The 243,793-nt window shown below is 43.9% G+C and overlaps 1 protein-coding gene and 2 long non-coding RNA genes across 10 annotated transcripts; 1 reads left to right on the forward strand and 2 right to left on the reverse strand.

Moving 5' to 3' along the window:
- The first annotated feature begins 26,940 nt into the window (after positions 1–26,940).
- FYN (FYN proto-oncogene, Src family tyrosine kinase) lies at positions 26,941–243,036 on the forward strand. Of its 8 annotated transcripts, XM_088840619.1 has the most exons (16): positions 26,941–27,399; positions 46,646–46,742; positions 56,299–56,338; positions 125,462–125,531; positions 167,519–167,621; positions 188,439–188,696; positions 190,494–190,590; positions 197,670–197,768; positions 200,417–200,520; positions 201,495–201,644; positions 204,484–204,648; positions 207,898–208,077; positions 210,240–210,316; positions 210,401–210,554; positions 230,356–230,487; positions 242,370–243,036. In XM_088840619.1, exons 6-16 carry the CDS (start codon positions 188,450–188,452, stop codon positions 242,576–242,578), a joined length of 1,614 nt encoding a protein of 537 aa, XP_088696745.1. In that variant the 5' UTR covers positions 26,941–27,399; positions 46,646–46,742; positions 56,299–56,338; positions 125,462–125,531; positions 167,519–167,621; positions 188,439–188,449; the 3' UTR covers positions 242,579–243,036. The 8 variants fall into 8 exon arrangements, with proteins under 8 accessions (XP_088696745.1, XP_055289832.1, XP_055289833.1 ...); XM_055433857.2 differs by lacking the exon at positions 167,519–167,621; XM_055433858.2 differs by lacking the exons at positions 46,646–46,742; positions 167,519–167,621 and adding an exon at positions 98,805–98,965.
- LOC148776303 (uncharacterized) lies at positions 222,360–230,253 on the reverse strand. The gene is made up of 3 exons (XR_016038405.1): positions 228,227–230,253; positions 223,825–224,191; positions 222,360–223,104 (listed from the first exon to the last, which is right to left on the reverse strand). It is a non-coding gene; the product is annotated as an uncharacterized LOC148776303 (long non-coding RNA).
- On the reverse strand, positions 230,307–235,800 carry LOC148776304 (uncharacterized). Its single transcript, XR_016038404.1, has 3 exons — positions 234,871–235,800; positions 234,015–234,145; positions 230,307–230,589 (listed from the first exon to the last, which is right to left on the reverse strand). It is a non-coding gene; the product is annotated as an uncharacterized LOC148776304 (long non-coding RNA).
- Positions 243,037–243,793: the final 757 nt, after the last annotated feature.

A 243,793-nucleotide genomic window follows, 5' to 3' on the forward strand; every position in this document is an offset into this window, starting at 1 on the left:
CGTCGCTTTCAGACATTGTATTTTCTCTTATTTCATTCTTCTTGTGTTGGTCTCTTCAATCAAATCGAATATAGAATCCCTCCCTTTCTTTTTAGTGGCTCTTAGTTATAAATCACGGAGAAGGCAATGGCAAGCCACTCCAGTACTCTTGCCTAGAAAATCCCATGGATGGAGGAGCCTGGTAGGCTGCAGTCCATGGGGTCGCTAAGGGTCAGACACGACTGAGCGACTTTACTTTCACTTTTCACTTTCACACATTGGAGAAGGAAATGGCAACCCACTCCAGTGTTCTTGCCTGGAGAATCCCAGGGACGGGGGAGCCTGGTGGGCTTCCGTCTATGGGGTCACACAGAGTCGGACATGACTGAAGTGACTTAGCAGCAGCAGCAGCAGCAGTTATAAATCACTATGTTCCTGTTTTCCTGCCATTATTCTAGGCTGTGCCTGCCAAATTATATTTGCTACTTCTTAAACATGTGCCCACTAACCCATGCTGTAGTTTTCTGGTTGGTTTCTGATGTGTCAGCAACCTCTTTGCTCATTGGTTCAATTATCTGGCTACTAATGATGATAATGATAAGAAAAAGACTGCAATGAAAAGGAAAGAGAAGAATGAAAATTCTACCTGAGAAATACTTATTATCTGCTCTCTTTTAAGGAAGAATAGCTTTTAAATGGTGATGTCCTGAGAGAAAAGTGGGCTACTAAGTACTGGTAGGACATATTTGTGCATTTATATATCGGAATTGATGAGTTAGTAGTACCGATATTCTGTATCTTCTCTGATAGTCACTGTATCAATGCTTTGAGGTGACTTTGGTCACCTTATAGCAAAACTCCATAACAAAGATATGTTACTTTAATCAAATGAGAAATATGAAACTGTAAATTTTGGAAATAATGGAAAGGAGAAAAGGAATAGGACTCATGAGAACTATGTACTAGTTTTAGTTTCTTCCTGTGTAAATTATATATTCAGTAAGATCCCTTTCAACATTTCAACTCCCTGATTCTAACATTTAAGAGATTATGTTCACTATTCACTAATTAATTCATTCAATAAACAAATATTGACTGCCTAGAGTATACTGGAATTAGCATGTGTGCTGAGTCCTCTGTGAGAGGAAATCTCACAGGTTACCTCACCCATACTGGTAGTTTAGCAAAGGCTTCCAGTCAACATGGGGCTTCCCTGGTGGCTCAGGTGGTAAAGAATCTGCCTGCAATGCAGGAGGCCTGGGTTTGATCTCTGGGTTGGGAAGATCCCCTGGAGAAGGGAATGACTACCAACCCCAGTATTCTTGCCTGGGAAATCCCATGGAAAGAGAATCCTGGCAGGCTACAGTCCATGGGTCACAAAGAATCGGACATGACAGTGAATAACACTTTCCCATCAACACGACACTCAGCTAGGTCTTAAAGAAAAAAAAAATTAGTTGAGAGAAAGAAGAACATTCCAAGAAGAGTAAGAGCAGCCTCAGGCACAAAGGCTTGGGAGAAGCCACCGTGTTCAGGGAACACCTTACTACTTATTTATAAATGCACAGTCTGGCTGGTAAGGAAGTGTGTGAAGAGCAGAGCATAGCCTGCTGTGTGTGCCTGGTGTGTTGCTTAGCACATCATGCCACAGAGTTTGGATACTGTCAGGAGGCAACAGGGAACTGAGCTTTTTAATTGGTTAGGGGACATGATTACATTTGCCTTTTAGACATATTTGGGAAATATATGGGAAAAAATAAAAGGGCTGGTGTAGAGGCAAGAACGACAGTTATAAAGCAAGCAATGACAAGGACCTAATTAGGGTGGACATATTGGGAATGGAAGACACCAAGGACAGCTCTGAGTCATTCAAAAACACACAGCTAGCTTAGGTGACAAACTGGATGTGCAGGCTAAAGGAGAGGGAGTCAAGAAATCTCCCAAGTTGCTTTTGGGTGACTGAGTAGACAGAACACCAGTCTCCAAAGAGAATATTTGGATGGGGATGGAAAGAGGAACAATTTCTGTTTCAGACACGCAAGTAGGGACATCCAGCAGGCATTGGTTCTATGAGCCATAGAAAGAAAGGTCAGGGTTAGACTTCTAGTCCTAGTGGTCATTAGCACATATGTAAAAGTCACTACCTCTGGACTGTAAGTTCAATGAGAAACTCCGCCCTACTTACAGTAGGAATTCAAGAAACATTTGAATGAATGAATGTGATCCCAAAGGGAGTGTGAAGACTGGAGTCCAAATCTGGGATTCCTAAAATTTATGTTGAGCATAAAAAAAGGATGAGAAGAAATAAGAGGGAAGAAAATGAAAACACTCAATGGAAAAGATACATGCATACCAATGTTCATAGCAGCATTATTTACAATAACCAAGACATGGAAACAACCTAAGTGTCCCTCAGCAAATGGATAAATACAGAAAATGTTTTATACATACATATGTATAATTAAACACATACACAAATTATATTATATATATATTTATAAAATTCAGTTCAGTTCAGTGCAGTTCAGTCACTCAGTCATGTCCGACTCTTTGTGACCCCGTGAATCACAGCATGCCAGGCCTCCCTGTCCATCACCAACTCCCGGAGTTCACTCAAACTCATGTCCATTGAGTCGGTGATGCCATACAGCCATCTCATTCTCTGTCGTCCCCATCTCCTCCTGTCCCCAATCCCTCCCAGCATCAGAGTCTTTTCCAGTGAGTCAACTCGTCGCATGAGGTGGCCAAAGTATTGCAGTTTCAGCTTTAGCATCAGTCCTTCCAAAGAACACCCAGGACTGATCTCCTTTAGAATGGACTGGTTGGATCTCCTTGCAGACTAAGGGTCTCTCAAGAGTCTTCTCCAACACCACAATCCAAAAGCATCAATTCTTCAGTGATCAGCTTTCTTCACAGTCCAACTCTCACATCCATACATGACCACTGGAAAAACCATAGCCTTGATTAGACGGACCTTGGTTGGCAAAGTAATGTCTCTGTTTTTAATATGCTATCTAGGTTGGTCATAACTTTCCTTCCAAGGAGTAAGCATCTTTTAATTTCATGGCTGCAATCAGCATCCACTGTGATATTGGAGCCCAAAAAAATAAAGTCTGACACTGTTTCCACTGTTTCCCCATCTATTTCCCATGAAGTGATGGGACCAGATGCCATGATCTTAGTTTCTGAATGTTGAGCTTCAAGCCAACTTTTTTCACTCTCCTCTTTCACTTTCATCAAGAGGCTTTTGAGTTCCTCTTCACTTTCTGCCATAAGGGTGGTGTCATCTGCATATCTGAGGTTATTGATATTTCTCCCAGCAATCTTGATTCCAGCTTGTGCTTCTTCCAGCCCAGCATTCCTCATGATGTGCTCTGCATAGAAGTTAAACAAGCAGGGTGACAATATATAACCTTGACGTACTCCTTTTCCTATTTGGAACCAGTCTGTTGTTCCATGTCCAGTTCTAACTGTTGCTTCCTGACCTGCATACAGATTTCTCAAGAGGCAGGTCAGGTGGTCTGGTATTCCCATCTCTTTCAGAATGTTCCACAGTTTATTGTGATCCACACAGTCAAAGGCTTTGGCATAGTCAATAAAGCAGAAATAGTTGCTCTTCTGGAACTCTCTTGCTTTCTCAATGATCCAGCGGATGTTGGCAATTTGATCTCTGGTTCCTCTGCCTTTTCTAAAACCAGCTTGAACATCTGGAATTTCACGGTTCACATATTGCTGAAGCCTAGCTTGGAGAATTTTGAGCATGACTTTACTAGCATGTGAGATGAGTGCAATTGTGCAGTAGTTTGAGCATTCTTTGGCATTGCCTTTCTTTGGGACTGAAATGAAGACTGACCTTTTCCAGTCCTGTGGCCATTGCTGAGTTTTCCAAATTTGCTGGCATATTGAGTGCAGCACTTTCACAGCATCATCTTTCAGGATTTGAAATAGCTCAACTGGAATTTCATCACCTCCACTAGCTTTGTTCGTAGTGATGCTTTCTAAGGCCCACTTGACTTCACATTCCAAGATGTCTGGCTCTAGGTCAGTGATCACATTATCGTGACTATCTTGGTCGTGAAGATCTTCTTTGTACAGTTTTTCTGTGTATTCTTGCAACCTCTTCTTAATATCCTCTGTTTCTGTTAGGTGCACACCATTTCTGTCCTTTATTGAGCCCATCTTTGCATGAAATGTTCCCTTGGAATCTCTAATTTTCTTGAGGAGATCTCTTGTCTTTCCTATTCTGTTATTTTCCTCTATTTCTTTGCATTGATCGCTGAGGAAGGCTTTCTTATCTCTCCTTGCTCTTCTTTGGAACTCTGCATTCAGATGCTTATATCTTTCCTTTTCTCCTTTGCTTTTCACTTCTCTTCTTTTCACAGCTATTTTAAGGTCTCCTCAGACAGCCATTTGCTTTTTTGGCATTTTTTTTCCATGGGGATGGTCTTGGTCCCTGTCTCCTGTACCATGTCACAAACCTCCGTCCATAGTTCATATACTCACCATAAAAAAGAATGAAATTCTGCCATTTGCAATAATGTGGATGGACCTAGAGGGTACTATGCTTAATGAAATAAGTCAAACAGAGAAAGACAAATACGTGTTATCATTTCCACGTGGAATCTAAAAAATAAAACAAATGAATACAACAAAACAGAAACTGATTCACAGGTCTAGAGAACACGTTGGTTCCCTAGTAGAGAGAGGAAAGTAGGGAGGGGCAAGGTGGGGTGTTAAGAGGTACAAACTACTATGTATCAATAAGCAACAAGGATATATTATTCAACACAGCGAAATACAGTCAATATTCTGTATATATTTAATGTAGTTTTAAATAGAGTATAATCCATAAAACATTGACTTACTATATTATAAACCTAAAACTAAAATAATATTGCAAACCAACAATCCTTCAAAATATATACACGCATACAGAAACAAAATGAGGAGTAGGAGTAAACCTGGGGGAGAGTGAAGTAATGAAGTCCAGAGAGGAAAATACCCAAGAAGAAGAACACTCCAGTGGGGTGAGAGAATACTGGAGGGTTAGATAACGTGAATCGAAACCATGTCCATTGGATTTCATATCAAGGAGGAGTCCTTGACCTGGGGAAACAGTACTGGCTCAGTGAAGGTGGAACCATCCTTTTGAAGGGCTTCCCAGGTGACTGAATGGTAAAGAATCTGTCTGCCATTGCAGGAGAGTCAGGAGATGAGGGTACAATTTAGGAGATGGGGAAGATCCCCTGGAGAAGGAAATGGCAACCCACTCCAGTTCTTGCCTGGAAAATCCCATGATTTTCCCAGAGCCTGGCAGGCTACAGTGCATAGGGTCTCAAAGAGTCCGACACAACTGAGCACGCAGGCATGTACTAGTTTTATGCCCTGGAAGTCCATGGCTATGGTTGCCCCAGGCAAACTGGGATGATTGAGCACTCTGCTCACCATCTAACCGTCTAGCTGTGAAAGAAAGGAGAGGAGAAGGTAGTAGCTGGAGGAGACGTTTTGCCAGGGAGGGGGTCTCTTTTTGTTCTAAGATGAGACTGGTATAAATAAGTCCATTTGATGAGAAGGGAAAACCAGTAGAATGAAAAAGGCTGAGGCATATAAAAGTGAAAAGATAATTAAGAAATGAGTTTTACAAAAACCTTCCTAATTAGAGTCCTCTGCTCAGGGATCTCCTTATGGGCCCATAAATTGCTCTATGATTTACAAAACAAAGAGATCCACATTTCTTTTAAAAAAACACTTCAGTTGTACAAATCAAGAAATACTTGTGGCATTGCACCATTATCTATAAGAAATATCTCTATAGCAATCAAAGTTTCCTATGTCTAATTATAAAATGAGGCTATGCCCACTGATCCCGTATTATTCCTCCCCCCGTCTCTCCCTCTCCTCAGCCCTAGACAGTGATTTGTATTCAGAGCTCCCAAATGGAAGAAGATACATCTATTCCCAGTGTTCTTTCATTCCAACCCACAGGCTTTTTAGTTTTTGATTTACATGCAGAAACTGAAACAGAAAAAAGAAATCCCACTGAAACCATCCATGCAGCCCTGTGGGAGGAATGCTTCAGGAACCTGGTGAAACAGTGGGATTCTGGAAAACCAGGCCCAAAGCTCCTCTCAGATGTAGGAAGGCTATGCCATCCATCAAAAGCAAATGAAGAAACCCCTGAACAGATAACAAAGGAAGAAGAAATCCAATACAGCACATTCATGTTTGTAGAACTGTATTAAAATTCAGCTTCCCCTGCTTCTCAGTGGCTACCATCATGTTGTTCATCTTTCTATCTGAATGGATAGGGCTGGTATGTCAGTCTCACTATTGAGGGGGATCTCTAGACCAGAGGACCCCAACCTCTGGGGCATGGACTGGTACCTCCTGTCAGATTAGTGGCAGCACTAGATTAGAAATAAAGTGCATAATAAATGTAATGTGCTTGAATCATCCTGAAACCATCCTCCCCCCTCCCCCTGCCACATCCATGGGAAAGTTGTCCTCCACGAAACTGGTCCCTGGTACCAAAAAGGGCGGGGACCATTGCTCTAGAAAAAGCGTTTCCTTTATTTCTTTTCTTCTCCTCTCTTTAACAGTAGTAAAGTAGCTCATTTAAATCACCATGTCTACTCACTAGTTTAGAAGTCGAATCACTAGTTTTCGAAAGTAAAAATAACATGGACTTCATCAAAAGCTCCAAGAGTCAAAGTCCCTGCAGCACCTTGATGTCCTGTGACCTTTCCCCAGAAGTAACCACTGATGGTAGTTACTGGGTATCCCCACCAGGCATTCCTAAGGTGGTGTGAGCAAAGCTATGGAACATTTCAATTGAAAGGAAGATGATGATGGTGATAATCACCTAGGCCCTTCTCAGGTCCAGTCCTGGGCTTTTGTTTCCAAATCTGTAAGTGGGTCCCGTTTCTTCCTTTTCAACTGAATCAACTGAAATGGGTACCCCAGCTGTACATCGTAGTCTTGGTTGGGTAGTGATAAAGTCCTAAGTAGGTTTTAGAAGTGCTGTGAGGGAACTTCAACCCTCTGATCTGCCTCTTTCTCCTCCAAAAGGGAAAAGCAGCTTTGAAAAGTTAACCCCCCACTGGGGTCCCTCTCTGACTCCCTCCAGGCTGCTCTCAGGAAGCTCTGTCCTTTTCCCGGCTAGAGCCCCCCTTCCTCCAATGGGGAAGCATCCTGCTGTTGGCTTAGCTTTAATGAGTACCTAGTTAAATAGAAAACCCAAATCCTCTTTTCTGAAGATTAAAAAGGGTAGACCTGAGGTGGAAAATACTGTAGCCAGGAAGTAAATGTGGGAGAACCCGAACATTATGATGATGATGATGATTAACCTTTTAAAAATTCTAAGGGTGATTTGCTGTTTCCACACATATCATTTTTCTTGGATCTGCTTGAGAGAGCTTCCTGTCATCATACTGAGTAGCTATATTAATACTGTTAGTCACTCAGTCGTATCCGACTCTTTGAGACCCTATGGACTGAAACCCGCCAAGTTCCTCTGTCCATGGAATAACACTGCTTAAAATGTGCAAACCTGTGTTTACGTGTTTTCATCGACAAAAGAGACCTCTCCTATTTTCTTCAGATTCAGTCTTTCCCCTCTTCAGGGATCTGAGCTTGGAGATGAGTAAAGGGGGAAAAACAGGCCGGGTCATACTTTTTTGGCATCGACCCAATTTTCCAGTCTTCAGCATTCTCAACCAGTTTCCCTCTCCTCATCAGTGCATTGTGCCACTTGAAAGACACAGTGGAAATAGCTATGGGAACACAAAGAAAGAAAGAACACACACCATGGGGTTAGCAGAGAGGAAACCCTCATAATAGATTTCAAAAGAAGAAATCCTGGAGCAATCCTGAGTCTTAAAAAGATTTACCAGAAATGTAGGCAGAACTCCAAGATCATGAATGCTGGAAAAAAATTGCAGTATTGGGCACTGTAAGATAGGAGATAAGGAGAAGAGAAATTCCAAATGAGTTAATAATTAAATTCACATATGGTTTCTTGTTAGCAAGGCCTTACTGAGAACCTCAAGATCCAACCTTGTTACCCTGTTCATTGGAATAAATATGATGTAATATTTGCCAAAGTAACTTGTATCATCTTATTTCTAAAATAACTTCATGTACTCAGTCCTTTCAGGTAGCAAAATCCTGTACAAAGTAACAGTTTTCCAGTGATTTTGTAAAAAATCGGATATTTCCTATACATATGGGCTTCCATGGTGGCTCGGTGGTAAAGAATCTGCCTACCAATGCAGGATATACAGGTTTGATCCCTGGGTAAGGAAAATCCTCTAGAGAAGGAAATGACAACCCATTCCAGTATTCTTGCCTGGGAAAGCCCATAGACAGAGGAGACTAGTGAGCTACAGTCCATTGGGTAGCAAAGAGTCAGACCTGACTGAGCTACTAAGAACAGCAGCAGCATTTCCTATAGATATGTAGCCTGGCTTGTCTTAAGATCTGACTTTGCTTTCACAGGAATATTGAAATCTATAGCTTGACTGGACCACAGCTGTGTCCTCAGTAATTATTCTCTGTATTATGAACTCATGAGCAATACACTCATAGCAAAGAAAGCAGAAGAAATTGAACTATAACAAGAATCTCCCTAAAGCTGCATCTAGGAAAATAAATTGCATTCAGAAGTATATTTTTCTTTACTCCAGTGTGGGTTCTGGCAACAAAGGAGGGTTTTTAATAAATAATCTGGGTTTATTGTCTTTTTCTTTAAAGTTGCAAAGATAAGATTCATTTTACAGATGTGTATGACCATATACAAGTTTCAATAAACTTCAAGTGATGTTGAAATTTTAATAGCTTGGCTTTAAACCAAAGATACTCATCAAACATTCAGGCTTTTTTAATATTTGGAACTCTGGGGGTAATAAGGAAGACATAACAGTATTTTTTTTTTAAAACTAATTGGTGAATAGATTTGTTTAAAATAGAGACTCATCAATCCTGTCTGTAGGATCCCTGTCAGAAATGCTATGGAAAATAGGCCAGATAACAGAGTCTAGATGAATATATTGGGGAACGGGGTGGTATCAGAGCACAGAGTCATCACAGGAGACAGGAAGACGCAATGTCTTGGGTGTCAGGAGATGGAGACTCTGGCAGATTCCACCATTGCTTATCCAACAGATCCCCCATTTTGTTCAGATATTGGGCAGACAGCCTTTGATATCAAGGAACATAGGTCTGGCCAACCCACCCACCATCTGCCAATTTTGGCCTTTGAATGTCACAACGCATTCGGCCATGGCAGCCGTGTTGCCATCATGAGAGGATGAGGAAAGCCAACATGTCATGGGTGGTAAAGCAGAAGGACAGGAAAAGCCTGGAATTTTGATGACCCCACTGAGAAAATGAACCAATGCCAGCCACTGGCTATCTCTAGACATCTTGATATGAGAGCAATAAATTCATTTTTTAGCCAGTGTTCATCTGTTATTTGCAGTTAAAGACATTCCTAAGGAAATTGTAGTCTTGGTTATAAAACTGAACCCATAGCATGGCACTGAACACACACACAGACACAAGACATTGTTAAAAAAAATAAAAGGAAAAGAATGACCTCTCCAATCTTCAGCTTCCTTATTTATAAAATGAGGAATAAGAACCCCAAAATATCACTGCAGTCTTTTCAAGAGAAACAAAGCAGTCCACTATTTTGAAATGATTTAAAATATATTTTGAGCTCCTACCTAAGGTATTAAATCTTTTCTGGCCCTGTGCTAGGATTTAGTCTATATTACTTCATTTAACCTTCCAATGATCCTTTAATGTGAACGCTCTTAACCTCATTTTACTTTTTAAAATTTATTTATTTAATTGGAGGAAAATTGTTTCACAATGTTCTGTTAGTTTCTGCTGTACAACAATGAGAATCGGTCATAACTATATATATGTGTATATATAACCCCTCCCGTTTGAGCCTCCCTCCCACCTCCCAGCCATCCCACCCCTCTAAGTTCATCACAGAGTGCCAGACTGGGCTCCCTGTTTAACCTCATTTTACAAATGAGAAAACTGCAATTGAGGGAGGCTGAGTAATGCCCAAGATCACACAGCTAATGAGTGACACAGTCAGCACTCACAGCAGGTCTTTTACCTGCATCGCAAGCTGTTCACCAACTAGAGACACAGCAGACATTCATCCTACGCTATCACTGTAAGTGAGGCCTAATGCCTTTGGACACTGTGTTGATGTTTGTGGTTTTACATTTCAAGAGATGGGACTTGAGTTATGATACAAACAAAAACCATGTAACAGCTACCCCATCCCAACACCATCACCATCGCCATCTTCAGAGATGGACTGAAACTGCCCAAAGGAGGACAGAGATTCTAAGGAAAGAATCTTGAAGGAATTTTGATACATACTTAAACAGCTAATTGAGGCACTGTTCCATGCCATAAAGTGTGTCTATAATAACCTTTAATTTGAAGGACTTTGAAAGCTGGAGTAATCAAAGCCTGGCTGTGTTACATAAAAAAATCTCATGGAGGCATCCAAACACAGAATGTCTGTCATCGATGGTCTTTCCTGGTATATGGCTAAAATAAACTGCAGAATTTGCTCTAGATAACAGAATGAATGAAATATCAACTAAAGGGACACTAGCTACATCAGTGAGAAGAGAGGAACCTCTGACCAAAAAGATGAATTTGGTTTTGTAATTATGATTAAATTCTTTCTGGCAGAAATTAGGCCACAGGTCTATTAAAACATATCATGATTCATGATATTAAAACCTTATCCTCTGAATATGGAAAAACACTCATTTATTCTCCAAAATTCATTTATTACTTAGAGAATTTTTGATAGCAAATTTTTAAAATATAGGTAAGAAAAAAAAAACAGTAAAGATTACCCATGGTCCCACCACAAGATGTAACATTTTAGTATAGATTCGTTATCTGAATGAATAAATGTCCATATAGTCAAAGCTGTGGTTTTTCCAGTTGTCATGTACAATGTGAGAGTTGGACTGTAAAGAAGGCTGAGCACCTAAGAATTGATGCTTTTGAATTGTAGTGCTGGAGAAGACTCTTCAGAGTCCCTTGGACTGTAAGGAGATCCAACCAGTCCATTCTAAAGGAGATCAGTCCTGGGTGTTCATTGGAAGGACTGATGCTAAAGCTGAAACTACAATACTTTGGCCACCTCATGCGACGAGTTGACTCACTGGAAAAGACTCTGATGCTGGGAGGGATTGGGGGCAGGAGGAGACGGGGACGACAGAAAATGAGATGGCTGGATGGCATCACCAGGTCGATGGACATGAGTTTGAGTGAACTCCGGGAGTTGGTGATGGACAGGGAGGCCTGGCGTGCTGTGATTCATGGGGTCGCAGTTAATCCTAAAGGAAATCAACCCTGAATATTCATTGGAAGGACTGATGCTGAAGCTGAAGCTCCAATACTTTGGCCACCTGATGCAAAGAGCCAACTCACTGGAAAAGACCCTGATGCTGAGAAAGATCGAGGGCAGGAGGAGTCGGGGGTGACAGAGGATAAGATGGTTGGATAGCATCACTGACTCAACAGACATGAGTCTGTGCAAACTCTGGGACATAATGAAGAAAAGGGAAGCCTGGAGTGCTTCAGTCCATGGGGTCGCAAAAAGTTGGACATGACTAAATGACTAAAGAAAAAAATTAGTAAAAATAGAATGTTGGTAAGAGCAGCAGAGTGCTGCTTCCACTACATACCAGATGCATGTCCTTCAGTTCAGTTCAGTTCAGTTCAGTCACTCAGTCGTGTCCGAATCTTTGCGACCCCATGAATCACAGCACGCCAGGCCTCCCTGTCCATCACCAACTCCCGGAGTTCACTCAAACTCATGTCCATCGAGTCAGTGATGCCATCCAGCCATCTCATTCTCTATTGTCCCCTTCTCCTCCTGCCCCCAATCCCTCCTAGCATCAGAGTCTTTTCCATTGAGTCAACTCGTCGCATGAGGTGGCCAAAGTATTGGCCTTAGGCAAGTTTTTTAACCAATCTCAGCTTTCGTTTCCTTATCTACAAAGTAAGGAAAGAAGAATATCGACTTCATAGTTTTTTTAGTGACGATTAAACATTATTTTGTGTAAATCATTAATCATAGTGCTGGTGTGTATGAAGCACTAAATATATAAGAGTCTTTGTCATACAATGTTTTGTAGCATATCCTATCACAGGGAGGCCTGGTGTGCTGTGATTCATGGGGTCGCAAAGAGTCAGACACGACTGAGCGACTGAACTGAACTGAACTGATCATCTCTTACATGTTATTTCATAATCCTTTACAATAAAAATTTTAGGCTGCAAGGAATTCAATTGTAATGATATGCTGTAATTCAACTAGTTTCTTATTGTTGAACATTTCAGTTATTTCCAATATGTCACTACTTTATACAATTTACACTGTGACAAAAATGAACTACTTACAGTCCAATTTTTGCACACACCCCTGATTATTTCCTTCAGATGTAGTGTTAGGAGTGAAATGGCTGTGTCAAAATGGTTAACACAAAACTGAGTTTCCAGAAATGCTACGTGAACTTGCAGCTCCTCTAGTACTGTCTGGAAGAGTACAGCACTCACCGCCACTTTGAAAAATATTCAGTATTTTTTCAGTTTGATCGTTTACAAAAGATTTGCCTTTTCTGTTTTAATTTTCCTTGGGTTCAGGTGAAATACTTTTTCATTTGTTTATGGACATTCATGTTTTATCCTGAGATTTGCCTGTTCCTGCACTCTTGCAGGGCCAAATGTCTTACAGAGGTGTAGACACACTGATCTGTGTCTGATCTCTGATCTCTTAGTTTGCTCCTCACCCATCACCAGTGACTTTTACTTCACCAAATCCTAGGATCACTTCTCTTATCTCATTTTTCTAGACCTTTTGGTAGTACTTGATACCATACCACTTCCTCCTTAAAACACCCTCCTCTCTTGCCTTCTGAGATACCACATCTTCCTGTCTCTGTGGCTGTTCCTTCTCAGCCTTGGCCTCTACCTGACCCTTCATGCCCTGGTCCTAGGCCCCCTCTCTGTGTGAACTCATTCACTTCCCATTTAATTAGCACATAGACTAATTACCATATTTACATCTCTAAAACTTCTCTCCTGATAGTATTCAACTGGATGGCAGCATCTCTGCTTGGATCTATCACAGGACTCTCAGATTTAACATGTTCTAAAAATATATAAAAATAAAAATGATCCCCCCCCCTGCTATTTCCTCAGTCTTTGCTAACTTTAACATCACCACAATTTTCAGAGCTACTTACGTTGGAAACCTGAGGGTTATTCTTGGTTGCTTTCTCCTTCCCCACTGGGTTCTCCCTTCTCACTCATAAGCAAGTCTTATTGTTTCTTTTTCCAAAATAGATCCTAATGCTTCTGCTTCCCTCCCTCTCCTCAATAAACCTCAATCCAGGTCAGCACCACCATAGTCACTTCCCATGTCTTCACCCTATTCTTTTATTCTCTTGCATCCCTCCAATCTGTTGTTCATAAAGCAGTTACAAAGGACTTTCCTGGTGGTCCAGTGGCTAAGATTCCACACTCCCAATGCAGGAGACCCAAGTTCCATCTCTGGTCAGGGAACTAGATCCCACATGCCGTGAACAGGAGTTCACAGGCCACAACTAAAGATCTTGCATGCTGCAACTAAGACTCAGCACAGCCAAATAAATACATATTAAAAAACAAAGTAGTCACAAGACCTGCTAATTTTAAAAATTAATTAATATACTTATTAATTAATAAGTATATATATAAGTATATAAGTATAATAATATACTTATTAATTAATAAGTATATAAAAGAATAAGTATTTTAATTAATACTAATTAAAATACTTATTTTTATTTTTTATTGTACTATATTTTATTTACAGTGTTGTGTTTGTTTCAGGTGTATAGCAAAGTGATACAGTCATATATATAAATATATATGAATTAACAAAAGCAGTTCCCGTCTTTTGATGGGGAGCTCATGGTTTATAACATAAATGGCATTATTTTGAGAGAGGGATAACTTAGGTATGGTACTGGGTTTTTTTTCTTTTTGAAGCCTGAGGCAGTTGTAAAATAAATTAATGTAGCTTTTTACAACTGTGTATTCTATAGTATTTTTTCATTTGGTGAAATTTTAACTGTTAATGTTTTTGGCATTGTGCTTTGTACCATTGATTAAATAAAAATTTTTAAAAATTAATTAATATATTTTAACTGGAGACTAATTACTTTACAATATTGTGGTGGTTTTTGCCATACATTGACATGAATCAGCCACGGATGTACATCTGTCCCCTCCACCACCACGTCCCGAACCCCCCCCCCACCTCCCTCCCCATCCCATCCCTCTGGGTTGTCCCAGTGCACTGGCTTTGGGTGCCCTGTTTCGTGCATCAAACTTGGACTAAGACCTGCTTTTTAAGTGGAAATTTTAATCGCATCATTTTCCTACTCAAAGCCCTTCATTGGCTTCCCCTAATTTTTCAAATGAATTCCCAGCTTGTTATCATGACCTAGAAGGCGCTGCATGATTTGATCCTCATCTGCCTCTTCCACTTCACCTCTTGCCACATTCCCTGTCTTCTTCCTCACTGTGCTGCCCTCCTTCCCATTCCTTGTATCACTCAACTTTTTGCCACTACAGGGCGATTGCAAATACTGCTTCCTCAGATTGGAAGGCTTTTCCCACTTTCCCCCCTCCCTCCTTACCTAGAAGACGTGTTTTCATCCTAAAGGTCTTATTTATATGCTGCTTCTCAGAGAGACCTTCTCCAATCACTCTATCCAAGTATCCCCACTCTATATCCTTGGTTATCTTCATGGCACCTGCCTCCCAAGGAACAGACTCTCAAGAAATATTTGTTGAATAGGCTTCAGCAATACGTGAACCATGAACTTCCAGATGTTCAAGCTGGTTTTAGAAAAGGCAGAAGAACCAGAGACCAAATTGCCAACAACCGTTGGATCATCAAAAAGCAAGAGAGTTCCAGAAAAATATCTATTTCTGCTTTACTGACTATGTCAAAGCCTTTGACTGTGTGGATCACAATAAACTGTGGAAAATTCTGAAAGAGATGGGAATACCAGACCACCTGACCTGCCTCTTGAGAAAGCTGTATGCAGGTCAGGAAGCAACAGTTAGAACTGGACGTGGAACAACAGACTGGTTCCAAATAGGAAAAGGAGTCAAGGCTGTATATTGTCATCCTGCTTATTTAATTTATACGCAGAGTACATCACGAGAAACGCCAGGCTGGATGAAACACAAGCTGGAATCAAGACTGCCGGGAGAAATATCAATAACCTCAGATATGCAGATGACACCACCCTTATGGCAGAAAGTGAAGAAGAACTAAAGGGCCTCTTGATGAAAGTGAAGGAGGGAAGTGAAAAAGTTGGATTAAAGCTCAACATTCAGAAAACTAAGATCATGGCATCTGGCCCCATCACTTCATGGCAAATAGATGGTGAAACAGTGGCTGACTTTATTTTTCTGGGCTCCAAAATCACTGCAGATGGTGATTGCAGCCATGAAATTAAAAGATGCTTACTTCTTGAAGAATCCCATGGACGGAGGAGCCTGATGGGCTACAGTCCACGGGGTCGCAAAGAGTTGGACATGACTGAGCGACTTAACTAACTACTCCTTGGAAGGAAAGTTGTGACCAACCTAGACAGCATATTAAAAAGCAGAGACATCACTTTGTCAACAAAGCTCTGTCTAGTCAAGGCTATGGTTTTTCCAGTGGTCATGTATGGATGTGAGAGTTGGACTATAAAGGAAGCTGAGTGTCGAAGAATTGATGCTTTTGAACTGTGGTGTTGGAGAAGACTCTTGAGAGTCCCTTGGACAGCAAGGAGATCCAACCAGTCCATCCTAAAGGAGATCAGTCCTGGGTGTTCATTGGAAGAACTGATGTTGAAGCTGAAACTCCAGTCCTTTGGCCACCTGATGTGAAGAGCTGACTCATTTGAAAAGACCCTAATGCTGGGAAAGATTGAGGGCAGGATGAGAAGGGGACGACAGAGGATGAGATGGCTGGCTGGCATCACCGACTCAATGGACATGGGTTTGGGTGGACTCCGGGCGTTGGTGATGGACAGGGAGGCCTGGCGTGCTACAGTTCATGGGGTCGCAAAGAGTCAGACACAGCTTAGCGACTGAACTAACTGAACTGAATGAATAGATACTTTACTCAATTTAATTTTGATTGATATCTTAATATTTTTCTCTTGATTTTCAAGAACTTCAAGCATTTTTAATATATTAAGCATATTCATGTTTTCTCTTTTACCTTTTTCTGTTTTGTTTGTGGTGGATTTGATCCACAGGTATTTTTCACTTCAATGTACTCAAATTATTCAGTTTTTTCCTCTAAGATTCCTTCTCAATTGTCAAACTTAGGCTAGACTTACTCATTTTGTTATAAACTTATCCCAAAAACTGCACCATCATTTTCTTCTATCTGGTACTTTAATATTTTAACTTACATTTTAATCTTAGATCCATGTGGAATTTGTTCTGCTATGTGATGCACGATATAACTTGTACCAATAATATTTATGTACTATTCCTTTCATTTATGGTTGATTTTTTTAATGCTACATATAATTACATACTTACAAATATTTGAGTGTTTTCCTGCAATCTTTAGGGCACTTGCTTTGTTTGTCTGTCTATCCCTGCACCATTACCAATCTAATTTATTATCTGGTAAGGCCAATACCTTCTCCGTATTTAAAGGATTTTTCAGGGCCATATGCACTGCACTGAAGTTTTCAAAAATTTTCATCTATCCTCATTCATTTTTTTCCCTTCCAGATACACTTAAAAGAAAAAAAGAATACTCAGTAGAATTTTAATTGGAACTGTATTTGATTTGTAAATGAATTTTAGGGAAATTAAAATCTTAACATTATTAAGTCTTTCCTCCTAGGAACATGGTCCATCTCTCCATTTAAACTTTTTTATTTATGATTCTCAGTGGAAATGTGCAGTTTTTATATTTAGATCCCATTCCTTTTTAGGTTAACATGTGGTAGACACTGCCAGTGCCATTCCTACCAAATACCTTTGGCATCCCCTATCTACTTTCCAGGGGCAGCTTCCTGGGCATCCCTGTGGCTCGAGAGAGGCATTTTCTGGTCATAGAAGCCTAGTAGGGCTGTTGGCAGGGCCAGCTGGTAATGTGGAGTTTATTTCCCTAAAAATAGCCTCTCACTAATGATGGTGGAGAGTTGGTGAGTAAACACCAGCTTCCTCTGCCTTCTGTTGTAACTCTGTCACGTGCTCACACTGTCTCCCTGAGAGGTCTGCGAGGGGACGCTCTATTTGCCCCCAGGAAAATCTAGCTTGATGATGCGCCCTCTACTGACATCCTTCCTGTCCCCATCTCCCATCCTCATTCCCAGACTGGGTCCCTGGGATCACTCTTCAATAAATGAGTCTATCATTCATCCTTGTCTAGAGGTCAGCTTTGAAGGGGACACAAACCAAGAAACAATCCCGTATTATTTTTGGTTGCTATTGTAAAGGACACATAAAATTATAATTTCTAACTAGCAATATAAGTTATTGATTTTTTATCTGTGGTTGAGATAGATCATCAATGCATATAATGCCATATTTAAACACAATTTTTGCCATGAAAAAAATAGTGTTAATTGCTTTACATATATGCTCTCAGTTCAGTCAGTTCAGTTCAATCGCTCAGTCGTGTCCGACTCTTTGTGACCCCTTGAATCACAGCACGCCAGGCCGCCCTGTCCATCACCAACTCCCGGAGTTCACTCAAACTCATGTCAATCAAGTTGGTGATGCCATCCAGCCATCTCATTCTCTGTCGTCCCCTTCTCCTCCTACCCTCAATTCTTCCCAACATCAGACTCTTTTCCAGTGAGTCAGGTCGTCGCATGAGGTGGCCAAAGTATTGCAGTTTCAGCTTTAGCATCAGTCCTTCCAATGAACACCCAGGACTGATCTCCTTTAGAATGGACTGGTTGGATCTCCTTGCAGTCCAAGGGACTCTCAAGAGTCTTCTCCAGCACCACAGTTCAAAAGCATCAATTCTTCAGTGATAGCTTTCTTCACAGTCCAACTCTCACATCCATACATGACCATCGGAAAAACCATAGCCTTGACTAGACGGACCTTTGTTGGCAAAGTAATGTCTCTGCTTTTTAATATACTATCTCTAATGTGCTGCAAATTACCGTATATATTACACAGATGTGTATGTTATACATATGTATACATAGCACTGTATATATTACACTGTTTTCTATATATAAACAGTGAATAGAGTTGTACTCACAACCCCATGTATACAGTATTTTAGGGGCAACTTGGAGAATTTTCAAGGGTGATTTTGGCTATGCACAACTTTGACCTCACTCAGTATTATTTGAACCTAACCTCATGATCTTTGGCAACTGACTTTTTTATTGAATTCACTTAATAGTTTTAATAGTGTTTCAATTGATTCTCTTGATCTTTTGAGGCAGACAACATCAACAGGAAATAATAAGAAGTTGTCTCCTTTTCATTATTTATACATATCGTTTCTTCCCTGTGTTTTATTGCGTATACTAGAATTTGTAGAACAGTGTTAGTATTGGTGGTGAGGACTTCCCTGGTGGTCCAGTGGTTAAGAATCTACCTGCCAATCCAGGAGATACAGGTTCTACCACTGGTCCAAGAAGAGTCCATATGTTGTGGAGCAACTAAGCCCATGTGCCACAACTTCTGAGTTTGTGCTATAGAGCCCAAGAGCCACAACTACTGAAGCCTGAGGGCTCTAGAGCCTGTGCTCCATAACAAAAGAAGCCACTGCAATGGGAAGCCTGCACAACTAGAAAGTAGTTCCCCTGCTCACAGCAACTAAAGAAAGCCTGGGGCAGCAATGAAGACCCAGTGAAGCCAAAAAATAATTAATTAATTTTAAAGAAGTATCAGTGGTGAAAGCAATATTCTTGTATGATTTCATATTTGAGTAGAAATAAAATTACCTCTCTTTCTATTGGGAGAGTGTGTGAGAAAGTGTGCTTTGTGAATGCATACTGTGTATTCAAATGCAATACAATAAATGATAAATTAAATTGAATTAAAATAAATGATAAGTTGAATGCAGGAGGGGATAAATTTCAGTTTTACCCCAGTATGAGGCAAAACAAATCATTTCAATAAACCATTCCTGATAAGAACTCGATTCTCTTGGTTTAAAATGAGTATACTTTATATAACCTCAATTATAATTTGTCTATTGGAGATCATCTCTGGTTGCGTAATTTTCATTGGACTTTTGATTCCTTGAATCATATGAAGAAGCACTGCTCCTTTAGGCTGGATTGAAACCTCCAAAGATCAGGGCAGTTGACCTTGATTCATAAGATAGAAAAATTAATCTCTAGAATGTAAAAGGGATATGGGTTTCCATACCCACACTTGCCAAATTCACACACTCCACACAAATGCAGGGAGGGCATTTGTCACTTTTAAAATTTTGGCCTGGCATTCCACCTCCTCTTTTATTTGGGGAAGAGTCTTATCATCTTAACTGGTTGGGGAGCAAGGTCTCATTACGCATGGAATTTAAAGAAGCTGGATGCCCCTTCCCCACCTCTGCCTCCAGTCCCATCCCCCACTGACAGCTACTGTATGGCCAGCCTATTGGATGTTGCCACCCAGGAACTTGGATCTTCAGCAACTGAGAGAAGAATGAGGAGATAGCTTCAAATCCACCTCCAGGCTGAAGTCCCTGGCAGTGTGAAGGCCCTAACAGAGCTTTTTACCCATCCTTGGGCTTCCCAGGTGGCACTAGTGGTAAAGAACCCATCTGTGAATGCAGGAGACATGAGACGCGAGTTCAATCCCTGGGTGGGGAAGATCCCCTAGAGGAGGAAATGGCAACCCACTCCAGTATTCTTGCCTGGAGAATCCCATGGACAGGAGCCTGGCGGGTTACAGTCCATGGGGTCACAAAGAGTAGGACAAGATTGAAGCAACATATCACAGCACAGCACAACCCATCCTTTGATGTGTCCCTGGGTGGTGATTTCTGATTACTGCTTGTTTTCTGAGCCTGGTCCTCAAATCTTGCAATTGATTCTATGAGTACCCAATATCCTTTTAATCAATTCCTTTTCTGCTTAAATTAGACAGAATTAATTTCTAATGCTTCAACCAAGAAAGAACCTTGACTGATACAACAATTTTCTCTTCCTTCTATTCATTTTTCCCCTTGACAACCTGACAGAATATTTGAATTCTCGAAAGTGGCAAGATACATGTTGTAAAATTCTTGTCTCATGCAGATATAGATCACTAAAGTAATTAGAAAGTTGAGACATAATCTTTGGGGGGTGGGGTAGGGATGACAACAGGCCATGAACAGAAAAAACAGCTGAATCATCAAGGGTACACTCTAGAAGCTCTACCAGTTGACACACACACACAGAACCTGTGGGCTGCATAGTGTAGCTCTTGAGTGTCTTCCCAGGGATGGCATGTCAGGCTTAGCTCATTCAGAGAAGATCAAGTCTAACCAACCTATGCCATGGATGACTGAAGGCTTCTGATCCAATTATCTGCACCAGGGTGGGGCTTCCTTGTGGCTCAACCATACAGGAGGAGCTTCAAACACCATCACTGCATACAGTAAAGTCAGGAAATAGACAAGAGTAAATAGTCAAGAAAGGGCCAGAGTGAGAGGTACAGCTAGTCAGGATGTAAAAGAAAGTGACAGGCCATCTTATGACAAGAGAGCCTTCCTAGTTAGACCTCTACAAGGGTTCTGGTAGGAGATTTGCTGGAAGATAACTATATGAAATTAGAAGTCTTTCTATCTAGATACTCAAGCCCACTCAGTTCCATTGCCATACACTTAGACCACACCAGATGATAATCCACGCTTCCTTTGGAGAGTCAGGCAAAGAATAAAAGACCATCTTCAATCACCACCACCCTTCCCACCCTCCCTGTGATCTCTGGTTGGGATATGGCCTCTCTTCCTCTGTAGAACCAACCCTTTCCAACAAGACCAGCTCCTGCAGTAATGACCCTGACCCACTGAGAGCACCCAACAGAGGTCCGTGGACCTGGGTTATAAAATCTCATTTGTAATGATGCCTGTTTATTCAGCCTGGTCTCCACCTTTTTAAGATGGAAGGGGGCTGGAGAGACACAAACTAAGTAGCCACCCCCCCCTTCCCCAAGAGGAGCCACTGTCCACTTTGGACAAAACTTGACAACCAAGCTAGTATAAAAGTAGTGCCAGAATCCCAGCTTCAGAAGCTGGGCATGGCCTCTTTCGGAGGCAGGTTTAATGCTACCTGTCCCCACCTCCTCCTGAGCTCAGGCTGGGTGTTGTATGGCGTGTCCTTCTTGTCACACGTGAGAGTTTTTTCCAGGACCATCACCTTACAGCTCATCACCTTCCAGCTGTTTTGTGGACCCAAAACAGCCTAAATCTATTGGCTATGGTCTGGACATCATAGATTTTAAACTATGTAGTTCTTTCTATTAGAACTTGATGGCATGAGATGTCAGAAGAAGGGTTTCACAGTAAACCAGGTGTTCAAAGGTTAGCTTTGGGAAATTTCCCAGGGGTCTCCTGCTTTCAAAGTTAATGATTTTTGGAGAATCATTCTTACAAGTTCCAAGAGGTCCATCAGAAGCTAGAAGGGTACTTGTAGGTGGATGAGAGCAGGAGGCTTCCAACCCTCCTAGCCCTGGCAGGAGGCCTCTCCTAGATATCACCTCTGTGGCAAGAATTCTCCAAAAGGGAGGGAAAAGAGCAGAGAAGAGGCAGAAGAGAAAAGGGAAAATTATAGTAGCAAAGAAAGAAAAAAAAAGTTTTACTGTTTCTTTGGTTGTGCAAAAACTTCAGAAAAGATAAAAAATAAAGATAAACTGTAATTTGATAACTTGGAGAAAAATCACTGTTAACATTTTAATGTATGTACTTACATACTTTTCTTTGAAAATGTACCTATAGAGACAAATTTTAAAATAATGGAATAAATATACATACCTACATATACACATAACCCGTACGAATTCGCTGCTCACTTTTTTCTCTTAACACTTTATTGTGAAAATCTTTTCACATAAATAAATGGCATCATTATCATTTTCATGGCTATTCAGTGTTCTATTATAGTTTAGTTTATACACCAAATCCCTTATTAACAGACATCTCAATTTTTCATCATTATAGACAATGTTCCAATTACTCACAACATAGGTATATCTTTTCAAACTTGTTCCATTCTTTCACAGAAGGAGAACTGCTATATCGAAGGTATATATTTCTTAAAAATTTTTATTGGAGGATAATTGCTTTACAATATTGTGCTGGCTTCTGCCATACATCAACATGAATCAGCCTCAGGTACACATATATCCCCTCCCTCTTGAGCCTCCCTTCCATCTCCCACCCATCCCACCCCTGTAGGTTGTCACAGAGCACTGGGTCGAGCTCCCTGTGTCACACAGTAAGTTCCCACTGGCTATGTTACATATGGCAATGTACATGTTTCCATGCTGCTCTCTCAATTTGTTCCACCCTCTCCTTCCCCAAAGGGCTTTTCATGAATGTTACTAAGTTGTTCTCTAGAAGTGATATAATACCCATTAACATTTTCTCTGGCAGTGTGGGTATCCACTTCCCTACATCCTTTATTTCTTTGACCAACTAGGTAGTTGAGAAAACTGTATCTTTGCATTGCTTTGATTACAAGTATCTCTTTTCATGTTTACTGATCCCTGTTAGTACTGATACCCTGATGACTGGTAAAGAATCTGCCTGCAATGCAGGAGACCCTGGTTCAGTTCCTGGGTCAGGAAGATCTGCTGGGGAAGGGATAGGCTACCCACTCCAGTATTCTTGGGCTTCCCTTGTGGCTCAGGTGGTAAACAATCCACCTGCAATTTGGGAGACCTGGGTTCGATCCCTGGGTTGGGAAGATTGTCTGGAGAAGGGAAAGGCTATCCACTCCCAGTATTCTGGCCTAGAGAATTCCATGGACTGTATAGTCCATGGGGTCGCGAAGAGTTGGACGGGACTGAGCCACTTGCACTTTCACCTTGTGGATGCACTTACTTTTCATGTGTTTTCAATCAAAGTATTCATTTTTGCTTCCTGTGGATGTGTCAGCATTCTATATTAAGGATTCTTACCCTTGCTGTATATGTTGCTGTTAACATTTAAGAGATTAAAACTGAAATGTAATTATCAAGCAAGAAAACATTTCAACTAAATAAAATTTAAAAGAAGGAAAATGTTACTTTAAAAACAAGAGAATAAGAAATTCAGCTGAGACAAAACAAAGCCCAGATAGGAAGAGGAAAATTTAAAGAAATAGAAAAATAACCAGTACCCGTCAAATCAAAGAGAATTTCTAAAACAATGTCTACATTCTAGTTTGTATATATTAAGCTGTCAGTAAGAAAACAGAATGGGGCTTAGAGGACAATATGGCTTATCTCAGGAAGGCTAGGGGCAGTGCCATGGATCTTTAATCAAGGTCTGTGTAGAGACCTGCAGAGTAGATCAAAATGGGGAATAGCATCCAAATCTTTCACAGTACTCCATATACTTGTTCAGACCATTAGCTAATCCTCCTAGGAGGGCAAATCCATTTAAATCCACATTTAAGAAGGGCAACAGATAGAAAGGTAGGCAAGGAAAGAATTACAAAAACAGGATGAAGTCTTGATGGGAGCAGATTAATCTGTCATCTTAATTGCATTGTCTCTTCATTTTGTTCCCTAATTAGATCAAGGAGCTATTAGAGTTACAGATGCTAAAAAAGTGAGTCCTCTTGAAGAAACCATAAACAATGAGATGCCTCACCCCACCTACTCCAGATTTCATGTAAGATAAATTGAACCTCACATGGAATTCCAAGGAGGGCTCTATCTCAAGAGTGGTTTTTCTGAGAGTACATGACATTATCTTTAAAAAGGAGGAAGGTACCCTTTCATGTCCATTTAGTCTTCAAACAAGTAGCGTGTGTCAGATCAGTTTAAGTCTGTCTCCATTTTACATATAAGAACACTAAGGTCCAGAAAAGGTAAGTGATTTGTCCCATCAAGGTGCTGTCAACAGTGTGCAGTGTGGAGCTGGAATCAGAAACAATCTAGGGCTGTCCAGTAGAAATAGAATGTGAGCCACATATGCTATTTTAAATTCTCTAGTAGACACATTAAAAAGTTAAAGGAAATAAGTGAAACTAACTTTAATATTTTATTTAGCACAATATATTCAGACTATTATCTTCACATGTAAATAATATAAAAATAATTTAGATGTTTTATATTCTTTATGCTAAATCTTTAAAATCCAATGTGTCTTTTACCATTACAGGACATTTAAATTTGCACTAGTCACATATCAAAAACTCAAGTACATTTCAAGTGTGTAAGAGCCAGGTGTGGCTTTGGTTACCACATTGGACAGCCTGGTTCTAGATCAGTGGTTTTCAAGGCCTGGTACCCAGACCAGAAGTGTCAGCATCACCTGGTAACTGTTAGAAGTGCAAATTCTTGGGCTCCATTCCAAGTCTACTGAATCAGATCCTCTTGGGGTGGAGGTCACCAATCAGTGTTTTAACAAATCCCTTCTGGTAATTTTGATGCATGCTAAGGTTTAGAATCTTTTGTTGCTGTTGTTCAGTTGCTAAGTTGTGTCTGACTCTGCGACCCCATGGACTGCAGCATGCCAGGACCTTCTGTCCTCCACTATCTCCCAGAGTTTGTTCAGATTCATGGCCATAGAGTTGGTGATGCTGTCTAACCACCTCACTCTCTGCCACTCCTCCTTTTGCCTTCAATCTTTCCCAGCATCAGAGTCTTTTCCAATAAGTCAACTCTTCGTTATCAGGTGGCCAAAATATTGGAGCTTCAGCTTCAACATCATTGCTCTAGACAATTACCTCTCCATTCCAATCCGTATAAACCTAGGACAGCCATGGCAGGCTAGTACTGAGAAAGAGGAGACTCTTCTCTTGAGATAAACAATTCTTGGCTAGATGAAGTTGGTGTTCTCTTGTATGGAAATGTTCCAGTCCTAGTTGTGGTTCCATTTCTTGGGATTATGAAATGAATTATCAACACATAATCTAAATATGATTTCATTTAGTATTTCATTTAAGGAAGAAAGAAACCCAGTAATCACACTATGCTGCTGCTGCTGCTAAGTCACTTCAGTCGTGTCCGACTCTGTGCGACTCCATCACTTTAAATTTAGTTATTAATTTCTCTTGCCCTCAGTTTCCTCATTTGTAAAATGGGGATTGTTTAACAAATGTTAGCAACTTTAAAAAGTATTGTGTACCTACTGTATAGCATAGGGAACTCTGCTCAGTACTCTGTAATGACCTATATGGGAATAGAATCTAAAACAGTGGATATATGTATATGTATAAATGATTCACTTTGCTGTACAGCAGAAACTAATACATTGTAAATCAACTATACTCCAATAAAAATTAATTAAAAACAAACAACTCCTTCCCCACCCAATATTGCACAGATTTCTCAGGGGGAAGTTTCCATATAAATATCTCTTAGTTTAACTTTAAAAAAATTACTATGTATCAAAAAGATAAAAGGCAGAAAAAGTGACTGGTATTTGAAAACTACAGTCAAATCTTAGTGGGCAGGAAATGTAATATTATAGATTTTGAACACAGAAGTGATGCCAATTCACTTATATTTCTCAGAACACTATATTTTGCTGAGGGGGCAGGGTAGGATTCTTGCCAAAATCATTAACAAGAATGAATCTGAGCATGCCTTAGAGCAGAACTTTCAGTAAACAGGAATTACCTATAAAGAAAATCAGGAAGCTGAAGTGTTTGCTTTTTTTTTAATGAAGTTACATCCTGCCATAGAAATGCTGGATAGGAAATAAAGACTGATACACTCCCAGTTGTATATTAAACCAGCTATTATTTCATCAAGGAAAATCTGAGCAAAAGCTCAGATTTAGAGAAGGAAAAAAAAAGAGAAGGCTGAATTCATGAGAAACCAAAGACAACCAATGGCTACAATTAAACATGCTTTTGGAAAAAAACTGTACAAACAAATATCCACTCTGTGATTGCAGATTCCTTAGTAGTCGCTAGCCCTCTCCACCACCTACTCGTATTTCCCAAATACTTGCTGCAGACTTTGCTTGTATATATATATATATCAGAAGACTAAAATTCATCCTAATTTATTCCGTTTTATCCCCTTCCTTTTCTTCCTCCCCCTCTCTCTATATATATATCAGAAGACTAAAATTCATCCTAATTTATTCCGTTTTATCCCCTTCCTTTTCTTCCTCCCCCTCCTTATAATTACTAATAATATTAACTGTGCATTTCCAGGTTTCGCTTTTTTCCAGGTTTCTGTGATGGGATTCTCCCTTGCTCCGCACTCTTCGGTTTGATCACAATTAATCATTGAAAACAATTTAATCATCCTAACAGTTTTCCAATTTATCCTCCCACCTTCAAATGAAAAGACAACAGAAAGGAAAGATAACCCTTTCTCAAGGCACGTTCCCATGGTTTTGAGGGAATGGCAGATGCCTTTCTGCAGTAGCGGCTGCAACCTTCTCCAAAGCAAAAACTGCAGCTCACACTCTCCTCTTCTTTCCTTACCCTAACCCACTACCTCAAGTCCACTTCAACCTTAAAAAACACACACGCACAACTCCTCCAATCTAGCATCCCCTCTCACACCCTTACACCGCACGCACGCCAGGATGCCCAATGCCACTGGAACGCTCTGCCCACTCGGTGGCCCCACCCATCGCCGCCCCGCCCCCGCTCTAACCACCAATGGTCGCCGCCCGCTGCTCCCGAGGGGCTCGTTGATAGGACAGCGGAGCCTGCCACTCTCGCGGGGCCTCCCGCCCTCCCTCACTCCCCGCTGGGGCTGGAGGGGATGGAGCATCAGCGCGAGTAGCTCGGAGCAGCCGCGGCAGCGGCGGCGTGTCGTTGCAGTTGCGCCATCTGTCAGGAGCCGAGCCGGCGGGGAGGGGGCTGCCGCGGGAGAGGAGGAGGGGTCGCCGCGAGCCGAAGGCCGCCGAGACCCGCCCGCCGACCGGCCGCGGGAGCAGAGGAGAGGCTGCCCTCGGAGCCGCGCGTCCATCACCGCCCGGGCGCGCGGCACTTCACCCGCGCACCGAGGGCTCCCCAGGCGCACACAAAGCCGCCGCCCGCGCCTGGGAGGGATCCGGTCGCCGGGCCGGGGACACCCGGCGCCGCCCCCTGGGCACTCTCAGAAGGCCCACCGGCTCCCGGGCCCGCCGAGCAACCACCGGAGCCGCTTCGGCCGCGCCGGAGGAGGCGGGGAGTGGACCATGTGAATGGGCTCCGGAGCCTGAGCGCAGCGCAGGTAAGCGGCCGGGGATGCGCCGCGGGGCCGCGGGGATGCTGCGGAGATGCGGGCCGCGGGCGCCCCGCGCAGCGCCGCCCCCGCCGCGGGGCCCGGCGCTGCAGTCTCTTGGCCATCGCCGCCTCTGGGGCTCCCCGCGGGGCTGCCGGGGAGTTGGCCTCGCTTGGAGTCTTCCTGTGGTCGCTCCGGAGGACACCTCTGCGGGCTGCAGCCCCTAGGTAGCCCAGGGCCAGGGGGTCTACTTCCTCAGGGTGTGAATAGGAATTGGCTTGGGGGGTGGCTAGGCTGGCCCAGACTCCGCCTCCGCCCTCTTTTCGGGGCCCCCCGCGGGGACCCGGGCTGTGTGTGTTGTTTTAATGTCAGGGATGATGTAATCACTTAATAATTGATGCCCCGTGCTGCTTCCCTCCCCACCCCACTCCACCCCTGCCCCACTCCTCCACCTCCCGGCCTCCTCCTCCTGTGGCCGTCGCCTTCCCCATCGCATCCTCCAGCTTATTTCTGGCACCTCCCTTGCACTTCCCCCATCCTCCCCTCCACTCTTCCTGTGCCACCACCCACCCTTCCCCAGTCCCCCGTGCTGGCTGGAGCCTTCGCTCCTCTTCCTCTGACCCCTCCACCCCCCTCAGGCTCCTTTCTCCTTCCTTCTCAGCTCGCTGGATTTCCTCTCTACTTCCCTAGATCGATGACTGTTTTTGTTTGGTCGCCTCCCCTCTCTTATCTCTGCGGCCACAGGCAGAGGGGACTGAGCCAGAAAGAGGCCACCAAGCTTGGGCCCCGGCGGAGATTTGCTGGGACTGAGTGAGAAGAGGGATAATAAAATCACCCTTCTTGCCCCTCCTCCCACCAATAAATCACACAGACTCTCCGAGTGTGTGTGTGTGTGTGTGTGTGTGTGTGACAAAGAGCCCTTTCAGTGTACAGAGAGGAGACACACAAAGTGCCCAAGGATGGGCACGATGCTTCTTGTTTCTCTTCCCTGGGGCTTCCCTTTTGCTCAGATAAAGCAGTTGATCTTCTCTCTGAGAGTCTTTCCTGCCACATTTACCAAAAAATAAAAGGCCCCAGATGCAGGGTGGCAGGTGCTGGCGTTTTGCTGTATTCATGGACCGGTAGTGTTGACTGGCGGCTGCAGTCCTTCTTAGATTTGGGGGAATTGATTTCAGCTGTCTGAAGAGTTGCTTTACTGTCAGGGTAGCACCCTCCCCTGCCCAGTTTTAACTCCCTTTCATGGTAGGGGGTAGGATACATGGGTGTAGGAGAGGAAGAATTCTGTTTCTGAAAGAGAGTTATATTGATGTTTGCTAGGAGTGAGGCAGCCTAACTTGCTTTTCTCAAGTCTAAGGAGGACTGAAGTCATTTGAAATGAAGTCTTGTCCGCCCAGTGCTGGTTTTTTCACCCTTGTATTTAAACAAGCTCCTGGGGACATTGCTAACGCAGCAGTAAGTTGGTATTTGGAAGACCACTGGGGACTGTGTCTCTCTTCCCTGCTTCAGGGTAGCCTTCAGACGCCCACTTCCTTCCTCTCACCACCAAGCCACTGCCATACTTTCCACCCTTTGTGCTCTTTCTCCCAAGTTCCTGCTCCTCTGCCCCTCGGGTCCTGTGCTTTCAGATGAAGGGACTCACAGATTTTTGGAGGAAGTGGTTTTGTTAACTGTCTCAGGTGTTAGAGGCACTTAGCTATGAGCGAAGGATGTAGAGAATCTTTTGCCTGATCTCTTAAACCATCTGCTTGATGTTCCTCTTGAAAAGGAAATGTAAACGTAAATCTGGGGATTAATGTTCCATTCTGTAAGCCAGTGACTGTTACATGCTTAATCAATAATGTCAAACTTAGGTCGAACCCATTGATTCCTAAGAGCATGTCTCTTTGACTGTTATAAGTAATAGAACTGTCTCAAGTTCTTCAAGAATTTTATTAGAGAAGAATTATGGTTCATTAAACATTTACTTCTTCACTTTCTAAGGACATTCATCTTGGAACTTTTTATATTAAAAAAAGCAAAAGGGTTAATGAGGGTAGTGTTAAAAGCAAAACAAAGCATTATTTGTTTGATGCCAAACCCAGGAAAGAAAGTGCACAATAAGCTCACACTCTGTTGACCGAGTTCAAGAGAGAGATGAGGTTGAATGTGAACAAATGCATATTCTGCCTTCTGTACTTTTATTCTCTGCTTTCTCCTGGGTCTGAAATCTCCTAACCCCATCTGATTTGTTTGGGTTCTGTTAAACCTAGGGCCCAGCTCAAAAGTCTTCTACTCTGGGATGCTTTCTCCTCCTTTCCCCTTCAAGCAAATCACCATGCCTCCAATTTTGTTTTCACACTTCAGCAGCTGGCATTATGGTTGGCACGTGTCTATTTCCATCATTAGTCGATCAACACATTGAAAGAAGGAACCTGGTCTTGTTTCAACAAATGTGTTAGGTCTTTGGTATGTGCTAAGCACCTGGCTTAATTAGGCTAATATTAGCAGCTATAACAAATAGGCCTGCAAAAATATAATGGCTCAAAAGTAATAGATGTTTATTATTCCTCATGTAATAGTTCAAAATGGGTATTTCTGATCAGTGGGTGACTTTCCTCCATGCAGTGATTCTGGGCTCCAAATTCTACCATGCCTTGGCGCTTCATTGTGATCTGCTTTAAGCTGGCAGAAGCACAAAAGAGAGAGTAGAGGGGATATACCCACTTTTTAATTGCCCTGGCCTGGAAATGACACCCATCACTTCTGCTTATATCCTTTACTTGAGGGCTAGTTAAATGGCCACATTAAACTGCAAGGGATCCTGGGAAATAGTTATCATATGACCAGAAAAAAAGTCAAGAAGATATGTGTTTGGGGCCAGCAACTTTGCTATATGCCACAACTCAGGTGGTGCGAGTGGGAAAGAGTCTGCCTGCCATTGCAGAAGATGCAAGAGATTGAACCTATGTTCAAACCCTGGGTCAGGGAGATCCCCTGGAGAAGGAAATGGCAACCCACTCCAGTATTCTTGCCAGGAAAATTCCTCGAACAGAGGAGCCTGGTGGGCTATAGTCCATGGGTCGCAAAAAGTCAGAGCTCACACACACACAACTTTGCTATGTCGTGCTGCTCAACAAGGCGTAGTTGTTGCCTTCAAGGACTTTTTAGGTTGATGAGAATTAAATGGAAACCTAGAGCCTTTACCTGTTATTGCCTTCATTCTTTTGCTATATGCCGGACTTTTGATTTTACAAGTTCAGACCTTCACATTTTAAACATGTTTCCAAAAACCTTGGTTTTTTGTTGATTCTGGTAGCCACTTCCCAACCCAGTTATTCCCTGTAATACAGTGATCTGATGGCTGCGGTACTGACTTTGATGTGACTCTCCAGGACCACCTTTGTTGGCCTAGATTGTTATCTGCTGACTTTATAGACTTCCCGAATGGCCAGGAGAGTCTTTAGAAATCACAGTCCTACCTTCTCTAATTGGAAGAGGAAATGAAAGAGACTCTGCTGCTGCTGCTAAATCGCTTCAGTCGTGTCCGATTCTGTGCAACCCCGTAGACGGCAGCCCATAAGGCTCCCCCGTCCCTGGGATTCTCCAGGCAAGAATGCTGGAGTGGGTTGCCATTTCCTTCTAGAGGAGAAATTTTTTGCCCCAGGCCATGTTCATGGGAAGGGAGCCTCACCTGCCCAGCTCTTCAGTCCTGACAGGGTCCCCTCCAACCCGCAGATGTCTTGAGTGGGTGGGTGACTGTGACCCCTGCATCTTCCATGGGGTTAAGTGAGCTCCTGGAACCAGGTGAATCACTAGTGTTTGGATAGCCCCTGTTCTCCACAGGCCTCCCCAGGAGCAATTCTGTCCCTGCTAGTCATCAGACTTAGTAATGCACATACTTTTGCTATGTGGCGGTTTAGCCACTAAATCATGTCCGACTCTTTGGGACCCCATGGACTAGCCTGCCAGGCTCCTCTCTCCATGGAATTTCCCAAGCAAGAAAACTGGAGTGGGTTGCCATTTCCTTCTCCAGTTTTGTTCCCTCCCCCGCCCCGTGTGTATGCTATAAACAGTTCATTATATTCCTCAGTTCTGTAGACATCAGCCCAATATCTTATTGTGTGCAAGGCACTGGAAGATAGGATTGTGAAAATGAATACTTCTGCTGTCCTTGCTGTTTAGGAGCTTAGTCTGCTAGAGGAGATAAAAATAATACATAATAGCTAGTTTTATTGAGCATTTGCTATATGTCAAGCACTGTTTAAGCTCTAATCTTAATAATGGTATGAACAACTAAAACTAATATAATATCGTAAATCCACTATTGCTGTTGTTTAGTCGCTAAATTGTGTCCAACTGTCTTGCGACTCCCTGGACTGTAACCTGCCAGGCTCCTCTGTCCATGAGATTTTCCAGGCAAGAATACTGGAGCAGGTTGCTGTTTCCTACTCCAGGGGATCTTCCCAAACCAGGGAGTGAACCTGTGTCTCCTGCATTGGCAGGCAGATTCTTTATCACTGAGCCACCTGGAAGCCTAACTATACGTCAGGGTTGTTTTTATATGAAGTAGTTTTGCTTATAATCTCCATTTTACATATGGAAAGTAGGCAAAGGAGGTTAAATAACTGACTCTAGATCATACAAAGCTGGTAAGCAGCAGAGTCAGGATTCAGGTCCAGTTAGTTTGGTCTCAAAGCCTTTGCTCTTAGCCATGAGGCAATATGTAAGATAATACATATGGACATAATGATGATATTGATTAAAATGTGTTACATGCCATTAAGGAGGGTGGCATAAATACTTTGGAAATGGATTCTTTTGGTTGTTGGGAAACATAACTTTATGTTTAAATAAAAAATAAAATGTCAATTCCTATTGCCATTCTTTCCATTTTAGACCCTCATGCTAACCTAGGAAATTAAATTTAAAAAAAAAAATCTAAAAATGGGAAAGCAAAGTATGTTGTTTCTGGAACTACTTTTACTCAGCGTGACTATTTTAGGAGGGATCCTTCTGTGGCCCACAGACAGGTCTGTAAGAGTTTGTGAATCGTCCTACATATTTACTCATCAAGCAACTTTCATTCATTGTATTAATTTGCCAGACATTGAACTAGAAGCCTCAGGGACAAAGAGTTGTAATCCTGCCTAAGGTACTGCCTGAGGAAGGCTCTGACCACAGTGATAACTGCCATGATTCTGGGTCTACAAGGCAGCATGAACTCCATAGGGAGGTGGGAAATTGGGGTGGCCAGGCAGAGAAAGCCAGAGGAGGAACTGGCCACTGAGTGTTGTGTGAAGGCCATTGGCCTGGAAGAAGCCAAGGATGCAGGCGCACAGACTTTAGGAAAGTAAAAGTGAAAGTCAATCAGTCATGTCCGACTCTTTGCAACCCCAAGGAATTCTCCAGGCCAGAATACTGTAGTGGGTAGCCTTTCCCTTCTCCAGGGGATCTTCCCAACCCAGGGATCGAACCCAGGTCTCCCACATTGCAGGCAGATTCTTTACTAGCTGAGCCACCAGCGAGGCCCAAAAATTCTGGAGTGGGTAGCCTATCCCTTCTCCAGGCGGTCTTCCCAACCCAGGAATCAAACTGGGGTCTCCTGCATTGCAGGCAGATTCTTTACCAACTGAGCTATCAGGGAAGCCTGACTTTTTAGGTAACTGCAAGTAATTTAGGGTGGGTGGGGGTGGTAGAGGGAGAAGATGAGACTGGTGGGGAAATTGAGAACGTTCTTAAAAGTACTTTGTCCAGAAATGCTGTTTAAGAGTTGCAAGTAGAGATGCCGCTTTGGTCTGATTTGTTTTATGAAGATCTGTTTGGCCACAGTATGGGCTGTTGACCAGAGGTGGTCAACATCTATGTCGCTAAGGTAGTTTTGGAAACTCAGATGAGCCATAGATGGAGTGCTGCACAGAATTGGGGATGCAACAAGAGAGACGGGATAAGAGAGAGTGAGACAGTATCTTGTGGGGCTGCAGAGAGGCAGAGGGGGGTCCTTGAGAGTAGGTGAAAGACCTGCAGACAAGCAGTGCAGTAAGAACAGGGAGCGGGTATTTTAATGATGACTTTTATCATGGACACTTTGGACTTTCAGGTCAAGGTATCTTGCAGGCAGTTGAATAGATGGGTCTGGATTGAGGTATAAGATATAAATCAGATATAAATCTATTAGCAGCATATTACAAAATACTGGGAGCTGTGGATATGGACAGTATCAGTGAGGAAAAGTGTGTTGAATCGAAGAGCAAACAAGGCTGAGAGAGAGCCGGGGGAGCAGAGGCCCCCAGGCCCTGAATGAGAGAGGTGCAGCCAGAGGATTGGGCTGGCCAAGGAGGGAGGGGGCCCTGATGCACAGGAGGGGAGGGCTGTGCCGGGAGGTTAAGCAGGATTGAGAATGAAAAGTGCAGTTGGGTATTGTATCCAGTCAGAGCAGTGTCACCATAGAAATCTAAAACTCTGCTGCTCCCCAGACCAAGGTAGAAACATGTTAGCAAAACCCAGAGAACATAGAACCATAAGGGGCTTCTTAGAGATCCTGTAGTCCAGCTCGTCCATTTCACTTTGTGAGGGAGATTGCGAGCCCAGAGTGGCTGACTGACTTGTCCAAGATGGCGGTGCCATCGCTTAAAGCCAGGTTTCAACCCTTTCAGCCCAAGTGAGGGGTGTGGGCCTGGTGCAGCCCCTTCCAGCTGGGCCCAATTACCTAATCTATTTGTGTCTCCCTTTCTTCACCTTTAAAATGAGTTCCTACTTCAGAGGCTTGTTGGGAGGGGTCAATGAGTTGATCCATGTAAAGCACTTAGTATCCCACACATAGAAAAGCAATGTGTATTTTGCTGTTAATATATATATAAATGTATGTATACATACACGTATGTATATCTGTACCTACACATAACTCATGTACATCTAGCTCATATGTCCCTTGGGGAAAGGATGAAAATGCATTGTGTGCATAAAAGAAGATTTTGAACATTTTAGAAAGATTTGAGTGATTGTCAGTTCTGAGTCAAGAATTATTGGAAAACGTAGGAAATTAGTTGAAATAGTATGATGGGGAAATGGCATTTTTAGTAAGTCTTCTTAAGAAATGCAAAGCCTTTCTATTGTTGAGAATAGAAAACATAAAAGTGCTTTGAAGTTAGCCCTATAAAAGAATGTCTTTGTTTTATTCAGATAACCAGAATTTTACCCTATCTACAATGTGCGGGTGTGTCCCTTGAGTTTGACTGTAGAAGTCACCGTGACTTTCCGAAGGTAGAATAAACTCCAGAGTAGGAAAAAACCCCGCGAGTTATGAATTTCATGCACTTGGTTCTTATGAAAAAAGGGTGATTTGGTTTATTTAGAGATATATAATTTTTTTTCCAGTGATTCTAGTTGAGCAGATCTAATTTTTAGCTACTAAAACACATGAGAAGCCTGAACAATATTATCCAAATGGACTTGGGTGACATGGAGTTCAGACAGCTTCCGAATAAGTGGCACTCTGGACTTGATTAGAACACAGTAATCCTGGAAGGGTATAAATTGAATGGATTTATGGTCTAATAAAAACGTGGGAAGAAAAGATAATGCTTACTGACTCATGAAACTTTAACAGCGTTTGTAAGACTCTGAGTTGTAATATTTGGATGAGGGTGTTTTCCCATCCATCTTGGCCTGCTTCCTGACTGACTCGCGTCGTGCCTCACTCAGGGCGTGAAACAGATTCAGGAGATCTCGAGGCAGAGGTCATCATTACCTGTTCTGCCCTGTCCCCCTGTGTCCTCAGGCAGCACCCGTTGGTTTGAGCAAATGTGTATTGAGCACCCATTAACTGTAAGTTTGAGGGAGGGAAAAATAAGGTGTGGGAAAGTTTTAGACCATGGCTAATTTCAATTCAGAAGCCCTTTTCTGAGAACTGTGTTTTTCTGATCTGTATTCCTATCTCTGTGATAGTACAAAAAAGCACACAGCACCCCACCACCACTCACCCCTCCCTAAATACACCAGAATAATAATCATACCTGCCTTTATTATTGAATCCTGGAGGCCTGAAATGCTTTACATACAGTAATTTACTTAGTCATCACAACTAGATGAGGCAGGTATTACCCCCACTGGTCAAATGGGAAGATTGAGGCTCAGAAAAGTAATTTGCCCATTGTCACACAGCCAATTACTAGAGAAGCCAGGTCTGTCTGGCTTCTAAACTCACACCTGCTTTTGCTCCAAAACTGTTCCTTGTTCCCTGTGTACTTTCAAACCTTGTTGCTTTTACCTCGCAGTTACTTCTGCGTTAGGTTTTGGGGGATAGGAAAAGTACCTTTGCCCTCAGGGAAGCCCCGCTTCTTCTGATGACTTCATGAAGACTTGCCTTCTGGGAAGCTCCTGTTGGTCCTATTTTGGGGCTCCGTGGCACTTGGTTACCGCCTCGTCATCACCCTTGTCACAGCCTGACTTATAAAGCAGGGTGGGTCAGCTGGGTTGGACAATAGGAAGATACTGGCCTTTTGTCCTGACTTGGGAGCTCTTTGGAAGTCAGACTGTGTTTTATTCGTGGTTGACTTGCCAGCTCAACACCCAGCACGATTTCATGATGTACTGTTATTATTCCCATTTAACAGATAGGGAAACTGAGGCCTGGAGGTGTGGTGATTTGATCAGGGTCACACAACGAGTAAGCAGAGCTGGGCTCTGAACCCAGGCAGTCAGTCTGATCCAGAACCAATGCTCTTAATGCTAAATTTGTTCCATCTCTCCAACGAGATTACAAACTGTGAGGCAAGAGGCAGCGCCCACCACCTAGCCCAGTACTTCACAGCTTATACACAGTAAAGATAGGCCCTCTTCTTTCTTCCATCCACCCTGGCAAGGAGACAAACAGGAAACGTCAACCCAGGGCTTATCTCAGGATAAGGAAAGGGCTTTGGGGCCATGGTTGCATGACTGTTCTCTGAGGATCTTAGAGAATGTGTAGTCCCAGGGCCGGTTCTGACTCAGTAGGTATGGGGTGAGCAGGGTTAACCCTGACATCTTTTCTGTATGTGAGTATGGCCCTGAGGATGGAACCCATCAGGGAGGCAGCTTCTGAAAGACGAGGAACGAAGAAGGAGAGTGACTCTGAGCCACAGTGGTGGGAGCTGGCTGCTGAAGGGGTAGAAAATCATCCCTCAGAGGCAGAGGGAAGTGAGCCCAGGGGAGGCTGGGGATCAGAAATCTGCCACAGAAAGATCTCTTACCTTGTGTTTTTAAGATTTCTAAGTACCTGCTCCATTTGAATGTGCTGGTGGGATTTCATCTGATACAGTCAAACACTTTCATTTTCTTCAGAGCTTCCATCTTTGAGGTACCCAAAAATAGTAGGCTTTTCATGGAGTTGTATAAGGATTCCATCTGCTTTATACTGAAAAGTAGGGCTTTAATGGAAAATTAAAAATGAGTCAGATCGCCTTTCCCACAACAAAGCCCAGGGCGCTTTTCCCAACCTTTTCTTCTTCTAATCCCCAGAAAAAGTTACTGAATCTATATTTCTGTGAAATTCTTCCCAATTTAAATTCTACTGAAAAGGCAAATAAACCCTAGTGAGTTCCTTCATTGCCACACATTGTAGTATCTGTTTGGAAGCAATAACAATTTTACATGTTGTCACATGTAAAGTTTGATTTCTATTTCAGTTTCAAATTTATTCCAGAAATCATGTGATATGTTGCACATGCACGCAAGGATATTTGAAAAACACTAATTTATGTTAAAGGTTTCTCTCGTTTGCTCTGAGTTTGGAGGGGTTCACCTCTTTCTTGTCTAGTTTATTGTCTGACCTCCTAGAAATATAAACAGCCCCTCATCATTTTCAGATCCAGGGCCTGAGTTGTCACACTCTGTCTTTCTGTATCTTTTATCGCCATTTCCTGCTTGAAAATGCCAGTTCTGGGGCTTTATTTTGTGTGCACCTTTGCCCAGTCGGTATTCTCTTGATATGTCCTTCATTCTCTCCTCTGGTTTGCCAGTAATGCTTCCAGCTGCTTCATCCTATGCTTTCTAGTTAAGGGTGTGTTCCTGATGTGAGGGATCCAAGGAGCAGAGAATTTTTGTGACTTGCCCACGGTCAGTACATCCAGCTCCTCCTTTAGTTTAGACTAGAATCCAGGTCTCGCGGAAATCTATATGTGGGTCCCATCTTCTCAACAGGCCATGGCCTCATATGATGGGTTTTTTTGGTCCCCCTGTAGCTTGTAGCACACTGTCATTCATAGTGTAGATGCTCAGCAGGTGTCTATTCAGATAGACTCTGGGGGCAGGGCACTGGAATCTGTAGCTAGTTTCCTGGCCATCTGCTGGCATCTTCTTGGACATTGAGCTTCTGTAGTCTCTGATGGCATCAGGTTCACTCTCAATGGACCCATGTGACTTAGGTTTGGGACTGTGCTATACTGTTTTAGGAACCACCATTGTCTTCTGAGAATGGTGTGTGTTTAAAGCTCTTTTGTCCATAATCTTTAGGTTTTTGTTAAAAATTTAGGGTGGTCAGGAAAACAGTTACTTCCTTGACCTCTGTCATCAGGTTTTCATCAACAGGATTTTCACTAAAAAAAAAAAAAAAAAAAGGATGTTACCAACAGTGCCCAGTGACATCCATGACCAGGGGAAAATGCAGAATGTTTCAAAATCTGGAGGAAACTGGAAAAATACGACAGGGAGTAATGGAAGAGGAAAGAGTGGCAGAATGGACTACAGGGCTGGGCCTGAAAGTCTGTGGGGCCGAGGGGAAGGGGAAGAGGTAGGCTCACTGCTGTGTGCCTGCCCACAGTAAACCTGGACTTCTCACAGCAGCACTGAGCAGAGTTGCTCGGCTGCATGAAACCCAACGATGGCTACGCAGGTGCCATCTCTCCATGCACTCATTTTGTTCACTTGGCATAGCTGAAGAATCTCTTTAGCTGGGAAGGAGGGTTCCATCTTAGACTTTAGGTCCTACAGAGTAATGATTTAACACTGTATCCCAACCACAGCTTCTGTATATCCTTCAAAAGAATGATTGACAGTAAGCCTTACAAAATGTTTTCCATGGTTGCGGGGAGCAATTGCTGGAGTCATTTCTGTAACATAAGACACAACAGCACAACAGGCGGTGTTTGTCAGCCCTGCATTAAGAGTCTTCTCAGCTCCCTGTGAAAAGCTCTCTGTGATTCCTCATTAATGGCTTCCCCTGCCTAGCCCTCACCTGGATGCCAGGTTTAATGTATCCGAGGGAGAGAGAGCCTTAAAAACACATTCTGTGGATATGGACCACTGCTGCTGCAAAGAGAGGAAGGGGCGGACCTCACGCTTCACTGTTGTTTGAAATGCCATTATGGTCTTTGGAAAGCGGTAGTGAACATTTTTTCCTTCCTTCACTAGGCACTGTCTATGATTTCAGAGCTTTTCCTGCCCGCCTCCCCACCGCCACAACCACCACCTTAAATGTCGGAGATCACACACCACTAACAAAATGCACTTTCCCCTTGGCGAGCCTGTAATGTCACCACTTCATGTATTTATCCAGTTTGTTCATGTTTAGTTACTCTGGTACATGTCAGTGTCAATATTGTCTATTTTCAGTAGCAAGCTTCTAGAAGGCTGAAAGCACACCTCATTTAATTTGCTTTGTGCCATGAAACACTACACAGAACTGTGCATTTATTAAGTGCTTGTTGATTTTGATTCTATGCTTCAAGTCTGGTAGGTGTTACAAGTGTTCTCAGTACTTCTGGAATGAGATGCGTCTTGAGTAAATTTTCTTCTTGCGGATAACACATCACATCCGATGCATCCATAGATCCTCAGAGTCCCATGTTAGAATCCAGATTTTGGTTGCCCGTAATGTTCTAGGTTCCATCTTTTATTTTACCTCCTTGGGTGAAGATGCAATGATTCCAGCTTCTAATTCTGTTAGCAGGTTAGGGCCAAAGCACAGATAGTATGCCATATTCTTTTCAAAGAAGTGTGGTTGACCATATAATTTTCAGTGTCTTATGGTTATTATTTCAACAGATTCTTGATTTCAAACTGCTGAGAGTTGGAGGGAGTTCTTTATGGGGCTGAGAACTGCTCAGTGAAGGCTGGTGAGGTGTGATTTAAGCACCTACAAGGACCACAGTGTCAGGAGAAGAGCCGCATACCTCTGTGGGTGTCAGTAACTCCTGTGAGGTTTTGGTCACGTTATGCATGTGTGTGTGCTCAGTTGCTCAGTTGTGTCCGACTCTTCGCGACCCCATGGACTGTAGCCCCCCAGGCTTCTCTGTCCATGGGACTCTCCAGGCAAGAGTACTGGAGTGGGTTGTCAATCACTCCTCCAGGGAACCTTCCCAACCCAGGGATCAAACCTGTGTCTCCTGCGTTGCAGGTGGATTCTTTACTGCTGAGCCACCAGGGAACTCTGGTGTTGGAGAAGACTCTTGAGAGTCTTGGACTGCAAGGAGATCCAACCAGCCAGTCCTAAAGGAAATCAATCCTAAATATTCATTGGAAGGAGTGATGCTGAAGCTGAAGCTCCAGTACTTTGTGAAGACCCAACTCATTAGAAAAGATCCTGATAATGGGAAAGATTGAAGGCAGGAGGAGAAGGGGATGACAGGGGACAAGATGGTTGGATGGCATCATTGACTTAATGGACATAAGTTTGAACAAGCTCCAGGAGATGGTGAAGGACAGATGGCGTGCTGCAGTCCGTGGGGCCGCAAAGAGTCGAACATGACTGAGTGACTGAACAACAGCAGTCACCACCAGGGACGCCCCCCTGGTCAATTTACACCTGATGTAATGCAAGGAGGATGGTGCTTGGAAAACTGCAGCCCCAAATATTCTCTGATTGTACCTCGGCCCACCTATGCCATAGGGAGAAGAGTCCAGTGTAGCGAAGTATTAAGAGTCCCCCATTTAGAGTGGCCCAAGGAGAGGCCCAGCCCACTCCAGTGTTCTTGCCTGGAGAATGCCAGGGACGGGGGAGCCTGGTGGGCTGCTGTCTATGGGGTCTCACAGAGTTGGACACGACTGAAGTGACTTAGCAGCAGTAGCAACAAGGAGAGGCCCAGTGCCCTCCCTTGATCTCACATCCCTGCTTGTGACAGAGGTCATTTCCAGGGGTGAAAGACCCCAGCCTCCACCCCCACAGCAAGATGCCCATGCGCTTGAGATACGGAACGGTCACTGTGGGAGGAATCTTGCTTGTGCTCCCCTGAGCCAGAACATGCAGAAATGATACACTGGAGAGGATCGTTAAGCAGAGAAGGAGCCCTTGTATTAATTTCCTGTGGCTGCCATAACAAATGACCATGTATTGGGTGACTTAAAACAGTAGAACGTTTCCTCTCACAGTTCTGGGGGCCAGAGGTCTTGAAATTAAGATGTCAGCAGGGTTGGTGCTTTATGGAGACTCCAAGGAAGGCTGAGTCCCTCGCCTCTTTTCTAGCTTCTGGTGGCTACCAGCAACCCTTGACTTTCTTTGGCTTGTAGGCCCATCAGTACACTTTTTACCCTCATCTTCACATAGCTTCTCCTCTCTGTGTCTTTATGTGGCCTTCTCTTGTAAATAGGACACTTGTCACTGGTTTAGGTTGCACCCTAATCCAGGATGATCTCATCTGGAGGTCCTTACCTTAATTACATCTCAAAGACCCTTTTCCCATATAAGATCACATTCCTAGGTTTCAGGTGGACATATTTTGGAGGCCACCATTCAACCCACCATAGCCCTCAAAGGGACAGCTATTAGCAGTAACCTGGGAGGAGAAAGAAAGAGAAGAAAGGTATTGCAAGTTTGAATGCCTACAAAAGAATAGGCACTTACTTTACGTGTGTGATTTTAAACTATTGCTGTAAGATGGGTGAAGCTAACAGTGAAATTTTTTATGTGAAAAGAAGTTCAAAAGCATGGAGTGTCCTGAAAAACTTTTCAGTAAAATTGAAGGCTGAGCCATCATCCAAGGTTGGAAGATTTGGAGATGGGAGGGAGACTTGGAGAATACAGAAAATACCCAAACAGCTAGGAAAATGTAGAATAATGCGTTAATAGATTAAAAAGTATTGCAGAGACGTAGGGAAGCCCCTTTGGAATTTGTGTTTTTAATGGGTACTTTTAGCCCAGTTTTATGACTGGGGACGACAGAGAATGAGATGGATGGATGGCATCACCAACTCGATGGACATGAGTTTGAGTGAACTCCGGGAGTTGGTGATGGACAGGGAGGCCTGGCGTGCTGTGATTCATGGGGTCGCAAAGAGTCGGACACGACTGAGCAACTGAACTGAACTGAGTAGTACTTGTCACTTGGGAATGGAAAATCTGACCTTGTGGTGACCTTGAATTGAGAGTTGGTTTGAATAGTCAAATGAGGAGGATGCTCGAAGAGATTAAAGAAAGCATCAGTTGAATTAGCTGAAAGGGCTTCCCAGGTGGTGCTAATGGTAAAGAATCTGCCTGCCAAAGGAGGTGGTACAGAAGACATGGGGTTGATCTCTGGGTGGGGAAGATCCCCTGCAGTAGGAAATGGCAACCTGCTCCAGTATTCTTGCCTGGAAAATTTCATGGACAAAGGAGCCTGGAGAGCTACAATCCATGGGGTTGCAAAGAGTTAGACGTGACTGAGCACCCAGAGAAGGTAATGGCTGGATAGGGGAGTCAGCTGGAACTGGGATGATGGATAAGGCAAGGAAGGGTCCAGGGTTTTGGGGATGGGTGAACATAGTGGATATGGAGGAGATGCAAGGGCCTTCTCACCCTGGGAAGAAGACACCTAGGAGGTGGAGAGTTCCGAATGATGCTGAACCAGGTGGCTTCCTGTTGAATGGATCTATTCAGCAGTAGAATAGAGAGTAAGGACAATAATTCTTACATAAAGAATTCAAGAAAGTGAAAGTTATTGTCCCCTTTTTGCCCTTCCTTCAAATTATGTATAAATGGTGTCACTAGAGAAATGGCATGTCAGTCCTTTGCACTTTTAACAAATCCTGGATGAGTGTTCTGGGACCCCTGAGACCTTGCATTATGACCAGCCGGCTTAGTGGGGATAATATTTTGAACTGGTATTGAATTTCCTTTCCTTTCCTTTTAATTCTTGTTGCCCTGGGAGTCTCCCCCATTGAGCCGAAGGATTCCATTACTTCAGGGGGAGGACAGAGTTTGGCCTAAGACAAAGAAGACATTGTTCAGTTTCTGACTTCCAAAATAGGACCTTGAAGCCTGTTTCAGCGACCAGAGTTAGCCCAGGCTAACTTCGTTTAAGAGAGGCAAGCTTTGTTAGCAGAAAATGATTTGTGGATTCTGAGGAGCCAGGTCTCAGAAGAGGTGGCGTGTATTGTACAGAGAGGCTACCAGCAGGAGGAAATGCCTTCCTGGGTTGGAGGATGGAGGTGGCAGAGGTTTGGAGGAAACTCGACGTCCCCCGCTCCAGGAGAATCTGCAGGGAGAGAACATGTGTACCCTGCACCCCTACCTGGAACTCTGGAAGGAAGCCACAATGGAATGGACCCTGCCCTGGGGCACGTTTAGGCAGAAACAGCCCTGAACTGATATCCCTTCCCCCTGTTTCCCAAAGCTTATACATGGTGTATGAGAAATCCCAACAATCCTTGGACAGCTGTGTAGGTGCTGTGAGAGCTGGGCGGGGGCATCCCAGGGTCAGGACGAAGAGGGCACAGAATAAACTGGGTCAGTCCCAGTGCTGAGGACTGGCTGGGATTGGGGCAGCAGATTTCCACCAATCACTGCAGCAGAACCAGGCCAGCATGCAGAGCAAAGGGATGAGACATCCCAGGGAGGCCAGTGAGGGCTTGGAGGGCAGGGCGGAGACTAGGCCCTCACCCCATCATGTGGGGGTCTGTAATCAGCCCCTCAGGGAAGGAGGGAGAGGGAAGGAACACAGCCCTGAGAGGCAGTCTGAGATGACCTCAATTCAATAATTGCCCTGAAGGAGCAAAATTTTTAAATCTGAAGAGCAAGTTGTCTTGCAGTAGCAAGATGAGTTGTTGTTTTTTTTTTTTTCTATGGTAGGCAGAAATGCAGTGGTCATGATCAAGTTGAAATCAACTATGAAAAATGTGCACAGCTGGGTAGTAATTATAAATTTCAAACTTTGCATATTGCATTTGAGCTGTGTTTTAACAGGATGATAGTGGTGATGATGGTGACAATGGTGATGGTGGCAAATTTGCCTACTTGTATTCTCGTAGTATACTTTTCCTTTTGTGTAAATTGTGGCTTAGTCTACCGGTACTTGGTTTATTCTGGGCAAGAAGTGGAAAGACCTGTGCTCTCAAGGACAATTAGAGTTGCCCACTGGGTATTCCAAAGTTTAATGAAGATTTGGACTTTCCATGGTTTAACTAGTGGCACTTCTTCTCAGGGTCCTCGGCTGCCATGGAGTCAGGTCAGTGGAAAGTATTAGAATTTCAGGCCTTTCTCTCATGAACTCGGCTGTGATGCTGGAGACTAGAAGATCATTTTTACTGGGTGTGATCCTTCATATCTTAAAGGTATCAAGGTGAATAATGGAAATTACACTCTCTGACTGACTATAATGGGAGAAGCTCTTCATTTTTATTCAATCCTCATGTACTAAATAAAGCATGAGTTTATAAAGGGATTCATTTCCAAGTATAATTCATAAGTAGTTATCAGAACACTCAAATGAGGTGGGGGGGGTACCAGTTAGCTCTTTTTAAATACATTTTAATCTCTCTTTGACATTCATAAGAAGATGATGCTGCATTTAAGAAGATGTTTTAAAACCTGCTGTTTCTTGAAATGCCTAGTAATTTTGGAAGGGAAAGATTTAGTCTTGCTTTAAAAAGCATATGTTTGGTGGGGCGGAGTGAGGTGGGAAGTTGCCTGTTAAGATGCTGCTTATGTATTTTCCTACTTGAAAATTATGGTGACATATAAATACATCTCACATTTCCCTCATCTGTCAGGCGTAGCCAAGGGAGCAAGAGATGGGGAACTATAACCATTTTTTGACAGGATTCACTAAAATAGTTTAAATTATAGAACTTAAAAAGATGTTGATTAACTGATACCGTTTCCATAATATTTTTGACCTATGAAATAGTTACCTTCAAAATCTAAAAATAGAATTTTTAAAAATTAAAAACATGTCCCAGATGTTAGAAAAAAAAAAACAAGCAATTTTTATACCGTTTATATAAACAGCAAAAACAACATAAGACAGTAACTATTCTTGGTACATGGGGCTTCCCAAGTGGCACAGTGGTAAAGAATATGCTTGCCAGGAGACATGGGTTCAATCCCTGGGTCAGAAAGATTTCCTGGAGGAGGGCATGGAAATGTCCTTTAAAGTTGTGTTTTATAGTTAATATTTGAAACTGTTGCTATCTTCAATTGGCATTTACATATACATACTATTTTTAACAGAAAATAGCATTTTCTACAGTTGCACGTAAGCTCAGAGCAAATTCTGCTAAAAGGAGGCTTTTCTCAGAATAGCATTTTCCCCCATACTGAAATGTGTACGTATTTTAGCCCAAATATTTTCACAAGTCTTTCATCCCCATTCAGGATTCTTATCATCAATAAATATTTGTTATAAGGCAAAACTCATGAAAATAAATTCCTCTGTGGTACTTTTAAATGCTTTATCACATTTAGATGACACAAAATTATAGATCATTCCTAATTTCACTCTGCTGTAGTACAGAATATAAATGTTTCTGATTAAAACCAGGAACATCATCAAAATATTGCTACAAGTTTAGATGCTCCAAAACATCTGTAACCCTATTTTAGAATTAAAACTTGGACACTGAACTCTCTGTGGTTAGTGCCTTCCTTTGCTCTTGTTGGGATAAATTTTAACGTCTTCCTATTTGTAAGCCTTGTTTTCAGTAACTGCACTGGGTTAAATGCTTTTTAAAATCTGAAATGTTTTGGCACTTCATTCCCTACTTTGAGCAAAGATTTCCAACTGTTTCGGAACAGAACACACCCCAACTTCACAGCATTCATCCACACACCATCACAACACACTTGAGTTGATTTAGAGAATCGTTTCTCAAACATTTCTAAAGCCTGGTTGATGACAGGCAGCAAAACAGAAGGTGTGTACTTACAATGCCGTAGTGTTTTTTGTATTCACAAAAACACTTGATCACAAAAATTTCATAGTTCAGTTTTTCTGTTTGCAAGAGAATTTGTAGATGTAGCAATTGCAGTTTGTTAGGATATAGCCACTTGTTGAATGCAGTTATGAATTAGGTGTGTGCCATCGGTTCAGTTCAGTCGCTCAGTCGTGTCCGACTCTTTGCGACCCCATGAATCACAGCACGCCAGGCCTCCCTGTCCATCACCAACTCCCGGAGTTCACTCAGACTCATGTCCATTGAGTCGGTGATGCCCCCCAGCCATCTCATTCTCTGTCGTCCCCTTCTCCTCCCGCCCCCAATCCCTCCCAGCATCAGAGTCTTTTCCAGTGAGTCAACTCGTCGCATGAGGTGGCCAAAGTATTGGAGTTTCAGCTTTAGCATCAGTCCTTCCAATGAACACCCAGGATTGATCTCCTTTAGACCTACTTCAAATAACTTTCTGCCTATGGGTTTCTTGATTTAGTAAGGACAATTATTTATAGCATCACAAAATTTGTATTCTGCAAAAACAACTTCATCTTGTGTTAAACTTTTGACCAATTAACAGTTGTATTCACACTAGCATGAGATATTCCACCTGTGACAGAATGAACTTTCGCAAACTTTATTTTGATCCCAGGGAATAGATGAGGGCGAAAAATAAAACCATAATCGAAATTAATAGATTTTTCTGTTTAAAACACCTGTTAATACTTACTTACAACTGGAATCATTTGTATGTTTTTTTCTTCTGCTAATGAAACCAACAAATTAAAGGTATCACTTCACTTTTCCAATGTGCACAAAAAAAAAACTGAACTCAGAAATAAGCAGAATCAACATAGAATAGCAGTCATTTGAACCAAAGGAAAAGTCATGCTTCCTAGAGTGCTATCAGTGAGCCCCATAGCTGTCTGTGTTAAATTGTCATCCTTGGGTGCAGTCTTATTACAATAATTGTTATGTTAACATTTGAGGTAGTTAAAGATGCTTCCTTAGCATCAGTATTTTGTATTAGTATATACGGACTTACAGAGTGAATAATATCAGTGAGGCTCCCATGCTAGATAATACCAGAGAACATTTTGTGCAAGCTCATATTCATCATCAGCTTTCTTAAAAAAGCAAAAATGTGGTAATTTTTCATTTAATTTGTTTTTTTTTTCTTTTTCAGCCCATTGTTGCTGAAGGGGATATTGCAAAGTAAAATAGAATAACAATCAATAAAGGACAAAAACACTGTTGAGCACATTCACATCATTTTTGAAAAGGTCTGTTTCCTGCAAATATTTCATGTACACCTAACCTGTAATTTTCTGTTTCCCATGGTTGCTTCTGACTGGTGTTTTGTGCATCTCTGGCTACAGCGTGGGTTAGCACAGCTGGTCAGTGCATCTGGTGTGTGGAGGGGTCTGCCAGGGGAGAATGTGAGGAGTTAGCTGCTCTGGCTACTCATGTCCAAGTGCTCTTTATTTTATTGGTGAGCATCCTACCTGTTTTCCTTGAAAGAGAGGTATTTACTGCAGCCAAGACTGGAAAAGGACAGGAAAACAGATGGATTGTCATTGGTTACCATTCCAACTTAATCACATGGTAAGATGAAAATTCTCTTCCCCATGCAATTGTCTCATCACTAACAGGCAAGACCATGGCCGAAGCTGGAAGAGCAAAGTAGAGGCTACGTGCTCAGTCACATCTGATTGTTTGCAACCCCATGGATTGCAGCCTGCCAGGCTCTTCTGTCCATGGGATTTTCCAGGCAAGAATACTAGAGTGAGTTGCCATTTCCTAGTTCAGGGGATCTTCCTGACTCAAGGATCAAACTTGGCATCTCTTGGGTTTCCTGCATTGGCAGATGGATTCTTTACCACTGTGCCACCAAAGTGGAAGATACCAAACCCAATCTTGGTGCCTTTTAATGCAACTCTTAAAAACAGTCCTTGGTTTAAACAAATGAAACATCTGGACAAAGCTTCATCTGATGGGCTGCAGGGGCAATGGGTATAATCTAGTGCTTTCACAGATAAGCCAGGACCAAAGGTGACCCAGGTTTCCTGGTGGTTCAGTCACTAAAGAGTCTGCCTGCAATGCAGGAGACCACCTACAATGCAGGAGACCTGGGCTCGATCCCTGGGTCAGGAAGATCTCCTGGAGAAGGATATGGCAACCCACTCCAGTATTCTTGCCTGGGAAATCCCATGAACCGAGGAGCCTGGTGGGCTACAGTCCATGGGGCCGCAAAGAGTTGGACACAACTGAGCGACTAAACCACCTCAAGTCACCCTGGTCAGAGATTGCATTTGTCTGTCTGTTTCATACTGTCCTCTTTTGGCCAGACTGTTCTGATAAGCCTGCCGCTCTGCCCTCCTATACTGCTAGCTTCCAATCCCACTGCTGAGTGAGCTTTTTTAAAAGTTCTTGTGAGAACATGTTGCTGGGTAACACCCCTCAGTATTGTCCTCAAGCTGGAATAGTTGAACTCTTCACCGTAGCCCAGGGAGCCTCTTAAGCATCCACCCACCCAGCTGGCCCTGTAGATTTTAAGCTTCCAGGTGCCACGTACCTTGCCTGTCTATTCTCTTCGCCAGGGTGGTTCATAAGAGCCACTCAATACACTTTCTCAAAGGAGTGAGTATGATTTGAGTCGATGAAAGGAAGTGTCTTGCTAATCCATGGGGATAAGGAATGCAAGTCTCAATCTCTACGTCCTAAATATTATTTCTATCTCTGATAACACAGTTGGACACCAGAATGTAACAGGACTACATCCTTCTCCACCATCAGAGGTGTTATGATGCCTGCAAACCATTCTGATTCTCAGTCTCCCATCCCCCCACCCCCTCTCCTAACCCAGGGAGAAAAGTGTGAATTCTAGTGCGTCCATTGTTTCCTCCAGCATTAGGCCAGAGATTTTGTTTGGCATATGTTTGGTGTATGTGGCAAGGAAAGGTGCTTTTCTGATTGATTTGGGGAAAACGGGGCCACATGATGTGGTGGTGAAGGAGTACTTTGAAATCACTATTTTGAGATCCGTGTTCTTACACGACTGCTTTCTGTTGGATCTCTTTTTAAAACGTGCTGCCGTTCAGTTTCATCATGAATGCCTTTTCAAGGACAGTAAATGGTTTTACACACTATGACATCGTTTCCATGGCAACTAATGCATTTTAGCAAAGAGAGAGACTCTGCTAGAAGTAGGCTAAAAAGGACAAATACAGAAATGGCACAGTGTAAAATGTGGGACAATGTGTGTTGTAGTAAAGATTTTTTTTTCTGACTTCTTGTTTAGGAAAACCTGTGTAAGTAGATCCTGGTTTCTTAACTCTTAGTAGGAAAATGTTTACTGTACCCAACATTATCTAGTATTCTGCTGACACAGTTTCTTTGTTTAGTACTTGGGTGGTTTTTGGTTTTTTTGCTTGCTTGTCTGTTTGCTTTAACATGTTGTTCGTTCCATTAACATACAAACATTTGTAATTTCACCCATTTTTAAATGGTGAAACTTCATCTTCACCTCAAGTTCTCCTGTGGTAGCCACCTCACGTCTCTGCTGCCCTTAATGACAGAGCCTCTGTGGAGGGCTGTCTCCACTACCTGTCTCCATGTAGCATCTGTTAAAAAAAAGAATCAAAGTCATTCCAAGCAAGATTTTACCCTACCACTTGCTCCAGTTCCTCCCTTCTCATCCTCTAAGGTTATTACAATCTAGCTCTTGGATTTTTCAGAAGCAAACATGTAAAGTATGACTGACTGTTAATCACTCAGTTACGTCTGACTCTTTGCAACCCCATGGTCTGTAGCCCACTAGGCTCCTCCATCCACGGAATTTTTCAGTCAAGAACACTGGAGTGAGTTGCCATTTCCTTCTCAAGATATCTTCCCAACCCAGGTATCAAACCCGGGTCTCCTGCATTGCAGACAGACTCTTTTATCATTTGAGACACAGGGGTTATAAGTATACATTTCAAATAATTCCACAAAACATCAAGCCCCATGTGTGAGCCTTTGTGTAAACCTAGTTTTAAAAAAGTAAGGGATTGGGTTACCCTGCTTTGTGCACCTGAATGTACTTGAATTTTTTTGTTACATGATAACAAAATGCTCTTAAGTAAATCCCAAATGGTGGGCAGATAGCAGTCAGTTTCCTATTTAACAGAAAAAGAAGCCAAGGGAACGCTCTTATGACTTAGAAATATAGCAAACCAATCTCTGGGATGGCAAACCAGTCTCTGGGATGGATGAGGGATGATACCCTCATTTATCTTTTGTTGGACCACATGGTGCATATAAAAAATTCAAACCAACATTTAAAAATTGATCACTTTTGTATAAAAACTGAGATTTCCAGCTTCTCTTGAAAAAAAAAAAACAAGGGGGGGAGGTCTGGCCAAGCCTGCCTTCCGTCCTGACAGCAGCCTGCCCAGGCAGCATTGCAGCTGTCCTCTTGGAATGGAGCAGGGTTCTTCCACTCGTCCAAGCCCCGTCTCACATGCTCCATTCATTCCTTTTACCTGCCTGGCTGCTGTGGGTTGTTTAATATGTGACTGTTGCTGTACCCTCTCCCTTTGCCCAGTCACAAAGCAAATAAATAGCAGAGCTAGGAGCAGAACTTGGTTTCCAAGCCAACTGCTTCCTCCCTGGCTGTGTACCAAAATTCTGTGTGTTCGAGCGTAATTCGTAGTTAGTGGTGAGAGGGATCATTAGGAAGCGGAGTCTATGCTTTGCACCTTACTGCTTGCAGTACAGCCTGTGGTTAATTGTACTAGGCACATTGTTCATATTTGGCGGGCCTTCCCCTTCTGTTCTCTCCGAAGGTTGTATGTGCTGTTGGTTGTGATGAGCAAGATTGCAGTGCTGCACTAGTGTTAACATTTCTGTGTGCGTGAAAACATAGGCAAGAGGGGGAAAGCTCCCACATCGTAACAGCGGTCCCAGAGTTTCTAGATTTTTCAGTGAGGTGAGTGAATATTTATATAAAAGAAACAAGAAGGGGGTAGTAGCCCAAAGTGTGTCTGACACTGGCCAAGGCCCATGACATCTTCCCAATGTGGGAGGCTCAAGGGTGTCCCCAGCCACTTTTGCTGTCCTCTCCCAGACTCGCCTTTTCCTTTGAATTCCTTCTGGGTCCCCTTGATTTCAGGGAGCTGAAGACACCCTTGGGGGTGGTGTCCACTTGTCCCCAGGCTCTTCACTGCCCTATGCCTCTCACCACTTTGAACATGTACTCATCACTATGCCCTTTTTAGGGGTGGGTAAGATGGGAGAAGAGTTGCAGGTGCCACCACCTCAAACCTTCTTAGAAGGTTCATGTGTACAGGAAAACACAGGAGAATGAGCTTGTCTGGGACTAGAAGGAATGGCCAGAGGGGGGAAATTTTTTTTTTTTTTCCTGGGGAAGCAGGGTAATGAGGAATACCTCACAACGAAAGACCTTGTCTGGGCAGGGTCCTGTCCTGGGGCCAGCCCCAGCTGGGGGTTGCACAGCAGAGCAGGGTGCCCTGCATGTCTGGGTGCAGCTGTGAAGGCCCCGGGCGCCCACTGTGAGAGTGGGCCTGTTCCTGGGTTGCAGGCAGGGAGCCAGGGACTGCCCCCTCGCCAGAGAACATTGAGGCGCTTCTGTGTGCACTCTGTATGTGTCTCAGCTTTCTTTGGAATTGTGGCAGAGTCTGGCCCTGCCTGGTCTTTTTTGTGCCTTGGATCCTAAGTTAAGAATAACCGAAGGAACAGTGCCCCTGTTGACACGCTTGATATGGAAGCGGCTATCAAATGGCCATTTTATCCTTGGTGGCCACTGACATCACACCACGCACAGCTCTGAGTTCTCACTTGAGTTCTGATTGAATAGAGCTGTGATCGTTGGAGCAGAAAGAAGCCATTCAGACGTGAATATGTGGAGACGTGTCTAGTAACGTGCAGATGTTTTTTGGCAGGTCAATAAATATTTTAAGTCTTCTGCAAGTAGTGAAAGGGTTGAATTGGGAATAGAGGCGATTCTGTGGCAAGAGAAAAGTATACCTCATTTCTCTCTCAATCTTCCATTTCTTAAAATAATCAAGCAAAAGCCCAAGCCACAATTTAAATCTTGGCTACATCATGGCCCTTCCTTACATCATATCTTATTCAAGACGTGATTATGATTCTGATGTATTGAATCTTGGTTTCTCAGTCACATTTTTCAAGTAAAAAGGAAACACTGTGTAACATTAAAAGTAACAGGCGAATCTTCAGATTGGGCCTTTGTCACTTATTTATAGCTAAAGACATGGGACTAAATTTAAAAAACAGGTCATCTTCTGGGTACATGAGTGTGTATGGCATGTGGGTGCACCCTGGATTTATAACCCCTTTCCTTCCCCAGCACCCTCCCAGCTCCTCCGTGCAGGAGGTGGCAGGTCGGCCTGATTCAGTGCAGTTTAAGTTCCTTCATTTCCGTTGTTCAGTTCTTCATTAGTCACCCTGCCCCTCTCCACCCTTCACACCTCCATCCACAGAGATGGCACAGGTCCCCTTTGTGTTGCTGGCACGGTACTTACTCACTGCCATTCTGGCTGCACACAAGCTGGTGTTCCATTGGAGAGTCAGGGACCAGTGCTACCTGAAGTGCTGTAGGCACACGGAGGAGAGGAAATCCAATTCTTCTGGCCGCACACAAGCTGGTGTTCCATTGGAGAGGCAGGGACCAGTCCTACCTGAAGTGCTGTAGGCACATGGAGGAGAGGAAATCCAATTCTTCATAGAAGTGGGGCCAGAGGGAAACAAGAGCAGAAAGGTGGGCCCTGAAGGCCAATCAGGAGAGGATGCTACTTACCCAGTAGAGTGAGTGAGACTGGAATGAGGATTCTTAGTCCAGTGCCAGGAATATGCTGGGACCTCTATCTGTTTTTCTACCCTTTCCTGAGCGAGAGGCAGGTTGAAAATATACTGGTGGGTGCAGATGTGTGCCCCTCACTGCCCGACTTCTAAGCTGGCGTACACTGCCTCTCACCACCTGGCCTCTGCCTTAGCTTCCCACCTTTCTCCCTCCAGCCTCCCACCGTCTGCAGCCACCCCATGCCCTGTGCACTGTCAAGCCTCTTGCCATTCTCCAAACATGTGGCCAGTGTCCCGTTGCCAGGTCAGGGTATTCCTCTGCTGGCACTGTCCTCTCACAGGGTATACGGTAGGTGCCCACGGGAGAGGTCCCCTGGCATCTGATATAGGAGAGCAGGAGGGGTGGGGTGGGGGTGGCTGTATCAAAAAGGAGCTCGAAGTTGAGGGCTTCTCATATTATTTTTGGAGTTTCCTCTAAAAATAAAAATCTTTGTGTATTCCCCCAATGATGGAGGACTTGAGCTGATCTAGAGAGTAGGGAGGATTCATTTTGGGTCCAGGCCTCATCCTTCAGTTTCCCTTCCTACAGTTGATCACACAGTTGCAGCATTTATGGATCTGCCTTTTCCATGGGGGAAATCGGGGTCACTTCAATCATGTTCTCAAACAAAGTATCAGTACTACTTCAGCAGGAAGAACAAAAGCATGGACCATACCCTTATGCCCACAGGCCCACGATTGAATACATTTATATGGAAATAGTCAACTATTTGGGCTTCCCTGGTGGCTCAGATGGTAAAGAATCTGCCTGCAATGCTGGAGACCAGGGTTCGATCCCTGGGTCAGGAAGATCCCCTGGAGAAGGGAATGGCAACCCACTCCAATATTCTTGCCTGGAGAATTCCACGGACAGAGGAGCCTGGCAGGCTACAGTCCATGGGGTCGCAAAGAGTCAGATACGATTGAGTGAATAAACCAAAAAAATAATTGGTCAGTTTTTTTAATGTGAAAGTGTTAGTCGCTCAGTCCTGTCCGACTCTGCAACTTCCTGGACTATAGCCTGCCAGACTTCTCTGTCCGTGTAATTCTCCAGGCAAGAATATTGGATGGGTTACCATTTCCTTCTCCAGGGCATCTTCCTACCCAGGGATTGAACCCGAGTCTCTGGTATTGCAGGCAGATTCTTTACCATCTGAGTTACCAGGGAAGCCCTCTTTAAATGTAGGAGTCATTGAAATAAAATATTACCTCTATTTCATCTAAGTATTTGATGACCAAAATTTATTTGTTCTCTACTTTTCAGAAACAGCCTTTATTTAAGAACGGTATAACTGGTTTTTAAAAAGCTAAAGCTACTCTTCATTCAATATGGGTTGCCATATGATTTTTACTTTCAGGCAATTCTATTTAATCCACCCGTATTCTCTTTGAAACAATGGAGCTGGTGCCTAAAAATATCTCAGGCGGTGTGTGCTTGCTGTGAGTCTTTGAAGTTGATTCTGTGACATCCTTCTGGTTTCTGGTTGTGGGATGGTGCATATATGTATTGTCTTTCTTAATTAACTCCGTCTGTTTAGTAAGCCTGAAAAAGAAATTGGATGATGTCGCATGTATGTACGTATGGATAAGATTCTTTGTGTAGTAGTGAACCAGCAGCTGCAAGTGGGTTTTCAGTTTTTCTTTTAGTCCTGATTGTTAAAGAGCCATGGAGTGAAGGCTCATTCTTTCAGAGCATGTTGCAGAACTTGGTGCCCTCTGAGGTTAATATTGTGCTGTGTACATGGGAGAGGCCATCCTCACTGCTTTGGACGAGGGTAATGATTCTCCACCTGCTCTTTCTGTGGCAGATTAAGGCAGTCCTCACCTGGCAAATTAGAACATTCTACTTTATAAATTAGAATGCTGCTGCTGTTGCTGCTGAGTCGCTTCAGTTGTGTCCAACTCTTTGTGACCCCGTGGACTATAGCCCACCAGGCTCCTCTGTCCATGAGATTCTCTAGGCAAGAGTATTGGAGTGGGTTGCCATTCCCTTCTCCAGGGGATCTTCCCAACCTAGGGATCAAACGCTTGTCTCTTAGGTCTCCTGCTTTGGCAGGCAAGTTCTTTACCCCTAGCACCACCTGGGAAGTCCATGTATCAGAATGACGGCCTTCCTAAACCTCTTTGTAAGTATTTAAGAATGGACGTCAGTCTTCTCTGTATAGATAGATGTTCCCTTTGGTGAAAAGTTCTTATAGTACTGACTGACTCTTTGCAGGTTATAGAGAGGCCAGTTGAAATTTCTAGAAAGAGAGAATTCCTTTTCCTTTTTTCTTTAACAGCTCAACACGGTCTAGATCCCCAGTGGGGGAGCCAGAAGAGAAGGCGTGTATTGCCTAGTGGCGTTTGGTGGGATAAGACAGCGTGTCTCAGAAGCCAGGAAGAGATAGGGCTGTGGGTTGCCCAGGCGCTGACTGTGGCGAGCTCATTAGCACGTTCTCTCCCTCCAGCCTCTGTGCGTGTCTGCAGTGAGTTCATGATTTGAATGCCCGTCTGCAGAAGACAATATATCAGTTTCTAATTCTCTTCCCCATGGTCATTTTTTCTTCCCTTCATTCTGAGTCATCTTTGATTAAACAAAACAAAGATGTGACTGTTAATTATGTAGTCTTCCAAACAGTGTAAAAATTCTCTTGTGTGTGTATGAAGGGGGGATGGTTTTGATGGGGTTGATAATTTATGATGGGGGTATTTTAAACCATGGGCCAGAAAGAAAGATGCTAAGAATCATACTAAAAGCAAGTTTGAGTCTCTACTAAGATAGGAAAAATTGTTTCTGCTTTTTTTTCCCCCAGATTTTTCAAATCTTTTACTTTCTACCCTGACATATTGTTGTCAACGTAATTCCATTCAGCTATTTTTATTGTTCTCTTTAGGCACCTTATTAAAACAGAAGCTTTGTTCAAGCAGCTAGAAACACACAGAATAAATGAGGTATTGGAACACAGTATTGTCAGGTTGTAGGCAGAGTAATGGTAAAAAATTCACCTGCAATGCAGGAGAACCCGGTTTGACTCCTGGGTTGGGAAGATCCCTTGGAGAAGGGGGAGCCTACCCACTCCAGTATTCATGGGCTTCCCCGTTGGCTCAGATGGTAAAGAATCCACCTGTGATGCGGGAAACCTCGGTTTGATCCCTGGGTTTGGACGATCCCCTGGAGGAGGGCATGGCAACCCACTGCAGTATTCTTGCCTGGAGAATCCCCATGGACAGAGGAGCCTGGTGGACTGCAGTCCATGGGGTCGCAAAGAGTCAGACATGACTGAGTGACTAAGCAGCAGCAGCAGACAGAGAGCATGAGAAATCTGGAGGTCCTGATCCTGGCATTTTAAAGATTCATGTGAAGTGGACATGGGTGCCATTAGTCAGCATCAGCTGCACCCAGGACTTAACACAAGGTTCTAAGGTGATCTTGGGACTAGGTTTCCATACACAAGTTGTGCAGGCTGCTGGGTTGACAAAGCCTCTTGGAGAGGATCTTCCAAGCTGATGGGAAAGCAGGCCCATGCCAAGAAGCCTGTTTCGACAGTGAGGTTGCCCACAGTCAGACGGGAGGTGGGGCAGATAGGGTCTGGGGACTAAACGGAGATTCAAGCCAAAAGGTACGTTGAACACGACCTCGGGGACACATTTTTAACGTGTCCCAGCTATGGTTGACTTATAGGCACTCTGAAAAAGGAGTGTGTGTGTGTATGTGTGCATGCGCATACTCAAGATCTCCATCCCTATTTTTCCTGGTTCTGGAAACTGAAGATCTCATGCTGGCTTCCTTTGGTTGTACAGGCCCAGGTCTTTGCAGTTGCAGGCAGGTGTTTGTGGCAACTGTGACTTCACAACAATTGTGTGAACCAGAAAAAAAATTGTGGGCAAATTGATTGTCTGCAGCAAATGAAAATTCTATGGTGGTGCTTTGTGGGTGGTTTACAGGCGAAGAATGCTCAGTTCTCTTCTAATGTGGTTTTTTTTTTTCTTCTACAGTTTTTTGAAGAAGCAGGATGCTGATCTAGACGTGGAAAAAGTAAGTTGGCGAGTTTTGCACTAAAAGCACGTGCCTTGTAAATTAGAAAGGGTTGTCCACCAGGATTAGGTCCACTTTGAACTTGGAATTGCGACTTAGAGCCCGTGGGTTTCTGAGAATGAGGTTGAATTGGAGGGGGAGCTGGTGTATGGTCTAGAAAGCCTTAGCTTGCTTAGGTGAACCCGCTGCCTGCCCTTCTCCCCTTTTTGTAACACTCGGTTTTGAAAATTATGGGAACATGTGTTTTCGCTCTAAGATACGTCTCCCCAGCCCAGAAATAGAACAGCAGCTGTACTGTGGCTGCTGAGTCTTCAAGGGCTGGTGGGGGATGAGCAGCCCTCCAACTTCTGGTTAAGACTGGTTAAGGGAAGGTTCATTCATTGCTGGGTTTTCCTCTACTCTCAGATGGCTGCTGTTTACCATTGCCTTAGCTGTACCTTCAAGTTGGCAGTCACTGTGTGACAGGTCATGCTTTTATTCGCTTAACATTTTTTTGGTGCCCATTGGGTGCTGGACACCTTGCTGGACTCTGCCGAGACAAAAATGAATGTGAAAGACATTACACAGATAATTATTGCACAATCTGATAGAGCTGTGGGCAAAGGGTTCTGGAAGCTCCAGCTGAGGGCTGGGCATCCAGAGAAGCTGCTGGAGGGAGGAGGCATTTGAAGGAACCATGTGTTCATTCTTTCTGCAGACGGGGTGAGTCTTCTCTGCCTGTGCTTCTCTTGTCTCCCAGGCCCCTTGGGTTCCCAGCAAAGGCTGGACTTACTCAGGTCTCACCAGCCAGCTATAGGATCCTTCAGTGCCCCAGACTCCACTGACCAGTCATATGGCCTTGAGTGTAATCTTTTATTGGATCCCTGGTCAGTCAGGGACTGCCATCTCATCATTCTAGAATGACTTGGATGTCATTTCTTATTTTGAATTTATGTGCAAGAGAGATTCTTTTCTAAACTAGAGCCATTCTGTCTGCAGACAGTGCACTTTTATTTTTGAGTCGAGGAAATACAGCTCTCTTGAAACCTTGTTTGAGAACAATTATGAGCAACCCCTAATCTTTGACCCCATGCAAACTCCCCAGCTTCTGCAGAATGATCTGTGATCTCCTTTCAACCTGGCCTTTTTAGCTCATGCAAACCAAGGGCTTCAAGGAAGTAAAAAGGTTCTAGTCAAGTCCGGTAGAAGGGAGCCTTTGTAGAAACCCCATGGGTTAGATCTTGACTGTGGAGGCCAGAAGTCAGCAGGGACATCCCTATGGGGGTGAACCCTGTGGCCCTCCTGGGTCAGGCCAGACCCCCAGCAGCCAGAGTCTCTGGATGTCAGGAGCCACCCCAGGGTGGTATAGCACAGAACAGCAGAACACCCAGCAGAGATGGGGTTGGGGAGAGGGTCCAAGAAGTGCTGGTGATGCTCCAGGCTACAGAGCCTGCCTGGCCTCATGCGGCCCATGCCACAGTGAATCCCACAACCACAAGGCCGGGAGATCCAGCTCATGGATGGGGTGCATCTGTCTATGCAAGCCCACAGACAGACCAGAGGGTTTGGCAAATGGAGTGGGGAGCCCCGAGTGGAATGAATTAAATTCTTGCTTCAGCTCTGCTGTTCACATGCTCTAAGATCTTAGGAAAATCTCTTTTCCTTTCTGAGCCTCATTTTTCTCATCAGTAGAGAGAAAATTCCTTTTCCAGAACCAAGTAAAATTCTTCATTTTTTAACTTAAAAACACGAAACATATTTGTTTATTGTTGTTTTCTAACAAGCCTTGTATCAGAAAGGAAAGGTGGTTGTTGGCCACAGTCTAAGGAAGACTTAATAAGGCTGGCCATGGGCTGGGAATTCCTTGCAGGTGGAGCCTGATCGATTGTATTGGCAGCAAGTCGTGTCTCACAGTGGGATGAACTGTGTGACTGACCCTGTTTTGGGCATTGGACGTTTGTTAGTACTGAGGGAATTTAGACTGAAAGAAGCTAAACCTGAGGTGGGAAATGCTTCTTGAGCTGAGTGAGTTTGGGCTCCTCTAAAGGGTTCTGCCCACACCCTCTCAGTCAAGTAGTTAGTGACCTGAAAAACACTTAACCACCAGAGGAGAGTTTACTATTTTAAAAGCTCTGATTCAAAAGCTTCAATTCCAGAATTTTTTTCTAATGTTCAGAGAAGGCTACTGAGCACAGATATGCCAAATAATCTTTTTGCCTGTGTTTGTATACCTGCCAGGAAGAATCTAGTACAGGGTGTACCTCCATTGTTTAAGTAAATGATACCTGTTAGCCAACCCAAGTGAAAAAAATTCACTGATGTCAGAATGTCTTTGTTTCCTAATGGATTTTTGAGTTTTATCTTTTAGTTGAACATTTTTGTAAGGATAGAACTAGGAAAGGAAAATTAGCTTTGTTTTGACATGTCAAAGCTTAGAGATACATCAGCATACATTCTATTATTATTGTCTGTAGTTTACTGGATTTTCAGTACATACTGAGTGCTTTTTCTTTATGCCACACTTCACCATTACAGCAATCCTGTGAGGTGACCATGTGCCTTACCATGAGTTACTTAAGGCACCATAGTAGTAGCAAGGATTCTAGTCATACTTATCCAGTCCAAAGCCTTCTCTTTCCCATGCTCCATCTTACCTTGGAATTGATATAGTGTTCAATGTATCTTTTAAAATTTTTATATTGTGATAAAAGTCACATAATATAAAACATTACTATTTTAACCATGTTTAACTATATAGTTTAGTGGCACTAAATACAACTCTCACCATCATCCGTCTCCCAGATTTTTCACCTTCCTAAAATGAACTCTGTTCCCATTAAACACTAACTCGCCATCCTCTCTCCCCACCTCACCTCCATCCCCCAGACTCTGACATCTACTGATATACTTCCAATTCTATGAATTTGACTGTTGAGACAGTATATTTATGTTATCTCCTTTTTAAAAGTTTTATGAGTAAGTAGTAAAAAAGCAGTGTTACTTTCTAGAGAGGTCTTCCTTGACTCCCAGTCTGGCTGGAGGCATAGTTATTTGTACAATAGCCATCTAATATCTGTTTCCTGCTGGAATGTAGGCTTCAGTCTGAATTCTTCATGTATTAAGCCTAGAGCCTGCACCTAGTATGCCTTCTTAAGGTGTTGAATGCCACATGACCAAATTGAGGGGTAATGAGACCCAATGAAAGCTACCTTGGTAGGTAGAAAAGTTAAAAACTTTATTGTATATCCCAGAAATCATGTTTATCTTCTCCAGCTATGGGTTTTATCTGTGGAAATCATGCTTGTTAATAGCATTATATGGAGATAGGATGATCATTCCCTATCCTCGAAAGTACAGTTTCAAGCAGACAAACGAATAGATAATTCTTAGAATGAAGTCATCTGGGCAAGTCAAGCAAGTCTAAAGGGAGGAACAGTAAGAACACAAGGGAAACATTAAACTTTTTATTTTTTTTCCTGAAGAATCTTATAGAATTATTGAGGAATATACTTCTAAGTATAGTTTCCATAAATCACTGATTTAAATATATAAGCTGTGTCTTCTAAAAGTGAAACCCATCCTCAAGTGAATTTTAAAGAATATGTAATTTGCTAGAAAAGATTGAAGGAGGGAGGAGAAGGGGACGACAGAATATGAGATGGTTGGATGGCATCACCGACTCAATGGACATGAGTTTGGGTAAACTCTGGGAGCTGGTGATGGACAGGGAGGCCTGGTGTGCTGCAGTCCATGGGGTCGCAAAGAGTCAGACACGACTGAGCGACTGAACTGACTGAATTTTGTTTTTATGTCAGAAAAACAAAAACGCACTTTTAAAAATAAAAAGCTGATAAAATTGAGTCATCTTACTTAGTAATTTAAACCTTGATTTAAATGAATTTGACTAACAGTTAATTTTGTTAATCAAAATCTCTTTGGTCATAACTACTCTCAAAGTTCTGGGGAGAGAGGTTTGCTTTTCATGTACCCTACATGGCCTTGGTCCAGCATGAGTGAAGTGTTTTGGCATCTGCCTTGAGAGAGGCCCCTGTTATATCTGTAGTTCCAGTGAGACCAAGAATTCCTCTACTGCTATTCCAGCTGTTTGCAGGGCTTAGATAGCTGCCTTCAGGCCTCAAATATGGCCAAAATACTACTGTCTCTTTGGTAGTAGGCCACCTCAACTAAAATCATCCTTGAGAAAGAAAAGTAAATTAAAAAATTACCTCCCGCTTTAGAGTTGTTTCCTTTCTCTCAGTGAATTCCTTTTTCTCAGTGAATTACTGAAAAATGGAGTAACTTCTGTGTCCATCTGTAAATGTAGAATGCACATAGAAGTTACTCCATTTTTCAGTCCATCTTTTGTTTTAATAAGTCCCAAGAGAAATGATTTAAAAAAATCCCAGATTCTTATTGTGAGGCCAATTGTCTTGTGAAAAAAAAAATCTCTTTCTAAACAGTGAATGGTTCAAAATTCAAGACTGCATTCAAAACTACGCTTTCAAGTCATGTATAATTCCTACACGGCCGGTTGAAAAGAGAAAAATTTGTGACCCAGTGGACTGTATCCCGCCAGGCTCTTCTGTTCATTGGATTCTCCAGGCAAGAACACTGGAGTGGGTTGCCATGCTTTTCTCCAGGGGATCTTCCCCATCCAGGGATCAAACCCGCATCTCCTGCATTGTAGGCAGATTCTTTACCACTGAGCCATCAGGGAAGCCTTTAGTGGGGGTAATATAATTTCTAGGGGTCAGAGGATCATCAGGACTTACATGGAATGTCCAAAGGGTTAAGAATGCTGGTCAGTGGGAAGGCATGTGGCTGTGTCTCTGTGGGCATGTTGGGGGTTTGGTGTTGGGAGTACCACCTCCCTGGGTATGCTGCTTGCTCTAAGGAGGAGGAGAGAAAGAGAAGAGGAAGAATAGCATTAGTGTAAGACCCTGCTGTCTATAGATGCTACAAAATGGAGGGGAGGGCTCCCCAGGTGCTGTGGGTCCCTTAGGCCCTCTGACACATGTGCATAGAACACTGCCAACTTCAGGAACTGTGAGATGTCCAGTTAGCTTCCATTCTCCATGTCCTTCACCCCAACCGCACACACATACTGACCTATTCTAAGCATTAGGAAAAACCAACCTTTGTTTCACTTAGTGGAGGCCAAGCCTGACACAGCCTGTTCTCCTGGTGATTAGGGATCAAGAAAAAGGAATGGCTTTTGGTTGGGGATGGGGGAATGTCTGTGTTTAGGAGCAAGAAACTTGCACAGAATTCTGTTTTAGATTGAAGAGCAAACTTTTTAAAGTCCTGGACCAAAAGTAGTTGTTATGCATTACCCATAACAACTGACCAACTTTCTTTTATGTATATCTCTAGCTTGTAAAAACTAAGTGCCACCACTGTCCAAGAAGAAAAAACATGTCCTCTGTCAGTTCGTATTTCCAAGATAATAAGAGATCCCTCTTCCTAGATATTATAAACTCAGGCAGATATTGATGGCAGTTGGAAGAACTGCGGGTAACAGTATTAGATTGTGATTCAAGGAAAGAGCTGAAAGGCTGGGATGGATTGTCTGCTGCTGGATGCAGAAGAGTTAATTTATCATTTCCGCAAATGTTGATGAACTCAGGCGGGCCAACCACTGTGTAGACCACATGTCATCTTATTCAGTTGTTCTGTTTTGCATGTGAGGAAAATGAAGCTCAACAGAAATGAAGTGATTTACCCGAGGACTTGAATCTTGGAAGCAGCAAGATCTAAATTAGGTCTCGGCCTCTTTCCACTCCACGTTGGAGGTTCTGTCCTGAGGTTCTCTTGAGCAGAAGACAAATGAATCATCATCAGCCTCATGTCATCAAACTGGTAGTTTTATATGTACCTTTCATTTTCCCTTCCTTGATTTTAAAAGGACTTTCTCCCTTATGGTGTGGTGTTTAAAATGGTAATGATGTTTTTATCAGGGAGATGTTAGAAACTCAAAACGGGAACCATGTCCTGCAGCCTGACCTGGTGCCACCAGGTGGTCCCCTGGGTGACAGCGTGAGAGTTGACTTGGAGAGATGGTGGTGGCGGGAGTCTGGGCAGGCCTGCGGGACCTTCCTCCTCTTTCCGAGGCCGGTTCCTAGGCTGGGGGATCATGCTGTTGTATTGCTCATCTCAGTAGCATTCATCATTCTGTGAAGGCTGGATTTTGCCAGGCGAGGGTAGGGAGAAATGCTGCCCACATCACAATAGAGAATCAAGACATGATCCCACCTACGCTGGAGGCTGTCTCCTCCCATGTGTGCAGGCAGATTGCTGGATCATCTCTGCCACAGCAGTGAAGAGGCCTGCTGGGTGGAGGTTAAATCATCTGGTTGTCTGCCCTGCTTGGATTTAATGTCTGCTGAATTTGTGTGTGAAGCAGAGATTAGTAAAATATGCACTCAAAATGGCTTAAAAGATGCCTTTTATCAGTGTCCCCAAACACTTTTAAAAGCAGAGACTTGTTCTAAGTCTGGTTTGGAATAGGCCATAAAAACACATACAAATTCAAACTTCCCCCTTGAAAATATACAGCAAAATTTAACTAATCAGAAAACCTTCCTTTTAGTTTACTGTGACTGTCATCACAAATGAGTACAAATGTGGTGTCTTTAAACAACAGAGATTTGGTCTGTCATGCTTTTGGAGTCTGAGTCCAATGTTAAGGTATCAGCAGTAATACATGCCTTGCGGAGGCTTTCGTTGTCGGGGGAGAATCTCGGGGGAGAATCGGTTGCTTGTCTCTTCTTTCCCAGTGTTTGGGGTTCCAGATGCTTTGTGACTTGTGGCTACATCTCTCCAGCCCCTGCCTCTGCCTTCAGGTTACCTTCTTCCCTGTGCATCTCTGTCTCATCTCCCTCTGCATCCCTCTTATAAGGATGCCTGTGATGGCTTTGAGCACCTGCTGGATAATCTAGAATCATCTCCTCCTGTGGACATTCTTAGCTTTATCATATCACAACATGCCATGTCAGATCATATTCACAGATTGCAGGAATTAGGAGTGGAATATCTTCGGGAGGGGGAGACATTTTTCTGCCTCTCACACCTTCTCTTGGGGGGAATTTCTGTGTTTTTCATTTCCTGAAACATAAAGCCTGTCACCATTTATTTTGCAAGTTACTCGAGTGAATTTGATCTTCCTGGAAGAGACCACTTGGAAGACCTAGGAACCAACCTTGTCTCCCAGGCCTCACTCAGAAAAGGCAAGGCCAGGCCTGTCTTCATTCTCAGATTGGGATTAATGTGAGAATGAAGAATTGGGGACTCTGAGAGCAGGGAGGGGCCAAGGAAATCAGATCTTCCAGTCTGAGAGAGAAACGGGCTATAGAGACAGGGTCATGGAGACGAGGTGCCGAATGGGATGAGCAGTCACTGCATCAGCCCTTCTTCCAGTGTGTTCCTGCAGACGCTCAAACTGTTGCTCATCAGATGAACCTTGTGGTCTTCCTTCATGCAAGAGCTCTTAACCTGAAACACCATCCCCGCAAATCCATCTTTTCTTGGCCAACAGCCCTGGTTCTTACAAATCTTCTTACATTACCTGAGAGCAGGAATTCTGTTATTCTGGTTACTTCCTCCTGGATGCATTCCCTTTATGTCATTGTCTCTTTGAAAGCATGGCACTCGGGCACGAACATACTTCAGAGATGTCTCAGCCAGTGTAGAGTAAGGTCTCTACACCAAAGACTCCTAAGGCCTGTGAGATGCACGTTTTCTGCATCATTAAATGCTGAACCAGTGCAGACCAGGATCACATCTCTGATTCAGCCGCTCAGTGGCACTCTCAGATTGCATTGAGCTTGCATTCAATAAAAATCCTTAAGACTTTAAAATATGAATTGCTTTAAACCCATCCCCTTTGCCCCTGCCACGTAAAGATGCTGGGCTTCAGTCTGGGCTTCAGGTCAGCTGGGAATCCGGAATATTATCCAGATGAGAATCTGGAGAACAGACGGATCCATGGCCAGGGACACGCTCCCGGGGACATATGAGCAGCATGTATGTAGCAGGAGACAGTGAAGGGAGCTGGGAAGGTCTAGCACTGGGGGGGTCCTTCCACGGGTGGCAGTCTGAATGGATGTAGCAGGATTGTTGGGTAGCAGGATTGTATGGCTGAATTGGTCAAGGGGCCAGATGAGAGGAGTGATGGAGACTGGGGACAAGGCCACAGCAGGAAGCCGTAGAAGGTTTGGGTCTACAAGAACAACTCAGAGGATCAACTACCAGAAGGGGGCGGGGCCCAGAACAGGAGACTGAGCCCAGAGAGTAAAAGGCAGCCCCAGCTCAGAAGTCAAGAGTCATCACATTGATGGGACTCTGAACATCAGTGTCCTGGAGCCTCTCCCACCCAGGGTCTGGGGTCAGGGACATGGGCAGAGCTTATGATCAGGGCGAGCTGTCCCAACAGAGCAGGTTCAGGAGTCTGGAGCAGGCACCGACATCATTCTTTATTTATGCAGTAGATTTCTTTCTTTCTTTTTTTTTTGCAGTCAAAAGCAGGATTTTTATCTGTTAACTTGGAGGGATTTTGTTGTTGTTTTGGTCCAACCTAGTAAAACATCCTTTAAAATCTCTGGTCTTCCTTTCTTTCTTTCCGTTCTGTTTTCTTTCTGTCTATATCTTGGCTCTTTTACATTTTTTAAAAAATTTTTATTGGAATATAGTTGATTTACAGTGTTGTGTTAGTTTCAAATGTACGTTCTTTCTTCCCGTCAGTTAACTATCTCCTCTCATCTGAGAATTATTTGTGATCTCCGTAAGCATATCTTGATGAAAGCATCCTTAATAAGCGAGGATGACAAACCTCCCGGGCCCTGCAGGCAAGGACCTCCCTCCAAGTCGATGTTGCTCCCTGTGATGCTGGTCCCCTTGGGAGGGCTGCGCAGTCAACCCTGAGTCCAGCAGACCCAGCTGTCACTTGGCCCAGGTTTTCACACCTTGCTCAGCTGTGTTTTAGTGACTATCCGGAACTTTGCTGACGTCAGGGTGCTCTCTGTCTGTAATCTGTCACTCAGACAGTCCGTGAAAGCACCGTGAGATGGAGGCAGTGCCACAGGAAGGGGGGTTGGAAGAGTACTTGGTTATTTGCTACTTTGAGAGCAGAGATACCCGTTTGCTCTGAGCAAACGGAGCACCCCGCTTCCTGGAGTGCACCCCGCTTCCTGGAGTGTACCTGGGGGCATCAGCTCCCGGGGGGACTTTGAAGGAGGAACTAGAACCCTGTATTCAGATGAGCAGCCCTGATCTTTGTCTTAAGCGTTTGCCTCCACTGAAGACCGATCCTTCTTTGTGGGTCCCGTGTGGTCTGTGGAGAGCATCCCCCACTGTCGAGTGAAGACAGCTGCTTCTCGAAACCTGTGGGGTGTTCGTGAAGTTGTGAAATGCACCACCACGGAACAAAGTCAGGGTGTAAAGTGCAGGAAAGGAAGTGGACCATTTCTGTTAACCCAAGAAGAGATGAAACAATGCGTCCATTTGCATAGTCCTTCCAACAAGGCTACCATGAGAAAGCAAGATGGTTCCAGAGCCGAGCACAGGCAGCGTGAAGCGGCAGAAAGAGCGTGAGGGCCCGGGGGCTCGAGTGAGTCCTGACGGGGCCTCCAGAGAGCTGTGTGGTGGCCCTGCGGGAAGCAGCGCGTTATTCTTGTCAACTTGCCGCTGTGGTGAGTGTCTCAAGGAGAGGTGCAGGGTGCCCTGAAATCAGTGCAGTCACTGGAGGACCCCGAATGGGAGTCCGTGAAGAGCTGCTGATGAGGGGAGGGCGCTGTAATCATTTACACCTCTGTTCTTTGGGCAGTACTGTCCAAGGACTGACTGACTCCCAAGTGTGCTGTGGAATAGTTATACACGGGGTAGGAGGTTTTCTGTCAAGGGAGGGTTTCTTTCCGCAACATGGTTGTATCTTTTGCTACAGTCATTTAACACAAAAGTTTTTTTATGCGTATGTGTGGGATGATTTTGTTCATCGTTAGAAGAAAAGTGGTCCTCCTAGACTAGGGGTGGCGGAAACAGTCATTTAAAAAACAAAGTAACTGCCATTTTGCCTATCATACTATTATCAGATGAAGGAATCTTTTTTCCCCCTTATACCAGAGAGCTTGACCCATACATCAAAGTGAGACTTACTGCAAAAAAAAAAAGTGAATTTGATAATGGGGACAAAATTTGAACAGCTCTTAGGTCTTATTAGTTACTTTATTTTCTTTTTGTTAATTTTTTTTTAAACTTTTTACTATTTTGTACTGGGGACTTCCTTGGTGGCTCAGGCTCCTGCCTGCAATGCAGGAAGACCTGCATTCAATTCCTGGATAGGGAAGATCCACCCACTCCAGGATTCTTGCCTGGAGAATTCCATGGACAGAAGAGTCCGGCGGGCTACAGTCCATCAGGACACAAAGAGTTGGATATAACTGAAAGACCAACACTTTCATAGCCAATTAACACACAATGTTGTGATAGTTTCAGGTGAACAGTGGAGACTCAGCCATATGTATACATGTACGCATTCTTTCCTAAACTCCCATTTCCAGTACCTCTTCATGAAATTTAGAAGTTGTTACAGCCATCATTCCCATGTGGCTCAGCTGGTAAAGAATCCACCTACGATGCAGGAGACCCCAGTTCGATTCCTGGGTCAGGAAGATCTGCTGGAGAAGGGATAGGCTACCCACTCCAGTATTCTTGGGCTTCCTTGGTGTCTCAGCTGGTAAAGAATCCCCTGAAATGCAGGAGACCTGGGTTTGATCCATGGGTTGGGAAGATAGCCTGGAGAAGGGAATGGCTACCCACTCCAGTATTCTTACTTGGAGATTTCTATGGATATGGGGTCATAAAGAGTCGGACACGCCTGAGTGACTTTCACTTTCACTTTTCACCGCAAGCATTAGTTAAGTTTTAGGTGTGGGGAGGCCTTATTGGCATGGTGTCAGGGGCACTTTTTTTTTAATATGGCCCTTGAGCTGGTAGAACTAAAAAGTTTTGACAGTCACTATAATATTTGCCGTATCTTCTCATATTTGGTGTTACTGATATTGGCTACTAGCCAATCAAGTAACTTTTCTTTATTTCTACAGTGGTCCAGTGGAAAATATAATTAAGGTTCATTGTTTTCCAGATGGTAAATACAACAACAAGACACTGTATAGAGTTGATCCTTGAACAGAACGAGTTTGAAATGCACGTGTCCACTTCCATGCAAACTTTTTTCAAATAATTATTACAGTACTGCATGACCTGCAGTTGGTTGAATCTACAAATGCAGAACCAAGGATAAGGAGGGCTGACTGTCAAGTTACATGTAGATTTTTGACTGCCCGGAAGGTTGGCTTCCCAACCTCCCCTGTCTGTGCTATTCAAGGGTCAACTATAATGTTTTCTTGAAGGAAAAAGCAAAATGCTTCAGAAACCATCATTTCAGACCCCACAGAGGAAGATGTGTCAAGGCAGGAAAAGTGCTTAATTGTTTTTGGTTTTCAAGTTTTTTTTTTAACAGACTTCATTTTTTTAGAGCAATTTTAGGTCCACAGAAAAACCGAGAGGAAGGTACAGAGATTTCTTATGTACCCTCTGCCCCCACACATGCGTCGCCTCCACAAATATTTGTTACAAATGATGAATCTACACTGACACATCATTTTCACTCAAAGTCCATAGTTTACTTTAGGATTCATTCTTGATGTACATTTTATGGGTTTGGACAAGTGCATAATAACATATCAACCAGTACAGTACCATACAGTTTATATTCACTGCCCTAAAACCCCTCTGTGCTCTGCGTATTCATCTTTCTCTCATCCCTAACCTCTAGCAGCTAGTGATCTTTTCACTGTCTCTATAGTTTTGCCTTTTCCAGAATGTCATATAGGTGGAATCATACAGTATATAGCCTTACCTGATTGACTTCTTTTGACTAGTAATATGCATTTACGTTGTCTCCATTTTTCATGGCTCAATAGCTCATTTCTTCTTAGAGCTGAATCATGTTTCATTGTCTGGATGTACTACAGTTTATTTATTCATTCATCTCCTAAAGAACATCTTGGTTGCTACTAAGTTTTTGCAATTATGGAAAATCTACTATGAACATCTGTGTGCAGGTTTTTGTGTGGATGTAAGCTTCATTTTCTTGGTGTACATACCAAGGAGCACAATTAAAACCATTCCTTTTTGTTGAAAATTGTTTTTTTTTCTTTCGGGTTGGTGGTGTAGAGCCCAAATCAGTGTATGCCACAGGCCTGTTTGTATGTGAATTTTAAGCAGCCCTCATTTCACTGATGCTTTATCCGTGAACATCCATCACTATATTTCAGCTCAAATTTGAGATAATGAATGACTAATTTTTGCTTTTTCTCTTATATTACCATATCCCCTGGCTCATAATCATTGAGAACTTTCTTCACTCAAATTGAAGGAACTGACCAACTTGGATGCCTTTCTCCAAGAGCCCTCCTTTTTTCCTTTCTTTTCCTACAACCATGTCCCTGAGTCAGGTTCCTGGCACCTCAGACTTTGGAATCATCTTCCCTGGCCTGGTGTTCAGACCTGTCTTTCCGTTTCTCTGATTATTGCTAAACTCTTGTCTGAATTCTGTGGAAGCCATCCGCCAAGCCCGGCCCCCTTTCTGGGCCCTACCATCCCGCTCCTCATGGGGCTAAATATAGAGCTGTTCACAGTATCCTGTCACCTCTTTGCACCTCTACCTTACTTTTCTTATGATTTTTTTCATATTCATTCTTTAGTATTTCTTCTGTGATCAAGTGAAAATAGGCCCATTAAAGTTAAAATGGGGCCATAGTATTTGGTTTTCATGTTATGATACAGGCAATATGAAACATTTTTGAAAAACAATCAAATTAGCCAGACTGAGATCTCCAGGACAGTGGTTACATTCATGTATTTTTCCCACGAGAAGTCTACTACATAGAAGAAACAAACTGAAAAAAAAAATATATATATATATATATTTGCCAGATCCATCCATTTGCTATTGAAAGACTTTATCAGTTTCCATTTCAGGGTAGGAAATAGAAGCTTTTAGAATCAATATTCCTGAAATAAAATAAATCCAATAAAAACTCTTACTTGGTCTAAATTAAGACCATCATACCAAGATCGGGACTCCTGATATAACTGTATACATAATCTCAGTATAACTGAGATTAGAGCAAAAAGTAATCCCAGGGTCTGCTGTTCAAAGAGGAGAAAGAAGGATGAAGAATTATGCCAGGGGAGTTGGTGATGGACAGAGAGGCCTGGCGTGCTGTGATTCATGGAGTCGCAAAGAGTCGGACATGACTGAGTAACTGAACTGAACTGAACTGGGAGCCTGGGTGTCTGAGAGCTGGGGAACCTGAGATAATTTTATAGGAACAAAGGAGAAGTCAGGCCGGGCGGCAGTAATGCGATGGCATGAACTTGACAAGCTTCTCGGAAGCAGTAGGAGACCCTGTGGTTGGGTCGGGCTTGGAAAGTCCGGGCCAGCACTGCCTCCTCCAGCTCCATTCCGTTGCACCCTGAGTTCAGGTCCCCTTGCAACACGGTCACCACTATCTTCTGAGGGAGAAGTCACTGCAGAGTTTACCTTCCCATCAGCGGTGGCCTGGATCAATGCTCCAGGTGAGTGCATCTGGAAGGAAGGAAGGAAGAGCATCATGTTGGGGCTTCAGTGAGTCTCATGTTTCAGTGGAGCAGGGAGTCAATGGAGTGAGCACACAGGCTAAGACAGAGTCCCCGGCTGAGGGCTCCATGGAGGGTCAGAGTGCCAGGGAGGAGGCACTGAGGGGGGCGGACCCCTCAGTGTAACGTGAAAAATTATGATGATGTATGCACAGGAATACATATGCAGGAGTGTGTCTGTGTGTGTCAGATACATACATGTATACCTACATGAAGAGGGGCAGGCAGGGAGGAAGGGGGAGAGAGGCAGAGAAACAACACAACACCCCTGTGCCATAATGCAGCTTAAAAACTAGAATATCACCAGCTCTTCAGAAGCCCCTGTGTTCCACCTTGGCCATACCTCTCTCCTTCAAAGGGAACACTGTTCTGAATTTTGTGTTTGTCATTTCCTGGCTTTTCTGTGTAAGTGTGTTTCCCTAAGCAATCTGTTATTAAGTCTTGTTTGCCTCAGGGTTGTATATAAATGGTATTCTTGTACCATTTGCTTTGTTCAATCAATGTTTATTTTTTAAATTTCATCCCCATTGATGCATGAAGTGTCACACATGAAATTCATCTCTACCGCTGTGTGGTCTTGCCTTATATGAATACACCACAATTTATTTATCCAGTCTCCTCTGAGTGGACATATGGGATATTTCCAGGTTTGTGCTATTTTAAACAGTGCTGCTTTGACCATTCTTGTATGTGCATCTTGCTGCAGTTTCTCTAGGATAGGGACCTAAGAGAAGAATTTCTGGGTCTTAGAGTCTGTGCATCTTCAGCTTTACTGGGTAATATTTTTCAAGGTGGTTATATTTGGACATTCCATCTGACATTCCCATGAGTAAACAGATTAACTTTTAAGAGAAGGGGAAGTCCAAAGGGAAGAAGAAATGCATGGTTAGCTAAATATTGGTGAGGAAAAGGATGTCATTAGGGTTTGATGAAGTACAACTCCCCATCAAAGTGTGGAGTAGAAACAGCTGGGGTCATGAAGGGGAAGGGGACGTGTAGGTCCTACACAACCATTATAGGAAGGGTGAAAGCGTATCTTGCATGGGCTGTAGTCACATTGGCATCAGGGAGCAGATTCCATCTCAGTAAGAATGAAACACCCAGCTCACTCCATTTTCACTCAGTTTCCACTGAGCAGCAGGAACCTTCAGTTCTCTGTCTGGGGAGCAGATAGATGCTGCCAGGCATTTAAGGGTCTATTTCCACATCAGACTGAGGGTGGCATGAATTCTAGTCAAACTTTTAAAACGGATATCCACACAGAGGCACACAAAGATTTGGGAGATTACTTTCCTCCCAACACAGGGGGATTTTTCTTACAGCATGTATTGTATTTTACAAATTCAGTAGATGACAGAGGGTTTGACAGTGCTGTTTATCTGACCTCGGATGAGAACTCAGAGCTGCTGTGTGGTTTAATTCACTTGACCTGAGAAATATGGGTCTGTGGCCTTTTCACAGCACGTTAACTGTGAAATATGACACGGTTCTAGGTGAGCATTTTGACTGCATTTGCAAATCCTGATCACTGTGATACGTAAAACTGATAGAATTTGTTTTCAAAGAATTTCCATTCTTCCAAATGGAGATTTGAGTGAGGATAATGTCTTTTGTTGGCGTTCCTGTGAAACTGAAAGTAGAGCATTAAACCATTAGAAGCACGTGTTCTCTGGAGTCTCAGAAGGGCAGCTTTTTTTAACTTGTTATTTTTGGGTCACCTTTTATTAATAGCATTCATCCAATTTATTTGATTCCAGGCCAGAGAGCTCTGTGATGGTGGCATTTTCAAAATATTTCAATCGTAGTTTTTCATCATCTGTTGGTTGGTATTGTCTTTTGATGGTGACATTACACATTTGGGAAGGCAACATTGTATACTGGAAATAACACTTGTGCTTTGCCAAAAATATATAAAAGAACCTCAATTTTCCATAAGTGAGATCTCATTATGTAAACCATGACACATCTGTTCAGTGTAACATTACGTATTAGTTAAAATGATGATTATAAAAGTTGTTAAATAAGTTGGACAGATGTTTAGTTTAAGTTTTAAAGAACAGAATATAAAATTGTGGAATATAATCCTAATTTTGAAATCTAAATGCATGGGTAAGAAAAGCCTATAAAAATTATACCAAAATGTTAGTTGTAGTACTTGGGTAAGTGAGATTATAGGGGTTTTCTTCTCAGTGTGGTTATATTACTTTCATAATAAAATTAATTAAAAGAATGGAAAGAGAGATCAACCTGGATTCAGATTGCACACTATCCGGCTGTTTGACCGTGTGGTCAAGCTACTGAACTGGCTTCCTCAGGAGCTAAAGATGTTATGTTTACCTCCATAGGGTTGTTGTCAAATGACATGATATTCTGAAGACCCCCTGTGCAGGTAGATATTTTGGTGGTTCCTGTCCTCTTCTCCAGCTTTCCTTTTTCTGTCGAAACAGGCCTCGCCCAGCACACACCCAGCAGCTATGAGTGACGCTCTTTTATCGTCTGGTTTCTATTTTGTCTGGTTGAGGCCTCACTCTGATCTTAGTAAATACTTTTGACTTCTTGAAACTTCTTTTTTAGCAGTGACAACTGATGGTTATTTTAGAGAAGTGAGTGATGAGTAAGAATGCTTTTTGTCACAAGAGGGGAAATTTGAAGAACTGGACTTTCTAAAGTCTTAGAATTTCAGCTGTTCACATACATGCGTTTGATTGACAGAAATATTCTTGCTAATTTAAGGACATCCTTGTTAACTTCCCTTGGCCAGTGAAAAGGAAACATGTTAAATGCTTGCTAACCAAGCTGGTGATTTTCTTAGCTCTGCCAAGTTCTTCTAAGAGACAGGTACAAATAATATATGAGAAGAATTCAGCCAGGATCCCTAGGGACTGTGTGTAACCTCTAAGATGTTAAATGGAGCTTTGTAAACTTTGAGATTATATGCGATGATCACGTTCAACAGTTGATGTAAACAGGAGCCAGAGATACTCTATGAGATCATAGTTTCTAACTTATTTCAGAATAAGTTTACTGGGGGTGGGGAGAGGAAAGTGCATTTCTTAATAGTAATAGCCAGATGCAGATTGACTAGGCAGTGGAAAATGTAACCTTGCCCAGAGTTCAAAACAAGAAGCCCATGTTCGCATGGTTCCAAGTCATCCCCTCTACTAAGACTAAGACACATAGTATCTGAGATCTCCCCTAGACTCCTAGAGTTTGTTAGGGCAGAGGACCTTCCTGACCTACTCAAGGCTAAAATCCGAGTCTCTAAACTCTCAGTTCACATCCTGTCCAGAATAGCAGACTCGCCCTCTGCCTCTTGAGCTAGTCACTGGACAGGCTGAGCCTCATTTTTGTTGTAAGATGAGAGGTTTAATTTCCAAGGGCTCTCCTAGCTCAAAATCTCAAAGATTCAGTGATTCCTTTCAGTATTTCTTTTTCTAACGTGTCAATATCTTGAGAGACACAAGTAATTAAACCAGAGAAAATCAACTGTGAGTTCTTATCCCTTAAAGTTGGAGGCTTTGAATCAGGTACCTTGTCTTCTGCAGATAGGATCAGGATCTTTCTGTCCAAGGCCACAGTTCCACACAGCCCAATCTTCATGGCCCAACAAAGGGCCCAAATTGGCATAAGGCAAACCAGAGTGTCCCAGTGGGGACTTCCTATAGGCTGTTGTAGCTCTTTAGAAAAAGGAAGAGAGCAAGGACAAGAAATAAAAGGCTTGAGATTGGATGGGAAGAAGTAAAGTTGTCTTTATTTGCAGGCAACATGCCAGTTTATATAGACAAATCCTAGTGGCTCAGATGGTAAAGAATCTGCCTGCCAATCCCGGGAGACCTGGGTTCAATCCCTGGGTTGGGAAGATCCCCTGGAGAAGGGAATGGCAACCCACTGCAGTATTCTTGCCTGGAGAGTTCCGTGGACAGGGGAGTCTAGCAGGCTACAATCTATGGGATCGCAGAGAGTCAGACATGACTGAGACACACACACACACACACACACAAACACACACACACACAATTATCTATGGGATCGCAGAGAGTCAGACATGACTGACACACACACACACACACACAGTATTAAACCTCTACTAGGAAGAATGAATCATTGAACTTTGTAAAGTCATGGGATACAAGATGACAAATATGCAAAAATCAATTCTGTCTCCATAGATTAACACCTAATAGGTGGACAATAAAGTTAAAGAAAGTTCTGTGTATAATAAGAACTGAAAATCATGAAAAACACTTAGGAATACATTTAACAAAAATCAGCCAATTGGTACTGTCTTTTTCAGGAACTTGAGGGTAATGGGTGCTGACAGTCCTAGGCAATCCTTGGGGTGTGGACATTGTTTTGTAGCCCTTAGCATTTCTCAAGAGAGAAGCTTTATAAACTTGTATTGTTGTTTCGCATCATCACGACATGGATTGTCATGTCAGTTTGTGTTCAGCAAGCCAATCCGCATTCCTGCTGCTAAGTCGCTTCAGTCGTGTCCAACTCTGTGCGACCCCGTAGACCCCATAGATGGCAGCCCACCAGGCTCCCCTGTCCCTGGGATTCTCAAGGCAAGAACGCTGGAGTGGGTTGCCGTTTCCTTCTCCAATCCGCACTCCAAGGACCATGCTTGCACTTATTGTGTTGGGTGAAGTCCTGAGTGGTTTTCAAAGTCAGATGAATTCTCAGGCATAAGATGTTCACTCAGAAAGTTGTGATTTTTCTTTATTCTTTGTTCCTACTTCTCTCCAGAGTGTGATGAGGCATTTAATCCATCAGACAGCAGGAGGATCTATATAATGAATTTTTACATGCCCCGGTCATTTTAATGTAATTGTCCTTCTTTTAAAAGGCTTCATTAAGTCTATTGTTAGGATTGTAAAACTACCTAAGAGAGATAGGAGGGCTTTTCCCATTTTCAGAATTTAACACAGTTTCTTAATTGCGCTGCTTTAGGTGAACAGTAATTAAATGGGTTGGGAGAACATGCAATATTTATTTATAGTAATGCAGGCATGTCACGTATTTATAGTCATTACTGCACAGTCTACTTGATAACATCCTTTTGGGAAAATTTTCATGGCTGTTAAAGTAGCTCCAATCAGTGTTTTTGGCAAGTCTTTGAATCTAACTGTGAAAATTAACAGGTCCAGATACCCTTATATTAAGGTACCATACACAGTAAACTTTTTGCAAGAAACTTGTACTTGCAAAACCCTCAGTATGCTTTTAACATTTTTAATTTAAAATATTTGGCTTAAACATGTGTGCCAATGTCAGTAGTCTTTGGAGTGTTATCATATCTTAATTGTGACAAGATAACAGAATCACTATTCCTTGGTTCTTACATTTGGTAATAAATATAACATTAGCACCTTATTCTTGATGTGCTCTGATATGACACATTTGTCAAGTGGATAAGAGAGAAGTTTTCCATCCAATGTTGAGGATCTTAGTACCAGCTAAACCACTGTTTGGGGGTCTTTTTGCACACTAGATGAAAAAGCTAGGAATCCTCCATCCAGAAAAACGTATGCACACAAACACAGATTCGCTGTGCTACTCAGGAGCAGGTCTCTGGGCTCCCTGAATGTGCCTGGTCATGGACCCAAAGATACGACTTCTTGATCAAAGTGCCACTTGAACAGATAGCCTCTCCAGATGTGCTCATACACAGCCCCACCTCTGGCCGTGCCTCATCTCTCCGGTGTCGGTGCGTCTGAGGAGATATTTTTATTTACGCCTTTTCTCCATAGGGCGGTTTTATTCAGTATCTTCATTTAACAACTCAGTTTAAATGCGACAGGAACAGAGGTTCCTTTTCCATCACTGCTGATTTCTCATGCTTCCTGTGATTTCCTCAGTCATTACAGGTACTCGTCGACTTCTCCCTCGGCCCCATTTCCCCCAAAACTAAAAACAAGCCTGCTCTCTTCCTCCAATACATCCAATACATGGATAGCTTTTTATCCCATGTGCTTTCCACAGAGCCACCGCTTTCACCCCTTCTGCTGTCCTTGAGACCAGCACACCACAGAGCCAGCCTTCACAGCTGTCCTTGAGACTGTCCCAGTCCCTCTCCCCTGGGCGCCCCTCTCCCCTCTATGCCCCTCTCCCCTGGGCGCCCCTCTCCCCTGGGCGCCCCTCTCCCCTCTATGCCCCTCTCCCCTGGGCGCCCCTCTCCCCTGGGCGCCCCTCTCCCCTCTATGCCCCTCTCCCCTGGGCGCCCCTCTCCCCTCTATGCCCCTCTCCCCTGGGCGCCCCTCTCCCCTGGGCGCCCCTCTCCCCTCTATGCCCCTCTCCCCTGGGCGCCCCTCTCCCCTCTATGCCCCTCTCCCCTGGGCGCCCCTCTCCCCTCTATGCCCCTCTCCCCTCTATGCCCCTCTCCCCTCTATGCCCCTCTCCCCTCTATGCCCCTCTTCCCTGGCGCCCCTCTCCCCTCTATGCCCCTCTCCCCTCTATGCCCCTCTCCCCTCTATGCCCCTCTCCCCTGGGCGCCCCTCTCCCCTCTATGCCCCTCTCCCCTCTATGCCCCTCTTCCCTGGGCGCCCCTCTCCCCTCTATGCCCCTCTTCCCTGGGCGCCCCTCTCCCCTCTATGCCCCTCTCCCCTCTATGCCCCTCTCCCCTCTATGCCCCTCTCCCCTGGGCTCCCCTCTCCCCTGGGCGCCCCTCTCCCCTCTATGCCCCTCTCCCCTGGGCACCCCTCTCCCCTGGGCGCCCCTCTCCCCTCTATGCCCCTCTCCCCTGGGCGCCCCTCTCCCCTCTATGCCCCTCTCCCCTGGGCGCCCCTCTCCCCTCTATGCCCCTCTCCCCTCTATGCCCCTCTCCCCTGGGCGCCCCTCTCCCCTGGGCGCCCCTCTCCCCTCTATGCCCCTCTCCCCTCTATGCCCCTCTCCCCTGGGCGCCCCTCTCCCCTGGGCGCCCCTCTCCCCTCTATGCCCCTCTCCCCTGGGCGCCCCTCTCCCCTCTATGCCCCTCTTCCCTGGGCTCCCCTCTCCCCTGGGTGCCCCTCTCCCCTGGCCGCCCCTCTCCCCTCTATGCCCCTCTCCCCTCTATGCCCCTCTCCCCTGGGCGCCCCTCTCCCCTCTATGCCCCTCTCCCCTGGGCGCCCCTCCGAGGTTCACCCTGCCCTCCTTGGGGACTCAGAGTCTGCAGTGTACGTGGTCAGCCTCACGCAGCCACACCTTCTCTTGAGTCCCGCTCTGCTCAGCCACCGCTGGAGACTCTCTGTCACCACACACAGCAAATTCAAACCCGCCAGGGGCCGCTGCCCCCAGGGACTCCTTTGCCCAAGTCCCGTGTGTGTTCCTTTTCAGCCGCTGCTCTGCCATCTTCCTGCACCAGGGACTCTCTGTCCCTCCAAGAGAGAAGCTTGGACAGGTTGTCCCATCTGCTGCCAAGCAGTGGTTGGGCATCTCTCATTTTCTAGTCACTGAACCTGGGGGAAGATGGGTCCCCAGGACTGGGCAGCCTTATTTCCGTTCATTCAGCAACACCCCTCTCTTCCTCCCACCATTTACCTGACTCAATTGAGTCAATAGTTCAAGAAAGATACTTTGGAAACACTTTTTTTTTTAAGTGCTGGGGCAAGGGTCTAGGAGAATGATGCAAATTATTAATAAAATTCACAAGTATATAAGTCCCTGAAACCCACCCGCCATGAGCGCAGCCTGCTGCTGGAGGCTTCCTCTTTGCTCATCAGTGATCTACCCACCTCTGCACCCTAGTACAGGGCAGGCACTCAATCAAGTGTCTGGCGAAGGAGCCGTACAGGGACCTGGCACATCTGTTCGGTATTTCATAGACTCATAGAGCTGGCGGTGACCTTTGAGGTGATCTCCTAGTAGCTCATTTGACAGTTGAGCAAACTGAGAGTCAGGGCAGTTAAATGACTATTCCAAGGTCAGACAGCAATAAAATCAGTTTTTGAACCTGTGTTTTCTGACTGAGTCCTGGTCTCCCTTTTTGTTGCACTAGAAGGACTACTCAGCCTGTGGTTCTGCTTTCCCCATCTCTTTCATCTCTATTATTAGTGCCTGTCTGGTGCTAAGAGATATTCTGAGCTCTCATGCTGCCCTGGTGTTGTCTGCTGCACCTCAGTGTACCTAATCTTCGAATGTATAGGCATAAAGTTGTTTCTATTATTTATGTTCTTAATGCTGCTATAAGTAATTCCCATTTTGAGTATTGTATATTTGCAAGATTTTTCTTGTTGATTATTATTACCTGATGTTTCCCTTTTTAGAGAAGCTTTTTAAAGCAGCTTTGACTCGGTTGAGCCTCTCAATTTTATCTTTATTTTTATTGCAGTAATACCTGATATGTATTAGTTGCTTTCTTTTCTTTATGATTATTCTGTTTATTTTGCTAATTTCTTAAACTGGCTGTATACTTGTATACTCATTGCTTTTCCTTCTTATGTAAAGTCGACTACATTTAAGGCCGCAGTGGATAATGTTTTCCATATCCCATAAGTTTTAAGACTTTGTATTTTTGTTATCTTTCTGTAATGATGTTGTTTTTAAATGCCATGTGCTCAGTGAGTGATATAAACACATTGTAAATTTCAGTTTTCTAATAAAAAATTTTGAAAATTAAAAAAAAAAAGAACTTAGTAATGATCTTACTTTTTGAACAGAACTCGATACTTTTCAAGATCTTTCACATATGTTTCCTCATTAGATTTTGCCACAGACCAGTGACATAGATTGAACTTATGTCAGAGGGGAAAAAGTAGAGCTTAGCTGAGGCCACCGGGCTAGTCAGTGACAGAGTTGAGGCCAGGCTCTGGTTTTTCTGTCTCAGGATGTGGTGACTTACAACTGTTTTGAGAATCTGGCCTCAGGCTCTGGAATCTTGCCTTCCTTTATGTAAATATGAAAAGTAGAATTTCCTATTTTCTAACAGTTTTCAGTGTTTTGTAAAGTATGTTCTGAAGCACTCTGGTCCCATGGGATGATCTGTTGAAAAAAAAAAATAATTAAAACTGGGTTTTGTGACCAGATAAAGAGTCGGACACAACTGAGTGACTGGACTGAACTGAACTGAACGGAAGCCAGGAAAAACTGCTTGCTGAATGCCCCTCGGGGGGATTCCCAGCACATGTGAACATTTAAAGACTCTGAGAAGTTCCTCTCCAAAGATCATTGAGTATATTTTAATTGTGGTGAAATAGATGTGACGTAAAAATCTACCATCTTCATCATTTTTAACTGTTTTAGTTCAATAGTGTTAAGTTTATTCACATTGTTGTCGAGTCATTCTCCACAACTCTTCTCATCTTGAGAAATTGAAAGTCTGTGCCCATTAAACAACCATTCCCCACTCTCCCCTCCCTTAGCCCCTGGTAGCCACCATTTTACTTTCTGTCTCTGAATTCGCCTGCTCTTGGCGCCTCATAGAAGTGGAATCATACAGTATTTTTCTTTTGATGACTGGCTAATTTCACTTAGTATAATGTCCTCGAGGCCCACCCATGTTGTACCACATGTCAGAATTTCCTTCTTTTTTAAGCGAAAGTCGCTCAGTCGTGCCCAACTCTTTGCAACCCCATGGACTGTATAGTCCATGGAATTCTCCAGGCCAGAATCCTGGAGTGGGTAGCCTTTCCATTCTCCAGGGGACCTTTCCAACCCAGGGATCAAACCCAGGTCTCCCACATTGCTGGTAGATTCTTTACCAACTGAGCCACCAGGGAAGCCCTTCTTTTTTTAAGGCAGAGTAATATTCCACTGTATGTATACACCACATATTTTTATTGATGCAACTGAAGTTGACACTTGAGTTGCTTCTAACTCCTGTTTCCTGTGACTAGTGCTGTTTTTTCTGTGGGTGTGCAAACATCTTATTGAGACCCTGCTTTCAGTGTTTTGGGGTATGTATATGCTCAGTCGTGTCTGACTCTTTGTGACCCATGGACTATAGCCTGCCAGGCTCCTCTATCCATGGAATTTTCCAGGCAAGAATACTGAGGCAGGTTGCAATTTCCTACTCCAGGAGATCTTCCCAACTCAGGGATCCAACCCACATCTTCTGCACTGGCAGGCAGATTCTTTACCACTGTGCCACTTGGGAAGCCAGTTTGGGATATATACTCAAAAGCAGAATTCAGGATCACAAGGGAATTTCTTTTGTGTGTGTGTGTGGAACTGCCATTGTTTAAGATATTTTTCAACTCAAGTTTCACAGCTTTTTTGATCACAGAATTCCTTTTCCACATTATTCCTTTGAGTATCCCACAGAACATGGCACTTTCAGGAAACAGTGGGAAATCCTGAGCTCAGTAAGGATTTCCGTTTGTTCCAGGGGGCTCACAAACCTCAGGATGCTGCCTGGCAGTTGGGCCACAAAGCTCCCAGTCCAAGGGCAAGGTCAGCAGTGTGGTCCCAGGAGCTGCAGAAGGGGATAAAGCTCACGGGACACAGCAAACTAGAACAAGAGTCCTTCCACTGGAACTGCCTCTGCACATTTGGTGGGGTTATAGAGGCTGCTTGGCTCTGATGTCATTCGATGAGTGAGTAAAGAAGGGTAAGGCCATCTGCCGACATGCAGTAAGGGACCTGGAGCAAGCAGTGAGAAATTTTAGAATTCAGAATCCACTGTTTCCTCCTCCCCTTGAAATGGAGAGCGTGCCGCCTGGTGACAGTCTAGATGGGCTCCTCCCTGGGGCTTGTTGTGTTGACTCCATCTCATTGGCCCTTCATGTGGTTCCTCAGTAATTGAGGGGTGAGTGTAAACACTCTAATTGTGTGGGTAGATTAATATTCCAGCAGAGCTGATTTGCCTCACACAGATGGAAAGGATGTGTAGAGCAAGGGCAGTAAACTGATGGAAAGGATGTGTAGAGCAAGGGCAGTAAACTGAGGAAAGAAGCAAATTCCCCAGCTCCCTAAGCTGCTGGGTACCTCAGATGTCCTTGTGGTCAAGTTCCAATTGTTGGTGAGCTGGAAGGAGGCATTACATGATTGGACACCCAAATGCCCTGGGTTGTTTCTCTAAACATGGGCTTAAAAATTGAAATGGGCCTGAAAGGTATGCTTGCTCCTTGGAAGAAAAGCTATGACAAACATAGATAGCATATTAAAAAGCAGAGACATCACTTTGCTGACAGTAGTCAAAGCTATGGTTTTTTAGTAGTCATGTATGGATGTGAGAATCAGACTGTAAAGAAGGCTGAGTGCCAAAGAATTGATGTTTTGAATTGTGATGCTGGAGAAGACTCTTGAGAGTCCCTTGGACTGCAAGGAGATCAAACCAGTCAGTCCTATCGGAAATCAACCCTGAATATTCATTGGAAGGACAGTTGCTGAAGCTCCAATATTTTGCCCACCTGATGCTGGAAAAGATGAAGGGTAGGAGGGGAAGGGGGCAACAGAGGATGAGATGGCTGGATGGCATCACCAGCTCAATGGACATGAGGAAAACTCTGGGAGATAGTGAAGGACACAGAAACCTGGCCTGCTGCAGTCCATGGGGTCACAAAGAATTGGACATGACTTAGCAACTGAACAGCAACAACAAAAGAAAACAAGCTAGGAGGTTGTAGCTTTATCCAGCTGTTTTTGATGTTGATAAGGATGAGGACATAAAATCCTGGAGAGGCTTTGTAGTCCCAGAGAGCTTTGAGGCAGCCTGCAGGATGGCCAGAGCACACCCCGCTTCTTAGTTCCCTTGTCTGAGAGCTGATACTGATAATGATGCCACACATTGTAGACAGAGAATTTCATAAGCTCTCTGAGACTCTTAGATGAAAGTGGCTACTGATGTACAAATTATTATTTTAAGAGATTTTACTGTTCTATAAATAAATGCTGTACCTTATTCTCTCTGACTCTCTTGCTTTAAATGAGTTCAGATTTGGCTTCTCTCTTTGGCTGCCTCCCACCCAGATTATTTCCCCAGGGTCACAGTTCTGTTTGGAGGTGCAGAGGTAAAGTAGAAAAGGGCTTGGGAAGTTCTGTGTATACCCTCGGGCAAGCCACCTAACCTCTTAGGGCCTTAATTTTTGCATTTTTAAGGTTCCTTTCTAAGGTCCCTTCCAGCTCTGTAGATTTGTGATTTTATCAAAGATCAGAGAAATAATTCAGCTTCAAATTACCAATATTTATAGAGTACCAAGTCTAAACCAGGCACTGCTCTAGGTACTTGGGATAAGGTACCTTACTCTGGTTGGGGGAAAGGAGGTGAGACAGAAAACAATAAACAGTAAATATTAATACCTAAGCAAATTATATAGTTGTTAGAAGGTGATATGTTCTAGGCAAAATCAAAATAGTGTGATAAAAGGAAGTGGGAATGCAGACAGCAGTGAAATTTTTTTTAAATGTAGCAGAGCAGAACTTTCCCATATGAAAGTTTTTAGAAAATCAAGTACATTAATGGGAGGCTACAAACCTCTCCTTTGGAGATTTTTAGGAAAAAAAGAAGTCTCGTCTTTTTAAAATGAGGTATATTCTTATTTGGCTGGAGAGGGATTTGCCAGATGATCCTTTCAAAGGCTTTCTTTTTAAATGATTTAGTGGTTTGTTCAAGAGTGGCCCCAGCATTTGTGTGAGGATGCATGTGTTCATATAAACACAAACACACACATACATGTGCATGTACACCTGGCATCTACTGCTTCAGGAGCAGATACAAGCCAGCTTTGGGAGGCCCAGCTGCTGGCATGCATCCCAGCTCACTTTTAAAAGGCCAGCTGGTGTGCCATAATAATATAGCCCTCCCATCCTGCCATTTTATGAGGGAAGAACTGAAACACAGAGATGCTAGTGACTCGCCAGAATCAGGATGAGTCAAGAGTGGGTAGTAGGACCTGGCGTCACACTCTGCTTTCGGCCACCCGCCTTCGGGTGCCTCCCTGCACTCCTCTGCCCACAAGGTGGGCGGCTCACCTGCTTTTACATCCCCTTACCTCAAGCTTAGGGACCACCTCCATTCCCAAGTCTGTGTAATTAAGTAATAATAAAACCAGTAGAGTACTTCCTCTAACCTGTATGTATCCAGACCCACACATTCCAGTTTTAGTGATTCATGTCAGGGCCAAACAGGTAAGTCATGTGACAATAATTTCTTTTTAAATTTTTTATTTATTTTTCTTTTTAAAATTAATGTATAGTTGACACAGTGTTGTGTTAGTTTCAGATGTGCAACAAACTGATTCAGTTTTACATTCATATCTATTCTTTTTCGGGCTTCCCAGGTGGCGCCAGTGGTAAAGAATCCACCTGCCAATGCAGGAAATGCAGGAGATGCAGGTTTGATCTCTGGGTCGGGAAGATCCCCTGGAGGAGGAAACGGCAACCCACTCCAGTATTCTTGCCTGGAAAATTGCATGGACAGAGGAGCCTGGTAGGCCACAGTCCATGGAATTACAAAGAGCTGGACATGACTGAGCATGCATGCCACGCCAGTCTTTCTTAGATTCTTCTCCCTCGAAGGCTGTTACAAAATATTGAGTATAGTTCCCTGTGCTATGCAGTAGGTCCTTGTTGGTTACCTATTTTATATATAGTAGTGTGCATTTATTAATCCCAAATTCTCAATTTATCCCTCGCTCCCCATTTCCCCTTTGGAAGTTTGTTTTCTATGTCTGTGGGTCTATTTCTGTTTTGTAAATAAATTTATTTGTATCTTCTTTTTAGATTCCACACGCATGATGTCACGTGATATTTGTCTTTCTCTGTCTGACTTTAGTGTGATCATCTCTAGGTCCATCCATGCTGCTGCAGTTGGCATTATTTCATTGTTTTATTGTGGCTGGGTAATATTCTACTGTACATGTGTGCATCAGCATCTTTATCCATTCATCTGTGGATGGACGTTTAGTTTGCTTCCTTACTGTGACAATAATTTCGAAGTGGCAAATGCTTTATTTACTTGTGTTGTTCAGTGCAACGCTGGCGTTACAGAATCCACAGCAGCACCTCAGGTCCCTCCTTCCCCATGAGCTGTCCTTACCCCCTACGGCCCCGACAGACTCACTGATATTTCCTCACAGTGACTCACTGTTCTTCCACCTTTCCTCCTGATCCTGCATTGTAAAATATACGCCCCCCCCCCCAACACTTTCCCAGTAGGCTGGACAAAGGGAAGGGCCAGGAAGGCTAAGCCAGGGTCCACTGCAGCAGCTGGGGCAAGAAGGAGCCTGGTCACATGTATTCTTCATTTCTGGTCCCCACACCACTGTTTGTTGTATGCTATGCCAGCCAGTCTCCTAGATTACCTCCTGTAATTTAATCCTCACGGCAATCCTGTGTGGTAGGTATTGACATCTTTGCTTTACTGAGGAAAAAAACCACAGTCAGAGAAATCGAGTAACTTGCCAGGTATCGTGCTATAGAGAATGCGAGGCTTTGAGCCCAGGTGTATCTCGTTATAAAAACTGTGCTTGGTCTCCAGGGTGCTGCCTCTAAGTCATGTACATCCCGAGGTTCCATGTTCTTTCAGTTGCCAAATTTGTTGGGTGAAAACACAATGATGAAACTCTTCAGTGTTTGCTTGAGGCAGTTACATCTGTTTTCAGCCAAGATCTTGAAAGCTTAGTAGCTAAATGAAAAAGAGTAAGTTCTCCCCAAGCTCTGTGGAGTGGAATCTGTTTTGTTTGGAAACACAGAGGCCAGTAAGTTCTATGGTCCACTGTTCTAACACGTCGGACGCAATTGCTTTCTGACTCTTTCAGTCTTTTAGCAGCTTCATGACCAAGGTAGTGCTCAAGTTAGGCAGTGCGCAATCTAAGGAATTGAACAGAACACAGAGATGGGAGCTGGGAGGAGCTTTCACAGGATATGGGAGATTTTAAGCAGTTTCTTTGTCACAAATGTAAAATAAAGATACTTTCTGACAAACATGTTGATTCAGCGTGTGAATTTGTGAACTTGATATAAGCCCCTCAAGGATAAGGTATCCAAGGATGCATTTTGTGGCGACCTGAAACTCCAATACTTTGGCCACCTCATGCGACGAGTTGACTCACTGGAAAAGAGTCTGATGCTAGGAGGGATTGGGGGTAGGAGGAGACGGGGACGACTGAGAATGAGATGGCTGGATGGCATCACCGACTCGATGGACATGAGTTTGAGTGAACTCTGGGAGTTGGTGATGGACAGGGAGGCCTGGCGTGCTGTGGTTCATGGGGTCGCAAAGAGTTGGACACGACTGAGCGACTGAACTGAACTGAACTGAAGCTTTTGAACTGTGGTGCTGGAGAAGACTCTTGAGAGTCCCTTGGACTGCAAGGAGATCCAACCAGTCCATTCTAAGGGAGATCAATCCTGGGTGTTCATTGGAAGGACTGATGCTAAAGCTGAAACTGCAGTACTTTGGCCACCTCATGCGACGAGTTGACTCACTGGAAAAGACTCTGATGCTGGGAAGGATTGGGGGCAGGAGGAGAAGGGGACGACAGACAGTGAGATGGCTGGATGGCATCACCAACTTGATGGACATGAGTTTGAGTGAACTCCGGGAGTTGGTGATGGACAGGGAGGCCTGGCGTGCTGTGATTCATGGGGTTGCAGAGAGTCGGACACGACTGAGCGACTGAACTGAACTGAACACTAGCTCACAGTTTATACCTTGTTGAAAGCTAGTGTTAATTTAGGCAGGGTGGAGAAAGGGCCCCTGCAAGGACAGGAGACCAGAGAAGCAAAACGGTCACACTCAACAATTACAAAGAGAAAATCCAGAGTAATGAGTGATTCAAGATGAGGCAAAATAGATGAGGCAGGGTGAACAGCGACAGACAAGCAAGTGCGGGAGTACGGGAGCGGAAGAAGGAAAGACCAAGACACAGGGAGCCGTAGGCGAGAAGGTCACCCAGTGTTAACAAGGTGCTCCGTAACGTATGGTGTTAAGGCTTTTCCCTCGGTTTCAGTAGAAACGTCAGCCTAGCGTGCAGAGGGCTTTCATGTGAGTTCTCTTTCTACTTGCCTGAGATTATACTTGTTCCATCAGGAGGAAAATCATTTGAAAGTCGAGATGCTAATATTTGTCATCAACCACAGTGGTTCTTAGTAAACTATGAGAATCAGAGCAAAGTGAAATGAACTTGAAATAGATTCTATGACGGCGATCCACCCAATGATGTTATCTTGTGAGTCATTACCGATAGCTTCTTCGCCTCTTGCCATCCATGGTTTTCAGTTTTCAGAAGTGTATAGTGAAGACTTTTAAAAGCTTATGCACTCACCTGAGAGTCACCTCGGTCCCCGTGTCTCCTCTGTGACCGCGCTGCGCTTCCCCAGTTATTTTCCCAGTTAGAAAGGCTCTTTGACTTCTCAATGTTCTGTATCCATAGTTGTTGGTTTACTTCTTGCTTTCACTTCCTGAAGCATAGTGATATGAACTGATTAAAAATAAGAACTGATTAAAAATAGCATTCTCATGTAACTGTTGGGTGTGTTGTTGTACTATAAGTCATCTGCAAATGGGAAGTTCTTTCCTGAGGAAACTGATAAACTGAGAGTCAGCTTGAATGCTCATATATTTTCTGCGAGAAATTTTGGTCCCTCCTCATTTTTGTCCTTTTAAAAATTTGTGCCAGTTAATTTGTGCTTTCCATCCAGTCACACATTTTAACACTTGTAACAGTTAGCTGAGGTCTGTTATGTGGACATGATATTAAGAGTTTGCATGAAATGTTTACCAGCAGAGTATCTGAGGATGTAAACTCTTAAAGGAAAGTAGAGTGAATCCTTTTTCGTTCAAATACTGGATATTTTTAAAAGTAAAAATAGAGGATGGTTTTTTTTTTATCTACCAGGTCTATGCCCTTAGCCTAGAGACAAAGGGCTCTTTCAAGAGAAACAGAAATTTTAGTTGACATTTCCCCCTCAATACCAGGCTAACAAAGAGTCTCAATGCTCTAGAGGTGGACTACAGGCCTGTGTTCCCAAGTCCAGTGTATTGTAAGTCTGGGCCAGCATTTTTAAAGTCAGGATACTTCACACTTTAAAAAGAACCAAACTTACGACTTCTCTTTAAAAATAGCGTGCTCTGGTCACAGTGGGCCAGCATCATCCCTTGACAGTCAGTGCTGGGGCTGGAGCTGCCTAGCCACCCCAACTCCCACCCACCGTAGGTAGCTCCTGGGCCCTGTTTGTGGGTCCCTACACCTGAAGTTTGTGGCCTCCAGTGCTGGTTGCCACTCATGATCACATTTGTAATGTTGATTTTTACAAAATGGACGAGTATTTTTCAGAACCTATTTGACAACATGGAGAAAACAGGAGGGTGGGGGCAGCCAAATTTTGCTTTTTCCCAGTTCACCTGGCTCGTGCAGGTTACCTGTGCTGCGGTATTTGAGCTACACCTGCTGCTCCCTCCCTCGTACCACATTCTCACCTGTGCTGTGTGGCACGTGGGGTCTTGGTTCCCCAACCAGGCATGGACCCGGTGCCCACCCCCCTGCAGTGGAAGCGTGGAGTCTTAACCACTGAAAGTCCTCACCCTGCTGCCTTCTATTTCCACTGAAAGAGCCATAGCCCAAACCGGGGATTTCTCCCTGTCTTTGACGTGTCCTTTCTTGGGTTCTCCCCATCCTCCAGCTGCCCTCTTAACACCGTCCTCCCATATGGGCTCCACCCTCATCAGGATTTCCTTCTGCTTCCAGCTCATCCCTCTCAGCCTCCTTTGCTGCCTCCATTGTCGGCTTCATTTACTTTTACTTCTTCATTATACAAGCATTACCTGAATTATATAGATAATTTTAGAAATTCAGACAATAGCAGAGGTATGTTAAAAGGTAATCTTTTTTTTTTTTTTTAACTATGTTCCTTTCCACTGCCTTTCTCAGAGAAAACTATGGTTAATCCCTGGATGGATCTCTTCTCCTGACCCTTTTCCATGTAATCTGGTGTATGTTGTGGTTTAACACAAATAATAAAACCATTTTATAGATACTGTTTTTTAACTTTTAACTTGGAGAGGACCCTGGTCAGTGTAAACAGATCTCTGCCTTACCCATTTTATGATCTGCCAGTTTCTTAAATCTTGGTGCTTCCCAGCATAAACTACTGGATAATTGCAGTACTTAATTAGTACTGCAATTAGTACATTGCTGTTTTTATGGTTGTTAGCTGCTAGGGACAGTACTTATCAAAGCACTTGTCAATACATATTCAGTGACTGAATGAATGAACGTTGGTGTTTTTGCCCATTCAATTAGATCACTGTAATTTATACTTTATATATAATATTAAATTGCATTGAAATTTAAAATCAAACTAAAATATCCTAAGTTCTGTAGTAAATTATGTATTAGTATAATTATTGTAAGACACAGTTAACCTATTTCTCAGGTTATTTCCTAAAAGTGGTATTTATTGATTTTACTTACCTCAGTAAGATCACCCTACTGTGATGTAAACTATTATATACTGCTACTGCTGCTACTGCTAAGTCACTTCAGTCGTGTCCGACTCTGTGTGACCCCATAGACGGAAGCCCACCAGGCTCCCCCGTCCCTGGGATTCTCCAGGCAAGAACACTGGAGTGGGTTGCCATTTCCTTCTCCAATGTGTGAAAGTGAAAAGTGAAAGTGAAGTTGCTCAGTCATGTCCGACCCATAGCGACCCCACGGACTGCAGCCTACTAGGCTCCTCCATCCATGGGATTTTCTAGGCAAGAGTACTGGAGTGGCTTGCCATTGCCTTCTCCGAAACTATTATATACAGGATGGATAAATATCAAGGCTCTACTGTATAGCACAGGGAATTATATTCAATATTCTGTGTTAAAACATATTGGAAAAGAGTATTAAAAAGAATATGTATATGTGTAACTGAATCACTTTCCTGTACAGCAGAAATTAATGCAACATTGTAAATTGTACTTCGATAAAAATTTTTTAAAAAAGATCACCCTACTATGCAAAAGAGAATTCTGCATGCTACTTTTTTTGTGTTCTTGGGAGAAATGTTGGTGACTGGTGGTTTTGTTTTGTGTATTTTAAATGAGTATGTGTTTTGGCATCTTTCCAAGGCAGATAGTATTCTGGGTACAATTCATCCTTCATAAATGTTTCATTTTATCTTTAAAAAGATATATATGCACAATGATTGTATAAACAGAATTGACTTAATAGAGCATTTCTTTAGCAGAAAAGTAGTTGAGGTTTATGAAGGGAGCCTTGTCAGAACTATTGTAGAAGGTTCTCGTTCAGATTCATGCCGCTGTTAATAGCCCTGATTTAAGGAGAAACCAATGAAAACATCTATCATCTGATGGCTGTGGGATGTCATCCAGGCTTGTGTCATGGTCGTGTCATGTCCCTGGGTTTGTAGGATGAAAAAAATAACACTTGGATACTTGGAATTCATCCGTAAGCTGTTTTTGTCAGGAGTGGATGCATTTCTTGCTCCCAAGTTGAAATGAGAGTTTTAAATACTGTTAATAGCTCTCTCGTCACCAGACTCTCTGGAGGAGGCACCAAGGGTGAGTGTGTGGGAACGATAGTTTAAAAATGTATTCATGTGTAAAGTGGGGGCGGTGGGACTAATTGATAATGAGCTGAAATCAGTTGGTCACTAACAGCCCATAGCAAGACCTGATCCCTACTTGTGCATGTTTGAAAAATCAGTAAACAAACACAAATTAGAAAATAAAGAAGAAAATGGAAACTATATAAAGACCTCTGCAATGCACACAGGTCTGTTAAACTAATTAAAATTCTGCCCATGGGGTTACTGAAGTGGCTAAAACTCAGCTTAATCTGGGTCAAGGTCTTGGGGAAGGTGGCTCAAGTGCTGTGTTTTTAAAGAGATAAAAGAACATTTAATTTCAAGGGACTGTCATAAAACAGTCCAAGCAAGCTCTAGATGGAAACTTACAATGTGCCCACATTACAGGATTGAAATACCGGAGTAAGAGTTGAATACCTTTGACACGGGACAGAAATGAAGTGAAAGGATTGTGCCCATGCTGACATCTTGAATTTGTGTGTTATACTATAGTTTACAGACTCCTTTGGGGGGATTTTTTTTAATCTAAATTAAATGTTAATGAACTGCAAGCCTGTTTGAAGACAATCTCCAGGGTTGATGGTGGCAGCCTGCCTGGATGTAGGGGATGAGAGAAGAGAGATTAAGGCAAGACCCACTCTGAGTTTCTGGACCTGGGATGACATCTGTACCCCCTGACCAAAACAAGCAAATATAGAAGGGCAGTTTGGGCAAGAGAAGATCAATCAGACAGCCAAGGCTGACAGAGGAATCCACTGACAGTATTCAGCTCTTGAGAACAAGGAAGGTTAACTTGCCGGTGAACTCTGTAGGAACACTTGTAGCCTGGTGACCTTGAGAGCCAGAAGCCCCGCGTGGGCATAGGCTCAAGATTAGAGAGGACACATTAAGTGGGAGAGGGAGCTGATGGACATGGGTAAAAGCAGGGGCAAGAAGTCGCTAGAAGGGAAAAGCGAGTGTCAACTGACACTTATAAATCAGGGAGCTGCCAGGATGCTACAGTTTAGAGAGACAGCGGCGTGACAGCATGAGATCATGTTTTGTACTGTTTATTTGCAGTTTGTTGAGTTTTATATCCCTCAGGAAATAGCTGTGGCTCAGATGCAGACAGCTCTGAGTAGATGAGGCACATGACAGCAGCATCAGAGAAAACTAGTCAGCAGTGGCAGGAGCCAGGCGAAAGAGCAAGTGCTTGTTCCCACAGTGGAGCTGGGCCCCTGACACAAGCTGTCTTCTGGGCTACTCTCTCAGGAGGCCCATGGGCACCTGCACAGGTCCCAGGCTGGCCACACATCTTGTAAATGAATGGAACCAGCCTCAAACAGGTGTGATTTCAGACTGTCACCACCCCTGAACATGTAACTCAAAGCTCAAGTCAGGAGTTTCATCTTCATATACAATGCTTCCTTTTCAAAGAGGATTTGCAACCCTAAATCCATAATCAGCTTGATCCGATCAAGATCAAGCCAGCCACCCTCACGGCTGAGGCATTGAGAATGCTGTGCATGTTGGCTGCCTGCTGTTGCTGCTGGATTGGTGCTGCACCCAGGAATTATAAGGAGGGAAGCAGTAGGTATCTTCCGGTGGTCTGTCTATTTTCTCTCAGCCCTCCATCTTGCTGTCACTCTGCACATGATAATTTAGGGAAAATGCTACGAGGCCAAAATATGTAGCTTATTCTTGACTCAGTGAACCCATGCATTGGCATGGCATGGGATACATTTCAGCAAATGTTTGTCATTCTGATAAATGACATCCAGAGGAGGAGGCTTATAGTCACTGGTTCATGTGTGTCCTCTCCCTCGTTCTCACAGTTGGCTGATTCTTCAGGGCACGTGTGGAGATGCAGCATTTGTTGGCCCTGACTCCTGCTTTCAGAGGCTGGCCAGAATTGCAGCTGGGCCCTGTTGTCATCAGACAGGGCCTCAGTGGAGGAATCCTGCTGCCCTTTTTTGAATCCAGAGAGAAACACTTTGTCATTTGTGTATCAGCGATGCTTGTATTTTCTCCTGGATTGAAAACAAAAATGACCAGAAACCATTAGTTATTAATACAAGCCATACACTTTTAATCTCAGTCTAGGATTCAAGAAAAGCAATGTTTGTTTGCCAGATAAGTTGAGGTCTTTGTGTGTGGAGCTAACAGATGGAGTGCATTGATGATGACTGCACGTGGATGCGTGCTGAGCCCAGGACGGCATCCCTGGGCTAGGAGGGTTGTCCAGAAAGTTAACAAGGCTGGATTCAGAAGGGCTCTAGACAGAAAAAGCCCAAGTAGTGAAATATCTTTCACGGAGATTCTCTCTTCAGTGTAATGGTTACCAGGGCACTGATTGCAACTGTTTTCAAACAGCTGTGCCTTGTGTTCATTCTGTTTCAGGCATGTTATGGGAGTAGAAAAGAGAACTTCTAGCACAGCAGTGTTTGAGAAAACAAGGAAAATCAAATTGTCTTAAATTTTATCCTCTCAATAACATCTATTACTTATTGGTATTCTCCTCCTCCCTAGTAGGGTGGTTGGGGTACAAATTTAAGTAGGATTCTCCTCAAGCCCCAAAAGGACTTCCCTGGTGGCTCAGATGGTAAACAATCCTCTTGCAATGCAGGAGACCCAGGTTCAATCCCTGGATTGGCAAGATTCCCCTGGAGAAGGAAATGGCAAGTCACTCCAGTATTCTTGCCTGGAGAATTCCATGGACAGAGGAGTCTGGCAGGCTATAGGTCACGGGGTCACAAAGAGTCAGACACTGCTGAGCGACTCACATACACTGTCTCCTCAACCAAAAAGAAAATGTAGCTAATATTTTTAAATAAGTCCAAATAATCCATAAAAGTATAAAGAAAAAGTGAAAAATTCCGTATCCCACCTGTATTGTCCTTCTAGGTATCTACTATCTACTATAGTAGTACACAGGTATATATGTGATTTTAAATGAATAAGATTGTACCAATAGACAGCTCTGTAGTCTGTTTTGATCACTTAACAAAATGCTGAATACAGCTTTACATAAGAAATGTTATTGCTGGTCTAGAATTCAATTATATAACTGTAACCCATTAAGTTATTCATTGTGCCATTCGTTCACCAGATATTTATTTTTAGTTCTAGATGTAGTAACCAGATTTTGCAGATACAGAAGTAAACTCCCCTATGAGTGGATATATATGGTTTTATATATATGGTTTTTCTATGTTATAAGCAATATTGCCTTGAACAAACAATACCACAACATACAGCATACTTAATTTTCTCCTTAGTATAAATCCCTAGGTAGAAAATTGGTTGATGAGTAGGTTTGTACATTTTGGAGTTCCATCCATATATATTGTATAGCCATTCTCTACTGAAAGTGTGCAGTGGTGCCAGGTTTTCAATACTCTTATGGTGGTACTCTTCATTCATTATCAGCTTTGTTAATGGGATAGGTGAAAAATGGTATTTCACTGTTGTAACTTACATTTCTTTGATTTGTAGTGTACTTGGGATGGGACTTTAAGCCACTAAGAAATCATGGCTTCCACATGATCTATGGGCTTCCCTGGTGGCTCAGACAGTAAAGAATCTGCCTGAAATGCAGGAGACCTGGGTTCTTTCTCTGGGTCAAGAAGATACACTGGAGAAGGAAATGGAAATCCATTCCAGTATTCTTGCCAGGGAAATCCCATGAACAAAGGAACTTGATGGGCTACAGTCCATGAGGTCACAAAGAGTCGGACATGACTGAGCTACTAACTCTTTGTTTCATGTGATTGATGGAGCACCATTTTCTTTGAGTCCTAAATTTATCCCTCTCACAAGGAGAGTTTTTACTTTGTTCTTTGTGGTCAGATCAGGTAGGTTAGAATCAATAAGGGGTTGTCTGTTTGGTGACTGGATCTTCACTGAAAGAAGGTGTGTAAGTGTTAGTACTGATTTAAATCTAGATTGTTGGTTTTAGTTCATGTAAGATTTGATTAATTTCCTTTCACTTTCAAATAGATATTATACTTTAAAAAATATTTTAAAAATCATGGAGATATTTAAGGAGTACCTAATTAAAATCTTTGATATAAATGCCTAGAAGGATATTGTCTCCATATAGCTTTTCACTTGGGTTTGTAGCATTTGTATTTAAGTATTTTCTTTTTTCTTCCAGCTACAAATGAAATTTAGTTGTAGCAAAATGTTTGTGAGACAGACACGTCTCTGAGTTCAGGTTTCCATCCTTCAAGTATTAGTTGCCTTGGTCTCTGTTTCCACGTCTGCAGGGATAATAACACCTATCTCATGAAGCATTAAAAAAAAAAAACTTGCATACTGCCTGGCATCTCATACATGTTCAATAAATATTACATTTACTATTATGGGAAATTTTAGCAAAATTAGAAACCCTCAGGAAAGGATATAATTTCTTTACTGAAATTCCATCATCCAGAGACAGCAAATGTCTCTCGTTTTTAGATGTTTTATTGTAGTATTTTTCCTCAAAGATACATATTTTACAAAAGTGGAACCACACTAAAACTGTCCAGGATGTCAGATTTCAGCAAATGTGTGTACTTAATCATTCAACAATGGAAGAGAGTGGTTACCCAGATTTTTTAAAAATAGTGGTTTAGTGGAGAATTTTGTGCTGATATTTATTTGTAATGAATTTTTTGTTAGAGTGAAGATTAAGTATAACTGAAAGGCATTTTGGACAATTAAAACCATCAACGTTTCAATTCCTTGTAATTCAGCATTCAGATCTGTTTCTTATGCAATCAAAAATATACAACATTTTTCTCTGTCATTTGGGAAAGCATCTAAACAGTTGACAGACTGCGGGAGTCCAAGACTATGGTTTGTCTACACTGCTTCCGCTCCCAGGAGAACCGCGAGATGCTCTGACACTGACCAAATGTGGACGGAAGCTTCCGTAGCTTGCCATGCCTTATCCCATGGCCTGAGCTGGATTTCATGAGTTGTGTTTACTAAATAGAGTCCAGATTAAATTTTTGTTTATCAGGTTTCAAGGGAGGCCAACTCTTCAAAGAAGCCTCCTGGTGAGTCTTTTTAAAGCATACACATATATATATACACACACATGCAAAACTCACCAGATTACCTACCTTGCATGTTGAGATTATCTAGGAACTATATTTCAAACATTTTCTGCAAGTAAAGAGCACAAATATTCTTTGAACTCATGTTTTTGTGCTCAGCAATCAAATCCTGACTTGCATTTCTGCCCCCCAGGACTTCCATGTAAGTTCATTTTGGTTGAAAAATTGTCTGAATTTTCTTGCCATTTTCCTTTTTTTTTTTTCTTTTCTTCACCAAGTATGGGGTTATTACAAAGGTTCAAACCAGAGATATTTTTTAAATATTTATTTTGTTTAGCATTAATTCTCAAATATTTCTGTCACTGGGTAAAATTCATAATTTAAGTTTATATTTTCTTAATACGGTAAAGAATCTGCCTGCAATGCAGGAGACTGGGGTTCGATCCCTGGGTTGGGAAGATCTCCTGCAGAAGGGAATAGCTACCCACTGTAGTATTCTTGCCTGGAGAATTCCACAGACAGAGGAGCCTGTCGGACTACAGTCCATGGGGTCGTAGATAGTCAGATAGAGCTATTAACACTTTCACTTTTCTTAAGTTAATTCTACACATAGTATAAATTTTATGTATTATATGTATTAAAATGTTGCATAAACTTTTTATAAGCTATCTATATACACAGTTTTGCATAAGCTTTTTTTCCCATTTCAGGTTCTTAATTATTTTCAACCTTTGTTAAAAGGGAAGATTAAATTTTACCTATATTAAATTAGTTTTCTCTAGTTCTATCTTTATTCTTCTCCTGGGAAATTCCAAAAGCTTGCAGTGAAAAAAATCTTTACATGCTTCAGGCTTTTTACTTTATTTCATTTTAGATGAGAATCTGGGACCTTATCAATGAAATGTGGCTTTATCATTCTCTTCTGCACCTTTGTCTTTAGAATCAAAACTTCATTCATAAAACCAAAACCACTTATGAAAACATATGCAATATTAAGTTTTGTTTTCTCCCCATCATTTTGACCTGTTTTTAATACGAATAGTGTTTTTTAATAAGAATAGTGTTGGCATGGGGTTTTCCCCTTAAGTTTTTAAACTCCTCCAGAGTAAGCAATGTGCTTTCTCTTTACAGAGTTAACATAAATCCAGATGGCATTGAGGCACTCCCACGTTGGGACGTGATGAGAAATTAAGGTTCACTAGTGCTGATTCCAGCATGGCCTGCACTCTCTCCTTCAGCTCACATCTTGCTGGGAGAATTGGAAGGATGATCCTCAAGTTTCTTGGCACCTCTGTGCATTCTGTCTAGCAGGGGAAGCAGAGACGCCATGGGAACTTAGAAGTAGCAGGTTCTCTCTTCCCATCTGCAACCCAGTTTCCGGTTCCAGTAACACCTCTTTGCTGAAGCTTTGGCTTCCATGCAAATTCTGTTTGCACACAGAGAAGATCTTTGTCATATCTGAGATTAGTGGAGTCTTGACCACGTGCCAGGACCTTTTTTTACTCTTTCACTGGCACTTCTTGCAAATCCTAGGAGATAGGTAGTAGTGTTGTCTCCATTTAGAGGATGACAGAACCAAGATCTAGAGAGGTGAAGCTGCTCATCAAGATCACAGCGGTTATATACGGTGTGCGGCTTTGTGTCCGGAGCACCGACTCTAACCCTCACACTCTCTTATATACATTATATATATTTTAAATATATATATAAAATATGTATATTTATTTTTGGCTGTGCTGGGTCTTTTCTCTAGTTGCAGCGAGTAGGGGTCACTTCTCAGTTGTGATGTGTGGGTTCTTCATTATGGTGGCTTCTCGTCTCGTGGAGCACAGATTCTAGGGCACGCAGGCTTCAGTAGTTTCGGCTCCCCTGCTCTAGAGCACAGGCTCAGTAATTTGGCACACAGGCTTGCTTGCTCCATGGCACTTGGGATCTTCCTGAACCAGGGATCAAATCCATGTCTCCTCCACTGGCAGGCAGATTCTTTACCATTGAGTCACCAGGGAGGCCCTTTTAAAAAATATTTATTTATTTGGCTGCACTGAGTCTTGGTTGCCGCACGTGGGATCTTTAGTTGTGGCATCTGGGATCCTGTTCCCTGACCTGGTATTGAACCCAGGCCCCATGTATTGGCAGTGTGGAGTCTTAGCCACTGGGCCACCAGGGAAGTCCCATTTCTCACACTCTTTACTACTTCTTTGTTCCAAGCAAACTCTGATACACAGTTCAGTGTCACAGAACGTATTGAAGTAACCTTGTGTATTCATTGTGTCAGGATTTGTCCCACATTATCTCTGGGGATTCTCTTAAGATGAATAGGTTGTGAATGAAGCTAACACAGAGTGGTTATTCTCTCAGAATTGTATTTCATAAACCGCAGTGACTTGTTCATGCTGTTTCATAGAGTTTTCCTTAAGTTGTTGGATTCTCCAGGGAGTTGCATGGTATCTCCCTAAAATTGCTGTTCTGTTAGGCCTTGGGAAAAGTTCATCCAGGTTAGGTGAGGGAGCTCTTTAAACCCATGCAGATCACTGATCCATTAGTCATAGATCTAGTAGAGGGGAAGACACCATTTAATTTCATAATCTGTTTAATTGTGAAAGGACAGATCCACTGGTGTATTTTGGAAAATACTTGCAACATACTAAGTCTGTGATTTTAGAACATTATTGTAGGTGTCTTACCTCAGATGAAGACCATTCCATGGTCGTCTGCTGCTGCTGCTGCCGCCAAATCGCCTCAGTCGTGTCCGACTCTGTGCGACCCCATAGACGGCAGCCGACCAGGCTCCGCTGTCCCTGGGATTCTCCAGGCAAGAACACTGGAGTGGGTTGCCATTTCCTTCTCCAATGTGTGAAAGTGAAAAGTGAAAGTGAAGTCGCTCAGTCGTGTCCGACTAGTAGCAACCCCAGGGACTGCAGCCCACCAGGCTCCTCTGTCCATGCGATTTTCTAGGCAAGAGTACTGGAGTGGCTTGCCATTGCCTTCTCCGATTCCATGGTCTAGAACATAGTAAATGCTTAGTGAATAGTTGTTTAATGAATGAATTAATTACATTACTTATATAATTTTGAGGGAAGGATATATAGGAGGACTATAATGATCCTGTTTAACATACACTCTGCACTTGATAGCGTGTTGTTGTTGTTGTTTAGTCACTTAAGTCGTGTCTGACTCTTGCCACCCAATAGACTATAGCCCGCCAGGCTCTCTGTCCATGGGATTTCCCAGGCAAGAATCCCGGAGTGGGTTGCCGTTTCCTTCTCCAGGGGATCTTCCTGACCCAGGGATCGAACCCACTTCTTCTGCTTGGCAGGCGGATACTTTACCACTTAGCCACCTGGGAAGCCCCCTAGAGGGCATGACCGTCTCCATAAAAACGTTTTGTATGTTGGTAATATCTTTCATCTAAAGAACTTCATGTTTTAGACATCAGTTACTTCTCAAAGCACTGCTCTGAAGAAGATGGGTGACACACTCTTCATTTTTAGATGCAGAATCTGTGGTTAAGCCTGGTTCAGCGTGTCTGACTCAAGATTGATTAACTCCAATTGTAGGAGCTTGTCTCCAGCCTCAGTCTGTGCCCCCGACCTGCTCTCTGGCCTTTAGCAGCTGTGTGGCCTCCTACTGTTCAGCACCCTCCTCCTCTTTTTTTTTTTAAACAAAAGCATTTTTAATGTAATAACCCACTTTAAAGGAAATGTAATAATTTAGCTGTGTAAGCATGTTTGGTTTCTAAGTCTACAGCAAAAATATTTCTAGCCATTTGGCCCCACACACTTTTTTCTCTTCACACAGTTTCACAAAGTGCACACCAAGCAGATGGCGCCGACAAGCTCATGGTTTATTTACAGCCAGTACAGTAGACGGAGGCATATGTGCTAAGCCCTCTTATACCCGCTCCACGGGAGCCATTAACACATCCATTTAGATGGAAGAGTCTTTGGGCTTTGCTGTGGGCATTTCAGTTCGCTCCCCCGAAGCATCACCATCTGCCCTGCCTCCACTCAGAGACCCTGGCACCCTCCCCGCTTGCCCAGGCGGCCTCAGGCCTGTTCTGAAGAGCAGCCTCTGTTCGCTTAGATACGGCGCTGGCAGCAGCTGCTCTGTGTTTCTCACTCAGACAAGTTTAACCCTAAGCCTGTTCTACTTCCGCCAAGGCTGTGCTTGGACCAGGTTCGTTCCCATACAGTTCCACAGACATACCTGAGCACCCTCCCCAGGCCAAGCTGGGGCCTGGGGTGCGGAGGGTCCTCAGACATGTGCCCTGGGACGTGGCACATGTCTTTCTTCCTTTGTGCTCTAATTTCAAGGCTCCAGCTCTCCTAGTCACCTGTGATGCCTGGAGAACCAGCAGCTGATGGGCTGTGAGACTTCCTGCACCAGATGGACCAAACCCTAGCCTCTACTTTCTACACCACTTACCAGGGATCTTAGGTCCATGCTTTTCTTCCTTCTAAAATATTCTTCCTGGGTGAGTAATTATTAATTATATTTAAAGAGCAGGGATTCAGAATGTTTTCTACCCAGAATATCTGGAGGGGTGGCAAAACACTTTGTTGCTGTCTAGTCTAGCCATTTCTTAATCATTCCTCCCCTTCCCACCAAGCTTTTTTTTAAAGGCATTTCAGTTAAAATGACCTGTCAGTTTAGCAACCCACAACTAACTTGTAAAGCCACTCCATTTTGTAATTCCACATTCCTGGCAGGGCAATCTGAATGGCTTATCTTTTTCAGCCAAGCTGCAGAACTTGTAGGTTCCCAGCCAGCGTGTAGGCGGAGCCTCCTTCTGGTCTGTTGTTCTCTTCTGTCCAGTCATACCTTGCTGGACTAGCTCTGGTCACATGGCTTGTTGCTGAGCTGTTGTCAGGACAAGTGCCCAGAGAAAGGAACAAAAACAGGCAGACACCCAAAAACACGTATAGAGGACAGATAGGGTTTGAGAGGCACTGAAATGTAAAACCACACTTTGCCCTTTGTACTCAAATAATTCTCTGTTAGAATGAGAAGCATAGAAGCATCTTGACCCCTATTGTCCAGTGATTGCTATACTTATGCTTACAAGTCCAGCATTGTATGACCCCTCCCCACAAATTAACTCTCTATTATGGTATGTTTCAAACCATTCCATTGGAATCTCAACTTCAGGACTTAAGTAAAATTAAATTTGTTTGTTTATTATAGCTCTAGCACTGAAGCTAAAAAGAAATAATAGTCACCAGTGAAATCCTTCACCATGTAGCAGGATTCCTCTGTTTTTTGTGGCTAAAACTGAGGTCCCCGGATTAACAAGCAGTGATGCTTGCACATCCAGCTAGGGCAGGGGATGAGGATTCTATGTGTGCAACCTACAACATACATCAGCTGGTGCTGGGCAAGGTCTGCTGCCTGTGCCAACAACTCAATTATTGTTTGGTAAACACACTTTTATTCATTGAGGAGCAGTTGTTTGCCAATGTATCATACAATTATACAGTGAAGGGAGAACAATAGATGCATTGTAGAAATATTTTTAAAACAAGTCAGCAGCAGACAGTGCAAAGGAGAAGGAGCCCAGCCCTAGAGTACCCGCTGCCATGTGGGTTTAACAAAGCAGAGCACTCTGTCTCAAACACCTCTTTCTGGCATGAGCCTGGCAGCACCCATTTCTGGCTCTTTCTGCTTGATAGGTTTGCCAGTGGGGATGTCAGGAGCACGGGTGTGCAGATGTGCATGGAAGCGGGCGTGAATACACCCAGACACTTGGCTTCTTCACACTCATGTTTGTAGGAAGAGAAAAAGGCTTCAAACATTGGTTGGTTGAGTGTCTCTTGAGGTCTTGACTTGAACATGGACAAAAATATAAATTCTTCAGGTTAGGATTTGGGCTCTGGGGGCAACTTGAGAGTTGAACGAGCATGTCTAAGAGATTTACAGTTCATGTAGGAGGTGACTGTTGACAGTGTTTCCTAATCAGTACCACGGAATATACAGTTTTTTGTTTTTTTACCAGACTGACATCAGAAGGATTCACGTACCGTGACAGATTGCTTTGTAATTTATTCTGCCCGAATGGCCCTGGAATACTCTCAATGAAGGTCTTGTGTGAATCAGAGAAGGTTTTGCTCTTCACATTACAGTGACTGCCAAAAACTCACTTGTCAGACCTGATGAGTAGAATAGTATTTAGCTCTTTCTCCAACTTCGTAATTCATGCTCCCATATTTTCACCCTACAACAGTATATTGCATATAAATCTTCAAGCTTTAATGTTGCATCATTTATCACAGGCATCTCTGTTAAGAACAAGACAGAATTCAGATTACAGAGCAATTTTACTAAATTTTTATTAGTCTCTTTGAGCTTCAACCCTCTGACCAGAACTACTACTACCTTCAATGAAAGAATAGTTTATTTACAAGACAATAAAATTAGTCATTATTGCCTATTTAATGGCAGTAAGAAATAAAACCTAGGTCTCTCTGACTCAGAAAATATACTGTATAGCAGTAGATCTCTGTTTCCCAAACTTTAGTCATTTGTATACACCTGTATGATTTCCTCCATATCTGTGTACCGCCTCTATTACTTAGGTATTTTCCCATAAATTGTTTTTATGCTTGTTGCTGTTCAGTCGCTAGGTCATGTCCAACTCTCTGTGACCCCCATGGGCTGTGGCATGCCAATCTCCTCTGTCCTCCACTACCTCCTGAAAGTGAACATGAGAGTGAAGGTCGCTCAGCCATGTCCACCTCTTTGCAACCCTATAGACTATATAGTCCATGGAATTCTCCAGGCCAGAATACTGGAGCGGGTAGCCTTTCCCTTCTCCAGAGGATCTTCCCGACCCAGGAATCGAACCAAGGTCTCCCACGTTGTGGGCGGATTCTTTACCAACTGAGCTATCAGGGAAGCCCTAAACTATCTCCCCAAGTTTGTTCAAGTTTATGTCCAGTGAGTCAGTGATATTATCGAACCATCTCATCCTCTGTTGCCCTCTTCTCCTCCTGCCCTCCGTCCTTCCTAGCATGAGGGTCTTTTCCAGTGAGTTGGTTCTTCACATCAGGTGGCTACAGTATTGGAGCTTCAGCTTCAGCATCAATCCTTTCAATGAATGTTAAGGTTGATTTCCTTTAGGATTACCTAGTTCGATCTCCTTACAGTCCAAGGGACTCTCGAGAGTCTTCTCCAGCACCACAGTTCGAAGTTATTAATTCTTCAGTGCTCAGCCTTCTTTATGGTCCAGTTCTCACATCCATACATGACCACTGAAAAAACCATAGCTTTGACTATATGGACCTTCATCAGCAAAGTAATGTCTCTGCTTTTTAATATACTGTCTAGGTTTGTCATAACTTTTCTTCCAAGGAGCAAGCATCTTTTAATTTCATGGCTACAGTTCTTTAGTTCTTCTTCACTTTCTGCCATAGAGTGGTATTATCTGTATATCTGAGGTTATTGATATTTCTCCTGCAATCTTGATTCCAGCTTGGGATTCATCCAGCCCAGAATTTTGCTTGATGTACTCTGCATAGAATTTAAATAAGCCAGGTGACAATATACAGCCTTATTGTGCTCCTTTCCCAGTTTTGAACCAGCCCATTGTCCCATTTCTGGTTCTAACTGTTGTTTCTTGACCTGCCTACGGGTTTCTCAGGAAGCAGGTAAGGTGGTCTGGTATTCCCATCTCTCTCCACAGTTTGTGATCCACCCAACCAAATTTATTTTTACAAGATGCTTTTTAATACCTCCTCAAATAGAAAACCAGTATCATTTGATATGAATAGATGATAATCATGCAAATAAATCAATGAAAACCAGAGTGCCACTACAGCCTCATATATTCTCTTGCTAGACAGCTCTGTGCCTGAGACTGTACCTCTTTGATGAAGAGGGGCATGAGGGGAGTTAGAGAAAGAGCTGTTGCAGACAGCTTTGGGGTTTGAGAAGGCTTGAAAAGCATAGGAAAAGGAATAAGGTTCTTGTTTGGGGATTCTATAATGTGCCTCTGGGATTACCTGGGGTCCCGGGGAAGCGCACGCCACTGACCACACAGCTAACCTGGAGAACCCAGGAGTCGGCGTCTTCCTTTACCCATGCCCGTGAAACAGGTATGCTTAGAGACAGGGAGGTGTGAAAGTCATTTTTTTGGGCATCCACTGAAGTGACCTTAGAGGATGGTGATCAAACGTGATGCTTTCTGAGCACTTAAGTTTGGTGTAACTAACATTAGTTGAGTAGAAGTTGAAAGATGGGATAAATCCATTCCTCCACCCACTAATTTCAGGTCACTTGGCAGCACATTATGCATGTAATTGCCGGCTAATATAGAGGCTGGAAAAGCCATATATATTAAAAAGAAAAACATAGATCACTTTTGCTATAGGTTATAGTACATGCAGTCAATCCTAAAGAAAATCAGCCCTGAATATTCATTGGAAGGACTGAAGCTGAAGCTCCAATACTTTGGCCACCTGACGCAAAGAGCCAAATCACTGGAAAAGACCCGGATGCTGGGAAAGATTGAGGGCAGGAGGAGAAGGAGGCGACAGAGGATGAGATGGTTGGATAGCATCAATGACTCAATGGACATGAGTTTGAGCAAACTCCAGGAGATCGTGAAGGACAGGGAAGCCCTGGCATGCTGCAGTCTATGGGATTGCAGAGTTGGACATGACTGAGCGATTGAATCAGCATGAGTATGTGCTGCCGCTGCTGCTGCTGCTAAGTCGCATCAGTCGTGTCCGACTCTGTGCGACCCCATAGACGGCAGCCCAATAGGCTCCTCCATCCCTGGGATTCTCTGGGCAAGAATACTGGAACGGGTTGCCATTTCCTTCTCCAATGCATGAAAGTGAAAAGTGAAAGTGAAGTCACTCAGTCGTGTCTGACTCTTAGCGACCCCATGGACTGCAGCCCACCAGGCTCCTCCGTCCATGGGATTCTCCAGGCAGGAGTACTGGAATGGGTTGCCATTGCCTTCTCCGATGAGTATGTGCAATTCAAGCTAACTTATTTTCCACTTCAAAAATCTGAGATCTTTTTCTTTTCTGTAGTATTTTTATTTTGACTTCTTTTTGAAAAAATAGCAACAGGGGCTTCACTAAACTCTATGAACACGTTTAGCACAAAAGATGCTGTAAGCTTTACTACAAAGACTGTGACTGAGCGACTGAACTGAACTGAAATTGAAGTATGGTGTCTTTTATTGAATAGGTGCTCAGTAAATATTTGGTAAGTACATTTGTAAATGTATTTTTGAGATACTTCCCTGGACAGAGTTGTGTCCTTTTGTAGTTACCTGAACTGTCGGGTACCTTCATAGGCGGGCATGGTAGGAGCATCGCAGCTTCAGCTTTTGCATGTGGAATGCTTCTGTCTGGGGTGATGGGGACGGTTTGACTCTCCCAATTACAGTTTCTTTAGAGACATAGTGCCAGGCATCTTCCTTTTCCTCCTCTGGGTCCAAACACTATCCTCCTTTCCCCACTCTGTCTATGCCCAAAAAAACGGACTTCTCTGCACTGGTGGGCTCTTTGCCTCTGGTTTCTAGTTTGGTTCAGCCACGAGAGAGCCCGAGATAGGAGGAAGGGAGGTAGTGAAGTCAGGATACGTCTTCCCTGTGGGGTTTCCCACACTGGCAGCAGCCCTTCAAGGATGGTCGCAGCACCTGTCAGGCAGCCAGCGCTCCCCACCAGCATTTCTGTCCCGGTTCAGGTGCCCCCCCTCATCTGGTCCCTTTGGGCCTCAGGGTGGGACAGAGCCTGCCCTACCCAATTCCTTCTCGTTCCTATCCCAGGGCACCGCATTAGACCTTGTGGCTTTCCTGCACCTTGCCCACTTCTTTGTAAATTGTCCCTTTATCAAATTCCCCTCAAATTATCATGATTTGAACCTGGGTTCAATCCCTGGGTCAGGAAGATCCCCTGGAGAAGGAAATAGCAATCCACTCCAGTACTTTTGCCTGGAAAATACCATGGACAGAGGAGCATGGTACGCTACAGTCCATGGGATCGCAGAGTCGGACACAACTAAGCGACTTCACTTTCACTTTATCATGATTTGAGGATGCCACCTGTTTCCAGCTGGTACCACCACTCATCATGGGTGTACCTGCTGACTTCTTAGCAACACACAGCAACACTGACTGGTTCCGGAGGGACTGACCTCTGACCTCAGCTTCAATAGCAGGGTGGTCTCTACCAATGCGGTTCCCAAACTTGGGGGTGCTTCATGGTCACATGGGGAGGCTGTGAAAATTCAGGTCCCTGTCCCCTACCACCTACTGACTTCGGGGTGCTGAGGACAGTTCTAAGGCCCTTGTGATGTCTGACCCTTTGTAGTTCATTAGACATGGAATATGGCGATTCATAGAACCTCAAACCCCAGTGGCCTTCTGAACAGATAACTGGTTACAGGGCACCAGACCCCTGTCTTGTGCCATGTTTAACAGTTACATTAAACATGAGTGAGTGACATACCTGATAGTTGTAAAGACAACTTCTCCTGCAAAAGTAAAATTTAATGAGAAAGAAAACAACCCGAGAGAGGGGAATAGCTGCTCTTTCAACTCCCATTAAGAGCAGTGAGCTGATGCAGTGCAGGAGTGACCAGACCCTTCCTGGCTCACTATGCAAGATTTGAAAGAGACAAGACTGTCTCCTATTACCCGTGGGAAAGCTTGATGTCTGTTTTTCCATGGATTTCCTCACCATCACCTGTTCAGAAAAAGAATCTTATTGATAACCAAAGTGTCACTCAAGATATGAACTGTAATTATCTAAAGACTGGACACTGTTATCTTGCAAAAAAAGGTTTTTTAAGTTATAAGCCCCATGTTAAAGTAAACGCCTTTGGTGGATCCCTTGTCATAGGCTCATGGGATGCTTATTAGTTCATTTCTGTGACCACACTCTGAGAAAGCATCAGTATTCACTCTGCCAAGGGAAAATTGTGACCAAGTTTCAAGACCCTGCATGAAATCTGGGTAACGTGTCAGAAGGACACAAGTTCAAATCCTGTTTGCACCAAGGGGTCAGGTTCATTTTTCCTTGTCAGGATGTGGGGCGTGTAAGATTCACAGGGAATGTTACTCCCTGTTCCCCATCCTCACTGGAACTCTGTAATCATCTAAAAAAATTCACATCCCTCATCTCAGAGCAGAGTCACAAAGATACTATAAAGTTAGTTGGAAAGTATATTCTGCTGAGTCAGTGGGGCAGACCCCAGGTACCTCCAGCCACCTTGCAGTGACTTTTGCAAAATTGTAAGAGAGAATGTCTCACTCCCACGTAGTAGTAGTAACAATTCATCTCACTCAGCTGTGAGCCAGGACAGGTAGTAGTTCTGTCTTCCCAAAAGACTGAGTGAAGGTCACTCAGCTGAGGGCTAATTGCTGGAGAAAGATCGCAAACTGTCTGTTATGTTTTACCATTTCATGCATTTTCAGCCTTTTCCTTTCAGTGGTTTGGTAAAGTGCTTTTAGCTGGTGGGTTGTGGATGTTAAGATAAAGGGGTCTTCTTGGATAGGATAACCTAGGAACAGAGATCCTTTCCAGGAGGGCAGAGTTGGGCCTGAAGAGGAATCCACTGAACCAGGTGGAGAATACTGAGGCCTGTCCTGCGCGCTCCTGTGGGTTAGCTTTCAGAGCCATCTGGACTGATTTGCCCTGGAAAGAGAGAGGTGGTTCTTAACGGCCCCTGGGCTTACTTGGACCAGCATCAGGGAGCCAGGAGTCACAAGCTTGTGCACTTGTGTTTCACCTCTGAACACAAAGTGCTCAAAAAGGAGAAAGTTCAGTCAGGCTTTGTGTTTTCAACAATCCAAATGCATTAAATGCTGGCACTGAAGGACCCTAGAAACTGTGCTGGTGTCCTCGAGAGCAGACCTAGAGAGTGACCCCTGGCTAGATGACCTGTTTACAGACCACCTCCGAGTCCTCCCCATTCCACTCCACCCTTCCTTTTATCCCTTATCTATGTTTGGGTCTTTAGCTACCCTGAGAGCCATCATAGGCTCAGAAGACAAGAGAAAAAGGCTGCTGCTGCTACTGCTGCTAAGTCACTTCAGTCGTGTCCGACTCTGTGTGACCCCATAGATGGCAGCCCACCAGGCTCCACCATCCCTGGGATTCTCCAGGCAAGAACACTGGAGTGGGTTGCCATTTCCTTCTCCAATGTGTGAAAGTGAAAAGTGAAAGTGAAGTCGCTCAATCATGTCTGACTCGTAGCGACCCCATGGACTGCAGCCTACCAGGCTCCTCCGTCCGTGGGATTTTCTAGGCAAGAGTACTGGAGTGGCTTGCCATTGCCTTCTCTGGATAAAAAGGCTAGAAGAACAGAAAAACACTTTAGAGGAACTTGTTGCAAGAGCCAGCAACTAGGTGGTACCAACCTTCTCCCACCCCCCACCGCCCCCACCATACCTTCCTGTCACACAGCCTACATTTTTTTTCACTTCAACTTTTTGGTAACCTACAATTCAATTATTTTCATTTGAGGTTATAAATGACCTTTTTTTAAAAAAAAAAAGCAGTTTCAGAGGAAGTTGATGACTCATTAAATGATCAGGGACATATGTGTGAATTAATTAATTAAATTGTTCAGCCAGGGGAAAGGGGGCTGTGATTGGAAAGAGGCTCCACCTTGGGAAGGGGGCCTGGGTGGAATGTGAGATGACAGGAAGCCAGTAGAAGGACTAGAGAACAGGCAGTTGTAGGAGTGGGGAGAGGATTAGGTAGAAAAACACTACAACCACAGGGACTCTTGCTCCTGAGACCCAGAAGTCAGGCAGTGGTGGTTTTCTTCTCCATAAAGCTTGTCTGGTAGAGCAGCCTGGTACCTAACTCCACCAACAACAGCATCTATCACGTGGAAGGTTGCCAGATTTAGTGAATTAAAAAAATACATGATGCTTGATTTAATTTGAATTTCAAATAAACAACAAATAATTTTGTAGCGTAAGTATGTCCCAAATTGTTCATTCAAAATTTAAATTTAACTAGGCATACTGAATTTTATCTGTCAGCTTGCAGAATGGCCGAGTGCCTGACATTCAGTGGTTCTTTGAAAAAGATGCTGTGGTGGGGAAACTGAGGATGAGAGGGGTCATGGTTTACAGCCTCTTGGGTGGTACAAAAGCCTCCAAAGCAGGTGCTCCTAAGTCCTGGATCATTATCCATGGCTGGCTTGTGGATCCACTTTGGGCCATGTGATGTTTGTCTTGAGGTGGCAGAAAGGACCCTAGAGGGAGGTGAAGCCAATGGAGGGCTCCATGATAAGCCCTTCCAAAAGGCTCAGAAGGCTGGGAGACTGAAGCAAGCTGACACAGACTCCAGGAAGTGCGAAACCTTGGGTAGAGTCAGAGCAGAGGGCTGGAAGGGACAGAAGAGTCATCTGGTCCACCTTCTTCCATATTATTATTATTTATGAAGAAACTGAGGTCTAGCAAGGTAAAGTGACGACTCTAGTCACGGAAAATCAGTGAGGCCTGTGGGAGAATCAGACTTCTTAAGTCCTCACTGAGTTCTTTCTACTGCATGGTGCAGACAGAGCAGATTCTTAGTCAAGCCTCTGTTTCCACACAGCACTACTTTGTACACAGTACCCACTTAGCCTAACCTTGTGGGAAAGACCGCCTGTGAGTCACCACCACCCTCATTTTCTTTTCTGTTGGTGTAGGAACCACCTCGGTAGCCCCTTATTACTGGGTTATGCTTTATATCCCAGTTAACAAAGACCAAGGACCAAGAGATCCAGGTTTCACCATTCATTTCTTTAGATGCTATTTGGGGCAGTCATGCAGGTTTCCCAAATCTGGCTACTCAGTAGAATGAAAGCAAAACATAAAGTTGTGCTTCCTTCTGGCTTAAGGATATATATGGGTGGTTTTGCAGTTTAGTATTCCTTTCCTGTTTAAGACAGAAATATGATAGGAGACTAGTCAGCAGCAGTCTGCAGAGAGCTCCCAGAGCCCTCTACGGTGCCCAGTTGGGCAGAAAGGAATGCTTAGGGTAGAATGAAAGAGGGAGGGACACTCCTGAAGTGGAGAAAACCACCGCCTCCATTTCCTCCAGAGGCAGAGTTTTATATAACAGGAAGAGTGGCTGTTTCCCAAAGCTGTTTTGTTTTTTTTTTCTGAATCCTTAAGCCTGACCTTCTTATATTTTTAGGATCATGATACCTCTTCCTGGCTTTTCAACTTGTGAGAATGACATGTTCTTTTTAAGTGGATTGGGTTTACTTTAGAGGCTTTTGATATAAACTGTGGATCTTTGAGGATAAGAATACTTCATTGAACCAGTGGCTGTGTCCACACTGTCTTATCCCCTCAGTGAATTAGCACATGGGAAACTATTTAGAGGGGAGAAGGTCATTTGTGGGAAAGAAGACTCTTTACTTCTTCTCTATTCATGTGGTTTTCTCCCTTCCTGACATGATGGATATTAGTGATGTTTTCTTGGAAAGCAAAATATCCCACATTAACGTATCATGGCCTCTTTGGGAAGCTGAAATTCCACAAGCTCTTCCACAGATTATTTCTTCAGGTAATTCTACATTTGCACTGTTTGCTGCAGAAATGTGATAATCCTAGGCAAATTGTTTCTGTATTATCAGTTAATACATTAGCCAGCCAAAGTCACAGGCAAAGAAGCCTGATATTTGAATTCTTATATTACCTTCTTTATATTGCCGTGTATTACCCACCCCCAGGAATCACTGACTGGAAGCATTATGAAGTGATTACTTCCTTCCCTGACATTAATAATAATTACACTTGACATCACAAATTGGAGAATGTGAAACTAAGAAACTGAAAATATTTGATAAATAAACTGACTGAGATCTGATCAGCATTGTAATGTGTGGTCAATTCCCAGTAGCTTGACAATAAGAAAACCTCTATACATTTATTAATGTTATCTACCGACTCCAAAAGATGATCATTAGGGTGAAACTTTCTTTTAACTCCAAGCCATAGAAGTGGCATAGTTCAAAAAATCATTGAACTAAATGAAGCCCAAATATTTGAAGTGATTGAATTAATAGCTTTAAAAGAGCCAAATAAACGTGTTCCCCTGAAAGGAAATCAATTTAGAAAATTTTTTAAACTAAAAAAGTCCTACCAGTTAGCCAAGAACAGTGCTCAGACGGTGATATGGCAGCATACCCTTGGAACACCAATGGTCACTGGGGAGCTGCTGTTTTGAGGCAGATCAGAAAGAAGATCCTGTGAACAATTCTACAGGCGAGTGGGCCCTTTTCCTAAAGAAGAGTAGGTAAACAGCTAAACTGCTTAGTTTCTGCTTTTGTCACTTAGAAGAACTTCAGCTGAATTCTGGTCATCTTCTGGTCCTGCATTTTCCTAGCAAGAAAAGCATGCGTGACTGGGAATTGCGAGAGTTTTCACCGGTTTTCTTTAAGACCCACTCTGCGTCCATCTTGGTAAACACTGCCTAAGTATCACATTGTTAGTTAGCTTGGCATGTGTATTTAGTTATCAGGCGAATGAACTGCAAACGTCTTGAATATCAAGATGGTGTCTGATACTTCTTTGTTTTCTTCACGAGCACCTAACCAGCACCTGGCACACTGTTCAGTCACCTGTTACACAGAACTCTTCCCCTGGTGACCCGTGTAAGTCATGCCAGTCGTGGGTGCTAAGATGGGGCAAAGCTTTTCTTCTCAAAGGCTGTGCTCACATTTGGGAGCATTTAAGCTGCCTACAGGGCACTCGTGTGTGTCTCACACCAGTGGGAGAGAGAGGAAGGAGTAATCCAAAAATTATACACAACCCAGGCGCCGTTTTTATCGGTCACAGTCTCAGATGCACTTGCTGTTTTTGTAATCGGCTTATGTTTTACTGGTATGATCTGGACCCTGGGAGAGGCCCCTCAGTTTTCTGAAAATTCATACAGTGAATGATACATTCACAGATCTAAGTCTTAAGTGACTGGTATGGAAGTTCTGTTGAATTTTGGTATTCATTTCTCCAGCCAACAAATTTCTCTCCCTGTAAATATTAGTTCAGTTAAACTATACGTTGTAAGACTTCCCGTGTATTCTGCTTCAGGGAGACTAGGCTGGTGTCACAGGAAAAATGGGGAACTTGTCCAAAAAGCCACCTTGTCCTAAAAAGCAGATGCCCCCACACCTGCCACTGTGCATCTAGTCTTTTATGATGCGGGGTCTTGTTATTTGATGGCAGAGGTCTTCTTACTATCTGAGAAGCATTAGGCTAAAGTACAAGGAAGTATAAGGTGGTTGAGGATTGAACAGTAAACTGAGATTTTTAGATTAAAAATTTGATCTGTTCTCTTTCCGAATTATGGTGTTTAGGCATTTGCCATTCATCCTTGTCTCTGCTGCAACCCCCAGGCCATCCCACCCTGTCCTCTGAAGAGTTCAATAATCTGGCACTTGGTTTCCTACAGGAAGAGTTGAGGAGAGAACTGCAGGCCTGGGCAAGGGAGGGTTAAAACTAAAGCTGGGTTTCCAGAAATTGAGGCAGAGCTTTGTGCCACTGCAAAATAACCTGCTTACTAGCAATTCTGCTGCATCATCCTTTGAACTTAAATCCCCATTTTTATCTTGGTGGGGATTTTCAGGAGTCAGTGAGTAGTATTAACTTGTGCTCTGGAGAAATGGAAGGATCCTGTGGCAAAATTAAGAAGCATGATTGCAGCCAGTCCTTCCCGTTTTAGATTATAGTAAATGCCTTCTGCATCAGGCTTGCTTTTTGTGCGTTTTCTTTTCCTTCCATCATCACATTCGTTATCCCTTGGGCAAGTTGTGTCTGTCCCTCCTGCCACACTCCCCCGCACTCCAGGCTAGAAGCTCTCCTGCAGAGACTCCAACCAGTTGGAGAGCCTTCTTTCTCCCATCCCCCTGTCTTTCCCACCCCCGTGGTGAGGCCCATGCCTGATTTTCAGCTCTTCTGGGGCAGTGTGTCATTACTTGGAAGAAAATTAGAAAGCATTTTACACGGCTTATTACAAATCATTAATTGAAGTGCCACGAAACCCAAGGAATTTATTCTCCCATTGATGTGTGCGTAACTCCTATTAACATTAATAAAGTTGTTTAGAATCAAAGAACCAGCAGGAACCCATAGCAGAGGATCCATTTTGATCCTGCTTTACAAAGTGACTCACACCCACAGGGCATCAACAAGCATTTTAAATATAATTTATACAACTCCTTTTTTTTTTTTTTTTTAAGAAAAGCAATTACTGAGTATAACATCACAGCACACTCCCGTCCTTCAGTGTGAAGGATGGCAGCTGTTTGTGTAGTCCTGCCCGATCTGGGTTGGAAGTGGGAAATGGCAAGCCTGGTCGGTGTGTATGCAGGGAAGAGCTATGTGAGTGGTTTCACCTGGGGGCCACTGTGCATGCTCTTATCGTGGGGGAGCTGCCCGGACAGTGGGAAGGGGACTCTGCCCCTGGGCACCCACAGACAGAAGTAAATGGAGGTACTGGCTTCACCTGAGCTGTTTCTGCCCTGTCCTACCTGTGCAGTAATGACAGGTAACATTGATGAAATGAATAGCTGAAGGGTGGGGATAATTGTAAATCTTTTAGTCCAGATAATTATAAATCTTTTGAACACTCCAAGGACCCCAGAGAATCTGAAGATGTAGAAACAAGTGGAAAGTACCCTTAACCTTTCAAATAAAGTGCAAACACCAGTCATTCGAGCTGCACTTTCTCTAACAGTGAGGGAATTTGTACAGTGTTTGTTTATTCACCTTCTTAGCCAATAAAGGGAGACTCCTGAAGGGCCGGATTTTTAGATCTGTCTTTCCCCCACCCCTTCCCAGTTCCTTCTCTGTCTCATCTTCCATCCACTATAGGGCATTCATTTATACAGATGTTATTAATATTTGGAAAATGACTTCAGTGTGGGTGACGAAGAAAAGAGGTTTTCATTGAGAAAGATGGTATTCTTTCAGTGTCCTGTAGTCTGTCTCAAAAATGTTAAATTTTATAACACTTAGATTAACACTTGTTTGTTTTCAGATGTTACTTTGAAAAAGAATCACTTCTCCTAAAACAGATGGAACGCTAAACTGCTTTTATTAGGTTTCTGAAGTGCTAGTTATAATTGAATTATTTCCCTCAAGACTGGCAGCACCTCACCAAGGTTTGTCCTTGGAATGTTACCGAACCTGTAAGAACTTTGAGTTCCCTCTGCTTTTGTGCGAGTATGGGAGATAGGTATTTGTTTCTGAAATTGTTAATTTAGATACTCCAAGGAAGGAAAATATGGGATATCCCTTTAATCACTGAACTTCATTTCCAACCCTTTATTTTTTCTTAAGTTTAAGTGTAGATTTTCCAAAAAAAGGAAGCAATGCTGGTTATAAACAGGTAGGATCCATCTGGCACTGTGCAGATAAAAACAAGCCCAGAATTCTGTTCACTTGTCCTTCACCACAGGGCTGTGATCTGGGTCAGGATTATCCTTGTTTTACAAATGAGGCAGCTGGAGCTGGAGAGGTGAAGCGAGCCTTTCTCAGGGCCACAGACCCAGGGAGGGTTAAGAGCCCAGATGAGGTGGGAGGGTTGAAGGCAGGGACTGCATGATTACTGCCTAGCCTGCCTGCCCCTGGATCTTGTGAGAGTTGGGGTGCATAGGCTCACTGTTGGCCCTATAGGTCGTTCAGTCCCAGAGACCCAGTTTGACTTACTGATAAGTCAGATTTGACTTACTTACCAGTACCTCTCAGAGTGCTCGGAGCATGACAGGCACTCAGTAAATGTTTGCAGAAAGACTATGTTGCCCAAACCAAAGAGTTCGCTGTAATTCATAATCTCATCCTGGTCGTTGCCCTGGCCACTGCCACATCTATTTTGAAACCTCTTTGCAAGTGAGTTTAGACACATGTGTGTATATACTTTCTATATGTACTTTTAAAGTAACATTTCCAGTGTGATCAAAGACCAGTAGCAAATCAGAGTTGTGTGTGGAGGTACTAGGTGCATACTTTCTTTGATTTCAACATATTTCAAATGGTTGTTTCCTGACTTTAGAATATGCACTCATATTAGGTATCTGTCTTTCTCTTTCTGATTCACCTCACTTAGTATGATCATCTCTAGCTGAATCCATATTGCTGCAAATGGCATTATTTCCTTTTGATGGCTGACTGGTATCCCATTGTGTGTATGTACCACATCTTCTTTATCACTCATCTGTTGATGGGCATTTAGGTTGTTTTCATGTCTAGTCTATTGTGAATAGTGGTTTTATGTACACAGGGGTTCATGTATCTTTTTTAATTACAGTTTTTTCTGGAGGGTATATTCCCAGGAGTGGAACTGCTGGATCATATAGCAATTCTATTTTTAGTTTTCTGAGGAACCTCCACACTCTTTTCCATGGTGGCTGTACCAACTTACATCCCACCAATAGTGTAGAAGGGCTCCCTTTTCTCCACACCCTCTCCAAGCCTTTCTGACTTGAGTGTGATGGTGCCTCGTTGTAGATCTGATTTGCATTTCTCTAATAATTAGTGACACTGAACATCTTTTCATTGTGTCTATTGGCCATCTATATGTCTTCTTTGGAGAAATTTCTCTGTAAGTCTTCTGCCCATTTTTTTAAGCTAGTTAAGATTTATTTAAGCATTTCATGAATGAAACCAGTCATATTTACTTATTGTATCTTAAGAAGAGGACATGGTTTTTGTTTTTGTTCTTTTTAATTTTTAGTGGAATATAATTGATTTACAATGTTGTGTTAGTTTCACGTATACAGCAAAGTGAATCAATTATACATAGATCATTACAGAGTATTAAGTAGAGTTCCCTGCGCTATACAGTAGGTCCCTAGTAAAATGACTTTAAAAGCAAATACTATTTTCTTACCAGAGGAAAGTTTAACTGGGGATATAGAAGCCTCCTTAAATGTGTTTTTCAAAAGAAGTAGTATATTTTGGGGCTTTGTTACTTACTTTAAGTTGAAATATATTATTAGATTGCATGTAGAGGAGAACATAATACACAGTGTCCTATTGTGTTACTGATGTTTTTAAGTAGAGGGTACAGGATTAAAAAGCAATAAAATGTTATCACACACACAAAAAAAATTATCCACAAAACCATTGTTAGTCCAGATAGTGGAATTAAGTGTAGAATTAGCATCAGAAAGTCTACAGAAAAATGGAGTGTTTGAATCTAAGGGATCTCCTTTGGGAAGCTAATATTGGGGGAATGGAATCTCTAAGGAAGGTCCTGGGTGTTCTTGGCGAGTGAAGGAGAGCAGCTCAGCTTCTAAGGCCAGGCCCCATGCTCATCTCTGAGGGTGCGTGAGGTCTCCCTCATAGGAACCCTCCACCCTCCACAGTCCCCTCACACACAATCCTCTCCCAGCTCAGAGAGGAGGCTGTAATGAGACCCTTTCCCACTTCCCCTGGGGGTTCCCTGCACCCCAGGCTGCTGTATAAGTGCCCAAATAAATCTCCACAGCAGAGGGTCCAAGAAAACAAAGCATCCGAGAAGAACATAGCCTGGCCGTATGGTTTCTATGTCCGCAGGAATGTATTTCAGTGGTGGCTGGAGCAGTTGTGTGAAGCCCATGTCTGATGGTGATGAGCCAGCCCTGAACAGTCTCTGACCAGCTGCTGAGGTCAAGCTGCCCCCCGAGACTGGGGACAGAATTCTCTCTCCATGTATGTGATGCTGGCTGCTCTTATGAAGGTCAGGAGTCTGCCTCGTGACCATGTGTATCCGCAGTAGAAATCTGAAGAGCCTGGAAATGGACAAAGGCAGGAATGGTGTCCTGGGAGTTGTTTTCAATATTCCATACTGTTGAGTGGAAACTATACATTAATCCACAGCAAGAACTCAGGCAAACTGAGCTGATGTCTTGGGGTAACTTTGAAGTGGGGGATGCAGAGCACGGACTGCTGCGTAGAGAGACCACCTTTATCGTAGGGTTTTCCCCTCCAGAGATGCTATAGACTATAAACCAAAGCCCCAGGAAAATTTTTCAATAGACATGAAAAAATTAGGCTTGAACATCCAAATTTTCACCTTAAAAATCAATCAGATCAAGTTAAAATGATTTGTGTTATTTTATTTTGAAGCTGTTTACTTCATGCTGTCCTAACATACAGTAATAAAAATAACTTGGGCGTGACAGTCATCTTAAGTGAATAAAAAAACCCAACAAAATGAAATGGTACTTTTAAGCTTTTAGCCAAGCAAATTTTTGAATTATCTTGCTTAAATTAAATTGCTGCACTCTTTTGCTTTCAGCACTTATAAGAGCTCTGTTTTGTCTCTGGTTTCACTTCATTAACCACTGAGGTTTTTTTTTTTTTAATTGAAGTATTAACATTCACATAGAAAAGTACACTTTGTTAATTGCACTGAAAATGAATTTTCATAAAGTGAACACACCCCTGTAACCAGGAACCAGATGGAGAAAGAACATCACCCAAGCTGTAAAGCCCCTTAGACAACCCTTTCTAGTCCCAAAATCCCACCAAAGGTAACTATTATACCATGATTTCTAACATAGGTTGAGTTGTCTGTTTTGAATTTTATATAAATAAAATCTTAAGGATTTATTTTTGTATTTCTCTCAACATTGCATTTGGGAAATTAATCCTTGTTGTTATTGAGTAGTAGTTTGTTCACTCTTATTGCCATGTACTATATTGTATAACTCTCCCAAAGTTTATTTAACCCTTCTGTTATACGTGGGCTTTGGGCTGGGTTCAGCACAGTGCTGCTAGGAATATCCTGTACGTGCCAGTGGGTGAGTACCTTTAATGTTGCTGTAAGAGATTCCTTGATGGTGAGATCCTGGGTCATGAGACATAGGTGTGTCCAGCTCTGATAGATCTGCCAGGTTTCCACAGTGTCTTTATCAATTTACACTCTCATCAGCACAGGATGAGAGTTCCAGTTGCTCCATGTTGTCCCCAAGACCTTGTAGTTTTTGTCTCTGTCATTTTGTCATTTGTCTCTGCCTATCTGGTAGGTGTGTGTTGATAAGGCATTGTGATTCTAATTTACTTTTCTTTGATGACCAAACTAGTCCAACTAGTTTAGTCCATGGACTGCAGCACGCCAGGCTCCTCTGTCCTCCACTATCTCCTGAAGTGAAGTGAAGTGAAGTCGCCAGTCGTGTCCGACTCTTTGCGACCCCATGGACTGTAGCCTACTGGGCTCCTCCGTCCATGGGATTTTCCAGGCAAGAATACTGGAGTGGGTTGCCATTTCCTTCTCCAACTATCTCCTGAAGCTGGCCCAAATTCATGTCCATTGAGCTGGTGATGCTATCCAACCATCTTATCCTTTGTCATCCTCTTCTGCTTTTGCCTTCAATCTCTCCCAGCATCAGGGTTTTTTCCAGTGAGTCAACTCTTTGAGTCAGGTGACCATAAGTACTGGAGCTTCAGTTTCAGCTACAGACCTTCCAGTGAATAGTCAGGACTGATTTCCTTTAGGATGGACTGGTTTGATCTCCTTGCAGTCCAAAGGACTCTCAAGAGTCTTCTCCAACACCACAACTCAAAAGCATCAGTTCTTCGGGACTCAGCCTTCTTTATGGTCCAACTCCCACGTCCATACATGACTACTGGAGAAACCATAGCTTTGGCCATACGGACCTCTGTCAGCAAAGTAATGTCTGCTTTTTAATACGCTGTCTAGGTTTGTCATAGCTTTTCTTCCAAGGGGCAAACGTCTTTAAATTTCACGGCTGCAGCGATTTTGGAGTCCAAGGAAATAAAATCGTTCACTGTTTCCCCATCTACTTGCCATGAGGTGATGCCATGATCTTAGTTTTTTGAACGTTGAGTTCTAAACCAGCTTTTTAACTCTCCTCTTTCACCTTCATCAAGAGGCCCTTTAGTTCCTCTTCACTTTTGCCATTAGAGTGGTATCACCTGCATATCTGAGAGCATCTTCTTATATGTTTACTGGCCATTTAGATTTCCCTTTTTGTGAAATTTCTTCTCAAGTATTTGCCATTTTTGTATTGGGTAGTCTGCCTTTTCCTTATGGGCTTGTAGGAGTTCTTTGCTGGATATATATGTTGCAATTATTTTCTTCACTGTGTGGCCTACCTTGATCCTGTTGAGGTGTTTTGATAAAGAATTCTTAAATCTAATACAGTCTAAATTATCATATTTTTTCTTCATGGTTAACACTTTCTTGTGTTTTAGTTTTTGGAACTCTTTACCTGTCAGATGATCTGAAGGTATTCTTTGTTTCCTTCTAAAAGTTTTATTATTTGACTTTTCACATTTATTTCCACCATCTGTCTGGAACTGACTTGCGTGTGTAAAGTAGAGATGAAGGTTCATTTTTTTCTTACAGATACACAGTGTATTCATTTCCTAGGGCTGTCCTAACAAAGTACCACACACTGGGTGGCTTAAGATAGCAGGAAGTGATCCTCTCAAAGTTCTGGAGGCCAGACGCCTGAAATCAAGGTGTGGGCAGAGTCATGTTCCCTCTAAAGGCTCTGAGAACGATCCCTTCCTCACCTCTTCCTAGCTTCTGGTGGTGGCTAGAAATCCTTGACATTCCTTGCTTTGTGACTACATTGTTCTGACCTCTGCCTCCATTGTCATATTGACTTTTTCCCCTTGTGCCTCTGTGTCTAAATTTCCCTCTTCTTAAAAGGGAATCAGTCATATTGAATTTAGGGTGCTGCTATAATGTCATTTTAACTGATTACATCTTCAGGGACCCTATGTCCAAATAATGTCACCTTCTGAGGTACTGGGGGGGTTGGTTAGGACTTCAGTATATGTTTCGGGGAACACAATCAACCCATAATACCCAGTAAACCCAGCTCCATTTCTTGAACTTCAGTGTCATCTTTGTCATAAATCAGGTGATTATCTGTGTAGGTCTATTTTGAACCTTCTTTTTTGTTCTGTTGGTCTAACTGTCTATGATACAAATACCACACTGTCTTAATTATTGTTATTTTATAATGAAATTTGGTATCTGATGGAGTAAGTGTTCCAGCTTTGTGGTTGTTCTTGAAGATTATCTTGGTTTGGGGCACTTTGCATTTCCATGTGAATTATAGAATCTGCTTGTCAATTTCTACCAGAAAAAGAAAACTTTTTTAAATCAAAATTGCACTGAAGATGCAATTTAGGGGAGAATTGACATCTTTAAAATACTGAGACTTTTAATCCATGTACACAGCATAACCCTTTATTATTTAGTTATTTAGGTATTTAATGTCTCTCAGTAATGTTTTTAATGGTTTTCAGTATTAAGGTCTTACACATTTTAAAATGTACTTTTAATTCTTTTTCTGAATTTTATTTTTTTCTTACACATCTTTTATTGGACTTATTCCTAGATAGTTGATGTTTTTGACGGAGATTTGTTTTGATGAAGTAAAAAGCAGAGGAAGAGAAGAAAAGCTTCTACTGTGTTTACTGCCTCGCATTATTAAGGAATTTTCCCACATTTGCCAAGCTTAGCAGGGCTAAGGTTTAAGTTGAGGTCTCACTGGGTCTAAGTAAGGGTCTGGCAAATAAACTTGTTAGTCCTTCAGAAATGCAAGGTTTAGAAGAGATGAAATGGTTGAAAACATGGGATCCTCAGATTTAAGTAAGATGGGTTCTTGGTAGAGAAATATTAGAGGCACTGACTTTGCCATGTTGCCACATGGAGAACCATGGCTGGAAGAGATGTTGAGGACACAATACAGATGTTGGATGGGGTAGGAGTCTAGTTCTGGGGTTTCCAGTGTTCTTAGAACACTGAGTTCCCCAGAATTGCTGAGTGGGACAGGAGGATGGCCAAGGTGATGGTGTTTTGAGTCCTTTCCTCCTTGAACTGTTCTGTTCTACTTTTATCTAATATGTTGGAGTATAGCATAAGTGTTGAAAATGCGCATGTACGCACATCTGCATGTGATTGCACAAGGTTTTATAATAAAAAAAAATAGCTTAAAGACTACCAGACTAGATATTCTTTAACATTCTATTCAGCCCCAGGATTCTGGGATTTTAATATTCTAGCCAGCCTACGTTTCAGGGACTCTGCAGACATCATTATTAACCTTGATCTTGGCAGCATGGTGATACTGTGTGCATATCCAGGGCCTTCCCAGGAGCCATTGCAGAATGTCTGTTTTAGAGGGTCTTGAGAGTGGTTATCAGGTTGGAAGAGAGCTTTGGGACTTGTCCAGCTGCATCATAGCAAAGCAGTGTTTTTGTTCAGACTCAGGATTGCAAATCACTAGAAACAGCTTCGTTTACTGGGGAAATCAGAAATGAGTATACTACGAAACAAAGTTTATTTTATTTTTACCTGATACCTAAAGAATGTGATCACCTGATAGAAACTCATTGCCCAAAAGAAAAGGAAGACATAATTCTTATATATACTTCATTCTCTTATGTCTTGTGGAAGCAGAATCTTTTTCCTCCTGACAGTCAACTAATGATTGCAGTGGCATTCACTTCATTTATTTCTTTCCCAAATAAAACATCAACATAGAGGTTTAAATATAACAATCATCATTATCATAAATAATAATTATTAATAATATATTACAAATTAATGATGTATAATAAATTATTATGTGGAGGAAAAGAAATTATATCTCTATAACTCTTACTGCTGGAGTTGATAGAGGTTATGGGGAGCCCTAAAGCCCCATCCAGGCCCTCCAACCACTCCTTTGCATGACAGCTCAACCACTTATGCCCAGGAGCCCTCCTGGGAGGCAAGGATAAGCTCATTTGCTGGTTGGGAGTGCCCTGCTGCTCCATGAGCCTGAGTGCCCCTCATCCTGGCAACAGCTAGTGAGAGAGAAGCAGTGGCCCCTTCTCGTCCAACTTTCCTGCCCTCTCATCCTGGGGCCAGTAACCCCATTGTGCTGGCTGAAGGCCCTCCACTCTCTTCTCTTTGTCTACCCATCACTTTTCTTCCACCCTTTACTCCCTCTCCAGCAAATAATAAAGCAAACAGCCACCACAGCCTCGCTTGAGTCTCCCCAACTTGTGGTGGTAAAGCCAGAAGGACCAGGGCCCCTGCAGGCAGGGAGAGCAGATGGGCCAGTGTCGCCTGCTCAGAGCACCCGTCTCCCTCCCCCACGAAGCAGGCCCCGTTTCCTAGTGAACTCTGGTTTTTCCTTCCCATCCTCCTCCCTTGCAATTGGGCTTTGTTTGCTCACTTGCTCGTTTAATGCATCATCCTGCCGTTTGGAACTCCTTAGTTTTGCAGACAGTTGACTTTGGACTTGCAGGGACACTGTCACATGCCCAGCTTGCACCTCACACTGCCCAGGACAGCAGTGGCCACAGGAGAGCTGTGGAGGGAGGGGAAGTCACCCTCTCTAGCCCCTGTCCCCTTTCCTTTGCTTTTGAAAATAAGACAGCAGAGACTCAAACAGCTGCTCCTTAACGGGTGGGCCCTACAAGCACTCTGGCTTTATCATCAGCCCTCACCAGCTAGAGGAAGACTTGGGATCCCCATTCCAGAACTAGCTAATGTGGTCCCAGAGGTGAACTAAAAAAGGATCAAGCCCTGTGAACGCAAAAAAATGACTAGAAGTGCCTCCTCTGTGTGAGGCAGTGGGCCAGGCAAGGTGTCAGTGGTTCAGAGATAGAGAGTAAGCTCCTGGCTCAAGGATCTGTCTCATTTCTGGTAGATGTGTAAACGGTGAGATAATTCCAGTGGATTGGACAAGAACTTCAGGGAGGGATTTATATTTCAGATGGGCTCGAGGGGCAGGTTGGGTCACCATTCTTGCAGGTGGAGGTAAGGGTGCATGGGAGGGAAGAACAGGGCAGGTGAAGGCCCAGAGGAGGGACAGGTGCTGGGAACAGCAAATGCTTTGGTAAGGCTGGGCATGAGGGAGTAAAAAGAAATGGGCGATAAGGCCGAGTAGGGTCTGGAATGATGGTGGTTGACTTGGAGTACAAAGCTGAAGAGTGTGAGGCTGTGTAAGTCTTTGGTCTTTCTAACCATGTCACTACCCTGAGATTCCTAGCGGGTGGCTTAGAGGCACTGCAGGGGCCAAAGGTTCAGAGCCCTTCCTTGCTCATTGTACTAGGGTGTTACCTTTCACTTAAGAGGGTTCCCATTGGCCTGTGCCAAGCACCCATTCACTTATCTAGTCCATCAGTCTGCCAATACTTACTGAGAACCTCCTGTATGTCTAGCCCGTACTCCATTCTGCTGAAAGATCGTGGAAGGTTTTGGTTTTTTGTTTGCGTGTTTCATTGTGTTTGTTTGTTTTTGTTTTCTGTACAGAAGGTTTTGACCCAGTGGCAGACTAGCAAGAACCATGGGTCAGCAACCTGAGTTATATTTCTGTCTCTGCCACCCACTCATCATAAATCCTTAAGCAAGTCTCCTGACCTCACTGGGAGTAGTTTATCACCTGTAAAGTGTAGAACTAGACTGGTAAATCGTTCCCAACTGAGACATTCTAGGACTGACATGATCAGTGCATGATCTATAATCCAAAACTTTCCTATCTGTCAACAGAGTCAGAAAAGGAGAGAGCAGAGGCAGAGAGGCCAGGTAGGAGGTGATGGCAAGAACATCTGTGGGGCACCTTAAGGATCTGAGTGAGGCCTTTCACTTATTCATTCAACAAATGCAATACTTAGCGCCAGCCATTGCCCTGAGCATGGAAATATTTCAGTGACCAATACAGAGCCTCTGCTTTCAAGGTACTTTCTGTATAGAGGGCAGTGGTGGGACTGGGAACAGGAGTGACAGGTTGAGAGATGTAGTTTGAAATTAAGAACAAAGGGTGTTAGTTGGAGCTGTGGAAGTGTGTGAGGTACCAGAGAAGAGAAAGGACAAAGGTTTAGAGGGAAAGAGAAACCTGGGATGGTGGAACCTAAGGAACCTTCTGTGGAAAGCCAACTAATGTTCACTCCATGATGGAAAACACATTCTGTGTCATGCCAAAACAACAAACTTATCCTCCTAAATATCCTGGTGTGGCTGTGAAGCTATGACACTAAAGAGAAAATGTCTGTTTAGACACTCAGTTCTCCTCGACTGCATTGTTCCTATATATGAAGCAAAATGACACCAGAGCCATGTGAGGGTTTATATTATATAATGTGAAGTGTTAGTCACTCAGTTGTGTCCAACTCTTTGTGACCCCATGGACTGTAACCCACCAGGCTCCCCTGTCCATGGAATTCTCCAGGCAAGAATACTGGAGTGGGTTGCCATTCCCTTCTCTGAGGAATCTCCCCGACCCAGGGATGAAACCTGGGTCTCCCGCATTGCAGGCAGTCTCTTTACCAACTGATCAACCAGGGAAACCCTGGGTTAATATAATAACAGATCTATTTGGTTTCCTCAGAAAGGTCTCTAATAAGTTCCAATGATATGTGAAAGGAGTGTGGGCAGCTGCCTAAGTTGCTAGCCCTTTAAATCTTTTCCCAGAGCAGCTGTCTCTCTCCCATTCGCTCATTCTCTATCTCTCCAAGTTATTGACATGCATCCAGAGAAGATTCTGAGAGCCTCAAGCTTTTCCTTATTTACCCTTCAGTAATTACATATTACAGGTTGCTTGCTCTATGAGAGTATGGGGCTGAGCAATTAGTTTCCCATTGTCTTTGCAGGAAATGACATCCATGTGACTTCTGCAGAAAGCAACTGTTGACCACTCTGGTTAAAAGAATTTGGAAAGCATTCAGCACTTCCTCTGGTTGATCATTCAGACTGGCTGATTGGGAAAGCTTTTGGAAATGTGCAGAGCGAATAATGGTTGACAGAACCAGAAATACTACTGGATCAGTCCTTGAGCAAAAGAGACCTCTGAACTGTTCCTTTGGTCTCTCAATGCACTGACTTGTGTGGGGCCCTTCACTGTGTGGCTCAGCATGGTGCCTCAGCATTTTATTCCTTTTATAATACTTACTGGGGAATGATCAGTCAGGATGCTTTCCAGCTGCAGATAATTGACAATCCAATTTAAGGAGGTCTGTGCAATTTGAAATTTATTGAAAGTCCAGTAGCTCTGCAGACTTTAGGGTTGACTGAATGCAAACACCCCCAACTCTACTTTCCTGAGTTTCTTCTCTGTTTACATCCTCTGTGGGCCAACTTTTTCTTGTTGGAGCAAGATAGCTGCAGAAGTCCCAGATATCACATCCCACACAGCATTCAGAAGGAGGAACTTTCTCCCAGAAGAATGAGGAGAAGCTCCCAGCAAAACGTTCTGCATCTGTTGTTGGCCTGGATAGGATCACATGCCCAGTCTTGAACCAGTCGCTGGCAACAGGAATGAGTTTCCCTTAGATCAGCAGTGAATCTCAAACTGTAGCATGCTCACAGGTCACTTGGGATCTTGTAAACAGCTTCCAGCTCAGTAGGTTAGGGGCAAGACCACAGAGCTGACGTTTCTCAGAAACTCCCAGGTGATGCTGATGTTGCTGCTGGGCACACTGAAAAGCTTAGACCATGCAGGTCCCCAGCCCACCCCGGCTGGGAGTGCTGTCACCTGCCCACAAGGACTGTGGCTGGAGAAACATGGGGGATCTGTTAGGAAGAAGGAATAGGGAATGGCCCCAGGCAAATAAAAACTGTATCAGAGATACTTGTATCCAGTGCATAACAAGAATGTTACCTTTAAAGCAGGAGCCACAGAAGTCTATGATACAGCAGAAGAAACAAAAAGTACTTGCAGCTAGGTTTGGTGTGGGAGCACCTACAAACACCTTATTATTTATTTATTCTTGAGGTTGTACACATTGCCATTTTTGAAACAAAAGATTATAGTCATGCTGCTTTCTTGATTCTCATTCAGCTATTTTTATTTAATGCCATATACCTAATGTGACTCAAAGGGAACGAGTTCAAATGAAGTGGATTTACATATCCTTACATATAAAAGAGTGTCCCAAGTCTAGCCATTGTGGCTATCTTAGTCTTAGTTACTGGGAAGGGAGGGTACACTCCCACTCATCCTATGAGTCACTTAACATGATGTCAGGGCATGGAAGATGCGGTCTGTCAGTGGTGAATTTCTGCCAGTGCAAATGGTCACAGTGCCCTTATACGTGATGTTCAGTGGAGAAAATCATTATGCGCTCTACATTGAAAAGGAAGAACTATTTTGTTATCTTGTGTGTGTGTGTGGGGGGGGGGGTTCTTGGCAAAAGACACACAGAAATCCTGAAGTGCTGTAATTTGGGGAAAAAGACTGTTAAGACTGAAGGACCAACATTCCTTCTGATCACAGACTCAGGAGGGCCCAGAGTGGAATATGCTGCCAGGTGTTGAGTAAACCCATCTGGGTGCCATCTCCAAAATCACATGCAAAGACAGCACTCTGAGGGAAATGGAGTTTTCCTGCTCCATCTGCTTGACCCGCCCACTCTGAAACCACAGCCTCGCATCTGTGAGACCTGTGGGAGGGCAGAGCAACTCTTACTAACTGTCCTCACCGACACAGGTCACCAAAGTGCCTGTCCTTAGGGAATTACCGACCCTGACACCTTCAGGGATTCTCAGCTCCTCTGGACCAGCTGGGGAAACCTGCTGGGCTCCAAGCTCCAGCAAGGCAGGAACTGTGCTCGTTACACACCAGTGCCCCATGGATAGGCAGGATGACCGAATAGGAAGATGTTCAACCCCACTGACCGACCATTCACTCTTTAAGGAGAAATAAAAGATGGGAACATTTTGTTGTGTAACTTCAGTAGTTTATCAGCTAAATATATAATGTTTAGGTGTCCCGTCCACATATTTAGAACCTCAAGGACTGCCAGTTAGAGATGAAATAATATTAGCTGATCCTGTGTTCTCCAAGCAAGGTGGCGCTATGATTCATCAATTGGTTCAAACGATGTTGACGAATGTCTTCCTACTGTGTGCACTGTGAAGCATGGCAACAAGAGTTTGGTCCATGGATGGGTGCCCAGAATAGGGAAGACATTGTGGTTTCCAGAAGGGAAACACAATATATGCTTACTTATTTCTGCCTAATGATGCATTTTTCCTTTTGTTGTGGTATTTTTCAGGACCAGTCCAGCAGCTGTATTAGAAGACATGTGGTATATATAAAGTTTGTGATCGTCGGGGGAAATTTTGGTAAGTGTCGCTGCCTTTATCTCTGATACCTTGTGAAGTACATGGTGCTCATAAAGGGAAGCCATGGCTTTGTCTCTGCATCTTTTAAATCTGCTCTGCACTTGACAAAATGGATTTTATAATTAAATGTGACACTCAATTGGTGTTTTCTGACAGTACGACATTTTTTCTTGTCATTGCTGGTGTTATTAAGCAGTATGGGGTTTTCTAAGATATAATAAGTCTAGATTTTAGGAAACCTTCCAGATGCAGGATGAAGAATACCCTGGACCATTTAGCTTATGTTCTAAGTCACCCATGGAATATGTGAGTAATTAACTTGCAAACCAAAAGAAGTAAAAAGAAAAATGTTTTTAGGTTTCCAGAGCAGAGAGATCCTTCTGGTCTAATTGTTGAAATGAGGGAGAAACAAGCAGTTAGCTGCTTGGGGAATGGGACATGAAAGGGAATTAAGAATCCAGCATGCCTCATCCCAGCTTGGGACCAGCAGAGCAGTGGTCTGAGACCAGGAACGTTAAATTCAGCAGTCACCCAGAAGACCTTGCTAGCAGTAGTCAAAAGGACAGGAGACATGGGTTGAAACCCAAGTTCTACACTTACTATTTGTTATAAAACCTCACTGAGCCTCAGTCTCCTCATCTGTAAAATAAGGCATATAATATTACCTACCTCCTAGGGTTGTTGTGAGAATAAAGTAAGCTAAGTAGTGCAGGGATGCTCAATAAAGCAGTTTTTTTTTATTTATTTTATTGAAGTATAATTAATCTACTGTGTTAATTTCTGCCATACAGCAAAGTGATTCATATATATATTCACATATATATACATTCATATATTTTTTCATGTGTATATATGTACACATTCATATATATTTTCATGTATATATATATCCATATATATATATACATGGATATATATATACACACACACATTCTTTTTCATATTCTTTTCCATTATGGTTTATCACAGGATATTGAATTTAGTTCCTTACTCTATACAGTAGGACCTTGTTGTTTATCTATCCTATATATAATAATTTGAATTTACTAATCCAATCTCCCAATCCCTCCCTCCCACTTGGCAACCACAAGTCTACTCTCTGTGTCTGTGAAAAGCAGTTATTCTGGATAACAGAACACCCTTGTTTGGAAACTGGACATTTGCCATTGAGGTCAAGCCAGTAAAAGGTGTGTGTGTCTTCCAGAAGAAGAGACGTTGAAGAGGGGCTAGTCACCCCTGTTTGCTATCACAAGGGACATCACAGCTGGTCACCACAGCCCCTTCTCTAGCGTCCACTGCATAGCAAGCAGGGGGAAGCCTCAAGACATTTGCCTTCTTCTCTCACCCTGTCAACCTGTTCTTAAAGCAGCTTAGCTAATTTATAAGTCCCCTTCCTGCCACCTTTGCAGCCAGGTGTGGTCACATTGTCTTAGCTTTGTTCAGTTTGAGAGCTAATGTTATTTTGAGTCAAAATGATGAGAAGAGAAAGACAGGTCAGAAGGAGATGGTACGCTTGGTTTAGATCTCAGTTACCATGTTGAGGCTCTCATTTCCAAACCTTTCTTTGGTCTTTTTTGTCTATGCTTATTATCAGGCTTCACAGAGATTCAGATACTGGGCAAAATTTTTTTTAACTAAAGTCCATATTTATTCACATTTCCTTAGTTTTTTAATTTATTTATCTATTAATTGAAGGATAATTACAGAATTTTGTTGGTTTCTGCCAAACATCATCATGAAGGGCAGAAAATTTTGAGCTTTAAGGCTTTAGGGTGGGGCCCTTTACCAGAAGTTGGGGAGAATCAAGCATGTCACTGAGATGAGCTCATGGTTAAGATTGGGTGTCCAGAGGTGGCAACCCTCCAGTTTCAGGGCCTCAAAGAGATGGACATGGCCTCAGGAGTTGTCTGGTCCAGTCTTCCATTAACAAAAAAATAAAACTCTTCTGCAGAATTCTTGACAGAGGGTAGTTCACATTCTTTCAGAGGTGGGGTTTGCTACTGCACAGAGGAGCTTTCTCCAGTTAAAAAGCAATTCAGGGCACAGGGAAATATAAAGGGGTGAGAAGATTGTGCTGGCTTTGACTGTACTGGTATGTATACAACTGTAGGCTTTTGTGAAAACTCACATGGCTGTACAACAAAAAGGGTGAATTTTGCTATAGTTAACTAAACCTTAATTTTTTTAATGGAGAAAAGAACGAGCAACTAGACAAGTACCTGGACATTAGCTCAGATTATTACAAAGAAAGAAAAAGGGAAGGAGAGGAGGGAGGGAAGAAAAGCTGTCTAGACCTTCTATTGATCTACAGCATGTGCTCAAGGAACCCGGCTTGGTCTGTCTTCTTCCTTCTTTTCAGTGTCAGATCTGGATGGTACCTGGCCTGCAGAAGGCCTGAGCTGAGTATTTATTAAACCATCGAGGGCCCTGAGTCACTCTCTAAGCAGGTGGGACAAACTCACTTACTTTCCCACACATCGCCCACTGGATATTTGAAGATGCTCTCCTTCCTCATTCTTCTTCTCTGGGCTGAGTTTAAACCATCTTTGTTCTTTGATTCTTCATCTCCTGATGTGATTTTCCTTTCTCACCCTGCCAGATACCTCTCCTGATTTGCTCCCTATGAGTAGTCTGGGGCTAAAAACTCAGCCTCTGAGGGGATCTGGACCCCAGAAGGAACACAGTGGGCCCCCACTTCTGTCAATGGTGTTAATAAACAGCAAGCCTTATCCCCTTCCTTACTAAGGGCTTGGTAACTGGACCGTGAAGGATTTCTTACCAGTAGTCTTCTAAGAATGGAGCTCCTAAAAGTAGGGAGGCTAGTGGCCCATCCAAGAGATCAGGTGGCAGCAAACCCAGCCTCATCAGTGTCTTGACTAAAATGAAGCCAGGTCCTGCCCCTGGTTTGAGACAGCAGCGGTGTCGTTTATAAGTCTTTCTGAGCAGTACTGTGTTACAGGTCCCACTTCTTCACCATGAGTCATGCTGCTGCTGCTGCTAAGTCACTTCAGTCGTGTCCGACTCTGTGTGACCCCATAGACGGCAGCCCATCAGGCTGCCCCGTCCCTGGGATTCTCCAGGCAAGAACACTGGAGTGGGTTGCCATTTCCTTCTCCAGTGTGTGAAAGTGAAAGTGAAAGTGAAGTCGCTCAGTCGTGTCCGACCCTTAGCGACCCCACAGACTGCAGCCTACCAGGCTCTTCCATCCATGGGATTTTCTAGGCAATAGTACTGGAGTGGCATAGCAAGTTAGAAATTCTGAAAATTAAGCTTATAGATGCCTTGAAAAATCTAGACTTTTTTTTCACCCTGGCAATGCCTTGCAGAGGACATTTAGCAATGTGTGAAGACATTTTTTGTTGCCACAATGGGGGAGGGTGGGTATGTACTATTGGTGTCTAATGGATGGAAGCCAGAGATACTGCTAAAGACCCTAAAATGCACAGGACATCCCCCTACACACACACACACACACACACACACACACACGATCCTGCCCAAGATACATCCCCCTACACACACACACACACACACACACACACACACACACGATCCTGCCCAAGATGTTAGTAGTGCTGAGGCTGTGAAACCAATATGGAAATAATAATTTTTTAAAAAATCAATGTCTAAGGTACTCATTATTTTGAAGGTTTAAATTTTTTAATGTTTTGACATTTAATTAAATGTAAATATATAACTAGAAAACATAAAGAAGTTTGTTTAAAGAATCACAAATCTGAAAGGGCTCTTAAGAGGCTGCATCACCACAAACTCCAAGCCAGAAATGATCTAAATGAATTCAGACAGATGGGTGTCTGAAAACATGTACTGAGGACTGTCAGCTAAAGCTGAAAACGAGACTCACACAACTTGGTTCCAGCATTCACACAAAAGAGATTGGCTCATGTTTTAAATTTCAGCCCGGCTTCTTCAGATGTGTTTGTCTTCAGATGACCTCTGAGATGAGGCGGTATTTCAATCTGGGTTAGCCCATCCTTTTGAATCAAGGGTGTGATTCTGGTGTGATGAGAATGTGCTTAGGGAGGAGAGAGATCTCATTACAGATGATTGAGATTGGGTATTTTGGTACTCAGGGCTGTTTATTTGCATCAATTTCCTAGTGACAGTACAATCTGGTTTAACTGGGAGTTGTTGTGAGCTTGTGTAGCCCGATATGGCTACATTTGCCGAAGCAGGGAGATTAAAGCAACATATGTCAAGTTGTGATATAGGACAATCCACTTGAAAAGGCTTTAATTATAGGGCCTATTTTGGGAGGGTAACTGTGCTTTTTGTGAGGTGTATTTTGGGATCCGCTAACCCAACTTCAAGGCCAGTAATATCTTCCCAGAAAGGGTGTGGTTGTATGCTTGTTGCCTAAATATTTTCTTACCAAAAGCTTTGGTATTTGGTACTTTCCTTCGACTTTACTCCCCTTCATTTTTCTTTTCCTGATAATCTTTTCTCTTGCAAAAATGCTATGAAAATGCATTCTGGGAAGCTGGAGAAGAGAAGGATGAAAGATCTCATTTAGATGGCCAAGTCCAGAGATTTAGGGACGTTACATTATCAGTCTGCTGTTTTTAAGATAAATAGAATTTGGAGGAATGCCCCAAAAGTAATAGTAAGCAGAATCACGGGAGACTATAAAAACGACACGTTGGGGGAAAATATTTTACTGTATGTGTCTATTAGCAGAACTACACACTTACAGCTACTTGTTTCCAGCACCCCTTTTCCAGCCCGTAGGTAATTCTTGTGGGCCATTTCAGTGTTCTTTGGCTAATGACCTGGAGTGAGTTATCTGGTTTCACTTTTGTTCTTTGAGATTCTTGCCTTTTTCCAGCCCTGCCTCTGGTGCCTCAGGTGAATCCCTCTGTGTGTGTGTGTGTGAGTGAGTGTGTGTGTGAGTGTGTGTGTGTGTGTGTGTGTGTTGGGTCGGGGGATGGGGAGGGTGGGGCATTGTCTTCCTGCCTAGCTCTTTGGGTGGCTCCCACACACTAACCTATGTGAACCGCAGCTCCACTCTCCCCTTTATCAGGGCGTACAGATTGCGTGCAGCAGCCCTGCCCAGTCTCTCAGATGCCCTTTTGTGAGCTTCACTGGAAGCTTTAAAGAACAGAGTGGTATGACGTGTTGAAAGCCAGCCCTGTGCATGCTGGCCCTGCTCTGGTGTGCTTGAGAGCAGGTGCACCAAGGCTGAGCAGATGCGTCAACCTTGTACTCTTCATCTTTGAAGTAATTCACACAATCAGTTATCCCTTGCTCTCTAAGAGAAGTGTTCTTCTGTCTCCAGGTCAGTTTTGGCACCCTCCTAAACCAGCCTCTTTGAAGCTGCACTGAGGCTGCCCTCCTGCCTGTCTGCCCCAATAGCTCATGTACTTAGAATCCACTCTAAAATTCACACTGTTATGTGGTTGTTACCTCCAGCAACACTTGTAAACCAGAATATCCCACTTATGGAGGGAAAACATTTTCAGAATAAGTAGCTGACAAGTATTCTAGTACATGACTGGAGAGCTGACATTGTGTCATACATCTCATCTAGGATCCAGGTGATAGGACGCACCCACCCCCCAAGCCCTGCCCGTAATTGGCAGGCTGCCCACATGTGAATGCCCGTGATGATACCATTTGTATAACCCACTTAGGTTCATAAGAAGCTGCCACGCATTTGCTCCTCCCAAACCACTTCTTAGGGGTGGAGCAGGTGCCATGCCCAGATAAAATCTGATGCTCAGAGACTATCGCCTTAGTCTCAGGCAGGGGGCATTTGGGAGTGCAGACATGTTTGTTGTCCTGCTCTCAAAGAGCAAGTAACTACTGGCATGTGGAGAGACAGGGGTGGGGCAGGGGTGGTACGTGTCCTGCCGTGTTTGGGACAGCCTGCCCAGTGAAGAATTGTCCCCGATGCAGCATGCACTGCAGCCCTGCTGAGGAGCACTGCTCTGAGGTTGAGTGGCTGCTATACAGCAGAGTGGGGCTCATACCCACTCTCTCTCAATCCAAGGTCTCTATGTCCCTCTCCACGTTGGAGACATCACAGAATTCGTTCCCACTTCTTTGGAAGTGCGCACTGCAGTGAAATTGAACTCAGAGTAGCTGTTCCTTGGATTGTGCCATTGCTACTATAGTGCCAGACCTCCGCTACAGCATCCTGCAGGGGAAGCAGCCTCTCTGGGACCTCAGTGGCCCAGCCAAGCAGCACCCTGTGCCTGGCATTCCTCTGTCTATGCCCAGCGCAGGTGGGGAGAGAGTATGTGTGTATTCTCTTTGGAAGAGACCAAAGAGGATGCTCCACCCAAAGCCTTTGATCTAGTCTTACTGGCTTACAAACCATCCACAGGGGCAATTAGGTTTCAGTGTTAGGAGTTTTTGATATGATAGCTTAGGCTTCCTATCTACCTGCTGCACTTCTACAGCCTGTTGGAGCTTTGTTTAAAGTTTGGTTTTGATGTCAGCCAACAAAGAAGCCAAGACAGTGGCTACATCAGTTTGAATGAGCACACATGAAAGTTGATTAACGTGGTAAAAATAAAACCACGTTGAATGAAAAGGCACACAGTGAAGCTGACTTGAATATAAACGTTGAAGGGGTTATGTAAAGGGGAGGAAGTGATAGTGTCTGATCTTTTTTTTTTTTCTTCTTTCCTGGCTTTCCCCTCCTTCTGTCTCTTCCAGATTCTATCTCAACTTTTTATTTTGAAAATTTGCAAAGCTACTGGCTTAGGAGAATAATAAATACCTGTATATCCTTTATTTAGATTCACATGTTAGTCTATATTTGCCATATTTACCTTTTTATCCCAATATATGTAATATATATAATTATATGTAACATATGATATATAATATATATTATATGTAGTATACGTTATATAAATTTTGCAAAACCATTTGAAAGTTGCAAACATCTTGACCCTTTGCCTCTGAATAGTTCATCATGTATCTCCTAAATATAAGGACTTTCTTCTACATAACTACAATACTATTAGCTAATAAGAATTGAAACAATAATTCTGTAATATTATCCAATACTCAGTCCATATTCAAACTTTCCCAGTTGTCCCCGGCTGGCTGTGGTATAGAATGTCCTGCCTTCTGAGCTTGTCTGTTTCTTCACAGGGTTATTTAACTTGCTCCTCACTTCCTGAAAACTGTTAAGTCTAGAGGTTTGATATTAGAAGCAGGTGAAACCTCTTTTGGCAAGAATTCTTCATAGGCGGTATTCCATCCTTGATGTTACATCATTCACAGTGCTCAGTCTGATCTCATAGATCAGGTGGTAACCAGACCTCACCAACGTCCAGAAGCACTTAGAGTCAGTAAGGCATCTGTGGGCTGGTACCTGGGTCCTTTGTCAGCATCCTGTCCCCCACCTACCTTTCATCCAGAGATTTGAGTATCAGTGAATAATCCTAGCTTGCATCAACTATCACACTGGGATAGTGTCTGATAGTTTTTATCATTTGCTTTCACTTCCTCAGTTCTTTATAGTGAATGATCTGGGCCTTCATATTTTTCAGTGATGATTTTTAAGCCGCTTCCTTGGTAGTCAGCTCGATGTTGCTGTGATAATAGATTGTGCTAAACATTTTCCTTTCTCACCTTCAGAATAGGGAGTAACTTGCGCAGAGCATTCACAGTGCACCAGGGCCACACACACTCCTTACCTATAGAACTGCTTTCACTTTTCTCCCTCGCAACAGCTCAGACTAGCAAGCAAAGTGACTTGCTCAGAGTCACCCAGCTCCCGCAGTAGAGCCAAGATCAAGCAGATTTGTCAAGAGTTTCCTACTCATTCGAGTTCCGTCCGACCCCCAGTCCTGGCTGTCTCCCACCCTACAGTTCTTGCCTTAGATGAATGCCTGCCTGACTGGTGGGTCCATGAACAGGGAAGGTCAGTGAGGGAGGTGCTGGACAAACACATACCACCCTAAAAGGGCCAGGTGCTACTGGGTATCTGGCAGATGTGGCTCAGTAACACCAGTGATCTCCATCTGTGTGTTAACCATTCCAACTTTTCAATATTGGCAACTAATTTATATATTCTGATACTTTTTCAGCCAAGTCGTCAGTTTTCCCCACCAGCACGGCTGCTGGCTGAGATTGTCTTGACTCAGCCTGGCTTTGCTTAGAAGTGGAATTCGTGGTTTGTCTGTTTTTAACACCCTTTTTAAAATGGGTATTACTATTCTTGAGATGGGATGCTTTTTTGATTGGGGGGAGTGTTTTTTTTTTTTGAAGAGGGAAAGTCGGTCTTCAGGGAAGTGTTCTTTAATTTATACATTATTATAAAACCTTCATTTTATAGGATTTTCTTTTTCACGGAATCAACACAGTTCATTATTGAACTGCACTTTCACACAGATGGTTTCAGAGAGCTAGAACAGATACGGGGTGGGGATTGGGAAATGGAGAGGTCCCCCCAGTAGGCAGGACGACTGGCTGGCTTCCCTGGACCAGGACAGGGGAGACTGGACTCCTCAGTTTCTGGGGATCTGCTCTCCACGTGTGCACACACAGCAAGCGCCCTCCATGTGTGCACACACAGCAAGCGCCCTCCACATGGACACACACAGCAAGCCGGCAGCTCCTCAGACATAAACACAGACACACTGAACAAAAATGGGATTTCTTAACTAGTAGGTTAATAGCACAATCATAGATGTTTCATTCGTAGCTTTGAAGGAAAGCAAATACACTTCCCTCTGAATATCATCTGTAGAATTTTTTTTTTTTTTTCCAAAATGTTCTCCGAGTCCTTGCCGGGCAATGAAGACTGTTTCACCCATCATGTTCTCCTTGTTCTCGTGTTTGTTAAACTGTGTTAAGGAGTGACAGAAGAACCTGCAAACTTGTTCCTGTGAGAACTGAAGCAGAACTGACAGATAAACAGCAGCACTTCTCAGGATGGGCCTCAGTTGTTGCAGTGCTGCTGAGGATAAAGACCTATTCAGTTCAGTTCAGTTCAGTTCAGTCGCTCAGTCGTGTCCGACTCTCCGTGACCCCATGAATCACAGCATGCCAGGCCTTCCTGTCCATCACCAGCTCCCGGAGTTCACTCAAACTCATGTCCATCGAGTTGGTGATGCCATCCAGCCATCTCATTCTCTGTTGTCCCCTTCTCCTCCTGCTCCCAATCCTTCCCAGCATCAGAGTCTTTTCCAGTGAGTCAACTTGTCGCATGAGGTGGCCAAAGTATTGGAGTTTCAGCTTTAGCATCAGTCCTTCCAGTGAACACCCAGGACTGATCTCCTTAATTCTAATTGTTCCTAGCAGAATGACTCCTGAGTTGGGAGCGATGGGGAATGATTGCAGGTAAAGACCTTCTCTGGTCTTACTTCCTCATGCAGGGCTTATTCCTGCCTCCCGTTCTACCAGAGTAGTAACCTGAGGTGCGGAGAGGCTGAGTCCCGTCCAGGTCAGACCAAACTAGCCTGGGTCTTTTGTGATTGTGCCTCAGGCTTCCTGAAGCTAAAAATTTCATTCAAGCAGTGCTTCACCCCATGTGTCATATTATTGCCAGCAATGTTTATTTCCATCCAAACCCTCCGCAACCCAGCTTACCACCACCAATAATGTGTAACAGATACAGAAAGTCCAAGTCAGTGCTGTTCAGACACAGAAATAGAAGACAAGGAGCATGTGTAATTATAATTTTCCAGTAGCCATGTTGAAAGAAAGTCAAAAGAAACAGGAGGAATTAATTTTGATAGTGTACTTTAACCTAATAGATATCTAAAATATTAACATATCGCCATGTAACCAGTGTTCAAAATAACTGGAATTTTTTGTAGCAAGTCTTTGAGATCTCAGTGTGTACTTTACACTTTAAGCAGTACATCTCAGTTTAGCCATATTTCAAGTATCCAGCATGGCTAATGGCTCCCAGTATTGGGCAGCATGGCAGAATCTACCTAGCTAGATTCTGTAAATCTCTTAAGAAAAACTTCAGCAGCTTTTTTATTCTCCCCCTAATCTGAGGCCACATATTTCTGTCCGCTTTGTGTCACTTTCCCCAGCTAACTCTAATTACAGGGGAGGCTTGGTTTGCCCATAACCACAAGCTCAGCAGTTTTCCACCAGCCCTGGCGACTGGTGAGACCAGCACACTCTGCCTTGTAAATGATAGTATGAAGCATTCTTCCAAATTTCTCCACAGCAGTTTCCATGATTTCCTTTCTCTTAGAAATAGCTCAGTGGAATTTTGCAAAGCCAGGGAGATTTTTTCCAATGCATCCTTTCTTAAAGACCCATTCTAATCAATGAATGATTCTTAAAATACTTGCTACCTAGTAGGCTCCCCACAACCTCAGCAGACCAAAAAAGCATTACACATTTTTTCTCTGTTTTTCTAGTGAGATACCTATGTTAATTCATGATGGCTTATTTTCTTTTTGAACTAATCAAATATTTCCCCAATATATCAGTCTCATTTTGAGCATTATTTTCAAAGACACTGAGAACATTACTTGTGGTGAAACATTAGTAAAAATCAAATTCCATTTCTACTCAATGTCAAGTCTCTGGCCATTGACTCCATTACTTGAAGTATTAGCCTGTAATCCATCCCAGAAACAGAAATGTCAGAAGAATGGTGACAGGCTCCTGGAGTTTGTTATGATGGACTTCCCCCAGATAGAAATCCTGATTTGTAAAAATTTAAATCATAATGCAGGAGATCCAGGTTCAATCTCTGGGTCAGAAAGATCCACTGGAGAAGGGAATGGCTATCCACTCCAGTATTTCTTGCCTGGAGAATTCCATGGACAGAGGAGCCTAGCAGAGTTGGACACAACTGAACAACTAACATTTTCCCTTTTTTTTCCAGGAAAAAGATTGTTCCCTGTTCTTAATTAGAAGCCAGCCCTTTCTCAGTTAAGAATAGAGAAAATAATATGTTATCCTGTGGCCTTGTCCACTAATTGAAGAATGGCCCCATAAAACCGGATAAATGCATTTCCCCTGATATCCTGCATGCTGTCTTCTTTAGATTTTGGCTTGGTGTCCATCTCTCTTATACAGACCCCCTGAAATCTGTCATTTAAAACACTTTAGGTGTAAGGTTGCATTTAGAATCAGAACAATAAGCTGCAAGGGCTGTTTCTTCTCATGCGACTGCTCTCCTGTGGTGATGCTCACTTTGACTCCCAAAGCACAGTCCTCTCATTCCCTCTGATTTGAAAGTATTTTTATGTCTTTGAGTGGATAGCTCATGTTCATTTCAGAATGTCTTTTAGTAGCTACATTTCTGCTAAATAACCAGAAATTATAGTTGACCTTAGCCAAGAAGCTGAGTACCTAGATTTTGCTTCCAAGTATGGTGCTGAGTAAAAATGTTTTCGTTTCATCTTCAATATTAATAGTAGACTGAGAGTGATGGATGGGCCTGGATATGAGAAGGAGGAAGGAAATGTAGACCATTTGCAGTGGCAGACCATCATCTACTCAAGGGATTCTTGACCTGGGGTTTTTATCAGAACCACCTGAGAAACTGTTAAACATCCTGGTGTCCAGGCCCTGCTGTCAGAGCCCCTGAGCACATGACCCAGGCAAGTGTACAAGGACCATCTGGTCTTCCTCAGCTGCATTTGTTGTGAAAATTAAGGGAGAAATTTACTATATGAAAATTATACCTCATTGAACTTTATTGTTCAGTCGCTCAGTCCTGTCCGACTCTTTGCAAACCGATGGACTGCAGCACACCAGGCTTCCCTGTTCTTCACTATCTCCCAGACCTTGCTCAAATTCATGTCCATTGAGTCGATGATGCCATCCAACCATCTCATTCTCTGTCATCCCTTTCTCCTCCTGCCCTCAATGTTTCCTGGCATTAGGGTCTTTTCCAATGAGTTGGCTCCTTGCATCAGGTGGCCAAACTTACTGTCCTAAAATACATGCATACATTGACATTTTTGACACCCACCATGGAGAATATTTTGACTGGCACATGCTCTGGGGTCTGAAGATAAAGCTCACAGTTGAAACAATCATTTCATCCACTCAGTCAACATTTAAAGGTCAGTGCCAAGTGTTGTTCCTGCCCTGGGGAAACAGAGACACAGCACATGTCCCAAAGCGTTCTGTGTTATGGATGAGATCAATATCCAATATCTGGCATCACCAACTTAATGGACATGAGTTTAAGCAAGCTCCAGGAGTTGGTGATGGACAGGCAAGCCTGGCGCGCTACAGTCCATAGGGTCTCAAAGAATCAGACATGACTGAGCGACTGAACTGAATGTCCAACAATCACGACGCATAGTAAAGTGTAATGAGTGTATCTGTAGAGCAGAAACAGAGAAGGAGACCCCCAACAAGCATATACGCACATTCCCCGTCCTACCCCGTTGCCTTCTTGAAGGTGGGAGGTGGTAGGCAGTGTGGGAAGGATTCCCAGAGAGGCCAGAGAACATGAGTTCCGAGGCTTGAGTGAAGAAGTAAAGAATATTCGGCCTGTTTTGCAAAGGAATGGCTCTCAAAATTTGGGTCTAAAGTAAAACAAGGTCTTTATGACATCATTTGTCTTTTAAGGTGATTCAACAGCCTTTGATGTGATTCAGTTTGTTTATCCTGATCTATGTTGTCCCAGCCAAGTCACATGGCTGACACACGGTAGGCACAGTGGGTGTGCTGAGTTGAATTGATGCTTCCAGTGGTTTAGCCTTTCCTCTGACAAACTGTTAAGACACAGTAGTATCCTAGGGAGGGTAATAATGCCAGTATATAATTTTCAAAATAACACCCAAGTTACTTTTCCAAGTATTATTTCTAAAAGACTAAAAAAAAATTACTCTTCAAGGAGAGCACATTAAGAATATGTGAGTAGTTCCTGCTGGTACATGTCATGGTGTGATTTGATTTTTATATTTTAGGAACATTCAGTCTTCTTTCTAACTTAATTTTTACTCTCTCTCATTCTTAAATGTATCTGAGGTTTTGGAAGAGCAACTGGGCCAAAAAGCCAATTGATCATGGCATTCCTTACTAAGTCTGTCATTAGTGTAAAAAGAGAAAACAGCATTGTATTTTCCTAGATATTGAATACGTTTTCAGGATTTGGGGCGCAGAAAGTATTTGAGAGTAGCTGTTGACACTGCATTGAAAAAAATACAGCCAGTGCTGAGGAGCCTACTTACCCAGAGCAACTGTTCTCCCTGCACAGTTTTGCAGCTTACATGCATGCGTGAAGCCGCTTCAGTCGTGTCCGACTCTTTTGCAACCCTATGGTCAGGCTCCTCTGTCCGTGGGATTCTCCAGGCAAGAATACTGGAGTGGGTTGCCATGCTCTTCTCCAGGGGATCTTCCCTTCTCAGGGATTGAACCCGCATCTCTCATGTCTTCTGCATTGGCAGATGGGTTCTTTACCACTAGTGCTGCCTGGAAAGTCCCTTTTGCAGCTTATGTCCCAGTTACCACCACTGATTACTTTGATGCTGCAGAGCTGTATAACAGGGAAATCTGTGACCTGACTTTTTACCCCTGGTATAAAATGAAAGGACAAGATTCAGCTCACATACTGCTTTGCTCTGAAGGCAGTATTTCTAGAGGTGCTGTGTGTGTTGGAATTTTTTGCTTGCCTGCTTCCCAAGCCTAAAAACAATGTGCACTCTAGCCCTGTTCCATTAAATAACCATTCTGATAGGAAAGAAAGTAGATGATGCCACAGAAGCTGGGCCTGGGGTTTAAAATGGCAGGATGGGGTTTAAAATTGCCTCGGCTTGTGATTAAATCTCAGCGCTCCACTGCTGACCAGCTGTAGAGTCTTGGGCAAGTCACTCCACCTCTGAGAACCTCACTTTCTCATTTCCAAAATGGCAGTTAAAGATGAAAGCAGATAAGAAGCAGGATGCTGGCAGGATGCTGACACGATGCCTGGCGCTAACGCATGCTTAGTCTCTGTCAGGCCTCTTTACTTCCCCTTGTTAACATGCACATCAGTTTGATCATTTTCTTGTTTAAAAACTTGTCAAGACTCGCCTTACCCTCTGATAAAGACCTTAACACTTTAGCCTGGCATTCATGGCCTGTTACGTTCTGTCTGTCTCACCTTTCTACCACAGCTCTTCATCTCATAGCAAAACCAAGCCATCTCTGTGCCCTCAGCGGGTCTCAGGCTCTTACTGTCTTCTTGGAGTGCCCTCTGCCCACATCTTAAATCTAAATCCAATCTGCTGCAGAGCTCATCTTTTTTTTTTTTTTAAATTGAAGTATAGTTGGTTTACTGAATGTTGTGCCATCTCTGCTGTACAGCAGAGTAACTCAGTTATACACATATATATTCTTTTTTTTAATATTCCTTTCCATTATGATTAGCCCAGGAGACTGAGTATAGTGCCTTGTGCTATACAGTGGAAACTTATAGTGTATCCATTCTAAATGTAGTAACAGTTTTGCATCTATGCAAGCCTCATCTTAAATGCCACCTCCTCCTAGTCCCTCAGACTGGAAGATTCACCTCCTTGTCCAACCTTGTCTTTCTCATCACAAGTGCTTAGAGAGTTATTTTCTCTGGTGAGCCTTCTCTTCTTTTCCACAAGGCTTGCAGATGGCCATCTTCTTCTCTGTGCACACGGATCCTTCATGTGTCTTCCTTTTATAAGGACACCAGTTCCACTCTACTAGGGCCCTACCTTTATGACCTCATTTAACCTTAATGAAAAGACCCTGATGCTGGGAAAGATTGAAGGCAGGAAGAGAAGGGGGAGACAGAGCATGAGATGGTTGCATGGCATCATCGTCTCAATGGACGTGAGTTTGAGCAAACTCTGGGAGCTTTGAAGGACGGGGAAGCCTGGTGTGCTGCAGTCCATGGAGTCACAAAGAGTCAGACACGACTGAGCAACTAAACAGCAAACTTCTGTATAAGCTTTATCTCCAAATACAGACATGTTGGAGATTAGGACTTCAACATATGAATTTTGAAGGGACAGGATTCAGTTAGTTACTTATGGGTATAAAAGTCCAGCTGGATCCTCTGAGGGAGTGAGGGGCGGGCAGTGTGGGTGTGTGTGATTTCCCTCTGCTACTAGCGTTCTTCTCTATCCTCGTTGTGGAGTACCACAGAGAGGCAGCCACTGTGTTGTTCCCCAGGGTCTCTAGCCTTGGCCAGCCCAGTACAGCTGCTCCCCCGCCGTCTCGCCCACAAAGAGCCCACTTCCACCCCCGCCGAGGGCTCCTGGAGACCTGCACTGCCTCCCGCAGTGGTCCCATCACAGCCCGCTCCTGGCTGCTGCAGCCAGCCAAGGAGAACAAGAGAATGAGCCCCAGCAGGAAAGGGAAGGAATTAAGGGACCGAAACAGAAGGGTGACTCTTTTGTCTTAAAGGAAAGAAGTGAAGCTTTTCCTTTCACTTCTCTGTTAAACATTGTTCACAGGCTTTTTTTTTTCCTCCACATTTCTCAGGTCTGAAAACCACTGAGGCACCCCTTAGCTCTGCAAGTTTGGGCAGTTGATAAGCAATGTGAGAGAATGCAGTCTAATTGGGTCCTTCATTAACCCACCCCTGACTTACAGAGGGAGGTGATTTGGTTATAAACGGTTTTTACTCTGCTAAATCAGGGGTTCCACGTGCTGTCATCTGCTTGCAAATTAGCTGGAGGCACAAGCTTTGTATTATGCAAAGTATTTATTCTTGCAGTTAATATGCTGGAAAGTGTGGTTTCACACATTTCTTCTGATACAAAAGTTCTCACCCTGTAGTGAAGCAGTCACCTGGGGAGCGTGTACAAAGTGCCAGGTCCATCCTGCCTCCTCCCCACCCCCACCCCATGAGAGTGTAAGTGTGAGAATGAGTGGACCGGGCCTCCCTAACCCTGCCCTGGAAACCCCAGAGTCATTGCTTCTTACTTGATCACTTCCTCAGAGATTTCTTACTAATTTTTTTCAAATATAGAATTCTTTTTTTAATTCTTGACAAAACCCAGGAACTAGTTTGTTTTTTCTTGTTTTGTGATGGAAAGCTTCAAATTTATAGAAAGTAGACAGTGTCACATAATGGACCCCCATGATCACCCAGCTCCAGTGATTTTCCATGTTCTGCTATTCTTGTGCTTCTGTGCCTGGATTATTATTACTTTCTGACTAATTCAACTTTGTTTCCTAGATAGGAAAAAGAGTGTAGTCTGTGAACTAAAAGTTGGTTACATGTCCTTGCAAGTGTTTCCCCCACTTTTCTGCATTTACTCCTCACAGCAGTCCCAGGCATTGTTACCTGCATTTTATAACCTTGGAAACTGAAGCTCTCAGAAATCACACACCTGCCCAGGCTCTCACCTAGACACTGCTCAAGTAGGGTTCACTCCCAGAGGCATCTGAGAAGTCTGCTTCTCCCTCTAAGCTACACCTTAGAAGAATAAGGACCATAAAAAATAAGTAGGTTTAGGTTTCACATATGGACAGACGTACAACTGTATAATAAAGCAAATACCATTTAATGTTAATATCAGAAGCTAGATGGTGTTTGGACATTCAGTGTAAAACCATTTAAACGTTGTGTTTGAAGTTTTTCACAATAAAATATTGGTGGTAGAGGGGGGATTTCAGCAGAAGCAGACTTTGTCTTTCTCATCAAGCAGGATATAAACAAGATAGTTTCAGATACCTATTCTATGGATATCTGTTCAAAAGACACAGATTGGAAACTTCCTTGAATTTTAATCTTAAAAATAGCAAGTCAGTGATATAAATGACCTGGAAATAACCTTATCAACATTCCCTGGTGAAGTCTTAGAGGGCTCAGAAAACTAGATGCCTTAACTGTGAGAGGGACATGATGATAGACATTCTGCAGTTCTGGTCACTTAGGTGGGATTCAGTCGTTTACACAAAGTGGCATTTTACATACTAACATACATCCTGCATGTTGAAGCGCTTCCTTAGTGCAGAAGGACATAACTTTTTTACACTACTTCACAAACACAGCCACCCACACCACTCCATCGTGTGGTACAGGCCCTGCTTTGATTAGGGAACTGCTGAAAGTGCAGAGACCCTGGGAGTACAGCCAGCACCCCTCTCCCACTCCTCCAGAGGGCACTGTTTGTCCCAGAAGCCAAGGCTTGGCTGCCGTTTGCATTACCCAGCCTGCCTCTTAGCACTCAAGGCCAAGTGCTCCGAGCCCAGGGAGAGCTCTGCCCTTCTAGCTTTAGCCTGCTGTGGATGAAGGAGCTGCTTAGTTATACAAGAGCTATGTACCCAGAATCCTCATACACTGCAAAACGATGATCATATCAGGGAACCAAGAAATTTCCAGTAAAACCTAACTCACTGATTTCCAAAATTCCAATTGAATCTTGGGGTCCATATGTCTCACTGATGTTCGTACCATCATACCATTCTCTTTGATTATACTCTGAGTAGAATCAAAAGCCCTCAAGAGGTAACTGTCTTTTGTGTTAAGTACTCCATCAGTGTCCTTCATCCTGAGGTGTCCAGACAGTACAGGCTACAAGGAAGAGCAAGGTTTGTAATTAGACCTGGATGTGAATCCCAGCTTCCACCATAACTGGCTGTAAGACTTGGAGAAAGTTGCTTAACTCCTCTGAGCTCAGCTCATAGGACTATTGTAAGGTTTGAACTCAGATACAGGTATGTGAAAGGGCTTCCCAGGTGGCTCAGTAATGAAGAATCTGCCTGCCACTGTAGGAGATACAGGAGATGCGGGTTTTATCCCTGGGTCAGGAAAATCCCCTGGAGAAGGAGATGGTAACCCACTCCAGTATTGTTGCCTGGAGAATTCCATGGACAGTGGAGACTGGCAGGCTGCAGTCCATGAGGTCTCAAAAGAGTCGGACACAACTTAGTGACTGAGCGCACACATGTACGTGAAGTCACCCAGCATGGTCTTGGGCCCACTGAGCACTGGCTTCCCTTTGCTCTCATCTGTATGATATGTTGTGAATATGAGATGAGGGCTCACATCCCTGTTGCTCACTGCTGGTGCGAATACATTGTGTCTCTTCCCATCTGTACTTTCATCATCTAAAAATGCACTGCCTGTTCTCCAGGATGCTGCAAGTGTGTGTATTATCTAACTGCCCCTTGGGACGCTCCATCACATTGTAGGGGCACAGGACGGTCCTGAGCATGCGGCCCAGAAAGGGTAAAGGCTGGCAGCAGACTGCAGGCTGTGGGATCAGGTAGGGAGGGCAGCAGAGAAATGATCAAAGTGAGTCTAGCATCAAAGGTTGGCATTTCTGAAAACAAAGATTACAGCTTGGGAGCTTTAACAAGGGTGACCCCCATGGGGTGTTAGTTATACCACACCAAAGAGGTGGATGCTTGGACTTCCGGTCTCTTCCCCACAGAAAGCCTAATTGCAGCCTGGATCGCTTGCAACTCCTAGGCAGGGGGGTGGGGAGTGGACGGGGTCTCCTAGGCTAGGGATGGGGAGACCGCTGCAGTGTTCCTGTCTGCACTACTGCCTTCCTCCTGAGAATGATTGCCATTATTATTTCATGTGGTCTTACAACTGGGAACGAGAGTTTGCTCAGTTGTGCATAACAGACATTAAATCTCTTGCCCAATTTGCCGTCTAAACTTGCTGGTGGACCTTCCGTCCTTGCTGGTTCCTGCCTGCTACACCCATCCAAGCACTTGGGACGTGTTTCCTTTCTTCCCCGAAGCTGCGAGGGGCCCAGGAGTTGGGCTTCCTTAAATGCAAGCAGATGGAAGCAAGCAGGAGTGTGGAGGCAATTAGAGGATTTCTTCCTCCAAGCAGTACGGGCTTGCTCTCTTTGGTGTGTGGCTGTTCTTGCTCATTTTTATTTTCCACTTGGGTTTTGTCAGCCTGTCAGCTCTTTTTTTTCCAAGCTGTGTGTTTTGCTGCTGGTTGTAGGCGCGTGCAAGATGGGGTGACTTGGTTGCTTATTGTTTGAAATCAAACTTTCCACACCGAGGTATGGATAATGCATGATCATGATGGTGATGCCTATGCTTCATATTTGTAAAATATTCTGCAGCTTAGAGTGCTTTCACATACATCACCATTTCATTTGGCCTGGGCAGAAACTCAGATTGAAATGACGGCTCTGCTCACCCCGTTGGAGTGGGTCTCTATGCTATCTTGCTAGTCATACACAAAGGGGAGGGGAGTAGGTTGAAAATTGAAGTCTTTTGCTTTGTTTTCTCTTTCTAGCTTCAGTCAATCAGTAACGTATTTTTCAAGCACTTTCTGAGCGCACCGCTAAATTCTCTGGTGACATTTAAATAACTGTGGCAGACAGCCCTTGCCATCAGGGGATTTCCAGTTGAGTCGAGGAAAGAAGACCCACAACTGTGAGTTTAAGTGGCAGTGCCCAGCACACAGAGAGCATTGAGTAACTAGGTGTTGGATGTGTGAGTGAATAAGTGAGGATGATGCAACCCACCAAAGTCCTGAGAGCAAGAAGAGCTAGGGAGGAGGGAATGAGGTTAGCGGCCCTCAGTGGCATGGGACACGGAGGATACAGCAGACGCGGAATACCTGGCTGCCAGGGCGAGAGAACGGGATCAGCTGCATTCTGAATTGCCACCCTTAGTGCAGCTAAATGAGAGCGGAAGATGATAAAGGAAACCATAGAGATATAGACTGTGAAGACCGAGCAAGGAAAATGTGATATGGGACAAGCAAGAAGGAGGGAAGGAGGCCAGGAAACAAACCGGAAGAAAGACGTTGCTCATCAGTGGTCAGAAAAAGGGCTAGGGAAGTCACTTCACCTTAAAAGTCTGTCTCCTGGTTTTAAGAACCTACCGTATCGCAGCCCTCTAGTAGGAACTAGGAGAAGGTGATGGAAGAATTGAGAGAATCAAATATAGGATTTGGCCCTATCCCTGAAGAGAGCCTGCCATGCACAGGAAATAGTGAAACAAGGTGAATACCCCACCTGCTGGTTGCTGGGGACAGGCCAGGGAAGGGAAAGACTTGGAGACCAGTGTAGCCTGAGCAGCTGAGGAAGGCTCCTTGAAGGAGGAAGATGGGCCAAGGCCTGGCTCTTGGAGATGCAGAAACTGCACGGGCAGTTGTGTGGGGATGTGTACCATCACGGGTGGAGCTCATGTTGGGCCAGTGGGAGATGCTGGAAGAGGGGCAGGGCCCCTGGTGTGGAAGGCTTGGAAGCCAGGCTGGGAAAATTGCTGAGCAAGGGAGTGACATAGAGGCAGTAAGTGGAATTTTCTTTGTGCCCAGAATTCTCAATAGTTTCCTGCTGCCCCAGATGCTGGACTGGGTTCTGCACTGCCCCCTGCTGATGGTGTGAGAGTAAGCTAAGGGAAGGAAATGCCTCCTTAGGATGGGCATCAAAACCTCCCAGAGTCTCCTGGGCCAAATACTGCTCTCCAGTGGTAGAACGGGAGTCATCTCTAGTAGAGCTGTCAGTAGGACACTCTTCTTAGTGGCTATTTTAGTTGCCATGGAACTGGACTTAGTTTGTGTTATTAGACCTTTATGAAGTCTACATAGTTTCATTATAATGAAATTTTTAAAAATAATATCCACTCATACATACCCCTGATATAGAGGACTTAGGAAATAAATTACAAAGGACAAAAGTCACCTTTTATTCCATCACAGAGACAGTCATGCACATTGTTCATATGTTGTTCAATGTCCCTTCCTTATACAGATTTGGAAATTATTAAAAATAACTTAATTTTTAAAAATAATTTTTATCTTATTTTTTAACTTGACAATAGACCATGAATATTTTTCTAGTTCAGTATTTTTCAATATGATTCCAGTGGTGTATCCTATTCCATTGTAGGAATGTACCATAATTTATTTGATCAATCAAATAGGAAACCATTCTATTTTTGCTCATTTTGGTTGTTTCCAGCAAATTAGGTTGTAACGTATTTTTAAAAACAGCATCATAATGTGATATTTTCAGATAACCTGTTTTCATTAAGTGAATTGAGCAGACAAATGCAAATGAATATAGAATGTTCCTTATGAAGTTTTATCTTACTTTTACTGTTACTTCATCAAAAATAGTTAATCAACCCCTGAGTGGAAGAGAATTACATGTGCTATAGCATACTCCTCTAAGACTTAAAAACGTGAGCTAACTAAGTCCCATGCTGATAGATGTACCTGAATATAGAGTAAGAGTTTAAGGGTCCCAGTTGGATCAGGTAGTTCTTAGAATTTAAATGTCTTCCCATGCTTGATTGTAGTGAAATTACAGCAACAACAAAATTTTTAAGTAACCCTCAATATTATCTTCACATACATGAAGAGCCAAGCATTAAAGAACTTTAACCCCCTCTCTGTACCTACCTCTTGACCAGTGTTTAAGACACCAGTCTTCTTCCTGATATGGGACACTGTTTGGAGGGCTGGTTCCTGCTGACTTTATTATAAGCTGCATAGAAGAGAAGTTGCCAGCTTTATTTTTCCTCTGAGACAGAGTTTGATTTACAGAGATCTGAAACTTCCTGCTTGTGTTTCTTTTCCAGTAATATGTGTGATTCACCACAGTTCAAGGTAACCGCGTCTTAGACTGCCTCACTTTTCTCCAGTAGTATTTTTCTATGGGAACCCTAGAATAGAGAGGAATCCTATATGTCTTCTGTGATCTCATATTCCCTACCTCTTAGAGTTTTGCAGTATAATTAGGTTACTTGTTTTTCTTAATTATTTTTAATCATCCAGTGCTGAAGAGGAGGAGGTGAAGGTCAAGAAAAAATAAGCTGTGTTCTATTTTTTAAACATTACTTTGTATGTTGCTGGTGCATAGGAACAGCATTTTTCATATTGGACAAATACCTGACAATTTGCTAAAGCCTTTTATCAGTTCTAATAATTGACCTGCAATTCTCTTAGATTTTCTGTGTAACCAGTCACACCCATAAATAATGTGAAGTTTTTCCTTTGCAATCTTTAATCTTTTTATTTTTTTCCCTTACTACTCTGGTTGGGACCTGTAGCACAGTGTTAAAAAGGAGGGCAAACACACATCCTTAGTTTATTCCAGATTTCAAGAGCAGGCTGCTAACGTTTCACCATTGAGCATGATGGTTACTCTTGGGAACTGGTTAATTCTTATTAGGTTAAGAAAGTTCCCTTTTGATCCTAGTTTGCTAACAGTTTCTATTTTTTTAAGTCACAAGTAATTGTTGGATTTTATTCAGTGCTTTTTCTGTGTCTATTGATAAGATTATCAGGGTTTTCTTTGTTAATCTGATAGCAGGGAAATCACTGTTGTCAATTTTCTGAAGTTAAACCATCCTTGCATTATTGGTAAAAATCCAATAGCCATGATATATTTTATAGACTGTTGGGTTGAGTTTGCTAAAAAAATTTTTAGGATTTTTTTTGTTTGTATTTATATCTGAGATTGGCCTGTAATTTTCCTTTTCTATTGTCCTTGTCTGCTTTAGATCCAAACGTTATACTAGTGCTTTTCTGTTTTCTATCTTTGAAATTTGCCTCTTTTTTTCTGTAAAACCATCTGAACCTAGTGTTTCTTGGCTTTGTTTTCTTTGGCAGAGGGACGCGTAGATTTTTAAATGATGAATCAAAGAATTTCTCTGAAATTTTTTATTTCTTAAACTTAATGACATGCAATTGTTCATAGAATGTTGTTATTTTTAATCTCTGCTGAACCTGTAGTTACATTCTCTTTCCACTCCTATTTCATTTCATTCTCTATTTCATTCTTTTCTGTGTTTTTCTTGATCAATTTTGGTGATTTTTCTATTTTATTAATTTTTCAAAGAAACATCTTTTCCTTTGTTAATCCTTCCTAGTATATCTATATTTTCTGATTTTATTAATTTTATCCTTTGTTATTCCCTTTGTCCAGTTTCCTTGGATTTACTCTTACTGACTTTCTTACTTCTGGAGCTGGATACTCATTAATTATCTATCTTTTTTCTTTTTTAGGATAAGATGTAAGTATTTTCCTCTAAATATAACTTTATTAGAATCTGACAAGTTTTATTATGGAATATTTTCATCATCACTCAGTTCTAAGAATGTTATAATTACCATAGTTGTTTATTCTTTGATTCGTGAATTCCTAGCAGTGTAATTTTAAATCCTCAAACAAATGAGAGTTTTTAGTAATCATCTTGTTTTGGCATCTAACTTAAAAAGTTTTCTTGTTGTCAGAGAATGTTGTTAGTATGATACTAGTTTCACAAAATTTTTTGAGACTTGGTTCACAGTCTAGTATGTGATCAATTTTTTTTGAAACATTCCATGAAATGTTTTTTAAAAATGCATAGTCTCTGATGGGACTGGGGGAGATAGAGTTCTAAATATACCCATTAGATTATGCCTCTTAATTGTATAGTTCAAAATTTTTATATATTTAATCAATCACTAAGAGAGGTATTGTTTAAAATCTCTCACTGTGTTTATAACTTTGTCCTTTTGATTCTGATGATTTGCTTTATACATGGTTATATCCATTTCCCGGAAAGAGTATTAAAGAACTTTTCACTGGCATTGTCCTCTTTGTCTCAGAACACAGATTCCTTCCTTAAGCTTCTAGGTTAATCCAGCTTCTCAGAAGCCTTGCCCCCAAGGCATTCATCTTCTGATTACTTTCTTAGCTTCAACACTGGGATATTTCAAGGGGATCAGTTCAGTTCAGTTCAGTCGCTCAGTCGTGTCCGACTCTCCGCGACCCCATGAATCACAGCACGCCAGGCCTCCCTGTCCATCACCAACTCCCGGAGTACACTCAAACTCATGTCCACAGAGTCGGTGATGCCATCCAGCCATCTCATTCTCGGTCGTCCCCCTCTCCTCCCGCCCCCAACCTTTCCCAGCATCAGAGTCTTTTCCAGTGAGTCAACTCGTCGCATGAGGTGGCCAAAGTATTGCAGCTTCAGCTTTAGCATCAGTCCCTCCAATGAACATCCAGGATTGATCTCCTCTAGAATGGACTGGTTGGATCTCCTTGCAGTATAAGGGACTCTCAAGAGTCTTCTCCAACACCACAGTTCAAAAGCATCTATTCTTCGGCGATCAGCTTTCTTCACAGTCCAGCTCTCACATCCATACATGACCACGGGAAAAACCATTGCCTTGACTAGACGGACCTTGGTTGGCAAAGTAATGTCTCTGCTTTTTAAAATACTATCAAGGTTGGTCATAACTTTCCTTCCAAGGAGCAAGCATCTTTTAATTTCATGGCTGCAATCAGCATCCTCAGTGATTTTGGAGCCCAAAAAAATAAAGTCTGACACTGTTTCCACTGTTTTTCCATCTATTTCCCATGAAGTGATGGGACCAGATGCCATGATCTTTGTTTTCTGAATGTTGAGCTTCAAGCCAACCTTTTCACTCTCCTCTTTCACTTTCATCAAGAGGCTTTTGAGTTCCTCTTCACTTTCTGCCATAAGGGTAGTGTCATCTGCATATCTGAGGTTATTGATATTTCTCCCAGCAATCTTGATTCCAGCTTCTGCCTCTTCCAGCCCAGCGTTCCTCATGATGTACTCTGCATAGAAGTTAAATAAGCAAGGTGACAATATACAACCTTGACGTACACCTTTTCCTATTTGGAACCAGTCTGTTGTTCCATGTCCAGTTCTAACTGTTGCTTCCTGACCTGCATACAGGTTTCTCAAGAGGTAGGTCAGGTGGTCTGGGATTCCCATCTCCTTCAGAATGTTCCACAGTTTATTGTGATCCACACAGTCAAAGGCTTTGGCATAGTCAATGAAGCAGAAATAGATGTTTTTCTGGAACTCTCTTGCTTTCTCCATGATCCAGCGGATGTTGGCAATTTGATCTCTGGTGCCTCTGCCTTTTCTAAAACCTGCTTGAACATCTGGGAGTTTACGGTTTACATACTGCTGAAGCCTGGCTTGGAGAATTTTGAGCATGACTTTGCTAGCGTGTGAGATGAGTGCAATTGTGCGGTAGTTTGAGCATTCTTTGGCATTGCCTTTCTTTGGGATTGGAATGAAGACTGACCTCTTCCAGTCCTGTGGCCACTGCTGAGTTTTCCAAATCTGCTGGCATATTGAGTGCAGCACTTTCACAGCATCATCTTTCAAGACTTGAAATAGCTCCACTGGAATTCCATCACCTCCACTAGCTTTGTTCGGAGTGATGCTTTCTAAGGCCCACTTGACTTCACATTCCAAGATGTCTGGCTCTAGGTCAGTGATCACGTTATCGTGACTATCTTGGTCGTGAAGATCTTTTTTGTACAGTTCTTCTGTGTATTCCTGCCACCTCTTCTTAATATCTTCTGTTTCCGTTAGGTCCATACCATTTCTGTCCTTTATCGAGCCCATCTTTGCATGAAATGTTCCCTTGGAATCTCTAATTTTCTTGAAGAGGTCTCTTGTTTTTCCTATTCTGTTGTTTTCCTCTATTTCTTTGCGTTGATCACTGAGGAAGGCTTTCTTATCTCTCCTTGCTATTTTTTGGAACTCTGCATTCAGATTTCCTTTTCTCCTTTGCTTTTCGCCTCTCTTCTTTTCACAGCTATTTGTAAGGCCTCCTCAGACAGCCATTTTGCTCTTTTGCATTTCTTTTCCATGGGGATGGTCTTGGTCCCTGTCTCCTGTACAGTGTCACGAACCTCCACCCAGAGTTTGTCAGGCACTCTATCAATCAGATCTAGTCCCTCAAATCTATTTCTCACTTCCACTGTATAATCATAAGGGATTTGATTGAGGTCATATCTGAATGGTCTAGTGGTTTTCCCTACTTTCTTCAATTTAAGTCTGAATTTCGCAATAAGGAGTTCATGATCTGACCCACAGTCAGCTCCTGGTCTTGTTTTCGCTAACTGTATACAGCTTCTCCATCTTTGGTTGCAAAGAATATAATCAATCTGATTTCGGTGTTGACCATCTGGTGATGTCCATGTGTAGAGTCTTCTCTTGTGTTGTTGGAAGAGGGTGTTTGCTATGACCAGTGCATTCTCTTGACAAAACTCTATTAGCATTTCAAGGAGATAAAGTATCATAAAACCAGAGAGCTGCTATGCTTGAAGGAGACTTAAAGTTCATCTAGTTCAACCAATATCTTTATCCAAATTCTTCTAGAAATCTCTAGTGTCAAGATACCCTCCACCCACTTTGGGAAGTTCTCATTATTAAAATGAGTCATAAGAAAATATTCCTTCTTATAACCACCCATCAGGTTTTTAAAGACTGCTTAAAATGTCTCCTTCTCTAAGTGAAGCAATTTTCATTTTTTTATTAGCTTTTCCCCATATAATTCCCCATCCATCCAATATCTTAGTTACTGTTTTATGGACAAGTTCTGGATTCTGTGTAGTCATGGCTTGAGAGATTTTCAGATTTCATACACACACATATACATGGGTATGTGTGTACATGTGTTTTTAAGAAATATTTTATTGGATCATTTTTAAGGAAGCCCCTCAAGAAAACATCTTACATGCAGATCAAAACCATTGACCTCAGTATGTAATGATTTCTCTCTCTCTCCAGGGAGGCCACTGTGACGAGAGACCATGGCTCTTGCATATTGTTCCAAGCGTGTGCTTAATGCAAGAGTGTATGCTTAGAATCAAGGCCCATGTGGTCCTTTTCGGAAGGCCACATTGCATAAGGAAGGAGAACAACACACAGGAGCAAATTTCCTGTTTAAAAAAAAATCCAACTTTGTTTAGAAATTAGCCAGCATGATTTCTATGTTTCTAATGGAGAACACTTCCTCTCTCTTTCTAAGGGAGAAGGAAATGGCAACCCAATCCAATATTCTTGCCTGGAGAACCCCCATGGACAGAGGAGCTTGGTGGACTACAGTCCATAGGGTCGTGAAAGAGTCACGACACGACTGAGGGACTAAACAACAGCAATGGAAAACAGGGGGAGACTTGCCCTTCATTTGCTGACATAAGTCAGTGTTGGTTTGGAAGTCCAAGTCCACAGTTTATACACTGAGGGAAGGTAGTAAGAGGTATCAGAAAATCTCCCCGTGGGAACAGTACCCTATTGTGCTTGCAGAAGTTGGCTGTAAGTCATGAGCACTCCACCCGCTTGCCCTCAGCATCCTCTCCAACCACCAAGAAAGCACACTCCCCTTGGGGCCCAGGACTATTCAGGAGGTTGAAGGTCCCACCTTCAGACAGACAGCGCAGGTAGTATCTTAACCTTGCTTAGCATTGTATTTAGGAAGGAATAGTGGGACAATCAGATAAGGCAATGGCATCCTACTCCAGTACTCTTGCCTGGAAAATCCCAGGGACAGGGGAGCCTGGTGGGCTGCCGTCTATGGGGTCGCACAGAGTCAGGCATGACTGATGCGACGCAAGAGCAGCAGCAGCAATGGGACAATATTGCCCTTTTAACTTGGTCTCTTGTGATACTGAGTATTTCATTATCACTGCAATTTAAATACTCCAAGTTCAGACTTGCTCAGAATGGGTAACAGCAGCCTCTGGTTTAGCAGCCCCTTAATTGTGGTCTGTTAACCTCCTTAGCTCAGCCTCACTAAGGGAGGACCTCTATGGTAACCAGCAAAACCTCTCTCTTTGGTTAAGTCAAGCTAAGTTTGTGAAGCAACATTACCCAACATACTTATATCAAAAGCACCCACATTTCTAAATATTCTTGGAACCTCAACTTAAGTGCAACCAGATCTAATGCTATTTTTCAGTAAATACCTCATTAGGTCACACTGGCTTTCAAGCAGGCGTATCAAACAATTGACTCAAATTGAAATTACTGTCAGCACACACCACCCCCTCAATCTTTTTCACACGGGCTGCTGCTAAACCATATCCCCCATCCTGCACTATGCAACATTTTTTTCTTCACTAATTTTCATCATCTCAGTTCTGGCCTATTACTTACTCTAACCCATCAGATATTTTTTTGTCTTGAGTTTGTCATCTTCAGCACTTCCGTCCCTCCCAAAGTTAATTTCATCTGAACATTTTATCAAGCAAATTTTCTCTATCTTCATCTAAGATGTTGGCAAGGTTGTTAAAGATGTCAGGCCCTGTGTTGTATCCCTGAGGTCATCTTCTGGGTAGATGTGGACTCCTTGATCAACACCATTAGCTGTCCTGATACCCAGCCCACATTTTTCTATCTTGTTCCCCAAGGATTATGAAAGGTCTTTTGGATGTTAGATTACTGAGATTCATAAAGAACCACATTTCTCTGATTCCTGTCAAAACAGAAAGTGGGCTGACTATGCATCCTCTGAAATCATCATTTATGAAGGGTCAGATCAGACCAAATGCTGAAACATTTTAGTAGGTTTACCCAATTGGCTTTTGGGTTTTTTTTTTACATCTAGCATTCCTTGACACTTTTTCCATAGAACCAGTTTTTTCATAAGATCAATCAAGGTTGAGATTTCAAATGTGGAAATGGGATTGAATTTCACCCAAAGCTACTTTTGCTGTCATTCAGGTTAACAATTTCACTCACTTATGCTTAACTGTAAAATACTGGAATGTGTCAACTAGAATGTTAAAAATGAACTACACTCCCCAATCCCATTCTACCAGTTATCAGCTCTGTCTACCCCTCCATCCCACCCTCACCGCCAGCTTCCTAAATCAAGATCAAGATTCATTAACATGGCCTACACCACTGAAACCTCTTCCTAGCTGTGTGTCCCTCGTCCAGGAGCTCCCTGGACTGAGCCACCCTGCAGAGAGCTATCAGACCGAGTCACTCTAGCTCAGAGCTCTTCAGGGCTTGTCTTTCACACTCCAGATTGAGTCTGTCCCTCTCCTTCGGCTGGTGATCTGCTCATGGCAGCCACCTCCCCTTTCCTCAGACCCTGCGCCACCTAGTGGATCTGTCACTCTTCCCTAATAAATGTCTTTCATGCCTCTCTGACTCCCTGATGCCCATCTTTGCTCTAAAATATTTTTATTTTATATCGTACTATATTTCATTTACAGTGTTGTGTTTGTTTCAGGTGTATAGCAAAGTGATACAGTCATATATATATATATATATATATATATATATATATGAATTAACAAAAGCAGTTCCCATCTTTTGATGGGGAGCTCGTGGTTTATAATAGAAATGGCATTATTTTGAGAGAGGGATAACTTAGGTATGGCATTGGGTTTTTTTTTTCTTTTTGCAGCTTCAGCCAGTTGTAAAATAACTTAATGTAGCTTTTTGCAGCTGTGTATTCTATAGTATTTTTTTCATTTGCTGAAATTTTAACTGTTAATGTTTTTGACATTGTGCTTTGTACCATTTATTAAATAAAAATTATTAAAAAAAAAAAAGTCCCAGAGGCCAGGAATGTCCCAATCCATTTCTATATTTATAAATCTTGATTCTTTCTCAAGTGATAATTTAAGTGCTTTTCTCAATAAATCCTTGACTGATTCCTCCACTGAAAGTAATTTGTTTTTCTCTGCTTCCCTGGTGGCTGGGGTGATTAAGAATCTGCCTTCAATGTCGGAGACCCAAGTTCAATCCCCGGGTCAGGAAGAGCCCCTGGAGAAGGGAATGGCAGCCCACTCCAGTATTCGTGCCTGGAGATTTCCATGGACAGAGGAGCCTGGCAGACTATGGTCCACAGGATCACAAAGAGTCAGACACAACTAAGCGACTAACACACACACACAAGCTCCTGTGAGCACTGTGTAACTTCCAAGTGACATTATCTTGCATAGAATTTGTTTGTGTACTTGTTTTATCAAAAGCTGCTCCAGTGCTGAGACAATAGCTTATTTGCCTTTTCAGCTCAGTGAGCTCCAGGCACCTAGTAGATAGTCAGGACATACTTGTTGGATGGATGGGTGGTGTTGAGACTCTGGAAAGGATAAATAACTTGCCAAGATCACAGAGCTTTGACTAATAGAATTAATGACAGTTCCCAAATTCAGTAATAAGATATTCGGCCAACACTATGCTACATTCTGTTTCACAGTTTTGCTTTGATCTTTTTGTGGAAGTATAAGTAATAAACATCCAATTTTAAGAATTAGGCCAAAAGTCTGAGTTTGATTGTTTGCTTCATATTACCCCTTAGTTTTGCATGCTTATGAATGTGTATTTGGGAAAGGGGCATGATAAGCTTTTCCTACCACATTCCTCAAGCTTCAGAAATAACTTGAAAGGAGGAGATGCTGCCACTTTGGAACATTTGTCCTTTACAATTTAAAATGCCTGCGAACACACTTGGAAGAATTGTTCTTTTCAACTCTAAAAATCATAATTCTCTCAATAGAAAAATGCACTTCAGCTGTACTGTGTCAGCAGTTTGGGGCTTATATTTGTTTTTATTTAGAGTGAGGAGTGGGCTAGAGATCTAATGTTAAAAATAGAGAGTAAGCCCCAGAATGAAATGGTTGCCCTAACCTAGAGAAGGTGGTTCTGGCTTTCACCAACTTGTATAACAAAAGCACGATGTTGTCAACCTGACCGAGGGCTGATCAGCCTCATTTGAATCTGAAAGGGAGCCCACATCCTTCCTGTTGCCTTGCAAAGATGCTGAAAAAAATTCACAGAGAAAACAGATGGACTAATATATGCTGTGTTTCCCAGACGTCCTGTCCCCAGTGCCCCCAAAACGGTGCAATAATTGAGAATGAGGTTGAACAAGAAAAGAACAAAGGGATAAAAGTCTAAAATGCTGACGAAAAGCCAGCCAGAAGCTATTCTTTTTAATCTGCTTCTCTTCGTGTTTTTTCAAAATGTGGCTCTGTAGATAGGGGCAAAGGAAAGAAATGCAGGGTCATTTTTTACATTTTCAAGTAAAATTTTGTTATCTTGCACAATACACTCACCGAGACTTGCTTTCATTCATGGTAGACTCCCATTACACCAATTTCAAAAGCAAAGGTGGCCAGTGTATTCTTTTGTTGCTCTGTGACGTTGGAGTCCCTTTTTTGGTTTTTGCAGTAAGTTCCCCCAGAGTTGGAATGACCTAAGGACAAGCCATTTATCTCAGCAATTCAGTGAAAATTTCCAACTTAAAAAAAAAAAAGCATGGATTGTATTGGCATGATGTAGATAGACTAATCAAGAAAGGAAAGAAGGGAGGAGAGGAGAATAAGAGAGGAGTGGAGCCTAACACTTCTTTTCTCATCAGGTATTTCTTGGCTTCAGCAACCCACTCCAGTATTCTTGCCTGGAGAATCCCATGGACAGAGGAGCCTGGTGGGCTATGGTCCATAGGGTCACATAGAGTCGGACATGACCTAAGTGATTAGCAGGCATGCACATTTCTTGGCTTACCTCCAGTACAGGCTAGGCTTGTCAGTTTTGTGATAAGATGGTCCTGTTACAGAAAGTCCCAATTGAAGGCATCTGGAGCCGCATAAACAAAGGCCAGGACAGCTTCAAAGTGGACAAGTGTATTAAGTCGTATTTGAACATGGTATAGCTACACGGTCAGACATTAAAGATGTCAGATTTAAATTAGATCTAACAGAGAAATCACACAGAAATGAGGACATAAATTTTGAGATTCTTTCCAGGGGAGATCATGCACTATTTCTGGAGATCTTCATCATAAGCAAGATTTCCATCCCTACAGTAGAGGCATTTATCCGTATGCTTTCTTAATTCCAAGTTGCTTTCTACACATAGATTTCAAGCATTATATTTATTTAAAATATTTATGGTGCCATGAATGCTATTTGTCTTGTGCTGAAATTTTACCCTATTAGTTATAATTGAGTTCCCTAAATTGAAATTTTTTACCATTTTAGGAAAAACTCCGAAATAATGTAAAAAGTGTGTAATTTGCCTGGGAGATGCAGAATAACTTCCAGAAGATAATTAAATGTTTTGAAAATACAAAGAAACAGGGTAGAACCTGAACGAAAAGAATAACTTGTTCTGTTTGCCTTCCTTCAGGCTATTTTAGAACATTTTGGCTTTATCTCTTAATAAGGATTTATGGGATTATTAAGGAGCTTTTAAGTTTTCTTCCATGTTAGACATGTAACCTTAGCATCTAAAACCCACTTATTTGCATACACAGAACAAATGGCAGCATCCTTTCTTTAGAGTAGCCCAGTCTGTATGTCATAGACATGATATTATTGCCATTGCATTTTAGTTGTTGCTCTCAAAAGACTTAATCAAAAGTACATCATCACATGTAAGAGATGAGCAGGCAGCATTTGGGCTGCAGATACTGAGAGAGTATTAAAATTCAAATTCAAATATTGAAAATTAATGTTTACCTTCACCCATTGGCTCTTAGTCCTTAGGAATTTGCCATAGACTCAAAATGTGAGAGTTCGAAGGAATATTCAACCTTCTCTGGATCAAAGCATTGCAGAAGCGAGGCCCAGGGTGAGTGGCTTACCAGAGGCCACCAGTAAATCCGGAAAGCATAGTGGTACCAGTGTTTGCTTTCTACCAAATCATCTTATTCCCCTCTTAGGGAACATATTTCACTGCAGATAGTTCACCACTTCTGATCAGATACATCAAATCTTCAACTTGGGTTAATTTTTTCGAATATGAGTACCAATCCTCACTATCTGATAGACATATAATGAAACTGCAAATGCAGGCATACAGATAATTTTAAATTTTCAAGTAGCCACATTAAAAAAGCAAAAAGAAACAGATGAAAGTAATTTTAATAATGTATTTTATTTAAGACAACATATCCAAAACATTACCATTTCAACATCCAATCAATGTATATAAAATGTGTTAATAAGGTACTTTACATCCTTTTCTTCATACCAAGTCTTTGAGATCTGGTTATATGCTTTACACTTACATCACGTCTCAGCTCGCACCAGCTACAGGTACCATATTGGACAGTGCAGGTCTGCAGGCTGAAGAGGCCCAAGCTTTGCACCAAACCACAGACCCCCTAGCCCTTGGAATTGTAAATGTCTATGAATCTAGTTCACATTTCCTTTCATTTTTGCTCTTAATATTTCATGCTTGTCTGCTGAAGATCCAAAGAGAAGTAAGCAAGCGTGAACTGCTGTAAAGGGAGTTTATCTGTTGAAAACACGGTCCAGCCCTTGCTAAGATAGTGTTACTGTGTGATATATTACGCCTGCCTTCCTCTAATTCCATGAAGTCTTCCATTTCCTTAATGTCAAAAGTTTCCTTACCAGCTGCAGCTGTTTCCTGTGGATAATGTTCTAAATGGTTTTTATTTATGAGATGTCTTGTACTGTAACTGCTGAATGAATATGTATACCAAAGCCTGTATCCCAAGTCAGTCTAATTAACTGGCTTCTAAGAAATAATTGTTAAACCTTAGCCACAGCTCTCAACAGTGATAATTCTCACTTTGACCTAATTACAGAATCTAATGTTAAAATATGTAAGGAGGGAGATCAAAGAAGAGGATCATTTTGCTTTCTGTTTGTTCACGCATCATCTTTTCACATCTCCCAACCCCGACCTCCAACCAGCCAGGCAAGGGCACCACATGGAATAGTAATGAATGAGCAGACACTGAGGTGGTTTTGTTTTGCTCATCATTGAAGTAGGAATAATAATAGTGCTACTTCAAAGGCTTGTGAGAGTGCAGCCGAAAGCACCATATCTGACACAGTTAGACCTCTACAAAAAATGATAACCACTGCCTTGCAATGACTTCATAAAAATAAGATGGACAAAATAGAGAGCAAGTAGGTGTAAGTTGTCTGAAAAACAGAAAGGAAGCCTGCCACGTCTTTTTAAGGACATTATCCATATGATTCTTGGAACCAAATCAGGCTCCAGCCCAGAGTTGAGATTGCTTTCTGTTTCCATCGTGTCTTCAGAGTGACTGTGTGAACCTACATCGCTTCCAACAGCAGTGGGAGTGTGGGAGCCAAAATGACCAATTCCAAGGACAGGCCGTGTGCTAGGACCAAGGAGAAACTGACCCACATAGGGCGTGTCAAGTCATCAGAGCAATGTTCATCCCTGGTTTTCATCGTGAATTGTGACAGAAGACAATCCGTGTTTGGGTTGTCACTTGGGATCTTTTGTGATGCTTCTTTAAACAGTTTCACAGAGTTAAAAAATAGAGTGTTTAGAACATAAGACTATCAAGATAACTTCCTTCTTTCCTTGCTTTTGCCTCTGCTGCCCAGGAAACCTTTTCACTGGAGACCTGTTCAACTCTCTTTGACACTTCCGAGTATCATCTCTTGGTTGAACACAACTAAAATCACAGCGAGTTGTTCCTTGGCATTCTTGGATGCAGTTCTCTCTTTGAGAACCAGTGGATTCTCACAATACTTTCCAGTCCCTTCCTTTCTCTGCCGAACCATCTCCCTCTGCTATTCAAGACTGCTTGTGACAGGAACGCATTGATGATGAGAGGGAAAACGGGATAGACTCTTAGGCTGTGTGCAGGCCTCTGTGGACACCTTCTGAATATTTTAGTATCTAAATTATTTGTCTGACCGTTCATCCTGAGTACCTGAGTTCTCCATGAGATGGCATCTCTCTTTTGGGGGCCATTTTTCATCTGCTCCTATGATCTGAACATAGAGTGGTAAGACAGTTGACAAGCAGTGGTCTCTCTCGTTCTTCCTGATTTGCCTGAAGTTCTAATCCCTGTTGCTGATAGAGGATTCTGAGGACAAAGCCGACTCACAGCGCCCGATAGCGTAGAGAGCAGCAGCCACGTTGCCTGACCTGCAAACCCACACCTGTCCTTTACGCTTTGCCTCAGGTAGGCAATTGCATCTCTGTTTAGCAAAAGAAGGGGCTATTATTAAACACATGCCAAAGAGTGGTATCTTCATACCTTAGAATACTGTTCAGCATTGAAAACTACAATGAATAAAGCAATAAAAACTACCATACTACCCAGGTGGTACAGTGGTAAAGAATCTACCTGCCAATGCAGGAGACTCAAGAGATCTGGATTCAACCCCTGGGTTGGGTAAAACTCCTGGAGTAGGAAATAGCAGCCACTCCAGTATTTTTGCCTGAAAAATCCCACAGACAGGGGAGCCTGGCAGGCTACAGTCCATGGGGTCGCAAAGAGTTGGACATGACGGAGCACACACACAACACAACTTGTAAGATTACATTTCCATGAAATCCTGGACCAGACAAAACTTGTCTGTGGTGGTAAAAGTTACAACTGTGTTTGCCTAAGGTGGGACTGACTGTCTAGGGGCATAGATGTTTCTTTCTTGGGTGATGAAAATGTTTTCTGTCTTGTTTGGTTACACAGATGTATACATTTGTCAGAACTCATTGAACTGTATGTACATATACGATCCAAACATTGAACTTTGTGTGAAATATACTGAAACTTAAAAAGGAACTATGAAGAAAAAGGAGGGAACTGAAAAATTCATCCTACTTGCTAAACCTCCCCCAATTACTAGAAAGTCTTTGTTCGTTTCTGAGACATTTTCTTCCAGACTGGCTACTGGGTCACTGCTCATCACCCCTTTTCGTACCTCACACTTAATAGGTAGCAGTTTCCTGTTTCTTTGGTCTCAATCCCACACGCAAAAATGGTCAGCCACACCTCAGAAGCATAGTAAGACTTCCTTTTCACAAAGATTGTCTACCCTAGGTTACATGGGAAAAGTTGTGCAAGGGAGATTTATTACTTGAAGACTATTTTTTGGAAAGCATGTATTCTCTCCCTAATTTCTGATTGGTTGCATTAATTCAGAATTTGGAAGTGTGCCTTGAACCAAAATTCTTTGTCAAGTTTCCTGTGTTGTGAAATGCAGATGTTTACATTAAAATTTAAACCTTTTATTCACCCCTCATGCTCTCCCTCTGGTCCATCCTCCCTGCCTCTTAAGTAATCTTTCCGAAATGCAAATCTATTGTGTAAGCCTTGCTCAGAAGCCCTGACGGCCTGCTCCCTCTCACACTGCGGCCCCTGCCTAACTTTCCAGTTGCCCACCTACGCTCTTGGCTTTTGTCCCACCAAACAAGACTGATCCCTGGAATGCTCCTGTCTGGATCTGGGCCTTGTGAGAACTGTTCCTCAGCCTGGGGAGCATTTAACCCACACCCTCCTCTACCTGTCCTTCCTGGAGGCCCAGTTTGGATGCCCCTGTTCTTTGAGAACCTGTCCTAGCTTCCTCGGGGTAGGAGGGACCCACACACCCAAGCTCACAGGGCACCATGTGTGTTTCTCCAGCTCAGCACACTTGGTACATTAGAAAAGAGCAGTTTCTTTCTGTATCTGCTTTCTCCCACGGGTTGGATGTGCTTCAGTGACAGGGGTGCGTTTTACATCTTTGGGTTCTGTGCGCCCTGCTGGGTACACAGTCTTGATCCAGAAATGGTGGGTGGGTGGCTGGATTGAGTCACCCATTCGTTCACTTACGCATTCAGCAATGTAGGAGTTCCCTTCTTTTGAGACCTCGGAAGAAGAGACAAACAAGGACCAGAATGTCCCTAGCAAAATCCGTGTTTCTGGGATAACGTAAAATATTCTGATCCTGCTCTCTGCTTACTTTTCCAAGTGGTAGCAAGAACCTTGTGATGCTTTCTGCCTGGGTTGCACTTTCTACCTCTACTTCCCTGCATGAGGGACTCTCTACCCAGTTCCAAGAAAGAAAATAAAAATACACCACCAGTCACCCTCCAAGGGCTCAGTGAGTAAAGAATCTGCCTGCAGTGCAGAAGACACAGGTTCGATCCTTGGGTCGGAAAGATCCCCTAGAGAAGGAAACAGCAACCCACTCCAGTATTCTTGCCTGGGAAATCCCACAGAGAGAAGAGCCTGGTGGGCTACAGTCCATGGGGTCTCAAAGAGTTGAATATAACTAAGCACATAAACTCAACTCAATGATTAAACCAGAGCTGGGGGGGAAAAAGAAAAACAAAATATAAATTCCACCTCACAATAAAGTCACTTTTTACAGTTTCTAAATACCATAGTTTTATCCTTATAGAAATCAACGAATGAAGCAGGCAAGGGGTAATTGTCCCAGCAGGCAAATGAGAAGACAGAGGTGAAGTAAAGGCCAGATGATTTGCCCAAAGTCACACGTCTGGTTAGTGATAATGCCAAGACCAGAATAGAAGTCCATGTGTTCCCACCAGGCGGGAGAGTGTTCAGAAGTACGAGTTCCCAGGAAGATCAAATAATTGCTGGAAAAGCACTTCCGATCTCCAGCGAAAACAGATCTTTCCAGCTGAGTGCCCTCCCTAAGGCCTGAAGAGTATCATCTGCCAAGTAGCTGTTCTTTCGTCTTCTGCATGAACTACCCAAGGCTGAGGGCCACTGTGACATCCGGCAGAATCAGGAATGGCCGCATGCTGCCAAAACACATTTGAAACTTATAGAATGAGGAGCTGTCCAGGTCAAGAGAAATTAGAGAATATTTGTTTTTAAATTCTTGCCAGGATGCAGGTATGGAAACTGATGCAGGTGGAGAGCTTTGTCACTCATGCCTCTATGTGTGTTCATGTGTGTATGTGACAAGACAGCTATTTCTGTGAGGCCAGTTTAAATTTAAGAGCAAACATTTCACAGTAGGATAATGGCTGCTGAGCCTGCATTTGCAGCTGCAGCTGCATCATTGCTCTGGGGAAGGCAGGATGGCTGTTCTCCAACTATTCACAGGGGTGAGAATCAGGAACAAAAAGAAGACTCGGTCATATTTCATACTGCAAGTCCCAGCTCATGGCCCACGTTAGAGCCTTAACTCAGAAGCTGGCCACAGGGACAGTGCGTTGGCTTTGAGACCCAGGGTTTGTTCCATGAGATCTTTCAGACCTTCTCTTTTCTATAATAAATAAAATCCTATGCATTTAACTGGGAGTGAAAGAGCCAGCTCTTTTCAGACATTAAGAAATAAATGGCTGTGATTTTGTCTGCCTCACTGATTTGCTGCACAGAGGAGATTGCAGTCACTCCACATCTGAAACATATTCAAATTGTGTTAGAGCAGAGTTGCCATTGATATAAAATTTTAATTGCTCTTAGATATCCAGCTCTGGGATCCTCTTGTCTATTTTTCCCTACATCCACTCTACCCTATTCCCTCTTTCCCATTTACTTTTCCTTCAGCATCTCCACTGACCAGCTTTGCTAGCCAAGATGTACTGATAATTTCATTGGTCACAGTTAGAAAATGAGCCTCTGAAAAAAGGACACCTAGGGCCTGTGGAGAGGACATGGGCAGGGACTGATCCTGTAAGCTGTCTTGACCGAAGCCTTCTTTCCTCTGGTCCTACAGGCACAATTACACGAAAAGTTTTTATTTTCATATAAAACCTGTTTAAGCAGCTGCTTCAGAGATCTGGAATAAAACACATGGGGAGAAATTATGAAGCAAAATAAAAAATACAGGGAGACAGATAGAACTACATTTTTTTGTTGTCAGTCCTGAAATAACCCACTAATACTTAACCTTCATTTGGGATTCTGGCCAAAACTTTGATATTAAAGAATATCATCAAGTCCCTTTTACAGTGTTTACAAAGCCTTGTCAAGCTTGAATCAAGTATGACCACAAGGTAGGACAAGTGGTAACTTGTTGGTTGTTGGTTGGGCTCCACTGGTGGTTCAGCTGGTAAAGAATCCACCTGCAATGCAGGAAACCTGGGCTCGATCCCTGGGTTGGGAAGATCCCCTGGAGAAGAGAACCCACTCCAGTATTCTGGCTTGGAGAATTCCATGGACTGTGTAGTCCATGGGGTTGCAAAGAGCCCAATACAACTGAGCGACTTTCACTTTCACTTTGGTTGTGTAGATGTTTATAGGTGTTGTGACCTCTTTTACCAAGACTTTCTTGTCTCTCTTTCTTCATTAATAAAAGAAAGGGAGCAGTTACTAGTTTTTAGTTGACTTTTGACCTAAAATGGTAAATGATACATTCCCATATTTGTATCTAGTTCTTTGCCTTCAATTTCAAATCTGATTCCTCAGGTAGTGGGACAGCTCTGTTCAGCCACAAAGTCTGTTAGATTCTTGTACCACAGAGCATGTGTGAACTTTTCCCTTGGTTAGAAGCTGAGATTGATGATAGATTCTGCCTCTGCCACTTATTTCACAGATGACTTGTCATGAGCCAGGCATCAGCTCAAATCAGCTTCACTCTAGGGTTCTGGGTTTGGAAGTTCCCGAATATCATGTAAATGAATAAACCCTGGCTTCAGGCCCAGATGAAAGGTTGACTCTTAATACTGGTGTATACACCTTCCGTAATGCTGGGAGAGTGATGTCATATTACTGTTCCTGGGGGTGTTTGTTTCTACATTGGGAAGCATTGATTTGCCACTTTGAATGCCATAAGAGACAGCTTTTCGTTTTGTTCTGGAGGCTGATGAATAAGCACGGACTTTACAGTCAGAGAGTCGTGGTTTTGAAATCTGACCCCAGCACTCCTAGCTGGGTGCTCTTAGGCAGATTCCTTAATCTCCTTGAGTTTAGGCTTTCTACAGTAAAATGGATCACACAAACAAAATGTAGATACCTAGCACAATGCATGGTGTAGAGTAGGCTCTCAAAATTGTTTCCTTTCCTTTTTGTAGAAACTTCTGGGAGGAAGCCTAAAAGATAGGGTTTCCTCTGAATTCTTTGGCTGAACGTATTGTTTTAATTAGTACCATTTTTACAAAAAGAATGACACGTTTCTAAGGGAGTCATGAGAAACAACATGGCATAGCCTCGTGGTTCTCAGTGCGGCCCCAGACCAGTAGTTCTGAATTCATCTTAGCCCTTGTCAGAAATGCAGGTTCCCAGACCACACCCAAAGTCACTGATGCAGGAACTTGGCAGTGAGGCCCCTCAGCCTATGTGTGCACAAGCATTCCAGACCATTCTCATGTGTAGTTTGAGAACCACTGGTGTTATGAAAAGAATACCAGACTAGCTTTTTACGTGTTCTGCTACTTAAACCAGCAGCCATTTCTCCACACTGGTCCTCCGCCGCCCCATCTCTGGAATGAGAAGTGAGATTAAACCAAATAACCTCGGAGACCTCTTCCAGTTCTGGCATCCTGTGGTTCTGGTCTCAATCCAGTTATAGTCAGGCAGCAGTTTCTTAGTGACCATATTCTAAAAAACAAACAGAAAATAACTTGGCTCAGACAGTAAAGAATCTGCCTGCAATGTGGGAGACCTGGGTTCGATCCCTGGGTTGGGAAGATCCCCTGGAGGAGAGAATGGCAACCCACTCCAGGATTCTGGCCTAGAGAATCCCCATGGACAGAGGAGCCTGGCTGGCTACAGTCCATGGGGTCGCAAAGAGTCAGACATGACTGAGCATCTAAAAGCATATCACATTATTCCCAAAGTAGCACGTCATTATTGTTACAAAATGAAAAAAAGCAAAGTGAAGAAATTTAGAACCATCTAGAATGTCAGTATCCAGAGATTTCTTTTATACTATGCTCTCCCAGTACTTTTTTTGGCAAATTATATCCATATGCATGTGAATGCATGTGTATATGTATATAATCTATGTGTACACGTATAAACATCTCCTCACGGTCATTCAGCATCTATCTGCTAGGTGTCTGTCCTGTGCCAGGCATAGCTGGGGGCCCTGTGGGTAAACAGTGAACAGTCCGGAAAAGCCCCCATGGGGCTCTCATTCTCACTGAGGGAGATAGACAGTAAACAAGAAAATAAGTAAATAAGGTCATTACTGACAGTTAAGTGCTATGAAGGAAATAGAACAGAGTGATATGATAGAGTGACAAGGCAGTGGCCAGTTGAGAGTTGCTGCCAGGAAGGAGCCAGCTATGGGAATTTGCAGGGAGAGCATTTTAGGCAAAGGGAAAAGCTTGTGCAGAGGCCCTGAAGGCAGCCCAAAGAAGAGGCGTGAAAGGGAGGCTGTAGCAGAGGAGGCCAGACAGATAGGGGCCAGCAGGGATGGCTGTATAGTTTTAAATTGACTCGAAATGTAATAGGATTTCATCTTAAGACTAGGAGTAACTTAAAAAATATGTATCAGTGCAATTGCCACGTAGAGGATGGATTATAGAGGATGAGAACGAAAGTTGGAGAGAGAGGAGTGTGTGTCTATCTAGTGTTTTATAACGTGTGTGTTTCCCTTGACTTTGAATCATGAACATTTCCCAAGTTTATTGATATTTTGCCACATTATCATTTTTAATGGCTGCATAGAAATCTGGTGTGATGCTGTATTTTATTAATCACCTGTGGTGGTGAATAGCTAGATTGTGTCCAATTTTTTATTATCATGAATAACACTGTGAGTATTGGTAAACCTCTGTGTGCATCCTTGTTGTTTGCTTAGGGTAACTCCTGAAAGTGCAAATCTTTGGCCAGTAGTAGACTCATCTGAAAACACCCTGATTCTGGGAAAGATTGAAGGTGGGAGGAGAAGGGGACGACAGAGGATGAGATGGTTGGGTGGCATCACCGACTCAATGGACATGAGTTTGAATAAACTCCGGGAGTTGGTGATGGACAAGGAGGCCTGGCATGCTACAGTCCATAGTGTCGCAAAGAGAAACCACTGAAACGACTTAGCACGCATGCACACTCTAGTCACTTAACACGTTAGCTGATGAACTTCAACAGGCTGGGACCAGAGAGAGGCAAACGAGGCAACATCCTAGGGCACATAATTTAAGTGTGCCCCCCCCCAAAAAAAGCCTCATAATCAAAATAAATAATATTTCAATGCAATCTTTTTTATCCTGACTGCTGAGCTTTTTGACATCTCTTTACACTTCGCCCCCAGGTCAAGGGCCTCATTCTATCTTAGACCTGACCCTGGCACTTTTTATAGGAAAAAAAATATAAGAGAACAACAATTTGTCTCTAGATTCGAATCTGTTTTTACTTATCCTGTTACTAAGTGACATCACTAACTTAATTGTTAGCTACATAGTAACACTGCATGTGTCCACTGTTTTCTCAAGTAAATGAGATGGGTCTGAGCCCCATGTCCTTCACTTAGGAGGCCTGGGGGTGCGGTTGTCTTAAGCTCCCTGCTCCTGACTGGCTGTGATCAGGTTTGCATTTCCTGGTCCTGCTCAGTCGCTGTGCTGGCTGTAACCAGGAGGATGGCCTGGGTCTGGTGCAGGATTTGCCAGGAGCCTGGTGGGGGTCTAACTGGCCTAATCTTGTCGACCCAACAGTGTCCATTTATTCTCTCTGATCTGCTCAGACTCTTTTCATTCTACCTTCTCAGGAGAACTGGAGGACTCAAAGTTAGCATTGGAGTTCTGTGGTTTTTTCATTTTTATCTCAAAGAGCCATTGGCCAGAATCCAAAAGTGAAAATTCAAGTGACAAGTAAGTTTTCAGTTCCGTCTTTTGGTTTCCTTATCTGCATTGCCACCCCCAGCCAGCCCCTGGTCTCTACTCAGAAGTCAGGAGCTAAATTGAGGATAAGAGGGAAACTCTGTGTGTTGTAGGAGCCACTGTCCTCACACCTCTCAAATGCAGGGCTGTGTGCTCATGACATTGCTGGCCTTGGATGCACAGACCTCCCCCATAGCTGGTGTCAGCCTCCCACGGTTCCTGGGCTGGGCAGCCCATCACGCCGTGGAGCTGGGGCCACCATCTGCGCTCCAGAAAGTCTGCAGGTGCTGCCAAGCAAAGTGTCTTTTTCCTCCATCATTTCCTCCTTTCCATTGAGCCTATTTGCAGCAAACAAGAGTGGAGCATATAAAACAATTGGTACATGATTATCAAGAAAGATCACCATCACCACCACAAGTCCAAAAACAGTCAAGCCAAAATGTTGCAAAGCTACATCCCTCCATATCACCCGGTTCTGGTCAGAGGGTTCGTGTCTAATCTGGCTGGCAGAGTCCCCTGCCCTTACATCAGCATGGGTAAGGGAGAAGGGCCAGCTGACTCTGATTGGTGGCCCTCCCAGCATCCAGCATTTGATTGGATCCAGCAGCCCCACTGGTCCAGAGTGTCCCTGTGTGCTGGAGGAGATCCTGCAGTCAGGAGACTCAGGCCCTGTGGCCCAGCGATCTTATGAGAGATGCTGATGATGCTTCACGGAGCCACAGAAGTGATCCGTGGAATGGAATGTAGGAATTGGAATGTGGCCGCCACAAACTCACCTGTTCCCTGTTCCCTTTAAGATGATTTCATGGCAGTCCAGGCCAAGAACGTTGCTGAGAATGCCAGGGCTTTCAGAACTGTCCCTTCACGGTTTTGAGAAAATCATGGAGCTAAATATAGCCCCTTCTGTTCTGAGATCCATGTACTCTTCCCTGTGTTATCTGTCATCAGAGTAAGACTTCTGAAAAGTCTGTGCTAGAACATTTTATTTAGGTGAAAATTAGCTTATTGTATGCCAAAATTCTTTTCAACTGAAGTGTCTTTGTTTTAGTGACCCCTGAAATTGCCCCTTTGATGGTGAGATTCAGACTGAGATTTTTAACCCAAGAGCGCTAAAAGCTCCTTATTCTCTCTAAAAGATAAGTAACCCATCATCTCCACCTTCCAGCTAACATTAAATAATGTGAGTAGTGTATAACTATTGTCATGCTCTTTGAAAACTGTAGGCAGTAGATTCTTTCTTGAGTTGAAACCAAAGAAAGATCAAGCAGAAATTCAGCTTTCTCCCTAATTCATTTTCTTTTTTATTTATCAGAATAACTCATTTTGTTGGCTACTCAATTAAGCTCATCAAGTGTTATCCCTAATCCATGTGACTGATCTCCAATCACAGCAAACTGACCGTCTGTCTCCTAGGCTGCCAGGAAGTCAGAGCTGTCATTTGTGCCTGGGCTAGAAAGCCTGGTCATGACCCCGAGAGAACCCTCGGGCTCCAGCATGCCTCCCGTCCTCACTTACATGTGCCTGTTACATCTGTATCTTATTGAGCATCTATTTTGTGGGCAAATAATGGTCTGGGTGCTATCTACTAATCTGAACCATATGAAATTGATGTTTCCTATGTTTAGATCAAAGATGGTCAGGTATCGGTATACTTCCTATTAGTAATTAATAGTAGAGTGTGTTTATTCTTATTTTTAAAATTGGCATAATTATATTTTACAGGTCATGGGCTCCCCTTGTGGCTGAGTAGCAAAGAATCCACCCCTGGGTTGGGAAGATCCCCTGGAGAAGGAAATGGCAACCCACTCCAGTATTCTTGCCTGGAAAATTCCATAGACAGAGGAGCCTGGCGGGCTACAGTCCTTGGGGTCACAGAGTCAGACATGACTTAGCAACTGAGCACGCATACACCTTTTGCAAGGTATCAGTTCAGTTCAGTCGCTCAGTCACAAAGCAGAATAATTTTAGTGACCTACACAAAATACAAACTCTTCACTCACTCATGGCTTCTACACTGATACCCTGAGGTGATGAGGCGTGAGGGAGGAGGAAGAAGAGGTGAAGAATGAGGAAACTGTCTCAGAACTGAAGGAGTGGAATTAAAACATTACCAGAAGAATCACTCCTGTTTCTCTCCCACATGCCCGAGTAATGAACTGCCTCGCCTGGGCCTCCCTTGAGACGGTCATCTGGGTGGGCAGCAGGCAGCTGCAGTAGGAGCCACACACCCACGTGAGACAGAATCGTGACAGGGCCATGGAAAGAACGCCCTGTCCTGTGGAGACGGGCTCTGTGTGGCCTCCCGAAACCCAGTCCAAACCCCACTTACATTTACATCAGATCATCCCTTTGGTTTCCTCCCTGCAGAACACCGTCTCCCACACCTGCGCATCTTGCTAGAACATAATTATGAGCTAGTAATTTAAATGAAACAAATTGCCTCCACCCTCAGAACCTAACTGATGCTGAATAACCGGGCAGGTTTCAGGTGCCCAGAGAAATCTATAGCACTGTTGACACCGTGAAGATAGTTTTAAATCTAAAAGAACAGGCTCCATGGTAATCAGGACTTTGGCCTCGGGACATTTCAGTTTCAAAATCAGAAGATTATGGGAGGAGATCTATCTGGTCTGTGCACCTTCCCCATTTGTCTTTAGAGGTGGTGGGAGCCATTCTTGGCATCAAGGGGAGGAATGAACAGAGGTGAGGTTGACGGAGGCACCATCGCGCACCCTCCCTGAATGGAAGGCGGAGGCAGCTTCACGCAGGAAGGTAGAAAGTTCCTTCGCTTCTTTAGGAGAGGTTCGTTATCTCATGTCCTGTTCATCGTCATTCCTAAGTATTAAGGGCCAGGTTGCACCAGACGTTGTACTTGTGTTGGACTCAGTCTACCAAGGATCACAAAAAGGATGCCCATGGAGAGAGTGTTCACAGAGGGGACACACCACCTGCGTGTGAAGGGAAAACCGGGGCTTTTTACCAGAGCTCACACTTAATTACCTCCTGAGTCACCCCAGAGCTTCCTCATTCCCTGCAGAAAGCACACATCCAGGGCAGCCTCCTGACAGGGTGGACGGCTCTGGGCCTTCTGCCTTTGAAGATGAAGATGAAGATTACGAGGCCAACAATACTGATTCCAAGCACCTTATAAGCCAAAGCTAACCCAGGCAACCAGAGAAGGAAGAGGAGGCTGCAACAGTGAATTTGCCCAGATCTTGGGCTCTAGCTATCTTTGACCAGGAATCAGCTCCCCAAGGATGGCCGCATAAACCTCAGGCTTGCTGCGCCTTTCCATCAGTCCTCTCCTGGAAGTTCTCTTGTGGCTGCAGACACAGGTCTTAGGGGGACCTAGCTCCAAAGACAGGTTTGAGCTGAAATTGTAAACCTTCAATTTCAGACCCTTTCAGTGGAGTGAGGCCCTGATCACCTGCAGAGCTATAAAGACACAGAATCCTGGGCCTCCCAGACCTGCGAAGCACACATAATCCCTAGTTCAGTGGGCATGTTTCTTTAGGCATCCATGCATAAGAGTGGAATTATTGCTTATCAGATAGTCATTTTCGTCTTCACTAAATAATGCAAAATTGTTTTCCCAAAGTAGTTGTAACCAGTTTACATTCCACCAGCAGTATATGTGAATTCAGTTGGTCCTCGGTTTCACTAGTACTTGGTATTGGCAGACTGAAATTTCTTCCAGTAGTTTTACTCCTTTGTGTTGGAATTACAGTATAGAAGTGAAGGAGTTTGGGGGTAGGTGAGGTTTGGTCTGGTTTGGAAATGAATGATCTTTTGTCACCTGGCCTAAGTGAGAAAGCAAAAATGCGCCAATACCAACAAAGTGGTAAAATTGCTTATTTTCCAGGGGGAAGCAGAGTCAAAAAAGAGAGAAATTTATTTGGGCTCTCATTTTAAGCTGAAGAAGAGTCAGATGCTTGAGACACAAAAGAAACAAGTAAAAGAATGGCAGGAAGGATTAACCAGCAAGATTTGAGAAGAGAAACAGACTTAAAACCATTGAAGTAAAATTAAGAAAAATTAAGTTATTAAACAGCTTAGCAGGTTTGGAAGGCAGGAAATAGGCTATATAATCAGTCTGTTCTATAAGAGATACACAGATCCACTAATATTTTTTAAGCATCATTTTAATTTTAGCAATGGAACCTACATAGAAAATACAAATCTTAGCAGAGAATCAGGATGGTTAGGAAATGGTGTGGGATATAGAGGCGAGAGCATTCAGGTAATGGATGTCCAAATTAAAGATGAAACTTGATGGAACAGAGAATACCCAGAGGGTATAGGCCTCTTATGGGGCTTCCCAGGTGGCGCTAGTGGTAAACAGCCCACCTAACAGCACAGGAGATGTAAGAGATGTGGGTTCAATTCCTAGGTCAGAAAGATCCCCTGGAGAAGGGAATGGCAACCCACTGCAGTATTCTTGTCTGGAGAATCCCATGGACAGAGGAGCCTGTGGGCTGCAGTCCATAGGATCATGAAGAGTTGGACACTACTGAAGCGACTTAGCATGCGTGCATGCATAGGCTGCTTATACCCAGGACTATTCTTTTTTTACGTGGGCTGCTTTTGCTAATCAGCATGTTGGGTCGGTCTTTGTCAAAAAGAATTATGCACGGCTGTTTTCTGGGCTCACTCCAAGCACGTACCATTGTGACTCACTGAGTCCATCTGAGTTGTATTGAACCAGAACTGGGACCGAGTATGAAACCACACTCAGAGTCATATTTACCTAGAGTCTGTAAGGCAGCTCAGGACAGTCCTGCTTGGTGCCAGGACAGTTCACCACAGCTCACCAGAGCTGCCAATGGGTGACGATCACTGGTGGACGAGCAGGAGTTTTCACCTCTGACTGTGGTGAGCCTATAGATGTAAGCAGGGCTGTCGTGGCTAAAATATGGGCCGTCTTCTGACACTGGCCCAAAGAATTTGTTCATAGTACAAGTATCATACAAAACAGATAGAACCGCTGCTTCTGCATCCTGATGAAAATGATCATGTTTGACTTGATGGAGTAAACGGCAAAATCGGAGGCTTTGGTGTGCCCCTCTTTACTTTACGCTGCCCTGCACTGATAACCTTAGCACCTTCCTCAGGCTTCTCTTGTGGATGTTGGGGGGCATTGTTGGATATTAGCTATATCATCCCCTTTTTAGTGGGCAGTTGTTGCCTTTCTTCAGATGTCCTGCACCGCAGATGTCTGTCTCTTTTGTCTGTTTTCCATCTCCCACTCCTACTAGCCCCTAGAGATCTTGGGATTCTTTCTATGACAGGGCTCTCAGAAAATGTAACTTACACAGTCCCATAGAAATTGCCTCTGCTGTAGTATGCATTCAGGTCTTTATTCTCACATGCAACAAAAGCTACAGCTTTGCTACGGTTGGAGACGATTTATGAGGTATGAATTATGCATAGGCAGGTAGCTAGAATGGATAGAGTTATTTGTCCAGCTGAGAAAGTCAAATGTTATACTCAGATGCCTCTCCACCCACCTGTGTACAGCCCCTTCCCACTGTGGTCTGGCTTTCTGGTTCCCCTGCACTGCTGTTGTCTCTTCCCCATTTCACTCTGTCTGTCAAGACTCAGTTTCACTCCCACTAACTACTGGATAGGTATCAGCTGGATCATGTACAAATGCTTTAGCCTGCTAGCACATGGCTGGGGGTATGTATCTTAGATTCAGTCAGGTGTGGGTTAAAATCAAAGTCAATTGAGCTACGAGTCCTTGGGCAAGTAGCTTGGCGTTCCTGTACTTATTCCTGCATTTGTAAAACAGTGCCAATGATGGTAATTCCCAGTTTCCAGACTGTTGATGGATCAAATGAGATAATTTGCTTATTGCACGTAGCAATGCCTTGGGCACCACAGTGAACACGCCGTAGAACAGACGGGTAGCTGTTTATGATCTGGCTTTACTTCCAGCCACCTTGGGAGCTGCACACATCCATTCCATTAAACTATAAGCTTTTTTTTAGCAGGAGGTACCTTCATTCTGTAGCCCAGAGCCTCACAATATGCCCAGCACATGTTCCAGTGCTCTGTAAATACGGGACCAATTCAAGTTAGCCACTTGGAGCTGTGCCATACCACGCCTCTGCTCTCCATGAGCAGCCCACCCCTCCTCACGGGCCGGTGTCCAGTCACCTTCACAGCTGCCAACCCGGGTGATGTGGGGCTCCCTCTGCACGCATTCCCCAACCCGAGTCCATTGATTCAGTGGCTTATCTCCCTCCTAAGTATATACAAGTGCCTCGAAGGCGGGGCCTTGTATACTTGACTTTATATCCACAGGTCCTTGCACAGCTCCTGTCATGTAGAGAGAATCAGAATGTGTCTGCTGAACAAAGGCTGGAGATAGGGCTGAGTGTAGATAAAAGGATGTGTGCAAAGCGACAAGAATGCAAGGGACTTGAGACAGTTAGAAACTGGTGATGTTACTATGGTGATTTCCGAGTAATTTTTGTTTAGGAGGATGGGAGGTTTGTTCTTATTTTTGTTGTCTTCTTAACTTCCTCATCTCTAGCAGTTCGGGAGGAAAACTGTCTCTAGCAACCCTAGGGTAGAGCAGGAGAGGAATGGAGCTGAGGTGTGGCGAGGGAGGAGTAGGTCAAGACCAAAGCAGGTATAAATGCCTGGGCCGGTTGAGCCAGGTCATAAGCTACTCTTCATTTTAGCCACAGAGAGAAGTAGAGGACATAGTCAAGTCTTCTGAAAACCACAGGAAGAAAGAGTGCTTTAAGCCAGAGTGTAAAAAAATAAAAAACTGTAGGACATAGCAATGCCCGGCTCCCATTACATTGGAAAAACTCTCATAATATTCATAATGCAGGCTCTGACCGTGGCGGGGGACATCTGAGCATTCAAAGCCAAACATGACCACGTATCAAGGTCCCTCTATGAGTCTCCATGATTGATAAGATTCAGCCTAGGGCTGAGGAGAGTGGAGAGCTGTCTGGGGACTCAGTTCTGCCTGAATATGTGCAGAAGGGCTCTGGGCCCCTTCAGGAATGTGAGGCTTGGAATGAACTCTGAAAGCTGCTTGTCAAAGACTACTGCTTGATTGATGAGGAAACCAGGCTGCACTGTGTTGGAGTGACATACTCCATACCACTTGGCTGCTCAGCAGCCTTGTTAAGGCTATGCCACTGCTTCCAGACCTTCTCTAAACCAGGTGCCTGGGACCAAGATGTCCTAGAAACTTGGAATCTAGCCCTAAACTAGATCACTTCAAGAAAAGAACACAGTAAGCCATAATGTAAAAAATAAAACCTGTAAGATATAGCAATGCCCAGTTCCTATCACATCACTAAATTTTTCACATCATTAAATCTGTCTTCTAATGAGGAACAGAACATTCTTCTCAAAAGGCAGAATGGGATAGTCAGGTCCAGGTCTACTGACTGGGTGACTCTGGACAAGTTACTTAAATTCTGTGAGCCCAAGGTCCCTGGTGGCTCAGTGGTAAAGAATCTGCCTGCCAAGCAAGAGATGCAAGTTTGATCCCTAGGTCAGGAAGATCTGCTGGAGGAGGGCATGGCAACCCACCCCAGTATTCTTGCCTGGGAAATCCCATGGACAGAGGATCCTGGTGGCCTTAAGTCCATGGGGTCACTACAGAGTCAAGATGTGGCTTAGCAACTAAACAACAAAGGTTTCTTAACAATATAATACCCTGCTCTGCAGATTGAATGAAATGCCATATGTGACATACCAAGCAGAAAGTAAGTTCTTTATAAACAGTAGCTATTGTTATAATTCATTATGCTTGTTATTCTACTAACCCACCTTATTCCAAGTTTAACGGTCAGTGTCAAAGGAGGTTAGAAGCTCTTCTTGGTTCTAGAGTCTGGGGGAAAAGCAAACAGGTGGCCAACAGAGCCCCTCCCCCTTGACCTCTGTGTTAGATTTACTTCCTCCTTGTGTTGGGGTACAGACTACCTGTTATAACAAAAAGACCCCATTTCACTCCCCCCAGAAAACTAGTGGCTCACGCAGGATCGGTGTTCCTGCCTCTCGTGTTATGGTCAGAGATCAGAGCTTTGGGTGGTAAAGCTGAGTTCCACAAGGCCATCCGGGCCCAGGTTCCTTCTGTCATGCTGCTCTGCTGTTTCCCGGTGGGTTGCCATCCTCCGCCTGGTTAATGCCAGTTTACCAGCACCACATTCACTTTCCAGCCCACAGGAAGTGGGAAAGAGAATGGAGGGCAGCCCACTCTCTCTTGAGGAATGCAAGAGTTGAATATATCACACCCACTGTCAACCGGTTGTCCAGAATTAAGTGACAGGGCCACACTGTAGCTGCACGGGAATCTGGAAATGTGGTCTCTAGCTGTCCAGCCACATACCTAGCTAAAATTCTGTTACTGTGAAAGAAACAGGGACAGCTCTCTCTCACCAGCTTTCATCCACCCACTACTCCTTTATTTTCAGTGATGTGGATTTGGACCTCTGACCCTTCAGGCCCAGGGCAGCCATATCTGATTCCAGAATCCTGCAAGCTTTCAGAAAAAGGCAAGATAAACAGCTCTGCTGTCTTTATGGAGACAATCTCAGATTCACAAGACAACACTCTGGGGGGAAAAAAAATATATTCTGCCTTATATATATGCCAAGTGAAAAGTCAATATTGAATTGCTTTTTCCATAAAATGTATGGTGGTATGTAAACTAAGTCTTCCCTCTTTTGGATTTGCTAACATAAATCTGACTGGATTTCGCCTGCCAAGTAGATCAACGAGTGGTCCAGCCCACATAACCCAAGTTCCTTCCACACAACGTGGCCACAGTTTGTCATCCCAAATCCTAGTTTAATAGCTCCTGGGAAGGCATCAGTGATTGCTTTCCTCAGGTTCCATGTTCTTTTCCTCCTACTTACTATCTCCCTCCTTTAATTTCCTTGTGTCTGTGTTGGCGTTCAGCTTTGTGTTCATGAGCGCGACCTCATGAGCAAGCGTCACTGAAGCAGGTCCCACGTAATCAAGCTCCTTGGGCTCACCAAGCCTGAGGAAATTAAACTCAAGGGGCAGGCAGAGACTGTGCTCCTTCCCTGTAGGCATTGAGGTGGCAGGAGGAGGCTGCCCGGAGGCAGCTGGCCTCTGTGCTCTCTTTGTTCCCATCGCCACCCTCACAGTTGTTCCCTGTCCCAGTGGAGGCCGTGGAATTAGGGGTCTCTTTTCTGATAGCCCGTTTATCAGCATTCACGCCAAAACAGCTGCCAAGAAGCTTTGAAATTCTAAACCGCTGCAAGGGATGCAAAAGTTATGGCTGCTGGTGTTGCTGATTCCTTGCAACTTGAGAAAGTGCCGACATAAAGATCCAGGGGATGAGGGACCAGCCTTCGTGTCCTTCTTCAAAGAAAAGGTCTCAGCCTCAGTTCCAGAAACACAGTACAAATGGCCCCACCACCAGATTCTCAGGGAGGGAGATTTTTGACGGGCTCTGACTTCATAAACCAGATACATAATCAGTGGAAAGGGAAGTTGCGGTCAACAAAGACACACGCTCAAGGGGAAAAAAGAAAGTAAAATATGCTTACTCAGAGTCCATTCTGTTTCTTTAAAGGAATGGATCTTCCTGGCTGGAATGGGTGAATTAAAGGAAAAAAATAATTCACATTTTTTTTGAAAGGAGGGGGCCCCATTTGCAGAATCATCTGGCAAGGAACCTCTATAGACCCTGGAAAGATTGGCAGAGCTAGTTTTTGTCCAGCCTTGGAGAGCGAACCCCCTCGGCTTTCATTCTCCGGGTTGGCAGGGAGGGCACGTTGATGACGCCTGTTCAAGCAGCTGCTTTGTGCTAATGTGTTTTCTCGTGGCTCTGCCAGGTGACAGCCTGACCCTCAGGCCCTCGGCCAGTTCAGCCCAGAAAGCCAGTGCCTGCCACCATGGCCCAGATGTGACACTGACTTTCCTGTTTCTCCTTGCTGATTCACAAATAGAAGCCTACATTTTTGTTTTTATTTTTGTTTTCCTGTGATTGTTTTTCGATAGCAGGGCCAAGGAGGGTGGAAAGAGGCTTGACCCCAAAGATTTACATTAGGAAGGAACATCTCTGTTGGAACTTTTATGTTTCTGAAAAACTTCAGGTCAAATAAACCTCTGTTGGTTATTGTTCCATGCGCTGCTTGAATTGCCCCAGATTCTAGGGCTTGTGGCTCAAAAGTCAAGGTCTCAGAAGGCTGAACATCCCAACAGGAAAGGGTGAAGGCAACAAGAGGACAAGTGAGAGCAAACTTCAGAACTTTTCTGTCTGGTGCCCCAAGCAAGTCCCTTTGCCTGTAACAAGCATCCCAAGAACAGCAGTACTTTGCTTCATCCTCCACCCTCTTGGATCCATGCCCATGTAGGGTCTTCAGGCCTGTGCTCACAGAGAGGTCCTACAGATCCTCCATAACCAGAGCCCCTTGGTTGGGTTTCAAGGGTGACTTAAGTATTATCATCCTGAGTTTACTGGGTTTCTCCAGCCACCTAGGAACTTGGGACCTCGAGATTCTCGAGAATCAGCCAGCCACCCCACCCCTGGTTCTGTTAGCCCATATTCTGCCATTTGCCATCTCCATGGTCCTCTGAGTCAATTGTATATCACAGCTTTGCTTAATCTGTGCCCCGAATTAGATTTCTCTGGGGGCTCTATGTGCATTCGCCACCCACTCTCAGTTCTGCTCCCTCACTGCCCGCTTCCCAGCATAGATGTGATGAAAACACACTCAGAAGTCTCTCCGTCCTTTGGTACCTTTTATCCTGACAACTCCTGGAAGGAGCGGTTGCCTCCTAGTAGCCTTGGGAATCTCTTAAGTCTTTCAGTTCACAATGCAGACATCATCATTTTATGGCTGTTATCCACTTATACACAAATTAAGTCAGTAATGGATGAGAGTAAAAGGACTTTTCTTATTAACAAGTCAAGATGATTTATTCTCATTTTTAAAAATGGTGGATTCTCAGTATAGAAAATCTGAGAAACAGAGAAACCAAGAAGAAAGAATATTACCCATAACGTTATCCCCTGCACACCACCAGCAAGCATCTTGGTATCTTTCCTTCCACAGATTTCTCTAGGCGTTTGTTACCTTTGCAATCGTGTGACCCTTCTTATTATAGCAGGAGCATTTTTTCCATGTTAGTAATAATTTTCTTTAAGCATAAGTTTTAACTTCTGTTTAACTTTACATTATGGCCTTACAATATACTTAGCTATTGTCTTCTTATTAAATAATTAGCACACTGTATAATTTTTTGAATTATAAGTAACACCTCATAAGATCTCTTCATGTGTCACATTTTAAAAAAGGATCTCTCTAGCACAGATTCAGAGGTTAAAGAAAAGACCCATTTTTAAGTTGTTGTTTTTTTTTTTTAAATAATATTGCCCAATTGGTTTACAAAAAGTTACATTCTAACTCCTGGTCTTCTGTCAGCAGTGTTTGAGAATAGTCATCACTATTGGGCAAACATCTTCTTAAAATTTCATTAACTTAGAGGTGAAAGTAACTCACCAATCTAAATTGTGTTGCTTTGATGACCACTGAAGGAAAATATATTAAAGGTTGTTTTTTACTTTCTTTGAATTGCCAGCTCACACGCTTTCCTATTTACCTAATCTTAGAGTTGTCTTATCTCTATAAATTCCTTATATGTTAACCCTAGAGAATTGAAAGCATATGTCCACACAAAAGCTTGTTCATGAATGTTTACAGCAGCATTATTCATAATAGCCAAAAGTGGGACCAACCCACGTCTATCAGCTGATGATCAATAAACAAGTGATATATCCATACAATGGAGAAGGAAATGGCAACCCACTCCAGTGTCCTTGCCTGGAGAATCCCAGGGACGGGTGAACCTGGTGGGCTGCTGTCTATGGGTCGCACAGAGTCGGACACGACTGAAGCGACTTAGCAGTAGCAGCAGCAGCATATCCATACAATAGAAGTACTTTTCAGCCATAAAAAGGAATGAAGTACTAAGTCACCTATGAATGTTATGCCAAGTAGCGAGTCAGAAAAGCCACATATTGTACAGAAGAGGAAAATCCATAGAGACATAAAATAGATTGGTGGTTGCCAAGGGCTAGGCTAGAGTGGGAAGTAATTGCTTAATGGGTACACGTTTCTTTTTGGGGTGATGAAAATGTTGGAATTAGATAGTGGTAATGGTTCCTTTGCAAATATATTAAAAACCACTAAACTGTACGCTTCAAGAGGGTGATTTTATGGCATATGAATTATATCTCAGTAAAAATAAGACAGAATTTTAAAGTGCTAACCACAAGGAATTTTTCTATGGTCCAAGAAGTGATGCGGGAAGGTCTGAAGAACAATCAGTGCCCTATTTCTTTCTGAACCCTTTGTTTGGCATAGACAGTTTAAATCTACCTTTATTTTTATCACCATTCACTCTTGTCTTAACCTTGACGTCCAAAAACGAAGTGAATGTGAGAAGCGTTCTTCATTCCTTTTGGAGCTTTTCCACGGTTTACTATTAAAACCTCATTTATCCATTTGGGTTTGGGAATGGTTCCAGCAGTTAGTTGACTGCAGTGTTAAATCTCACCATTGGGGTCTAAGGCTTCCATTTCTTTTTATTAAGTGCTTGTGGGTCCCTGGGCGTCAGGGAATGGAAGGTTGTATAGAGGGAAAGAGAATGTGCTGCCAGGGTATAAGCTGCTGCCTAGCAGCCTGAGGGTCATTTGAACAGGACAAGCCAGAAAGAGGAAGCCAGCAGATGTTCTAGGTGCCAGGAATGTGGCTTTTTCTTAAAGTAACATGACATTTTAAGAGTGATTTCTGTTAGTTCGGTTCCCTTGCTGTGTGGTATGGAGCAAGGTCCTTCCTTTCTCCTCACCCTCCAAAGGCCGTTGCTGCAAAGCCAAGCGTCAGTGATCCGATGAGTCCAACTCCACCCCTTATTATTTCTGAATCAAAGTTTTAACTTGATTTTTCAACAGGCTCTTGTTCTGCCACTGTTGCCTGTGACAAGTGTCTGCCTTGTAAATGTTCCTGATTTCACTTCTCACCACGAACATGTAGTATTATTTTATCACCTGTGTTTGGTGGCGGGGGGGGGGGGGGGGGCTCTCGCTCTGAGGGCTTCCCAGAGTGGAAATCTGTTCTTGTGCTTGAAGGAAGCATTACATGTGTATAGTTCAGTGTATGCAGTCAACATGTTCCAGAAAGTTTACATAATGTAAAGCGCATCATGTTTTCAGTGTAGTAGGACAGCTCTGTTTTACACTAAGGAACCCAACGCTGACTCCTTTCTGCTATCTATAAATATCCTGCCATGTCTAGGAAGTATCAGGAAACTAAGGGCTGCTCTAAAGTCATTGGCACAAACGTTCATTAAGATGCCAAACCACATCAAGGAAGCTGGTGATTCATCATACCTGGCATGGTACCAGCACCCTTGCTGAGCCCACTGTCTCGGGGGGTGGGCTGGGAATCTGGAGGAGCGGGCCCCAGTCCCCGAAATCAGGGCATCCATTAGTCATGCACATGAGGTTGGGTTCTGTGGAGTCAGGGACCTTCTCCACCGGTCTCTCCCCTCACTCCTCCCACCCTGGTGCCCACACCCTTGCATGGACTGACCCAGATTCCATGGGGCAGGAGGCAAGGCTAGTGTAGAGGCTCTGTGGGCTGACCATGAAATCAGCCTGTCTGGCTTCAAATCCCATCCCCACCCCTGACTGAGATGTGGACAAATTCCCAAACCTCTCTGATCCTCCACTGTACAATGAGAGCAAATAGCAATCCCCCATCTTAGGGCTGTCATGAAAATTTAGTGACAAGACACATTCCAGTACATAGCACAGCACCTGACTTGAGGTGCACCTTCACTTGATAATGGTCACCACTGCTGAGATTGGGAGCCTTCATCTCTGTGATGCCCCATACCACCAAAATATAATAAGTATTTGTTTTCTGTTGCCCTGTAACAAATTATGACAAACTTCCTGATTTAAAACAACGCCCATTTATCAGCTAACATTTCTGAGTCACAAGTCCAGATGCAATGTGGCTGCTCTCTCCGCTTGCAAGGCTGAAATCAGTGTATTGGCTAATAGCATTCTCATCTGGAAGCTTGAATGGGGAAGAATTCATTTGCAGGTTTTTTAGGCTTCTTGACCTAACTCAGTAGTTCCTTGTGGTTGTAGGACTGAGGTCCCAGTTTCTTTGCAATCTGCCAGGTGGGGGCTGTTCTCAGCTCCTAGAGGCCACCCATATTCCTGGCCACATAACTGCTGTCTTCAAAGCCAGCAGTGGAAAATATCCCTCCCATGAAATGCCTTTCACACTTTGAATCTACTTCTCCATAAAAAAAGCCAGTTCCTTACAAGGGCTCACATGATGATGTCAGGTCTATCTAGGATAATCTCTCTTCAATTAAAATCAACTGTGCCAAATAAGAGACCCTAAACACAGGAGCCATGATTCCATCATCCACAAGTCCCAGGGACTATCCAGGACTTATCTACAGGAGGTGGGAATCTTGGGCACACCTTAGAGTTCTGCAACACCTTTTCAACAAGGCAGGTACTTCACACCTGCCTTCCAGTTGGCAGCAAAAAGAGGACTTTCCCTCACTGGCATGGTCTTTTTGTGTTTGTTTTTCATAACTGGGCTGCAGCCACTGGCTGGACGCAGCACCAATGCTGTGTGTGGTTCAGACCTCAAGTATTTACATCTCTAAAATGCCATCCCAGCTGTGACCTTTTCCCTGCTTTGGGGAGTGTTTGTGCTTCAGAAAGGGTCAGGCATGGTCCTGATCTCTCTCTAGCCTCCCCAGTCATCCCTGGTCCCTCTGTCCTGGCTGTCCCCATAAGACAGCACTGCCTGCACTGCCTGCAGGAGGTAAGGACCCAGGGTCCCACAGAGAGGAGAGCCATATCATAAAAGATTTGAAAACGCTGTGACACTGGAGTGTCAGATACTGTGGCCCAACTACCACTGCTACCAGTGAGGCCCTCCTCTGTCTCCGAATGTCCTGCTTCCAGCTGTTCCATGGCGAAAGCTAAGGAAAGCCTTCCCCAGACTCTCAGGGGATTCGTTTCCCCATCGAAGACACAGAAATGTACCTCAGGTTGATTCTTGTGGGTATTTCCAGTCTTACAAGGATCAAGAGTTCCCTGCATGAGTCTGCTGTCCTGAAGTCAGTCCATTTCTCATGTGTCTCTGCCACGTTATCCGTTTGCCTCACTATTACTGTTGACTAGAAAAGGGTGTCTGGCTGTGAAGCTGCCAGTTTTTGCTTTTCCCCAGAGAAGTCGATGCAGCTGTGCAGTCTACAGTTGAGCTTTGAATACCTTTCCAGCTGTCCCCAGCTCAGTTACTTGTGTTTGGTTTCCAGGTTCTTAGTTTACTTCAGTTTCCCATTCTTTTACTTTCATCGCGATACCCACCCAGGTAGAGCAGAGAGCAGCTAAAGGCATGGTGAATGAGAGCCCCAGGAATCATGCCACATCAGAGCCCAGCCAGTGTCTTCTCCCTGTCACTCCAGAGTCTGGGCTGTCAAGAGCCTTGATGCCACTTACATCTGAGAGCTCTTCTCTTCTCCACACCCACCTCGGTTGGTTTCTGAGGCAAAGTGCTTACACTGTTGAAATTGTTTGTTGTCGGTTTCACCTTCCTCCTCCTGCTATCCTATTTGTGTGTCTCAAGAGAAAATAATTTGCTTTTTGCAGAAGACTGCCAGTGGCTATTTTCCTTTTCTGGTACTTAGCTCTCTCACACGCCTGAAATCTCACAAGTCCTGCTGTGGTATAACCTGGGCATACAGGTGTTGCTTCACTGATTGGCATATGAGGAAATGTGGGCGAATCTTGGTTTAATGTGCATCTAGCCAACCAGGGTTCTGTGGCATCAGTGGAGGGAATGTATATTCCACCAGACTCGTGCTAGACCAAAGTAGCCTGTGCCCAGAGTAGCAGATAGATTCCATCCTTCATGTCAGCTTCCATCAACCACTCAAGGGCTATATGAAAAAGGATTCTGAGGCCACCCATGTGATGGATGGATGATGGCCATCACTCTCATAGGAAGGGGCCTGAAAGTCCTGGGATGATTTTTTCTTTAGTGATTTCTGCCCATTGTTTCATGCTCTTACGGCACATATGAGAGCACCCACAAGAGTAAGGAAATTTTAAGTAAATCAGGTTTTACTTACACAGTAGAAGCAGATCCCCTCTGTTTGCAGAAGGATTGGAGAATAGGGGTTTTCACAGCTCTAATCTATACCTTGACCACAGGTACAGGATCCTGCTGGTCAAAGTGCTGTGTATCAGTTTTTCTAGGCATGGTAATGTGCAGAGGACAATGGTCATGATGTATGATGTACTGATCAAAGTACTCCCAGGGCCCCACTTTCGAATGGCATTATTCAACATTTCCCAGTGCCACACAGATCTTGAGCTAGTGTATTAGTGCATTATATGTTCACAATGGATGCACAGCATGGGCCATAAAAGCCACACTATAGAACTGTACATAATAAGGATATTTTTATTTTAACCTGAATGCTCAGAACTTTTCTTCATGGCAAGGAGCCTGAAGTCACACTCTGTACAACTCATAGCATCATCTGACCCCTTTCATCAGGAAATGGTTAGTCTGACCACGTCAAGTGGGAGGAAGAAGACCATAAGTTCTCATACAAATATTTTCATTGAAATTTAGCTTTTAATGACTTGAGCCTACATTTCCTGATTTATTTCCTTTTCTTCGTGTTTGTCAATGAAGTGAAGAGAGTAAGCAAGATCCATGCAGAAACATTTCTTACGCAAAATTGCAAGCGCACGGAGGGGTAACAGAGCTGCCCCTTCTAGAAAAGAGAATTGTTTTCTCCAACGCAATTGTTTTCTGCATTTAATCGTGTAACACATGACTTATTGAGCACCTGCTGTGCTTCAGGCACTGTTCTGGACACTGAGGATGCAATAATGAAACAAAAACTGAAGAATAATCGCTGCTTCCAAGGAGCTTACTATTTGTTTCCTTCCATTATCTCACAGAATTATATAAAAGCTGTTAAACATTTGTTACAGTGGTAATACTTTTTTCAGTAGATGTTTTTTCTTTTTGGATATTTGTGAGTTACATTTTATTTGGGGCAAAATGAAGACTGCAGCCCCGGAGGCCGCACCTTAGATAGCTCTGAGAGACTGGTCCCAGTAGATTCTTGAAAGATTGATTTTTTTTCTTAGTTTGGTTAGATGTAAGGTTCTGTTTTCAGTAGGTTTCTGATGGAGGGTTTTGTTTTGATGGAATTGAAAGAGTAGTTTGTAGTGAGAGTTCTCAGTGATTTTAGATTGTTTTCTCTGTCACAAGGAATGAACTTCACGAGGAAAAAACAACACTTTATGTCAGTTTTTTAAATTGCCTTTTTTGCCCCAGGATACCTGTTCTCCTAAGGAAGGCATTCTGGATTGCACTGTTAATCACATGCATATAAGGAAAACAGCTCTTATACTGTTTCAAAGATACAGCTATAAATTCTGTCTTCTTCATAAATCAAGATTTCTCAAGCTTCATGCGTTCACGTTTGGAGCCAGGTAATTCTTTGTCGGACTTTAGTTTTTTGGGCTCCAAAATCACTGCAGATGCTGATTGCAGTCATGAAATGAAAAGACGCTTACTCCTTGGAAGGAAAGTTATGACCAACCTAGATAGTATATTCCGTGTAGTCAAGGCTATGGTTTCCCGTGGTCATGTATGGATGTGAGAGTTGGACTGTGAAGAAAGCTGATCGCCGAAGAATTGATGCTTTTGAACTGTGGTGCTGGAGAAGACTCTTGAGCGTCCCTTGGACTGCAAGGAGATCCAACTAGTCCATTCTAAAGGAGATCAATCCTGGGTGTTCATTGGAAGGACTGATGCTAAAGCTGAAACTGCAATACTTTGGCCACCTCATGTGACGTGTTGACTCACTGGAAAACACTCTGATGCTGGGAAAGGTTGGGGGCGGGAGGAGAAGGGGACAACAGAGAATGAGATGGCTGGATGGCATCGCCGACTCGATGGACATAAGTTTGAGTGAATTCCAGGAGTTGGTGATGGACAGGGAGGCCTGGCGTGCTGTGATTCATGGGGTCGCGGAGAGTCGGACACGACTGAGCGACTGAACTGAACTGAACTGAATTCTTTGTTGTTAGAGGCTGTCCTGTTTGCCGTAGGAGGCTTTGCAGCACCCTTGGTCTCTTGCCACTGGATACCAGCAGTCCTTCTTACCCTCAAGTTGTGCAGCCAGACGTGTCCCTTGGTCATGGGCCACAAAGTCACCCGCAGCTGAGAACCACTGGCATAAATGATGTGATTCTGTGATTCAGGTCACATATCCTCTAATTGCAGCAGATCAGTGGAATCCCTGAGAAAAGCACCTAGGACAGGCAGTGTTTTCTGTTGGCCTTTGCAGCTCAGGGCAACGTTCCACCATGAAAGGGTTAATATGAAGTGAGCGAGATATTTACCAGTCTTGTGAACTAACACTAACAACAAATGATGAAAATCCTTCAGCCAATCATGCCTTGGAGATACTTTGCATTTCCTATTGGAAACTTGTTAAAAATCATATTCGTTTACCATAAGTTAGAGCGCATGTTGGACAGAGTACACTGCAAGTTAATCTGGAATGATTTACGTGTAAATGTGTTCCAGATTGGGTGAGCTCAGCTCGAGCAGCAGGCGGCTTGTTTCCAAACATTTCCATTCTCAGGAACTGACATTCAGTTCAAGAAGTATTTACTGAAACATGTAATGTGAGAGGGCCTTAAACAGTCTGATATTGCTTCCATGACCCCAGCCGGCATGAAAGCGGTGCTTAGAAAAGTGCCCCCGTCCAGAGTCTCTGTGTCTGATGTGGCACCCCCAGTTTGGTCTGCAAGATAGAGAGAGATACTAGCTCTTTCGTTGCTCTTCACCGCCTCATGTCCCTTCTCGTCCTGTACCAGCTGTACTCTCCCCAGTGGATACATGTAATTACACGTGATGTCATGTGTTTCTTATTTGGTTCTTTGGTCCCAAATGGGCCACTTTTCAGAACTTTGGCAGGGATATCCACTGCATTTTCTACCTCCCTGCCGACAGCTGGACAGGGTATTACAGGGTATTGCAGTCCAAAGTAGGGTCATTTAACCAACTCACCTTCCATATTTCAATCTTCTTCACTTCTCACACATGCCGGTAGATTCTAAAACACAGGGCATGCTGCTGATAAAAGTTGCTGGAAGAAGGGTTGTCTCTGAGGCAGAAAGGATAAAAGAGAGACAGTGGGTTAGAGAATTTCCGCTCGTTCAATTGCTTTTTATTGAGCACCCACTATGTGCCAGCCACCGGCAATATAGCAATGACAAAAATGGACAGGACCCTGCTTTCCTGGAGCTCATAGTCTACTGGGCAATGAGACAGGTGGGAAGGCCATGTTTTCATGTGGCACAATAGGTGCTGTAATGAGAGAAACCAAGATGCCATATGAGCATTGAGGAAGAGCAGCACCCCAGCCTGGGGATGGCAGGGAATCAGAGAAGGCTTTGCAGAGGAAGTGGTGTCTTAACTGAGACATGAAGATTATATTGTGTATCACAGAGGGAGAGGGAGGGGCTTACTTCCCTGGTGGTCCAGTGGTTAAGACTTCACCTTGCAATGCGGGGAGTGTGGGTTCAATCCCCGGTCAGGAAGCTAAGATCCCACATGTCTCCATGGCCAAAAATCCAAAACTTAAAACAGAAACAATATTGTAACAAAGACTTTTTAAAAATGGTCCATATCAAAAAAAAACCCAGATAGGAGAGGACAAAGGGGTTCAAAGCCACGTTCCAAGGACGAAAGGTGAGTGGGAAGAATAGAATCCTAAGCGCTGAGAAGTTAGGCTTGTTTGGATGGTAGAGTGAGAGATAGGAGAACTGAGAAGTAAACGAAGAGGAGCCAGTGGCGGACGAGCTCCAGGACTCTTCCGAGAACGCCTGGGTCTTGGCTGATGCCCTTTACTGAGACCAGCACCGACACAGTAGGTTTAATTGGAGGGAGGATGGGGTGACAGTGACTCAAATTTTAATTCACCACTAATTCTAGAGCATGGGAATGAGCTTTTAAGTGTTTCTGAAAGATGTCAAAAGCTAATGGAAATTTTAAAAGTTAATTAGCCTGTTTAAATGATTTTGTGACTGTAGGCTATCATGACATCCTGCAAATACACTCAGCCCTGTTAGTTTCTACCAACCGTATTTTTTTCATCCAGTGATTATTTCTTAATTTTAATACTTATCATCTTATTGCTCAAAATTTACCAAATGTATGTCTGTGAATGAGTACCCATGAATGAAGACGTACAGTGAGCTGTTTAAGGGCTATATTCTGACTTTTCCAACACTCCTGTATGCTCTTTAGATTTCCTTTGCTGTGATGGAGGGTTTTATTCTAATACTGCACAGACTCATTTTTGAGAGCATACACTATTTTTTAAGGTGACTAGAGAAAACCAAGTTATATTATTGGACAATCTTTAGGCAGGTATCTGATATTACAGGGTTGTAAGGGTGCAGACCTCACGTGAGGGAAAATACTGCATGGTGAACATCATGCTCTGAGTTGATCCCATCGCCCAGAGCATAAGAGGAATACATGTGATGGTCACGTTAAGGGCACTGAGATTGCTTCCAACTGTCAACCCCAGCCACTGCTTTCCATGGCCCTCTAGGCCTGAAATACTGCATGGCGAACTTTGTAAAAGACTCCCCTTTATAGTCAAGCAACCCAGCCACTAGGGGGCATCCAAGTTCACGTGCCTCTTTCTGTTTGTTTTCAACAGGAATTTAGATAATGGGCTGTGTGCAATGTAAGGATAAAGAAGCAACAAAACTGACGGAGGAGAGGGATGGCAGTCTGAACCAGAGCTCCGGATACCGCTATGGTACAGACCCCACTCCTCAGCACTACCCCAGCTTCGGCGTGACCTCCATCCCGAACTACAACAACTTCCACGGGGCCGGGGGCCAAGGACTCACCGTCTTTGGGGGTGTGAACTCTTCGTCTCATACTGGGACCTTGCGAACGAGAGGAGGAACAGGTCAGGATGAAGCTGCTCTTAAATCTTTTGGCAATTGGACATTTGTGATCCTTTGACGTTTAAGTTTTTAATCACTCTCCAGATCCCTGCTACCAGATGAAGGGCTCTTAAAATCACTAAAGCTTGATGGACAAATCTAGATGCCGGCAACAGCAGCGTGTGGGTCCCCCAGCTGCTGCTCTGTGAGGATGCTGTGAGGGTTACAAGGCACAGCTTTCTGCTGAGTCACTTGAGGCCAGTGGCTCTCAACCTTGGCTGGCTGGCTCAGAATAACTAGGCAGCTTTTTCAAAATATAGATACCTGAGTCCTGCCCTCGCCATCCCAGATCTTTTTAATCAGAAGTTTCAGGACTGGATATGAGCATGGATGTTTTGAGTTCTCCAGCTATGAAAGCACTCCTTCCCCACAACCCCCAGTTCAGAGTGTTTCCAGGGGAGTACCTGCCCTTTCAGCTTCCTAATTAGCCTCCATCCTGCCCGTCACTTCCCAGCTGGTGAGGTCATTTGGCTATATTATTTTTTGTCAATTTGTCTTCACTGATTCTCTCTCTCTAATCCTCCCATTGTCTTCTATATGACAGAGTTTATCAGCCCTCAAGTATTTTCATCTCTTTTGTATTTTAAAATTGAATCTTACGTATCCTTAAGGGATCTTCTCATTTTTTTTTTAACTTTTCCTTCTCTTTCCCTAGGCTGTGTTTCACTGCTATGTGCATTTGCTGACTTAGCTAATACTTTGTAAAATATCTGGCGTATGTTCTCAGACATATGTTTTCTGAAATATTTGTAAGATATCTCATGCATCCTTAATCTTCCAAAGCCTCTCCCAGTATGTGAACCATGGTAACTAGATATTTGACATAACTTGTTTCAAAACTGTCTTATTATAAAAGTTTTTAAAAAAAAAAAAAAATATATATATATAATACATCAATCCTTATGTTCTCAGTTCAGCTGGGAGCAGAGGTCTTATAAAATAGCCCACTATTACTTTTCACGTGGGGAATTGGCACTACCAAGGCCTCTGTTCCCTCTGCACCCAACAGGGTAATATAGTTATATCCAGGGACCTGACCCAGAGCTTTGGGCAACTAGCTACTTCTGTGCTGCCAACACTTCACACTCTGTTCAATAGAAAAAATATTTATGTTCATCCTTATGGTGAATGTAAAGCAGGCCTTCCATGGGTGACTGGAGGCTGAGCACGCTTACTTATCCCTCCAGTCTTCCTGGAAGGCACCTGGAATGGAGGGCTGAAGGAAAGAAATCATCAGGCAGTCTAGGGCGTCTGTCTCTGGAGGATGCAGGGGGAAAATGAGTCAGAGATGCGCCAGCACACACAGCCCGCGCCTGCTGGGAGAAGGCAAGTGCTCCGCTCTCTCCCCGGGCCTGGTGTGGGCTCCTCACGGGGGTAACTGTGTGTCAGGTAAAGGGTGTCTTGTCAGTGCTGCAGAGCTCTGCCCATCTAAACTGTAATGTTGCTGCTTGTTGCCCTTGGTTGTGGCCGTAATATAATATTAATATCTGTCTCTTCCTGAAGACTCATTCCAAGTGTGCAGAGAGAAGTCCTTCAGCCCTGGGTTTTAGTCAGCTCAAATAATGCTTCCTTTCACAAAGACTGAGGCGTAAACTCAGCTCGTGACTCTGGTTTCATGCATTAATTACAACACTGCCTGATGTTATCAGTGCTGATTAGATGTAAATTCTGAGAATGAGGCTTTAGTGAAGATTTAATTTCTTGGAATTAATTTCCCCTGGTGTAATAATCTCTCCCATTTTTATTTTGTTTTTTGTCAGGAGTGACCCTGTTTGTGGCCCTTTATGACTATGAAGCACGGACAGAAGATGACCTGAGTTTTCACAAAGGAGAAAAATTTCAAATATTGAACAGCTCGTAAGTTTGGAGAGGGAGAAGAAAGCAGGCATGCCTTTCAGGCCGGGAAGTGATTCTAGTGTTAGCAGTCTGCACCTTTTTTCATATCTCTGAAGTGCTAAGAGAGCACTTGCTCATCAATTCATTAATTCTTAGCAATTTAACTTGAGGAAAGAAGGGTCGATGAACCAGTGTGGTATTCTGTGGTGCTGTGTGTCCAGGGAGCTTTTGGGGAGCATAGAAGCAGAGTCAATGGTTTTGGTTTAAAGGCTGTGAAAACACCAGGATCTCCCTCTACAAATCTACAGTTTCAGATGATTGGCATGGGGCTTGCCTGTCCACATTACCCTCCCTCTGCCCTGAGATTTTCTTCAAATTTCACGTGTCACCCTGGCCTCATGTAAGGCCGGCAACACGTTTCATTTTCAAAACTGCTAGATATTCTAATTGGTCAAGCCTGTGGAGGCATTTTGCCATAATGAAAATCTGCAATTGACTGAAACCTTTGTAAGGTGGAAGGAGGACCGATTTGGCCCACTTGAGAATGACTACAGTGCATGCTTTTTCAATGTGGCCAGTAGGAACAGCCCGTTATGCAGGCAATGGGGAAATGTCGAGGGTGAGAATCACTCATTTTTCAAATCCTCCATTTAATACTTCCTTTAGGGAGAGTAAAATATCAGTCAGATTTCCCTTCAGTTTTTAAATATTGTGTCTATTAGGTTCAGGCAAGGTCCACAGGTCAGGGCCCTCCAGAAAAATTCAGCCTCAGAAGAAAATGATGTCCCATGTGTCTAAGTCAGGGCCCCTCCCCCACTCCTCAAGTTTCCCTCATGAGCGCCCCCTGGGAAAAATAAGGGCGGAGAGCTCGTTAGGAAGGTCCAGTTAAGCGTCCTCTGAGCAAACTGGATTGTGTGATGGTGGAAGGTCGGGACGCCTGGCACTTCTGCTTTCCCACAGCCCTGCTCACCCTGCATATCCCAGGAAAGAGGAGTAGTCCTTGGAGCAAGGAACTCCCCCAGGCCCTGCACATTGTGTCCTTGTAAAGCCCTCCCCTCCCCTCAAATGCCTCCAACTCAGTACCACCTTTCAAGGGCAGGAATAGAATTCCTCCCATATAAGGCCAGTGACTCTTCCAGACATCAGAAGGTACTGTCTCTGTAGTTATAGGGTTGTGTTGTTTTTTTTTTTTATTGTCACCATTAACAGGGGGGTGGATGGGATTTTTTTTAACTTTTTATTTAAATACATATGGTTAAGTGCACAGATCAAAAGTGTGGCTTGTGGTGCTTGCACAGCAACACCGCTCAACTGGAAAATAGTTCAGGTGGTACCTTGTATGTCATACATATTTTACCACAGTTTTTTAAAGGTGTACCATTCGCAGAATTTTCGCAAACCAAACGTACCGGGATCAAGAAGAACATTACCTGCCCACCCCACCCCCCAGCTCTCCTCCTGTAGCCACAGGAATTTTTCTTTAACTAGTGAACAGCTGCTATTTATTGAGGGCTCTTAGGTGCCAGCCATGTGCTAAGTTGCAGACGTTCTCATTTGCCCTTCACAGCAACTGAGGTGTGTCGCATAGTCATCTTTTGACATAGGAGGAGCCAGAGGCTCAGGTTAGAGAGCAGCCCAGGGACGTGTGGCAGAGCCAAGGGTGAGTTGTGGGGATGGCTTACTGAGCGCAGCGTCAGGTTCGGGGCTGGAAAGGCCCGAGTCAGAGGAAACTGAGCCGTTGGAGTTACATACAGGTTTGAGGGGAAGTCGGGGAGGGGGCATTTGGCTTTGATCTCTTCTGATTCCTGATTCCTTGTTGTTAATTTGATGCTCAGATGAGTGCTTCTTGTCCGAGGCTGATGATTTCGATCCCTGAAATACCACCCTCCTTCCCCTCCCTATTTCATTCAGTATTTCCTAAATGCCACGGTTGGTTAGAACTTTTCAATTCATTTGTAACTTCTAAAAAGTAAGAATTCAGAAATATAGGAAGTACCTTAAGTGACTCTCTTAGGTTTTCTCCACACTGCACATGGATCTACACATCAGGTTTGCAGAGCACTTGGAAAGCCAGTCATTGCCAAAATCTAATTTGTGACTTCCTCCTTTGTTAAGCTGTGTCAGATCTGGAATGGCTTCTGATTGGAATTTTGGAGAAACACTCAAGCAAGATCCAATCTACCTCAATCTATATTTCGTGATTTGCATGCATGGTCTTTAATGTTTACAGAAGGCATTTGAGGCTCTGACCCTGTTCCCTTAGAAGACAATATTACAAAGGATTTTTTCCCCTTTATGTTCTTCCTTCTTGCCAGTGGAATTTCTCATCCTATGTGCCATTTAAATGCCCTTTTTCAAGGTTATGGAGGGTTGGAAATAAAGTTTTTGTAACAAACACAATATCCTGAAGTCAAGGGTAATAACAGGGAAGGGAAAATGGTGAAGGAAAAACAAAGCAGTAGTACAGAACCAGATGGCGTGCCTCTCCCTCCCCTTCCCCCAGCCTCTCCTGGGCCCCTGGCTCCCATCCCTTGAAAGAGAGGGAGGGACAGGGCTGTGTTCTCCCTGGGGCAGCTGCCACACCTCCCAGTGTGGGCCCTCCCACTCCTTCCCCTGAAACTGAAGAGGCAGAAACTGAAGGCCTCAGAGCAGGCTTTTGTGTTTTAAGGTGCAGCATAAACCATGTGATGTGCTTGTGTGGCTGTGCCCGTGGCCCAAGCTGGCGGCACTGCTTCCCCCCACAGGGAGGAGAGGTCCCTCCCTGACCCCATGTAGGTGCTCAGTGCAGGGTGTTCGGATGTTACTAAACTTGATCCATTTTTGAATACAGAATTCATCTGTTTTATTCCTATGTTTGCATTTCATGACTACTGTTGTACCACCAGAAACAGCGACTCTAAAATATAATCAATGTTTTCCAGAGTAGAACAGTGCTCATGGCCTAGGGTGCTGTCAGTGGTTGTGTCCAACTCTTTGCAAGCCCAGGGACTGTAGCCCGCCAGGCTCCTCTGTCCATGGAATTTTCCAGACAAGAATATTGGAGTGGGTTGCCGTTTCCTCCTCCAGGGGATCTTCCCAACCCAGGGATCAAACCCACTTCTCCTGCATTGGCAGTCAGATTCTTTATCACTGACCCACCTGGGAAGCCCCCATGGCCTATGGTAGTGACTCCTTTAAAGTTCTTTTCATTGTAATAAGAAGAAATCTGGTTTAGAGCCCATGTAAGCTTTTGACCAAATTGTTATGGATATGCTCTGTGAGAGTAAGATGGGTGGTGACCAAATTTAGAAAGAATCCAGCATTTATAATAATGCGCCAAAGCTCCATAGATCAAGGCTGACTTCTGTTTGCAAATGTCATTTCCTGGCTCCATCAGGGCTCCAAATTCCCAGCTCCTGGGACCGCAAGCACTCTGAGCAGCTCTGGGGAATGGGAAGAGGCTCTTTTAATACGTGTTTAAACTAGATCAAGAGGGGAAGCTGTGATGGAAACTTCTATTCTAAACCAGAGCCAAGGCTTAAATCATGTATTTGAATCAGAGCAAGATAACAGTTGAAGAATCTCACCAACTCCTAATGAAATAACTGGACTGTAAGAACTGTTTAAAGAAATGCAACTTTAATAATACTAATTACTCATGGTAACTCAAAGAAAGAAAAAGTAACCTAGTAAAGATCCTGTTTTCCTAAATCAAGCTGAATAATTTGTATAGAGTATGTTATTTGTTTGTAGGTGAATTGGGCTTCCAGTGTTTTAAAAAGTGATCTATTCATCTGCTCAGAAGGGTCTTTTTGCTATCTTGAGTCTATCCCAGCCTGTCTGGGCACATGTGAGTTACTACATTGTGTCCTTGTCACCTCCTTTGGTGGAGAAGGTGACCCTAGATGGTCTCGAAAAGAGAAAAGGATTTTATCTTTCTCAGCTTCTCATTGAGTAACTGAAAACCTTTGTGAGATTAATGGAGTCATTCAAGAGAAAATCGTGAATTCCTAATACATGACTTTAGAATGATCTGATAGTTGGATTCTAATCAGTGCTAAACTGTTTAGGTGCCAAAACCAAAATGAGATAGTTAATGATTTGAAATGGAAAGAACTTGATCACCTGGATAAGGCTGTACTTGTCACAACTTGCAGCAAAGTATATTGGTTTCCTGTCCCAGACGACATTTCCATGTACCTGAAGATTGATAGTATCGACTTTTTTTTTTTCTAAATTCAAATCAATTAGAACTAACTCAACGAAGTTTATTTTGCAGTAAAAAATAAATAAGCCTCCGCTACAAGTACTTAATATTTTCCTTACTGTTTGGGAGATTTCCCAGGTGTGTGTGTGGTGGGAGGGACAGGGAGAGAAAGCCTGAAAGTGATATGTACTGTTATTTTCTATAATGAAATGTCTCCATCTAGTGGAAGTTCAGAGCAGTAAGTGTCACCACATTAAAATGATCATGGCTCCAAAGCAGTTTCCTTAAACACGTGCAGTGTGCAAAGAAAAAAATAAACTTCCACATATGTTCTTAGATGATGTCCTTACAACTAACTGCACGTATTTCCCTTGACAGATGTAGAAATGAAACCAATACAAACCGTTACAATGTTAACATTTGTAATGTCATAATTTGAACCCGAAAGGCAGAGGGGCAAGCTCGGGAAGCCACACGGGGTAGATTCCACACAACCAGTATCAATCTAGTTCTTAAGTTGGGTGGTGGGTTCACAGGTGTTCATCGGGACCTATAGTCTTCGGTACGCATTAATTACTCCATTAAATTTAAGATTATTAATAAAGGAATTTCTGGGTGAAACTGTCTCCCTCTTTTGACTGATTTGTTTAAATTTAATAGAGTAATGAAAGACTGAAAAACTAATTAGAACATCAGTTTTTGAAAGGCTTTGCCCGCACCTTGTTTCCTTGTGAGCTCCCCTGTGTTGCTTGTGCCATCTGACACTTCCCGCAGCTGGACCTGTAGCACCGATGGGCTTGTCACCGTCTGTCTGTCATTGTGTGAAATCCTGTCTGGAGTGGCTACTCATCATCACCTTGCTCAGGGTCAGGCTTTAGAGGTTGGGTCACAGAGCGAGGCCTGCGTTTAACACGGAAGCTGGGCATCCTCCACCTAATTGCATCCATCTGGGGAGGATCCCAACCAGGAGTCCAGAGCCAACATTTCTCTTCCCCGTCGGAGGGCTTTGACACACAGGTCAGTGAAAAAGTGATTTAAAAAAAAAAAAAAAACAGCCTGGAATTGCTCTTGCTGCCTCCAAGGACCAAAAAGGGCAAGAGAGAAGGTGCTGGGCATCTGGTGATCAAAAGTCTGGGAGGCCTTCATCCGCTCAGGGGCAGTTGGGTCCTCCCTTGCCCCTCACGCTCTTGACCGCAGCCTGGTGGAGGGCTCTGTGTCACCGTCCATGTCAGAGCTACAGCCCCACATACACACTGACCTTTGTTGATGGGGGAGGAGGCACACACTCCGCTCCACCCATGCTCTCTGTCATGTGCAGCTGTGTGAGTCTGATCATATGAACTCTCACCATTTCATCTATTCATTTGTTTCAAGCTGAGTCGTGTTTCAGTCCCCCTTTCCGTCCGTCTGCCCACAGCACTGAGCGCCCGACAGATGAGGCCATGCTGTGGCTGAAACACCAGGCTGAAGTGGTGAAACTAAGACTCTCATCCTCTTAGCGAGGTCTTTTCCTCCCCTGCACTTGCACCCACACAGCTGCACCCACCCTTCCTCTCCTGCCCCCCAGACTCAGGCCAGTGCTGTCCATACTTGATTAAATAACCTCAGTGAAAATGTATGAACAAGTTATAACCCATTGTAAGCTTTATTCTCCTACCTATTTTCTTGAAAGCAAACAAGGCGGATATTCAGAATGCCTGCATCCTTTATTGGGCCTCCTAACAGGCTGCCTTTCTCAAATGATATACAGCTGTGAAGGGCTTCCCAGGTGATACAGTGGTAAAGAATTCATCTGCCAATTCAGGAGACTCAAGAGACACAGGTTCAATCCCTGGGTCAGGAAGACCCCCTGGAGTAGAAAATGGCAACCCACTCCAGTACTCTTGCCTGGAGAATCGCATGGACAGAGGAGCCTGGCAGGCTACAGTCCATAGGGTCACAAAGAGTCAGACAGGACTGAGCGGCTAAACACACAGACACACATATACAACTACAGTGTCTGTCTGCTGTCTGTCTCTCCTCTTCTCCCTTTTGTCTTTCTTTCTTTCAAATCATTTACTAGCTGACAAAATAACATTAAATCCAGTGGCCTGCATAGAGGTACCAGGACGCTGGGGATAAAGTAGAGACTGTTAGCCAAATTAGCACAATCAGTGCATCCTTGTCTCCCAGCTTTATTGAGATATAATTGGAAATATGACATTGTATAAGTTTAAGGTGTACAATGTGATGGTTTAACACATGTATGTTGTGAAATGTTTACTACAAGAAGGTTGGTTAACACACCCCTCACTTCACATAATTACGATTTTGTTGTTGGTACAATGTTTTCCTTAAGTAGGCAGTGATTGAGTTCCCTTCCCCTCTAAGTTGGAGACACTTACCAAGCCAAAGGTAAGCACCACCTGGGTAGTGCTAGTTGCAAAAAAAAAAAAAAACCTGCCTGCCAGTGCAGGAGACATAAGCCACAGAGGTTCGATCCCTGCATCAGGAAGATCCCCTGGAGTAGGAAATGACAACCCACTCCAGCATTCTTACCTGGAGAGTCCCATGGACCGAGGGGCCTGGTGGGCTACAGTCCATAGGGTTGCAAAGAGTCGGACACAACTGAAATAACTTAGCACGAACCAAGCCAAATGCACTCTTCCCCATCAGTGCCCCCTCATGAAGGGTCCTACATTCTCAATTCATAAATAAAGTGAGAGATAAAGAGACAAAGCTGGACTCCTCTCCCAGCTAATGTGGATTGCACCCATTTGACCCTCACAGAAAGCTGTGTGGGAGTTTGGAAAAATCAGGTAGTAGAATGACTAGAAGGTAACCATGTGCTCCCACTACACTGAGTCTGTGACTGCAGAGCACTGAAACGGTCAACATATTCACTTCCTTTTCTCTTTTTTTTTTTTTCCTCCAGGGAAGGAGATTGGTGGGAAGCACGCTCCTTGACAACTGGAGAGACGGGTTACATTCCCAGCAATTATGTGGCTCCAGTTGACTCCATCCAGGCAGAAGAGTACGTTTTGCTGTTTTCTCTTAACTACTTGCTTTTCCAAATTAGTTGCTCTGATAAATTCATTAACCTTGTGCAAGAAGAAGAAACAGTTCCCTAGAGCCATTAAGGGAGAGGGGAGGATGTGGCAATGCTGTGACCCCCCCAGGCTCTGTGCCGTGGTTTTTGCCACATCTGCATAATGCTTGTACCCTTATTAACGTAATGTTTTTCTTAAAGCCTGCTCACTTTTTAAAAACATTTATTTTGAGAAGAAACTTTATGGTAGCACCTGAAATGAAAACCCAATATTACTTGCCACAGATAGAAATAACCGTAAGAACGTGATGAAATTCTACCTAGAGACTGCATTACTGGCCACTCCAGGATCTAAGTCTGCAGTCTGCTGAAGAAAAGACGGGAGGGATGGAGACAGGGGAAGGGAGGTGTAAGTAATCGTTAAAGATCAATTTGAGATGTTTCTCCTCAGCGTATATGGGAGTGTTAAAGGGTGCTGAAAAGGCATACCGTTCACACCCCAGGTAGGAATAACCCACATGCCGTGCATCCTGCCACTCAGGAAGCCCTGTGGTGATGCACTTCAAATGGTCCTTTCCTTTGACGTGGAGTCTCAGGTGGCTTCTTTCTTAGCAAATCGTGACTAGCAGTTAGTGCAGGGATTTCACTGATAGCGGTTTCAGAAGATGGTCGATGGGCTGAGGGAATATCCTAGAAGGAATGAGCATGGTTCCTCACCCTGGCCTGTGGGGATTCATGGGCATTTCCAAAGCGGAGAGCTGTCAGGATGGCTCGTGTGGTGGCCCTCCCCTCTGAACTGAGGGCAAGGGAGGTGGAACAGTATGTCCCGAACTTGGGAGCCGGGCCTTCCCCCACTGCCCACCCCGCTGCCCCAGTACCTAGGGGACCTGCCTCTGCTGTGCTGGAGGCAGTTCTGACTTTCCAGCGAGGTTGCTGAGAAGAGTCGGCCCCGGGAGTCCACACTTTGGCTCTGATATTTAACATGCCCAGCGTTTATGTCAGCACTGCAGGGACAGTTAGACTCCCCTGTGGAATGGCTTGCTTGTCTAATTCCCCTGTATCTCCTCTAGGAAGATCTGTTCTGTTTTCCACTATCGAACACTCAGTGACTCTGAGCTCCTTTTTGCTCTCAGTTGAGTGTGTTTCATCATCTGTGAATAAAGGAATCCGCACTGAATCATTATTTTAGGGCAGGTTTGCAAACATCTCTGTGTTCTTTCAGAATAAAAGATGCCACCAAAATATACCATTACTTTGACTGAACTGGGAACCTACCCACAGCACCTTTAAGTTATATTTGTAATAGTTTTTTAAAGAAGAAAATAACATTTAAAAAATAATACCCATGGTTTTACATGTGCAGTTAATTACCATTATCTTAAAATACGATTGCCTTAGTACACTCTATTGTTCTAATGGTTACCTTTTCACCACCGTTCATGTTTACACTGTGTTTTAATTGGGTTATTGATACAAATCTGGAAAATCATTTCCCACAAGTCATTGGTGTAGTTCCCTTTATACCCCCTAGCACAAGGTTAGGATTGTTGCAGTCTTGTGCCTTTAAAAGTCACGAAGGAGCTGGCATGCAGTGTGTCTTTTCTTATCTTCAGGGAAGCTCGCTCATTCACAAAAGAACTTGACAGTGAACACATAATAGCTGTGTTCATGTATAATGAATTGAAATTTCATTTTAGAAACTGGATCCTTTCACAGTCAAACATTCTAAAAATTTTCCCTGTGCACAGATTCCGATGGAGTGCTACCAAGTTCTCCCTGGGGCTCTAGAAGCACCTGCTGCTCACTCAGCACCAATTGTCAGGCTGGGCTTATGGCTGGCGAGTGCAGAGGGAGGTGAAAGATGAAGAAGGCAGGCCAGGAGACGACTTGATGTGATGCTTCCCAAAGTGGCACGGGAGTGACATTACAGGGAGATCGAGTCGTTTTTAAGGATGTGCTGGTTGACTCTGCACAATAATGTGGCCCTGCCAGAGGTCACGTGTGGCAGGTCACAGCACCACCACTCAGCAGATGCCTCTTACCAGGTGCTTCCCACTGCTGAACAGAAAGACAAGAGTCACACGCATCCAGGGACAGCAGTCATCTCAAATTAGGGATAGTCTTGACCTCTTTCTGAGTTCCTGTAGGTAGGAAGCTACTGAAAATACTGTTTATCCATTCCAATGGACTTGTTTTTAATGCTCGATTAATGATCTTTGTGTACACAAAGACTGTGTTTTGTTATTTACCAAGGGTTGTAATAATGCTCAAAAATCCAGGGTCTTGTAGAAGCTCATGGGCAGGGTGTCCTACAGTTGCCATTTCAAAACAAGGTCTGGGGTTTTTCCTTTTTGTTCATGCAGGTGATACTTGCAACACAAACCCAATGGTTTCCCATCATCTCTAGAAGGAAGAAAAATAAACTGCGATTCAAATCTGATTGTTTTTCAGGCGTGAAAGGGGTGGATTAGGGACGGAATCAGGAATAGACTGAAAGGGAACTAGATGAAGCTAGGAAAAATACACAGGGCGAGGCTAAGGAGGGACTTGGAGGTGAGGAGGAAGCACAGGCGCTGTTCCACTTTGGCAAATGATCGTTAGACAATGTCTCCTTCCCTTGATCTCATTTACAGGTGGTACTTTGGAAAACTCGGCCGGAAAGATGCTGAGCGACAGCTTTTGTCCTTCGGAAACCCACGGGGTACCTTTCTTATCCGTGAGAGTGAAACCACCAAAGGTAAGATAACGAGTTGAAGACGTTGGCTTGTCATTCAAATCTGTGGATTAGTCAGAGGGGATGAAAGGCTTATCTCTAATGTACAAGGACTTTTAAATGGCACATATCCACTCTGCCTCGTGAGCAGAGTCCTATTTTCAGTTTCCCCTCCAGGCTCTAGATCTGCAGACAGTTCCAAAAGGACTACAGAGGCTCAAAACCAAGACCTTCCTCCCGAAACGGGCTGGGCTGCTTCTCCCCTCCAGGCACACAAGATCACAGAACATTCAGAAGTCCTTTAGAATTAGGATTAACGCTTAGTTCCTCAGGCGCCCATCACACAGGTTGTTTTTGGGGGTGTTTTGGGTTTTTTTGCATTTCTTTTGTTTTTTTCCCACAACCGAGGACTTCTCTTCCTCCATTTGCTGGCCTTCCCATTATTTAACAACTCATTAGAGCCCATGAGAGGAGCTGAGCCAAGGAAACAGCAGTGGCCTTCTAGCTTGAACAACCAGACTACTGGTTATCTGCTCCTGTGAAAAGTGTTGTGAAGCAAGAATCGGAAGCTCAGTTCTAGAGAAACAGCCCTTAGATTTCTTTCAGTACACGCCACCCCTGACTTGGTGATGCTCTGTGGATAACCCAGACTAGGACAGCAATCTCGGCCGTGAGCATCTGTGCTTCCCTCATCTTGCCCTGGGGTAGTTGGGTCTACGCCGAGTTCACCAGTACAAGTATACTGAATAGACTTTTCGTTGGAAAAAAATCCAGGGAGCTTTCATTCCCAACAGTAGAATCATTTTATTACTAATATCTTCTGACATTAGCAGGAAAAAGTTATTTTCTTCCTATGTTGCTGAGTGGATGTGTGTGTGTGTGTGGTGTGTATGTCTGCTCTTGATAATATCAATCAGAATACTCAAGTAAATGAGTCCCCCAAAAAGAAATTGGTATTCAAAATGATTGGAGCTGCTAACGCTTTGCATGTTTCCCAGGTGCCTATTCACTTTCTATCCGTGACTGGGATGATATGAAAGGAGACCATGTCAAACATTATAAAATTCGCAAACTTGACAACGGTGGATACTATATCACCACCCGGGCCCAATTTGAAACCCTTCAGCAGCTTGTACAACATTACTCAGGTAAGCTGAATTCTAACTGGCTGCTAACCATTTGGATGCTGGAGGGAGGGAGTGGTCATGGAGTGGGAAAAGGGAAAGTGGTACAGCAAATACATTGCAAAGGCACTAGAAGAATAGTCTTCTTTGCTAGGCTCTCAAGATGAGGCTTGGCCAAATAGGTTCTGTCACTATTTTTACCTTCACAGTTATTGTTAGTTCCATGTGTTTGTCAAAATACAGACCGTTCTCGTTCCCCAACTAGAAAGCAATAGGTTAAATTCTAAAAGCTGGTTTTTTTTTTTTCATCTTCGTCTTTAAATCCTTGGAAGTTATCTCTTCCTGCTCCCCTGCAGTATATATAGTTGGGAAGCTGTGACAGGAAGAAGGAGTGGTCTCTGGGGGAACTCTGTCCACGGGACCTCCTAGAGGGGGTGGTGTGTTCCTACCATCACTTCCCACTCAGCAGGAAGGGCTGCACATTCATACACTAGATGACTTTCGCCATCCATTTATCATGTTCTGCTGCTAAGTCACTTCAGTCGTGTCCGACTCTGTGTGACCCCATAGACGGAAGCCCACCAGGCTCCCCCGTCCCTGGGATTCTCCAGGCAAGAACACTGGAGAGGGTTGCCATTTCCTTCTCCAATGTGTGAAAGCGAAAAGTGAAAGTGAAGTCGCTCAGTCGTGTCCAACCCTTAGCGACCCCATGGACTGCAGCCTACCAGGCTCCTCCATCCATGGGATTTTCTAGGCAAGAGTACTGGAGTGGCTTGCCATTGCCTTTATGTTCTACTTCCCCACCAATGCTTCCGTTTACTAACTAGACTTAAACGTATATGACCGACAGCTCCTAGAGCTGTTGCAGCTATTAAATTAAACTTTTAAACAGTAGATCAATCTCTGTCCTAACACCCAGACATCACCATCAGTCTATTGTTCCTAGAAACATATAATTATTAGGTGTTTAGGTGTGTGGTTTGTACATTTTATTAAAGAGGGTGATTGTACATGCTGTTGTTAAAATGATTGCTTTCTTTCCTAGATTAGCAAGTCAACCCCACTATGTCAATACATACACACCAATGGATAGACATATGCATGTCCAGATAGAGGTCTGTCACCCAGTAGTTTTTATGTGACCCGTATATACATTTTCTGTTATTCTTTAGGATAATGACAAGACTCCAAAATACTACATGGCTTGACTTCCACTATTGCTCTATGCTCATTCATTTAAAAATATGTGTGTATAATTTTTTAGCACCAAAAAAGGCAGTTTTTTGAAAATGGCACTAAGAAATATCTGTCCTTTGATCCTGGGCAGTAAACAGCAAATGAAAAAACATTAACAACACTTGGCAAGCTTGTTGATTAGGGGAAGGGGTCACTTTCATTGGTGTGGATTCTAATGAAATACTTAGGAGAAATGAAGCAAAATATCTCCCTGAGATTAACTGATGTGCTCAAAATGCCCGCACGTTGTAAGGATCTCTCAAATGCCTAAATATATTTCATTACAGCCAGACATCAGTTGGATCCCCAGGGCTTGGATCATTTGAAAATATTGTGTTGGAAAGGGCACCTTAATAACATCATAAAGCTGGAAGGAGAGAAGGGATGTGAGGAGCAATAGACACTTTTTAATCTCAAAAAAAAAAAAAAATTCCATCTCGAGACAGATTTGTTTTTATATTGGCTTCTCCCCTTGCCTCTTTCTCTCCCTCACACAATAAAATGCCTTTGAAATATTGACACATAAATAATTTCCTGCCTAAATGTCTGAGAACCTGATTCCATCAAAAAGAAAGGAATAAAAAGGAACTTGCAGCTGGTTCCTGGAGCAAAGGCGACAGCACTACATTCTGTGTCCCTGGAGTAGAGGGGCCTCCAGTGGGGAGTGGCCAGCGGGGCTCTGTCCCACCTCAGCCCAGGCTTTCTGCAGCTTTTGTCACTGCCCTGAGTCCCTGTCCATTGTCAACTTTCTCACCTGACTGATGTTTAGCTTGGCATTTAGACAGTTTCCCCTTACCACTGCTAGAGTCTAAAAGGCTTTTTCTTTAAAGAGAGAGAGAAGAAAAGGGAAAAATCCTCCAAATAACCTATAAGTGATAATGACTTTTTTCCTTCCTCTTTTTCATAGGAAATAGAGCTCTCTCACATCCTTGAGTTTCTGCAAATTTTAGTTCCCATTCTTTCTCCTTTCAAGCCAGACTCCTAAATTATACATCGGAGACTGTTATAAAGATTTTTTTTAATGGAAGATTTCAAAGAAGCAAGAGTAGCTGACTGGTAGAATAGTCAGTTCAAATTGTCAGAGAAATCACTAGAGAAATAGGACCTCTTTTTTCCCTCGCCAGATGTAATCTCCAGCCTTACTAGTTTGTAACAGTCTAATGTTCTGTACAAGAAGCCTGTACCGAAGCTACAATTTTAAGTATATTCATAGCAAAGAGAGTCCCCACACCCTTGATATGAGAAGGCAGCAAAAGACAGTTGTGCTGACATTCTGTGGTCCACATGTACCTTTTGAAATCAGTAGAGGTTATTTCCAGAGTTTCAGAAGACATGTTATTAGCACACTGGGCTGCACAGACACCAAAGCAGCCTGAATCTGTATCTATGTACAGACTATACTAGACCTGGGTGTACACAGTCATCGAAATCAAAACGTCTTCTGTTCTGCCTCCAGCGAGCACGTTTCAATGTGTGGTGTCTAATCTTCCAACACGTGTGTAGTTCTCTGCTGACATAGCACTGTTTTGAGTAACACTGTGCGTGGCTGGGTTTGTGCCCCTGTAAGTGTTGTTGTTTCACGTGTTTGCTTTTTCTTCCTCTCCCGCCGCTGTCCTCGCTCCATCAGAGAGAGCCGCAGGTCTCTGCTGCCGCCTAGTAGTTCCCTGTCACAAAGGGATGCCACGGCTTACCGATCTGTCTGTCAAAACCAAAGATGTCTGGGAAATCCCTCGAGAATCCCTGCAGTTGATCAAGAGACTGGGAAATGGGCAGTTTGGGGAAGTATGGATGGGTATGCCGAGACTCAATTACTCTATTACTAGCTTTCTCATTTGGGGAAATCCCAAACATCAAAGATGGAAGGTGAAAATAAAGACTTTTTGGACAGGAAGAGAATGTGAATTACGAATAATTTGGATTTTGATTTCAGAATTCTGGTTAAGATTGGCAGATGGCTCAAATGATACTATTATGTGAGCCTCAATTCATAAACCAGGAAATGGTACAAAGAATATTCTAGCATGCACCAAATGCCTTCATTTCCAACTGCAAATGTTGGTAGAATGAACAGTGTCGCCCTAAAGGGCCCATCACCTCCCATCTTTTCTAGTGCATGCATGATTATGGATTATAAGGACTGTGTTTTCTTTATTAATTCCCTTTCCTGTAGAGAAAGCTGATGGTTTGTGTTTTAACTTAACTGTGATTGCATCGAGTTGTACCCCACAAACTTCTGGATTGTCTAAAGATGCTTGGGAAGTTGCACGTGATTCCCTGTGTCTGGAGAAGAAGCTGGGTCAGGGGTGTTTCGCTGAAGTGTGGCTTGGTAAGGCAGAGGGCACATTTTGTTTTGGCTGCATCTCAAAGCCAGCTAAAAGGCGATTTTGAACAAATACACACACAGCTGGTGGGACCAAGATGCTTGACCTGGATGGCTAGATGGGCACAGGCCATTCAGGTTATTCCCTTCCATCCTGCTTCATGTGGTTAATTAAGGCACACAGAACAGAAAACCACAAAGTGTAAGAATCTGATGTTTCCTCTTCCTAAGACGTGGGAAGGTAAGATTCTATAGATGGGCTAATGTAGGAAAAGACCATGGGCTTTTTTCCTCAGTAGCCTGGATTTGGATCTTTTCCAGCTGATTAACCATGGGTACAGGGCTTATTTCATCTCTTTGAACCTCAGTTACCTCATCTGTAAAACTGAAATAATACCTACTTCATAGGATTACCTTGAGGGTGATATGGCATAGTATATTTCCACGGCATATGTCAGGTACTCAGTGGGCACGCATTCTTCTCTCTAATTTGGTTGTCTTTGGTCAGGCCAACTGCACTGGCCTTCCCCACTGCTTTAAAACACCCTGAAACATCTGTCAATAAGGTCATGTTGGTGCTTATGGAATCCTGCTTCTTACTTTCTTAGATTCAATTAAAAGCAACATTATTTAAAAGCAAAAGCATAGGTTGGTATCTGTTGATTTGTGTGGGTGTAGGTACTTAGGTGTGATCTGAATTAAAAGATTTAATGCAGTTAAAGCACTTAGAATGGAACCTGACAACTAGTAAGTACTACATATAGAGACAGGGAGAGACACACACACCCCCTCAGATATACACATGGATGTGCGTATGTATATGCCATTATAGTAAGCATATCATTATATATAGTAAGTATTATCATTATTAATATAATCACTTTCCACGTCAGCTTATTGTGTCTCTATCTGGAATCTAACTCTCATGTTGTATTTATATGGCCTTACACTCCCTTATCCACCCAATTTGTAGTTAGGTTTGTGGATCCTAAGGGTTTCAATACAGTCATTCATAAAATGAGGCAAAATTAAGCTCTGTACAAAAATTTATTTTCAAACATTATAGTTACCAATTTTGAATCATTACACATGCTGTTATGTTTTCCCCTGAATGTGAAACTTCATGTTGAGGTAGTTCAGGATCAGGATGGAAGGTTATCAAGGTAACCAGGTGATATTAGAGAGGATGATCTCACTGTTAAAATTTCAGGGGTGCTAAAACATTCACACAGACCACTTACTAGTTGTCAGATTTCGCATTTATGTTTAACGGTCAGTTTTCTATAAGATTTCATGAACCCTTTTTTAAGTCACTTATCCTTTGATAATTTACATTTTTATAGGTTGCATGTTGATTATATGAGTCATGTTTTTAACAGGGTAACAAGACTTGCTCCAATTTATAGGATTTTTTAGTTCTAGAATTAATTATATTAAGTATAAAGTTAATTTAAACCAGCCTTCTTTTCTAAATAGAAAACAATCTAATCTAACTTAGTAGATTTTTCTGTTTACCTTATAGTTTTAATTCAAAGTCATAGGACTAATAATGGATACACCACATAGGATTTAGTGGGTTTTTTCTTTATTTTGGTGCTAAAGAGACTGTAACGATAATCCAGTTCCATTTCTATATTTTACAGATGAGGTAAATGATGAGGATCATAAACCAGGCCTGCCTCTGAAACTCCTAGATTATTTTACACATGTGAAGTTTTAAATATTTCTTTTCCCTCTTTGCTGCTGTTTAATTTTTCCAGTCTAATAGAAATCATTGTTCTTGTGGCTGACCATCAGTAAACTTGAGGAATTTTCTTTTCCTGGTTGAAGTATTGGCAGGTAGACCAAGAGCTTCTTGCCAATACTTCTCGGCACATTTAGCTCAACTTCTCAAGGACTCAGTCAAGTAGCTCATCCCTTGCTGACAACTGAAAGTCTAGAGGTAATTTCCAAACTTCTTTAGTGTGATGTCATATATTTTAAAATGGCACACCCCAGAAAATGGGACTTAATGTCATTTTTCCACGCTCATCCTCCTGTCTAAGGGACGGCTATTGGATGGCCATTGAAGGCCAGTCCTGTTCTAACCCCTACAACATCCTTGTAAAGAAGTATCCAGGAAGTACTAGTGATCTAATGTGCTACATGATAAGTAAATGTAATTAACATCCTGTATATTATCTATGAAAATTGTTTAGGGGATAAATCCCAAGAGTTCTCATCACAAGAAAAAAAATTTATTTCTATTTAATTTTATAACTGAGATGATGGATTTCACTAAACTTAACTGTAATAGTCACTCCATGATGTATGTAAATTAAATCATTATGCTTTATACCTTAAACTGATACAGTGCCATATGTCAATCATATCTCAAAAACTACTAGAAGGAAAAAAAAAAAGAAGTATCCAGAGCTTTTGATACAAATTTGTAATCAGGTGGCTGAACCAGAAAAGGAAAGTGATATATATCAAAATACGAAAAATTTTTAAAGAATGGTAAACCATGACATAGCCTGTAAGTAAACACATTTTTTCCTGTTGAAAATACTTGACAGAGTCCTTGCATTTGATTGTCTTTGTTCAACAACAACGAAAAACTCTATTAAGTTTTTTTAAAACTTAAAAACTAACTTTATACAAATAGGTATTCATTAAAAAAGTTTTTTTCCCATCCAAAGAGGATCTTTGGTTTGACTTAATATTGTGGGGTGTCTGCAGGTACCTGGAATGGAAACACAAAAGTAGCCATAAAGACTCTTAAACCAGGCACAATGTCCCCTGAATCGTTCCTTGAGGAGGCGCAGATCATGAAGAAGTTGAAGCATGACAAACTGGTCCAGCTATACGCCGTGGTGTCCGAGGAGCCTATCTACATCGTCACCGAGTATATGAATAAAGGTTGGACTGGGCCTCTCGGGCTTCCCCTCACAGGGACCTGCAGGCTTGTCTCGGGGGGGAATGGAGCTGCCTGCCTGCTTTTTCCCTCCTTTCTCCATGAGTCGAGCGTTCTTTGTCAGGAAGCACAAACCACATGCTCACTGGTGAAAACGCTGTACGAACAGTGACCTTGAATTTGACCCCCAGATTCCTTTGCATGCTTTTGCACATGTCAGGATTCCCAGCTCCTCTCCATAATTAAAGTAATTCATTTTTAGTATTGGAGTGATCAGCACATGCACTTGTAATCGTGTCCAACTCTTTGCAACCCCGTGGATTGTAGCCCACCAGGCTCCTCTGTCCATGGGCTTTTCCAGGCAAGAATACTGGAGTCAGTTGCCATTGATACAGAGGGCTATAAAAGTTTGCTGTTATTTGGAATGCCACAGCTTATGTTAAAAATTAAAATTTTTTTCAAACAAAGATATGAGGCTATACAGTTTTCGGGTATTCATCTCTCCTGCCTCATTCCCACCATCTTTGTCTGTCTTGAGTCCCCCACTCAAGACACCACAACCTTGACCATGTTGGAAACCCTTATCAAGGGTGAGTTTTTTTAATCACATCGGTTCAAAACTTGTTTTGCAGTAAAATTTTGTTTGAAAATGCCTTTTTGTGTACAGAAACATAAAAGTAAGAAATTGTGTTATGAAGGGTTTTGTGGCATACATAGCTTAACCATCTTGATAGTAAATTAATTTCTTACAAATTTTTAAAAAGTTAAATGTTTTTGCAAGGCTGAACAATTAACGTCAGATACTGAGCTCTGGGTTAAGTTTAGCCTCCATCTTTTCAACATCTTTTTTTTTTCTTCAGCTCTCTTCTTAAACATCCGATGTAGAAAGACATGCTTTTAAAGAGCACATTATATTCTCATTCTTTTTCTCTCTCTGTCTTTCTAATCAAAGCACTATTGTTGGGGATAAGACCACAGATCACTTTGTTTTGGAAAAATGGATGAGCCAAACAAGAAACAGCCTTAAAAGGCAACGCATTGTACATCAGATGACACCAGTACAATTTTTCCCTTTCCACGTACTTTCTATTAAAATATATTTGGAATTATTCCCTGGTAGATTGTTTGTCCTTTGTATTTGGTTATTTGGTAAATAACTGTGATTAAAGCATGAAAAAAAATACCAGTGATCACATGAACCTCCAGCTTCTGCCCATGGTTGCTTCAGCCCCAGTGTTCATTCTGAGCTCCCTAGGTGGAGTCATCACACTGGCTCTGAAGCTCCAGCCTTTGGTTTCAGGTATCTTTCAAGGCCTGATTGGCCATGATCTAATGTGGGAAGCCACCTACCCCAACCCTATATTCCTCAGATACCCTTTTCTTGATTTAAAAATCTGTCAATAAGCTGAGCCACTGATTATACACTTTACTATATGTCAGAATCACCTAATACAGGGGTCCCCAACCTTTGAGAGCTAATGCCTGATGATCTGAGGTGGAACTGATGTAATAATAATAGAAATAAAGTGCACAATAAATGGAATGTGCTTGAATCATCCCTAAGGCATCTACCACCCCCAAGTCCATGGAAAAATTGTCTTCAAAGAAGCTGGTCCCTGGTACCAAAAAGACTGGGAACCACTGATCTAATGGGCTTCTCAAAATACAAGTTTCTGGGCCCAAACTCCCAAGCTTCTGATTCTGTAGATGTGGGGTGGATTCTGAGAGTCTGTGTTTCCAACTGGTTCCCCAGGGGTTGCCGTTCTTGCTGGTCCAGGACCACGTTTTGGGAGCCACTCAGCTGGGCGCTGTTTTCTCCACATCACTCTTGTGCGGGGCTGATTGGGAGTGAGACTGAAGTGGTGCAGCCTTTAATCTCATTTAAGGCTGCTTCTTATGACATGAAGTCCCGTTTCTTCTAGTTTCATCCGATTTTTGTTGTCCTTAGAACTGGAGTCACCATTGTTTACTTTTAAAAGGTAAAACTGCAGCCTCCAGTGCATAGGTTTTTTTTCTGCCCAGTTTTTATGTGTGAACCTTTTTTTCACTGATAGCATCATTTCATCTGATTACCTCAGTACTTCTAATAAGAAAACCAAATGTAGCCCTTCATTTGGAATTTTGACCTTTCAAAGGAAATCAAAATGACTTTATGTTTTGTTCATAGGAAGTTTACTCGATTTCTTAAAAGATGGAGAAGGAAGAGCTCTGAAATTACCAAACCTTGTGGACATGGCAGCACAGGTAGGCCCTCGATTCCTGCCTTAGATTTACCAGCAAGTGAATACGTGGAGCCACATGTAATATGCATTTCCTGGGTCTACGCAGGTTGCTGCAGGAATGGCGTACATCGAGCGCATGAATTACATCCACAGAGACCTGCGGTCGGCAAACATTCTCGTGGGGAATGGACTAATTTGCAAGATCGCCGACTTCGGGTTGGCCAGGTTGATCGAGGACAATGAGTACACAGCAAGACAAGGTGGGCACTTGAATGAGGAAGGCTTGTGACCCCACCCTGCACAGCCCTTCCTCCTCCTTCCCTCCCTTCCTCCAGAAAACATTCGGAATGTCATTCTTCAGCTGGGTTTTTCCTTCTTGATCTGTCAGGAATCTGACCGCACTGCAGATGGGAGACTGTAGTGGGTTCAGTTGGTGGTTGAGATGTTGCTTTTTTCATGCACGAGTGTCCACTGATGTCCTCCTGGCTTGTGCCACCCTTGTGCCTGCATCCAGGCTCGGGACCCCTCTGCCTTTCAAGGAGAGGGTGTGGAAGGCCAGGAGAGCAGTCAGGAAGCTGCTCATCATTCCGTCAGAGTCTCAGCCAAAACAGAAGGCACTCTCATTGGAGAATTTAATAAAGGAGTTATTTGTGACAGCGCAGGCAGGGTTTAAGAAAACCAGCAGGGCATGATGCGGCCTCCCGGAGCTTGTAACAGCCCCAGAACTAAGAACGGGCAGCTGTGCGCGGAGACCACTGCTGGCTGAGACAGGCCTCTGGGGAAGTCACGCCCAGGCTCACTCTTCAGCCCTCCTACAGATCTCCTGCCATGCCCAACTAGAGCCAGCAGTCAGAGGAGCCACTGACTGTCCAGATGGGCCCCAAGAAGGGAGAAGACAGGTAAAGAGGGGATCTAGAGGGCCAACAGGAGAGAACAAGAGTCACTCAAAAAGCTCCACCTCCTTGAATCATCCCCCTCCATTCCACCCTCTCATAAGATTTATAGAAATCAGCCTCCAGATAAAGTACATCTCAAACCAACAGCCACTCCAGTGGGACAACTTTTCAGGTTGTTCTAGAGTACTAGATAGGGGAGAAGGAATTCCCACTGTTACTTCCTTTCTTCCAGAACTTTCCACAGTGGTCAAAGGGTAAATGTGTGGAATTAAGTGTGCAGTTTGCAATGCAGTGTAGGCTCCTCACAGTGAATATAACACGTCTGAAGGAAGGGGACTCAGCTTCATTGTTGTTCTTAACCAAAGCCCAGTCATTCTGAGCAAGGCTAAGCAATGACTGGAATAGGTTACAGGGCGGTGTTATCTACTGGAGGTTATAATGGTTAGCTCTGCGGTTCTTCTTTCTTGCCTTCTTTTTTAATTCTTTCATTTCATGCCAGTTCTTCCCTCCTTTTATCCTTCTTGGCAGTCTCAAGTGATGAGGGGAAAAAATGCTAAACTAAGACCCTGCCTCGTACAGATACTGTCCAAAGGCTAAATTACATGTCGGTCAGACAGCTCGGCTATTTGAATTTCCCCAACATGTGGCAGTTCTTGTCCTGGAGCCAAAGGCCGACACATTGAGCGTGCCCGTTCATCACACACATGCACACGTGCATATGCACACACGCGCACGCACACACACACACACACAGTGCAGGGCCAGATGGTATGCCGTATCACTCATCAAAGGCACGTGGGCAGCTTTGATTGGCGCCGCAGTCCAGAGAGGACTGTGGGCACGATTTTGAGTCAAGGTGAGCTGAGAGGGTCTGAAGTGCCCCCGGGTCTGAGATCTGACCCTAAATGAGAGAGTTTACCCTGAGGCAAGCCTGTCAGATCGCAGCTCACAGACCCAGAAGGAGAGGCAAGCGGGTGGAGGTTGAGACATGTATCTTTGGTTTAGGAAGGGCTGAGTCGTGTCAGCATCCTTCCATGTGTGAGTGTTTGGGGGCTGAAGGGAGCAGTTCAGGATTTGTTTCTCCCATTCCCCCCCCAGGCTCTGGACTGTCAATAAATGAGAACGTTGCAGGGCCTGAAGCCCGAACATGCTGGCAGGGGTGCTGTTGACAGGGCTGGGTGTTTAGTTCATGGGGTGAGATGCCCAGGCTGTTGCCCTGGGTGATTGGCGCCTGGGGGAAGGCACATCAGGAGCCCTCGCTGCAGTCCCCTCAAAGCGTGCTGCTGCTGTGGAACAGGGCTGTGCGGCTGCCCTCAGCCCCAGCCCTCCCGTCCTGCCTTCCTCCCGATCGTCTTTCTGGTGGTGTCCTCTCCACCTCCATCACCTTCCCAGATGTTGTCCTGATGCCCTTCAGAGGGTCAGCTTCACACCCTTAATTTCCAAACAGAATACTCCACCCTTCCCTCTTCCAAGTCTTTTTTCTTCTCTCTTCCCTTTTAAAAGTATCTTCTGTGTGCTGAGTCGCTTCAGTCATGTCTGACTCTTTGCAACCCTATGGACTAGAGAATTAAACGGGGGGAGAAAAAAGCAAAGACTGGAGCCCTGGGATTTGCCAGGAGAGCAAAAGAAATGTTGCCACAGAGGACAGAGAAGGAGCAGGGGTGTTTATAGGAAACCTGCCCAGTGCCAGGCCCAAGCAGGCAGATGTGAGGAGTGGAGCGGGAAAGATAGATACAGGCTCAGAGAGGCTGAGTGACAAAGTCACACAGCTGGTAAAAGGGCAGAGGCAGGATTGGGTTCAGGCACGGCTGGTCCTGTCACATCTACCCTCTTATGCTCTGCTGACTGCCTCTCATCTGGACAGTGATTAAAAGAAAAGAAAAATTTAAAAATGAGAGGATTAGTCATAAGCTCCTTTTCCCCTTTATTTTATAGAAGAGCTTTTAAGAGGTACCTTCTAAAGTGCATGTGAGGGGAGTTGGAAGACCTTCATCTGCCAGCTCCAGGTCAGCCCAGCTGTTTACAGAACACCTCCCGAGGGTCTGCCCTGTGCCCAGTCCGCTTTACGAGGCAGGAAGGGCCCAGTGTGTATCCACTGGCGTGCTCTGCAGATGGCATGCATGCTTCATGCTGAAGTTTCTGCAGGGAATTAGTCAGTTCTTCCAGACAGCTGCTCCGTGTGCCTGAAAATATTTACAAGTCCGATTTTATGTTCCCCACAGGCCTCAACCAGGCCACATTTTGTTTATGGAAGTGGGGGCAGTGTTGAGAAGCATGTGCCGATCACAGGTATTTTCAGACTGTGGGTGACTGTTGTTTCTGAACACAGTGGTGAGGTTCCCATCTAAGAGCTTGCTGAAATGTCTCTCCTTCCTCCTGTCTGGTGGATGAGCTGGCATTTCCCCAGGCACCTGCAGAACTGGATTTGGGACCTGAGTTAAACAGCCACTCGTGAGTTCCTTTGTCCTCCCCTCCCTGCCCCACTGGATTGTAAGCGGCAGCCCCATGCCAGGGAGAAGGTCAAGGCCAGGCCCAGAGCTGGGGAGGGTGGTCCTCTGGCAATAGCATTCTGGAGGCAACTAGCAGTCATTTGGTATCGCTCATTTTCTTACCTCTGCATGTCCCCCAGTGACAGCAGTTAGGTCTTCTTCTGTCCAATCTGGATTTCCAAGTAATGGCAACCGTCATTATTCGAGTGCCCTTCAAAGTGAAGGGGCTTTGATAGGAGCTCCTGAGCGAAAGAAACCAAAGACTGAACCGGGGCAAGCTGCCAGCATGGGGTCAGATGAGATCTGAAACCCACCCCTATCACCCACCAGCTCTAGGGCCTTGCCACATTACCTAACTTTTCCACACCTTTGCTTGCTTATCTGTAAAGTGGAAACATACTTTCCCTCTTTTGTGCTTTCGTTTTTGCAAAGATTAAGTGAAACAGCACATGTAAATTATTTAGTACAGTACCTGGCATGTAGCGACTGGTAAACAAAAAGGACTCTTGTTATTCTGTCCTGGACAAGACTAAGTTCTTGAAGAATAAACAAATTCCAGATTGGCCACAGACACGTGGAAAGGCTCAGCCACCATCCGGGAAAGGGAGAGAGGGATCAGAGCTAATTCCCTGTGGTCAGATATGAGTGGTCATGACGATGCAGTTGCCAGCAACAGGCGTGAGTGAGTCAGGAAGAAGGTTTTCTTTTCCAAGAACAAGGGTGAGTTTGGTTTGGTTTGGGATTTGTTGAGCTTGAGGTAGTTGTGGCGGTATGTCCGAGTTTGATGTCCAAGCCCAGAGAGGTCAGTGGGGGTGCCCTCACCTGGTCCCAGGGCCACGGGTCCTGACCTCTGAGCACTCCGCCCCATGTCACCACCCTCAGCCAACCATGGCTTCTCACCCCCATGCTGCCTGCACCCTCCCTTGAGGTCTGATCACAGCCCCTCCTGCCACCAGTTCCCCAGAGGTCACACACAGACAGACCATGCAAGAATTCTTGAAAAAAAGTTTCTTCCTGAGCTTTTAGGAAGCTCAGTGCTGACTAATACTGATTTAAACCTAACAAGCTCAGATAGACCTGGCTTATGTATCAGAATGATTTGCTTTTGTGGGCACATTTTTTTTTATTGAGTCATACTATATGTACAATAAAATGAATAAGTCTGAAGTGTACAACTCAGGGAATTTTTACATATGGGGGTGCCCTTGAAATTACCCACAGATGAAGATACAAACATTGCCAGCCCCCTAAAGACCTCCTCATCCCCTTCCAGACAGTCAGCACTCCAAAAGTAGCTACTGTTTTACCTCTATCACCGGAGATTGCTTTTCCCTGTAACTGAACTTCATATAAACAGATCATTCAGTTATCAGTCTTTTGTGTCTAGTTTCTTTTGCGTCATTGTGAGATTCATCCATCAGTTCAGTTCAGTTCAGTTGCTCAGTCGTGTCCGACTCTCTGCGACCCCATGAATCACAGCACGCCAGGCCTCACTGTCCATCACCAACCCCCGGAGTTCACTCAAACTCATGTCCATAGAGTCGGTGATGCCATCCAGCCATCTCATTCTCTGTCGTCCCCTTCTCTTCCCGCCCCCAACCTTTCCCAGCATCAGAGTCTTTTCCAGTGAGTCAGCTCATCACATGAGGTGGCCAAAGTATTGGAGTTTCAGCTTTAGCATCAGTCCTTCCAATGAACACCCAGGATTGAGCTCCTTTAGAATGGACTGGTCAGATCTCCTTGCAGTACAAGGAACTCTCAAGAGTCTTCTCCAGCACCACAGTTCAATTCAGCCATGTTGCTGCATAAAACAGTGGGTCTTTCCTTTTCTTTGCTGAGTAGTGTTCCATTGACAGATAGATCCACATATCCATTCTCCTGGTATTTCTAACTGGGAGTCTTTATGAAATTCACTGCTGTGGTGGTAGTCATGTCCTCCTATCTCCTGGGTATAGTTCTAGTAGTGGAATTGTTGGTCTTAGGGCAAACCTGTACTGCTCAGCAGGTTTTGTGGCCTTATCTTTAAAGACAGAATAAACAGTCACTGTGTTGTATAGGTGTTTTACTTCTCTTTGGGCTGCTAAGGCAGCATGGTGAGGCTGTGGAAGCTGTGGCTGGCAGTCAGGAAGCCCGAGTTTGAACTAGCTATCTCTTACAAGGTTGGTGTGTCCCCAGGCAAATCAGTTAATCTTTCTGAGTCTCATTTTTTAGCATCCGTAAAATGGAGATAATAAAAATAATTACCTCACATAACTAGTATGAGAATTAAATGGGCTCTCTATAAAAGCTGTTGGAGGGCTGTGAAATATAAACCATTCTTGTAACCTGAACTTTTTGTGTGTGATGTGCATTTGCCTTGAAAGAGGTCTTTACTTCTTACCTAAAAATTCTTTTTAAGGAAAAAGCTAGTACGGAATAGTAAAGAATAATTATTCTTGTAAGAAAAATAATAGATTTCATTATTTTACAGCCAATTCCATTGGTCTGGGCAGGTGCCATTTGGTTTGTCTGCATGCCCAAGGGCCCCTCTGCACACAGCTGGGAGTTGGTGGTCTACTCACCAGCCTCTCCAGCAGTTTTGCTTTCTCTCAGATTTGCCTTCTCTGTTGAGACCTTTCCCTACCGCCACTATTTTCGATCTTGCCAAGTCTGCACATCTGATGGGCATTCTCAGCAGTGTCACTGGTGGTTGTGCAGGCGTGTGGGCACGTGCACACCCACATGCATGTGCAAATATGCGTGTTCCAAAGATGGCAGGGACTGGATAGCTTAAGAGTATGACCCATGAAATCAGGTTATCCTGATGGGAGTATTAGAATCACTGCTGATGAGTTGTGAGGCCTTGGATGAGTTATTTAACCTCTCTGAGCCTTTATTTCCTCCTCTAAAAATAGGGATGATAATAGTTATCTACATCAGAGCATGGTTGTATGGCTTCCCTGAGAACATACAGAAGACACTTAGCACAAAGCAGATGCTGAGCTAATAGTTGTATAATTTTAGTTACTAGTAGCAGCAATAGTAACATCACTACTGTTGATACACTGGGGTGTTAATAGCTTCTTTCTCCCTTTCTCCCTTCCCCGCCCAGTCTGTCTCTTTCACACATGCGGGCGCACACACACACACACACACACACATACACACACATTCTTGGTCTTTCCCTACCCCCTCCATCAGGGTCTCCCGCAAAAAGGACCTGCCTGTTTAACCCTTTCTTCTCCTGATTTGAGTCATCACAAAGATAGGAACGTAGAGTTGCTCTGTGTTTTAGGTTTATTTGGGGTTTGGGGGTTTTCTGGGGTTTTTTAAGGTCTAAGTTAATGACAGGATCATTGCTGAGAAAGCAAATGTCAAAGTCCCATTTAATCTTTGGATCTTTGGAATGTATGGAAACAGGGACATTTAGGACATTGTATAAAACCTGCTGTAGGTTTAGGTTTATGTATTAAAAGAAGAAAAATACGTCTGTTCAAATGAGGGTTTAGGTTGAATAGATTATTATCTGGAGGAAAATTCACATATAAATTAGACTGCAAAGAATTCATAATTGTTGCGGTTTTCATGTTAATTATTTCATGTTAAAAAATTGTTGCTGCATAAATTAACACATTCTTTCATGGAGAACATATTTAAGAAAGATTTGTTACTTTAATAACTCTTTGTGTATTAGAAATCCCAGATGCCTGTACTAATTAAATATAATCAGATTTTGGATTCAAAAAGCACAGTAGCCATTTAACACAAACAAGCAGGCAGCTAGGTTGACAAACACAGTCAGGAAGAAGCCGGTCCCTATTTCTTTCAGATTTTGTATTTCACCATTCAGAACTGTGAATTCAATTCCTGTCCTTCCTTTGTACTGCCACGACTGGGGATTATCAGACTCAGAACGCCAGCTTTCCAGCTCAAGGGCTCCTGCAGAATTATTAATCAGCCTCTTCTGAGGCCCCTGTAATCCGGTGGCAGATCAAGGCTGATCTCGCCGCGAGATGCCCTCCCTGCTCCCGCCGGCACATGCGTTTCTTGTTCTCTGTCAACAACAGCATCGCCATTCCCACAGTGTGCTGTGACCTGAACAGCAAATGTCAGGGGAGGAGGAGGGGGAAAGAACCCTTTTAATTATTGAATTTAATCTAATTCTTCCCATGCTAGAGAAGCAAATCATCCTTTGACAAAAAGCAAACCCTTTCCAGCTCAGCTATTGTTTTAAGCACGGAGCAGGAAGCTCATTTGTTTGAACTGACCGTGCCGCTGGGCCTAGGTCAGGGTCGCCGGTCCCGGGGGGCAGGGGCGGGGGTGTCTGCTGAGAGCCCAAGGCTCTCCCCGCAGAACCCCCTGCCCTCGGCCAGGGCCTCCCAGCCCTGCTTCCTGCTGTTGCTGAGAGAGCTGCGTGCCGGAGCCCAGCCTGGTTCCGATCAAGCCTCCCAGATTCCGAGTTTGGTGCACTTCCGTCACAGGCAGAGCGCGCCTTCATTTGTATTCCGCCCCCGGCGGCTGGGCTTCCACTGGCTTTTCCGAGAGGGGCGCTTTGTTTATCGGCGCAGCCGCCACGGAGCCCCGGGGCCGGTTCAGCGCTGGGGGGAGCGGTCAGGCTGCCTGAGAGAGGCTGATGGGTGGGGCAGATCGTGTTTTCCTCGGAGAAGGGACGCGGGGCAAGCCAAAGACTAAAAGGAAAGGAAAACTCACCCCTGCCTCCCCAACTGCCTTTTTTAAAATTAAAACTGTTTGCTGGGGGGACATGGATTCATTCCTTCCTTCCATCCCCACGGCCTGGCTGCTCCCTGACTCTGCACCTGGGGGGCAGAAGGGAAGGGACAGATGGGCCTGCTGTAAGCCCCGGTCACCGGGAGCCCAGCTTGCCTGAACATCTTTCCTCTTCTCTGCACTGGGTGGTCACGTTTTGTATTCCATGTGGGTCTCTCTCTCTCTCCACCCCCCCTCCTTTGTGCTGTCTTGAGCAGAGCAATTTGGCAGTTGTTTCTGAATGGTCAGAGCAAGTCCTTGGTTTGTGCACCCATGTTCCTTAGTAATCATCAAGAAGGAAGCAGATGGTCACCCTCTGTGATTTTAAAGTGTGTAAATAGGAACTACAGACTGCCATCAAACATCAAGAATGTCACTTGGCTTCCTTGTCTTGCTTTGCTGACAGAGGAACTCCTGCGTTTGCATCATCCTGATAATCAGGGACAGACAGTGCATGTGAAAGCTGTCCAGTGTTTTGGAGGAGGGTGCACAGCAGCACGGGGCTGGTCTCCCCAAAGACACAGGCGGGGGCTGGGGGAGTGGTATGGAAAAGCACCCCAAAGTGGTTATCGTCTTTTATACATCTTCTCTTCCTTGCATTTCTTCCTGACTCCCAACCAGACCCTTGGTATGCCCACCAGCTGTTTCTGAGCAGTATCTCCAACCCCAGTGTCCCTTGCCACCTAGCAGGCTTTGTGACATGATGTCAGACTGACCCAGGCCCACTGCCCCTGCTAGGGGTGACCAGATTCTTGAGATGACATCTGTGTTGAGCTCAATTTCAGACATGTGTTTTGACTTCAGTCTGAATTCTCACCACCCTGAACGGCAGCATACAGTTGCTTCCGGAGCACTACGCGCAGCTTTCTTGCCTTTTGTTCTGGAGAAAAGACACGGATACAGTCTCCATCATACCCAGAGTGTGAATCAGAGATTTGGTTCTACCTTTGCCTTCCTTGTAGTTCTTGGAAAGCTGGAAGGATCATTGGAGTAATTCAGCATTCTGGTGTTCTAGAACAGCAAGCAGGGGCCCTCCTTTCCTTAGTTCCACCCAAGATAATCACTTCCACGAGTCCCAACCACCTCCCCCCTCCACACACACACACACACATACATACACACACATTCAGCATTTCAGGCAAGTCTTTTTTTGTTTTTTGGCCATGCTGGTGGCATGCAGGATCTTAGTTCCCCAACCAGGGATTGAACCTGTGCCCCCTGCAGTGGAAGCACAGAGTCTTAACCCCTGGACTACCAGGGAAGTCCCAGGCAAAGTCTTCCTGATAAGTCTTAGATCTCCTCCCTGAGAGCACAGGGACCAGACACCCATGATTTCAGGAAATGCTGATTAATTTCATTCTTTGCTTTTGTGTTGCCAGTGAGAGTTATCCTGGGTTGTCATTGGTCAACCTTGGGAGGAAGGTGATGAGGGAAGGCAAGTGTCCTTCCCTCCCCTTCTGGCTCCCCCATAGGTTTGTAGAAGAAATGTCACTGCCTCCTTTCTGTTCTCCTCCATGTAAGGCACTCCCGCCCTTCCACAGTTCACTTGCCTTCCCATCCCTCCTCAACAGCAAGACACCAGGACCCGGGCCTTGCCTCCAGCCTCATCCATCATCCTCCCAGGTGCCTGGGCTAGCTCCCCAGTGTCCTCTAATTGTCCTGATTAGGCTTTTAATACACGCTGATGGATGTTCTACTCCTTCTTGTCTGGTCCTTGGCCTGGGGCTCCCCTTGGAACTTTGTTCATGCCTCTCAGCGTGAATATTCCTTCCTGGATTCAGCCACACCAGACTTGGGTTCAGTGCCTGGCTAAGCAGCTCTCGTCTTTACAGCATGTTCAGGCCCTGCCTCTGGTCCTGAGTTCTTGTCTTCCTCTGCCAAACTTGGTCCTCCTCCACCCACAACCTGGGGAGGATGGCACTCCTCCCTTCTCCCCACCTCCTTCCTTCTTGAACGCCCCACTGACCGTTATGCATTTCAAATAGAATAGCATCTCAGCCTATTGTACCATTTACTTTTCCTTTATGTTTTTTACACGTGGTGCTAAAAACCTTACGAACCTAAAGTAGAAATTACAACAGAATGTGTTACCAGGAATAACTGGAAAACACACAGTTGTATTACTCCAGACACATTTGATAAATTTCGAAGTCATTCCTATGGCCTGGTGTGAAAATTCTAAATTTTGCTTGGGCATGTTTTATTGGGTTTGAAATCATCATTTTGTTTGAATAACCACAAAGTTCCAGGTCAGATCAACTTTGATTTTACCTCTTTCACAGGATATCCTGCCCAGGTCCCACCTTGTACCACCCCCCACCTCCCCTACCCCCCGCCAACCATGTAATCAGCTTCCTGTCATGCTTTCTTTTATTCTCCAGGGTAACTTTAAAGTTGAAGTACTCCACATTATTTAATATTGGATATAATAGTTTGCAGAGTTTGCTGCTTTATAACTAAAGAGGGTTCTGGATGGATCTTTGGTTCAGAAAAACTGTCTGTTGTTGATACAAATGCCTTTCTTCCTTACAGATGCTTTTAGGGAACCATTCATGTTCTCTGGAGGGAGGGTTTGGCTGCTTTCATTTGCCACTGGCTTTGCCTTCTCCACCTAGGCCCAAGTTTTTAGCCAGAGGGGATATTTTCAAGGCTATGGAATTAGCCTGGTCACCATAAAAAAAAAAAAAGGGGCTTGAGAGTCCAGCTCTCCAGTAAGAGCCGGTAATGTGAGCTGGGCCCCACCCAGGCCTGTCCTGGTCCCTGCCTGGAGCTCCAAGAAGAATAGAGGGTCCCATCACAGCATCCCATGTGGCCGCCCTGTGTGTGTCCTCTTTCCCTTGCTCCTGAGACCTCTTCTGCCTGAAGCCAGGTTTCCCCATGAGCTGCGTCCCCAGCTGCCTGGAATGTCCTAGAGCAGGAGGTGGCTCCTGCTTGGTTTCCTAGGAGTGCCTCCCGCTGTGGTGGGGACTCCCTGGAGGCTGAGTGAGTTCTCAGTGATTGACTGCTGAGTGTATGGGCTTTTCTTCATCCTATTCCCCTCTCATGAAGTTTGGAGAACTTTGGCTGGCCTGATGCAACTCAGTGCCTTTACATTAAGATCCCAGGAAGATAACTGTTGCTACTGCTAAGTCACCTCAGTCGTGTCCGACTCTTTGTGACCCCATAGACGGCAGCCCATCAGGCTCCCCCGTCCCTGGGATTCTCCAGGCAAGAACACTGGAGTGGGTTGCCATTTCCTTCTCCAATGCATGAAAGTGAAAAGTGAAAGTGAAGTCGCTCAGTCGTGTCCGACTAGTAGCGACCCCATGGACTGTAGCCCACCAGGCTACTCTGTACATGAGATTTTCTAGGCAAGAGTACTGGAGTTGCTTGCCATTGCCTTCTCCGAGGAAGATACTAGCTAGCATTTATTTAAATATTGTGAGGTGCCAAATGCTGTGCTGAGCCCTTTGCATTATTTGTAATTCTCATCACAGCCTTGTGAGATCCCAGTTTACAGACAAGGAGACTGATACTTAGCAGGCTTTTAAATGGTCACCCAGCAAAACCAGTGTGCACACCCAGATCTGCCTAACTCTGGGGCCCCTTTCCCTAATGACTGCCTTGAGCCTTCCAGAAATGACCACTCCAGCCCAGGTCAAAATTGGGTCTCTTTGCATTGTCACAAAAAATATTTGCTTCCTGTTTTCTGGCCGACTTTCACACCCTTAGTACAGGGGGCAGACTGGAAAGTGAAAGTCCCTGCGGCCTTCACTTGAGCATCTGAAATGCCGCCACCGAGGGCCTTAATGCACCAAGATGCATAAAGTACTGTAACTGAATCAAGTAAGAACTGTTTCTTTTTAAGATGGAAGAAAGCAGATTGCCTAGCCCGAAAGGACCTTCATGTACTTGATTGGGGCCTGGGAGGTTGGGATGAGCCATCCTGACCTAATGAAATTTAGCTGGTCATCCTGTTTTCACTTAAAAACCAAGAGCCTTCGGTCAGACTGTCCTGGAGTGCAGTGAGGAGGATCTTATTCCTGTAACTCTAAGGGTGAAAATAATTTTTCGTTCTGCAGCTGTATTGTGTCACTGTTTTTTGTTTGGTTTGATTAAATTTGTGTAAAGGAAGAGAATCTCTGTGGCCATCAGGGTGTTCGAGAAATTGCTAGGTTGACCCTTTAACCAATTAAAGCATTTATTGAACAGTTGCTGTTTAACCAGCCTTAGGCAAGGTACTGTGCAGGAAGAGCAGCATAAAACATGGGCGCCAGCCTTAAATGATCTACATTCTCTTTAAGGAAAGGCAAAATAACTAGGAGAGAGACATATTGGGAACAGGATGTAGCAATGTGGTTGAGTGTTTGGGCTCTGGAGCCAGACTCCCTTGGTTCAAATCCCAGTTCCACCATTTATGTGCGTCCTTTGGCATATCGTTTTTCTTCCGTTCAATTTTCTTGTCTGTAGAACAGGACTGTAATCGGTATCTGCCTCATATGGGTAAAGCACTTAGCATGATGCTTGACACTTACCAAGCACTCAATATATGCTTAGCTGTTGTGGGAGCTTCTGTCGTCAAGCATTATTAAACCTGTTTATCACACTGGCTCCAGGAGCATGGGTGAGCTCAGTGAAGACTGGAGTAGTCACAGGTAGACTTGATGAAGGAGGTGGGGCTTGAGCTGAGCAAGTTTTAGCTAAAGAGGTAGAAGGAGAGACAACGTTTAGAATATGTTAATGTAGAAGAGGCAAGTTCATGATCATGCCAAGTGCAGGGTACAGGTTACAGGAAAGCAAACTAGACTAGATTTAATTATTGGTTTGGGGGCAGAAAGAACCAAAGTTGAATAGATATGTGGGTCCTAGAAAACTGGGTGGGAGATTTTGACTTAATGCAGTAGGGAACCGACTGTGTGGTTGTGGGGGAGGCTGGTGTGGACATTATGAAATTGAGGCTTAAAATTATTAATTGGAAAAACAATGAGCTGAAGGCTGGGCACCACGGCTCGAGGTCTAAACAGAGGGATGAGGACCTAAATCGAGTTTTGGCGGAGAAGTTAAATAGGAAAGGGAAGGTTTGAGAGGCTTGTCAGAGAGGGAAGCAAGAGGCCTTAGTGATGGGTTCGATACTGGGTTTAAGGAGAAGGAGAAGTCCCAACAGGCTTTCAAGTTTTTTCACCTTGAAGCCTGGCAGAGTGGGGTCTGACTCCCAGAAAAGGGATAGTTAAAAAAAAAAAAGAGCCTCTGTTTGCTTCGTAGAATATTAAAGTAAGAATAAACTTTGTCAGTCACCTAGGAAAATTTTCCACCTACAAGAACTTCTTTTATAACAAACTGTCTTATTCATAGTAAAATGATTTAATGAAAAATAAATTTAGATTCATAGTTGCCACATTTGAGATAAAGTTGGGACATACTAGAGGCTTTGTCCCTTCAGTTCAGCTCAGTTCAGTCGCTCAGTCGTGTCCGACTCCTTGCGACCCCATGAATCACAGCACGCCAGGCCTCCCTGTCCATCACCAACTCCCGGAGTTCACTCAAACTCATGTCCATCGAGTCGGTGATGCGGGTTTGCAAATCGGGAACCAAGGCTTCAGGTGAGAGACACAGTTTCTCCAGTGTTTCCCCCGCTGTTCACACAGAAATGCTGGGCAGGGTTAATCCTGAGAGAGGCGTGTTTCCCCAGAGAATGAGCAGAGAGAAGGGTCTATAGCACTGAGACCTCTGAGACACTTAGAGAGAGGGAAACTGAGGAGGAACCTACAGCAGAGACAAGAGAAATGCCTGGAAAGAAAGGAAGAGCATCAGGGAAGAATAAACTCAGAAAAGATTGCTCATTTCTCATAGGAATGTTTGAGCTTTACCAAGTGTTGGAGTATGCCAAGTTCTACTCCTTTGTTCCTGAGATGGTTCATATTACTCAGATGTGAAAAGTATACTGCTGCTGCTGAGTCACTTCAGTCGTGTCCGACTCTGTGTGACCCCTTAGATAGCAGCCCACCAAGCTCCCCCGTCCCTGGGATTCTCCAGGCAAGAACACTGGAGTGGGTTGCCATTTCCTTCTCCAGTGTGTGAAAGTAAAAAGTGAAAGTGAAGTCGCTCAGTCATGTCTGACTCGTAGCGAGCCCATGGACTGCAGCCTACCAGGCTCCTCCATCTACGGGATTTTCTAGGCAAGAGTACTGGAGTGGCTTGCCATTGCCTTCTCCCGAAAAGTATATTATAACAGCACAAATGTGACTAGAGCCACAAGTTAAGCAAGCATGATGACAGAAGTGACAATAGACACATCATCAACCCGATTGTTAATTGCTAATAGACAGCCATGGGCCTTGAAACGTCATGATGCTTTTCAAGAGTTTTGAAAAGTCAAAGCGCTTTTCACATTCTGGCTCATCTTAGATCGTTCTCTAGGTAATGATGTGTGACTTATGTGTTTTAAAGACAAGGAGAGGATGCAGGGGTGCTCACGGCCCCCAGTGGGTTCCCACCACGCTAGATGGAATCCAGAGTCCTTAGTGTAACCTGCAGCACCCCATGGCATCTGTCCTTATGGCCCATCTTATTCTTCTTTATGGCCCTTGTCTCTGTCTGACATATAAAGGTCACTGGTTTATTTTATGTCCTTCCCAAGCTAACCCGCAAGCCCTGTGAGAGTAGGAGATTGCATTCACTATGGTCTCCCCAGCACTACAGACCGTGCCAGGCACATGGGAGACTCCAGAAGAGAGAGAACAAAACTAGTCCAGCAAGGGTGGGGTCTTTGGTTGTCTTGCAGATAAACTTTGGTAACTGAATAAATCCATAGCTCTCTCCTTTCTCTTACTTAAAGCATGGATGGTTATTAACCATATTCTGAAGACTAGTGAGGTTGAATGATTGCTCTCCAGTCACCTGCTTCCAATCCAGTCTATTGAAAAATTGATTTTTTACTTTCTTTTGCTGTGATCGCTCCAAGGCCTCTGGCTACCTTGCCTCTCTGAGGGCCTAACCTCCCAGCTGTAGCCCCAGGCCCATCAGAGAGCCAAATCCAGGATTCCTGCCATCTCAGACAGCTTTACTCCAACCCAAAGGTTTCTGAACACACTTCATTTGGGACTAAAAATCTGGGTTTTCCAGGTGTTTTTGTTTCCTTAGCATGTGACAGATGCTTTTCTACTGTAGTTGACAGTTGTTAAACCCTTGAAAGGGCATCCAGATGGCAGTAGACAGTGACACTGGTCAGTGAGGACAAGGCGAGGACTCGCCAGAGAGGGAGGAACTGATTGTAAGCCCTGTAAGGAACCACGGTTGTTCCACCAGGAAGGGAAGGCTGAACAGGTTAATCAGTGTCCAGTTACTCATTCATTCAGCACCTCCTTATCCAGTGCCTTCTGTAGAGCTGGTACTGGGCTCAGTACTGCACACATGGTGGCCGTCCACATAGACATGTACCAGCCCCCAAGGACAGTCTTTCTGACAACTCGCCTGTTCATTGCACTTGAGTGGTAACAGCCACAATGAACCAGACACCCTGGCAGCACAGAGCCGGGGAACCTGCCGCAGTCTTTGTACTCAGGCCAGGGCTCCCCAGCCAGAAACACTCGGGCCAAGAACAAAGGAGGGGTGGGAGTTAGCCCCGGCCGGAGTAGGGTGGGACTGGCAGCAAAGAAAACAGCCTGACCCAAGGCCCTGCAGCAGGAAGGACACTCAGAGGGAACCTGGGGGAGCAGGGGAGGGGAGGCCCAGGGTTACAGGAGGCTGGGGGGTGGGGAGGAGGGGCCAGATTGTGGGGGGAGGCAACTGGAAGGAATTGCGGGGGGTGGCCAGTGGCAGGGAGCCAGTGGGGACTGGAGTGCAGGTGGTGAAGATAAAGAGGGACAGACACCTTCACCGGTGTGAGGTCAGCTCAGGATGGATGGTGATAAGGCAGCAGAGGCCAGAGATGACTCTGTGAAGATCTGTGGAGCTCCTTCTCTAAGTAGGCTCCATGCTGGGCTCTCCAGGGGGCACTAGTGGTAAAGAACCCACTTGCCACTGCAGGAGACGCAGGTTCGATCCCTGGATTAGGAAAATCCCCCAGAGAAGGGAATGGCTACCCACTCCACTATTCTTGCCAGGAGAATCCATCATGGACAGAGAAGCCTGGTAGGCTACAGTCCATGGGGTCTCAAAGAGTCGGACACAACTGAGCAACTAAGCACACAGCACAAACACTGAACAAGTACACTGAGAGTTTCTGGGACCCCCATCAGTCAGTCAGTCCGTCAGTTCAGTCGCTCAGTCGTGTCCGACTCTTTGCGATCCATGAATCACAGCACACCAGGCCTCCCTGTCCATCACCAACTCCCGGAGTTCAATCAAACTCATGTCCGTGGGCTTCCCTGGTGGCTCAGAGGTTAAAGCGTCTGCCTCCAATGCGGGAGACCCGGGTTCGATCCCTGGGTCGGGAAGATCCCCTGGAGAAGGAAATGGTAACCCACTCCAGTATTCTTGCCTGGAGAATCCCATGGATGGAGGAGCCTGTGAGGCTACAGTCCACGGGGTCGCAAAGAGTCGGACACGCTGAGCGACTTCACCATGTCCATGGTATTCCTGACACAGATCGTCATACCTTCATCAGCTGCTTGATCTCCTCTAGTGAGTTGCAGAGGAGAGGACATTATCTTGGTATCTAATCCTGGTCCCAAAGGGGAATTCCAGGAAGAGTGAATCGGCTAGTTACATGGCAGCACTATGCTCATTGTGGCATAGGTCTCCTGACATTGTTTTTTCTACAAATCCATCCAATTAGAACTTTGGTCTAGGCTTTATGCCTGCCATGATACCTATGAAAAAAATCTGAGCGGGCAGGACTCTGTTTTGAAGGAAAAGGCAGTGTTTACACCCAGGAGGTCCTTCCTTCCAGGCTTCTGAGCTTTCCTAACTTTACCCGAGGAGCAACCCTATCCAACCCCAGCAGGGTTGTATCCACGGCAACCTTAGGGACCCCATTCTCATAGATGGGGTTTGCAGTGTGCAACCTCAGGGCCATTTTCAAAGACCCCTGTCCAAGCCCGGCGTGAACTCTCCCTGATGTGGCGCTGCGTCTGTACCCTGAGGAGGCAGAAGACCACAGTGAGGAGAAAGAAGCAATCAGATGAGTAGAGTGGGCGTTGATTCATTCTTTTCCATTGAAACCTCACTTGATCACTAACAGTTTATCTCTGCTTTAATTTAACCTTCTGTCTTCCTTGAAACTGAGTTATCTTTAGAGAAGTTAGGAGCAGCTGCTATTTTGAAACCAAAACAAAGACAAAGGCATTCTTCATTTTTTCCCCATACAACACATATTGTTTGTAAATACATTGCTTATCTTAGAAAGAAAACTAATGCAAAGTAAACGTATGTAAGTAAGCTCCTACTAGTAAGTCAGAGCACATACTTACAAATGGTTTCTTATCAGAGCTCCATTACAGGCTTTGTTTCAGCTTCTCTTTTGAAGGTTTATATAATTCTTGTTGTAGATGATATAATGAGAAAACAATAAAGCAGACTACCGCAACTGGCAGATATATTGACATTTGCTTTTTTATAAAATATGAAATTATGAACTCTTCTCTCAGAAAATCCAAAATGACTTTATCCCAATTTTAACTAGTTTACTTTCAGCAACATTCACATCTTGAGCAACATGGAATGATTCCAAGAAGGGAAGAAAGGCTTCTTTTGCTCGTCATTTTATTTACAGGATTTGTGTCTGCACAGTGGAGAAAAATGTTCTATTTGCTTCAGAGACGGACATAGATTTCCAAGTCATTTCGCTCGAGAGCTGGTTAAATAGGAATGAATTTAATATACCTTTAATTCTCTGAAATAAGAGAACTCCAGCTGAGGTTTGGTCCAGGGCAAAGTCAGCTCTCGACACTGAAGAGAATCTATCACATTAATCCCAGAGGCTCGGAGTCCAAAGCTGCGTGAACAGAATGCTGGAGGATAGGAAGTGTGAGAAGAATGCTTAGCTTTGAAAGAAACTTTAAAAACAGAATGACTGTTCAGAGAATACCAGACCTTGTATGGAATCATGCAGCACTTAAGCAAAGATATAAGTAATTATGCTTGAGAAACATAGCTAATTAAAAATAACTCGATGCATAAAAGGGAAGAAAAACTAGAGAATCATTTCTCTGCTCCAGTGTTAATATGAGATGCCACAGAATGAAATAGTAGGATTTTTTTTTATTTCATTTCACACGGGCATAGAAGAGATGGAGAGGAAAATTATATTGCCCGAAAATGCCAGGGTAGATTTGCTGAAGATGTTATCGTGTACTGTATTTAAAACAAAAAATCTAATTGCTGTAATTTATCATACCTCTGGTTATTAAAACCATGCTAATTCAAAGATTTTAATCATTTGCCAGTTTTACATATAGTGGCTTTGCCTAGAAGATACTATGAAAATTTCTGATTTTGTCAGCCTTTGTGTGATTTTTTTTTAGGCATTCCTAAGTAAAATTAACATGCTTTAAACATATAATTATGTTTACATCAGTAATAAAAATTCCTTGTGTTTCCCTTTTAGTCTGTTCAATGAAATATCCGAAACTGCTTTATAATTGCTGAGCCTAATGTGTGAGAGCACAGGCTGCTGAATCAATTTTAATTCCCCGTATACACATCTAGCTTTGTAAGGAGCAGGGTGGACCCCACCCTTTCTTTTTGATTGGAGAAAGGATTCTTTTAACAGGAGACATTTGCAAGAAAAGATTTGGCACAAAATTTGCTTCTTGGTCTTGAGAAATCAGACTCATAAGATAGTTATTGAGATAAAACCACTCTTTAAAAATTTTAGATAGTACCCTGTCTGGCTCGTAAGAGAAAGACAGGGAGGTAAGCAAGGGATGATACAATGCAGAAGAAAAACATTCTGCAGAATTAAAGGTGGCTACTATTAGGGGAAAGGTTGGAAGGAAAAAGGAGAGTGTAGTGGGGAAGTTGATGTTTTGCTAAGTCATGTGTGATTCTTTTGCGACCCCATGGACTGTAGCCTCTCCAGGCTCCTCTGTCCAGTGGGATTTTCCCAGGCAAGAATACTGGAGTGGGCTGCCATTTCCTTCTCTCCCCAGGGGGCTCTTCCCAACCCAGGGATTGAACCTGCATCTCCTGCATTGCGGGCAGATTCTTTACCACTGAGCCACCTGGGAAGCCCTGTAGTGGGGAAGTAGCTTGAGGCAAAATCATTTCTCTGCGGTGGGTGTGGAGGCATTGGGGAAATACAGCCCCTCTCCACATATGTTGTGTTTTCGGCTGCTGAGTCACGTCACACTCTTTGTGGCCCCATGGACTGTAGCCCGCCAGGTTCCTCTGTCCTTGGGATTCTCCAGACAAGAATACTGGAGTGGGTTGCCATTTCCTCCTCCAGGGGATCTTCCTGACCCAGGGACCGAACCTGTGCCTCTTGCATCTCCTGCATTGGTAGGTGGGTTCTTTACCACTAGCGCCACCTGGGAAGTCCCACATAATGCATGGGCTACAGCAAATTGTCTCCACCCTTGGGAGATGCGTGGTGGTTTTTATGTACCTCAGTAAGAGGAGACTATGGTCTTTTATACTAAAGAATTCTTGAGGGTAACATTATAATTTACAACATTATTTGAAAGTGAAAGAAAAAAATATAAAAATTTCCTAAATCATAAGTTAGCCCTACCTCCAGACCAAACCTATGACATTCAGTCAGTTTGTAGAATCAAGTTCAAAAGCCAGAACGTGAAGGGGCTTTGAAGCCCAGATGGGACTTGCTTAGGGTTGCAGAGGCAGGAACAGACACCATAGCTGCTCAGTCCTAGCCCGTGTCCAGTTTCCCCTCCTCCGTGTCCTCCTCTCTGAACCTGATCCCGTGAACACATTTCCCCCTGCTGTTCCTTCCCCAGCCCCACGCCCAGAGCCGTGATCTCTGCCTGAGGAGTAACCAGGTGTTCTTCCTGCAGGTGCCAAGTTCCCCATTAAGTGGACGGCCCCCGAGGCAGCCCTGTACGGGAGGTTCACAATCAAGTCTGACGTGTGGTCTTTTGGAATCTTACTCACAGAGCTGGTCACCAAAGGAAGAGTTCCATACCCAGGTAAGAGCCAGACACAGCAGAAGTGGGCCTGAGTGGATGTTCTCCCAACACTGTTTGGGGAGTCCTCTTCCTGGTTGCCTTCTCAGCCCCATTTTCAGCTTTCTGCCAAGCATGGGAATTTGAAGAACATGGACAGGTAGTTAGCCAGGGAAAAGGATAAGTGGGAGCCCCCATGGTGTGTAGACAAGCAGCCGTCGTGAATTGTGTGCCAGGATTAATACAGTTAGCAGCTGGTGAATGCTTCAGTCCCCCTCAGTCCATGGGTTCTCTCCTCTCCCCTCTCAGCAGGAGTGTGTGTCCCTGGCTCCCAAGATAGAAATGTCACTGACAGAACTGTCCAGATGGACTTTGTAGACCCTTCCGGGAAAGAGAAGGAGAAAGGCCCCCACTGCTTTTTGATTACGCCATAGCACTGACCCATGGCATGAACCTGGCGGGAAGATGCCCAGTACCTGCCCTCTCTGCAGGCCCTGCTCCAGGTGGCTGGAGAGAGCAGAGGCACAGAGGAAATGCCGTGTAGAAGCCGTTCACTACAGATGTCTTGGGTTTCTTGGGGCTTGGGGGGTTGTTTTAGGGGGAGAGAGGGTTGACTGCTCTGCACAGCTTATAGGAGGATCTCAGTTCCTGGACTAGGGATTGAACCTGACGCACCCCCACCCCCAAAGTGAGAACCTGGAATGCTAACCACTAGGCCACCAGGGAACACCTTCACTGCACGTTTCTGAATGATTAAAATACGCTCTACAAAAGCAAGTATGCGTACGTGCTAAATCGCTTCAGTTGGGTCCAACTTTTTGCGACCCCATGGACTGTAACCTGCCAGACTCCTCTATCCATGGGATTCTCTAGGCAAGAATACTGGAGTGGGTTTGCTGTGCACTCCTCCAGGGGATCTTCCTGACCTAAGGTTCAAACCCCTGTCCCTTATGTCTCCTGCATTGGCAGGCAGGTTCTTTACCATTAGCACCTCCTGAAAGTAAATTAAGTGTTAGTCTTTCAGTCCTGCCCGACTCTTTGCCACCCTCTGGACTCTACTGTCCATGGAATTCTCCAAGAGTGGGTTGCCATTTTCTTCTCCAGGGGATCTTCCCAACCCAGGGATTGAATCCGGGTCTCCTGCGTTGTAGGCAGATTCTTTACCATCTGAGCCACTGGGGAAACCCAAAAGCAAGTACAGTGTAAAGAAATTGGAGATTCTTAAGCCCTGGAGTTTTTCTGGATTATCAGAGTCATGCTTTCCAAAGAATCCACGGGTTTAGGTGATCCAGGCTTAAATTCATTAATTTAGACAGATACTCATGTAAAGGACACTTGTGCCGTTTCACCTCCACGCTTTAATGGTTATAGCACAGGGACGATCTGCTTTCTGAAATGTTAAGGACATATTTTTCTGTTACTGTGGAATGAAGAAAGAGCATAGTTCCCCATCATGCCCTGCCTAAGAGAGGAGCTTTTAAAAATTAAAATAAATAAATAAACACAGTGATAGAAACGATAGCGGAGATTCCTGAGGAATTGAGAGCTCTTGCAAATCCTGGGTTTGTAATCATATCTTTGCAGTCAGAGGAGCCAGTGAGGGCAGATTAATTTGTAATCCCTTTGTTCCTTTTTTATGATTGTTTCTGGTCATCTTCAGAGAATGCAGAGAAGTAAAGAAGATCTCTTTCTGGGTTGGTCGTAAGCCTCAAGACTCCTCTAAGAGAGTGGGGTTGGCACAGAGGCAAAATGTGACAAATTCCCTATCTCTGAAACGCCAGCACTGGGTGGTCAGATGTGGGCGGAAGTCAGTTTTACTGATGCTGCTGCAGCGGCTGCCGCTCGCTGTGTGCACAAGTGGGCAGCCGCTCTGGGAGTAGCCAACCAGAAGAAAGGGCTGCCCTGGAGGGGCCTGGAACCCAGCACAGGCATTTCTGAATCACTTCTCAAGGGGGAGAATTTTGTCAGTGCTTGGGATTTTGAAGATGTGAAGGCGCCTCTCTTTTCATTGTCTGAATTTTGAATGAATTTCTTCCTGAGCCCCCCAGGTTTAGCCACCCGATGTGTTGTGGGGGGGAAGGTTAATGTCTTGCATTTCTGTGAAACCTTTACTTCCAGGAAGACAAAGCCGCTTTTTGTTTCTCGGGGTCACACACAGGAGCTGAGACAAAGGGGTGGGGGTGGGGGCCTGGGAGGAGGAAGGCAGGTGTGCGTTTCTGAGAGAGAGTCTTTTGTCTAGTTTGGTTTAGACATAAAGAAAGCAGTCTCCTTTTACAACTGAGGCAGGGTTTTCATTCATTCAGCTTAGCGTCGGTCAATGTGATTGTGCCTGGTGTGATTTTGCACTACCTGGGAAGTAAGTGCTGTGAATAAGACATTCATACTCTCAGCAAACATTGATGAGAACAGGCCTGAAGGAGGACGCTGTTTTAGTTCCTGGGGGATAGAACAGTGAGCAGAGAAATAAATTCAGTCCCTGCACTCACAGAGCTTGCAGTCAGATGGATGAAATAGAAAGCAGCCCAGGTAGAAAGCAGCCCTTTTTTATTACTTCTGTATAATTAGAGGAAATCATCTTTGGGGGGGTGCAATACTTGAACTCACTCACTGTGGGCCCCCAGTCTTAATCCGGATAATGAGGCAAGGGCCCCGGATTCAGGTGTCTGCACACAGCAGGTCCGGAGAAGGGCTTTTCACTCAGAATCCTGTGAGGATGGCCAAGGAGTTTGACAAGAGGATTCAGTCCACTTTATCATGCCTAGTTGTACTCAGAGCAACTGCTGATGTGCTGGGGGCTTTGATAGCCGCCCGAATTCTGTGAGGGTGGCCCAGCAAAGGGGCTGTGTCTGGGAAGCTTCATGGAGAAGGTACATAGGATTTCCCCTTCACGTTAAAGAATGTGTGGGAAGGTGCCAAGGCCTGGGTGGAGGTCACTAGAATATGAGCCTGTGGAGAAGGCTGTGAAGTGGGGTTACCTGGCCAGACCCCGTGAAGAGGGCCTGGTGCAGCCACAGGAAGGCCTGGCCCATCTGTAGCTGGGCCCTGGAGCTGTGTCACAGGAAAGTTGACAGGAGCCACAGAAAGTTGTTCCCAAAACTATTGCTCGCCATGGATGCTGCTTGTTTTTGTTCTCAGTGTAACTGTAATCAAATTTAATTGTGCCTTGAATATCACAGTACACTCTTCTTGAGGGAGAGGCTTTTACAGAAGGATTCCAATTACAGGATGATTACCTTAATGAAGGAGAACAATTCCTAACTGACAGACAGTTTCTTTCAGCCTCGTCCAGTGGCGCTGTAGAAGGAAGTCCCTTCCTGTCCTCATTCACACTGTCTCTTGGAGCAGCCAGGTTGGCGGTGTGTGCCGAGGGGCTGCGTCTCCACTGACCAGAGTCCTTGTGGCTGGGGGTAGCACCCAGGACAGACTCCCAGACCTGTCCACTGTGATGCCCATCCTAACTTCTCAGCAGTTATTTCTTAGTTGGCTGGAGTGTATTTTGAAGTAATTCTTGTTTCAAGAGCAGTAGGCAATGATCCATTTTTCTTTCTTACCTGAGAACAGCCTTCTGTCATCTTTACGCACAGGAAAGGTACTTTGGCTGGTGGTGAGGATGAGGGTCAAGGGAGAGACGAAAGTGACTTCTACGTGGATTTTATGAAAGCTTTCCAGGCAGTTTCACCCACTGTGAAAGAAGGTCCAGAAAAAGAATCAGAAGGAACTTGGAATAGTATTTGGAAGGTGTGACTGAATGAAGGGCTAAAGGAAGGAGGCAAGAATAGAACGTTGGGTGGGTTGGTTAGTTAGCAAGTTTTACAAAACGGATGGTTTGAAAGGAAGGGAAGAAGGACGATCTTAAATTGAGTGAGAGCCTGGAAGCCAAATTAAAAATACTGAAATGTGATTCTGAGATGAACAGGGAGGTAGTGGAAAGGAGTCCCACCACCCTACCACACAAAGAAGGTTGCTTCCAAGATGTGTAACAAAGATGCTCTGAAGAACAGCTCTGTTTTCCAGATTCCCACAGCCTGACCTGAGTGCCTCCTCAGCCTAGCTGTACAGCTTACTTTACTATAAGCCAAGGCTCAGAACCATTCTTTGCATCAAGATTATACCTGATTTTGTGCCGATGAATTGTTACATATGAGAATTGAAAGTACTTAGGAAAACTGTTTTCTAGGATTGATGCGTAAAATCTGAGCGATGCATTTTAACCTATTTTTTTCCTCACCTCCAAATCCTTCTTTTCTTCTTCGTTTCCACTGCCACTGCCCCACGGCAGGCTGTCACCCACTGCTGCAGGAACCCCCTTCATGGAACTTCCTACTTCCTGTCTCCCCCCACCACCACCCCCACCATCTATCATTGTCACCATCAGAGTTATCCTAGAAACAGATCCGCTTATCCTACCTCTGCTAGTTAAAAAGCCCATGGCTTCCCCTTGCCTTCCAGATGAACTCCAGAAGCCTCCCTCTGGCGTAGTCCTTCTCAACTCTTTCCTTCAATCATTCAACATGTATTTATTGAGCACCTGCTCCATGCCAGGTACTGTTTAGGTCCCCAGGAGTGTAGCAGTGAACCAATAGACCAAAGCTGTCCTCCCAGACTTTTCACTCCTCAGAGGAGACAGACAATCAACAAAGACGAATAAACAAAATACATTCCGCACTGGCTGGTGGTAATGGGTAGGGAGGAGAATAAAACGGGGAAGGGCAGAGAGGGTGGCAGGGGAGGCCGTCACCAGGAAGGTGACATCTGAGGAAGAAGACTCAGGTTAACTGGGGGAGGAGCCACCCTTCAGAGGGAACCAGAGCACAGCGGCTCTGAAGCAGCAGTGTGGGTGGAGCAGGAGTGCGCAGAGGGCCCATCAGGTCAGTGGGGCCTTCTGAGGCCGTGGTTAGGGCATCTGCGCTCAGCGAGATGAGGACTGACTTCTGCCAGGTGACATCATCAGACACAATTTCTCTCGTGCGGCTCCTGACCCTTGTCACCAAAAGGTTTCTCTCAAACGCGCAAGTCTGTCTGCTCAGCTCGCTCTCTGCCCCAGAATCCGTCCAGTCCTAACCCAAAAGGCCCCTCCTTCTCTGTGTCTCTTCCTGGGTCGCTCCTTCTGCTCACTCCCATGCCGCTGGGTTCCTCTCTGTTGAAGCCCTTGTCCGTGTGTGTCTGTTTCCCGGTAGCTCTGAACCCTGAGAACGGGGCTCCTTTAGTAGACTCTCAGTAAGTCTTAAGCGGGTGGATGGAAGAATGGGGGGAGGGATAGAGAGCTGGATGGATGGATGGATGGGTGGGCAGAGGGAAAAAATGATGAGCCCAAGAGGCTTCTAAAATAAGACTTTGCCCCTAGCCTGAAAAACCTTTCAACTCTATTTCATCATCTCCAAACATAAATAAGGCGTGTTTTTCCCAGCCGCAGAGTAGCCTCTGTCCTCAAAGTTGTTCTGGGAAATTGACCCCGTGGTCAGTTCAAACACCATATCCCAGCACCGTTCTAGGTGGAATGTCCTGGCTGTTCTGGGCCCTGGCTCTCCGCTGAACACCTGCTTTGGGAATGTGGCAGGATCTGGCAAAGCAGGAACATTCTCTTAAGCATACCACAGTTATTCATACATTTGCAGTGCTTTCAACTCTTTTAACAACTGACAGCTGCCTGACTTTCGTGAATGCTTCTAGTCATTTGATAATGACTTGAAGAGGAAGATAAATTATTGAATGTATGGCACTTTCCTTGAAGAATTGTAAGTCTCCACCTTCATCGTCCCTCTGCCCCACTCTGATGCCTTCCGACAGAGCCTGCACTGTAGACCTAAATTCCTCTGTGTTCAGCAGCCCATCATTGTCACCCGCACTCTTATCCCCACTGTGCCCAGCCTGATAATGGGGGCAGGTTTTTCCTGGGGAAGGAAGAGGTCAGGACTCTCCAGCCAGGAGAAAGGGAATCAGGATGAAACTTCAAATCTCAGCCACGGATGCTTAGTCTTCTGCCTTCCCTGCTCCCATCCATGGTCCTCAGGCTTTTCTTTTTTGGTTCCTATTGTTCCCTCCAGAGGAGTCCTGCCTGGAATGCCCAGGAGTCTTGCTACCTCCCCCGACAAGGTTTCTCTTGGCCCCTGTGGCTGGTGAAGGAGAGTGCAGGAGAAGGGGGCAGACAGGCTCTCTGCTCCCCGGTCCTGCCCTCTGCTGCTCTTCTGTGCCCCTGTGCCTTTCTGCGGCCTGCCCAGCAGGCACCCTCACCCTCCCTGTCACTTTTTCACTGTTAGTGGGACAAAGGAGCTGTTCATGATACTGTATTATCAACTTTAACTTTTGTGTGTTATGGCACCTGACTAGCTGTCATTTCTGTGTTTATAAATAGAGTGGGCTTCATAAAAACAGGTGTCCTAAGCTTATCTGGTTAAGATGCAGAAAGAGAAACAAGAGTCATCGTTGCGTCGCCTCAAGGTCACTCCTTTATTTTCAGCTCTCCTCTTTGAGCAACATCTATCTGCCCAGAGTCTGTACTTTGATCTCATAACCAAAACCGAACTTGAAGTGTCCCAGTTGTAGCCCAGTAAGATAACTAGAGCACATAGGCATCTGATAGCACGCGCTCGTGCTGAGCAAGCACCATTAACGGCACCCTCCTTCCTTCCGCCCTCCCTGCACTCCCAGCACTGCTCAGCAGACAAGTAAACAGAAGGGCTTTTTACAGGGTTTGTGTAGAGAAGCCAGGGGGAGCCTCTGACAAAAAGCCTGATGCACAATAGCGTCTAATTTCCTTTTAACAGAAAGCTCGGTTTGCAGAACTAAGCTGCATATCTGAGAACCTGAGCGTCATTCCCATTGTCAAAGGGCCTAATTATTCACGTGGCACAAAAATCCAGGCTCTTGCAACCCCTAGTTCAATCCAGATACAAACCTGGATGGTAAACAGCAAAAATCCCCACTTGTATAGCCACAGCCCCTGGAAGATCTGTATTAGGAAACTGAAACGGTGAGCTGTCAAGCCCAGTACCCTCCGCTCATAGAATAGACTTCAGAGAGCTGAAAGCACAGTGAATATGGAGATATTCCATTGACAAACAGAGAAACTGAGGCAGGGGAAGTCAATCACCTGCTGAGACACAGAGTTGAAAGAGTAAAGTGGTTCTGAAATGAAAATGGTTTTCTTAACTGTGAAAGTCACTCAGTCATGCAGTCCATGGAATTCTGCAGGCCAGAATACTGGAGTGGGTAGACTTTTGCTTCTCCAGGGGATCTTCCCTGGAGATAAAAAAAAAAAAAAAGCGAGGAGACACCACTGAGTTAATATCTAGCTCAAGGAAGAGGCACAGGAAAGTGTAAAATAAAAGGAGGGAGGAGAAAAAGGAGAGAAGGGACGGAAAATACACACACATGAAAGCAGACACTGTTGGCAACCATACGTAGTAAGGATTGGAAAGTGAGAGCTGGAAACTTGACCTTAATTCAGGAACTGAGAGGAAGCCAGCAGCATGATTTGGAAGGATAACACGGTCATAATGGCAGGAAGTGAATTCAGTCCACTTGGCCAGAGAATCTCAGCTGCAGGGTTTGGGGCAGACCCACTGGAAATGAGGCTACCAGTGACCATGTTTGAGAGCCTGAAATGCAGGTTGACAGGAAGCTTCCATGGAAGGTGCTGGAAGAAACATCTGAAAGTAAGCCCCGGCACAGCAGGCTCCACAGGTGTTCTGTGAACTGAGTCCCACTGGGTTATGTGGCCTGTGAGAGTGACCTGTGGAAATGGTCCATTTTCCTGACTGACCCCAAGGAGAGCAGAAAGGTAAGGAGCCTCTGAGCTGGGGGCAGAGGAGGACAGGCTGGAGTGAAAACAGCCAATGTGTCTGCTCGCTGGCCACCAAGCCCTGTGCCCCTTCTCTGACGTGGAGCTCCCTGGGGAGCTTTGTCTCCATAACATGGTCAGAGGCCACAACCTGGCATAGAGCGCCCTCCTGTTGAAAACCACTCTATTGTAGCTGCCACTAAGAACTGTTGGTGACAAAGTTTTCCTAAAACATACAACCATGTTTTAAAGTTTCTGCCTCTTCAGTTTCTCCCTAAGAAGGAAAAAATAGGCAGAACATTCCCAGGCAGCCTCCTCCCCACCCCCCACCCGCTTCCTCAATTGGAAATAAGATACAAAGATCCTTCCCTTTCCGCATGTCCCTCAGGACTCAGCTGACCTCCCTAAACCCAATGTTGTGTGTGTTCCCTTCCTAGTCCCTGGCCCTCACCTTCCCTGATGGCTCAGATGGTAAAGAATCTGCCTGTAATCCAGGATATCTGGGTTCGATCCCTGGGTCCGGAAGATCCCCTGGAGAAGGGAATGGCTACCCACTCTAGTATTCTTGCCTGGAGAATTCCATGGACAGAGGAGCCTGGCGGGCTACAGACCATGGGGTCGCAAAGAGGCGGACGTGACTGAAGCGACTAACACTTTCACTTTTCTTTTCACTTTCAAAAAGAGCTCATGAAATAGTAGTAGGAAGAGGAAAATCCATTTTTACTAAAAAGCAATTCTTAAATATGATTTTTCAAAGTTCTTATAGCCAAGAATACTCTTTTTTGGAAAAAATATGAACACAGCCCCCTTACTTGGGCTGTTGTTTGTGAAGTGAAAAGTGACCCAAGCCTTGCTGATCGAGCATCTCTTGGTTGTGCAGTCCCCACTGCCAGGGACCATCGTGAAGGTGCTGGGTCCACTTCTGGCCTATGGATGCTTGGAAAAGAGCCAGTCCCATTCAGACTGTCATTGTCAGCCAAGTGCATTGTCTTATAGCCCACTTTCTGGCAAAACTGATGTTGGTTTGTTTCTTGTTAGCCTGCTGCGTCAAATTGGTTTTGTGTGCTTTTCATGCTGGGAGAGCCTGGGGAGTGGCATGAGCCGGGGGAGAGGAGAAGCAAGAAGAGGATGCGGGCAGAAAGAGGTGGAGGGCATGGGCAGGAGCTGCCGGCGAGGCCATCTGGCGCCCTGTACCACGAGGGCCAAGGCCCAGCTCCGTCCCTGGTCCCAGCTGCCCTGGGGAGCAGGCTGCCTCCCTAGATGCTCCATGGTGAGGGTCGAGCTGTGTCCCCGACTCAGGCAGAGCACTGGAAATACAGGTTTGACCCAAGTGGCCAATTAAACTTTCCATTGGTGGAGACTGGATCAAGACTTTAAAAAAAAAAAAGTACATGAAATCTTTCCATTTGAGTAGCTTGTTTTTTAATGACATGAATCCTGTAATGACATAAGGACTGCAGAGCAATAGGAGAACGATTAGCTAAGCTCTGTGGTGTGGTTTTGGATGATCCCAGGGCCAGAATGACGCATTAGTAGGAGGCATTTGGGTTTGGGCGGGGGGTGTAACCACCTCCAGCAGGGCCTATCGGACCTTCTGAGGCTCAGACCATCCACATGTCTCTCCTCCAGTTCTCACAGACTCCTGGCAGGGCCAGAGACAAGGGGGACTTCTGCAGGTTCAGGCATGTGTCTTCTGAGATGTTATGAAACCAAGGACTGTACTGAAATACAAAGCACACACTTTGGAGAAGGCCAGTCCGGGTATGGGCTCATGCTCTCTTCCTAACCTTTCTGGGCTCCTGGAATGTGGTGGCTGCTGTCCATTACTGCCAGAGCTTCACAGCCAAAACCCTTGGGACTGGACATGCTTCACAGTCAGACTTGGTTTTCTTTCTCGAAAGTCCATATAGTGCTTAGACCATAATTTATATAACACCTTAGGAGGGCTTGGGCTGCACTCTGTATTCAGACACATCCTTAATTCTTCAGCAATATTTGTAAATGAAGAAAAACAGTCAAGCGCCTCACACCAGGTCAGGTTTTATGGCCAAATAAGGTGAATTCAGATCAGTTTGCTGCCAGGGAAGTTCCCAGAACTTGTGCTTTGCAGAGCTTGTTGGATTGGGGGTTGTGGATGAGGAAATGCTGGTCCTTGTCCCTTGCCCTGTTTGTTCAGAGCACTGCAGGCCACTCCAGCAGCAACCTCAGCATCTCCCCTTGCTTCCAGCAACCCCCCCCAGCCCCACCCTGACTTATCAAAATGAGTTTTCAGTGGTTGGAAGAGGAAGTAGGTAATTAACTACAGAGCTGACCAGTCATCCAACTGAAGAGAGCCCCTGTGAAGTCAGGCATGGCGTGGAGGAAGGGGTCCCAGATTCAACTACTGAGCCTCTGTCACTAAACTAAGGGTCACCGCCAAAATATGAGCAGAGTTATGTTAGAATAATTAAATTGAAGGCCTACTTCAACACAGAAGGAATAATACACAGATTTTATCACCTCAAGGAATTACAGTGGCAGAGAATAAGAAAGCATCCTGAAAGGGTTTGGATAAGCATGTGACTGACAGGGCTGTGGTTGACAGTCACGGGATCTGGAATCAGCCCAGCTCCAAAAACAAAAACAAAGAAAACTGGCAACAGATCCCAGAATCTGAGCGATTCTGGGGGACAGGGGGACAGGGTTGTGACCTGGCCCTGCTGCTCTGGCTGGGTGGTTCTGTTCAGCGGTTTGCTGTCTCCTCCAGAAGTTACTACATGTACGCACTGTGTCCTGCTGATCGGAGCCCTGAGAGCCAGGGGAAGAAATCTGGGTTTCTGAATGGCTGAAACTCGGGTTTTTGCTTTTATAAATTAACTGGGTCAGAAGTTGGAGAGGATTCCAGATTATAGGCTCAGGGCCAAGGAGCAGCCAAAACATACAAGGGCTTGGCAGGCAATGGCAGAACACGATACGGCCGAAAAGGGAAGCAAACCAGAGAAGAGAACCTGGCAGTGATTGAGAAAGGGGTCAGGGCATTCAGCTCCCCCATCCACCCCTCGTGTGGTATTTCCTGTTCTGTTGAGAAGGCCAGCGTGCAGGAAGGCTGCACTCTCCAGAGGGCTGGCAGTCTCCCAGAACGTCTCCTGTTAGCTCCAGGCATCCCGAAGTCTCTGTATCGGGCAGCTCCCCCAGAGGGTCACAGAGGTCTCCATGATTGATGGCCTGTCTGAGGTCATCAGTAAACAGTGCCCTGTCCCCCTGTTAGAGTCATCTTAACCCAGGGCACCTGGGGGTCACTGGGCTGGACGGTGCCCAGAGTGATGGCGTGATGTCGGATCTCAAATGGCAGAACACTGAGAGTTTGTCCAGGCACGAGGACAGCCAGTTTATGAAGTACATCAACAGAGCTTATAGGTCCTGTGAACAAAGGACGGTTTAGTTTTCTTTCCCTGGATTTGTTTTTGTCTGCTTCATTCATACTTTTGTCAGCGTAATTGATGTATAATTTACATACAATAGAATTCTACAGTTTTACAAATTCAGTGAGTTTTGACAAACATAAACAGTCACACCTCCACACTCAGGATGTAGAACATGTATTGGCAGCCTACAGCTTCTAGGCCAGATCTGGCTCCCACCCTGTCTTTGTTTTCTGCATTTTCAGAGTTGCAGAAAAATAAATAAAATGAAGGACATGCAGCAGAGAGAGTACGCAACCTAAAATCTTTACTGCCTGGCCTTTACAGGGAGGGTTTGCTGATACAGATCGTTTCCATCACCCTGTGCTCTCTGCGGCCTCTTTGCAGGATTGCCCTCCCCGTCACCCCTGGCAACCACTGATCTGCTTTCTATCACTATAGTTTTTGCCTTTTCTAGAATTTCATATAAATGAAATCATGCAGTACGTCGCCTTTTGTGTCTGGCTTCTTTCACTTCTAATGCTTTTGAGATTCACCCTCCAGGGCTTCACGTGTGTCAGTAGGGGAGTCCTTTTTTATTTCTGAGTGGTGAGATAGCCCATTGAAGACAGGGTTCGCCTCTGGGTGAGGTGGCGGCACTCAACATGTTTTAACCACCTGTAGGCTCCAAGGAGAAGAAAGAGAAGACGCAGGGGCTCCCGCTCTCACGGCCCTTGTCTTTGCAGGCATGAACAACCGGGAGGTGCTGGAGCAGGTGGAGCGCGGCTACAGGATGCCCTGTCCGCAGGACTGCCCCATCTCCCTCCACGAGCTCATGATACACTGCTGGAAAAAGGACCCCGAAGAGCGGCCCACTTTCGAGTACCTGCAGGGCTTCCTGGAAGACTACTTCACCGCGACAGAGCCTCAGTATCAACCCGGGGAAAACCTGTAAGACCTGGGTCTGCAGAGAGAGGCCTGGTCCCAGAGGCTTCCCCGCCCCCTCCCCATTAGCTTTCAATTCCATAGCAGCTGCAGAGCAGCCAGAACCGTCCAGGATCAGATTGCATGTGAATCTGAAGCTGACGAACTTCCATGGCCCTCATTCATGACACTTGTCCCCAAATCCGAACCTCCTCTGTGAAGCATTCGAGACAGAACCTTGTTATTTCTCAGACTTTGGAAATGCATTGTATCGATGTTATGTAAAAGGCCAAACCTCTGTTCAGTGTAAATAGTTACTCCAGTGCCAACGATCCTAGTGCTTTCCTTTTTTTAAAATGCAAATCCTATGTGATTTTAACTCTGTCTTCACCTGATTCAACTAAAAGAAAAAGTATTATTTTCCAAAAGTGGCCTCTTTGTCTAAAACAATAAAATTTTTTTTCATGTTTTAACAAAAACCAATCAGGACAGGTGTTTGTTTTTTTTTTCTTTTTTTATAAATATGAATATATATAATCTATATATCCCTGTGCATACACCATGTGGGTGCTAATGTGGAGACCGTGGCCAACGTGGGCCACAAAGCTTCAGGACCAGAATGAGGATTTGACTGGAAAATCAACATAAAAGCATTGGTGTTATTCTGAAAACCAGTGGCCTCGCTTTTTGGCTTTTGCAAAATATATTTGCTTTTTTAAATTTGGATTGTACTTTTTTGGTTCATGACTGTGCCTGTAGATGGCTGTTACTTTGACTCTTTTCATCAGGGCCCAAGCTGAATTCACAATTTCTTTTTCCAGTATTTGCTTCAACTTACTATGATTTGTTCTTGAAACTTAAAACTGAGCCTCTTTAAAGCAAGCAAGTGGCCAGTGCCACCAGGGAAACTAGACGATGCATACCACACAAACTTCTTGTATAAAAACATGAATGCTGAAATGGTTCCAACTTTTTTAATTTAATAAACCTTGTAACCACATTTAAATGGTCTAAAATCCATAGCATTGTAGTCATGGCAACATGCTAAATTTTCTCATGCAACTAAACCTTACGGGAAGGTGAGGGAGGGGTTGTACATTTCCCATTGTAAAATAAGTGTTTGAATGTTCTGTACTGCTAATGAAATGACTTTCTCTATGTCCAGGAGTCCTCCAGTGAAATAACTATGCACTACTTTACATTTCATGAGGATGCACAAAAAAAAAAAAAAAAAAGTATTACGTTT

This window comes from Moschus berezovskii, chromosome 10, assembly GCF_049115385.1.
Source record: "Moschus berezovskii isolate FMDL1 chromosome 10, NW_MosBer_1.0, whole genome shotgun sequence".
NCBI classification, from domain to species: Eukaryota; Metazoa; Chordata; class Mammalia; order Artiodactyla; family Moschidae; genus Moschus; species Moschus berezovskii.

Excerpts from the sequence above, each read along its gene's own strand:
- FYN (XM_088840619.1), top strand. The coding sequence starts at position 188,450 with ATGGGCTGTGTGCAATGTAAGGATAAAGAAGCAACAAAACTGACGGAG. Across the intron at positions 200,521-201,494 it reads TGAGAGTGAAACCACCAAAG|GTGCCTATTCACTTTCTATC; the intron begins GTAAGATAACGA and ends CATGTTTCCCAG. Across the intron at positions 210,317-210,400 it reads TTGTGGACATGGCAGCACAG|GTTGCTGCAGGAATGGCGTA; the intron begins GTAGGCCCTCGA and ends GGGTCTACGCAG.